The following is a 243,793-nucleotide window of genomic DNA, read 5'->3' on the forward strand; positions in this document are numbered from 1 at the left end:
TGGTTATCTTACTAACGGATATGTCATATGCATTATTTCTTAAGGTTTAGGTTTTCATAATATAAAAAATATTTCAGTTTCACGACACACTGATTTTATTTAAAAATTCTTGTGCAATACAAATTGGCAGACGAGATTATATTAATTTTATTGTGAGATGTTTTACAGTACCAATTTTCCATTTAAATGGTAAATTGGGTGGAAAAATGAAACAAAAGCGTCACCGTAGTGTTACATTATTCATGCTTTATTTAATTACACAATTGGAATTCTGTGCTGTGTTCGTACACAGTTTCGCTACTGAAAACGTCCGTGTCGCCGAATATATTCTTTGTACGAGTATATAAATATATATATGTTTTTATAGTACGAGTAAAAGTTGACCATTTCCTCGACACATTGATGTTAAATTTACAATGAGAGCCGTGATAGCCCAATGGATATGACCTCTGCCTCCGTTTCCGAACTTTACCTCTTTATAATATTAGTATAGATGAAATATCACGTGTCTATAACATTGAAGGAAAGACATCGTAAGAAAACCTGGATATGACTGGTGGATGCACCGGTCCGCGGTCCGGGCATGCTCCTCCAACTTTTCAGTTGTGTGCATTTTAAGAAACTAAATATCACGTGTCTCAAACGGTGAAGGAAAAACATCGAGAGGAAAACTTCAAACCATAAAATTTTCTTAATTCTCTGCGTGTATGAAGTCTGCCAATTCGCATTGAGCCAGCGTAGTGGACTATTGGCCTAACCCCCTCATTCTGAGAGGAGAAAGCCTCCGTACGCAGTGGATTTACAAGACGGAGATCCTGGGTTAAATCCCCGGCTGGTCCGATTGAGGTTTTCTTAATGTGTCCAGGTCTGGCTGGTGGGAGGCTTCGGCCGTGGCTAGTTACCACCCTATCGACAAAGACGAACCGCCAAGCGATTTAGCGTTCCGGTACGACGTCGTATAGATGTGGATTTTCATCTTCCTCTTAACAAGTTAGCCCGCTTTCATCTTAGATTGCATCATCACTTACCATCAAGTGAAATTGTAGCTGACTTGTAAAGAAAAAAAAGTGTCGAGCTCAGCAGTGAGAAGAATATGGGTTGATAATGATGAAACATTTCCTCATGATAACTGACGGCTCAGGATCGTGGTATTTGGAAGTACCAGTAGGCCTAATAATAATAATAATAATAATAATAATTTATTTGCTAAAACATGGGTTATAACAGATACAATGAATACAATTCACAATTAATAATGGGCCAAACATGTTTTGCCACAAATTAGGCGTGCAAATTTTTAAATCCAGTAATACAATATAAATGTTCAAATTATTTATATATGTTACATGTTAATTTGATTGAAAATAAAGTGACATACGGGAAAATTACCACAACTATACCAATAATGAAATAATTCTAAAGTAATGAAAATAATAAAATATTTAAATAAAGTTTATGTCAAATTGCGAAAATATGTCCTGCAATAGGCATCCACCATCGGCTGATATGATGATGATGATGATGATGATCAAATTCCATTTAGATAGATTACATTCTATCATCAGGATGGATAGACATTCTCGATAACCGATACATCGATCTCGACGTGGAACGAGTTTCCTCGAATGATTGAGACGGGTAAAAATGAAGCAAAAGTGACTAGAATCGGAATTGGTTTGAAACAGTGTCAAGAGCTTCACGTCCGTTTCAGTTTCAATTCCAGTGAAAATCAAAGCGTTCCTGTTATGACCCATCAATCAATACATTCAAATTGCACCGGACGAAGGAGCGAATGAACGAATGCGTGTTGAATAAAACATGCGACGGAGTGGCGTTGAGTCCTTGGGATGGCGATAGAATATCCTTTGTCCGATGTTACGAAGAACTTCGTTCTTTCACTTTTCTGCTTGGTGTAATTTAAGTGAAGTGAACCAAATAAAGTATGTTTGATAAGAAGTTATGTTGTGCAACTAATTGACTACTGAATTAGGGATCAAACATTTAGCTCAAAAAATTAATTTTATTACTTTTTATGATATATATAATATTCGGAGTTCGAATCCATGATATCATCATAAAATGCAGCTATAGCCAACACAGGACAAATGAGTCAATTACAAATGAAAAGAAATACTGGATTTATATTTGTAAAAGCTTTATCCACAAAGATATTGCAAAATTGCGGATTTTTTTTCTTTTCTCCGTGGTGGAGACAGGAAATTAAGTTTGCGGTGTGGCGTTTGAAAGTCTATTAATTTTGACCTGCTGCTGCAAAATTCCAATGGAACTTCGAGAAACGACTTAATATAATAAATAAGGGTTACATTGTTTTCTTATATTAATCCTGATTAAACATTTAACCAAGACTCGTGTGGGTTAATGGCGTAAACAATTGGCAAGCTTAATTAAAAAATAGGTTGTTTATTTCTCTATACGATAGACAACAGAGCTAGTAATGAAGGTACTACTATTTATGATGACGGCCTCCGTGGCGCAGTTGACGGCCTCCGTGGCGCAGTGATATGCGCAGTGGATTTACAAAACGGAGGTCCTGGGTTCGATCCCCAGCTGGGCAGATTGAGATTTTCTTAATTTGTCCAGGTCTAGCTGGTGGTAAAGACTTACCGTCAAGCGATTTAACGTTCCGGTACGATGCCGTGTAAAAACCGAAAGGGGTGTGGATTTTCATCCTCCTCATAACAAGTTAGCCCGTTTCCATCTTAGACTGCATCATCACTTACCATCAGGTGAGATTGTAGTCAAGGCCTAACTTGTAAAAGAATAAAAAAAAATATGGAAATGACTTAGGTATGTGTTTTCTTTCAAGAGGAACTTCCATAGTTATATACAACAAACATGGTTGCTACTGGAACATTACTAACTATATATTTTTCTTTATGTTTTTTTTTATTGAGAAAGAATAAGGAACTTAAGCGGCGGTTAACTTAACTTATCATAATAACTATATAAATCATGCCCACGTGGAATGGTGGCAAGAATACTGGTTGCATTTCCGCTGGAGAGCTAGGCTGATCCTTTGATAATTGTTATAACGTAACCTTAAATTTTACTACTAGTTTATAAATTGGTGTGATACAAATTTTAATTAACCACGAAATTATTATCTAGATATTTGCAATTTTAATTTTAATTATTTCCATTAAGAAACTTTATGTACAAAATTATTTTTTATACGAATTTTCAGTAAAATATAGGTAAATATATAACATAATCATCTTTATCATCATTAACACCCCATAACTCACGGTCGAGCACGAAACTCCTCTCAGAATGAGAGGGGTTAAGGCAATAGTTCACCAAGCTGGCAGACTTCACACACATTAAGAATTACGATAATTCTCAGGTATGCAGATTGCTTCACGATGTTTTCTTTTGCCATTTGAGATCGTTATCATATAATCATCATCATCAACATTATCATCATATCAGCCGATGGACGTCCACTGCAGGACATAGGCCTTTTATAGGGACTTCCAAACATCACGATACTGAGCCACCTGCAACCACCGAATCCCTGCGACTCGCTTGATGTCGTCAGTCCACCTGGTCATACAATAAATATCTACATTTAAAGATTTTGTTCTATAAAGTTTTAATCTGATAAAACAACAGGCCCGCTATAGGCTTAAGGAAAATCGGATGAAAAGCAAGTGTTTCAATCCCTATTTAACGCCGGGGGAACAGTTGGAGTTTCCAAACTGTATATTTGAATCGGAATGAGCCGGTCTCATTTGGTACGCGCGTCAGGGATTTTGTTTGGTGAAAACGATTATTTCGCGCCAACTCGATTTTCCCTTCCATCCGTACAAAGAAAAGCGAAAGCGCGAGTGAAACAAAGCGATTTTCATCTTAAAATTAAAGCAATCAATAAGTATTCTTTCATGTCTACCTTAAGGTAGCTTTCCGTTTTTGGCAACGGCGACGCGCGATCGCGACCTGCGAATGCGACAGGGTCGCACGACCCTGCTTAGTATAAATTTATATGGAGCACTAAACAAAGCCCGAGACCGCGTCGTGCGACCGATGGTCGTGGAGCAGTGTATTGTACGATCCGGTCGCAGGTCGTGGTTGCGGGTCGCGGTCGCACGACCCACTGCTTAGTATGAATTTATATGGAGCACTAAACAAAGCCCGAGACCGCGTCGTGCGACCAATTTTGTTTAGTGCTCCATATAAATTCATACTAAACAGTGGGTCGTGCGACCCGGTCGCGGTCGCAGGTCACGGTCGCCAGGAACGGAAGGCTACCTTTACACCCTGCAGTTTCACTGGCCTTGTTCCTGTTACCATGGGAGTGCTGTTAAGATGATGAAAGAATTTTAGGTAGCTTCAAAGCTTCTTCATATTCGCTAAACATAAACAATAACGAAATTTTAATGAGGTAAAGTTTGTAGTATAGAGATGATGACAGATTTTTTTAAATTGTTTATAAATTAAGAGTATGCTAATAGTAAAGCAATTTTGTTAAAGTAACAGGGTATGTGCGATCATTACTTTCGAAGCTACAGGGATTTAAAGGGATTCCTGAAAAACGCCCCATACAAAATAGTACGAACTAATGACTTCGTAGGTACATAATGATCGTTAGATTTGTATGGGCGTTAAAACAAAATTACTAATAACTTTGTTTTTTGCAAATATCCAAACAATCTTTGCTTTTTATGTATAAATTAGTTAACATTGACCTTATTCCTTTGACCACCCCCTTCGGGAAACTTCGCGACATCTTTTCGTCCGAAATTCCTCAGTGCCTGAAGACAAAAGTCTTCGAACAGTGCGTGTTGCCAGTGATGACCTATGGTTCCGAGACTTGGTCGCTAACTATGGGCCTGATAAGAAGGCTCAGAGTCACACAGCGGGCGATGGAACGAGCTATGTTAGGAGTATCTCTGCGTGATCGAATCAGAAATGAGGAGATCCGCAGAAGAACCAAAGTCACAGACATAGCTCAACGAGTTGCGAAGCTGAAGTGGCAATGGGCGGGGCACATAGTTCGAAGTGCCGATGGACGTTGGGGTCCCAAAATGCTGGAATGGCGACCCCGCACTAGTAAGCGCAGTGTTGGCCGACCCCCCACCAGGTGGACTGACGACATCAAGCGAGTCGCAGGGATTCGCTGGATGCAGATGGCTCAGTATCGTGACGTTTGGAAGTCCCTACAAAAGGCCTATGTCCTGCAGTGGACGTCCATCGGCTGATATGATGATGATGATGATGATGATGATGACCTTATTCACCCGAATGTATCATAAAAATCAATATATTCAAACCTAGTCATCATCCCCATTGTACGGGGTAATCTCTGGATCTACTGAACCGATTTAGATTATATTTTATCCCCGTATTCTCACGGAAACGGGAATCACGTGGGTAATATTGTGGGCTTTTATGTTTTTTAAACTGAATCCTATGAATAAAAAAACTTGCTCAACAGCAGCTGTTGTACTCTGAAGACAGCAACTCAAAAATAATGCTGACCGTCGGAGGAATCGGCGAAGGTCCCTCACTAACGGAGCGTGAAATAGAAGAGCATGCAAAATGTGGCGCCTATTCAGGTCACGTCGATCGCGGAATGTTTGTAGGTACGTATATAATAACGTCTAGTACTTCCACTAAAGAAGTTAACCATATAGTTTTACCTAAAAAAAATACAAAGCTTTCTATATAAAACAAAAAAGCTTCTGATATGAACGATAGAAAAATCTATTTCTCTTTTCTCGCTTTTGCTTTCAGAATTCAATATTTCACTGTCCTATTCAAAAAGTGACTTGCAGCGGGATTAAAGCTGTAATTGAAAGGCGGACGAGTTCGATATCCCGCGATCACGCTACTTATTGTTGCAGAACAATAAATTGACGGCAACTCTGAGGGAAGACCGTTGGAAACTTCCGCTATTGAGCTAACTGGATTTATTTTAAAACTAGCTACGTCCTACGGTCTTACCCAACAAGAATAAGGATTGTATGTCCTTCCAGTCAAGTCATTAACATTTTTTTGACGGCCTCCGTGGCGCAGTGGTATGCGCGGTGGATTTACAAAACGGTGGTCCTGGGTTCGATCCCCGGCTGGGCAGATTGAGATTTTCTTAATTTGTCCAGGTCTGGCTGGTGGGAGGCTTCGGCCGTGGCTAGTTACCACTGTACCGGCAAAGACGTACCTACCGCCAAGCGATTTAGCGTTCCGGTACGATGCCGTGTAGAAACCGAAAGGGGTGTGGATTTTCATCCTCCTCCTAATAAGTTGGCCCGCTTCTATCTTAGGCTGCATCATCACTTACAATCAGGTGAGATTGTAGTCAAGGGCTAACTTGTAAAGAATAAAACAGGGTTTTTTTCGAAGAGCCCGGGAACTTTTCGATCTAGCTCTTTCTTCACCTTTTTACCATAGAACTGTCTGGCATCGAAGAGGTCTGCTTCCAGTAGTTGGTGTCCCTTATCTCTCTCCAGTCGGTCCCTCGTGACCACCTTGGCGAGTCATCTTTTGATATACAATTTTCCTCCATCGATGGTCGCTGGCCATTTGGACGGCACTGTAAAAGGTGCGGGCTCCTGTTTCCTTGAAAAGATCCGACCATCGGGTTGGAGATCTACCTCGTGGCCGATTGCCTTCCACATTTTCACATTTTTTTCCAAGTTGTCGTTATCACGTGTGATATGTCTAAAATAACTGAGGATGCGCTGTAGACAGATGGTTGAGAGACGTGTTTTAATTTGAAGCTGTGAAAGAATTGATACATTTGTACGTTTGACAGTCCACGGTATACGTAACATTCCAACACCACATCTCGAACGCTTCAATACTTTGTCTTTCTCTGGCGTGAATAGTCCACGTCTTTACAACATAAACTTACACGCTTACAAAGCGTCCAAGCAAAAACAACATCAGCAATGCAATTGAACAGGACACCTTCAGAGAAGGAAGTGTTGTGTACCTTAATTAAGCATGAAACTAAATTAGCAATGAGCAGGAGTTGTTTCTTGGTTGGAGGACGATAGATGGACACTAACAGTTACTATTAAAGTCAAGGTAACGTTGGTAGAACTCAAAAACGGTGGACGGATGAAATTGCCCAAATGGAAAGAAAGGAATTTAAAAAGAGCCACTGTTGAGTTTCTTGCCACTCAGCAGAACCTGCCTTCTGAACCGGTGGTAGAATCCTTGCAAATAGTCAACTGACGAGCCTACTTCAAAAAATAAATGATTTTTGATTTTGATTTAGAATGGATGTTAAAGACAAAGAAGATAAGAAACGACTGGAGGAGAATTATGACTAAGTAGGGATCCTTATACCTAGAAAACTAAAATAACATACCAATCAAATACACTAAAAAAACTATTTAGTCTTTTAAATGGTAGTTTTAAAAGGCTCTATTATATATTAGTGATTGTTACAAAAGTTAAACAATTTGGTTGAAGTTATACATAGTTAGCCCGCTTTCATCTTAGATTGCAACATCACTTACTGTTAGATAAGATTGTATTCAAGGACTAACTTGTAAAGAATAAAAAAAAAATAGTTGGAAGCTTATAATGCGTTATAGAAATAAGCTGATGATTAATTAAAGAACCAATTCATGACTCAATCTTTTAAAAAATATTGTGTTTGCGAATCAATTTACGGACGTCCAATATTTCATGAATAAAACAGTTATTCAAGTATCTAGATGCTTCGATCCACAGTCTTCTCGCACAAATTCAGAAGTTTGCCCAATTGAAACTCACAACATCATCAATAAAAGCTATTCCGTTCTCAATTGACATCTAAAGAGCTGAGTCAACCCCTCGACCGGATTACCAATGCTAACTTTGCCTCTAACAGCTAACTACAGTTAACTACGATCCCAACGCTCTCGTCTCAGTGTCAACTTTTGTTACTTAAGTTTCAGTTACTGTATTATATGGCTTTTGGTTTGTTTAGTCAAAGATGGCCGTTTTCTTTTCGTATCTTTTTTGTATAAGCCAAGCCGAAGCCTCCTACCTACCAAACAGACCTGAACCAATAAAGAAGATCTACATCGGCCCAGCCGAGGATCGATCTCAGGACCTCCGTCTTGTAAATCCGCCGCGCATACTACTGCGCCACGGAGGTTGTCTTTTATATTTACTACCTTAAATCGGACATGGTGGTAACCTGTAAATTACATAAAATTATTATCACAACAAATGTTTTAAATGCAAATGTGAGTTGGTTTGTTACGCTTTCACACGTAATCGATTTTAAAAATTCTTGGACCTATGGGAAGTTTCATTATTAGCGAGTAACACTGACTATATTTTACCCCCACGAGAAGGGGAACTACGCGAGAAAAACATGCATGAAAACGGCGTGACGTCCGCTAGTATAGAGTATGTAATTAAAATACACATATTTCCTGAAATACGCAAAAATACCTTAAATTGCTTCGAGAAAAGTACGGCCGAGCCGCTTTCTTTAGTCGACTTGCGTTCCCCCCCGAGCAACCCTCCCCCCTCAATAGGTCTGTAAGAAATAGAATAAAATTTCTTACATATTTGGAGATATGTAAAAATTGTTTTTTAAATTTTTTGGCTTCCAAAAGAGGTGGTTCTATGTTTGGCTGTATATAGGTTTTTTCTGTGTGTCCAGCGGCATTTCTGCCATTTGTGGATCGATTTTGACTAATAGAATTTTCATGAATAACATTTATATCCATAAAAGCATTTTCTTTCCTTTTTTTTTCGTTTTTTACCCGAACATTATTCAAGCTATTTGTACTAATCCTATAGAAATATAATAAATAACACACGACGTTCGTATCTTCCGAGGTTTTTCGAAAGCAAAATAAAAACTATTTAATTTAGCTTTTCTTTCTTTTCTAGACAACGGTTTACAACTTAAAATGTTCACATTGTAGTTTTCAATTCTCAAGTCGCAAGTCCACTAATGAAGCAGTTTTAATTGTCGTGGCAAACGATAATTTAATTAGACGTCCCGTTGCCTTCCTTTCAAGGCGTTTAAGTTTTACAGATAGTTATCTTTTTTTACTGTCTCGCTAATTACACCAGATATAGAAGTAGAACTTTTTGTGATTTATAAAAATGTTATTGATCCCGTTTCACCTGAGTAGTTCCCGTTCTCGTGAGAATACGGGGATTAATAGCATATGATATTTACAAATAACGTGGCTTTCAAGCGGTAAAGTTTTTCAAAATCGGTTCAGTAGATCCAGAGATTACCCCTAACTGGTACTAACAACACCACAAACTCTACCTCTTTTTAATTATATTAGTATAGATAAATATCAGAGTCATACAGCAGGCGATGGAACGAGATATGCTAGGAGTATCTCTGTGTGATCGAGTTAGAAATGACGAGATCCGCAGAAGAACCAAAGTCACCGACATAACTCAACGAGTTGCGCAGCAGAAGTGGCAATGGGCGGGGCACATAGTTCGAAGAGCCGATGAACTTTGGGGTCCCAAAATGCTGGAATGGCGACCCCGCACTAGAAACCGCAGTGTCGGTCGACCCCCCACCAGGTGGACTGACGATATCATGGTGGTGGTGGTGGTAGTGGTGGTATGTTACTCCATAATCTTTTCTATCATTCCGTGAAAGTCCTATTAAAATCGGTTCAGCCATTCCAGAGATAACAACGAGATCAAATTAGTCGGACAACCCGAAAGATAGACAGACAAAAAAAAGGTTGATTATGTTTTAGTATCGTATACATTGCTAATACTACACTTAAAAACTTATTTTGAAATCACAGACATTTCAATTTTATTTGTATGTATTGATCGATTTGGTAGGCATGTCTATATTCTAAGCTCTCCTGCTTACATACAACAACCAACCTAAGTCCTTTTCACTAACAAATACACATAGAAACACATTCATAACATTAGTGAAGTTACTTGAGTTCACACTCAATTGGAATTCGTGTCGGCGAGCTTAAGACCGATTTACGAGTAGTTCATGAGGTAATATTTCATTTACTTGCAGCCATGCATCACGCCGTTTCGACGGCTTATGGCGCCTGAGTGAGATATTGGGATGATATATTATGTTGCCACGACTAATGCTGTAGCTTAATATTCCTCACACGTGCTAATTGTGGGGCTATGTTATGGTAGTTTGAAACTCCCGTACCTACAACAAGCTATATAGCCCAGTGGAAGGCAGAACCCGTGGCTACTTGTTTTTTTTTTATAAATAAATATACTTAAACAATACACATCACTATCTAGCCCCAAAGTAAGCATACAGAGTAGCTTGTGTTATGGGTGCTAAGATAGTTGATATTATAATATTAATATACAATTATATACTACATATAAATACTTATATAATGTATAAATACACACAGACACTGGAAAACACTCATGCTCATCACACAAATATTTTCCAGTTGTGGGAATCGAACCCACGACCGTGGATGCAGAAAGCAGGGTCACTACCCACTGCGCCACGCGGCCGTCAAAACCGCCCTAACGGCAATTTTCTAAACTTACCATCACAATTAAGTTTGATTTAATTTAATTGCTATTGTCTTTTTTTTTAATTACTCATGGTTTTGTCACAGTAGATATAACAACCAGTATAATAACTCGGCCGTATTTTTGAAATAAATACCTACAGCCGCGCGCTCCGTAAACATGTGATAGGGCTGCCCGCTTCCAGCATTTTAATTACATTTGCCAACTTTGTGTTTCCATTTAGTTATGTGATTGTAAATATACTTTTTTTTAAATAAACAAATAAAATACTTTGTAAATTGTAGTAAAATAGGAAGTGATCAATAAAATGCGTGTTGTTTTTTGATTGGTAGATTTAAATAAGGCTGATACTAATCAATGATCTTGAAGGACCTTCATATATTTATTTTAGTGATGCCATCTAGATATTACCACCACACTAGGTGACCAAGTAATAAAAAATCGGTCAAGTGCGTGTCGGGCCACGCGCAGTGTAGGGTTCCGTAGATTATGTTAGCACTTTAATCCCTTATGTAATGCACAAAAATACCGATAACGATACCCCCACACTATAGAATAGACTATAAAAAATTGATCCTGACTTGGCATGTAGGGAAGGAACTACAAAAAACAAATTGAGATTGACCGGGTTCGCTAGTAGTTAAATAAAAAAATCTGGATAGGTATATTAATATCAGCTGGCTCTTTACTCTTTTTATTCAAATACATTAAAGTATGAGCAACACAATAATGTTGTTAAATTCAAACAACTTCTTTACTTAACTTCTTTATTATATTAAAATACAGGTATACAAAACATACATGTCATAAGATTTAAATCTATGTATTACATAATAATCAAAGAAAACAACCTAAATAAAGAAGTTAATAAATAATTATTTAATAATATTATATTACCGTTTACGTCATTTTACATAATATTTTTTAAATTATGCCTTTAGAATACAAAATATTAATCAAACTTTATAAAAATAATAACTTTTTTCCTAGTCGTCATAATTAAAAAATCCAATACACTGCGTTCGTCACCGCGGCACAGTCGCACCGGTCGTCACCCCACGATCACCCCACGTACGAGGTGCGTAGGTATAGCTCGCGTTTCGACCTTTAGTATGAAGTCCAACTACTGGTTATACTGTGGCTTTGTATTTGTTGTACGCCAGAAATGGTCGAATACATAATTATACTGTATGTATTCTCAACAAATAAATGAAAAGAAGTATCGCCAAGCGATTTAGCGTTCCGGTACGATGTCGTGTAGAAACCGAAATGGGTGTGGATTTTCATCCTCCTCCTAACAAATTAGCCCGCTTCCTTCTTAGATCGAATCATCACTTACCTTCAAGTGACATTGTAGTCAAGGTATTTGTAAATAATTAAAAATAAAATGTAAAATTGTGTTTTTTTTAGGATTGTTCAACCATTTATTTACCATTTAGCGTTATGAGAGAGGCTGGAAAGTAAATGTCTCGTACCACTCTCCGAAGGTTCCTCACTCACTTCATTTTGGCTTACGTCAGCGTCGCAAGAATAAGCTCATGACTAAGGGCCCCGTATGGGTTCAAAACTAATCGGACATAGTCCGACGTTGTATCGCGTGACTTTTATAAAGATACTAGCTGACGCCGTGGTTTCACCTGCGTGGATCCCTTTTCCGTAAGAGTATGGGAATAATATATAGCCTGTAGTCTTCCTCGATAAATGAGCTATCTAACACTGAAAGAATTTTTCAAATCGGACCAGTAGTTCCTGAGATTTGCGCGTTCAATCAAACTAACAAAAAAACATACTCTTCAGCTTTATATATTAGTATAGAGTATAGATAGGTAAATATTAAGTAAGAAACTTGAATTAACGTAAAACCAAAAAAGCCAAGTTCAAGGATAGTAAGGCTAACCGGGATTACTGCAAATCCCCCGGGATAGTGCATGCGGGATCACGGGTAATACTAGCCCGTAATCCAAAGCTTTGACAATAGCTCCCTGGCGAGTTAATTTATAAAGTTATAATGAATGTTCGTGTGTAATTGTCTCGTTTGTTAGCCTATGTGGCTTTGGATTGCGAGATAGTGGGTTCAATTGTTGGATCGGACTGTGGACTATTGAATGTTTATTTCTTTCTAATTATTTTCACTAAAAAGTCATAACCTGAGAAAAATTACTCGTAAATTGGCGATGTCACATCCCATGCCTTGAAGAGCGTTATACCAACGGCACCGAGCATTATTATTAATATCATTTATTATTAATTAATCAATCTTTGTCACATTAAGTTCACCAACCCGTATCGGAGCAGCGTAGACAAACTGATCAGAAGGTAGCACTTAGGTTCGATGTTATTTTAAGCTTTTTAGTTTCATCATTATCAACCCATGTTTGGCTGGCTCACTGCTGAGCGTGAGTCTCCTCTCATAATGAGAGGGGTTACACCAATAGTTCACCACGGTGGCCCAATGCGGATTGGCAGACTTCACACACTTTGGTATGCAGGTTTCCTCACGATGTTTTTCCTTCACCGTTAGAGGTACATGCTCAGATCGGATTCGAACCTACGCCCTCGGAATCGAAGGCAGAGGTCATATCCACTGAGCTATCACGTCTTTCGTAGACTACTACTCTTAATATTTTTAGTTTAGTGGGTAGTATTATATTATACCGTCCAGTGGTCCTCATGTCAACCACTGACGATCAAGTAATCTCACATGCCTGCAGCGCTAACGGCTCGACGTCCAATAAAACTGATCGTGTGTTGTCAGTGACAACATGGACACAGCAATATATTAAATGGAGACCATAGGATCACGTCATGCTAGTTGTAAACTATTTTAAGCGTTATTTTTTCTGTCTTTCTTTTGTGTGATGGGTAATCTAAATAAAATTTTCTTTCTTTCTCTAAAATATAGGGTAGGGGTAGGGTAGGGGTAGGGTACCTAGGGTAGGGGTAGAGGTATAGAAGGGATAGAGAATAAGTGCACTTATGTCAAAACGAAGCTTGACCGGGTCCGCTAGTGAAATAATAAATATATAACAATGCGACTTTACAATAAAACTCTAGTGGTATTTCATATCACAGAAAAATAAATTCGTAGTGAAACAGGCTTATTTCCAAATTGATTAACCACAATAAATTAAAACCGTGTCCAATAAAGAGATGGACAGTGTAAAAAATGGTGCGCACGGAAAAAAGATAGGTATAAATTTAATTCATTTAGCAAAGTAAGAATAAACGGCCAGCGTTGAATTATGCATTGGCTACTGGCGTTAAAAGTTCAACACGACACAGCGTAGGTAAGACAGTAAATACATTACTAGTTTCTACATACACTATCTAAATATATAAAAGCGAAAGGTCATCTTGAAAACCATTTGACGTACAAAGATAAAATTTGGCAGTTAGGTAGTTTATAGTAAGTAGAGATCCGCTAAGATCTAATATTGCAACAAGGCAAGACAAAGGATGTCAAACTGAATTCAATCATTTTTCAATATGGCGGAAAATACATAGCACATGTATAATCTTAGAATTTAAACTATCGTGAGTATTATTCATATTAATTGATTGAATGATATGAAACACGGCTAAAACTCACGTGATATTAGGTCGGAGTATGCCCGACTAGTTTCGAACCCATACAGGGCCCTTAGTCATGAGCTGGTTCTTGCATCGCGGCACGATCCAAACTGTATAATCTTGGTCGAGAATTTGAAGTTAAGCTTTTTTAGACTTCCCCCATGTCATATCCATAATTATATTGCCAAATGTATATAAGAACTGGACCTTTAATTTTTGGAAGTCCGTTAGCTTATAAAAAATGTTTTACATTTTTGACCTACTGCATAACTCATGCTGTGTGACTAGAAATCTATAAAACATTGATTCCATTTAACTTTGACCTTTATTTGTAGCACCTTTAGTACCAATATTGTGAAACTCTTTACTGTAAAACTTCTCTTCTATGTATGTAGAATGCTTACATATGCCATTTTAAAACTTAAATTTTTACAAATTTATAGAAAGCAAGAGAATAAAAATAAGAAAATTATAATATATTATTACCTACGAGTAATTAAACTTAATTTATCTCACACATGCCGTTTTGTTAGGTAACAACAACGTAGGCTAACAAGTTAGCCCGCTTCCATCTTAAATTGCATCATCACTTACCATCAGGTGAGATTGTAGTCAAGGGCTAACTTGTAAAGAATAAAAAAAAGTCCACCTGCAGGCTTATTCACTAACTTTGACTTATTTTGGTTAACTTATACGAAATTGAGATTCTATGTAACAAATATCATCCGGTGCCCACTGACAACCCTTCGTGGATATCATACAGTAGGTAGATTACATTTCTCAGCTGATGTTTATTTTACTAAATAGATCGCTATTTAACGACCTTTTAAATTAGTGAATAGGCCAGCCGGTTGGGACAAGCTTTCATATGTTACAAATTCAAGAAAGTCCATTTAATCCATAACTATGCATTCGAAATAACGTGTGGTCATATCCGCAAGATCGATTATGTAAATCCAATGTATTCATGCGGACAGGAATCTGTTTGAGGGAGGACATTACGTTACAAGCCACTGACTCAGAAAGTTACTGTACGTTGTTACTGACAGGCCATCCGAGAGACGAATTAAAAGCTTTCTTCTCTTGGTTGCTATCTCATCTAATCGTCCTAGGGCCTTACGTTGTAAGTTGCTGATTATTTTATTTAAAAAAAAGATTACACGCTAAGAGCCGATCTTTGCAGAATACAACACAACCAAAATTCTACAAACAACTTGTTCTAGAAATATATAGAAAACTAGCGGGCGCCCTTGACTTCGTCCGCTCTTAGTCCTCCTTAATCCCTGTCGAAATCTTTTCTTAGAGGACATCTACTTAACTACGAGTACTTCCCTGCCAAATTTCATCTTCGACTTTTGATATATCATGTGACCATTCGCTTTTATATATAATATTATGGACATTACAGATTACAAATTCATAAACTTTTAATACATTAGTATACTTTTATGTTTCAAATATTACTTATTCCTAGCAATGCTTTTTTGCTTACATGGCTAGTCATATTTATGAACGTGGCTTAAAAATTATTAAAAAAAAACATCTTCTAGAAAAGTACTTTATCTCGCAGCCTTCGAAAATACGTGAAGATTTTAATAGCGAAAAGTTATTATAAAGAAAAATATTTTCTGGACGGATCCAAAAGCATCTACTTTTAATAACTTCACGGTGACGGTGTAAAAAAAATTCAATTTACAATAACATCGCGCAGCTAATTAACCCAAGGGGACCTTCACAGCCGTTTCTTTTTTAATAAGCCGTCAACGAACCGTGGTGGTTTATGGACACGGGCAGAGATAATAGAATCGAGCCTTTTGCATTCGGAACGACGCCGGAATTAGGTAACCCTCGAATTTTTCAACACAAACTGGTTGCTTTTTTTACAAACTTGCCAAGACGTAATATTAATCATGGGAAGTTATCGCTCGTTTGTGATTGAAACCTAGAGATGATACATGAGATGGCATCAAACCCAAAAGCATTAAGTAGTGACTAGTAAGTAGTAGTAGTGACTAGTAAGTAGCTTCGGAAGTAAAGCTATTGACGTGACGGATAGCAGCGATAGTGATTGTACCATTATTTACCTTGGGAGTGGGTTTAAAAGTACATTTTAGAATGCATTAAAACTGAATCTCCTTGCCCGGGAAAGGCGCAAGGGGTCTAACAGTATTTTCCGGCTAGAAAAAAAGAAAGAAAGAAAAAAACATTTACTCGTATTACAAAATTGTGCACATCCTTTAAGCCGCTTGACAAACAAAGATGAAGGGAGATGGTCCATTTCAGGACCACTCTTGTACCCAGTACCATTAAAATTTAAAAATACAAGGATTTTATTAAAATTTAAATAAGTGAATAAATCTAACTAAATAAAAAGAAATAAATAAAATTTTCGAGTTATATCAAAACAGCGTCCATAAAGCAACTATGACAGGACAATTGACAGCAAACGTCAAATCAATTACTGCATTGAAAACGTCATCAATCCGCCATTATTAATAGTGTTGCATTTCTTGGGAGATAATGAATATTATTTCGACAGAATTTAATTAAATTCGTAGATTTGTTTGATTGAAAATAGTTAAGAATAAAAGAAAATAACATTCTTTATTTCTGCCAGGGTACAATGACTGATCCTGGGCTCCATACATGGACTATCTCCTTTGGCAGGGAGGAAGCTTATAGACAGGTCCACTATGAGCGGATTTTGCGAGAGGGCCGAATTAAGGAGGTCTATGGGCAGACGAAGTCGCGGGTGTCCGCTAGTAATTCTATGTATGACAAGTAGGAGGGGAATATGAATATTGTCATAATATTTTAAAAAGGTATGGCAAATATTCTTTATAACAATATTTATATTTGTTTTATGTGAAATTCTCGTCAAAAATAAAACTTTTACTATCTATGTACCTTACCTCAGGTGTGTGTTAATTTACCTCTCGTCACCAACTCCACCTCCCTCCACAGTACGTCAGTCATAAACCACGTTCCACAATACCTCCACAACACCGCAGCACTGTGGGGCGTAAACTTTTCGTATTTAACTTCCGTTATATAACAATGCAAAGTTTCAACTACTTTCAGCTTGCAATGCTTGCAAAACTACACCCGCTTAAATTTTGATTAAATTTTCACGTTCCACACAACTGTACACTGCATTTATTTAAAAGATGATTGGAAAGTCAAATTCAGTTCTGAACAAATTTCAAACAATTTTGAGCATCATTATAACTATCTTTGTTTTAACTTAAATTATATTCGAATAAATTGATTTTGATAAAAAGTAAAAACTAAAAAGTGTATTTTAGTAAACCTTTGCCACTAGTGAGTTGTTGGACCGGTGATTATTCTGAGTGGCTGAGGATCACATAGTCCTGAAAAGTCCTATTATGAAGTACTGATCAAAGCAAAATACGTAAAAAAATACGGTCTCATGAAACACTGTAAAATCTAGATAAATATTTTAGCTTTAATAAATAAACAACAACAATAAAAACTAAATTACGTGTCAAAGGGTGAAAATTTAATTATATCAAACCCTTGCATAAAGTTAAAATGGCTTCCAAAATACGGCACAATTAAAACAGTTATAAAAAGGAGTGTATATTTTTTCCGTCTCGCGGGCCTTTGTAATAGGGAGATCGTTCCCGAAACTTAATTGCAGCCTCGTTTCATTTCTCTTTTTGTTTTCTCACGTGTATTTATTACATGCTTGAGATAGCACAAGTGAGAGGTCAAACTAGTAAAGGCGTAAGGTTTGTGCGACACTGAGCTGTAATAAAATAAAATTATTACTTTGGAATAAATTCAATTCAATAAATAGGATTTCTTTTCTGCACATATGGGTTGGGAAAAGGTTACCACTTGTAAGCACTTCAATACATTAGAAATCCTATGTGAAATTCAAGCTTTAAATTAAATTTAATACACAAATGATTTTAAACTTATTTCGTGGTTGTTCATTATGAATGTTATTTAAACGGGTACATACCACGATAAAACGACGAGATTTTTATTGTCGATATTTCGACCCAGTTGCATGACTGGGACTGACGACGACGGGCAGTCCCGTCGTGACCACGATCCATGCAACTGGGTCGAAATATCGACAATAAAAATCTCGTCGTTTTATCGTGGTACGTACCCGTTTAAATAACATTCTTAATACACAAACTATAAAAGTTAGGCCGAACTCAAAGCTGAAAGGTCCTTCAAAGGATCACCGCCCGCCAACTTAACTAGACATCGTTGTGCTCAAGTCTATAATTTTCATTTTACTATTAAAAGGAATGGAGGTAAATATTTATAGTGATAAAAAACCTACATGGCTTTTTTACGGTCGGTATCGAACTCTTAAGCTGTATACTACTGTTTATTAGAAACCACAAAGTTGTAGTATAGGCCAGGCCCTGAGTTGGACGTTCGCAAACCAGCTATAAATCGTCGTGTCACTCCTAGCCGAACATTTCCGTAGGATTTCTGGGAATATTGTTGTTATCAACCCACAATCGGCTCACTGCTACTTGAGTCTCCTCTCAAAATAAGATTGGTTAGGCCAATAGTCCTCCACGCAGTTTGGCAGACTTACACACGGTTTGGCACACACTCAGAGAATTAAGGAATCGTGAGAAATCACGATGTTTTCCTTCACCGTGAATTTATTATAATTGATTAATATTCACTGGGAATATTAATGAATAATAAATAATTAAAGTAGTTTATGGCTATTTTTTTTAACAAGTGCGGGATGGATGCTACCCGGTGTGCCCACAACTTAGTCCCTTTCAGGATCTGCCGGGTAGGAATGCCCGTAATTGGATGAGCAGGACGCACGGCAATTTTCTACTTGCACGAACGCAATCTCAGCTCCCGCGACGCACGACGTTAATCTACATCACGGGGTCTTGCGCACCGGGGCGTGGTGTGCGTTGTGCGTTGTTGTGCGTTAACCTTGTTAGTAAATATAAACAGTTTTCTTTCTTGTGTTATTTGGCGCACCGGGGCGCGGTGTGTGTTGTGCGTTTTACTGCGGTATCATTGGTATAAAAAAAATCATCAGCAGTATCATTTATTTGGCCTAATAAGTGTGGATGAATTGATGAGTTCTTTTGTGTTTTTTCTCACTATAAAGCTGTTCAGAACACTTAGAGTGATTTATCATTACCTATAAACAGTGTATCTTATATCAATTAATACTTCTCAGATAATACCAGGACACGTCTATTTGCGCCCTTTCATCTAAAACGAGGGTGTTAAGCCTCATGTGCCTGTAATTACACAGCTAGGCTTTAACGATATTTTTATAATTCGCAAGTGCGAGTTTCGAATTCACCTCTATCTCTCTCTGTTTAACACGATACTATAGAATGAGAAAGACAGACGGGAATTCGAACACTTTCGAGTTATACAAAACATCGTTAGAGAATAGCCGTGCTGATAACCATACCAGACTCAGCAATGCTTAGCAGCAGTAATTAACATGGTTGGTAAGTTTGGAGAGTATTCACGTAATTGAAATCAGAAATGAGCTTTATACTTATATTACTTTACTGGATAAGATATTATGTTACTTGATGAGGCACCACTAGTTACCGTCGGTAAAGATGTGTCTCTTATTTTAAATTAAAACCCTCGTAACTTTAATTTTAAGTTTTCAACTAATTATTATCACTATTGTCTAACAATATTATTACCTGACGTTTCGAAAGTGCATGTAAACTAAGCCTAATTGAAATAAATGTATTTTACTTTGAATTTTTTTGATCAGAAAAAATAGACCGCAAGATCTACCTAATCCAAACTGGTGTAGTGTGTGAAGATATGACACAAATACCTATCTACATATAGGCAATATAAACGATGTAGAGTTAAAAACCCACCTCGTATGGCACTGCAAAAATGAGATACTTACTCGTACCTTAATTTGGTAAGGGAAGTGTAGCAAAGGCTATTTTACCTAAACAGGGTAATTAAACAGGGTTACCCGTACTAGAATTAAAACCTGAATTAAAAGGGCGATGTGACAGTACGAACAAAAGAGGTGGTAACACAGTGCGTTCTGTAACTTACTTAATTAAGGATTTACATTATTAAGGTAAACACATCTTTAAAAAAAAAGAATATTTTACTTATATTCCCCCTTTTTAAATATGACTTATATTCCCCCAACTAGTCGGGAAAGACTGTGTTGGAGGAGTGGGTACGACAAAAGACCTACGGGGCTGGGATCGAACCACCACCCCTCTGTGATGATTCCAACCGCTCTTAACGTTGAGTTTTTGAGGCTTTTACGACATAAAAACTGGCTGTGCATTTTCACTCAGCAGTTAAATATTCTCAGCTTCCTCATTTAATTCAATAGATTATCTAGTGTGTTGGGTTTAACCTGCCATTTTAGTTCAGTTTTCTGAATCTGTAGATTATCTAACTATTATGAAAGCTCAGAATCTCTTACTATACAGGGCTATGGGACGATTTATGCTCGGAATTTTTCTCCGTGATCGAATCAGAATTATGGAGATCCGCAAAAACCAAAGTCGCTGACCTAGCTTAACACTTGGCGATGCTGAAGTGGCTATGGACGGGACACGTAGTTTGAAGAGCTGATGGGCGTTGGGGTCCCAAGTTGCTTGAAAAGCGGCTCCGAAACTGAAAGCCCTGTGTGTATAGATGTCATCAAGCAAGTCGCAGGGAGTCGCTGGATAGAGGCGACTTAGGACTGTGGATGATGACTTAGGAATGTGTTTGGATGTCCGTACAAAAGTCCTTAGTACTGTGTGTGTTTTTGTATGTGGATGTCCGCCGACGCGACCTGTGATAGCCCAGTGGATATGACCTCTACGTCCGATACCGGAGGGTGTGGGTTCAAATCCGGTCCGGGGCATGCACCTCCAACTTTTCAGTTGTGTGCATTTTAAGAAATTAAATATCACATATCTCAATCGGTGAAGGAAAACATCGTGAGAAAACCTGCATACCAGAGAATTATCTTAATTCTCTGCGTGTGTGAAGTCTGCCAATCCGCATTGGGCCAGCGTGGTGGACTATTGGCCTAACCCCTCTTATTCTGAGAGGAGACTCGAGCTCAGCAGTGAGCCGAATATGGGTTGATGAGGACGACGACGACGACGACGTGTGGACGTCCATCGGCTGTTGTGATGATGATAACCAGTTAAATTAAATAAAAGCAAGTAAATACAAAAAGAAACACAATAATAAACATTATTGTGTTTCAAATTTTTAAAACACAATAATGTTTATTACATAAAAACACCGAATGGATTTGACGTGTCGGAGCTTTTTGCTTTTTCACGACCAAGTGCGTCCGTGTTTTACGGTTTTGTGCCTTTTTTGCGAGCTTAAAATATTTTGCAAATACAACAATAATAACTCGGATAGAGGGAATATATGGCCGTTGCAACGAATACTATAATAGGATTACACCGGCTTTATTAATATGAGAAATGTTTTATTACTTACTCACCAATATATTATATAAAACTTTTGCAATTTATAGTTTTGCACTAGTTTACAAAGCGGCTTATTTTCATAATAACAAATTGTTAAAATGTTTTATATGCAGTATAAATGGGTGCAAGAGGAATCATTATCAACCCATATTCGGCTCACTGCTGACCTCGAATCTCCTCTCAGAATGAGAGGGGTTAGGCCAATAGTGCACCGCGCTGGCCCAATGCGGATTGACCTCACGCAGAGAATTAAGAAAATTATCTGTAATGCAGGTTTCCTCACGATGTTTTTCCTTCACCGTATTTTTTTTCATCGAGAGCAATACCTACCAGCAAAATTTCTTTGGAACCTGCAAGACCTTGGCCTCACTATAACTTTTCTAAATTGACTCAGGTCTAGTCCGGTGGTAAGCTTCGACCTTGGCTAGTATCGATACGATCGCAAATTAGTATAAGAAGGATTAGGCCTTAGTTCACCATGCTGGCCAAATACGAATTGGCAAACTTCACACACCTAGAGAAATAAGAAAATTCTCTGGTATGCATGTTTCCTCACGATGTTTATCCTTCACTGTTTGAGACACGTGATATTTAATTTCTTAAAATGCACACAACTGAAAAGTTGGAGGTGTATGAATCGAAAGCAAAGGTCATATCCACTGGGCTATATCTAAAACTAAAATTAATAATCACAAAAGGCATGTACTCATGAAGTCCAAATGCAAATTAACGAGTAACATAACGAAATATTTATGCAAAGACAGAGTTCCCTCGTTTCGCAATAAAACTGGATGCTCTGACCACGGACACCCGGGGGACAGAACTTACTGAGAACGCTTACCAGAGCCATGTTCCACAAATGGTACAGTACATATTATATGTTGTATACGATGTTCATATTCAAATAGAAATCATGTATTTGCCAGAATTGTTACATTCAACTTTATTACAACTGCATGCAAATTAATACATATCTACAATTTATATACAGCTGTAAATTTTATTGAATTATGGGTAATAAATACAATAATTAATTTCACTTAATTGCTGGATCAAGAGTCGGATACAGAAGGCAGTGATTCTTGAGACGGCGCTAATTGTGAGGAGGTTTCTCATTTTGGAGCTCTGACCACCGGTTGCTTGGGCACTCATGTCCCGCAGCGGGAGGGTTGATTTTTTTAATAAATTTTTAATGGTGTTTTGCATTATATTTTTTTTATTATCATTGTCAGAATTTAAAAAAAGTTACAAATAAATAAATGAGAGTAAAATACAATAACAATATGTATAAATAATGATTATAACTGTATTTTTTTCTTATTTAGAAATAATATTTATACACCCGCGAATGGCCTCGACTTTGTCCGAGTAAAATTAAGTTTTTCACAAATCCTGCGGTAATCATTGATATTTCCGAGATATAAGTACTATACATGTTGCTCAATGGCCTCCTCTGTATACCAGTATAATCCCATTAAAACCAGTTCAACCATTCCAAAGCTTAGCCCGGACAAAACAGACAGACGTACATTTTTTTTAAGAACTTGTTTGCATTTAAGTATCGTGTAAATAACTATAAGCACTTTATAAAACAGATGAGACTTTCAAATCTCAGACATGCACTTCAGTTTTATTTAGATGTATTAATAATTTATATTTATTTCATGCTTCTGCTCTCAGAAAGTACCCTGTCAGGCGACGTGACCTGAATAGGCGCCACATTTTGCATGCTCTTCTATTTCACGCTCCGTTAGTGAGGGACCTTCGCCGATTCCTGCGACGGTCAGCATTATTTTTGAGTCAAAGAATAATATAGATGTTATGTAACATATATGCAGCGATAACTAAATTCTTGATAGCGAATTGTTAAATTATTAACAACTACTAAATTAAAACTAATTAGGTACATTGATTATAACAAAAATATAAGCAACTAGCTGGTACCGCGCGGTTTCACCCGCGTGGTTCCCATTCCCGTGGGAATATAGAGATAATATATAGCTTATAGCCTTCCACAATAAATGGGCTATCCAACACTAAAAGAATTTTTCAAATCGGACCAGTAGTGCCTGAGATTAGCGCGTTCAAACAAACAAACTCTTCAGCTTTATAATATTAGTATAGATTAAAAAAAATCAACTTCAAAACAGGCTACAGTATGGTTTTTTTTAAATGCAAATAGGCATGTGTTTGACCATGATCTAACCTGATGGTAAGTGTAGATACAGTCTAAGATGGGACACGCTTGCCTAGAAGGTGCCTATTCACTCTTGTTTTGAAGATACCCAAGTTATAAGATAGTAGCGCCCGTAGTAAGTAACAATGTGCAAGCTCATTTAAGTCTTACTTTTTTTAGTATACAATGAAATAAGAAATTATGACACTTACTTTCAAAAAATATTTTTGAACAAAACTTCCAATTTTCCCCTTAAAAAAGGCTATTTCCCGAAGTGGGCAGAGTGTGAAAAATAGTGGGCATAAAAATTGCAACACCGCAAACCGTTTCGCACGAAAGTGTTTCCGCAGAAACTGCGAGCAGTGAAAGCTCTTGCTGCTAAAAGCCCTTCGCTCTGCATTAGCGTCTGAGACTGCCGGACTTGCCTATAGCGGCTTTGAGCTCCACTTTGATATATGTATAGGTCAACAAAGATTGTTTTAATATTAGCCATAATTTTACTACTAGCGGACGCCCGCGACTTCGTCCGCGTGTAATTTAGTTCTTCACAAATCCCTCAGGAACCATGGATTTTTCCGGGATAAAAAGTAGTATATTTGTTAAACCATGCTATAATATATCTTAATACCAATTTCAGCTAACTCGGTTCAGTAGTTGAGGCGTGAAAGAGTAACAAACATTAATATCACCAAAATCGTCAGTTTTCGCAAATTTCGGGAAACCATGGATTTTTCGGGATAAAAAGTAGCCTATGTGTTAACCCAGAGTAAAATCTATTTCCAATCCAAATTTCAGCTAAATCGCTTCTGTAGTAGCGGCGTTTTAGAGTAACAAACATCCAAACATACATCCAAACATCCATACAAACTTTCGCGTTTATAATATTAGTAGAATAGTCTGGCATGTTAGTTGATAACACTCGTGAAATCGTGAGTGCGGGAAAGTGACGTGCATCAGTCGTGGGTTTTTCATTCATCGCTACACGCCCCCCCCACTCGCGTGCATCATCGGGAGTGTTACGAACGAAGTTGCCAAGCTATAGATTACACGGCGCAAGGAAAGAAATGAGATGCAAAATATTCCTCTTTGAAATATTAATGTTGAAGTGGGTATAGATAGATGAGCCGTGATAGCCCAGTGGAATGACTCTGCCTCGGATACAGAGGGCATAGATTCGAATTTTAAGAAATTAAATAATATGTCTCAATCAGTGAAGGAAAACATCACGAGGAAACCAATTTTTTTGAATTCTTTACGTATGTAAAGTCTACCACTCCGCATTTGGCCAGCATGGTGGACTATTGGCCTAACCCCTCTCATACTGAGAGGAGACTCGTGCTCAATAGTAAGCCGATTACGGGTTGTTAATAATGATGATGATTAGAAATAGATATATTAAGGCCTACATTGTCAAATATAATTAATTGTTAAAGAAACTCAAAGAGAGTAAAACTGAAAATACATTTACCTAATATTATACCAAGTAGTAGGTAGGTATAATTGAACGAATCAAATTATTTTAAATACGAGTTCTCTATTAAGTCTTGCTGCTTCATTCTATTCGGTCCTAATCCAAGACTAATCCGTTTTAAATGGGTCTTCAGTAATAATCGTTTATTATTAAATTATTTAAAAGATATTAACTAGAGGACGCCTGCGACTTCTGAATTGTGAACTTTTTTTTCAGGAGGTATTCGTGACAACTTCCACCTTTTGCTGGTTTTGGGAGACTTCGGCCATGTCTAGTTACCACCATACCGGCAAAGACCAACAAGCGATTTAGTGTTTCGGTACGATTTCGTGTAGAAACCGAAAGGGGTGTGGATTTTCATCCTACTCCGAACAAGTTAGCCCGCTTCCAGCTTAGATTCAGGTGAGATAGCTACTAACTTGTAAAAAAAAAACTTCCACCACTTTTCTCACTATTACTCCCGAGTTCAATTCCTGGTTTAGGTAAGTACTGATTCTTTCTTCTGAGATTTTATTCAGTAAAAAATCTCAGTAGCTACGGAGATAGCAAATTCTGCCCACCCTGCTACGAAAAGCAAGTCAATAGTAGCTATTATTATCATTACTATTTGTTTAATAAATTATTTAATATTTAATTTAAGTCAAAGTTCGCCAACCCGCATTGGGACAGTGTGCTCGGTGCGACTGTAAGAGTAAAAATATTTTACTACTAGCCGACGCCCGCGACTTCGTCTGCGTGAAACTCGATGCAAACTTTCAACTACCCCTAGCCTACCCCTACCCCACCCTGCTCCTACCTACCCCTACCCTACTTTTCTGGTTGATTTTTTACACCTTGTGTCCGAAAAACCCAAATATCTTACGGAACCCTATTTTTTTCCAAAATAAAATTTAGCCTATGTTACTTGTGGATAATGTAGCTTTCGAATGGTGAAAGAATTTTTAAAATCGGTTCAGTAATTTTTAAGCCTATTCATTACATTCAAACAAACAAACAAACAAACATACAAACGAAGTTTTTCTCTTTATAATATTAGTAAAGATAAGATCCGACTCCATATCCTCTATATCTCTTCTATATGGAGAGAAGCCTTTAATCTGTGGTTAACGGTGTAGGTTGATGATTTAGTTTTTTATGTAAGTAATTGTTTTTTTTAAATGTAATCTTATCGTTTACTGTTTGTTGACACAAATAAAATAAATAAAAAAACAAGCCTGAAAAAAAAAATAGTAGGAAAAAAACTCCTTTAATTTTTTTTGCTTGGACGGCTAGTTAATTAGTTATGCTTTTATAGGCATTGTAAAGGTTCGCTTATTACCTGTAACGCTTAAAGCCTCGATGGCTTTCAGGCCATTGAGCTGCGCTTAAGCGAAATCCACGAATCATTACCTTATTGGTATTGGTGGTCTTTAAAAAAGATTTACGATTTTTATTTTACCCGTACATAAACATTTAACTCAATGATCCACGTTATGATTTAATTTATTATAATTCTATATTAGCCCCATAAAAGTTACTAGCCCATAAAACATCAAAATACTTGGACCTTGCTCACTCAGCTGTTATTATTCTGAATGCCCTTTCAGTCAATTGTCTTAACACATTCAATATGATACGGGGTCTAAGTATCCCTGTGGGAATCTAAAAAAAAACATTAGACACGCGAAGATTAGGATGATGAGCAAATGAATGTGGCTATACATTTATTATATGCTATTACGCTAAGAAGAGACGTGATAGCCTAGTGGATACAACCTCTGCTTTCGATTCAGAGGGCGTAGGTTTAAATCCGGTCCGGGGCATGTACCTCCAACTATTCAGATATGTGCATTGTAAGAAAGAAATTAAATATCACGTGTCTCAAACGGTGAAGGAAAAACATCGTGAGGAAACCAGCATACCTGAGAATTTTCTTAATACTTTACGTGTGTGACGTCTGCCAATCTGCATTTGGCCAGCGTGGTGGACTAAGGGCTAACCCATCTCACTGAAAGGAGACTCGTGCTTAACAGTGAGCCGAATTTGGGTTTTTAATGATGAATGTAAATGATGATGATTACGCTTATATACCGTGGTATACCTACCTCAATACGGGGTCACTTTGACCTAGAACCGATCTGAAAAAAAAGTTTAATGTTAAGGTTAAAATTACGGCACAGAACAAGTACACGCGGCCGTGATCCTTGAGAAGACCTACTTTTCTGGATCAGTTCTATCATAGGTATAGGTATTAAGTTCTATTAGTACTAAATAATTTGAAATTAAAACACACACAAACATCATCACTATGTATTACATAGTAATAGCATTCTGCATCTCTATTCTCAAATTATGCGTTTGCAGCTGAAAAGCAAAGTTTCAATAATCTAATGTCTTCTGTTTGCGTTTCCATTTGTCCAAACATACATTTGTCTTTTATGCTCAATTTGGTATGTATGTCTAAGCTAATATTATAGTGAGAGAGTTCCATGTGCTAACATACGTCCAAAACATCTTAGTTATAAAAGCTATTTCTTTAAATATTAAATAAAATCATTTCTAAGAAAATATAAGAAATAAATTTTCTTTATATTAAAATAGATAAAACATCCAGAATTAATAAACAAATATATATAAACGATATGAGTTATAATTTTCGATTGATAAATGAGGTAACGAAATAAAGTTATTACTAAGTTGCATTGTGGCATTGTCACTGTAAGCCTATTCACCAACTTCAATAAAAGGAAGAGGTTCTCAATTTGACGCGTATGTAATTTTTTTTAATGTGTCTTACCTCATAACTTCTTCATTGTTTGTTTTTTCGAGATCGGTCCCATTTCATTTTCATGAAAATCGGTTTAATAACTTTGTGTTAAAATCAAAATAACTGAAATACATCTTTGAAGTCAGTTCCATTTTTAATTAAAAATGATTATGTAAAATAGACTTTAGATTTGCTAAATTTCAGTTACATGGCTTGTTAGCCACTACAGGTTTCCCTCCATATTGGAGAAAGTTAGTCATGAACCAAATCAATTCAGAACAATTCGTCTCTTCTTTCAGAAATCTTTGGAAGTCTTTTTTTTATTACTTTTAGGCGTTTTTTTTTAATTCTGGACGTGGTCTTCCATACTACGTTGATGAAGAAATATCTCACAAAGTATTTGTGTCCCGCACCGAGTAAGTTAACACTGAGTTTTATTATAACACATCCAATACATTTGACGCTCGATCGCGCAAGACGAAGTATATTGGTTGTAAATCAGTACCCACGTATTCTGAAACTTTACCCAGCTGTGTGGCGGTTGATATTACTTTGGCTTTATGAATAAGGTACGGAGTAATGAAATGATACCTTTATTTCAAGCAAGCTAATATTATATTAATAAAGTTAAATTCAAAATGTATGTAGAATTGTTATTTCAAGTAGGCTTAGTTTACAAGTTCTTGAAAAATATAAAAGGTCATATTCCATTGCCCAGGACTCAAATCCAGGACCACATGATCCAAAACTACATAGGCTACTCACTGGATCAAGAGGCAAGAGAGTATTTCATATTAATTTAAACCCAGATACATAGACAGTTCTAAATAAGCCATAAATATTTAGTGACGGAGTAATTACCACTACACCGGATGAACCTGGAAAAGACCAAGATTTTTGGACTATATGGGGGTAATTTTTTGTCAAGTTATTAAAATAAAACAATTTAATCATAAAAGACCTTCAACAATATTGGGGAATCAAAAATGAAAGGGGGTTGATCCTATTTTTATTAATAGAGAAGAATGAATTATAATTGAAATAAAATATCTAAAAAAAAAAAATTGTGAAAAGAAAATTAATGGAAGCAATTGATTGAGTTAAAATACATTCACCTACATGTAAGACGTCATACAGTTACACTTAAAGGTGTAAGGCCTAAATGAACTAGTCGTCTCGGACATGTTCCATGCGTGCCCTGCGAAATGTTTCTCTGTTTTTAGTTTTTTTTTTCAATTACCATCAGGTGTGCAGCGTGATCTGTCAAATATTACCAGAAAAATAATCGACAGACAGACAACTAAATGATTCATTAAAGATATGGAATCGTAAAAATTAAAAACATTCCTCAATTTCTAAATTCACAACAATGTATGCAACAAATTCAGCTGAATATTCGTGATTCAGCCACCAAATCAAATACAAAACGAAGTTAAAACTAACTCTAGGTTCTAACTAACTCAGTTAATGCAGTTACACATACGACAGCTTTGGTTACTGACACAGAATATGAACCTCAATATCGTAAATGCAATTCAAATTTAATCAACTGAGCTTAAACGTCTCTTGAGATCTGCATGTTGGGTTAGATCATTGATACAAAGTGGTATTTAGTGATACTAAGATTTGACAACGACCTTCAATAGTGTTCAATAGCGTGACCTCAAATAGTCCATTTGAGTGATAGTCCATCATCATCATTATAAGCCCATATTCGGCTCACTTTTGAGCACAATGCTCCTTTCAAAATGAGAGGGATATGGTTAATAGTCCACCACGCTGGAACGGGGTCATATCCACTGGGCTATCACGACTGCATAAACAAATTTACCATCTATACATACATATTATAAAACATAGTCGCTTGTCACGCCTGTCTGTACTGTCAGATTCTTACACCTATTTACTTGTTGTACCTACATACCCCCCCCCGAGAGCCGAGATAGCCTAGTGGATATGACCTCTGCCTCCGATTCCGGAGGGTGTGGGTTCGAATCCGGTCCGGGGCATGCACCTCCAACTTTTCAGTTGTGTGCATTTTAAGAAATTAAATATCACGTGTCTCAAACGGTGAAGGAAAACATCGTGAGGAAACCTGCACACCAGAAAATTTCTTAATTCTCTGCGTGTGTGAAGTCTACCAATCCGCATTGGGCCAGCGTGGTGGACTATTGGCCTAAACCCTCTCATTCTGAGAGGAGACTCGAGCTCAGCAGTGAGCCGTATATGGGTTGATAACGACGACGACGACCTACATACCTCAAGTTTTAGACTATTCGAGCCTTTATTTTGGTAAACAGGGCTTAAGTGTATGGAAATAAGTTACATCTACATTGTAAATACAAATGGTATAAAACAGAAATAAGCTGCCTGTACCTTATTTAAAAGTCTGTGTTGTGTCGATTTTGTAGGGACAAAACAATATTATATAACACAGATACCTGATTCTAAATTGAACTTTAATGCTATTGCAATAAGCTTTAAGTTGGATGCAAATTTAAAGTTGTAGTGTAAAAATCCGTTTAGGAGGTGCGCTAGTTTCAATTTTGGAATGGTTTTGGCGGGAATAGGACGGATTTCCGCTTTTACGTTCGGCTTAAGCTGGCATATGATGCTTGAAGGCTCTTTTCATTTGCAGCTACAAATATTCTGGTTGCCACTTTGCTTTCAGATACGGATGGCGACGGAAAGTGGTCGCCTTAACTCTCTGAATCATGGGGTATAGTGTGAGGTAACATGGCGTATTTTTTTAGTGTACCTTCGCTAATATCAGTGGCGTGCATAGAGTTTTTAACTAGGATATGCACTATGTGAACAAATTGTACAAAATGGGCAATTCTTTCTCAAATGCAGGGCTTATAATGAGTCCTCAGGGTAGGCAGGGCATTCTTGCATCTATGGTGTGCAGCCACTGGCCAATGTAAGATGTGGTTATTTTTTTTTTTAGTTTATAGCCATATTTATATCGTTGAATAGGTTTTTGAAAAATAATGTGGGTAAGCGGTAACATCGTGGGATATCTTTGTGAAATATTAACTTTAAAGTGTAATTTTTTTTTTTAAGAAAATTTCCATATCTTTTAAATATGATCAACATTACCATTCCCCTCCAACTAGTCGGAAAAGACTGTATTAGGAGTGGGTACGACAATAGACTAACGGGGCGGGGATCGAACCACCACCCCTCGGTGATGAGTCCGATCGCTCTTACCGTTGAGCTATTGAGGCTTTATTATTTATACCGTTGAGTTATTGTTAGATTGAAGTGTCCTTCTCTATGAATAAGTGAAAAAAGGCATCCTTAATGACATTAAAAAAAACTACTACAATTGAGTAGGAATTAAAATTGAAAAATTTGTAGGTAGTAGACCAATTTAAAACCACCACAAACCACCAAAACGTGTCAAAAGTGATCATAAAATAAGCCTACTAGAAAAAATTTCGAATTTTGATTTTTTGTGGTGAGGTTGGAATACGCAAACAAACAAACATACTTACTTACTTAACCATTTATTATAATATAATGTATGGTTTATGATTGTATCTGTATAGGTTTAAGAAAAAGAATATGTTATTTCCAACTGCGCTGTAGTTTTGTTTCTGGAGCCAACTCTTTTTAAGGTATGGTCTAAGAAAAGAGAAACGAACGCTCTTCTTGAATAAACTTATTAAATATTATAGTAGCTTTGGCTTAAAAAATTATGTTATCAATAGAAGACAGTGTTATTTTTTGGCGCACGAGATTATGGACTATACCTCAGGGTGCGTTCCCATTAAGTCGGAACTGTAAAATTTACCATTGGACGACTGTCATTTCTAGCTGTTTTTACTATAATGGCCTGTATAATACATTTGTTCGTAAAGTATCGCTTATTTCACCAATTTCAATATCGTAATGTATCTCATTACGCACATGTGTCGTAATATAAAGTAAAATGTACATATATGTCGTAATGTAATAGCTATAAAACCTTCATCATCCGTCTAAACACGAACGGTACTTTTTTAAATCTTGGCAAAGAGTTTTTATGTCGGAAAACTGCTCAACATTTTATGAATAAAATTAAGTTTGTGAGATAAAATACAATAAAAAAACATTTAATTTATTAATTTAAATAATTTTGATAATAAATGTCAACCATTTATCTGTTTCAGAAACACAAAAATACGAATTTACTTTATTAGTAATAATTAGTAGGCTGTTTTTGGTACCTTTGTCTAAAAAAACAGAAGCTGGTGTGCGCACTTCGTTATATGTGCTAAAATGACAAGCGTATCAAAATGTCATCATAAAGAAAACAGGCAAAGATGCAAATTATTTTTCAGAAAATGTGTTAAATGTGTGTTTCCTCGCAAATATGTTATAAAACGTCGTATGACATATGTGCGCTTTGATAATTACAGCCTCTGCTTTCTTACTATAGCATAGGACATAGGAACACAGCCTTAGGTATGAGGAGTATGGGGCACCGCGTAGTAAGAACGTTAACAATTTTGATATGTGATATTTTGATATTTGGCTGGTGGGAGGCTTCGGCCGTGGCTAGTTACCACCCTACCGGCAAAGACGTACCGCCAAGCGATTTAGCGTTCCGGTACGATGCCGTGTAGAAACCGAAAGGGGTGTGGATTTTCATCCTCCTCCTAACAAGTTAGCCCGATTCCATCTTAGAGTGCATCATCACTTACCATCAGGTGAGATTGTAGTCAAGGGCTAACTTGTAAAGAATAAAAAAAAAAAAAAAATGTAACGATGTTTTTACAACTTGACATTGTGAGTCTTGAATTTGTCGCTATTTCTTTCTGTCTAACACTATGCTTATACTTACTGCCTAGTCATCTTCTGAGAAATTTTAAGAAGAATTTTGGTATTTAGTGGGTATTCAAACTTAGGACCAAAGCCGTATTAACGAACTAATGATGCAGCAATATTCAATTTAACATTACATACTCGTAATATCAGGAGATAACGTGTCGAATACAAAAATATTGCATTACACCACAGTACTGGAGCGTGCTGTAACCATGACAACGCGCGGCCAGAGATACTGTTAGTTTTTGAAATGATACTGTAAAGTCTTCAATACGAGTATAGAGATGAATGTTGGGTTTAAAATCCAATAATCTGAATAAACAAAAGTGTTACTCTTTTTTTATTCTTTACGAGTTAGCCCTTGATTACAATCACCTGATGAAAGTGATGATGCAGTCTAAGATGGAAGCGGATTAACTTGTTAGGAGGATGAAAATCCACATCCCTTTCGGTTTCTACACGACATCGTACCGGAACTCTAAATCGCTTGGCGGTACGTCTTTGTCGGTAGGGTTGTAACTAGCCACGACCGAAGCCTCCCACCAGTCAGACCTGGACCAATTAAGAAAACATCAATCGACCCAGCCGGGGATCGAACCCAGGACTCAGAGAAGAGAACAGAACCTTTGATACCCAGACCTTTGTAATTTTATAATAGTTAAAAGTAAGTAAAGGAGTATAGCTAAAGCTCATGGTACGGTAGACAACTATGCAGTTAGCAGATTTCAAGAGTCCAAATGAAAAAACTGCCTTATTGATCCAATCGTTATTATAAGTGGCATTTGATCATGAGGTCGTAGAGGTGAAAAACTGCCTCGTTGATCCAATAGTTATTCTATGTGGCATTGGTTTACGAGTTCGTAGAGTTGAAAAACTGCCTCATTGATCCAATAGTTATTATCAGTGGTATTGGATCACGAGGTCGTAGAGGTGAAAAACTGCCTCGTTGATCCAATAGTTATTCTATGTGGCATTGGTTTACGAGGTCGTAGAGGTGAAAAACTACCTCATTGATCCAATAGTTATTATAAGTAGCATTGGATCACGAGGTCGTAGGGGTGAAAACTGCCTCATTGATCCAATAGTTATTATATGTGGCATCGGATTACGAGGCCGTAGGTGTGTATCCTGGGTCAGGCTATGAGTTACTAAGCTTTTGAAGAAAAGCTCTTATAAGACATTTTCAGATTAAATTCTCAGCCTGGAGTTGATAAGTTAGTGGTGTTACACCTCCGTGCTTCGTAGAGCACGTTGAGCCGTAGGGCCGGGTCACTTTACATTTGTGCACTCGAATCGAGATAAGATTGCCGGGTATTATATAAGCCGTCCACTGAAAATGGAGTCCCATATGCAACGTCCGAGTTTTAATAGTCGATTGCGCTAAAAAGGTCCGCAATTTTTTCACTTGATAGCCTTTTTATGCGTGGTACAAGTTATAAAATATACCGGAAAAGCTACTTATAAAGATTTTATTTGAATTAACAATAACCATGTATTTTTTTTTATTTTTATACCTCCTTTTAAATATCATTCTCCCCTTTCTTATCAGAGGGATACCTGACCCCTGTGGTAGGCCATATAATTATTATCATCATCATCATCATATCAGCCGATGGACGTCCACTGCAGGGCATAGGCCTTTTGTAGGGACTTCCAAACATCACTATACTGAGCCACCTGCATCCACCGAATCCCTGCGACTCGCTTGATGTCGTCAGTCCACCTGGTGGGGGGTCGACCAACACTGCGCTTACTAGTGCGGGGTCGCCATTCCAGCACTTTGGACCACCATATAAATATACGAATAATGATTTAAATCTACGTCTGCGCAAATCATGGTAGAAAGAAACTCACATAATTCAGTCTTCTCTACTTCTAGGTACCAATCCTAAAAATAGTGGTCTAAAGCTAAACGAATGCCTTTTGATTCATTGTTTGCTAGTTCCGTCAACTATTATTATAATTAAAAATAAAACAAGGGCGTGTTAGGCAGGCCATGGCGACACTATAAGAGTTTCTTGTTGACTACGAAACCTTAAAAAAGTAACGTTTCAAGTCCGTAGTTGATAAATCAGCGTAGATCCACTGCTGCTATTGAGGCTTTATGATACATATACGTATACATATAACATATACACAACCAGAAAATAATAATCTCACGTACTTACTCGTATTTATACATCTTTTCACTTGAGCCAAACGCGCAGATAACACATGGGTACAAAGGGTGCCATATGTTAAATCCCTTGACACGATTCTAGTTCACGATCTATTAACCGGGCCTCTTTACTTCTGCTCTTGCAAAGAGATTAATTGTATCCTTCCTACTCTCTCAGTTATATGCACCCTTGAATGCAAAGACTTGAGAGCTTTATTAAACTTCCTGAAAGATAATTACAAAGCTACGAATTAATTGCATCGCTTTAATAAAACTGGCTTTACAAAATCTACTTTAACTTGATCAAAGTAGATGAGACTTTGACTTTGAGAAGTTGAATTTGATTTTGTTAATATTTATCTATAGGTACAAATAGGTTTCACCCGCGTTTTTCTCGTTTCCGTGTGAATACGTGATACGTAATGATAATATATCCTATGACACAAATAACGAAGCTTTCAATTGGTAAAAGAGTTTTTAATCCAGAGATCACCTCCTGCAACACTAAACTAATTTGACGGCCTCCGTGGCGCAGTGGTATGCGCGGTGGATTTACAAGACGGAGGTCCTGGATTCGATCCCCGGCTGGGCAGATTGAGATTTTCTTAATTTGTCCAAATCTGGCTGGTGGGAGGCTTCGGCCGTGGCTAGTTACCACCCTACCGGCAAAGACGACCGCCAAGCGATTTAGCGTTCCGGTACAATGCTGTGTAGAAACCGAAAGAGGTGTGGATTTTCATCCTCCTCCTAACAAGTTAGCCCGATTCCATCTAGACTGCATCATCACTTACCATCAGGTGAGATTGTAGTCAAGGGCTAACTTGTAAAGAATAAAAAAAAAACAACTAATTTGACTGCCTTGATAGCTAATGTGGTTTTATATTAGGTACGACTGAGCATTTCTTTCCGAGCGTTTTTTGTGAAAATACTCAACCCAAAAAAAATAACTCCGAAAGTGAGTAGATCCTTGATCCTGTAACTCGGATACCTGTACCTACTATCGTACGGATTACAACAAAAAAACCGTAAAATTATAAATCCGTGTATTATGATGTTCCGATACGTAAGATGCGGATATTTGGATGCCTAGCATAATGTCCTGTTATATTATGATTCATCATTATCAACCCGGCTCACTGCTGAGCTCGAGTCTCCTTTCAGAATGAAAGGGGTTAGGCCAATAGACAACCATGCTGGCCCAATGTGGATTGGCAGACTTCACACACGTAGAGAATTCAGAAAATTCTCTGGTATTCAGGTTCCCTCACGACGTTTTTTCTTCACCGTTTAAGACACGTGATATTTAATTTATTAAAATGCACATAACTGATAAGTTGGAGGTGCATCTGTGGCGAACTCTTTCGTTAGACTCACACTCTAGGTCTGACCACCAAGTCTTTCATATTTAGAATTCAGGAACCGCGCATGCGTTAATAGATTGTGTTTGTCAACCATTACCCATTCCACCATTCCATCTGCAAGTTTATCGCCTTGTTCCTCTATCAACCTACAAATCTGGACCGGATTTGAACCCACACCCTCCGGAATTGTAGGTGGAGGTATCCACTGGGCTATCACGGCTCATATTGTGCTTATACTAAAACCCGTGATAGACCAGTGAATATGCATACCAGAGTGGATATTATGCTTATAAGATGTAACTAATTAGAATTTGAGTGCAATGTGATTAATTGTATTTTCGACGCTCTAAGGCAGAGATCACGAAGTTTAATTACAGTCGAATTTAGTTTATAGTCAACAGTGTTGGGTACTCGTAAGTTTTGTCAGTGGGCCTTAATTAAGGGCATCCTGCTTCATCTTAAGCCTCATTCTAGTTACAAACTGCCTTGGGCGTATCCGGGTTGGCTTACATACGAAACACGGTTTTACTATCATACAGTAGGTATGTGTTTGATAGATAATCATCCTTTTCAGCCTTTTTTAACGGCCCAATAGTGAGCCTGGATTTCCTACTAAGTGAGGGGATATAAAAATCAAAGTCATTTTTTTTATTGAGTAATAATACAATGAGGAACTTAACCTAACTTATAATCCTAACTAGCGGACGCCCGCGACTTCGTTCGCGTGGAATTCAGTTTTTCACGTATCCCGGGGGAAGCATGGAATTTTCTGGGATGAAAAGTATAGTAGTCTATGTGTTAATCCAGAGTAAAATCTATTTCCATTCCAAATTTCAGCCAAATCGCTTCAGTAGCCGCAGCGTAAAAGAGGAACAAACATACTTACACACTTACACACTTACATACAAACTTTCGCCTTTATAATTATTTAGTGTGATAACTATACAAATCATTCCCACGTGAATGGTGAGAAGATCTTCAATGGAAAGGGATGATGCAGCCTATGGTGGAACGCGCTTGCCTAAAAAAATTACTCACTCTTGACTTGAAGATGCCCATATTGTAATGTTGTAGGTGGTGGGGATAACGGAAGCTGGAAAAGCATTTCACATCTTTCTTAGGACGCTTACTTAGTACGCGTCCGAGGAATATTGACGATGCGTATCGCAGTTAATCGCGACGTAGATACAATTTCACCTATTCTTCCAAGAACCCAGAAAAAGATAGCTGTGTTTACTGTTCCTGAGAGATACAAATAACTTTTATACGGCCAAAATAAGTGAACACAATACGTCAATACAAACGGAGTCGCCGGCAAAAGCTAGCAAAATAAAAAAGGCCCTAAAGTATGTTTTTACACAAAAAAAAAATGTTAATATATTGGTGTCATAAAGTTACAAAATCTCATTAAAATGTCAGCCCCAAAATATCTGATAAAGTTTTGATATTACATCCCTCGAAGGCACTCAAGTGTCCAGTCATAATGACTGTCATGAACTTTAATGGCGATTTTTAATACATGTTCGTTGTACATAGATGCTTTGGAGAATACTCTTCGTAACCATGTGTATGTACTGCGCAATGGATGTGTGATTATTTGATTAGACGTCGTTAACTAGTTAATGTATTCCGTGCCTGTTTCATCCCGTAATTTTTTGTGTAACAGAATTTTCACGACAAGGACACATCACGCAATTAAAAATAAATTACTTTTTTAAACAAATTATTAGGCGTTCAATTAATGACACAAAACTTTTGCTCGTTTTTTCTATGGGATATTTGAATTTTGATGATTTTGAGATGGTGATAACAAAAAATAATTACTTGTGTTTGTAAAGTATTATACGTGGTGGCCTAACCCCTCTCGTTCTGAGAGGAGACTCGAGCTCAGCAGTGAGCCGAATATGGGTTGATAACGAACTGCTAGAAAATACAGATTATTATCTTGCGATGTTATTAGAAAACTCATTAATAGCCAAGTTTCAAGTTTTAGTTTAAGATAACCGGTATACCATAAGTTTTACGTTACATTTTTACATTGCAGTGTAAAAAAAATGTTTTGGTGCAATTATTAATTAACAAATAGGTAGAAAAACTTTTTGTCCTGCTAATCCTTAATTAATATAATTATTTCAATAATTAGTGACGCATTAGTAAATTTTTGCTATCCTAATTTGATTTGTTATTGACTTGAAAATGTGTATTAATTAGTCATTGCTAAGACATAATTTATCTAATTATCTAATTACACGACAGTCTAATAACTTTAATAATTAATGATCTCGAATTAATACAATTACCTATATAACATGTGTTTTGGAAATTTATTTTCATTCAAACTTTGATTATTTTGGCGCAAGGACGAAAGTTTCGTTCACAGTATCATTCTTTTTTTTATATATTGTGATAAATTGAAAATGTCTGCTACTCAACAATGTACGCAGCCATGCCGTTGTCAATATGTACGTATTTTATTATAATATGATTATAGATTAATAATATTAAATTATAGATTAATAATTAAATTAATAATTAAATATCATAAGAGTTTTCAGGAAGCACTGTAATCTCTGGATCTATATACTTATTTTGAAAATTCTTTCACTAATTGAAATCCACGTCATTTGTGAGTGTCATATGACTACATTTTATCTCCGTATTCCCACGAGATTGGGAACTACGCAGGTGAAACCGCGGGGATCTGCTATAGTATATAGACTGCATTATTTTTAAGACGGGTGTTTAGCTTCAGGTACTGAGCTTGGTGGTAGGAAATTATATATGTATTATATACTTATACAGGGTGTTCGGGAGTATTTGTAATTCTAGGGCTGTATTATTTAAGGAAAAATAATTAAAAATATCTAAGGAACATGAGTTCTATAATGAATATTTTCGGAGTAAAAAATATGTCTTTTGTAAATAGATCTTAAATTGTGTCCCTTAAATCGCATCCAATTATGACCTAGCCAAAATTTTTCATTGAAAAATATCATGAAGTAGCTTACTAGTGAAGTGTGGAGTACCAGTTACAATATCTCGTCGATATCGTCAATCTGAGATTGTCGTCAAGGGCTAACTTGTACAGAATAAAAAAAAAAATCTCACCACTAGGATTACGTACTTTAATATACGTACGATATGCAGTTCGGCTTGGATACCTTGAAGTAATGGTAAATACTCCTGTATTAACCTGAGTACCTCGTCTTTATAACTGTTTTGTAAATATTAAGTTCCACCTACATAATTGATATTATAATCAATTGCCATATTTGCGAGTGTTTGAGTGTGAGTTACGAATTCACCTCTATCTTTCTCTTTTTAAAGTATCGTGTTAAACAAAGAGAGATGTGGATGTAGTCAAAACTCGGACTTGCGAATTGAACAAAACATCGTAACCGCCCTGGAACGGGCTATGAAAGACTGAGCTTTTTTTTCTTCTAATAAATTTTCAGTGTACTAATTAATAATTTTCCCCAATTTCTATTAAATTTTGACTTAAAACGGAAAGTGCTTATTTTAAAGTAAGTGTTAATATATCTTTTTACTCGTTTCAGGTAAAAAGATGGTTGGACGTTCACGAGAAATATTTTCCAGACCCAGCTAGAATTCCTCCTCAGCATACCACTTCTGGAGTTCCCTGCACATTCAAAAGCAGCCAAAGCCATGTGAATTACAGCTATAATGGATCAGTTAATAGCAAAACTGTTCAAGTCCCATATGTGTTACAAGCACCATATAAAATTTCGCCAGTCAATTACCATCTTCGTAAATAGATTATGTAAACAAACGTTACCAGTTTTTAAATAATTTAGAATAAGTTTCGCGTCTTATTAAATTGATAAAAAAAGATATCTAGTTGTACCTACTATTCATCTGAATGTCTAGTTGTTAAGTTTTTTTTTTATTCTCTACAAGTTAGCCCTTGACTACAATCTCTTTCTTAATTATCAGTATCGTTATCAGTGAATAGGCATCTTCTAAGTAAGCGCGCTCTAACATAGACCGCATTCAATGCTTTTGATCAGGCTTAATTGTAGTCAAGCGCAAGCCTATATTGCATAAAAAATAATAAAAATATGTGTAATAGATACTTACTCATTATTTTGAACTACCGCCTACAATAAGAAACGCACGAGAATTAAAAAAGCGATGCCTTAGAATGCGGTCGTAGCATTAAAGTATGAAGTTGAATGAAGGTCTATTTCAATCGCCCAAAATTGAAAAAGCAGCACTGCTCGATATAGCGTCGTGTTTTAATTTAACAACGCTGTCGTAATATACTTGGGAATGCATTTGTTGTATTTTAACGTCCGTTAAAAAACTCTCGTGCGAATTTGGTGTGATTCTGGTTTGTATCGTATATACATAATGGGACCGTATCGTATATAGCAAAATTTGCAGGCATGAAATCTCACCCAGAACTTGGTATTCTCAACTGGAGAGATATACAAGAGAAAGAGAAAAAACATATAAGTAATAATGTTGCAGACAGTGTGGATCTATCAGAAAAAAGTGAATAATTTATACTTTATATCTAACCCCGTATTGATATGGAAATTGAAGATGAATTATTCAGTTTATTTAAAAGGGATTCCGATATCTAGGTCAAAGGATCGGAATACATTATTTTTGTATAATAACTTTTTAATAAAAGAAAAAGACAATAAATATATTGAATATTTGAGAAGAATTTTTCTAACAATCTCACTCCTAAGAAAACTTTAGCGAGACATTTTCGCTTAGCATTTTAAGTACCTATATCTTTCTTCATTCTTTTTAAATCGTGTAGTCGCCGCCAGCGACATTATTCCCGTAATTTTAATGAATTTTGATGCTTTCTTGATGGAAAACAAAGCTAAATTCAAACCAGGACCGCTACTACGAGTTACTTTATACATAATGATGTTTTTGTAACTCCACAGCTGTGAGCTTCAAAACTTATTTCACTTTCTGTGCTAGTATATTATTACTTTATATATTACATATTATAGACCATAGAATATACGTGATAGCCCAGTGGATATGACCTCTGACTCCGATTCCGGAGGACGTAGGTTCGAATCCGACATGCACCTCCAACTTTTCAGTTGTGTGTATTTAAAGAAATTAAATATCACGTGTCTCAAACGGTAAAGGAAAACATCGTGAGGAAACCTGCATGCCGGAGAATTTTCTTAATTCTCTGCGTGTGTGAAGTCTGCCAATCCGCATTAAGCCAGCGTGGTGGACTATTTGCCTAACCCCTCTCATTCTGAGAGGAGACTCGAGCTCTGTAGTGAGCCGAATATGATACATTACATATTATAGACCACAGAAATAAATTGGGCTACATTTTTTTATTTCAAAAAATAAATATGAGGGTTCGAAAGGAATGAAACACAATAAATAGTCAGCAGTAATATTTTAAATTGCTTCGAATCACAATTTTGTCGTGTTTATAGATTATAATAATATTATTACAAAGGAAGATTATTTTCTTTGCTCAAAGTTTACACATCATGCGCCATCTGACGCCCAACCTCCGTTTGAATCACAATTTTTTTTTATATTTTATGTATATATGTATATACACAGCGACTTTTGTATCATTTCACAAGGGTGACCTTAGTCTACGCTATTTGGTGTACGCAGAATTTCGTACACACAAAACAATTATTCATTATTCGTAAGAGGTCAACCAAAAATTTTATTGTGACATTTATGACCCCTGTCTCCTAGTTATAGTCGTCACATTTGTAAAATTGCCCCACCCCTCCTTTTTGTGACGTCATATTTTTTTAATAAAATTAAAGTTAAATATCAATGATAACATCAAAATAAATATTCGAAAAAAAATATAACAAAGACTATTAACAAGGTGTCTGATTAAAAAGAAAATCTCAAACTCGTTTCAATTCATATAATCCGTCGTGAATGTTGTTTCAGAAATATTTTAAAACTCTTCGTAAAAAACTCAAATGTTTTGGATTTACAAATGTGACGTCACCCAATTTAGAGCCATTCTCCACCCTTTGCCGCACAATGTCACACTTCGTCAAACAGCTGTACCTCTTAATGTGTGATGTTTCGGTAAATAACGCCCGAGTTTTTATACAATATTTAAAAACAAGTTCAAGTACAATTAATTCCAATTATATAACTTAGTGAGATGCCCCACGATTTCGAATGTTTTGATTTTTGTACCAAAATAGGCTTCCGCTAGACTTTGATCACATGTTGATATGGCCAAAGATGGAACGCGCTTGAAACGTGTCAGTTCGTTCTTTTTCTTGTTTAAATCAGGAGGCCTAAAAGTAAGAGCCGGCTTCACTATCTTCTGAAAATTGTCATCTGATTTAATCGTAAGTTTTGTCACTCTTTTCCTATATGTCAAATGACAAAGACAAAACTTGTAAGCTGAAATACAATTATTGAATAGATAACTATTAGGTTATGAAACCGAGCTAACAAGTATTTGTTATATCTATTTGTTTAACAATTTTTTAAACGATAAAACGAACCCAATCCCATTGCATCCATCGAAGTCGGGTAAAAAAGACACAAATTATTTTTTATAAAATCAAGACACGCGGTGCGGTTGTGCCAAATTCGATCGAATAGCTGACTCAGAGAGGATCTATGCAGGAATCTATTTTATTTAGTGTCTTTATTATTTTTACAAGGCTCATCATGGCAAGATGACAAAAAGTCGCTTTGTATATATTGTAATAAAAAAAGATATATTATTTATGTATAAATATTGAATCTTGTGTTTTTCCACCCTTTGTTTATTTGGAGCGATCAGAAATAACTACAAATTATAATGTACTTAAAGTGTTAAAGTCATTGGTATAATCGACAATATTAGGGCTTACTACAGGAGGCTACATAATATTATGCTCGGGCTATATAAGAACTTTTTATAAATGACTTCATAACAAATAATCTCCATTCTCTACAACGAAATAAAGAAATGATGAAACGATATATCAGTGGAGACGCTCAATACCACGTGGTTTCACCCGCGTTTTTTGCATTCCGATGGGAGTACGGGGGTAAAATATTGTGTGTGTTACTTGCTGATAATATAGCTTTCCATTTTTGATAGATTTTTATAAAATCGGTTCGTTAGTTTCAGAGCCAATTCGTATCAACAAACAAACAAAAAATACCACTTTATAATATACGTAATTATAAAGAAATTATTTATAGATTTAACGAGTGGGATGAAGTCAATAGCTTATCAGTATTCCATAAAGTAGTACTCGTACAAAAAACAAATTACTGTTCTATCGGAACATACTTACTTTTGGAAGTAGAATTTTAGGTACATAATTTGTGCTTAGAAAAAAAGAAATAACAGGAGAGGACAGGGTTACTTGATATTAAGTGATTACTGATTTAAAATATGGATACGTTGTGCCAATGCGTTATTTTGAGAAATTTGTTTGTCGGCCCCTCACTCGCTAAATACGTTAAATTAAGATCGAGGATGGTCACGTAACTCATAGTTATTATGTACAGTATTTTATTTAAAAAAAAACATACATACAGCCAAACATAAAACCTCCTCTTTTTTGGAAGTCGGTTAAAAATAATAATGAATGGCTTCGTATCTGATCACTCCATAACCTAATACACAATATTATATTATATAGTAACTGAATTTTATTTTCATAATAATTATTTTATTACATAATTATTGTATGAAGCGTTTATATAATCTCAAACAATAATAACTTCACTATAAAATTATAGTTGTAATTATAATAAGTGTTCTATATAAACTAAATAAGAAATTATTTTTTTCTACAATTAGGCTTACAACTTAACAATAACTTTAATATTAAAATAAATTAACTTAGTTATAATCGCGTATGCATACTGGTAAATTCGAACTTTTTTATTAAAACAAGCTAAAATACTTTTATAATGCTTCAAGACTATTTTATGGATATCGAAAGGTATACTTTCAAATAAAATTTTAATATAAACAATCGTTTCTTTATTTTATTTTCAAAATTTGTATAACTAAATCTTACGCAACGAACCAATCAGAAAACAGGGTGTTTTACAAAAAAAATCTTTTTTTTTTAATAATTTTACCCCATTAGCTATTCTGACTGGCCAAAGTAACTGTGTACCTCATACCTACAACTAATATAGAAATGGAATTTTTAATAAATATATTCCATCGCTAATTCGATATTTCCAACAACTTAAAAATATTAATACAATGTTTAGCAAATTATCGATATTTAGGAAAATATCGAAATAACAATATATAGGTACAAATGGAAAATGAAAGGCGTCCCAGGACAATACACACACCTTACAAACGATTATTTTCGCAATATTTGGTGTTAGAACCTCAGAACTGGCAGTACATAACAATATAAGCCGCACATCGATGCGTTCAAAGTTGCGCTCTGAAAATAACCAATCACAGACGCCGGTATGAAATGCAGACTGCTGATTGGTGGAACGCTGGAGCTTTGTAAGCATCAATGTGTCCGCGACTTTACACTTTCTATAACAAAGAGAAACTTATTATTAATAAAAAACGATTACAAATGCATACGATCGAAGTATTTTTTAATTACTTAATTTTTCAAATATTAAAAAAATAACTTCATAAAAATTTGCTATCAAATACGTATACGCTACAATATAAAAACTTCTCAAGCAACATTACTACTACAACTAGAAAAATAGGTCCATGAAGTGAACTAATATAACAATAAAAACACTTCAAATGATAAAAAAATATTTTAAGCAATTTTGTTGCTAACAATATACACAATCTACAACAATAGGATGTAAATCATATATAGCTATAAAAATTAGAATCAAACAATATTTTTAAAATGATAAAGATGTATCAACACAAATAACTAATAGACAAAACAAAATAAAAATAACAATCAATTTTAACAATATAACAGACTAATAATCTAGCGTTTTAATAGGAAAAAATCCAGAAATTTAATATTGCCATAGAAAACTTGGTTTCATACATAAATACCTAAGTGATATGCAATATTATAATTAGGCAAGCTTTGACTAAAACAACAACGAAATCAGGTTGATATTATTAAATCATGATTTATCATCAAACTTCCATTGCATGAATTTTTACTATCTGTATAAGTCGAGCATTAATTTTTATAAGCAAAGCAAAATAAATACATCACTATGTCATCTAATATATAAATTTATAAAATACAATTGAGTTTCAGTAGTTTAGAAATAAGAAAAAAATATTTAATAATAATTAAATTAGTTCTGTTTAACTGAAAAAAAAAATAAGAAGTGATATTGGACAATGCAGTAGAGGGATAAAATATCCAATAATAGTGTTTTAAGCGAACTATCATTAGTTATACCAGCAGTCTCAAAAACTCAAACTCAAAAGCATAGTTTCAGAAAAACATAAAATCTCAGCGTTCAATATTAATTATTTTATGATTAATACTAAATTTATAATATATCAACCTGACTTGGCTAAAAAGCTAAAACAAAAAACGTAATACGATACCAACACTTAATTAAATTAATATTAATAATGCTTCAAATCAGTAATCTTGCAACCTTTATCACAATATTGAAATTATACGCCTTTGGCATATCATTTGTAAGCGAACAGAGTATTCATAATTTTATATAATTATATACATATTATAAACTTTGGTGTTTACATAAAATATCGTAAGAATGAAAAAAAACGGAAGGAATAAAGAAAATCTTAAATTAGTTATGGATGTAATTTACGCAAAATTAAATGAAATATCAAATTTGATCTTAAATTTCAAACTATAAAATAATGTAGGTATTCTTGTTACAAAAAGAAAATAAATCTAGCTTTTGAAATAATTTTAAATTACTATTTTATGTAAACACGATAGAATTACGGAACAAAGTAGCCTACCCAAAAACTCCAAATTCTCCAACCTTAATCTCACTATTCAAATCGTTCCATTCCCCGTTTACTCGTCTCAATTCTTTATACTTAACTGTACTTTCTAAATATGATTTATAATGTGTGAACAAGCTTTCTTATTTATATAATAATAATAATAAAAAGTATTAGTTAAACTTTTAAATTTAAATTCTATGTATAGATTTCAAGATTTCTTTTTTTTATTTCATTTATATAAGTAGTAATTCTTCTAACTAGTACTACTTCTAGTGCACTATATTTTTAGCTGTGGTCAATCACTATCGCGTGCCATAAATATGTGCTCCGAATATATTTTTTAAATTATCATTGTTATTTTATTACAAAACGCTAAAACCACTATCAACATCGGCCTAGTTATTCCTTATCAGCGCATCTGTAAACCTTTCTAAAATTAGTATTTATGGCACTAAGAAAAAAATAGCTATCTATGATTCACTAAATTATATAGTAACTAGGAAATGTGTACCAATTTACCTAAATCAATTCTTGCACTAAATTACTCTTCGAGCCAATAAAACTAACAGCGTCATACGTACGTCTTCAATAAATTTAATTATTGCTCATCTTTGTCTTATTTTTTCTTGAAATCGGAGCACATTTTACGGTAGCACTAAAAGCATTCTATATTCAACTGTTTGTGACGATTGCGTGGATTACAAAATACTCTTTTTCTATAATTGGAGTAGTTTTTTGCCACAAAAATATTATTGCTATCAGAGGTTCTGCGTTACCATTAAAAATATCCTTTACCATCATTTATTTCGGCTTCCCCTTATATGTATAACATCGACTTTCCGAAAGCAATCGTGCACGTCATCCAAAAATATATACATGACCACTAGCTAAACGAACTATTCATCCGAAAAAGAAAAACGAGAGAATTTTATTGGAAAATTAATACATCAAAACTTTTGGCGCAATACATCTCGAAATACTGGTTTCGTATCCGCCATCACTACATATACATATATAAATATAACATCTTAAAGTTAGCAATCCAAAAATATAAAATGTACATGTTGCATTCGTGCGCCCTCGGGTGCCCCGTGCCTCGCAAGCGAATCGCGTCTCTATAGACAAAGTCGTAAAAGATGTTTTCGCTTGTATGCGACTTTTGCCTCTACGCCACCAGAGGGTGCAAAAGCCGCCTCAACTGGACGGTTATTCTCGAACTGCGTCGCGTTACATTCATTATTTACCTCTAACATTGCTGGCGCATTGTTAACATATCCAAACATTTTAAATACACGTTTATCGAAATCGTTCCTAAATACATTCAATCACCTAAAGTACAACCGACCCGTCGAATCTGGTTTTGGACATGATAATAATACAAAAGCATCCCTTTCCATATGACAACTCCGGGCCTTTCAAGTCTTCTAAAATTAAAAAATCTGTAAGGGATGCAAGACTTAAAGATGAAGAAAGTAACATAGAAAAGTATTGAAATCTTCTGACAGAAAATGAAGGTAAATAAAGCCTAGAGATTTTTGAATTGGGATTCATTAAAGATGAGAAAACAAACAGTGGTAGTAAATTAAGTGAGGAATCATTTCCACGGCCCTGCACAAGCAAAGCAATCATAGTCATTCGTAACTTTTGCTTTATAAAAATACGAATCGAAAATATCTTGACGGCAGCACGTCGTCTTATGGTTAAGCTATGATTACTTCTAATATCTTAATCTATTATCTATACTTTCTACGTTAAAATATCAGAGAATTCAGAAAAAGGGAATATTTAGGTAGTTATTTCTATATTAAATGGTGCACAACCTTATTTTTTCATGAACGCTAGATTAGTATGGCATTTAGCTTTATCGAGGATCTAGAAACAAAAAGTAATCTATCTAATAAACTAAGTTTAAGTTGTTGTAATAATTTATTTAAGTAGTATAATAGTTATTGAAGTAGGAACTAGGGGTAGGGAAATGGACTATGTAAATAAATATATCGTATTTATGAAATACCAAAATAAGAATAAAGTGGAAACGGATGAAAATGTGAAATGAAATGTCTCAATATTCCAACAATAAGTCTAGAGGAATGGTAAAAATAAAGACTTGGCTGTTGAGTAAAACCGTCTAAATGTTTCATTGCATTGACTTAAAGATTATTTAGGCTGGAATGAAACCTATATGGTAAACTTTAGACCAATAGTAAAACTAAGTATTTTTTTCTTAAATACGATAAAATCTCAAAATACTCACAGCTCGTCGGGTTTATTGAATTATACGCTAGGTGCATCTACTTTATAAGAACAGTGGCTTTTTAATAATTTGAATTTGTACTTAACCTACTTACTTTTAATTCCACCGTGAAAATTATTAGTAGAGCTAAGAAATTCAAGATTTGTTCGATCTCAAAACCTTGCATTGAAAGCGGGTAAACTTAAACATTTAACAGTTGCCAATTTTATAATAAATGCACAAAACAGTACTTTTATTACTTGTAGTGCCGTCAATGAAGTTAAAATGTTTAATATTGCCAATATTAAAGATGATCTAAGAAAATTACATTACATTCAATTTAGAGATTTCAAAAATATGATTCCAATAAACGCCCTAAACAAATTTCTCAAAAATACGTTATGAAAATATAATACAAATACGATAAAATTTATACTAAATATAACCCTGTCTATGACCTGAAGAGTTAAACTCAAATACGAAATCAAGGTCAAAAAACATGAAGAAGTTATTTCTAAGAAGTTTCAAATGAATATAAATCGAGATGTAACAATCGAACATGCAAACTGAAAAAATAATACGGAAAATATTGCATAGGAAATCGAAACAGTTGGAACACTACGGGAAATATAAGGACACTGTAAAACAAGAAGATAATTTAAAAATTCAAGGCCTGAGTTACGTCACAACTCCGTTAATCCCTTCTGAAAATTGTTTTTTAAATATATTAGGATAGTGATAGTATTTTTAATGACTAAATGAAGGCAGTCAGGTGGTAATCATAAAACCGATGATTCTTAGGTTTCTATTTTAACGTAATATGATAAACAGAATAAAAATTTAATTGATAAACGAATCGGCATGCATACATGGCGCAAAAATGTACACAAATATATAAGAGAAACTGACTTCAACAGTAATTGTATTTTTTTATAAAAGAAATAAAAAATGAAATAACGCTGCATGCCTAAATAATTAAAAAAAAATATAGTTCCTGACTCCGGCAGTTATTGTATTCTTATAAATAATGCATGAGCATACTTAAACAAAACATCAGAAACTTTGTTGCATGCAAAGAACAGCCCAATATTCCAAACTTTTAGTATCTTGAAGTTTTTGGAAAGCATTTTTGTGATGTTTCAAGGTGAGGTCACATGTTAAACAGAAGCTCGAGAAGTAGATCTTCGTCTGCGTCCATCGGTGACTCAGGTGCTAAGTAGTTAATGATCCTAAAACAAAACGTTAAAAATAGACACAATATAAGCAAGACACTAAGTAAAGACATAGATGTTGAAGAATGGACTTGTTTTGTCGTTAAACTGAACGCAGCCATTGCGGTACATTAAATCCCAAAGTCGCTAAGCTGTCAAAGTGGACGTGGAAATCCCAAAGCCGATCAATATTAGTAACTACATATAGTTATAAGAGGAAAATATTTAAGACATTTTTGATTATAGTTAACCTAAGCAGATTTAATAAACGAACCAAAATGTGTCTATGTATAGATTTTGAGTTACAAAGAAGGCGACTCCTAATAGTGCTTCTAAAATGGTCCGCGTAAATGACACTTTAACGGCCTCCGTGGCGCAGTAGTATGCGCGATGGATTTACAAGATAGAGGTACCAAGCGATTTAGCGTTCCGGTACGATGTCGTGTAGAAACCGAGGATTTTCATTCTACTCCTAACAAGTTAGCTCCCTTCCAACTTAGATTGCATCATCACTTATCATCAGGTGAGATTGTAGTCAAGGATATTATTATATATGTAGTCAAGTAGATTGTATAGAAATAACTCTTGATTTCGAATTTGGCTTGTGACGCGTAATTCATCAATTGTAGTAACCATAGTATGAGATACGCTTTAGGGCCAGGCCTCTCTTCTTGTAGGTCCGTGATCGGTGGCTTGGTAAATTCGTTTGTAACACTCCCGATGATCCACGCGGGCCGGGAGGAGAGTAGCGATCCCGCGCGCACGGCTTAATACCCGCGCAGTCTCTCCATCTGTCCCGCGCACACGACTTCACACCCGCGCAGTCCTTCCCCCGTCGCCCGCATATCATGGAAATGTCATAATTGAACTCGCCAAGCTATAGTGGTGGTAGTGACCGAGACTGACGGCTTAACGTGCTCTCCGAGGCACGGGAATGTGCGAGAATAAAACTGAAAATTTCTTAGAAGAAAGACAAGCTCAGTATCTTATATAGCCCGACCCAGGACCTTATCAACAGAATGACAAACGAGGTAGATTTGAACTATCTAGTGTATTAGACAGTATGTATTGTGGTAATATATTTATAAAAAAATATTATGTCTATCCATTGTGGACATCCATCGGTGGATAATGATGATGATGATGAGTTTGTTGTGGGCTCTTCTCGGACCAAGGCGCGTTTGGAACCCTCGTAACTTTAGTTTTAAGTTTTCGACTATTATTACCACCATTAAATTAAATTAAATTATGACATAATCTTGACCTTTCTAAAGTGCTTGTAAATTAAGCCTAATTGAAATAAATGAATTTTGACTTTGACTTTGACTTTGACTTTGACTTTGATGATTACCTATTGGGCGTGGGTGGTGTACTGATGGTGGGCTGCGACAAGCTTTGGCGGGCACCCGGGGAGAGCCGGGCCACCTTCGCGCTTGCGGCTCGTTCTCTCTGTAACCTGGACAGGAAGATACATACCATGTTATTATCATCCTCATCCATCACAAAAACAACCTTCATTAATCCGTTGGAATTTAATTCAATGGATTGACGCTGGTTCCCTGGGAAATGGGGCGGGCCCTAATGTGGGACGATATATGCGTCGATACATTAGCACCGTGTCATATTAGGGAGACAGAATCAAGACCGGGAGCCGCAGCAGAAAAAGCTGAAACCGGTAAGTGGCTCAAGTATGCCTCTTTGACAGAGAGTTACATATTTGTACCTTTTGCCGTGGAGACCCTTGGGCCATGGAGTCGCAGTGCCAAAAAAATTTATCGAATAATTTCACCGCGGCTAGTTGCCTCGACTGGTGACAGAAGGGCTGGCTCATATTTTGCGCAAATGATCAGCCTGGCTGTCCAGCGCGGAAATGCAGCCAGTATTCTTGCCACCATTCCACGTGGGCATGATTTGTATAGTTATTAGGATAAGTTAGCTTAAGTTCCATATTGTATTCTTTCTCAATAAAAAAAAAAAATCAATGAAAATAAATTTGATGTTCTGGGTATGAGTAAAGCACCCAAGTAATCATAACAGCAAGCTGGTCACGAACTGAGTTTAGCAAACTCTTCCCAAAATATGTGATGTCTGTATATTCTTTATTAACTACCCTCTGTGTTCAGACCCTTGATCCAATATCTGAGCGAAAGCTTCTTAAAGTTTTCGTTGACACTTAAAATAATCTCGTCAGTTGGTACTTGTTACTATCAACATATTCATAATTAACATATCTTGGAATTCTCAGCCTAAATTTTTAAACATTCTTTACGAAAACTTATGCTTCATGAAGAAGAAAAAATATTCAAGGAAACCCTACGATATTTCTGATAGCGTACAAAATAGGTTATTTTCGAAGCGTGCCACATATTTCGCTTAAGTTACAGCGTACGTGAGGTACCACATATCAAAGAGGGTGAAACGTGATATTTTGGCAGAGATCGTTTGTTAGGGCACTAACACACGTGATACTTTTAATCGCAACAAACAATAGAAGATTAAATAACTCATTTTGCAATAATAATTGCTGGAATAAGCAAGTAAGCCAGCCCATCTGTTAATAAGTGGAAAACCATCGCCTATAAAAAGAACAACATTGCGTTGGGCAGGCACATAACATACTTATCCCACAAAGATTACCTATTCTGGATCCATCAACATGAAGCGTAGTGTACGTGATATTTTTAATTATGAGAAGAATAAACATAATCGCACAAATAAAAAAATATATGTAATAATCTTTAAACACCCATACAAATCTAGCGCTTTTACATAGTTGTGACGTCATAATTCTACAGTATTTTGTATAGGACGTTTTTGAGCGATCCACGGCAGCGTTTCACATACCTACACTGTTACTTCTATTTAGCATATTTTTAACATAACAATAATATTATGTGGGTAGGTACTATAAAAAAATTGACAAATACCCTCTTCCAAAATAAATACACGATTGTCCTGAACAGATTTAAATTAAAACTCACTAGGTAAAAACTAAAACAATTCACAAAAGAGTTCAGTAGTTGCGGTAAAGGGAGTTGAGTGTGGTAAAACTCTTACAATGAGGAAAGGGTTAAAGAATTCCATAGAAATGAACAGTGCGCACGTTTCTGTCAATATCCCGAATAATGGGCACGAATATGTCGATATTGTATTTATAAAATAAATTGTTATACTTATATTTGGTGTACCCTTCCTTGCCTGAGGTAATAAGGGAACAAGTACCTATACTTTGAATCAAATGAGTTTTAAGCTAGCGTAAATGGGTCTTCAAAGGGATTAAATATAGTGCCCAGTACATTATTTATTTCAGGGACAGACCTATTATTATTATATAATTATAAAAGAATACTAATAACAATTCAAAAATAATAAAAAGCAAATCAAAAATTTTTACAGAAATAATATCGTTTCCTAATAACTTACGTTTGTTGTAAATTCCTCCCAAGTGCTAGTTGCATGAAAACATTAAAATACAATCAGTCAATAAATAAAAAAATAACTTAGCATTATTAATTTTGAAAAAGGTTTATGATTTAATCTTGCAATTGCAACGTTACTTCATCGTTGAAGACTTTTACAGACATCATCCTAACACTTTTATTGTCAGTTTATTTATAATCTCGCGTCACAGTAGATAGTTCTTTCTTTCTTTCTAGATACACCAACCACATATGGCTCTCAAGAAAATAATGTAAATCAGCAACCCTAGACACTTTCTCACAAAACTTTATGAAGTTATAAAAAAGTCACTCCGATTTTTTCTTTAAAAACCTAAGTAATTTTAAAATATTTAGTGAGAAAATACTATTGTGAATTTTCCATATATTATTACAGCAGAAACAAAGGAGTACAATGAATTCATATATTTCATTTTAACTGTAATCTTTGTAGATTAATTTTATACGAATTCCAAACTACTAAGGCTTACAAGGGTTACATTATGAACAGCAAAAGCAATAGTCATATTTGGTTTACTCTTTCATCCCAATACTGTTTAAGGCTATACAGTAGTAGGGTATCCGTGTCAAAGGTTAAAAAAATAGGACAATAATTTTTTCAGATACAAAAGAAGGTAGTAGTAGTAGTTACAAAAGAACGTAGGGTCAGATCGGTCAGATAAGTAACAGATCTATATCAGTATGAAAGCAGCTTGCTTTATCCTAATTTAAGACTAAGGTTGACACATACATGAAATGTAGAGTTTTTTATTATCCGAAATTACTCTGACAACGTTCTTCAGTACAGATACACAAAAACTAAATATAGATACCTGTACTGGTAATGCCTTATTATAATTATTATTGCTACTAAAAGAATAATATTTTTATCCGCAACGCAGTCCACTAATAATTTCTAGCAAGGAAAATTCAATATTTTTTATATTTGGTGCCGCGCAGTCTATCGTAACCATCGAACTTATTTGATCAAACTAACTACAGAACTGTTACGGGGGTATAATTTGTGAGTGAAGGATTGTAGAAAGTATCATCATCCCCTTTACCGTATCCCACTTAAGTGGGGTCAGTAAAATATGTCAATCTCCTCCATTCACCTTTATTACTCTTCAACTCATCATTCACTTTACACACACACACTTTACACAAATGTACTCTTTCACACACTCCAACCATCTCTTCTTAAGCTTTCCTCTGCTCTTGTGTCCTTCCATTTGCAATTTTAACATTCTTCTGGTAATGACAATCATCCTTCCACATTACATGTCCATACCAAGCTAATTTCTCTCCAACTCCTCAATTTTTCTGTCATTGGCGCCTCTTTCACATTTCCTCTTATATACTGATTCCTTATTTATTTCCATTTTTGTTACATCACCCTGACACATCCATCACAATACATGCATTTTGTTCGCATATGTATTTTCCTACTAGCCGTCTCTTTAACCGCCCAACATGCTGACGCATACAGTGCGATAGTTCTTACAACCGTTTTGTATATTTTATCCTTAAGTCTATGTGATTCGAGGATCACATAGTCCACCTGAGACCAGCTGTCGCCATTTCATACATCCCGCATTCATTATACTTTTCAAGTCTCAGTCCACATTGCCATCGTTTTGTAAAAGTGACTAGAGGTACCGAAAATCGGAGCTAACTGGTAGTGTTACATTATTGAAGGCAATTCTGGAGAGTTGGGATGTGCCACTGAAGTCCAAGAATAAATATTCGGTTTTCGTTTGGCTGATTTGTTGGCCAACATTTTGCAATTTCTCCTGCCATTTTCTCAGTCTGCACTGAACATCAAACGTGTTTTCTCCGAGAAGAACAATATGATCGCCAAACAGTATGGCATATACACCAAGATGCTTTTTCTTATTGTCTGATGACAGAACACCCATTACTAGGAGAATGTAGAAAGGAAGCATACATTTAACAAACAGCAGTTTACCATAGTATCGTATAACCTTATAAAAGTAGAATAGGTATGTGAATAATACGAGTATAATATACGTGTATCATACTCGTATATTGAGCTTAGAAATTTGACTTGTCTTTTCATAATAAGAGATTTGCCGAAATTTTTCCATAAAACACTTTAAATAAAAAATATATTAATACCTCAGCTAAATGTAATAGTGTGTACCTATAAATGGTAAATAAATACATAGTTAGTATTCGGTACCATCAGGACACATCCTCAAAATCTTAGTTATTTGTCTGTGGACACCCTACTCTTACCCCCATGACGATCAAAAGTAGCAGTTTTATTAGGTTTCGGTAAACAATATATAACCGGTCAAAGGAAACTCAAATACCGGAGCTTTAAGAGGATTCTTTATTTATTGCAAAATGATATTGTTTAATATACAGAATTCATATATTAAAATATTCATAACTACAAAGGATTGTAATGTACATGGTAGGTAATTTAATTTCATAAGCTACATACGCTGACGTTTATATTTTGTACTTTATGAAATAAAATTACAATGAAAGAGTTGGGAGCATTAGTGGTCTTTGTTACGATATTAATATATCGAATGTTCTTAAATCGTAAAAGTCTAAGAGTATGCGATAGCTTATTTTATTTTAGCTATACTTTATTTTATTTAGACTGAAAGTTTCAGTCAGCCCATGCTCCTACCAAAGGTAAGTACTAGCAGCGAGGAGTCTATAGGTACAACCTGAATCCTAGTGGCTTATCTTAAATCCATCCATTGGAAATATATATATTTTATACCAATTATGAAAATAAAAAAATAAATTATGATGGCATAGATTATTCACATGCATACTGTAATAAATTAAAAAAATACATTATACAACTGCTCTTTGTATGGAAAGTGTGTTATAATATAACTTTTTTACTAATTAATTTTTTAATTAACTTTTTACTTAATATTTTTTAGTTAATTAACAGTTTGAACAGTATAGTAATTTAAATTGTTATGCAAATACGAGTATGAAGACATGGCTGTACGGGTACGTATACGTACTACACGTACGTAATACGGGTGTCAATCTTTGCCTGTTGGTATACACTTAAAAAATCATTGTATTTCGTAATATAATTCTGGTGCCACTCGAATTACATTATTGATTTAAGTACAAATTTAACCTTTAAGTGCATTTTAGGTTTGTGCTTTTAGCAAAATCACTGACTCGAGCGCTGATATGGAACAAACTCTCCCGGATATATTGTATAAAGTGCTACAAATACAACCATTAATCTTTTACCTTCTAATTCGCGGAAAATGTAGTAGTATTTACTTTTGTTAGATTCCTATTTCATGAGTTTAGATAAAAAATTAAAGCACTCGTGTCTATATTATAAAACTCACTTCGTTCGTTTTATAAAATGCAACTCTTGCTGTAATGACCGTCATTATGCAACCGTTTCATAATCTACTATTACACGCTTGATATAATTATATAATATTACCACATTTCTGCAATCTTTAGAAAAAACGCCTGACTGTCGGGTTATCTATTACAAAATTTCAGCCTTCGCTACTGGTAAGTATGTTAGCCAATTATGGAATTTGGACTATGTTAATATTGGAAGGTAGCAGATTTCAAAGGTCTTACGACTGAAGATATGATTTTTAATAATATTCTGTAGAAAATTACAAAAAATACGTTTTATACAATTGAGGATCTGCCAATGATTAGCTTGGACAATGGACATATTGAGCTTCGGAGCGATGAAATTATTAGAAGAACCTTAACATCGGAAGGTCAATCATGGTTCGATTGATCTAGATGATATGTGTATAAAAGGGAACAATAGATGATGCATTAAATCTATAGATTTAAAAGAAAGTCATGTTAGTTACACTATTTATAATTCAAAAACGGCTGGACCGATTTGGCTGATAATTGGTAGAGAGGTAGTTTAGAAGTAGGAGATGGACAAAGAATACCTGGGTTGGGGTAGGGTACGGGTAGGGTAGGGGTAGGGTTTCACGCGGACGAAGTCGCAGGCGTCCGCTAGTATATGATAGAAGCGAATTGAAGAGTACTACCCTACAATACATATTTTGCCGACTCTACTTAAGTTGTTTATGGACTAAAGATGATGTGACACTTACTTGATCTTTGACTGCCTCATAAATTGCTGTATCTTTCTTGCTGCTTGGTTTTGACGTCTTTGAGAATATGTCCGTCTGTGTAAAATAAACATGTGTTTTTCAATGTAAATCCAATTGCCAGTAAGGAAGAAATAACTGAAATCTTAAAAAAATATGTAAAGTAATAGAAAATTCAACTGTAGACTTTATGATCATTGCATTATATGAACGTCTTATAATCGTCTCTGAAGGCATTTGTAGTGATTTGCATTAATCGTTGTGCAGATTGGCTTTGCTTTTGTCAACAAAAATAGTAGTAATCAATTATAAAAATGCTCTCTGGATCCTGAACACCTGCATCTAATGAAGGAAATCAGAACGTTACGGTGCGATGTCACGTAGATTCCGACAGCGGTATGAATGGCACAAACTTGTACTGTTTTCTAATAAGCCTGCTGCTTCTTAGACTGCATCGTCAAATCTAGAATCTTATCAAAAGTGCTTGTAAACTGAGCCTACTTGAAATAAATGAATTTTGTTTTTTTTTTATACAGAAACTAACTTGATAGGCGTGGTGGCGAGCCGACGCTCTCTCAGCATGCGGTACCCTCGCTGGATCACCGTCGCCGCCGCGTGCATTTGCTTCAAATACGCGAACTGCAACAAAGAATAAGCATTGAACCAGCGTCCTGCTACTCGTACTACTGGTGTTAGAGCTTTATCTAATAGATCTACAAAATAGCAGAGGAATTTCGTCATTACTTAGAGCTCTATTCAGTAGGCCTAACATGCGCGCCACGATATATCTCGTGGAGACAAATTGATCAATTGGCTCAGACCAATTACCATAGGAACTGCCTCGCAGCGTGACGGTGTCCACGCTGCCTAACAAACAACTGAGCTCAAGTCCTCAAATACCCTTTTATTAAATAATTAATATTAACACCACTGCGATTGAGGAACTCTTAAAGATATGTAGGATTTTTTACCTGTTTGTATCGCCGATAGCAGTTTTGTATAGTGATGGCGGCGGCGGCGGCACGGCGTTGTAACTGCCGGCCGCGGTACTGTCGGTACGCTTTCTGGATGGTGATAGCCGCTGAGTATAACTCACGCTGCTCCCGATCTAAAAGTACGAAGACTTGTGTAAGTATTTTATATACGAGGTATAGAAGAAAGAAAGAAAAACGTTTCTTAACTCATTGCCAAACATTAGATTGCCAACATAACACTGTTGTATTATATGGTCCCTTTATCACTTGAAAATGTTAAAACCAAAATCTAAGTAGTCAAAATCATCAGTGTGCTACTCTTGTATGTACATGTGTACGTTTAAATCCCTAATGTAGTTAAAAGTAAGGATTTCACACGAAATTAATGAATTTAACAATTACACCACAATGTGATTCTCTGGCGCATGTAATAATTCCTAGCGTTATAATCAAACCCAGGGTAGGTTTGATCACCAAATTGGTTATATTTAGGGTAATTTTTAAATTTTTAGAATTGGTTCAAATTAGGTTTGTTGATAGACTACGAGTGCACGTTTCTAGTTATCAGCAAGAAGGTGTCACTGTAAATCGTGTTAGTCGCGTAGAAATCAGTCATAAGTATGGGAAAATGTATACTTGTAGATACCTCTTCCAGATAGCCACCACATAAGATTGCAAAGGCCCTTAAATTTAGATAAAACTGCAGTTGCAGATGGGACCTGAATTGTTATCAAGAAAGGGGGTAAAATAGAAAATGAAAACAATTTAAAATACATCAATAAAGTTTAGCAACATTTCCTCTTTTAACCCCACATAGATGAAAAAAGAAGAAAGACTGATAATATGAGTTAAAGTGAATGCTGACCATTAAGTGTGAGACTTGAGAAATGTGTAGTCGTATTCAAGAATTCTTGCAAAGTCGCAGATGATGTTGGCAAGGCATTCCGCGGCGACGCCGGGGGCGGGGACAGCGCTGATCCCGGTGACACTGATCCTGATGAGCACGGAGTGGATCCACCGCAATATCTGGTAAATAAAATGAACTAAGCTCAAAATATTTCTAAATAGTGCAAATTAAAGAAACTGACAACTGGAGTGACTAACTAATGCAAGACTAACTTAACAAACTATTTTTAATATCTTATGACCATTCCTATCATTAATAAACTTTAAAATTAATGTATTGTTGTAAATTAAATTATCGTCTGTAGTTTTACATAGCAAAGTATCCATAGCAGAATTGAGAATTATTGTAACCGCAGAAATATGAAAAAAAAAGCTTTAATTCTATAACAGTGCAAGACATTCCAGTGCTAGCCTAGTAAGGGTTTCCGCTGCCTGGGGTACTTAGGAATAAGGAGACTGAAACCCAGTCGAAGCCCAAGAACTTATTATAATGGTATGTCATACCACACCCAGAAAAGAAACCACGTCGGCTGCATGTGTCATGGCACACATGGAAACTTTCTTGTTTAATTTTGAATATACTAAAGATTATTATGTATGAATAGTAGTTTCTGTACCTGTAAGTGTTGTCACAGAATTCGAAGCTGAACTCGCTACTAAAAGTGGTGGTGTCATCAAGAAGAGGAACCATCAACGCGTCTTCACTACCACTGGTGCCGGTGTCCAAGTCGCAGCCGTTTAGAAGCGATGAGCTTTCGTTCTACAACAGAACAATATTAATGAACCAAAAATATAGGTAAAGAAGAAAGGTAAGCATCTACCATGTTAAATATATTTTAACGTATATAATAAAAACATTGTCCTGTTTCGATGATGAAGTATCATGTCATTTATGATGATTGTTCGACTGCGTTGCTAATGCATCCTTAGTATAAAATCGTTGTAATTGACTATAATCGTAAAGTGATGTAGGTATATGAAAAGTTATCTCATTATGTACTGTTATTAAAAAAAGGAAAAACGAACTTAAAAATCGTTTATTAAAGGAAAAGAAAAAATATTTTCGTTAAAAAAAAAAATTAGAGCTATTTTTTTCACGCAACTGGTGACCAAAGAGCGTGATCAACGAGCTGATGACTATATTGTGATGCATAGAAATATCAATCATGTATTGAATACGAATAAGAAACAACATAGGATAAAACAAATTAGAATTTGTTTAGTAATATTTTTGAAGATTACCTTTATTCTTTCTGGCATAGCAGCTATTATTTGCTCTGCCAGCGTGAATACCCGGTCATCCTGCTCCCCTGAAATATTTTGGTATAGTGGAATCTCGGCTACGCAATATTAAACAATACAGCTATCGCTATAAAAGTTGAAACGACATTATTTAGAAATTGCATAAATAGTAGGTTTCAAATTTTGATCAACTTGTTTCAACTTTCATCACGAATAGCGTATTGTTTGCACCATACAGGATAACTTTGGGACTCAATTACTTATTTTCAATACATTTGTACATTAACAGGAAAATAATTATCATCTATAACATCACACACATCGAGACATTTAATGGTATTAACAACAACTCACCATTTATTGTAAGATTAAAAAATTGGTGCCATATTACAAAAACCGTGTCTAAGCATACTTACCTGTTGTAAATGTTTTCAGTGCAAAATGGTTTTTAACTACACATAAAAAGCCGTTACATAAGTATCGATTCATGCAAGCGGTTTAGCCATCATGCAGTGTTTTTATTTGTTTTTAGTGATGTGTTATCATCACTTAAGAATTGATATTTGTTCAGTGTAACAAAGTCGTTAAAATAATTTGACGTTATTAAACAATTGGAACTGTTGTGTTTAGAAGTACAGTGATAGTGGACAGACCAATTCGAACCATTTAAAGCGACACCGATGAACAACATCGAACATTAGATCCGATTTACAAAAATACCAGCATACTTGCATGAAAACTTATTATGATTACTTATGACAATAATAGAATAGATGTATACAATAGTCATAGGTTATGTGAATTTATGTTTCATAGTTAGTGCAATTTTTTGTAAATCGGCTCTGGTTAATAGGTAACTACAGACAACACCGGGGCATCTCCGCTCGATAGGATACAGATACAGAAGAATCTACAAGTGGTCTACCGATAGCGATGACATAGAGCTACGCTGGCGACAGAGAAAAGACTGACGACGAAGGAGAAGGCCTGAGAGGCCATGCAACTACGACATTTACAACATCAATAACAAGTCGAGCGGAGGGGTGGCTGCGACTTGAAATGGTATAGAACAATAGAACACTCGTCGTTGTAGATTTCTTTAAATGTTTGCCAGCCAATGAAGAAACGAACATTGTTGATGTTGTTTGAACACCACTGAAGTTATTGCCAATTTTTGTTGTGCTGTTTCTTCGTAATTTATTAGATAAAAGGCGTTGATTGTTATTCACAAATTCTTCTGTTAAACCAATTATAATTCGTCATGTTTGTAAAATATATTTATAACAATCAGTTATCTTAAATTATCTAATTTGATAAAATTAATAAGTATCGTAAAGGCACAACTTGTTCTTATCAAACGTTGCAATAATAGCTTTATTTTCAAGTTAAATGGTGTTAAAATCACCATTACCTTTATCTTTTGATATATTTGTTCTTTTATCAACAATACGATTACTTTTGTTGCAATTATAATTTTGTCTACCGTCGTCTCTAGTTTCTCGTTCCTCGTGGAGCGCTGTACAACAAGTCGCTAGTCGTCTATACCGTTTCGCGTGTGCAGCGAACTGACCTGCAGCGGGCGGGTCGGGCGCGGGTGACGGCGGCTCAGAAAGGGCCTCCACGTCTATCAGCGGGCTGGTCGCGCGCCGCGCCGCCGTCTCGCCTGGACGGACAACAGTCAGTCGCGCGCTGTGCCCGATTGGGATCGATAACCTCGCCAGCGGTTTTGTCTACTCTTATTACACCCCCCATATAAAAATTACGATCTGCTGTAGCAACATCTTTATTTGTCAGGTCACTTACTTCTACAGCATTTACGAAACTAATATTAAAGTAATTTGATAAAATAATAAAATCTATCGGAGCATATTTTCTACGACATCGGTATAATGCGGTATTACAATTAATTGAAATTCATAGAGAATATCCAAAAAAAATATAAAAATATTTTTTTCGGTATCATTTTCAAAAAAAATTATACTATTTTCTGTCACACAAATCTGAGGGCACGGCAGTGCTCCGCAAGTGAAGCAAATTAAAAAGATACATTATTAAAATTTATATTTGATATTATATTTTCTTTTGTAGTTTTATTACATTTAATATATTTAATGACATAATAATAGCAATTTGGATTTAAATCCGATCACTTTTAAGTATAAAAAGTTTTACCATATCATGATGTATCGTGGAAACATAGCATTAAAATAAAACTAATTAACATTTTGTTTTGTTACATCAAATATTGAACAAAGTATGATTTATTTTTAATATAAAAGATTTAAAAGTGAGAATATGTTGGAGTTTTCCAACATGTTTATCAACACTGACGTAAATAAAATTAAAAAAAAATTAATAAAAATAAAATGATTTTTGTTAAAATCTAAAAACCGCTGACAATGTCAAAAAACCTCAAGATTAGAACGCTAAACGTAACTAAAAATCGGTAATTAAAACTTTCGATCTTCCAAAGTTAGGCGCCGTGCCGATGAAAATAAATAATTGTTTGCAAATGAAAACTGAACTTTCTAGAAAAGTAAATAGAATATTGGTTTAAACTTACAGAGAGCGAGGTCCATACGACGTCCGATTTTAGGTTCGCCAAGACTGTCCTCTGATGTATCAGAATCGAGGGGTAAAGACATGCTTCTTTCCCATCTGCAAATCAATTCTTATATAACCAAATACGTAAAAAAATATTAATGACAAATTACCGACAGGATCATGAGGTCAATGAAACTACGTAAAATACATCAATACTAATGTTATAAAGCTAAATAGTTTGTTCGTTTGGTTGGACGCACTAATCTCAAGAACTGGTTCTCATAGAATTTTCATTTTTTTTTTGTGTTGAATGGTCCATTACGAGTAACATCACTATGACCAATTAGGAGTGGAACATAAATGAGAAATGTTGCGAAAACGAGAAATAAAATCCTTTTGAGATCTTCCGTTGCGTACGGTGCGTAAACAGGTAAACTTACTATGTATGACAGAATTATTGTTCCTCTTTAAAAATTCAAAAGAAAAGTTTGCAACAGCATATGATATCTATCTTCATAGGTTTATAACGAGTTACGCTATTATCCTTTTTATGATGATAAAAAGTGTTGTAAAGTAATCCTGTTAATTAATAAACCTACCTAATTAGTACCTTACGCTAATATTTACCTAGCAGACGAAGTTTCGGACTTGTCAATGGTGGAGCTAGATCTAAACGCATCTGCCATATTGATTCCACTGTCTATAGATGGCCGCTTTACTAGATTGCTCTCCAAGCTGCCTGACCGACTCTTTTGGGATAAACTGAAATGATAATACAATGTTTTTGTTTATATGTAACGAATACAATGTTTTACAATTATTATACATGACCACGATAAACGTTCAGTTAAGTTTAAGTATGTATCCAAATAAGTTTACTAAATATAAATTTTAAGTAATTTGAATTAAGTAAAGTAAGTATTTAAACTGAGTCGTTAGTCCAGCGGTTAGTATATGAGGTTTCGGATCACGAAGTTCTGGGTTCGCTGGGGTTGGGCTTTATGAGAAAAGTAGTAGTACTGAGTTTTTCTTTCTTCTAAAAAATTGTCAGTTCAAATTCTTTGTGGGGAAGTTGGTGGAGTTCACCCGTCACTTCAGTCCCGATTATCATTAACATCAGATAGTAGTGTCGGGATCCGCATTCCGCACCGAAGAGAAATAAAACAACCAAGGCACTAGGCCGCTATAATGAGAATCTTATTTATTGTAAAAAAAACCACTCGATATCGCGATACAAAGTTACAGACTACACTTACACTGCCATCTATCGGCACATCGCAAAACTAAGTTTAAAACAATCGATATACCGCGTCGAATGGTCGATTATACAAGTAGTCGTAATTAATGTTATTATCCCTGAACCCGCCAAAACGCACAAGTGCAGCAGCGTGATGAGTAAACTCCATATTATCCCCTCTGCTATAGGAATTGTTTCGTTAAATTCTCCTGTATTGGTTCGTTAAAATCGGCTGAAGATGATAATAAACACTATTTGAGATCTTTACCTATGAGGTCTCCGAAACACCGCGTCTCCAGTAGGCGGGTGGATGCGGTCGAGCAGCGCCGCGAGCCGCGAGTGACCCGCGCGGCGCGCCGCAGCGGCTGCCGCACGCGCGCCCGCTTCCCGCCGCGTGCCGGCGCTCCACCGCGCTAACACTACCGCCGTCTCCACGTGCCCCTCCGCACTCGCCACCATCTGGAATAGCAAATGGATTGAAACGTTAGCACATCTACACTAATATTATTAACAAGAAAGGTTAATATTTTTGCATGTAACGAATTAACTCGAAAAATACTGAACTGATTTGAAAAATTCGTCCACCAATTCCCACGAGAATGGAAACTACACGGATGAAACCGCAAGGTTCTGCTAGTTTTATATAAACCCAGTAAACTCAGGTGAGTTTTATTTCACGACCAGAAAAGGGACAGTGCTATGGAAGGATGAAATGAAATGAAATAATCGTGTCGGAGTGTATAAAAACCGCAAGTTAAACACGGACCACGAACTCCACCACAACCGATATTGCTATAAGGTAAAGCTGCCGGCGCAGACTACCTCTGACAGCTGAGTTACCATATAACGATGCACGTAAGTAAAAAATACTACTGCAGAACAAGCCTTTGCTTGGATATTGTAATATGCCGGTTGTCCAGATTCTTCGGGAAAAACCTTGCCTCAAATGTGAATTCTCTGGTATTCGTAACGTAATTCAAACATGATGAGGTATTAGGTCTTCGTGAAAACTTAACTTTTTAGTCATTTTAGTTTTATGAGTGTTTACAAAGCACAATCGTTTAATTATAACTTCGAGTCACAAATAAAAAAAATATACTGAAATTATAAAAGTTTAAAATAATGATACAACTTACCAAAGGAGTACAGTTATCGCTGTCCCTTGCACCCAAATTGACTTCTTTTTCCAATGCTAAGCTATTGTCGTCTTGCCTCCACCTCAATAATACAGTTGTCAGCTTTGTATATCCCAGAGCTGCTGCCAAATGTAGGATGGTCGAGCTGTCCTCGCCAGGTTCTGTGGTGAAGCCTTCGGAATTGCCAAACGACCGTGAACTCAGGGAATGGCAGAAAGTCACCAGGCGATCTTCAAATTTTGGGTTTGAGTAAAGTTGAACGTCTTCAATCTGAAAAAATCATTAGATATCGATGTAGTATCATATCGAATAACATTTCTTCACTGTTATTTCAAAAATCTATTACAATGCTATTTTTTATATTTAAAAAATAACTTTGTTCTACCAGATTATTACCGTACTAGGGGACGCGCGCGACTTCGTCCACCCTTAAACCATTTTAATCTGGCCCTCTCGCAAAATCCATTCTTAGTGGACGTCTACTATGTAACGAAGGTTTTCCTGCCAAATTTCATCGTTGTACGAAAAGCGATTTTCGATATTTCATAAACTTTCGCTTTTAGATTGTAAATATAGATTGCAATTAAGTTTAGTAAAATTTATTAAGTAAAATTTTAAAACAAATTAAAATTTTATTTTAGACTAGCGGACGCCCGCAATTTCGTCCGCGTTTTTCACAAATTCCGCAGGAACCATGGATTTTTCCGGGATAAAAGGTTGCATATGTGTTAATCCAGAGAAAAATCTATTTCATTCCAAATTTCAACTAAATCGCTTCAGTAGTCGCTGCACAAAGGAGAAACAAACATACACACACATCGCATTTATATACTAGTGTGATCAGAAAAATCTAAACATTAATTTGAAATTTTTATTTACTAAACACTTTATCTTCCTCGATTTATGGGAAAAAATATTATAATTTATACAGTCTGCTAAATCAAAATCAAAAAATCATTTATTTCAAGTAGGCTCAGTTTACAAGCACTTTTGACACGTCAGTTGACTATTTGTAAAGATTCTACCACCGGTTCGGAAGGCAGGTCCTGCTGAGAAGATACCGGCAAGAAACTCAACAGTTGCTCTTTTGAAAAAGTCATACAGTATTATAATTTACAATTGATAACAATTACTGTTTACATTTCTTATAGTTTTACTTCCTGTGTGAAGGTGGAAGCTGATCCAACGGCCTCCAAGCATCTTTATATATTAAGGAACTCATCAATGTAGTAGTACCCTCGACTAAGTAAATGTTTTTTAACACATTACTTAAAGCTATGCATTGGCAGGTCCATCACAGTCTTGGGGATCTTATTATAGAAGAGTACACCCAAACCTACAAAAGATTTTTTTACTCTTTGGAGACGATGTGCAGAAATAACTAACTTATGCCAGTGTCTAGTAAGACGTGGGTTTAGATCTCCTTTTCGTTTGTAAATGCTATGTGGTAATAATTTAAAAAAAAATTATTACCTGGTTACTATCGTCTAGCGGTTCAATCTTTAACTGCAGTCGACCATGCAGCCGCTGCAAGCGCTGCAAAAGCGAGAATCTTCTAAAATCCAGCGACGGCAGCGGAGCGGAAGCGGGCGACGATGGGGCCAGCACGGGACCGGCTTTGTATTCAAACACTACTGTGTCGGATACTACTCGACCCCCTCTAGCTACTTGTAACGCCGCGAGACCTGCTTCGTGAGCTGAAATAAAAAAAAATTAAAATTATCAATTTTTTTTTACTGATGAAGTACGTAAAAGTAGCGTATCTGTACGCGGCTGGATACGTTAATATGACAGACTGAGCTTTTACTGATAAAAAATGGAATGTGGCCAATAATTTCTTCTACAAAAAATAAATAGTATAGGTGGAAATTAAGATCATTTTATAATATTTTTATTGATTACTTTTTTTAATACATCACCTGATTTTTTTGACTTATTACTGTAAATCAAACGCACTGGTTTTATAAAAAAATAGGTAGGTAAAGGTCCATATCTAACTTGCATAATTACAAATCATGGATCTAATTGTAAGCCGTTAATTACCTATACAAATATTCAAAACATACAAACCTGGACAGTAGCACCTAAGAAGACCATTCTGAACCAGTATCGATGGCACTGGAAAGTTGTCAAAGAGGATCGTGTACTGATCAGACGTATCCGTCCAGGGTCCAGCCACTAGCACCTTCACACCGCCTTCAGGATACGCCCACTCCGGGGAATAGTCCGTAATACTCAGAGTCCCTTCACCTGGACTATCTGTTTGCATTTTCTCATTTCCCTCTTCAGTAAGAGGCAAATTACCACATAGTAGCTGTAACATGACAACTTTTGTAACAAGATTTATTATTGCATTTAAAAACGCCGGCATTTTAGAATTTTTTTTGTTAATATTAAAAGTATCTACAAGTAGAGAATCCATAGTTTTCACGCCACAAAAATCGACGACTTCGGAGCATCGTTGGGAAAATGCCTCAACAATATTTAATTACTACCTAGATATCAAAACATATTTTGTGCGAAATTCATAGACTGCCACGTCGACTGTTTTGCAATAACGCAGAGCAAGACTGAAATCTATCTATTCAGTAATATTTTTAACAAATAAAAAAAATTGTTTGTTAATTTACCCAGGCTTTAATAATTTCATTTAGTTATATATACTTAATATTTGGGCCTCATGAGAAGGCTTAAAACCACTCAGCTGAAGATGGAGCGAGCTATGCTTGGAATTTCTCTGCGTTTCTCTGATGAAATGATGAGATCCGCAGAAGAAGAGAAATAAAAATTACTGAAGTTGCGAAGCTGAAGTGGCAATGGTCAGTCCACTAAGTTAGAAGTAGCCAATGGACGTTGGAGTCGCAAGGTGCTGGAATGGCGACCCCGCACCAGAAAGCGCTGTGAAAGGTCCACTAGGCGGTGTGATGTTGAAAGTCTTTATAAGAGGCCTATGTCCAGCAGTGGACGTCCATCGGCTGTTAATGATGATGACAATGGCGATGATTTATACTCACAATTGGATTCGTTGATATAGTACTAGGATCTAACACTTCCAGTTCGGGAAAATCACCCAGCATATCGAAAGCGTCCAAATTAACAAACACATTATCATCCACTACATGAGTGGGCGATGCCACTGCTTCACAACTCTCTATAAAGTCCATTGTGTCTATTCCCGAAACCATCACATTCGCTGTCTCGGTCGACCGCACTGCACTCCGGTCTAGTTCACACGTCGGCATATTAGCCGACAAGGTTTTCTGAATATCCTCATGAGATAGTTCCAGAGTTTCGTCAAAGAATCCACTAGAAGTTTCTAAGTGGCCATCAGTTCCTAATAAAACTAAGGTATCATCACAATGATCTGTATGAATTTTACTTTCTAAACGTTCCACTAAGTCTGGATACCGGGATGGAGTTGTCGGCGCACTGGCTACTACGTGAGTCCGACTCCTTGGCTCTATTTTTATTTTCCTATCGAAATTGTTTTCTATTTCAACTTTCTCTTCGACCCGACTCTCTATTTTGAACGTTGGCTCCGTGTTATTTATATGTGTGGTTTGCTGGCTGTCTGGAATCTCTCTTTTTAAAACAAACGTCGGTTTGTATTGCTGTCGGTACCTATCTCTTGGCTCTTCGCAGACAAACGACGTCACTGACAGTGGTGATACTAAAGAAGAATGTTGTTGTGTACCATTACTGGTACCGTTCAGAATAAGCAAACCTCCACCTCCTTGTATTTGTCCTAGAGAAAGAAGAAGAGGTGATGATTGTGTGGTCTGCCGGTGATCTCTTGTGTACTGTCGCGGAGGTTGCGCCATGGGTCTTGGTGACGGTCCTGTAGTAGACGATACATGGTGATCCGAAGGAGGTGGTTTAGCGGTTTGTATACGTCGTAGCGGGTGAGCACAAGTCCTGGAATCTTGGCAGGTGGAGTCAGGGCATCCACACTCGAGTTGCCTCGCTAACGCTGCAGCTCTCGCAGCGCGTTGCTTCTCCATAAGCTGCCCGACAATGGCCTCCACTGTCTCCGTCGTCTGAAACATTTTCCCCTAAATTTAATCGTAATAACCTTAGCTCTTCTTTCACTAATTTTGCCTAATTATATTTTATTTCTGTTAGGATACATACCGAAATTTCCAAATCACTATTATGATCTGGTTCATCTTCACTGAAGACTGAAAATAGAAAACAATACAAATTAGACTTTTTTGTTAAGCAATTAATCCTGAAACAATTTCCACACGGCTTATATAAATTCATAGCCTTAATGATCAACATCAATTAAGATCATTATTAATAGAGAGTCATAATCCCTCCCTCTTCATAAATATTCAATGGGAAGGGCGATGTTTGCTTGTCGAGTTTTAAATTTCAGTACTTAACATTTATGAACTACTCTTATTTCATTAAGTTTTTCTTCTGACTGGCAAGATTACTTGAGTACTAATATTACTTTAAACATCATTGAATCTATTTTAATGAGGTTATTCTGCAATAACATTATAATTAAATGTATATCTACTACTACTACTAGAGTACTCCTATCAGTGTAGGTACCTGTGTGTGTATTCAATTCTCTGGTATAAAACTCATGTCTTAAATTATGTATGTATTAAATTTTTAAATTGTTATTACTTTACATTGCTTGCTTACTTTTATTTATTGCTTACTTTACTTGCTTACAAACATAGATACAACTATAGAGTTATAGGTAGTATTATCTACTGCTATACTATATAGTGGACTTACACCTATCTGTCATAACTATGAACCTAGCTTTATCTTATTCTTTAAATTATTTTGATCAACGTCAATCAAAGACAAAAATCACCACTACGATGACTGATGACACACTTAATACACAATCGATAAAGGTAATTTGTAAACGCATAAACAACCCATTTACATAAAGTTCGTATGTACTCCAATAGATGGCTCTGCCTTATTTTTTGGAATATTAGATCACGCTATTATAGGTCTCATAGGTCCATAGGTCTCATCTACAATAAATGTCTTAAGGAGTCGATCGTACCTCATATCTGGAAACAAGCAAATGTAGTACCCGTTTATAAAAGTGGTCCAAAGAATGATGTTGCTAACTATCGACCCATATCCTTGCTCTGTATTTTATCGAAGGTTTTTGAAAGATTAGTGCACAATGCTTTGTACCCATTACTTCATAACATTATCATACCCGAACAACATGGATTCGTTAAACGGAAATCTACCGTCACAAATTTGTTACATTTCACTAACGCCCTTTTTGACAGCCTGGACAAGGGTGAACAAGTTGATGCTGTTTATACGGACTTTTGTAAAGCTTTTGACAAGGTAGATCACGAACTCCTGCTTCAAAAGATTGCCTTTAATGGGATCCGAGGAAATCTTTTGCGGTGGTTTGCATCTTACATCACTTGTCGAAGTCAACGTGTCGTAGTAAATGGTTTCAAGTCAAATTGGGTATCCGTGACGTCTGGCGTACCACAAGGTTCCATATTAGGGCCCTTACTTTTCATAATATACATAAACGATATTCATAGTTGTTTCAAACATAGTAAATTCTTATTATATGCTGATGACTTAAAAATATTCCAAGAAATTAACAAAGAAACAGACTGTCATCTACTTCAAGAGGATTTAAAGCGTTTGACAGAATACTGCATACTGAATAAATTAAATTTAAGTCTACCAAAATGTCACGCCATTACGTTTACGAAAAAAAAAACCCCGATTGATTTTTCGTATATGCTCGTCGATGTAAATTTAAAAAAGACTTCTTCCGTACGCGATCTCGGTGTTCAGCTCGACTCCAAATTACACCTCGACGAACACATAAATAAAATCGTAAATAATGCATACCGCCTATATGGGTTTGTGATGCGTTCAACAAAAGACTTTTCAAAACCCTCGACTTACTTATCTTTATACAAGTCTTTAATAAGGCCTCAGTTAGAGTATGCGTGTTGTATATGGAACCCCTTTTACGACAAATACAAAAACCAGATAGAAATGGTCCAAAAGAAGTTCCTCCGTTCAATGCACTACAGATGCTATAGATCAAGACTCCCTTACGCTGAGCTATTAACTAAATACAATCTTCTTACTCTTGAATCTAGACGCAAGTTGCTTGAAGCAATGGTATTGCATGGACTCATCAATAATAAATACGATTGTCCTGACTTAGTATGTAAATTATCACTAAATGTTTTGAAGTACGCAGGTCAACGTCGGGTGCGTGCTTATAATTTATTCGCTGTCAATTTCTGTAAAACCAACGCTGGAAAGCGCGCGCCTGTGCGTCGGCTTGTGGACACCTACAACAAGCTATTTGACGATGTGGACGTATTTGCCTTGTCCGAACCCCAATATAAAAAGGCCATCTCAATCACTCTTCAAAAATTAAGTACCTGAGTAGTAATAGTGTCTTAATTCTTATTATTAGATCTCTTATTATAATTATTATTACTTTTTTTTTCTTACCTATTTGTGTTTCATTGTATTTTTAATTATTATTGTTATAATTCTCTCTTTTTTTATATAGATTTATGTTTGTTTGTTTTTTTTTTTGTAATAGATTTGTTTGTGTATTTTGTGACGCCATTATTTTTGTATGTGTATTCGTGGATAGTATTGTTGTTTACATGTTTAAACTATTTTTACGTTTACTTTTAGATTTAAGAAATAATATGTAAATGTTAACTATCCCTAAGAAATAAAAATAAAAATAAAAATATTAGAAGTTTTTATTGGGATTTTTTTTTAGTTTTTTAGATTTTATTGCTAAGACAATGGTTCGGGCGTCAATGAAGTTGAAGTTTGCACTGAAAAGTATGAGTTGTATTTGTTTAGTTTCTCGGTTGGTGATGGTGCAAAAATACTTACACATGGGTTTCAGCTGACTGACGAGCTCGTCCTTCGTCCACTCCTTCTTGTCAGCCCACAGCGCCAGGCTGGGCGCCACTGTCGCCAACTTGTTGTCATCAGGGTACGGTACGTTTAGGTAGTGTACCAACACTATGTCGGGGTTCTGGAATTGAGACCAGAAACATGTTAGCGAAATATGGAAAATAGCTTGACGTACAAAGATAAAATTTGGCAGGGATGTAGCCGTCCCCTAATAACGGATTAAGAGACCGGGCCAGGTTGGTCTAATTCCGTACAAAGTCGCGGGCGTCCGCTAGTACAAATATACTAGCATTAAAATTAAATACTTGCTAAGCAGCGGTTTGTTTTGATAAACGATTTGCGATGACATACTTTTTTCAAGTTGTGGTGTAACCTTACTGAGACATCCAAACCCAAAGAGTCTTCCCAAGATAGAATACCAACCTATTATTATAAGTTTTATTTTGTAACTCATTTTCCACAAAAATCAATAAATTATTCGAGGCTTACTCCTCCTTCGGCAAAGTATCGCCTCCTATCCATCATCTACAAAAAAAAAACATCCTAGCCGCGTTCGCCAAAACCGTTATAAAAGGGGAGGAATAAAGAGAAAATATAAAACACGATTTATTTATACGAAATGAAAAATATTAAGTGTTCACGGCACAATGTTTAGTGATGTGAAGAGATTTAGTGCAAGCACCTCATTCATTACCGAGGGAAATGCGAAATAACGGGCGAAGTGCGAGCTCATAAGCCCCCGCGGCTAAAAAGGGAGCGAAACAAGCATTCTGAGGCGCATAAAGCCGCCCCGGCCCCGGTTACTGCCTCTAAATCGACTCGCACGCAGTTAAACTACGCGAAAAAAGGCAAACTATAAGTAAATACACAATATTTTAATTTTCAACGAAGAGCGAATGTAAAACGGAGTGCGCCGTAATAACTATCCATTTGTCTTCAAAATGGCGGCAATAAACATGGCGGAATTATTTATGTAATGGCCGCCGGACAGGGCTGCCACTCGACACGTGTGCTTTATTGTAGATACAGCGGTTTTTCATTAACTTGGCTAAATAATTTGCCGTGAATACAGTGACGCGGTTTTTGGGGAGACAGTCATTATTTTTAAAACGGTTTACCCACAAATTATTCACGTCCATTTTAATAAAAAAAGATCTCATATCGTTTTAAAACTGATTGGAGAAATATTTAATTTAACACTATCAAACATCTTAATGCTTTTTTTAACTTAGTTTAGTATTTACATTTTTTTTTATTTAAGTTTATTTTGATGAACAAAATAAGTATGCATACACGTAAAATAATCATAGTAAAAACAGTATGATTTCTAACATTTCAAGATTGCATTATTACGAGTATAAATGATCTTTGATCGAATGCGATGAAATTCTTTAAAAGAAAAAGGTAAAAAAATAGTATTTCTATTGTAGAATGCCCACTTTATAATTTTACCTGCATAAGTAATAGAAACACGGAAGAGCCAATAAGTCCAACGAATGCTCTGGTTTTGTGAAGTACTTTTTGTAAAAAAAAAATAGCAAAATTATCCAATAATTTTGGGCGAAGATAATACCAGGTTTTCGTGCCTTCTTCTTACGGGTAAGTTAGAAAGTAACATAAACAAAACAACAATATTAAGCGGAAACAAGCGCTGGTAATGATCGGCACTGACCTAAAACAATCTCCTAAGCGCGAAGGAAAGTATTGGCCCAATTCGGCATCGCTTACAACGAAATGTCCAACCGATGTAATCGTTCTAACGCCATCGAATCTAGGCCACACCAATCTAGGTGTCGGTTTAACTAGTTTAAAAAAATAATACATTCAAAGAGGAGCTTCAAAAATAACTATAATAATACTTAGCCATGACCAAAAACATCGATAATGTAGTTGTTTTTAAAATAAGAAACTATCTATTATAATTTTTCTTTGAGGTGGGATTAATGACTATGCCCGATTTCTTAAAATATTTTTATTAAAGAAGATATTTAACATATTCTATGGATAATTAAGTTTCACAATGAAAGAATTATGGAATTTAGTTGTATTTCAATTCACAAAAATATTTATATTCACTGATCAAACAACGCCTGATTTTATGAAATATTTGAAAGCTACATATAAAATATACAATGCATAAAGTACAAGAAAAAAATAAATATATTGTGTAAATTTTAGCCATAATAAAAATATACAATCCCAGATTCTTAAATAATACTTAAAAACTCTAATTTGAATAAAAAAATTAAAAAAATGCTTATTGTTTTAAATTGTTTAGTGCATTTCATCCACACAGCAAACAGTCCACACACCAATCTAATAACTATTGCTATCAACAAAAGGTATTTCCCGATCATGTTTAGAACAGCAATAATTATGGTAATACTATTCGTTCAGCTATATGTTTACTCGTGTTAACAATGCGCCATTTTGGCAACCCGATTTGGCAATGATCAACGATTAATAGCTCGACTTGCTAATTAATTGTTCAATGATATTCGTTTCTGGAACCGGTGGTAATTATTTAAGATGACCTTAACAATTATTTGGCTTTTCTGAATACGGAAACGTACTGTTATATTAAAATTGTAATGTAAAAATAAATATTTGTTTATTTATTGATTCCGACTGGATGCCAGCTGCTTTTTCCGCGTCAAATTGCGTAAACTTTAACTTAATCTGCTGTTATTTCTTCAATGAAATAGATAAATACTAAAGTTTTAATATGTCCTGCTTTTTTAGGGTATGTACAGAGTTGTACCTATAAGTACACACGTTAACACGTGAAAAGTATTATTAAAATATACATAATATTATTTGAAATATTCCATGTTTTACATTGACGGGCACCGAAAGCTAAACTGAAGAGTTTGTTTGTTTGGTTGAACGCGCAAATTATAATAACTTGTATATTTACTGGAAAACCTGTGGCGAATTGTTAGCTTTCTGCTAGATGTAGAAAGTCAAAATTAGTGTTTTTTTTTATAAAAAAAAAGAATATTTGACGTATTTTGTGTAAGAAGTATGCACATTGCACATCCGGAAAGAATTCTGAGTCAGCTGAATTATCAAGCTTATAAATTTCTAGAAACGCTTAAAAAATTCTTAAAAAGATTATTTAAATAAACTATAAAACACCTAACTAGTTAAGTAACTAAATAAAACTCAACGACGAAATTAAAACTGTTGCATCTATATGAGATAGTAAAGAAATTTTAAATATAAATTTGCATACAAACGTAAAAGCAGGTGATAAGGATAAAAAATATGAGAGATTCGTTTAAAATACGGCAAAACTGACTGAAATACCGTCGGAATGAATTATTTATTTTGAATAGCTAACTATATCGAAATGTATTAAGGCTGTCCACTGGGAAATCAGCACAGAACGAACCAGGCCAGCTCGCGCAAACAGTAATTACCGACTCAAAACGTATCACTAATAGACAACTAACGGTATTCAAAATAATCTGCAGTTTTAGTGTTTGTTCTGTTGTTATGTGTGTGGTGTAGCATCGATGGTTCATTTAGGTTCATTATAATTATTCAAAATTTATTTAAGGCTCCCGCAAACGAGCCACCAGCCACAACCACAAAAGGCATATTTCCTGTAGTATTTTATGTGGACTCGCCGCACACAGTTGACGCCGGTGGCCGCCACACGCTACAATCGTCGCTGCTCGCTTCTTATGGCCAGCACCGGCCACTAAACGCCGACACAAAACGCGTCACTCGTGCGATTATGATACTGCATGTATGGGTAAAAAAGTATCAGCCACCGACCACAAGTATCGACCACCGATTACAAGTGACTGTCGCGCGCTTCAGCTACTTTTGTGGCCCCTTCTTGCTTCTTGTAGCGGCGTTTGTGACTGTCGCGTGTGGCCCGTGTGCGGCGACATTTATATAAAGTAGACTAAGAGCAACACCAATCCTACATTAAGAGTATATTGCGGCTTCTGCGTTTCCTGGCACGTACAAATTGAGCACCTTCAAGGCAAGGCGCTTCATCTTAGACCTCATCATTGCTTTCCATCAGGCATGATTGTAGTCAAATGTAAGCCCATATAACATAAAAATATTCTTTTTTAACAAGACTAGCTTGTTATATATTGCCCACGGCTTCACCCGCTCTAAATTCGGGGATAACAAAGATCTGTGTACCGATTTTTAGTTTGCTATCTTGAAAACTGCGAAACTGCGCGTTTGGGGGTGAATTTTCAAAAAAAATAATAATGCACGGTTTATTTTTTAGTCAAAAATAGTCTGCATACCGTTTTTTAGGTTTCTATCTTGAAATTTGCCTAATCCTCCATACAAACTTCCACCCCCCATTTTAGGGAAGTGGGGGGTTAGACAGAGACAAAAAGTAGCCTATGCCACTCTCCATCCTTTCAACTGCCTCCATTTAAAAAATCATGTCAACTCCATTTTGCCGTGAAAGACGACAAACAAACAGACAGACAGACACACACACTTTTACATTTATAAAAAAAAAAATGGTTACCCGTACAAGGCTATTGGCTAGGTTTTTAAAAATTGAGCTTTAGGTTCCGCTGGCAACCCTCAATCTTTATTGTTTTTATAGCTCAAAGCTAAGTCGGGCGTCGCCGCTGGCTTAGATACGGAGTGGCAGCCGCGCTGGCATTTATCATAAGCCCAATACGGATATACGTTTAAAAAAGCTTTGCATATCACTCTTTTTTTTTTTACGGCCTCCGTGGCGCAGTGGCCCCGGCTGGGCAGATTGAGATTTTCTTAATTTGTCCAGGTCTGGCTGGTGGGAGGCTTCGGCCGTGGCTAGTTACCCTACCGGCAAAGACGTACCGCCAAGCGATTTAGCGTTCCAGTACGATGCCGTGTAGAAACCGAAAAGGGGTGTGGATTTTCATCCTCCTCCTAACAAATTAGCCCGCTTCCATCTTAGACTGCATCATCACTTACCATCAGGTCAGATTGTAGTCAAGTGTTAACTTGTAAAGAATAAAAAAAAAATATCACTCGCTGTTTCCTAAACTATAAAGATATAGCTATTTATGCGTTCCTCTTAAACCAACTACAAAAGCTGTTTTAATACGTATTATATATAACAGCAGTGTAATACGTTTGATTTTGATAGAGAAAAAAATAACCAAAAATTTACTCTAGACTCTATTAAGTTGATATTTTACAATATAAATGATTAGGACTATACTCGTATACCAAAATTGTATCAAAAAGCACCCTGTTTTGGATTTCGTAGACGCCTCACGCCTTTTGTTTTTTTAACTTTGAAAGTGTTTACTTTAATTTTGAGTTGTGTTAAAATTCTTCTTTATTTATCTGCATATCAAATGCTAGAAATTTAGGTTTTCCTATATTTTCGAACAAAAAAATTATATGACAACCAATAACATGTTTCTATTTCAATTGCATTGCGCAATTACCCTGGTCGCATACAGTCATTCCATCGGAGAGTCAAGTGTGCTTGTATTGGGGAAATCCAGTAATACCGAATAAGCTCTATCATACGACCACCGGAAATATTAACTCAGTTTAGAAATCTTACAGTTTTATACTTTGTCGTACAACACTTTACGATAAATTTTACGAAGATAACTATACTTCATAAACTTTGAAGAACAGTACTCTGTTATTTTTGTCAATCAATCAATCAATTAATTTATTTATTCGCAGATACATGCATTATATTTGTGCATGATAATATAGTGTAATTTTGTAAGATCTAGTTTTTACATAACATTTTACTATACAACTATACAACATCTACATTTTAGTTAAATTTGTATTTTTTTAGTAAATACTTTTTATTGAGACGATGGTGTAAATTTTTATTGATAGTTAAATGCGCTACCCAACTGTATGGTTGTTAAGCTACGGTGTTGAGGTATATTGGTAAATATTATATACGTTCCAAACGTAAACGAGAGTGGTACATTTTTAAATTATATTGGGGACTGTACTATTACACATCCGTGCATAGTGACTTTGCATAGTGATGTACCTTATTAAAATGTTAATAACTATCGATTTATTATTGTATTATAGTAGCTTGCAAATTAGTAATATATTTTCCATTTGAATAGTACCGTGATTGATAATCGTGTTTCGATGCGGGCATAAGAAAATGTACTTTATATAGGTAAGTTTAGTAAAAGGAAAACTTAAGAGAAAGTTAGCTTTTATCTCCTACTTATGAAATTTAGCCATCTTCATGACTTTGTTTTAAAGCTTAATGATCTGATATCGTGAATTTAATATTATACAAATAATGTTACACCATTTTAATCAAAGGAAAAATGTTATATATTATGTTTTTGTTGATATTTGATTTTACTCCGTCTAATTTACGTAACGTCAATAAAGTCACTATGGATATCAGCTATTAATTATCATATTATAATTATTTTCTTTATCATCATATAACCAACGAATATGTAAGTGCATTGCTGAGTAAAGGCATACATCTGAGGCCGACTTACTAGCTTTTAAAAAAATTCGACAAACAATGTCAATATCGATGGATATCCATTTAAATAGTCAAGAGCATCACTAGTACAGTCACAGATAGATACGGTGTTATACACACGTCACAAGTATCGACACCTGTTACGTTGTACAGTCGGGTGCAGCGATGCAATCAGAAATTCAATTACGCGCCGACATTTCGGCGTGAAACCTAAACCCGCTGCGGCTCGCGGCATTTTACAAATGTCATTTTATAAATGGCGGTCGAAGAGACCGCTCGGAACTTGTGTCGAGGCGACAAGTATCTTTAAAGGATGATCCTTTTTAACTCGACTGCAGGAGTGTTCTGCTTTTTGTGCGTTTGTATGTATTTATGTTTGTATGTATCTATCATGCTTTACAGACAAGAGGACGTTGGATAGATTTTAACATAATTTGATTATTATGTCTTATCTCATAAACAGTTCGACGGCCGCGTGGCGCAGTGGGTAGTAACCCTGCTTTCTGCATCCACGGCCGTGGGTTCGATTCCTACAACTGGAAAATATTTGGGTGTTGAGCATAGGTTTTTTCCAGTGTCTGTGTGTATTTATACATTATATAAGTAAGTAGTATATAGAATATAAATATATATGAAATTTATAATATCAACTATCTTAGTACCCATAACACAAGCTACTCTGTATGCTTACTTTGGGGCTAGATAGTGAATGTGTATTGTTTAAGTATATTTATTTATTTATTTAGTTGGGCGCATATGTTGTCAATAGTTTTATTCCGAGAAAGACCTCTTTATTTTACGTAATTGACTGAATCAATAAATGTTAGATCTTCGATTAAGTTTTACCCAATCACCTGACCTATTCACTATTTTCATCTTTATTATCAACCTATTAAAATAAATATCAAATCAATTGACAAAATTTCATCTATCAACTGATGATACCCACCAGAAAGTACATGACATTTGTTACATAGAGTCTCAATTTCGTACATGTATCTCAACAAGCATACGTCAAAGATAGTGAATTAGCCTGCTGGTGCTTTTAAAAAAAAATATTTAATTAGTAATATTTTAAAGTTAAATTTCATTTGTATTAAGAATTAAAATATCTTACAAAACTGACTAAAACGCCTGATATCGTTAAGCTTGTAATGAGAATTGGCAATTAAAAACATTCAAAGAAACGCAGGCTTGCTTCGGAAGTTTAAGGTTGTATAAAATCCGCCAGATCTAATAAAAAGAAAAATAGGTAATTAAATTAGCCTTTAGTTTAGCCCGTAGTTCACGTTGCCAAGTGGCAAATTTAATAAATAAGATCTTTAACTAGAATTTCCTTCCAACTGTAAATCTAATTTATAAAACTTTTAAGACTTATTTGAGTCGACATTTAACTTACACTAACTGTAATTCTCGGTTTTAATGGTTTTAGATATTTAAGGCAAAGAGTCGTAATAGCCCAGTGAATACCTTCCTTCGATTCGGAGGACGTAGGTTCGAATCTGATCCAGAGCATGCACTTCCACTTTTATAATACCGAATGTATAATACCATGCACTTCCAACTGAAAAGTTGGTAGTGCATGGTATTTTAAGAAATTAAATATCACGTGTCTCAAACGGTAAAGGAAAACATCGTGAGGAAAAGTGCATACCTGAGAATTTTCTGAATTCTCTACGTGTTTGAAATCTGCCAATCTGCATTGGGTCAGCGTCATTAACTTACCTAACCCCTGTCATTCTGAGAGGAGAGTATAGGTTAGTGAGCCAAATATATAATAATCATAAGGCAAACTAAAACTTATCTTGAACCTCTCTTTTACTATCCTAACACAGAACTGGTTAAGTAGTAATATCTACCCTATAAGGATTTTTTTTGACAAAAAATATCGTTGAGGCAATCTAAAATTCATCGTAACCAATTGACATCGACTAACTCGAGAATATTTTGTATTTTGTCATTATAATCGTATACACCTCATGGCGTTACAAAGCTTGAAATCTTTAGACCTTTGTATAATATAATAAGTACCATTAATATATTTAGACCGGATATGGCATTTTCTATTCTTTTATTCTTTCTCTTTTTTCTTAAATGAAGCTGATAACAATTCAGATATATGTATATATATATATATATATATATATATATATATATGACGCCCATGACTTCGTCCGCATGAAAGTCAATGTAAACTTTCAACCCCTATTTCACCACTTTAAGGGTTGAATTTTAAAAATTCTTAAATCAAATCAAAGAAATGAAAGAAAAAAATATAACGTATATTTTTTTCATGATTTATGAAGAAATTTTTAAAATTGTAACTCTAAAAAGGAAGAATTTTCCATACAAACTTTTAACCCTTATTTTATCCCCTTGTGGGTAGAATTGGTCAAAATCCTTTCTTAGCGGATGCCTAAGTCATAACATCTACCTGAATGCCAAATTTCGATTTGCGTTGATGGATCACTTTGTCTGTCAGTCACCTTTGAGTTTTAAATATTTAGATAGAAGTCAGGTCACCTTATAGAGGACTAACAGTATATGAAAGCAAGTAACTTATCGACGAAACCTTGATTTAAAATATTCATGAAATATAACGTTTCCACGACACTGATGCAAAACTGTTTGAACTTTTAAAATCTCGGGTCCGAAGATAGGTTCGTGCATGCAAATTAGATTTAGCGGCGACGTTCCTTTGGAGTTTAGTGCGAGTAGGAGTTACTCCAGCGGATTAAATATATACTGATGCTGGAGGTATTTTATTTTAATGTAAAATGTAGAATTATTTATATGTATCGTCTTTCGAGAGTTGTTTAATCCTGTTGAAACTGAACTATCCTAATAAAGGATCACTAGTTTTTGTTATTTTCGCCTTGATGATATCTTGACACACTCGTATTTTTGTTGTAAAACAAAATCTTTTTTTTATAGTAATTGCTTCGTGAACTAAAAATTAAAACTATAAAGACAAAAGTTGCACACTCAACGATAACATACCAAAAGGCTATTCAGAAATATCCAAATGAACTTGGAAGGTACCTAATGATGAAGAAACCTGGTACAACTTTCAAAAAGCTCAAGAGACGTGCAGAACAAGACGTCATGAAATAGACACTACATTATTATATTTGAGCAAATCAAAGGCTTCCGCATCTAACACGCCTTAATGTAAATACTTACAAGCTGAACGTATCATGATACTTGGACCTTGCTCACGAGATTACCGCCATGTGGAATGTTGAGTCAACTATTATTGTTCCGATAGTTGTTTCAGTCAATGATCTTATAGCGAGAAGCTTCGAACAACACCTTAAGAAGCTTTCGCTTAACTGTTGCTCCAAGAGTCCAAAAGGCACTTATTCTTGAGACGGCGCGCATTGTGAGGAGGTTCTTCACTCTGGAGCCCTGACCACCGGTTGCTTGGGCACTCAAATGTCCCGCAGCGGGAGGGTGGATTTTTTTTATAAATTTTTAATAATGTTTTATATTTTATTCTTATATTGTTAAAAATTAAAAAAAAAGAAGTAATAAATAAATGAGAGATAAAAATGTTACCTGTAAGAGCCAGTAACATCGTCGGTGGAAGGTCGGCAGGATGGCAGAGTGCACGTAGCAGCCGTAGATGCACTGTAACAAACAGATGAACAGAAACTTAATGATTAGGTTACTATGGAAACGGTACATTTTTGAAAACTTTTTTAGCCAGTTGTAGTATAATGCCTTGGCGCACAACTGCCCATCAATTCTGGGTTCATATCCAGTGCAAATAAATTGGATTATATCTTTACTAATATTATAAAGAGAAAAGATTTGATTGTTTGTATGCATTGTATATACTGCGAAACTACTAAACCGATTAAAAAATATATTTCACTGTTAGGAAGCTAACGAGATAAAATATAGTACCCGGGGATACCAGGTGTTGCTATACTTAGACTAGGTATATTTTATCTCCGTATTCATAAGGGAACGGATAATACGCGGGTGAAACCGCGTGACTTCTGCTAGTGTCGTATAAAGAGATCCAGGTCTGGCCGTTTGTGGAGTCTAGGATGGTAACCCCACCATCCTAGACTCCACAATCTCGTAAATATATAAAATCGTACCAATCAATTCAGTGTTTTGGTAAGAGACCTTATTCAAATTCATCAACGATTAGTTTAACCACACTCCTTCTAGTTAGCCTGTTACTATCATAAACTGCATTGACACTTAACACCAGGTAACAGTCAAAAGTTAATGGCCAATGTGGGAGATAGCCCATCGTATGTGAAAACGGCTTGAAAAGCATCACAGCCTCCGTGGCGCAGTAGTATGCGCGGTGGATTTAGAAGACGGTCGGAAGGTCTTGGGTTCGATCCCCGGCTGGGCAGATTGAGATTTTCTTAATTTGTCCAGGTCTGGCTGGTGGGAGGCTTCGGCTGTGGCTAGTTACCACCCTACCGACAAAGACGTACTGCCAAACGATTTAGCGTTCCGGTACGATGTCGTGTAGAAACCGAAAGGGGCGTGGATTTTCATCCTCCTCCTAACAAGTTAGCCTACTTCCATCTTAGACTGCATCATCACTTACCATCAGGTGAGATGATAGTCAAGGGCTAACTTGTAAAGAAAAAAAGAAAAAAAGAAAAAAAACAGCAAACACTTGCTAAAGCAAAGAGTTGGGTCTATGTTCCAAATGTGTCCTGTAAGAAGAGGGGCATATAAAAGATGTGAACTATTAAATAAATAATAATAGACTGAAGATAAATATGATTTCTAAAATTAGTTATGTTAGCCAAATATTTACGCTTTTGTTAAAACAAAATCAACGCATACAAAGTCGCATTTTCCGCTCGTAGTAAATAAAAACTTAATTTCCCCATCGGAATAAGTTGAAATAACGCGATAAAACCTCCCGGATGATTTAATAGTGGCGATCGTGTACTGAATTGTAGAATATGTTTATTTTGTTGGGTGTGTGCGGAGGAATGTGCTAGCACGATTATTTACTGGGGAAATATTCATTCTACGGATGATAAAATGTGTGTATATAATATTACACTTGGCTAGACTTATTGCGTCGACTTCGACTACGCGCATTTCGGTTTCTTGTTTAATCTATACTAATATTATAAAGGGAACTATAGGTCAAACCACAGATATTTTTTGGCCACGTATACTAACTTCTGATTTTATAACAAAGCAACGAGAAATTGAGAAAACATCCGAAAAACTAATTTTTTTTTTTTATATACTCCAAAATTAATACTCCGTTTTTCATTATTTTTTATTTTATTGTACAAAACAAAGTCACTTGTTACATAGTTTAGTACAAAGTTGGCCATCCTCATAAACATGCCGTTTTTGTGAGGATGGCGAGTTCACTATTATGCTACGTACATATTTTTTTTTAAATTATACACATTAAGGGACACGATCAGGTACTATGTTACAAAATCAATATAATAATGATGTTACCTAAATTTCATAATTGAAGTTTAACAATATGAGACACATTTTTTTTTTAATTTTTTACAAGTTAGCCCTTGACTACAATCTCACCTGATGGTAAGTTAAGATGCAGTCTAAGATGGAAGCGAGCTAACTTGTTAGGAGGAGGATAAAAATCCGCACCCCTTTCGGGTTTCTACACGGCATCGTACCGGAACGCTAAATCGCTTGGCGGTACGTCTTTGTCGGCTGAAGCCTCCCACAAGTTAGACCTGGACCAATTAAGAAAACCTCAATCGACCCAGCCGGGGATCGAACCCAGGACCGCCTACTTGTAAATCCACTGCGCATACCACTGCGCCACGGAGGCCGTCAAAAAATCATAAAGACAAATCGGATTATACTACATGAAAATTTACTCATTTGTGAATAGTACGCTCGTAAACGTTACAAAATACTTGTGCATACATGTACTAAGTACTTGTATAACTAGGATTCAGCGAATAGCTTAGTACATGGCCAGAATATGAGAGGGAATAATGGATAGTAAACTAAAACTGGAGTAACCCACAATTGACACTTGAACTACGAGTAACTAAGTTGTCCGGCGGTACTAGCTCTGTAAACAAAATATGGCGCAAATCACAAGCGTAGCGATTTAAACGGCAGTAAAATTACATTATTATTCGTTTATCAGCGGACACTACATGGTCTTTTTTAGAACTCTCGAAGTAGAACAATTTCGTCGTTTTTGTGTAACTTTAACCGTACCGTACCGTAAAATTTTAAGCGCACTTAACGGAAACTTTTTTTTTTCGTTTTAGCCATATTTTTCAGTGCTCTGCTTCTATTGGTTGTTGCGTGATTTTATACAGTCTCTCTCGATAAATTCAGTATCTAACACAAATAGAGTTTTTAATTAGAAATAGTAGCTCCTGAGATAAGCGCGTTCAACAAAACTCTTCAGCTTTATAATATTGCTAGCCGACGTCCTGCGGTTTCACGTAGTTCCAGTTTCCGTGAGAATACAGGGCCTAAGACACTCACAAATAAGAATTTCAGTTTCAGTAAATCCGAAATTTCTCTACAAAAATTATGTCTTAATAATATTAGAATAGTTTTGTGCTAATATTATAGCACAATTATAAATAAATAATAAATTTCTTATGAGCTGTGATAGCCCAGTGGATTAAATATCACGTGTCTCAATCGGTGAAGGAAAACATCGTGAAGAAACCTGCATACCAGAGAATTATCTTAATTCTCTGCGTGTGTGAAGTCTGCCAATCCGAATTAATTGGGCCAGCGTGGTGGACTAAGGCCTAACCCCTCTCATTCTGAGAGGAGACTCGAGCTCAGCAGTGAGCCAAATATGTGTTGATGACGACGAATAAATTTCTTAAAATAATAAAACTACTATTAACACAGGAAGTTGCGCAGAGCACAAGCGAGCCCTATTCTGATATTTTTTGCATTTTACTACTTAAATAATGTAGGTACAAACTTGCCGGTTCTAATACTTGTTGCTTAAGAGTTCACCAATAACGTGACAGCATTGCCATTTATTTAGTGACAGTGGGCGATACCATCACTTCACTTAAATTATGTAACTTTTTGATAATTATTTATTATTTCTTATTAAGTAAAATATGACTTAAACCCAGGAACTCATGTACCATCGCCAAATAAATCAACAACAACAACAAAAACTTCAATAGTTCAACGGTAAGAGGCCGGACTCAACAACAGAAGGTGGTTCGATTCCCGCTCGCTGGTCTAACAGTCTTTTTTGACTAGTTATGGGAAATGGGAAAAGTGGATTGGTTAATCTATACTAATATTATAAATCTGAAGAGTTTATTTTGATTGAACGCGCTAATCTCAGGAACTACAGGTTCTCTCAGGTCCGATTTTAAAAAAAAATTCAGTGTTAGATAGCCCATTTGTCGAGGAAGGCTATAGGCTATATATTATCCCCGTATTCTTACGGGAACGGGAACCACGCGGGTGAAACCGCGCGGCGTCAGGTAGTTCAAAGATAATTATGGCAATTATTCTTTCAAAAACTATGTTAATAAATACAATATAACAATAAACAACTCCGGTGCAAGATATTTTTAGAATCCCTTGTAAAAGATCGCTTCGTTTATGACTTGGGCATCATAACAAGCACTCTACGATTCCAACGATAGCAGGATTATTTTATTCCGCGCACCGACACGTTTCACCACGTACGGGTACGTATTAGTGGACTGCACGTGCGGTCTTTGACCATAGACAAGAATTACACTTTTAAATCTTTCTCACGAAAACCTTTATGATAAAAAAAGGCTTGCGTTTGACTATAATAAAATCATGCCTGATGGAAAACAATAATGAGATCTAAGTATGGACGAGTTTCCCTAAAAATGCGTCTTTAAATCTGCGTGCGGTCTAGTACCATAGACACGAAATACCCAATACACATTTCAATCGTAACAATGATTATTACACATTTCTAATTCCAACACGCCTCCAAGTTAGTGGGTTTTCAGAAGGAAACTTCAGAATCTCTATTTTTGAATAAGATCGTAAGCTCTTATTTTTTTTTATAAAAGACATTATCTACATTTATTGTCACCTACGTTGAAGCTTGAAGCTTTGTGAAAGAGGAGTAGTAAAATTTATAATAACTAGACAATTTATGGTACTTGAGATATACAACTTCGACTCTGGAAAATAAAAGTACATAACTATTCTGCTAGCCACTATCCCCAGAGCAGTTCGTTATAAAATTTTCCATTTTCCTTTAATAAAATTTATAACGACGGCTCGCGGTTATGTGATTAACATCACACACACGGATCGCTTCGAGCAGTAAAACTCTAATTCACTCACGAGCTGATTTTCGTTCGGATATTATTGTGTGGCCCAAGGCAAGTGTTCAAGCGTTAAGTTTCTAAAATTAAATAGCACACTAAAATTCCTGAAAATTGCATTAAAATAATAAAATCCTATACAACTCAAATCAATAGTTTTTTATGAAAATCATAGATAGACATACAAATACTCTTCAAAGTCTGTTAAAAATAAATTGAACGTTCGCTACCTATTCCGCTCGTTTTTTTTTTATATTTTAGTCGGATAATTATAATTACAATGAACAGCTCAGCTTAATGAAATGCTATGAAAATGGCCTGAAAATCAATACAGTAGTTTTATGTGGACTACAGACCTTCAGTTTGTACACTTGTACAGTTTTATCTAATCGAACTTCAATCAAAATCGTTATAAGTTTTAATTTTGTCTTCAGAAGAACGACTTAACTAAACAGTTCGACTGTACAGTTAAAACTAAATGTATGTAGCACACATTAGCGTCAACATACGCATGGCAGAAAATCGTGTGAATCTTCTTACAAAAAATCTTATTACTTTAATCCAACTCTTTAGTGTAGCAAAAATCGTATGTGTAACTTATTCACAATTCTGGCCTATTTTACTATTGAATCGTTTTGGCGTGATTCAGTAACAAATATTCAGACAAACATCCAATTACAATGTTAATAGAATTAAAAGTTTAACACTTAAACCACAGCATGGAATATCAGGCATCCGGAAATGTTTTCCGAAAAATCCACTCCAGACCCGGTTATTGGGTCGAATGGTCTCACAAAATACGATTCGGCAGTGGAACCGATTTAGATCCATCCATTAGCCAGGTTTATAGGTTATCTATACGATTGGAACTCCGAATGAGACGATTTTGGGCGTGTTATTGGATCGATGTCGTCATGGGTCTGTGAGACATTGCTATCATTTAGCATTTGGTGTTTTTTTTTTTTAATTGGTATTTTAGAAGTGGTTGTACTCCATATTTATCCATGCTGTATTATTGTTTTAAATGTTTATTTAAATAACAAGTTTACATCAGTGGTGGATTTACTAGTAGGCTGAAGCTTAGGGCGGCAGATTTTAGAGGGCGGCAAATTAGACCCAAAATCTTTTTCATGTACAGAAATAGAGAAAATGTAACGATAATTTTAATATTTTAGTCCTGTACGCCCTGTACAGTCCTACTAAAATATTAAAACTTGCAATTTTATTGACACAATTTAAGGTTGTATTGATTCGATACCTATCGAATTTCAGAGTTCAGTAGGGGTTGCAAACATTCAATAGCCTACTGGCGGCAAATTTGTAAATCCGCCACTGGTTTACATGTAGTGTAGTGGTGGCGGACTTGGAAGAGTAACTCGTATACATAAGTTCTTTTGATTGGTTTTTATATGAGATCTGTATTGAAACGCTTGGTCGCTTGGCTGCACCTACTTGTTGCCGATAACTATACTTATGGCTGGAAATATTTTCCAGGCATAAGGATTTTTTTTTTAATAAAATCCTTTGTTAATATGATGTGGAAATCGCACTCCGAACCCCACCACCACCACTAACACCACCAAGTACCACCACGCATGAGTCCACAGTGCAAAGACGTACCGCCAAGCGTCTTCAAGTATGTTAATAATAATATGACAAACCATTCAATTAATGCTAAACGAGTTCAGGGGCTTTCATTTTTCGAAAGCGACCGAATTATCAAATACTAGCGGACGCCCGCGACTTCGTCCGCGTGGAATTCAGATTTTCACAAATCCCGCAGGAACCATGGATTTTTCTGGGATGAAAAGCCTATGTGTTAATCCAGAGAGCCGCTGTACAAAGGAGGAACAAACACGCACTTGCACGCAGTTGTGATGTGATGTGATGTGATATGATACATGTGGAAAAGACAGAAGAGCAAACACAACAGTGAACAAAAGAAAAACAACATAGCCTCAGGTATAGAAGATAGAAACACTCCTATACTCTACTCGTGGGCGGAGGAAGGTAATAGACTCCGGTCACGCTTTCGCTTTTTGCAAGCTTAGCTAAAATAAAAGGAGTATTTTTAGCTCCACGTCAAGTTAAAGACTAAAATGTTTTCAAACACTTGCGATCAATAAACTAAAATAATCCGTGCTTATTTTAAACTAGCTGACGTCGCGCGGTTTTACCCGCATGGTTCCCGTTCCCGTGGTAAAACAGGGATAATATATAGCCTGCCTCGATAAATGGGCTATCTAACACTGAAAGAATTTTTCAAATCGGATCAGTAGTTCCTGAGATTAGCGCGTTCAATCAATCAAACAAACACACTCTTCAGCTTTATATATTAGTATAGATATAGATTAACTACGAGATACAAGGGACAGATATCTTAATAAAAAAATAACCGACTCAAAAAAGGAGGACACTTAAACGCGCAATTTATCTATATCGCCGATATTTCTATATATATAAATATTTTGTGTTGCCAGTGTTTGGATACAATTTATGATAATTTTATACTGTAGATAGGTTACATCCCTACAAAATCACCGCAAATAGTGATCCGAATTTAGCGACTCCACTGAGTGCACATAATTATGCACTATCTTGTCTTTAATTCCATTAAATATTTATTTATATTATACTAGCGGACGCCCGCGACTTCATCCGCGGAACGATGATTTCCGGGATGAAAAGTAGCCTATGTGTTGATCCAGAGTAAAATCTACATCAAATCAAATCGCTGTAGTAGCCGCAGCGTGAAAGAGGAACAAACATACTTACACACTTACACACTTTCACACTTACACACAAACTTTCGCCTTTATAATATAAGTGTGATAGTTTTTACACTTTCTGAACACACAACTCGACATTTTAGACGATATTTAGGTATTATTTGTTTAAATAACGTTCGTTGTTTAATAAGCGACTAAATAAAATTAAGTAAAAATTTTCACATTTGTCCACCTCAGTTTTGCTACGCTAGTGGCTTGTAGCCAATGATATTTTATACTAGAGATTAGTATAAAATATTATTGGCTACAAGCATTCCTGATGGTAAGCAAACATGTAGCTTACGGTACAACGCTCTTGTCTAGAAGTTGCCTAATCACTTTTGCCTCGAAGATACCCATGCTCCAACGAATGAAGCATAATCCAACCCTTAAAGTGGTGAAATAGGTAAAGTAATACTTATTCTACATCAATGGTTTTAAAGTACAGGCATCTCTTTAATATTGCAAGAATTTTTTAAAATTCTTTAGAATTAAATAAATTATCCCAATACTACGTATATTAAATCACAAGATATCTTTTATAAACGAATAAAGATAAAAGATCTTGAAAAATGGGTATAAATTTGAACGTTAGACGTATTATTATCTCCTACGACGTCCTTGAGTCACGTTCGCTACGTTCGTACTATCCAGCTCAAAGCCTTTTGGCGTAATTTATCAGACGCCCCCTTATTTTAATCAATCATTGGTGTTTCAATTCGCACCCTATAGACGTTCACCAGACGAATTATCTTCGTATCTTGATATTATGTTCCCAGCCTATCCCACTTCTGAGGATCAGTGTGACATAATCTCTTAAAGATATAGAGAATGATATTTTTCATCTAATCTCGACGTTATAGTTATAGGTAAGTAAGAAACCTATTCATAACTTTTCAATGGCTGAACTGATTAGAAATTAACAACATTTCGGAGTTAACAAGATAAAATAAACTCATCCAAAGTTACTTAAAAAGTAATAAATATATGGTATATTACAGGAGTTATAAGAACAAATCGATGGATACCATATTTGGATGAATAATTTAGGCGCAACGAAAGAACATAATTAAAGGCTAGGGGTAGGGTAGGGATAGGGAAGAAGTACACATAAGTCGTAGGCTTTAGTTAGCGTAATTTCACAAACATGCTGTTATCAATCACCGGGTTTTTCGATTTATATGATATATATATATATATATATATATATATATATATATTTCAGTGGTGCTACAGTGGTAATTCCACTTTAAATTATTATTATTATTATTATTCATATTTTTTTTTTTATTTACAGTTTTTAAAATAACGTAAGTAAATTAAAAAAAATATCTGACATCTGACTACTTTAAGGTTAAAGAGATTTAAAAGATTTATTTCAAAGTTTAAAAGAAGGGTACATAAACAAAACGTGACGGTGATCGCACAATAGTTGTGTGTGTTATGGCGATCCACGCCCTCCAACAAAGTGACATACATTTACAATAAAGTTTTGTTATAAAAAATAATTTTATTCTATCGGAATCATTTTCTTGTATCGTCCTTTTTTACGTAGTCGGGTTATTCAGGTTTTTAACTTAATTTTTTTTGATGATGACGATGTAATAAACGATGGAATAAATAAACAACAACAAAACATAATGTACTACCAATGATTTGAAAAAAGAATCAAGTAAAAAAAGAACTTTAAGGTAAGGTTTCAATGAGTGATAGGTAAAACCCGAATAATTACAGTCTGAAAACGTTGGCAACCTTGGCATAAAAAGATTAATTACATTATTATTACTAAAACTTGAACCATCAAGCGAGAAATTAGAGCAAGACATTTAATTAAACTACCAAAAACTTAATCCATCAGTGTCGGAGTAATACGTGTTACGAAACATAAATCATTTCGACTGTGCCTTTAAAAAGGCATCTGGAACGCTGGGCGAAACTTCTTTACCTTTCGTACGGTACACCTGTTCAGGCATTTCCTCCGAAATGTTATTTTGAGTGTGAGTTCTTGTGACATTTCTTACTGAGTGTCCTGCGTTGGCCGCGCTCCAAATATCTGTTTATCCAGCTTCCAACTGAGAGGTGAAGGTGTCACATATCTGCGATAGTCGGGATTGGGGCGTTTGAAAAATTGTTACTTTAGATGCGACGTCATTTAACGACCATAGCTTAAGTGCCTTATATTCAGTACGACCATATTTATAAAATAATCTTGAGAGAGATTAAACCGATTTTATTACTCTTATTTGTCACTTTATCGTTTTTGTCGGTCTGTCTGTCTTTCTGTCAAGACACATTATCTCGGGAATGTATGGAGGCATCAAGTTGAAATTAAAACTATATTCTCAGGTCTCCAGCGCCATGAAGCTGTGAAAAAATCAAACGTAAAAAAAGGTACGGCCACCAAAACCTATATTTCGACACTCTCAAGGGAATTAAAATTCATAGAGCCGATACCTTCATAGGAGCCAATAGCGCCTGGACCATATTATGATTGTTTAGGGAGCAGGTGCCGCTTTTCTGTATAAAAAATTTTCAAGAACTAGAAGAGTTGAACTAGTCTCTATTTCTCTTTCTGACACGATACTCTAGAAAGAGAGGTATATGTAGACGAATTATAAACTCGCTAAGTTATAAAAACGTTGTGACAGATTAACTACAAGTTTCAATGGTCCAGCACCCCTCAAGCAAGTAAAAAATAAACTATAATCAACTAGCGGACGCCCGTGACTTCGTCCGCGTGGAATTTAGTTTTTCACAAATCCCTCGGGAACCATGGATTTTTCCGGAATAAAAAGCAATCTATGTGTTAATCCAGGCTATAATATATGTTAATACCAAATTTCAGCTAATTCGGTTCAGTAGTTGAGGCGTGAAAGAGTAACAAACATTCATATCTTCAAAATCATCAGTTTTCGCAAATCTCGGGAAACCATGGATTTTTTCGGGATAAAAAGTATGTTAATCCAGAATAAGATCTATTAGCATTTCAAATTTCAGCTAAATCGCTTCAGTAGTAGCGGCGTTACATAGTAACAAACATCCATACAAACTTTCGCGTTTATAATATTAGTAGGATTTTCTTCTTTTCATATTATACCTTCGTCATAACCATTTTCCAGAAACTCTACATAATTTTGAAACATATTTCTGTAACAATAGCCAAATCTTGTCCACGCATTATTTTCTCAAACACCATTAAAACATCAAACATGTTTGCTAACATTGCATTTGCTTCTGCCGGTAGGAGCTCCTCATTCCCTATTAACAGAAATATATTTAGTCCACCGGCCCCTCCACAACTCTCAACTTTTAATGAAGGTACTTGAGCAGCACGTAGGTCTGTTAAATGCAAGTTGTAGAATTTTCGTTTAACTAACTGTTGCAATTAATTGCTTTTTAAAATTTGGTGTTAGGAAAATTGAGTGCTTTAATTTGTTTTTGTTAGTGTACTTTAACTTCGGCTCTCTTTTTGTTGGCTCTTTATTTAGAGTAGTTTAAAGGTAATTAAGCTCTTTGATTTAGTGCTTTAGAATTATTTTCTTGGGTGTTTTTAGCCGAAATGGTTGTGTTTATCCCCAATGTGAAAAAACCCAATGGTTCTCCAAGAAATAAATCAAGAAATTAGACATATGTTCAAGCTTGCACGTGAAAAGCATAACTCTTTTGATAGTCATGTAAACAGGGCAAAATCTGATCTGAAAAGAAATTGAGAACCCAATGGTTCTTAATGACATCACACCGTCCACTAGCCACGAATGCACGGTGAGGCAACTCCATTCAAAGATATCTATGCGTGAAGTGTTTACCACTAATTTATACCCTCAAGGGTTATCTTAGGAATGTATAAAAAAATTAGACAGACATACAAATACAATAAGTTCTTAAAAGATAATGCTCGTAAGTGGTCACGCTGGGCATGCATATTGGTGATTGCAGGGCTATAGGCTATAGTGAAATCGTGCGTGCGCGGAAGTGAAGCGCATCAGTCGTGCGTTTTTCATTCATCGCTACACGCCCCCCGGCCCGAGCAACATCGGGAGTGTTACGAACGAAGTTGCCAAGCTATAGACTTTTCTCGCTGCTGCTGCACGACACCGGTCTGTGTCACCGAAATCTAGTTAGATAGAAACGGTTGTATATCAGTCGGTCGGTCGGTTAAAGAGCAGATGAGGTTGTCAATTGGGAAGGCTGGCTAATACTAGCAACCCTCTTACACACACCCCACTTTGCACAAAAACATAGGTAACCTTTTCTCAGTAGGTAGTCAAGTAAATTGGGCACTATTTCGCAAACGAATCTAAAAAGAAAAAAAACTTCATGGCATCACACCATCCACCGGCCACGAATGCACGCTGAGCCGACTCCATTCAAAGAAACCCATGCATGAGATGCTTAGTTATGACCAATCTGAAAAGAAATTCTTATCCTAGGATTTCAAAAAATTAGACATACGGACAACATAACAACATACGAGTATTTAGCCCTTATTTAGTAGTTAAGTAAATAGGGCACGGTTTCGCAAACCAATCTGAAAAGAAATTGAAAACCTCAATGGTTCTCCATGGCATCACACCGTCCACCGGCCACGAATGCACGGTGAGCCGACTCCATTCAAAGAAACCTATGCGTGAGGCGCTTATATAATTCACATGAACCTTTTAACATTCGCGCAGTCTAAATGGAGTTTAGAGCGGAAACCACGCCGCGTAGTGCCAATTTTGTTTATTTATTCTAAATTGTTCCGAATATTTAGATTTGGAATTTAGAATTTACCTCCATTTATTACATATTTTTGGGTAGGTTCCAGGGTTCACTGTTTACCATGTCACCCTACCTAGGACACACAGTTCAGTTAGGTAGGTCCAATCCAATCCACAGTTCAGTTAGGTAGGTCGAATCCTACTCGGTTGGGCAGCGTTCGGGAAAGTCCGCAACATATTTTCGTCCTAAATTCCTCAGTGCCTGAAGACGAAAGTCTTCGAACATTGCGTGTTGCCAGTGATGACTTACGCATCCGAGACCTGGTCGCTAACTGTGGCTCTCATAAAACGGCTCAAAGTAACTCAGCATGCGATGGAGCGAGCTTGCTTGGGGTTTCTCTGCGTGATCGAATCAGAAAATATGAGGAGATCCGCAGAAGAACCAACGTCACTGATGACTGAGTCTACTCTAGCATGCATACATACATACATACATACATAGACTGCCAAAATCATTACCATTCATTTTGGTTTCGCCGTAGTCGAGTAATGAGAGGATTTAGGCCAATAGTCCACCACGCTGGCCCAACGCGGATTGGCAGACTTCACACGAATAGAGAATTAAGAAAATTCGAAGGTATACAGGTTTCCTTACGATGTTTTTTTTACTTCACCTATCTCAGAACACTTGGGTTATCAAGACAAATGTAACGATATCTTAATTGCGTACATCCGTTCAACGATTTGGAAGATATGAGGTAATAAAGAATATTACATAAATACAAACATGTGAGTACTTTTATATAAGATGCGCGCGAAAAACATAGTCTTTCTTTCAGTCGGGTAATAAAAAGGTAAAGAAGGAACTTTGCAAAGTACCTCATTATTCAAATCAAATCAAAAATCATTTATTACAAGTAGGCTCAGTTTACAAGCACTTTTGACTCGTCAGTTGACTATTTGTAAAGATTCTACCACCAGTTCGGAAGGCTGGTTCTGCTGATAAAGAAACCGGCAAGAAACTCAAGAGTTGCTCTTTTTAACAACTTTTTTGTAAAACATATAGTATTATAATTTACAATTGATGACAACATTACAATTTCTTATAGTTTTACTTCCTGTGTGAAGGTGGAAGCTGATTTCCAAGCGCCTCCATTCCTCCGCCAAGCGCCTTTATCTTTAAGGAACTCATCACTGGTGTAGTAACCTCGACTAAGTAAATGTTTCTTAACACATTGCTTAAAGCTATGCATTGGCAGGTCCATCACAGTCTTGGGGATACTACTTTGGAATCCTATACGAAATATACTTATTTTTTTTATTATATATAAGTTGTCATAATATAGGACTTATCAATGATACCAAAAATAAAATTACGATCAGCGAAAACTTGGGTCAAGCGTGCCATGCCTTTGCCTGTCAAGATCGAGCGCGCGGCGATACGAAGCGAGTTGTTTACCTAACGAGGTGCGCTGGCAGCGGGCCAGGGCTCACCGTCGGATGGAAAACAAATGCTCGGATCTACTTGACCGATTCTGACAATTGTTTTGAATGACACTGTATCAATATCGGGGATAGTGCCGCGTCATCGAGGACATGACTGTTCTAAAAACCGACATCAATGAAAATCAAGTTCTAATTTTTTTTTAAATATATTTACACTAATTTATGATTAAAATTCAGTCAACACTGAAATCTATACTAATATTATAAAGCTAAAGATTTTGTTTGTTTGATTGATTGAAAGCGCTAATCTCAGGAACTACTGGTTCGATTTTAAAAATTTTTTCAGTGTTAGATAGCCCCTTTATTGAGGAAGGCTATAAGCTATATATTATACCCATATTCTTACGGGAATGGAAACCATTCGGGTAAAACCGCGCGGCGACAGCTAGTACACCAATATTTGGAAATGCCAACAGTTCAGGACGATATAAAAAGTACAAAATGCAACATTGGGAGCGTTTGCTGAAACATCTAAACCTCTTTGTGGGCTACTGACTGCTGATAGAGTCAAAGGTTAAAACGGGCAGATATGGTCGACTCTATGCAGATTTGAGATCAGTCTCCGGGTCTGCCAACGCCATTTTTTGCCAGCCGCTAATCCGCTTATAGTCTGTTGACTATGAAATGAAACCAAGGAAAAAAATATATATCTTTAGAAGTCATGAGGAAAAAGTTGAACATACTACTCCTTTCTCACCTTTGCTATTCTTTTCGACGTATACAAGCTATGCTGTTATTGTGTTATTGAAAATATTCAATACCTACATTTTCAAAAGCAACGGTCTTATATGTTGTTCAAAAGCTTACCATTTTTAATGAGCAATTCTTATAAACGTCTATATAATTGTTATTAAGTGGTCTTCGTCGTCATGAACCCATATTCGGCTCACTGCTGAGCTCGAGTCTCCTCTCAGAATGAGAGGGGTAAGCCAATAGTCCACCACGCTAGCCCAATGCTGATTGGCAGACTTCACACACGCAGAGAATTAAGATAATTCTCTGGTATGCAGGTTTCCTCACAATGTTTTCCTTCACCGATTGAGACACATGATATTTAATTTCTTAAAATGCACACAATTAAAAAGTTGGAGGTGCATGCCCCGGACCGGATTCGAACCCACACCCTCCGGAATCGGAGGCAGAGGTCATATCCACTGGGCTATCTCGACTCTTTATGTTCATATATCTCTTTATGTGGTCTTCACTCTACCATAATTAACTATTTACATTAACTCGACCCACAATAATCGTTACTGAACAATCTAATGGCCAAATAGGGCAGTAACAAAGTATGAATCAAACTGTGCTAGTTATAGTGAATGATTTATACGTCGCTCGGTGCTTCCGCAGCAATGCTGCTGACTACGTGAGCGAATAACTCAGTAAGTGCGCTCGGATTGTGATCCATTAGCTATTGAACTGAAAACTATAGCTCGGGCCCACCTAAGCATTGCTGATTACTAGCAAATCGCTGATCGACAGCCACGCTCACTTATTAACTTCGACGCAATAAAAACGTGTGTATATTCGTGTGTTTGTCTGTTTATTTGTGGAATATGTCATATCCGTTTGTACACAAATTCAACTATACATTAAATTATGCTAAGTAGAAACTGTTCTTTAAATATAGCCTAAAAATGTTTTTTTTATCGTCTATTAAGATCCTGCGTTTAAAATAATAATTATTAGTGGATAATTAGTTATCACACTAATATTATAAAGGCGGAAGTTTGTGTGTGTGTGTGTTTGTGTGTAAGTATGTTTATTCCTCCTTTATACTGTGGTCGATAAACCGATTTAGCTGAAACTTGGAATGGAGATAGATTTTACTCTGGATTAACACATACGCTGCTATTTATTCCGGAAAAATTATGGTTCCCATGGGATTTGTGATAAACGGAATTATACGCAAACGGAGTCGCGGATTATTAGTTTATTAAAAAATAATAATAAAAATAAATAAACAAAAAACACAAATTTTGAGACGATCATATCGGTGTGCCTTGGTCTAGTGGATATTCTACATGCATTCGGATCACGAGATCCTGATCATGGAGATCAGAACCTCCCCTGGACAAGGGGGGAGGGAGCGGTGATATCCCAGTGGATATTGTGCCTTCGATTCCGAGGGCGTAGGTTCGAATCCAGTCCAGGGCATGCACCTCCAACTTTTCAGTTAGGTGCATTTTAAGAAATTAAATATCAAATGTCTCAAACGGTGAAGGAAAAACACCGTGAGGTCACCTGCATACCTAAGAATTTTCTGTGTCGTCCGAGTTTCCTCGAGAAAGTTCTAAAGTCTGCCAATCCGTATTTCGCCAGTGTGTCTATTAGCCTAACCTTTCTCACTCTGAGAGAAGACTCGTGCTCAAGAGTGAGTCGAATATGGGTTGTTAATAATGACGATGAGGGAGACCTAAACCTATGGTGTACTGTTATAGGCTGATAATGATAAAGCGATCCCATAAATAAAGTTAGAATAGCAAAGGCCGCGGTACCACTAAACGCCAATACAGCGCAAGTTAGTGACGACAGCGAGGTAAGCTGGCTCTAAGCCAGAGTTAACAGCTATTGCACTGGAAATAAATGCTCAGATATACTTGACCGATCCATACAATTGTTTTAGAAGACATCCCATTCATTTGAAAGCTGTTGTCATCAATACTGACGATGTATAGCTAAGCGTTTACATCGCAAAACCTATTTAATTTATGGTAGTCAATTTTGAGTATAGATAGATAGATAGATATACTTTATTTGCACACCACAAAGACAAATACAAGTGAAACAAAAACAAATTAGGAAGAGATCAGCATACAGAAAAGCGGCCTTATCGCCAAGTAGCGATTTCTTCCAGGCAACCTTCGGTTTAGGGAAACTTTTGAACATCAGCAGGTGGCGTAAAACAAAAATAACCCTAGTATTAGTAATACACATACATACAAATAATTTACATCCTAATACATAAACAATATTACACAAATACCTACAATAATTAATAAAATACATATCAAAATATACTAATAAATACATTATATTGAAGAGAAATAATAGATACAGCTCGTCTTTACTGCACCAGATAGTGAGTCTATACGGCATTTTTAAAAATGTCCAGTGTCTTTGATTGCCGTATGTTCAAAGGGTATGTATGTTCGTTCGTTTAGAAATTTTTGCAACAACCAATTTGTTTTAGTATAAGTACTTAAAGGAAAATAATCTACAAACGGACGTAGTAAAATCGCAAAAAAATCTCATATTCTTTATCAAGTTAGGAAATCGTTCTATTGAGATTTGACGTAGCAAACAAGTTGAAAAAAATTTAATCACAGACAACAGATAACAGTCAGGGGTCCGTAGAACGTTTTCCAACTACCAGCCAGCTGTTTATTTTTTACTGTTGCTTATGTAATAGTTATACAATATAACAACCACAATGTTCTACAAATTGCGTGGTACATTATGTCGTTCCGACGCTTAGAAATTTTCATTTCCTGGTAACTCAGTTAGCTACCAAAATCAAGTATTTTCGTAAATAAAAAAGTTGATCGTCTCATCGAGATGCAGCCTTTTTTTTATTCTCCACAAGTTAGCCCTTGTACTACAATCTCATCTGATTGTAAGTGATGATGCAGTCTAAGATGGAAGCGGGTTAACTTGTTAGGAGGATGAAAATCCACACCCCTTTCGGTTTCTACACGGCATCGTACCGGTACGCTAAATCGCTTGGCGGTACGTCTTTGCCGGTAGGGTGGTAACTAGCCACGGCCGAAGCCTCCCACCAGCCAGACCTGGACAAATTAAGAAAATCTCAATCTGCCCAGCCGGGGATCGAACCCAGGACCTCCGTCTTGTAAATCCACCGCGCATACCACTGCGCCACGGAGGCCGTCATAGGAGAAGGATGAAAATTTACCCCTTTCGGTTTTTACACGACATTGTACTGGAACGCTAAGTCGCTTGGCGGTACGTTTTTGGCAGTAGGGTGGTTACTAGCCACGGCCGAAGACATCCACCACCAGCTACTCACGAAAAATGAACTTGTTGGTAATCAGTTAGTAAAAATGTTCAACCAATTTTCCACTTGAAATAATTGTTAACAGTTAACCTATATAACATTCAAACACAAAAAGCTTTCACCGCTGATAAATCAAACTTCATTAAAAAATTGCACGTTTTCTTCATATAAGTGCATTTTATGGTGAAAGATTTACTAGTGGTGAAACTTCAAAAACCGTTCAACACCAGACGGTCATTTTTCCCCATAACATTTATTATGGCTGCCACAGACTGGCGCGGATATATAGCTATAGGTGAATTTTTAATCCAATAAAATTATTGGGAGGAATTTTTTATTCGGACAATGCATCTCGAGTTTATTTTTATGCCAAAACGGTAAATTGCGTTGGGATTTTTTTCAATAATGGCAGGCGTCCACTGATCCGCCTCGTATGCATCGGACGTTTCGCAAAGGAATTTTAGTATTATTTGTATAAAAATTTATAGAACTGCGTCCGATACGCACGATGCGGATCTGTGGACGCCTGCCATTAGAATTGCGTTTTTCTGGGTCAATTAACATACGCAGTGTGTTTAAGTTATTAACGGTGGGATAAACTAATAAGTGGGATTTATACGTTCAGAAATGTAGTAATTAATTTCAAAAATATCAACTTCAAAATTTTCAAGTTATGTTTGGCTAGGAGGCTAAAGGCTCTGCATACGGAACGGGGTTAGGACGTGGACAGGGCTTAAACTAATTACATCATCATCATCATCATTATCAACCCAAATTCGGCTCACTGCTGAGTTCGAGTCACCTCTCACAATGAGAGGGTTTAGGCCAATTAGTCCACCATGGCCCAATGCGGATTGCAGGACATAGGCCTTTTATATGGACTTACAAATATTACGATCTTGAGCCGCCTGGATCCAGCGAATTGTTGACTAACTTGCTTCGTCACGAAAACTGTTAATGAAACTGAAAGCTGGAGTTAAATCTTATACGAGTATATAACCAGTGAGCTTATGTTTCACCCCAGTAGTTCCCGTTCCCTTGGGAGTAAACCGTTAAAATGTATTCTATGTCTATTGGTGAAAAATTTCTTATAATCACACCAGTAGTTTCAGAGTGTATTATCTAAAATAAATATCGAAACATCTTGCCTCTATAAAGTATTAGTGTAGATGTAGCCAAAGCCAGAATATCTATCGTCAATCAAAACTTCAAAATACTCAAGCAAGCAAATTGCACACAATATTTTTCCGAGAACTTAACTCTTCAACAAATGTACTCGTAAGGCGGATTTAAAATTGCATAATATGAAAAAGCTGAAATAAATTCCAACTATTGTTAAATAACGCTAACATGCGCGGTAATATTTCTCAGAACATGTAAGCTGTTTGTGATTTTCAATACAAATTACTTTAAGTTTGTAACTGCATTTTGAATCTTGATCAAAGAAAATAATATAAAGAATTGGAAAAATCCACGTCAATATATAGTTAGATAAAAAGCTTATGTTTCAAATTATATTTTCTCTCATTCTTTCATATTATTTAATTGTTTAACAATTTTACTACAAAAGACTATTTCAAAAAAACAATCTAGCTCTCTGGTGTTTTTGAGTACCGAAGTAACCGGTGATCAGGGCTCCAGAGTGAGGAACCTCATCACAATACAAGCCGTCTCAAAGACTGCTGCCTTCTGTATTTGACTCCTACTCTTTTCACTCAACTTCTATTCGACTCTAACTTCCTAGTCCAACAGTCAAGAAAAAGCTTTCTCTTTCTTTTCTTTCTGAATCAAGATGTAAGTCTAAGCTTTTACTGTAAGACCATTAACTAAAATGACTATCGGTACAAAACTGGTTAACTCAACATTCCATTCCACTAAAATATCATTAAAATTGCTCCCAGATATTTTTAACACACCCAAATCCGAAATAAACCCGACCCTTGATTCACCTCAACAAACAAACAAAGAAGAAACACTGAAAAAAGGTGCACTTTAAAAATATATGCCAGAAATTGCGCCATTAAATTTTATTTAGGAACCGGAAAACAAAACTTTAGTGTAAACGTAAATTGTCCCACACCGCGCAACTCGCTTTAGGTATAAAAACGGGGCCTGAATAGTGCAACAATTAAGAATAACAGAAAAATACGTGCGCTAAAACCTTTTGTACACAATACCACAATTCATAACACTTAGAAGCACGGCGTGGGTGTTCTGAAAATCCAGTATAAACTGTTAAACGGTCTAATTTACGACGCCAGGGTTTGCTGTACTTACTTGTAGTTGGATTGGTGCCAATTAGGGAAAGGTGGGAAAGATTTGGTGCCGCAATCTTGTTCGGGCTTATCACTCCTCTCATTCATTCAGCTTACGATAGGCTTTCGTGACAAGTTGAGGACAAAAAAGACGTACTATTAAGTGATTTAACTTTAAAATACGATGTATATAATACCATAAAATTATAAATACCGTTACTTTGTAATCTATCTCCCAAGATTGTAAACTGTCGATACATTGTGAACTTCTTACATACTCTCAAGAAACGGAATTTGAGTGGTTCAGAAATCAATGGTTAGGTTAGGTTTGGTTAGGTATTTTATTTGTGAACGTAGAAAACGAAATTTCTTACAATCTACCTAATTATATTCAGTATTATATACACGTACCGGATTATATATACGTTAAATTATATGCAGTATGTTGCGGTTCACAATGTTTCGACAGTTCACAATCGGGATAGATTATCAAACGGTAGGTATTTTCAATATCGGTGACATAATATATAACCTTTCATATGAAGGGAGGACCAAAAATGATCATATAAACCACCCTTAGCTATAATTTTCAGTTAGCTTACAATTACTTACTGCATCATATTCAATAGAAAATATCTGTGTTGAAGTTCTTCTGGAGATGTAGTTTTGGAAGATTGGAAGTTGGAGGGCAGCACATGTTACGAGTACTATGTCATGTTGCTTTTCAATATGTTACTTGATGGTTCTTTCTAAGATTAAAGGAGCAATACGCTTTATCATCAATTACTAAAATAAATTACATCGTTCCTAAATATTAGGTAAAATAATAATAGATTAAATAATAAAATCTAAGCATAACATGATACAATTACTTTTTCGTTAAGTTTTATTATTTCGTTTATACGAAATATACATGAATATATTGTAATTTAAAATAAATGTGACACATTGCCGATTATTTATTGATTATTATCAATATATTAATGAAAAAAAAATATCTCTAAGTACTCGTACCTACAGTAAAATTGCAATGTTTGTAAAATCAAATTATTCTTGAACTCCAAAACACTAGAATTTAAACACACTGCAAAAATTCCTACGATTAAAAAAAAAGAATATATAGAACAATTCGGACATTTAAAATCCAATATAAACCGTTAAGTTCGTACATAAAATTCATTACACTTACGCCGAGGCGTTTTAAATTTCCTAATTCATGGTGCTTTTGTTTTTCGGTATCAGAGAGCAGAACATTGTTTTGTTCTGTGTTCTTGTTCTTAGTTTGGAAGTGTGCCAATTAAAGGAAGGCAGAGTTGTGGCGCGACCTTGTTCAGGTATATCACCGTTATCGCTACCTCTGTCTACGTACTAGTGTTCTATCTCGGAGTTCTGTATTGTTTCTGGCTTTGTCTTATCCGCTAACTACGTGCTATTTGAATAGTTTGTCTTGTCGGAATTCATAACATACGTTATTTGTACCTATCATCAAAGATTTTACAATAGAGATATGTCACTAGAGCGTCCAAACTGAAGCGAACATAATCTTTTTAAAATAAAAATGGAACCGACTTCAAAGACGTATTCTAGTTATTTTGGCCGATTTTTATGAAAATTAAATGGGAGTTCTGGATTGTTTCTTGCTTTGTCTTATCGGAACTTATATTATACGTTATTTGTACCTATCATATTATATAAGTGCATACAGACCTCATAGGTCCAGTAGTCAGTCTATGTAGCTACGTAAGTTACACGGGGGGTCTAAGGTCTAAATCTTTTCTACTTTAGGAAGAGAGTTTCAAGCCACTCTTCCAATAGAGTACACCTTGTCGTTGACGATCATGTTATAAGTGTATAGACTTCGTAAATTCAGTATTTAGTCTATATGGCTACGTACGTAGCCATTCGCACGAGCGCTTTTTTAACGGACGTTAAAAAACGAATGGGGGCTAACATTTACTCATAAGGAAAAGGTTGATGTTCATTTTCTTTGTAAAATACAAGCCGACGCCCCGCGGTTTCAACCGCGCAGTTTTCGTTCCCGTGAGAATGCGGCGACAAAATATAACCCATGACCCTCATAAATAAAGTGGCCTGGTAAAAGAAATTTCCAAATCCGTTCAGTTACCCCATACAACACAAACTTACTTCTTTATAATATTAGTAAATATTAAGTTTTCAGTTTCATAAACAGTTTGCATGACAAAACAGTCAGGAACACAACTCAATCAACACTGCAGCGACGAAATATCGCCTCATTATTGAATATTCGAGTCCACAACACTTGCTGACGTCACCGAGTCTGTCATTGCCAAATGACATTAACCGAGTTCAATCTATCCCATTCCTGATGGGTATTTAATATTATTATTGTGAAATATTTGACATAGTGATTAATTAAATAATTATCTAAGCAACAATCGAATCCAAAAAGAAAGAAATTCAATAGGTTGCTGTTTTTATTCTCACATGCTTCTTTCTATACATAATATATAAGTAAACAACGCTAGACGACCCCGTGGTTACATCTGCGTAGTTCCTGTCCCCGTGGCAATATGGGTATAATTGGTACAAGATTTTTCAAAATCGTTTATGTAGATCCGGAGATTACCCTCTACAACCACACAAACCATAACTTTGTATAATATTATGTAGATAAGGTTTTGCAAGACCAAACGTCATAATGTTTATTTTATCACCCCCTGAACTGAAATTCGTAGTCCCGAAAATCCTCCTTCCTTTCTAAATCATTAAGTAAAGGCCTTTAGATAAGTCAGACACTTAGCATCTTTCTCAATAAACATTTAGGTTAAAATTAGTACCGATGTGAAAATAATAACGAAGCGTGATTTACATATAAACAAAAAATGTTTTACAACGTCCTATGCATAGATTAGTAGGGGAAGGTATGATGAAAAAAAATTTAATTAAGCACCCCCTTCAGAAAACAAATTGCTATTGACCGGTGCCCCCGCGAAATGGTTTGATGAATAAGCAAATGAATCTGTACCAATTAACTAGGTACGGGTACCCACCGCTAATTGGACCGGTACGCGGTCCGGATACATTTTATTTTGGTACAATGTTATTGAATTCATTATTTTGGATGGGTGTCACTTATACTGTTAATAACTTTTGGGTGATGTGGCCAAGTTTTCTATATTAAAATCACCAAATCAAGAGTAGTTTCATGTTTACTATGTGTAGATAGTCTATTAGCAGACTCTCAAGTAGATTAAAGAAACAAGAAAACCATGCAAAGGTTTGGCACAGCATTGGTAAATTCACAACTTTTGTGACGACAACTTAATTTAACAAATCAAAATCTAACCAAAATAAGACCCTAGAATGGCACGGAATAGCCTTGAGCAGTCCCAGAGGCTTCGTTATTCTCCCCGTCTGTCCCAAGTAATCCAAGACTAATACAACAAGAGCTGTGGATGGGTCGAAGGCGACGAGATCACTGAAGCGGACCGTACGGCGAGCACCTAATATCACCAGTAGCTCCCACCCGATAGCTCCCCTTCTCTACGGAAACATTCCGCGCCACCTAGCGTAGGCACGAGCTAACACGAAATCGTTTCAGACCACCCTTATGTTATACTAAATTATCATACTATAAAAATGGATGTTAATTATCTATTTTTCCCCCTACAACAAATATTGCGCCTTCAAAACAGTTTGACTATGCCACACAGAGATACGCAACACACGGTTTTCAAGTAGGAGGTTTAAAAATAAATGTCTTATGTACCTATTAATAAAATAAAACCAAGTATTTAATGAGCTACGTCCAAATAAACCCGACACAATCAATAATAACACTCTTTGATTTATAAGAAATTATAATAGTAACTAAAATATTAGAGGAGGCCTTTGTCTGTACAAGACAAGCTGTTTGAAAGGGAGATCAATCGGATAGAAAATTACTATTTTAGCTAGTTGTTAACCCTACATTTTATTAACTTTGTTAGCAAGTAACTACTTGTATGTAATGATAAAAACAGCAATAAAGGCTTATTTTATTTTATTTTATTTATAATAGTAACAACTCTATTCATCTCGCTCCACCAGGGACCAATATTTTATTCTAAGGTTATAGTTACAACCTAGGATAGTTAAAAAGGAGTATAATAGGAGATAAGTTAAATGTAATAAAGTGTAAGACGTCTTTCCACTGTTAGGAACCGCACATAATTACCGTGATTACCGCATATTAGCACAAACTTCAGGCCTTTAGAATCGGAACGCAACGAAGTATCAGTACAAATGTCAGCCCCTGTTAGAATCGGAATACAATGAAGCATTAGGACATCCGTCAGTCCCCTGTCAGAATCGGAACGCAATGAAGTGTCAGTACAAACCTCAGTCCCCTGCACCTTCAGCTTCATATGGTCTTCGCGCGTGGTCTTCCCGTCCTTCCGCTTCTTCCAACAGTACCCGTCGCGTCGGTAGCGAACCTTCTTGCGGCTGTACAGAAGCATCGACCCACTTTTCGGTCTGCAACAATAAAAAATACAAATCTATACTAATATTATAAAGCTGAAGAGTTTGTTTGTTTGTTTGATTGAACGCTCTAATCTCAGGAACTACTGGTCTGATTTTAAAAATTCTTTCAGTGTTAGATCCCCATATTCCTACGGGAACGGGAACCACGCGGGTGAAACCGCGCGGCGTCAGCTAGTATTTATAACAAACCTCGAACTCCGTTTCAATTTAAATAAAAATTTGGTTATAATTTTTCTTTCCTTTTCAAAAGATTGAATTTAAATATATTCATTATGTTCGAATCATTAGACAAAAGAAAATTTTGAAATTATGAAACCTCACAATCGTGTCGACTCCGAAACAAGAATTTTAAGGAGATCAAAGTAATTATGCATTGTCTGATATTAAAAACTAGACAATGCATAATTATTATTTTAATATATATATTCTCTGACGCAGTCGGTAATTCCTTCTTTAATACTATGCTATTTTTTTTATCTACTATACATTATCTTTTACATATTATGACACTAGCTGACGCCACGCGGTTTCACCAGCGTGGTTCTCGTTTCCGTAGGAATACGGGGATAATTTATAGCCTATAGCCTTCCTTGATAAATGGGCTATCTAACACTGAAAGAATTTTTCCAATCGGACCAGTAATTCCCGAGATTAGCGCGTTCAATCAAACAAACAAACAAACAAACAAACAAACTCTTCAGCTTTATAATATTAGTATAGATTATGTAAAAGATAATCAAGGAAGTGGAGTTGGAATAACTTTAGGGAGGTTAAACTAAATAATTGAGTAGTGTATTTGAGTCAATTTTTTGAGTTGTTTCTGTCATTCGTTCAAAGCGAAAAGCTGCGACCAATACCTTGAGAAGCTTTCGCTTGACTGTAGGATCAAGATACGGATACAGAAGGCAGTAATTTAAAAAATAAGACGGCGCGTATTGTGCGAATGTTCCTCACTCTGGAGTCCAACTAATTTAGTATTTATTAACAACCTATAAAAATAAATATCAAATCAACTGATAAATGTCATCTACCCACTGAATAATGTCCACGAAGAGTTGTGAGCAGGTAGTAGACGTTTGTTACATAGAATCTCAATTTCGTATATATGTCAAGTAACATGCGTCAAAGTTAGTGAATAGGCCTGCTGACCACCGGTTACTCGGGCAGTCAAATGCAACACAACGAGAGGACTGTTTTTTTTTATAAAGTTCAAAATTCATTTATATTAATTAGGCTTAGTTTACAAGCAATTTTGAAATGTCAGGATAATGTCATAATTTAATCTAATGTTGGTAATAATAGTCGAAAATTTAAAATTAAAGTAACGAGGGTTCCAAAGGGTTGAGGTTGGGTTCCAGAGGGTTGCCTTGGTCCGAGAAGAGCCCACAACAAACTCAGCCAAAGTTTAATTTTTTTTGTTTACCACGATAGTAGTATAGTGTTATGAATTATATTTTGTATTTTGTAAACATTGTTGTCATTAAATAGAAGAACAAAAAAATAAATGAGAAATAATCGCTTAGATTCTTTTCCGAAAACTTACTATCGACTAAAACTTGGCGGTATTAAAAAAGCCAAGTTCGTATGCCGCCATTTGTAACAATCCACTAACTGATAGAACGAGCGCATCCCTCATCTCCGGATCAGATCAAGCAGATGGATGAATGGATTACGGTGGAATGGATTTGGCAACAGAAAAACGTTGAACTACGAACTCGGGCGTTTTAATCAAATAACCCTGTAACCGTGCCAGTATTAAAATATTCAATCATCGGGTTTTGTGGGCGAGCTGAGATATTATTGTTGACCTAGAGAACAGATAATTGTGCTTTCTTCTTTATTCAATACCAGCGGTCGACCACAACTTCGTCCGCATGTAGCCCTACCCCCTATCTTACCCTACAATACCCTACTCTACCCCTATCCCTAACCCTAGATATCCTTTGATAACCATAGATTTTCTAAGCTACCTCTCCATCAATTTTAAGCCAAATCAGTCAATAAATTTAAAAAACAGTAAACCACAAGAAAAATGGAAATCACGAGGCACCGAATTGTAGAAACTATCAACATTATAAATTAGTTTGATCTCATGGGATTCTATTTCTTGCTCCATTTCTTCCTTTTCGAACCATACCTGTTCTGATGCTAAATTATGGTTGTTTTCAATGGGTCGATATCCACATAGTTGGACCCTGAGCTCTCATTAAGCCATTCCGTTGAAATTTGACCACGGTCTTAATTTTGAGGCATTTTTAGCTTTGTTTTTCCCATTTGAGGAACCACTTTTATTTGTGTTTCGTACGAGTACCTAGCTTATCCATTAATATAACTGTATGAAAATAAAAAAAATAAAAACGTTATAACCTGAAAACGCGTCGAAAATCACGTTACGTGAGTACCACTTGCGATTTTGTAAAAATTATAACTCACGGAAATCGCACGCGCAGATATAAACCCACTCTCCACAAACGCTTCTGGGCGTCAGCTCGAGGGGTAGAGTGAAGCTGAAGAGGACTGGTCATCGCTAACTTATTAACTAGACTTTTTGAACAGTCAAGGTGTCAGACCACACATCGGTACTTACAGGTTAAATATGTTTTTGACAAGACGAGCCAAAACGCCTGTCGGCCATGATGGTCTATATTTCAACTGTTTCATGACATCACTATAAAAAATCCCTTACAAAAGAATCATTTCACAAAAATATTAATTAACAATTAGTTTGGCGTTTAGTATATCAAGTAACATTGTGACGTCACAAAATGGACGACAGCGATTTTGACGTTTGGGAAATTTGAAAAATACATGATTTTTAAATTAAGTTTTATAAGAAACGTTCATTTATATCGATATATTTCGTACCCTTACATGAAATTATTATTGTTTTATATTAAATTTGATATGAGTCAACTATCCTCATAAATAGGTAACTAAGTTAAGATACATGTTCTACATATCAACCCGTCAGTAATTACATACGAAAAATGTTAGAAAGTTTTAGATCAAATAAAGGTTTCCTAATAAAATTGTTGAAAATATGATCGAAAAGATATCAGCAATATATCGGCCGATGATTTGTTTATCTGATCACGTCGTAATAATGGCCGATCGATAAATCACAGCGGGAAAATTGTTATGGATGGCCAATGGTAGATTATATCTTGCCGGAAAATCGCAATTATGTTTACTATCTATTATTAATATAAAAAAAATATTAATAATATTTTTATGTTATACTACCTGACGCCGCGCGGTTTCACCCACGTGGAAAACAGGGATATTATATAGCCTTCCTAGATAAATGGGCTATCTAACACTAAAAGAATACTGCAAATCGGATTAGTAGTTCCTGAGATTAGCGCGTTCAAGTAAACAAACTTATGCTTTATAATAGATGATTAGATTTGCGAGGTAGGGAGTGCCTTGTCTAAAAAAAGTCTATGATTTAATTCCATCTCGTTATAGCATTTGGTGAGACCATAGTGAACAGTAAAAGTAAGATATCGTTTTAAAAAAATCTATGATTTTATTGTAAAATTTTCGCCGACGGGCAAAGTAATTCGTTAAGTTTAAACTACTCTAAAATTTAACAGCGCGCGCGTAAAAGTATGTATTCAAATTAACAGTTAAAAAGTGCCACTATGAATAAAATATTGCCTCCGAATAACCTGAAAAGAGCAAACTAAACAGGCCTCTGGAACAGCGCGGCATATACCTACCCGTAAACACAAATACAAATATACGGGGAAGGCATATTAGCCCGATTTTTGATACTCCGTAAAGAACTGACAGAGGCTTTTGATTGCTTTGTAACGCTCACACAAAATACATATAAGTCTTGTCAGTAAATATTACGAAGCGTAATTAGGGTTGCCACTTCAAAATAATATAATTATATTATATGGAGTTGACGGATCAGACCTAACGTATTCGCTTTCAGAAAACATAAGCTATCATATGTCATTAAAGTGTTTGGTATAAAAGATTATAATACGAATATTTATTTTATCACTTAATGTATTTGTAACATTCCAATAATATTTAATAAAGTATTAATACCATATATAAAAGCACATCTTAATAAACAATTTTAGTTTTTTTCATTGATCCAAGTTTTCATTCGATCACGCAGAGGTGCTCCGAGCATGGTTCGATCAATCCATCGTTTGGGTCTACTTAACCAAACTAATAATCTTTACATAACTACGAAATTAGCAAAATATGAATTAAACTAAGTTTAAAAATACCTGATATCCAATATTTAGTATAATAAGTAGTAATAATTTATTTATTTTGCTATCATTCGCGGAAAGCTGAAGAACTCATGCGACAACGTCACCCAGGTCCGAGAAAATACTCTTTATGTACGTTTCATCCCGAAACCGGAGCATCCTCAGGAGATGTTGACTCTACAACGTGCAAAGTAACGCCTGCTTTTATCCAATTTATAGTATTTTTTATACATCAGTATAAAATGATCACAATGGAAGATGGAACACAATGGCGTGATAAAACTGAAAGTCATGGGTAGTGGTGGTCACGACTCTCATATATGAGAACCACGACTGAAGGAAGAGGATATATCTAAACAGTATTAAACTTATTTAGCTATGGAATTTGATACTGATTTGTCAAGTTTACCGAACCAATATGTAAACTGATGTATTGAAGGCTGTATCGCACAGGAAATTGTGTAGTTTATAACGAGCAGAGCTTTGATGTGCCGTCATCATTATTAGTCTTTACATTTTTGGGTCGTTGTAGTCTGCTTAATAATTTACTAGCGGACGCCCGCGACTTTGTCCGTCCTTAGACTTTCTTAATCCGACCCCGTCGCAAAATCGGTCGGTATAAACCTACTTGCCTGCTTTCTACATCTTTAGTACCATTCTGCCAAAAAATATAAAAAACTATTACTACATGAACCCACAGTAGTAGTTGAGCTTTGTGACGGAGCTTATTTAAAGAAGTACTACCATCTTGCCTCGAAGTAGCAGTCCCCTGTTTCGATCTGAAGGATGACTGATATGATTTCCGATGAAATACCATACGTATTACGTAGATCTAGACCTTGACTTAGACTTGAGGCTTCACCTCCAATTGATGGGATTCCTAACATGCCTTTTTTATTCTCTACAAGTTAGCCCTTGACTACAAGTCTCACCTGACGGTAAGTGATTATGCATTCTAAGATGAAAGTCCACACCCCTATCAGTTTCTACACGACATAGTACCGGAACGCTAAATCGCTTGGTGGTACGACTATTGCCGGTAGGGTGGTAACTAGCCACAGCCGAAGCCTCCCACCAGCTAGACCTGGACCTGGACCAATTAAGAAAACTTCAATCAGCTAGGGATAGAATCTAGGACCTCCGTCTTGTAAATCCATCGCGCACACCTCTACGCCACGGAGGCCGCGCCTTTTAATTATTACGCTGTCAAGGGGAATTGTTTTCCTATCAATTAATTTTATAAAAGCAAAAGCGCGTGAACGCGTTACGAAAACTGTAATCGAACGGACGTAGAGAGAAAGAGCCAAAGAAGTTTTACTACAGTCGTGTGGAATACTCGTTTTTTTACGACGACATGGATTAACTAGGACTTCAAACATCTGAAGCCGGTTCTTGAGATAGATTCACAGCTACCAACACAACTCTTTTGGCAAGTACATCTACACTAATTCGGTTGGGCGGTCGGCCGCGTCGTTAGAAATAATAATGCGAGCTAATATTATTAGGAGCTAATTGAAGCTGACTTTGCTCGCGGCAAACGAATTTTCAACTTAGCGCTGCTCTTAAAAGAATTTAATACGATAGCGCGCTAACTTTAAAAGAGTCTTTTTACAGCTTTTTTCCACAATATCGGTCGATTTTATATAGATACATTTTGTCAATTATAAGTACATCGAAAATCTTAATAAAAGTAAGATGTTCATCCCTTGGGAAGGAACTATGCTTACTTTGCATTTCGTTTTTATTAACTGTCAATTTTTATTTTTAATTTAGAATAGCGGACGCCTGCGATTAGACGTCCTTAACCGGTCCTGCCGCAAAGTTTGTTCTTAGCTGACGTCTACTAACTATAAACCTACCTCCCTGCCAAATTTGATCTGTGTACATCAAGCGGTTTTCGAGATTTAGTGACGTTTAGCTTTTATATATTATTAAGAAGATCAAGTTTTGACTGAATAAATTATATTTTGACTTGGATATAAAGTTATCTATTTTCTTTATGTAACATATTGGTAACACAACGTATGTACAATAATAAAAATACTCATTGAACATATAAGTTCAATGAATGACATAACAGCCAGTGAAAACTCATGAAATTATTTCAATCGATTGCGTTTCTACTTCATTCAATTACGCGTAATTCGTACGCAAACTCAGTCATAACGCGAATATGTGTCAAGCGAGAGAAACTCGCACACATTTACAATCAGTCGGTGAAAAAAGTCGCAACTAACATCACCGTGTTCCTAATAAACTATTTATTAGTAAGTAAAAATTCATAGCTCATAAGTAAATATTATAATTATTACTCCTATTAGGTTGCATTCGTTTAAACTCAGCCAATATGAAAATGAAGTATTTGTTATTACGTATTACGTATGACTAACAAAACAAATAATATCATTTTAAATTATTCATTCAATTTAAGCGATATATTATTAAAATTATTTCAATACATTCGATTACGTTTTATTCGTTCAAACTCAGTAATATAACGAGAAAATGAATATGTTTCAAGTGAAAGAAATGCACACTGTCCACGCTATCGAAGTCTGTGAAAAAAATCGTAACACGCATATCACTTTGTTGTGTGTTCAACTATATAGTTTTTTATTTACTGAAAAATTAATTAAGCAATTACGTTACATTCGTTAAAACTCAGTTACGCGAATATGATTATCGTGAGAGTATATATCCGAAATTGGGCTCACTTTTTAGAACGATACAAAAATGCAAAATGTACTAAAAATCTTGTATATTTTACTATATTACTCCATTAGAATCTTAGCTGATATAATATTAGCTAACAAGGAAAATAAGCTGATTTCATTATTTTCACACCGATCATATTGTACCCTCTTTGATGTGTATTTCACTAATTGTCAGTTGCCTTAGCCAACGCGGGTTGTCAATGTCAAAGTCAATCAATGAATGAGATGTCATTGTCAAATAATTTAATTGATTAAGCGACTATTGATTTCTTTGAAAATTGGCCTCATGAGTCCTCCTTTACTGTCCTAATTTATGGCCAATTTTTAGTACCATTCGTATAATTTGGACCCAAGTTTATATGGAGACTGGGTCTCTCCTTAAGACTGCCAACGCAATCGCTGTCGGTGGAAAAGTCGTAACTAACAACACCTTGATTTATGAGTTCAATACGTGAATTACTAGTCAGTAAAAATTCATTCAGTACCTAAATATTCAATGCGAATGTATTTAAAATTTAAACTTTATTCGATTACGTTTTATTCGCCAAACTCAGTTATGTAAAGCGAATATGTGTCAAGCGAGAGAAATTCACACTGTCGTCGCAATCGCTGTCGGTGAAAAAAGTCGCAACTAACATCACCTTGATTTATGTGTTCAATACGCGATTTATTAGTCGGCGGGCAGTCATGAATTTGACGCGCCGTTTTTGTTCTGACAACGCGATCGCGGCCAAAATATTGCATTGGTGTTTTATCGCGCGTGAAAAAAAAAGCACCAGGCACGGACGAAAGCTGTTGGTATTAATGAGTGTTTTTATGTGTTCAGGGTTTTCAAATCCATCAGAGGATACGTGTTTTAACCGATTGCGTTGGTTTGCTAACCAAGTCGGTTGCTAGATGTATTTGTTAGTTAAGTTTGTTTTATTTTTTTTTTGTTATTTTATTTGTTTGTCTGCTGTTTGTATACTTGTTTGTGAGTATTGTTGAACTCAGGTAACAAATAATGGTGTAGTTTGTTTAAGATATAAGAGTTATTTTGGGTCAGGTTAATAAAACATGAGATTGGATTAAACATGAGAGTAAGTCGGCAAGTCAAAAAGCTCAAATGTCAGATATACTCGTAATACAGGATAATTCAGAATGTAATAGATACATCATTCACTTTAAGAATTTAAAAATATTTCCTTACAAATTAATTCTTATTTAAATACTAATACATTTTGTTTGTTAAATATTAGAATAATGTTTATTAAGTTTTATCTCATTTAACTTCTTTAGATAATAATATCGTCATCAACCCATATTCGGCTCCCTGTTGAGCTCGAGTCTCCTCTGAGAATGAGTGGCAGGCTTCATACGCGCAGAGAATTGGGAAAATTCTCTTGTATGCAGGTTTCCTCACGATGTTTTCCTTCACCGTTTGAAACACGTGATATTTAATTACTTAAAATGCATACAACTGAAAAGTTGGAGGTGCATGCCCCGGACCGGGTTCGAATCCACACCCTCCGGAATCGGAGGCAGAGGTCATATCCACTGGGCTATCATGGCTTCGATAATAATATATAAAAGATGATAATAATATATATAAGATAATATAAGTAGAGCATATTATAATTTCAATAAGATATTATGTCCATCGTCCGTATAATTAAGTTCCGTTTCAGAATACAAGACACAATGTTTCATTAGATACGAAATAATTTTCCTCAACGCAAACCTTGTTATATTTATTTCCATTATACCCCCAATCTCGCGAACAATGGAACAGAAAACACCCAATTAGCGTAAAGAACGCTGACAGGCGGAAAAATTCTAACATTCAACCCGTTCCAAGGAAAATAAGGTGGAAAATAAGACTATGAATTCAAACTCCATCTAAGTTTTCATAACGGCAATTTTTCGGGTAATTATCTTTTTGCAATTTTTTTGTTTTTGTTTTATTTTGTACCCGACTCCAAAAAACCACATTGCATGATTATCGCAATTAGTTTTCGTATCTCTGTGTCAGCTACTGCTTTAATATCGTGCTAAAAACTACTCGTCTCTAGGATGTTTTTATAAGCGTAGACGAGTTAAACGGTACACTGGCGATTTGAAAACAAGGCGATTGCCTGATTTACTTTCTACGGTATTAATTATGTTGTAATTATTTTTACTCTCTACTCGTAAAAACACAGATGAACTTTACAGCGTAAAATTTTATTTTACTGTTTATCAGAGAAATCTCTGAAGATGTTTTCTTGATAAACTTTTATGTTTTTAGAGTTCCGAACGTACGTAGTACAAAAACGAAGCCCTTATTATTGTTGTATCTTGTTTTTTTTTTATTTTTCTGGATTTTATCACTGCTCCTAAAAATAATATGAAACTTATGGTCAACTTTGGGAACCAATTGGGAACCCTCGCACCACTTTCTAGCATTTTAACGATTCAAATAATAATTAATTATTTAGATAATTATTTTCATACCTGAGTAATAGTATTTTAATTTTATTTCAGTGCTGAAGTGTGTGCTGCATAAAGGTCTCTATTTCTTTTAGACCGTTATTCAGAGATAAAGTTTATAAAAAAATGTACCTTGAAATTAATTTTAAATACTTGATACTTAAAATATCCTAATCTAATAATACTGGCTTGCTTTTTCGTCTATTTACAAAACATCACAGGCCGAAATGAAACACGTTTACTGAGTTTTCAAGCTTGGCTGATTAAATAGATTTGGTAAGTGTCAAGGTTTTCCGAACTAAACAGCTTTTTGGACAGGACTTGATTTGATATTGAGGTGAGTGGGTGTTATTAGAATGCGTGTTATTGAACTATCTTTTTGTGATAAATATAAAGGTAAATGATCTATAATCAACCATCGTAATTAAACTAGGTTTGTGTTGAACAATTCTGATTAACGTGGCAAAATATTTTAAGCGAGTTTGATTAGATTAGTAGAGCGGAAAGTTTCTGTTCTATTAGAGAATCGAACCTACGCCCTCCGAATAAAAAGGCAGAGGTCATATCCACTGGGTTTTTACTTTTACGGCTTCAAAACGTAAAGTTACTACTTCCCCGGATTTATTAGAATGAGCTATCCAGCAAAGTGTTCCTCTGTGGTTTTTTATTTAACGTCAGATGGGCCAACTTCTTGTTCCAATACCAATACCAAACCCGTGATGTTTGTCAGTTGTCAGTATTTTTTTCGAGGTTAAAATCGGAGGTTAAAAATCCGTTGTATACATTTTTGATTAAATTTATATAGCCTATGTCACCCGGAGTATTATTACGAATCTTTTGATATATCATTCATTAAAATCGGTTTAGTGGTATAGTCGTTACGGTGAAACTTACAAACATACATACATAGACTGCTAAAGTCACTGCTCTTCCTTTTGGCTTTGGTAGTCGGCTAAAAATACAACGGTTTACTAAAACTAGGTCTGTAAGTGTTGAACGAATCCAACGACGTAGCAAAATAGTTGAAGGGGTTTTCTTCAAGTTTTCATCATCAAACTAATGTAGAGCTTCAGCGTAACTGGCAGAGATCTCGAGATAATTAAACTTTACTTTGTGATAATTTTCAAACTTATTCTTAAAGTGCCACTTGGAAACTTGAATTTTGGACACATTAGAGCTCTAACTGAGAGCTGGGTAATCTTAACTAATATTATAAATGCCAGAGTTTGTTTCTTTTTTTTGTTTGTTATGCTTTGTTGGCTTAAATTGTAAAAGAATCATCATGAATTTTAACATAATAACCTTCTAATATTATAAATGCGAAAGTTTGTAATGCCGCTACTACTGCAGTGATTTGTTTGAAATTTGAAATGAAAATAGATATTATTCTGGATTAACACTTTTTATCCCGGAAAATCCATGGTTCCCGAGGGATTTGTGAAAAACAAAATTCCTCGTGGACGAAGTCTCGGGCGTCCGCAAGTACATTATAAAGGGTAGGTAAAATATCTTCCAACTAAAAATTATTATACTAAAATCTAGGTTACTTTTGGTTAGGCAATTGACAAAATCGATATTAAAGTAATGATTAAGAAACTTAAAAAGTTTTGAAAATAGACGGATAAACAACTGACAAATTACGCATACAAAAATGTTTTTTGGTGAATTACATAATTAGACCCCAAAAACAACCGATAAATAAAAAAAGCGTCGCCAAAAAACCGCCCTAGTGAACTATTTCCCCAAATGTTATGGCATTAGCATGACGCTTCATTCTATATTCGAACGTCTATTTTCCGTCTACCCCCATACCCGCGGTTCGCAACACCCGGCAAGAATCCGTTCCGTGTGCCGCGAGCATATTTTACTTCGGCCCGATTGAGATATTTATTTGCTATTTTACAAGTTCCGTAGGCAGTTTATCGAACGCCCGAGCAGTAATTTCAACGTTTTTAACCGATAAATAGTGACCCGAAATGCGAAATTGTTAGGCATCGACGATTTATTGGGCCCGGATCATGCGATCGCGCATCGTTTGCATGCCACTTGGCAAAGTTTTTGTTAATGTTCCGATTCCCTCATTAGTTCGTGCCGGATTTGCATTTCGCTTTTTAGTTAATGGACTTGATTTCAGCACACGATTGTACATATTAAACGGGCCTTATGTTTAGCGGGGCCACGTTTATTGCTTTATTCTGTTCATACTTCTATTTTATAATGCAGTCGGACACACCCCACGATTCGCGGCGGATAATTTACATATAACCAAATGTTCGTTGCTTAAAAATAAGTTCTACACGAAATATTCACATTTGCTTTTTAAACTATTATTTTCATAATATACGACTGGTGGACATTAGAGGCTTCGTTTGCCTGGAATTTGGCTATTTATTATGTTTCCCTTTTTTATATTTTTTGATAATATATTTTCATAGGTTTTCCTAGATATGTAAATCTAATTTTATGATTAGTGTCACGAAAAATATAATTGGTCTGTTTTTCTTTTTTTGGATAATTTATATATATTAATAACACTCTGATTCAACTCTCTTATTGCACATTACACGTCTCTCTTCTTTTATTCCACAGTTTCTTACATCATAACAGTGATACTCCCTTTATAATTCTCAATGCATAAGTGCGTATGCGTACATAAGTGTTGGCACACTATATGCCAGCGTGGCCTATTGGGTTACTAGGCTATTAATAAAGGCATGCAGAACAGACCATGCCACATTTTCACATAATGATAAAATTCAAGTAATCTAAGACGTACTTATTCAGTAAAATAATTTCAATATCAATAAAAACAGCTAGAAATAAGTTCTAACAATCGAGATTCATATTGACGATAAAATGTTATGAGAGGGTCCCTAATCCACAGAATTAGGTCCGGCTATTAGTCTGGAATTAACAGGCCATTTCACACATCACAATGGCCGCCTAACCTTTGCAATCCATTAGGGGAATCCTCAACACATTAGGAAAGATTAAGCGATCGCCCTAGGCGCTAACTGTAACGCTGGATTTGGGCTTAACGGACAACTACAATATTTAGTACCGCTACATATTCAATTCTATCTACGCTTATTTACTAGTAAGGTACCGATGCCACGTGGTTTCACCTGCGTAGTTCTTGTTTCCGTGGGAATACGGGAATAAAATATGGCCTATGATATTTACAGATAAGGTGGCCTTCTATTGGTAAAATAGTTTTCGAAATCGGATTAGTAAATTACCCCCTACAACCTCACAAACTCATGAAATCTACCTCATGTCATATCGTGATTTATATCTAACTAGCGGACGCCCGCGACTTCGTCCGCGTGGAATTAAGTTTTTCACAAATCCCGCGATAACCATGGATTTTCCATGATGAAAAGTTTATGTGTTAATCCAGAGTAAAATCTATTTCATTCCAAATTTCAGCCAAATCACTTCAGTAGTAGCGACGTTAAAGAGTGACAAACATCCATACAAACTTTCACGTTTATAATATTTTTGTCTCATATTTTTAATTAACTCAACTTATGTTTGACTTTACAAATATTTACACTAACTAAATACAATAATATTTAAATTACTAGTAACTAACATAACCTCAAGTTATTATAAAAATAAAATAATATTAAGTTAAAGAATATTGTTATTTTGACGACTAAAAATTGCAATTGTTGCAGCGACGATTTAAATACTTTCAAGACAAGAGGGAATATGCATTTTCGAGGCAAGCACGTCATATCTAAGATCTCCTTATATATCAGGCAGGATTGTAGACCATAAAAAAAATCTTCTTTATCAAAATCTCATTACACGCACGATGTATGCGTAATGCGTGTCACATTATCGCATTATCTAAACTATGTAGGTTTACTGTGATATGTATATCTCTACAATTTAAAAACGAAATCCGAATGTACTTTCATCTATATCGCGCTTTACGTTCGATAACATCTCAATCTGCGCTTGGATAGCAAGAAACGTATCTCTCACATGATGTCGCTTTAAAACGTTTAAGCGACAAATTTCCATTGGTTCACACTAGTCTCTAACAGCTTGGAGCGGCACGGAACGTGCCATTTCTATTGCCTTGTTATTAAGATTTCTATGGCTCTCTTATTATAAAAGTAAGTAAAGTTCCAAGGCACGATAAGTGAGCACATGCTAATACCTCATTACTTACCCGCGAGGCTGTCGGAATACCTTGTTAATGTAATTGCTACGTTGAGCCACAAATGACCGTGATATTTGTATATATTACAAAATCTTAAGTCTATGTAATTTTTATCTGGCCACTAAAAAGGAACTGCTACCTACTTTAAAGAATAATAAAATCTTTATAATTCCAGTACAGAGCCCATGTGGCTTCAAATGACGAAGTCCTCAGATCAAGTCCTGGGCTATGAAGTTTACTTTTTTTTTATTCTCTACAAGTTAGCCCTTGACTACAATCTCACCTGATGGTAAGTGATGATGCAATCTAAGATGGAAGCGGGCTAACTTGTTAGGAGGAGGATGAAAATCCACACCCTTTTCGGTTTCTACACGACATCGTACCGGAACGCTATATCGCTTGGGAGTACGTCTTTGTCGGTAGGGTGATAACTAGCCACGGCCGAAGCCTCCCACCAGCCAGACCTGGACCAATTAAGAAAACCTCAATTGGCCCAGCCGGGGATCGAACCCAGGAATCCCGTCAAGTAAATCCACCGCGCATACCACTGCGCCACGGAGGCCGTCTAAGAAATCCTTAAATACAATCTCAACCCGTAGTATAAGTAGGTATGCATCGGAGAGAACGTTTAGCTGTTGACCCTGATTATCTGAGAGTAATAGTTAGAAAATCAAACATTATGATCCCAAGTCCACCAACCCGCATTGCAGCAATATGGTGGGCCTAGGCTACATATTCCTCGCCTATAAGAAGACTATCCTAACACCAACTACAACTCCCAGCCATGTAATAGATAAAACTTAAAAAATTTTAATAAAAAAAATTCAACCGACTTCCAACTCAAAAATTAACCTAAACTAAAAAGCAAAAAATAACATCTTACCTATGTGCTACCTTCTGATCAGTTTGAAGGCGGTGCCAATCCAGTGTCATGTTTTAATTAAAGCTGTTTCTGAAAGAACCACAGAAATTGTGTAATTTAAACGGCTTGAATTAAAACATCACTGGATTGGCACCGCCTTCAAACTGATCAGAAGGTAGCACATAGGTAAGATGTTATTTTTTGCTTTTTAGTTTAGGTTAATTTTTGAGTTGGAAGTCGGTTGAATTTTTTTTATTAAAATTTTTAATTTTTAATTTTTAGTGTTAGCACACCTACTGAGTGTGAACTGACTGTCCTCCGTCTTCATCACCAGACCCCCTATGCAGTCACAATCCATATGGGTGGAAAGTTCTCATCAATATAAAATTTATCAAGTCCAAACACAAGGTAGCTACTGTGAACCGTCGAGGAATTCCCTTAACTCTCCTTCATCTTCATCACCAGACCTCTAATACAGTCATAACCTATCCAGGTGGAAAGTTCTCATCAATACAAAATTATCAAGTCAAAACACAAGGTAGCTACTGTGAACTGTCGAGGAGTTCTCTTCACTGTCCTTCGTCTTCATCATCAGACCCTTAATACAGTCACAACCCATCTAGGTGGAAAGTTCTCATCAATACAAATAAATTAAGCCCAAACAAAAAGTACCTGCTGTAAATCGTTGACGAGTTCCATCGTCTGTGTATCGGCTCCATCATCAGACCAACTCCAGACCTTCATAAAATTGTAGTGGTTTAAAATACCTTATGGAAACACTAACAAACGCACTAGCCGTCTCTACGATTTTCAAAAGTTTCCCTCGATTTCTCCAGGATGCCATCATCAAATCCTGACATGAAAAAAATGGGACCACCCTGGAATCAAACCCTTTACAACAAAAAAAGAATTTTCAAAATCGGTCCACAAATGACGGAATTATCGCTGGACATACATAAAAAAAAAAAAAAAAAAAAAAAAACATACATACAGCCGAACGTAGAACCTCCTCCTTTTTGGAAGTCGGTTAAAAATGGTAATTAAAATAAAATTAAAAGTTAAAAGGCCTTGGCCGGTAGCTCTCTAGTGAGTTTCGCCCGGTATGCACTATATAGCCTAATACGCTATACAGTACAGCCTGTCTCAGCATAAACTTTGCTGCCTCAGCATAATGCTAGTGTTTGTACCTGCAGCGCAGGTTTCCGGTGTAACCTTTGGTGGTGTACGACTAAGAAGAGAAATGCAAGAATAATATAATTATTTCACTACTCTTGCTCAAAAACACTGTCATATTACCACTCCACAGCGGGGCTAAACAAGCATTTTAGCCTCTAGGGGCTAAAGTAATTTTGTTTTTTTTTTTTGAAACACACTTTCTCAAAATGAATGATCTTTGCCTGTTTTCCATTTGATAACATTTTGATAAGCTTATCATTTTTGCACATATAGCGAAGTGCTTGCATTTTCTTTTTAGGCAAATGCACCAAAAGCAGCCCGTTTTACTAATAAAGTAAATTAATATTTTTGTGTTTCTGATACAGATAAAGGGTTGACATTTATTTTCAAAATTATTAAAATAAAAGAATTAAATGTTTTTTTATTACATTTTATCTCACAAAGTTAATTTTATTCCTAAGATGTTGAGCACTTTTCTGACATAAAACTCTTTGCCAAGATTTAAAAAAGTACCGCTTGTTTTTAGACTGATGATAAAGGTTTTATATTACATCACAGCACATGTGCGTAAATAGATGCATTACGATATTGAAATTGGTAAAATAAGCGATACTTTACGAGCAAATGTGTTATAAAAATTATTACATTATGCATGTGAATAATATGATAATATGATATGATTATATTTATTTCATTGTTGAATCTTAATTAGGAAAGTGGATAAATTTAAATATACTCGTAAACACTAGGTATATTTTCTTGGGCTGCGATATTTCTGAGCAAAAAATAAGTGAAACGGCATTTTTATTAGAAAACTTTTTCACGCAATTCCCGAGGATCGATGTCTTACAAGAAAAACTACATCAAATAAAACTCGCAACTTCAGAAATGATGCAAAAAAAAGCTTTAAAAAGCGTCATTACTCAAAGAAAAGTCATTTGTCAAAGCAATCGCGTTCCATTCAAGCTGTAGGCACCTGCTTTTGAATTCTCAATGCAAAATGGCCTTTATTATGAACGCAATACGATATATTATATGGGTCGCTAATTAAGTAGGAGGCTCATTTATAATTAAACACGGGAAACGTACTTCAACGCTGAAGTTTATATTAAAGACTCATTTACAAGGGAGCAAATGATCAGTTAATTTAGAACGATTCGGAAACGCCAATACGTTGGCGGTTAGATCCAAGTTTGCATCCTACAAATCTATTGGAAAATAAATAAATAAATATACTTACACAATACACGAATTCACTGCTAACCTCAAAGTAAGCGTATAGCTTGTGTTATGAGTACTAAGATAGCGGATTTTATTTATAAAACGCCCATCGCTCAGCTCACAAATAATTTCCAGTTGTGGGAATCGAACCTACGGCCGTGGGTGCAGAAAGTAGGGTCACTGTGCCACGTGGCTTCACTATGAGTCTAAAATATTGTGTTTCACAATTAGGCTTACTTTGCAAGGACTTTTGAAACGTCAGATTATTTTATGAGATAATGGTGATAATAATAATTAAAATCATGATAAAAATAATTAAAATAAAAGTAGCGAGGGTTCCAAACGCGCCTTGATTCGAGAATAGCCCACAACAAACTCAGCTAAGGTGTTTTGTTTACATTAATACTAGCGGACGCGACTTCGTCCACGAGAAATCCAGTTTTCCCAAATCCCGTGGGAACCATGCTGAAAAAGGAGCTATAAATAACCATCATGCAGCGAAAAATGTACCAGTTGCTGCAGACCATCGTGATACAATATGGCAGGAAAAGTAAAAAAAATAATGTTATCATGGCTACGAAACATGGAAAATGGAGGTGGACTAGTTTAAAGACAGTTGGAGATTTGAGAGATTCGAAATTGACCGATATTAAAATTTTTTTCATCATTATAAAGCTACAGAGTAACATAGGCTATATATTATTAACAAGGAAATATGAACCCTGCAGTTTCAACCGCGTATAATAGTAGGCAGGAAACACCAACAATTTGTTGTTTAACAATAAAATTTAATACCTAAAGTATATCGCGGACAGAATTAATTAAGCCCGAATAATTTATAAATAGTAAACATAACCTGAATTTTACATCATATCATATATTTATAAAATGAAACCAAAAATTGAAAGTAAGTAAAAAAAATCTAAAATCAACTACACAAAGCCCATTCTCCAGTTACAGCGAGTACGAACTTTTAATCTCTTCCAGCAATCAATTAGTGCAACGATTTGATTGCACTTTCAAACTGTTCACGCGCTATGCATTTTAATGCGACGGATCGTTAGGGGCAGAGGCGGAATTTCGGCCGAAAATATCTCCATATTTTCGGCTCTATACCAATTTTTTTTATAAAGTATAACCGAATTTTTCGACAACGTTCATAACGAACGGTTTAATTTGTATCCCCGGTGTTTACAAGTCAATGGTTGGGTGACCAGGTGGTCTTCATTAGGGGAGAGAATACGCAAAAATACTGCCGTAGACGAGGTGTTTTGTTGGAAAACTAAAAGTTAACTCGTGAAAGTTTTGTTGTCTTTATATTTCATCCCCTATTCGATTTCCTTTGGGATTGAATATTGCATATTCTTACGTAAATCTTGTAGGGGAGTGGGGGGTAGATGTAACACTTTTTCATTTCTTGGCTATGAAAGCTTACTTATGTGGTCTTTATGAAATCTATCAGTACTATTTCATTTACCGACTATCTAACTATATATTTTAAATAAATATTTAATCAATCCTATAACGGTTTTTTGTAAAAACGACTTTGAAAAAATCTGACGAGTGTCACAACTTACCCCGTGATTGGGGTTATACTGTAATATTATATTGAACTAGCTGACGCCCTGTTGTTTAACCCACATAGTTCCCGTTCCCGTGTAAATACGGGGATAAATAACCTATGACACTCGCAAATAACGTGGCATTCTAGTAGTAAAAGAGTTTACAAAATCGGTTCAGTAAATCCAGAGATTACCCATTGCAACACCACAAACCTTACACCTCTTTATTATATAATACTATCTGATGCCGTGCAGATTCACCCGCGTGGTTCCCGTTCCCGTAAGAATAATATATACTTTATAGCCTTCCTCGATAAATGGGCTATCTAACACAGAAAGAATTTTTCAAATCAAACTTGTAGTTCCTGAGATTGGCGCGTTCAAACAAACAGACTCTTCAGCTTTGTAATATTAGGATAGATTAGTAAAAGGTAACAGGGAAATGATATAATATCTTGGTATACGATGAAAAACGTGAGCCACTACACCAATTTGCAGTGTTTTTCATTTTTGCTATTATCAACGAAATTTTGTATTGTTTTATAACAAAATAATGGTAATTGACATCATTTCGTTGAAATAGCTATGTTATATGACGAAAAACCACTTCCACTTGATGTAATACACCAAGATACATGTCAACATCCTGCAGGACAGTAGTATTAAGATGACATCTTATATTAGTTAGTAGAGAAAAACATTATCCCTCAATGTGTGTTACATTCGAGTACATTCGGTATCCAAATTCCCCCTCTATATAGGAATGACCCTCATTCCATAAGATAGGGGTCTTGTGGAGGGCGAGTAAATGTGACAATGATGTTATCGAGTTTTCGTTATAAAGTCAAACATTGTGATATTGACTTGCATTGAAGAAACATGGTGGGTCTAAGCTCCTAAATCCCCTAATAGGAGAGAAGATACAGTTATACATACATTCATAAAACGCAACCCAATTTTACGGGGAATAAAAACCATAAATCTATAAGAAAACACAATTACCTCAAATAACCTAAAAAAATATCCGGAAATTCATAAAACACTCGTAACAAACGGGTCGATTGCTAAAACAGCCCTTGTTAGTTGACCCGTGTCACAAACTCCCTGCAGATTCGATTCCCGATGTTGCGAGCCTAAAAAAACAAAATTTATATTCGCATGTTACACGGAATGTTTAATTTTGTTATTGAAAACCATACACTGATAGATACAGCGCTGTTTTGAGCCCACGCTTTAAAATGGTTGCAAAAACAACATGAGCCGAATGAAAATCTTTGAACCACAATGTAAACTTTGGCGTGAATGAATTAAATAGACATTAGAATTACTATTTATTAATACTTTTAATACTTATAGGCTCTTCATCATCATCATCACCATCATTAACAGCCAATGGACGTCCACTGTTGGACATAGGCCTCTTTCATGACTTCCATACAAAACAGTCTCGAGCCGCTAATAGCATCCAGCGGTTCCCTGCAATCCGGTTGATGTCCTTGATCCTAGTGAGGTAATCGCTTTTTGGTGCGGGGTCGCCATTCCAGCACCTTGGGACCCCCAACATCCATCTGCTCCTCGAACTGTGTGCCCTGCCCATTGCCACTTCAGCTGCGCCATTTGCTACAGATACTAATATTAATTGTCTACAACTGATTTATTTTTTTAAAACTATAGTTACTGGAACAGTTGGGCCCACCTGATTTTAAGTGGTTAAATTTTTTCAGGTCGAGCATGATGGGTTTTTTAAATCAGCATATTTAACGATCCACTATAGGGCCAACAGGACTATTTACTAACTTTGACGTATATTAGTAGACATAATACGAAATTTCATCATCATCATTATCAACCTATATTCAGCTCATTGCTGAGCTCGAGTCTCCTGTTAGAATGAGAGGCGTTAGGCCAAATAGTCCACCACGCTGGCGAAATGAGGATTGGCAGTACCAACTAGTTATTGTCAATAATTCTTAAGTCACGTGATTTCGTATTCACTATTTATTTAATGCTAACTGTAGCTAACATACTATAAAATAGTAAATTGGCCGGCAGGCCTACCTACTTGTAATGTTTTAGAGCTTAGACCCGCCCCGCTATTCTAATGCTGGTTGGCTGGGTATTAATGTTAGCTCAACAGAGGACTCGTCCCAGGATAATTCAAAGCCGCATAGCCTAACCCCAGGATTAACAAAGCAGTTATTTGCGTTTACAAAAATATTATCCCAAATTGGCCCAACTGGCAGAATAAAACTCTCTAGGCAATATCGAATTAAACTCCACCAGAAAGTTGTCAGCACTAAAGGTGTCGAGCAAACAAATCGAAGATTAAACTCCAATTAACCAGCACTAGTCGACCCTTGCCTTTCGCCAGCACTATTGGTAATAGAAAGCGCCCCGCGACAAACCGAACCTTTATAAATCAAGCTACACAAATAAGCCCCGCGACGGTCGTGAGTCGTCGGCAAATAATGCCATAGTGATGGGCGAGTGCAGGCTGATGTTATATCGAGAGGTAGGTAGTTCTGTAAAATTTCTAACTATTGACAGTTAAATTTTAAATAAAAGGTTTTATAAAATAAGTACCTTAGTATTAAAAATTTTAAGTACCTAAAATAAATTATTGTATCATTTATTTTAGGTAGGTTACAGAAAACGTTTTGTCATTAATCTCATAAATTGATCACATTTTTACCTTGAAGTGAATCTTATTTCGTTTTAAGTGCTATTTGTAATACGAGTATACCTTAATCAAATTACTTAAATTAATACATCAAGGAGAGAGATATTATAATATCGTTTATTTATACCAATAGAAAAGCCCGCAAATTATAGGTGGCTGAGCAATGAGCGCATAACTCAGAGGATATTGAACATTATGCGGATAAGTTTTAAATTTTATACCAACAATTGGTATATCAATATTTCTTTGGTACATGCAGCCCAATGCAGAGCTGGATCCTTTTTCAAGGTTGTGCCAAATGTGACACAGTGGTATTCTGATGCTTGGACCAAGTGGTTTGAGTATCAGGCACTACAATAGTGTTAAGGGGTTAAGTGTGGCACACTTTTTAAAATAAATGTTTCTTCTTTCTTTCTTTTTAACAATTGAAAGTCTTATGTGTCTTTAATTCCAAATGACGAGCTGTCTCAAAAACTTTTATTTCAACCAAATAGACAAAATATACTCAAGCCTATACAACGCTTTTTAACAGATGGCACGCAAACGAGCCCATCATATTAAACTATCGATATTGCAAAGTAAAATTTGAAAATCGGTCCATCCCTACCGGTAGTGAAGCCCGCAAATTATAGGCGGCGGTGGAGCGCGGAACGTGTTTCCCCGAGCCCGCGATCCCGCTTCTGATCAGTGCGGACATTACTCAGCGGATATTGTGCTTTACGCCGATAGCGCCAGATAGGCCTTTGAGTTCTACATCAACATTTATTTTCGGTCCTTGTGGAAATTCCTTTTTTATTTTGCCAGCTCCTATGTTACACTCTTCCCGTATTTGAGGATATTATTATGGCACAATATGAATTCCTTATGAATGAAAAAAGAATGGAACTTCTTAAAACACAACTTTTCACATATCTTAAAATGATTACAGGACAGAATATTGCGCTTTTTCGGTTCTTGTTTTGTTTGTTGCATATTTATTATGTCTTGGTCTCTGGTTGGTCTCTACAAAAATAATCGTCATGCTTTCCGTATTACCGGTTATTATAAATCGTAAATCAAAGTTTTAATTTCAGTCAAGACAGAGAACATTTACTAGACATTTACTAGATAGTTGATAATTAATTTATGTAACATTTAACTTTACGAATCCAAATCCAACAACACCCAGATTCGACATTTTTGTCATGTCTAAGTGTCCTTTTTGTCAAGAAAAATGGTGTTTTCACTGCTTTGAAGTATAAAGCCTGATTTTTTTTAAAATCTTTTATGGCATTTTCAATAAACATTAAATAATTAATTTATAACAGGTGACAACCCTAGAAGTGCTCCAATGCTCGAGCAAGATACGGGCAGCGCCTTGCAAGCAAAATCGTAAAGTCGGTCAATAAAAAAGGAAAGAAAAACAGAACATCGATCCCGACACTTCACCTCCCTAGCTTGATGGGCGATCGTAAATTTACGGTGGAATTCATAGTCGTAGTAGGGGGCCCCTAAGGGGATTATTCAGCCGCTATGTGTCGAATTCAACCCCTACGCGTTTCATAGACAAAAGAAACCCCTCATTTGACAGGAGCTGGCGGCTGACTGCTGAATTACCGATATTTGTCAGCCAAACCATCCCCTGGCATTTTTTTTTGTTGTTATTCGTGATTTATTTATTAGAAAGTGGACGTTCGGATCGTTATAAGTGAAGTTATAAACAGCGAGTTATATCAGTGCCCAAGATATATATTCGTAATTGCGTAAACCCAGTATAATACTATGGCGATATGGAATGTACGAAAGATTCTCATATTAGGCATAATATGCCTCTGTTTGATGAAGAATGAACACAGAAGACCAAGAGAGGAATACCAATACCGCTAGTATTATACATTCTAGCAGCACTTCGATTCTATGAAACGGGATGTTTTCAGGTACGTACCTTTGTTCATTATCAATAATTTTTTGTTCATGAAGACGCCGCGCGGTTTCACCCTGTGTGGTTCCCATTTCCGTAAGAATATGGGGATAAAATATAGCCTATAGAGCTCGGGAATAGTGTAGCTTCCCAACAGTGAAAGAATTTTTTAAATTGGTTCAGTAGTTCCAGAGCCTATTCAAAACATACAAACAAACAAATCTTTCCTGTTTCTATTATTAGTAAAGATAAATTAGGAGTAGATATAAAACCAATTAGCCCAGTGGGTATGACCCCTGCCTTTGATTATGATGGTGTAGGTTCCCAACAGTGATAAAATCTTTCAAATCAGTTCAGTAGTTACAGATCCTATTCAAAACAAACAAACAAATTTTTCCTGTTTATAATATTAGTATAGATAAATTAGGAGTAGGTCAAAATCCATATAGCCCAGTTGATATGACCTCTGCCTTCTATTCGGAGGGTGTAGGTTCAAATGCTGTCTGAAACATGCACCTCCAAATCATTTCAGTTATGTGCATTTTATGAATTTAAATGTATATCACATTTCTCATACAGTGAAGGAAAAACATTGTCTCTACATGTGTGAAGTCTGCCAATTCACATTGGGCCAGAGTGGTGGACCTTATCCCTCTCATTCTGAGAGGAGACTCATGCTTAACATACTCATGATGAAGAATTTAATTAGTTTGTTTGTAATCTAACCTATATAAATGTTAGGTATACCTATCTAGTTTTGATTTAGGAAATATACCTATAACCTACATAAATGTGACTAACATAATGTTTATTTTCAGACTGTATGTGCATTCCATCAAGCATTCTATGAAATAACAGAAATGCCACAAGTCAAGCTGTATTGATGGCACGCATAGGTATACATATAAACAACCCCGGAGGACCCTATGCACAGATTTAAAGAAACCGGCTATCATGGCAGGGAATAGCAGTGATGAGCTCTGAGAATACTGTTTTACCAAGAATACTGAGAATACTTTGGTCCTTGAAAATCCGAGTTTTCAGATCACAGTAATTGGAAGACCCACATACCTTGAAAAGTCAGCAGCATTTAATATAGAGGTAGTAGGAGTGAGTGCAGTATGTTGTAAGGTGGTCACTCACTCTGAAGTCCATAACAATAGAAAATGTATACAAATCTTAATTGAATGAAATTTATTGATTCACATCTTTAATAAAGATAATTATTAAATGTTTACTTCTGCATTTTTCATTTAAGTCTGGCCCTATAAAAATATACAATAATAACAATAAGTTATATGTAAATTATGTATTTATTGTTGTTATTAATTAAACTTTGTATTAAAAGGATATAGGTTTGATTTTAGAATTGCAATAAGTACTGTGTGGTTCATTATTATCAGCCCATTACCGGGCCAAGCCTACCTCCTAAATATATAATATTATGTGATCTAAAGCTTTGTGAAATGCAATTTTACCACTATTCCTAAGGATAAGCTACACTTATATTTATTTACTGCACTTACTATAAATTGTAAGAAAATACAGCATAATAGTACCTACTTGTAATTATTTCAGGTAATTATAGGTGGTTTTGAGTAAAATAAACAAATTTCCTCTTACAATATTTTTTTTATTTCAAGTATTGTAACATTACAAAAGTATGAAATATCAAACTACTTATATAGTAAATAGTATGCTTGGGATTTCTCTGCGTGATCGTTTCACAAATGAGGAGATCCGCAGACAAACCAAAGTCACTGACATAGGTAGCACAGCGAGTCGTGAAGCTGAAGTGGCAATGGGCAGGCCACATAGTTCGAAGAGCCGATGAAATCGCAGTGTTGGTCGAACCCCCACTAGGTGGACCGAGGGCATCAAGCGGGTTGCAGGGAGCCGCTGGACGCTGGCCCCTCGAGACCGTTGTGTTTGAAAGTCCATGCAAGACGGCTATGTCCAGCAGTGGACGTCCATCGGCTGATAATTTTGTATATGATCATGTTCGTCCACATAACTTCAATATTTTTCTAACAACTCCTTCTTGTGAGAAAGAAACTTTTTGATAAAACTGATCTATTGTACACTTGAACGAATTAAATTTTACTACGATAAATAAAAACAAAAAGTAAATGAAAATATTAGAAACTCAATTATTTTGTAAAATGTCAAAGAATTAACAAAATACGTCTCTCTGTGGTTGTGTCACAGAATTTTCAAAGATCTAATGTAAAATCATAGACAACATTTGCTTGAAACTCCAGTCACCTAGGGGCTCTCCAGTAGTTTGTTTATGAAATGCAATGAAGGATGATTCAATAGTCAGCCCCTGGGTGAATACTGAATATTGGTTTGTGGGGGATTGTTCACTTCACGACTATGAATTCCAGGGTTAAAGTTTGCATTTTGATGGAGAGAACATTTTGTTTGCCTTGTACGATCCATCCGTAAATAGCTGTTAAGGGTTGTACAGACACTTTGGTTATTTATTTTATGAAGGTTTTTTACGTGCAAAGTGTATATGTAGTAAGTAGTGGAGCTTTTTGTGACAGAGCCCGATCGGGCAATTACCTACTACCGTCACGATTTTTTCTCTAGACAAGCAGCATTACTGCGTTCCGGTTTGAAGGTCTTTTTGAATATAATATAATTTGCTCCGGTTGGCGTTTGATGTCGTCAGAGGATCTAGAGAAATTTGAACCAGAGGGGAAGTAAGCAAATTAAAATAACAATATAATAAAGTTTAAAGTTAAAAGAATGTTTCAAAAATAATGTCTGTATACATTGTACATAATTATATGAAAATTTAACTAAACATTTCACATACCTACCTTAATTATTATTATATAAATTAAATTGGATGATACGAAAAGTTCAATTTTAGCACAAGAAATCGGAACTAGTCACAACAGTGGCACTTGTCATTTTACTGACTGGAATTAATAATCGTACAATAGTGGTAAGAAATATTGTCGAAGGGGTGGTGGGAAAAATAATATTGAGAACCTACGGTTAAGAGGAACTTTCGTACATGTATGTGGCTTGTAGGGTTGGAAAATCTGTCAAGACGTAATCGTAGTTAAATTGTTATTGGTTGCGAGTGGCATAAGAAATCGGGGTCCAATATAATAATGAAGAGATTCCGACCTCACTTTACGAATCTAAAGCATTCGCAACTCGAAACTTTCGTACAAGACAAATACTGAGCCAACAGGGAATCGGGAATATGCAGAATTCTGTAATCCAATTAACTCAATCCCCTTTAATAATAATCGTTATCCAAAACGTCTGTCCGTCGAGAGTCGAGACCAATCGATATTCCGGTAGTACGGATAAAGTAAACACATCGATTCATGGTGCCGAATCGATGTTACATTGGATAAATAGCTACATGTAGGAGTTTAATTACCCTAACATTGGTGCCTTGCATCGAAATAAGAACTATTGGAGCGTTTTATTAATATTTCTCACCGGCCAGCCCGCGTTAACACGGTGGGCCTAAGCTCCATATTCCCTCTTCTATAAGGAGAGAGGTCTGGTACAATAGTGGACCCTTAAAATAGGCTGATGGTGAATTTTTCTCAGATTAGATTGTTGAAGGCGAAGATTGGGGTTGACGATATTTCACATTATTGAATGTAATGAAGTTTACGAGGTAGTTTTAGGCCTAGACTGTTGAGGGTGCTATGAAGATACGTAGAAAATAAAATACGCGGGGTAGTTTTTGGCCCGAGCCTTTGCGAGGAGCTAAATATAATCCAAGTTTGTTACACTTTACCTTTCACTACGACTGATAAATTACGGTCATTTATTCTTTTTAAACTGAGACATATTCGTAGGTGTGTAATGCTCTCTTTACAAATTACACAGGCAACCAGAACAGGACAATGCTGCTTGGTAGCACAATTATGCATGGTAGAACTTTTCCACTTAAACTGTGTCGTAAAAATTCACTACTACTATATGCTTCTATTATCTTAATATATAAATGCGAAAGAATAACGAATATCATTCATCACGAAATCTCGAAAACCTCTAGATGTACAAAGCTGAAATTTGGCAGAGAGGTAGTTTATAGTTAGTAGGTATCCACTAAGAACAGATTTTGCGATGGGGCTGGATTAAAGAAAACTAAGGGCGGATAAAGTCACGGACGTCAGATAGTCTACTATAAAAAATATCATACGGCATCCTAGATTATACTTTCCATTGATAATATAGCTCTCTAGCGCATGTCAGCAAAAAACAATACAGTCAGCACTAATAGATGCCATCAGTGGATAATTCGGCTTAAACGGCAACAGTTCAGGGATCGACTCCCGGCCGGAGTATTTATCGCAGCGATTAGCGTGATTGAGATGAAGCTGAGGCAATGTCTGACGAATTGGCGCTCACTTTGACTTTTGCTAAAGACATTTCATTTGGCCGTTTGAAAAACTATCGAATGGAGGATAACTGGGGTGTGATTCCGCTATTTTATAGTCCTCGATGTAATAATTTAATTACAATTTGAATATTTCTATGGGATACAGAAAATAAAATGTCACTAACAACAAAGTTTCCATGGATACCAACGATGTCACAGCGCTGTAACTTTGCAGAATGTTGGGGGGATGATCAGCCCCTGCATTCTGTATAGTTACAGCGATGGGACATCGCTCGTTTCCGTGGCAACGTCGTTGTTATTGATATTTTATTTTTGGCATCCCATAAAAATAAAGTTCAAATTTTATTATAACTTGTTATAGGCCAATATTACATCGACGAGTATAAAGAACAAGAATCGATCTCCTGTACTATTTTATCGATTGCTATCAAACCAGACCAGTCAGACCAGCACTTCGTAGATACAAAAATGAGATCCCAATAAAAACGTGTATTTTAGATGGACAGCTCATTTTAGTTTGGCAGTCTATGCTATAAGGCCCGACGACTACGTAGTAAAAAAGTGTCTTTCCTTCGCCACGGGTAAAAGAGGTAGGAGTAGACCTCTGACTACTTGGCTGACTACGGTCCAAAAGGATCTGAAAGAACTGGAACTCTCTGACGAGGACGCATACCAGCGTTCAAAGTGGAGTTGATTAGGAAAGCAGACCGCGTGTGACAGGAATATGCGAGGTGGAAGAAGAAGTCCATGTTCTTAGGCAAGTACAGTCAGGTAGTCAAGGAGCCTGGACTGTAGTGGCTTTAAAAGATAGCAGGTTTAAAGGGTTCAGACACCCAAGTACTAAATGGCTACCGAAACCAGTGACATGAACGAGGTTTTCAAGGGGTAGGCACTTTAATTTAAAAATTGTACAAAATCGAATATTTGTAAAAATTTTTTAAACATATAGTGCCTACCCTAATTAACTGGGGATATTGTTTCACCGAGAGGTGGTGGTTCTATCCCTGCCCGCTAGACTATTGCCGTATCCACTCCTAACACAGTATTTTCCAAGTAGTTGGAGTGGAATGGCAATATTAGTTATATTTTAAAATATGGCACATATTCATCTATACTTATATTATAAAGAGGGAGGATTTGATTGTTTGTTTGTTTGCTTGTTTACTTTGAATAAGCTCTGAAACTACTAAACTGATTAAAAAAATATTTCACTGTTGGGAAGCTACTCTATTCCCTAGTGCTGAAGGATATTATATTTATAACCGTATTCCTATAGGAACGGGAACCACGCGGGTGAAACCGCGACGTTTGCTAGTTTTAAATAAATAAAACAATGCTGTTATCGCAGATCATCGTTCGAAGACACGGATTACTTTAGTAGTCCGTATTCGAAGACAACAATTTCCATAAACAAAAGTGAAACCAACCTTTTTTTTTTTTTTTTTTTTTTTTTTTTTTTTTTTTTTTTTTTTTTTTTTTTTTTTTTGTCGCTGGGAAATGCGTTTACGCATCCCGTCCGGAGACTCCACAGTCGGAGCTGTGCAGTCTACGGCAGGGTATGTGGGACTCGCTGAACAACAGAATACCCACTAAAACCCAGCGGGGCCACCTGCGTCATATTGGGATGTTAAAGGATCGCGAAGTGCATGCACTTTGACATCCCGACGCGCTCTTCGCTTCATCTGGAGGACGCTAATATGGTGTGTCTGGTTCATGACGACATATTAGTATCCTCCCGCGCTGGACTCTTTTCACTGGCCCGCGGCTGGGGGCCGTTTCCTCCTTTAACAGAAGGGGGGCAACAGCTGTTGCTCCCCATTATGTGCCCCGACGACAAGCCCGCATCAGCACAGACGGCGCAACGCATAGTACCCACGCACCCCGCCGCCTTGTGTCCTTCGCCACCGCACCGGAAGCACAGTCTGCTCCGGTCCTTCTTTGAGAGGCAAACGGGGCCCGTGTGCCCCATGCTCATGCATCTAAAGCAGCGCAAGGGGCGTTGCTCAAGTGCACGGACATCGGCAGAACTCCAGCCAACCAACAGCCGCCCAGTGTCACAAATCTTCTTGGCTGCGTCCACCGGGCAGTGAACTATAACCGAGCCCATTCCTCTGAGGCCCGGCTGCACGTCACCCACCTTCACTGCAGACTGAAGACAACCCCCAGCCCGGGCTACCGCCGCTGCAACTTTCTCATCCGTGGCAGAATCGTCTAAACCAGTGACCCAGAGGGTCACCATTTTTAATGGTCGGTTAACATCCGCTATACCGTCCAATGCCACCCTAAGTCGTCCAGCCAGTACCTCGGCTTGCTCCTGTGTCTGCCCCTGTGGCAGCTCAAGGAGTCTAGCTCCCGTGGCGGCTCGTCGTATTTTCATACCCGCACCAATGCCCAGCTCTTGCAAATTAATTTTTTTCTCAGCCAGTTCAAGGACCTGAGCATAGGTCACCCCCTTTTTTGATGCGTCTAACGTCATCGTAATAATAACCGCGGCGGTTTTAGGAACAACGACGCTTCGCTCAGCCTTTTTTGGGGTAGCTGCGGGAGGGGCCTTCGGAGGATCCGCTGGAGGTGCAGCAGCGGACGTTGCCGGGCGAGAGGTCTTCTTCCCTTTCCTTCTTACAACGGTTGCCCAGCTATCTGCAACCGGCGACGCCCCGCTTGAGCCAGCAGTTGCCGGTGTAGCTCCAGGGGACGCCGCCGCTGCTTCAACGTTATGGATTATTGACTCCGGTGGATTGACTGTCTGTGGAGTAGCTGATCTGCGATCCGCCCCCAGAGGGGGACGAATAATCTTCTGTGGAAGAAGACGCTCCTCGATGCCGGCAAATCGGGCATCTAACATCACCCCAACCGAGGACACAATTGAAGCCTTGAATGCTTCAATTGTGTCTGCATCCAGTGTAGGTGCCGCGGTGCTTTTTGCCGTCACACTTTTAGCCGCCGTTTGCATCTCAGAAAACTCACGTCGGTGAGCCTTCAACTCCGTTTTAATTTTTTCAATCTCGTTACGTAGCCGGTCATTGTCCTCACGTAGCCATCGATTCTCTTCAGTCTCCGCCCGAGACGCGAGAGCCTCCACTATTTCCTGAAGTTCAGTCGCCGCCTCTTTAAAACGCCGTACAAATGAGCCCTTCAAGTTGTTGGACCGAGTGGCCATCTGCATGATGGCAGCGACACTCCGGCCCGCTGAGGCTCTCAACTCCTCAGACGTGAGTCCCGAGTGGTCCTCAAGGCATGAGGTCCCACTGACCGTCCCCTTCTCTGGCTCGAGGACAGGCTCCATCATCTCTCGTCGAACGATTCGGTCGTTAAGCATCTTATTAAAGGCCTCTTCTCGAGCTTCCTTCCGAGCGGCCAACAACTCCGCTCTAGCGGCACTAATCCCCGTGCCACGGGGCACCGGCGTCATGGAGCGTGATGAGTCTCGCGAGCTGGGCGAGACAGACTCCTCACGCCGTGAGAGCCGCGTAGCCGGGCCTAGGTTACGATAACCTGGGACCACGCGGCGACTTCTGCGTACAGGCGCAACCTCCATATTTGCCGACTGATCGTCGGCCATAATTGAATTTTACCCGCCTGGCAAGTCAGACGGGTCTGTGCCTAGCGATCAGCAGCTCAAATTACAAAGTAAAAATAATAATAACAAACTAGAAACATTAAACTAAACACCGACATCGAAATAACAACAACTTCCCATAAAAGGGTTTTTTTTTTTATTTACTCTGAAATACAATAAAGACTTCCCGAGAGTTCTGAAAACCCACAGACTAATAAAACAAATAAGCTAACAACAATTCCTATTATTCAACCAATTTTAAACATTTAAATGTTACAAGCGCGAAGTAAATTATTACTTAGCGCTTGTAACAAGTATCTACTTCGGACTCAAGCCACCGCCCGCGCCGGTCGTCGAAGTCTAAAAATAGATTCGAATACAATACAATCTCTTGCAATACAACAAAACAGTAGTAGATATTTTAACTAACAAACAACGACTCCCCAAAGGCCCTGAATGCCCCAGGATTTTTTTAAACAATCTAACAATACCAACACCTAACTTTTCAGCCTTTTTAAAAACAACTTCAAAAACTGAGAGCGAAAAGCGACTGCGCGCACGTCTGCTAACCTGGGGTATTAGTAAATTAGCTTAAATTTCAAACTTTACCTCTCTGGTTACAGAGCCTTAGACAAAAGCTAATTCAAAGGTCAGCTCTATGTGTTGAGCGTAGAAAGCCACAGTTCCTGCGCAATGTGCTGCACAAACAAGGCTATCGCAACGTCATGTTAATTCGGGTAATGTGTTCGCCGCTGATTAACTTGTTACCACGCCTTAGGGCATACGCAGATTGTACTTGTGTATACAGCAACTGACTGACTTGTTCGCCAACGCACAGACTACAATACTGGGTCTTACATTCAAAACATATTATAACAGATGAAACACTAAAAATAGGGGATTTCAAAGTTTTCCTGATAGTGACCTTGGGTTGTAAACTTCAGTGGGGTGCTCATATAGAGAAACTAGCAGGTATACTTAACTCAGCTGCATTTTCATTGAGAAAAGTTCTGTTAGAAATCAATTTCCATAGACAAAAGCCAATTGTGTATACAATAACTCACAAACTGACTAATTCATCAACGCTCAAATAAAACTATTAAGTCTTAAATCTATACCTACTTACAATAAAACTGTAACAGGTCCAATTCTGTACATTAAAGATATTTTGAAAATTTGTATTGGGAGGCATATATTGTATTATAATCGATACTGCAGTCAAAAATGTATATATTTTTGTTATTTATTCTCAGTCTGTATGTCTGTATATCCGTGTTTTTATAGATCAGGCGTCATGCTGAAACTACTGAATGAATTCAAATGAAACGTGGCACTATATAAATCATAATACCCACTCGGATAAAGGATAAGTACTTTTTGTCGCGAAAATAAAATCAGATGGGGGTGAAATAAGGATTGAAAGTTTATATGGAAAATCCTTCATTTTCAAGTAGCTTTTATAAAATGCTAAAAATTTTAAATTCAAGATTTTTCTAAAATCTGCCCCTAAAGGGCTAAAAAGGGGTTGAAGCTTTTTAAATATAAATCGTCCATGTTTAAAGTTATTATGATTAGTGGACTATTAATTACATAAAAACCATGCAAAGATATAAATAGAAGGGTGTGAAATAGGGGTTGAATCTGAATATATTAAATAGCCTCATGAAATATCTACATCAACTACAATCTTGAATAATTAAATAATTTATTTTATCTTAATCATTATCAGTACGTAGTAGGTTTATTTCAATAGCCAGGCCACCCTCTTTAGCGACAAAGGTGATGTGGGACTTATTCCCACCACGCAGTCTTCTGTCAGAATGACAGGGGTTAGGCCTTAGCCCACCACGCTGGCGAAATGCAGACTGACAGACTTTACATACGTAGAGATTTTAGAAAATTCTCAAGAATACAGGTTTCTCGATGTTTTTCCTTCACCGTTAAAATGCACATAACTGAAAAGTCGAAGGTGTATGACCCCAACCGGATTCGAAATTACGTCCTCCGAATTAAAGGCAGAGGTGTATCCACTGGGCTATCACGGCTCTTTAGTCCGTAGTCTTAGCTTAGTCTAATCAATAATTTTACAGTGAATTAACTACGCAAGAGAGAACGTCAAAACACTAGACACCATGACATGAGAAACTGAGAAGCCATCCGAAATCTTCGCCCCAGCGCTATCTAAGCCGCGGCGAACGTCCCGTGCAGCTGAAAGCTATTAATTCCCGCCATAATGCTGAGCAAACAAAGCTATCGTAACGTGCATGTTAATTAGCGTAATGTATTCGCCTCTGATTAACTTGTTAGTGCGGCTAAGGGCTTATGCAGACGCTTGCACTTTCAAAATGCACTCGTTTATAATTTTTTTTATTTCTTACCTCGCGGCTTTTACCGCGTGGTTCATATTCCTGTAGGAATATGGGGATAAAGTATAGCCTATGTTACTCTCTATAATGTAGCTTTCTATTGGTGAAATAATTTTTCAAATCAGTTTATAGTGGTGGTGGTGGTGTTTCAAAATGCACTCGTTTTTAAACTATTTTTTATTTCTTACCTCGCGGTTTTACCCGCGTGATTTCAATTCCTGTAGGAATATTGGGATAAAGCATAGTGTATGTTACTCTGTGGTAATGTAACTTTCTATTGGTGAAATAATTTTTCAAATCAGTTTATTAGTGGTGGTGGTGGTGGTGGTGTTTCAAAATGCACTCGTTTTAAAAACTATTTTTTATTTCTTACCTCGCGGTTTTACCCGCGTGATTTCAATTCCTGTAGGAATACGGGGATAAATAAAACCTATGTTACTCTCTGATAATGTTGCTTTCTGTTGAAGAAATAATTTTTTTAAATCAGCTAAGTAGTGGTGGTGGTGGTGGTGTTTCAAAATGCACTCGTTTTAAAACTATTTTTTATTTCTTACCTCGCGGTTTTACCCGCGTGATTTCAATTCCTGTAGGAATATTGGGATAAAGTATAGTCTATGTTACTCTGTGATATTGTAGCTTTCATTGGTGAAATAATATTTCAAATCAGTTTGTTAGTGGTGGTGGTGGTGTTTCAAAATGCACTCGTTTTTAAACAATTTTTTTATTTCTTACCTCGCGGTTTCACCTGCGTGGTTTCAATTCCTATGGGAATACGGGGATAAAATATAGCTCATGTTACTCTCTGATAATGTAGCTTTTGGCGTTTGCGTTTCCTGACACTTAAAATTGAAACACCTTCAAAGCAGGAGTGAATAGGCGTCTTCCAGGTAAGGACGCTCTAAATTAAACCGCATTATTGCTTTCAATCATCCGCGTAGATCTTTTATTTCTTTTATATTAATTATCTATCTAATAAATTAATTATCTCCGTGACTAATTTTAACCAGTTTCGTTTAGCCTTTGAATCATGATGCAATAACAAGTGCAATGGATTTTCACAACGTGTGTACACGCCCTAAGCTACTTTATTAACCACGCAGACACTAAATGCTCTTTAAAAATGTTAAGTTAATACGGGTTGATAGAAATAAAGTAAGGTGATTTATTAACGTTATTTCAGTCCCTACGTTCTTCTAAGTTCCTTTTTTTATTCTTTACAAGTTAGCCCTTGACTACAATCTCACCTGATGGTAAGTGATGACGCAATCTAAGATGGAAGCGGGCTTACTTGTTAGGAGTAGGATGAAAATCCACACCCTTTCGGTTTCTACACGGCATCGTACCGGAGCGCTAAATCGCTTGCCGGTACGGTGGTAACTAGCCACTAGGCTGAAAGCCTCCCATCCGCCAAAATACTTGTACAAATACGAGTAGGTATACAGTCAGTCCTGTAAATCTCATTCTCACTAAGGGTTCTATTTTTAGGATTTGAGATATTTATCCATACATGTTAATAAAGTTGTAGTATTTGTCAGTGATTTCGAAATAACTATGTTTTGTCATAGGTATTCACAAGTTTATTTTAATTTTATTCTGATTAGACTTGCGCTTGACTACAATCATGCCTGGTGGAAAGCAATGATGAGTTCTAAGTTGGAGCACGCTTGCCTAGAAGATGCCTATTCACGTTTGCCTTGAAAGTGCACAAATCGTAAGTAATTACAAAATACAAAAATCTATAGAACACCTAAACCGATATCAATGTAACTTTCACTAGAAGATAGAAGAGGTTATTTGAGCAACATAGCTATACTCGTAGGTTACATTTATTCCGGAAAAACTATATTTCACAAGTACAAAGCCGCGGGTGTCCATTGGTTAAAAGTAGTAGAGTAGAGATGACCATGTAGATTATGTCATCATCATTATCAACCCATATTCGGCTCACTGCTGAGCTCGAGTCTCATCTCAGAATGAGAGGGGTTAACCAAACAGTCCACCACGCTGGCCCAATTGGAGACTTCACACACAGAGAATTAAGAAAATTCTCTGGTATGCAGGTTTCCTCACGTTGTTTTTCCTTCACCGTTTGACACACGTGATATTTAATTTATTAAAATGCACACAACTGAAAAGTTGGAGGTGCATGCCCCGGACCGGATTAGAAACCTCCGGAATCGGAGGCAGAGGGTCATATCCACTGGGCTATCACGGATACCATGAATTACAGTCGGAATGTGTTACTTAAAATATAGCAAATTAACGTGGTCTTTTCAGATCCGTATTTCTATAATACGATGCGCTGCGTGTCTTATACCGAAGCAATGCGAATTTTTATACAATAAAAATAAAACATACACCAACATTTTCCATTCAATATTCAACTATGAATATGAATAGGACGATAACTGTCCGCGCACTGTATAGATGATAAAAATGGTAGAGGCAACATTTTATTTTTGAAATATGGCAACATTACGACACGTAAAGAATTAATTTCCAGAATAAAAACTCTTAACTGCCGTGACGGCGGCTGTTATTGCCCGCTTCTATTCCGCAAACTTTACGGCCTTCGGTTCGGTTCAGTTCAGTTTATTTCGATTTATTGCTATACTTTGACCCTTGGGTGCGTTCGTGGCTGCCGCACATAACTCCATATTAAATTTCAGTTTATAAATTACTTTTTGTTTTGTTAACGCTCTATTCAATGTTTTTTTTTTTCTATTATTATAACATGAATTGAATATCGTTTCGCTTTTGCGTAGCAATGTTTACAAGGTTGTTGAAGTTTGGCAGTTAAACTGAAGTTTATCGATTTATCACAAGCGCTTTGTATGGAATAGTCGTGTTTCATAGGAAGCCGTAAAACTTGTTTTGCTTTAAACTATGAGACAGATTTGATAACTGTTTTAACCCCCGATGCAGAAGAGGGGTGTTATTAGCTTGACCTACATAATTATGTGTATCTAACTCTGTGTTTATCAGCGGCAAATTTAGTCCTGATCTTAATGGGTTAAATCCAATTTTAAGTATACACTGGTTATCCCACTTAAGTGCGGTCGCCAAAATAATCAAAATATGTCAATCTTTTCCATTCGCATCTATCATTCGTCAACTTATCATCTACCTACTCCTTTTACACACAATAATATGTCTATATAATAATTTATTGATTTTGCTATCATCCGCGAAAATCCAACAAACCCATGCGACAACGTCACCCAGGTCCGATAATATACTCTCTATGTACGTTTCACCAAGAAATCGGAGCATCCTCAGGAGATGTTGACTCTACAACGTGCAATATGGGTTCGTCGGATTTTCGCGGATGATAGAAAAATAAACAAATTATTAAATATTCATGATGAACTTCCGCAAAGTAACGCCTGCTTCTATCCAATAATATGTCCTCTTACAATGCTCCAACCATACCCCCTAACATTATCGCTCATATATCAAATTATCGCACCATTTTGAGTTAGTCCACTGACCTTGTATCACTGACCAATAGCGTATTTAATGAAATCATACACAAATGCAGTATCCATATTTAATTTCGTACACGCCACGAGTCAATCAGTGTTAGCATAATAATCATTAACGACGCGACAAATCCAAATATCATTCAAATGTTTCATCAGAGTACAATTTATCGTTTTCCTGATAATAAATAAATTATCACCACCTGCTCTGTAATATACTCTTTATTGACCCACTGTTCTTGAATAATAATGACTGACCTTAGTTAGTCTTAGTTTTTTTTTTTGCTTACTCTTTAAGATCCAAATTAAAATCAACTTCTGTTTATTGGATGAAAGCATTTTTTTAACAAAGGAGATCATTCATTTTGGGTCCTTTTTGAAAGTGCCGGCCAACGAAAAAAATAGCACGAATCGTAAGAACTAGCTATTTTGAGTAATAGCTAATGTGGTATGAAAGTTGTAGAAAGGCTCTTAACCAAGTTATACAGGTTCAACGATTCGTTATTTCTATACATTTTGACGATTTTCAAAAGTGCCCGCCAAGAAAAAAAAGTGGTTTATATCGTTAGAACTTATAAATTTAAATTTAAAGCAATAGTTAGTACAGCCCAAATGTTGTAGGATTGCTCTGAACCAAGTCATAAAAGTTCGATGACTCGTCACTTCTATACATTTTACTGAGTTTTGTAAGTGCCCTTTCATGCCATATAAGCTATTACTCCAAATGGCTAGTTCCTACGATTCGTTTCTTTTTTCGGTGGCCAGCACTTTCAAAAAGTTTCCAAAAATGTATGGAGCGTTAATGATCTCCTTTGGTATGCCAAAAAAATACATTTTAGGTTATACGAATATGTTGTCTAAAAACATTCCAAGCGAAAGTATTATTAATAGTTACACAAAGAGGTTTTGTATTTCCAAAACAAACAAAAACAAAGTAATCTACTTTACTAGTCATTAATTTACTAACGATGTGACAAAAGTGTTGTTAAAAATAATTAAAGAGTTAATTTCTAACGTTTATAGTCAAGGAGTATCAGGAGAGCCATAAATCAGGTATAATCTAAAGTATGCCACATTAAATCACAATCAAACCATTACGTATCCAATAACTGGGTGGATTAGTTCGACATCATTAGCGATGACCCGTAACTACCATTTGACGGGGCGCGGAATAATAGAATATAGGATTTGCGACTAATATCCGGTAATCATGCGTTATTATACAACAATTATTACTTGGCCATCTCTATTACACTAACTGTCGTTGATTAACGACTATTTATTTCAAGTAGACATGAGAAAGAGAGAGAGGAAAGGATCATTTTGACACAGCTAATGCAATTGATGCTTGCTTTACAACTTGCCTTACAATGAGCAACTTACAATGAGCTGTGATAGCCCAGTGGATATGACCTCTGCCTCCGATCCCGGAAGGTGTGGGTTCGAATCCGGTCAGGGGCATGTACCTCCAACTTTTTCAGTTGTGTGCATTTTAAGAAATTAAATATCACGTGTCTCAAAACGGTGAAGAAAAAAACATCGTAAGGAAACCTACATACCAGAGAATTTTCATAATTCTCTGCGTGTGTGAAGTCTGCCAATCCGTATTGGGCCAGCGTGGTGGACTAATAATCGGCTTAGCCCCTCTCATTCTGAGAGGAGACTCAAGCTCAGTAGTGAGCCTAATATGGGTTGATAATGATGATAAATGATTACAACTTGCCAGCTCTTCTCAGAAGAACCTGTCTTCTGAAAGGTGGTAGAAGAGTCTTTACAAATAGCTTGTAAATGTAATATGATTTTGATTTGTTTTAATCTCTACAACCCTTGATTACAATCTCTCCTGGTAAGTATTGATGCAATTTAAGATAGGAGAAGGCTTACTTGTTAGGGGTAGGCTGAAAATCTACATGCCTTTCAGTTCGGTTGATGTCCTTGAGCTTGAGTTGGCTATAGGTGGGTACGTTGCTAATAGTACTTGCATTCTACATACTTAGAATTATGACCTTCTAAGGTTCAATGGGAAACTCAGATTAATTTAAGATTTAGGAATATCAAAAGCATACTTCATCCTTGAAATCTGATAAAAACAGTAGGTACAAACGTACCTAAAATATTTATATCTATTTCATAACAAACTAAAGTTAAGTTAGTAAGTCAAGCCGAAGTGAAAATGACTCTAGCAATTTGTTTAGAATCCGATATATTCGCCAACTTCGTCACCAAAATAGTTTGTTTGCTACGAATAACTTCCAAACATTATATTTATTTGGATGACCTTTCACAGCGGGATTTGCTGGAAACTTTCCTTCCACAAATCCCGGACTATATCATTATAATATTGATATTAAAAATAGTCAGACACACAGTCAATCAACAATCACTTTTGTAGGTAAGCATATTCTGTTATGTACATTTTATTATTTACAACTAGTCGTGATATTAAAAACCATCCTTTAGAAATGTAACATTTATTTGTTACTTTAATTGTACACTGGTCTGAGATAAATTAACTTATTATTATTATTTTTTTAATTTAAACCCAGATTCCACCAAAAATATTTTTCTTTATGAAGATAATTGTGATACTTATTTACACGTTTATACTATTCATTAATATAACTTATTTTATTTTTAGTATCAAGTAAATTATTATTTTGACAATAACCGCGAAAACATTTTCCAAAATACCCGTATAAAGCGTTCTACAAACCCGGAAGCCATCCATTACAGCCATATTCTTGTTTATTTTTGATGAAAACTATTTAAAAAAATAAAAATGTGTAAATGTTTACGGAAACTTTTAAATTCAGAACTTTTTATGTGAGTTAAACATACACCAATATCTCTGGTTTCTTATATCAACAAAACGACCGAAACTATCTTCAACTCCGAGATCCGTATTAAATTTTAAACTAACGACTGGAATCTGCGGGCACATCGAAATTCCAAAAGTACACTACGTCCTCATAAAGAGTTAATATTTCAGCAGAGCAGACTAAGAGAGCAGTAGTCACGGCTGAAGTTTTAATTTGCTTAAAGTTGTTACAACTTGGAACGGGTCCCTAGTTGGGCGCCAAATTAGGTACAGTCACAGTGTAACAGTATAAAAGTACGAAGTCGTAAGTCTACTGATAGTTTTAATTCATGCCCCTGTGGATTTTTTTTAAGTTCTGCCTCTGATTTTGCATGTACCGCTTGAACCTTAGGGTTCCGTACATTCTTAATATATAAATCATCATTAGCAATTCAGCTCAATGTTGAGCACAAGTTTCCTCTCAGAATGAGAGGGGTTAGGTTTTTATAGCCCACCACGCGGGCTCAACGCGGATTGTTATGGTATAAATATTACAAAATCACTTGAAAATTAATCATTATTTTAGACAGATTTTTCATACACTTTATATAATTTTTTATTAAATAAATTTACAGTTCATAAAACAATATTTTTTTTAATTTTTTACTGGATCAGAAACTTTTTCAGAAAATTAGGATAATCAATAATAATTAAAAACAATGGCATTAAAACAGCAGAATCATAAAACAGTCTAATGTAAAAGAACTACAACGATAGCTACAGAGCTACAATAGAGCAGACAATTGCAATTGGGACCATGGCTTTTAACATTAAAAATTACTATAAGCTAAAATAAAATATAAAAAAAATATAGGAATAAACGATAACAAAGCTTAAGAACGAATGACTATATTATTATGACAAAATACTTTAGTCAACATTGTAAAGTTGTGATAGCAAAAAAGAAAACCTGGCTGAGTTTATTGCAGGCGTATTTTTTTTTTTTTTTTATTCTTTACAAGTTAGCCCTTGACTACAATCTCACCTGATGGTAAGTGATGATGCAATCTACGATGAAAGCGGGCTAACTTGTTAGGAGGAGGATGAAAATCCACACCCCTTTCGGTTTCTACACGACATCGTACCGGAACGCTATATCGCTTGGCGGTACGTCTTTGTCGGTAGGGTGGTAACTAGCCACGGCCAAAGCCTCCCACCAGCCAGACCTGGACCAATTAAGAAAATCTCAATCGGCTCAGCCGGGGATCGAACCCAGGACCTCCGTCTTGTAAATCCACCGCGCATACCACTGCGCCACGGAGGCCGTCAAAAAACCTTTAATTTTAAGTGTGCAACTTTACTAAAATACTGCAAAAAACAGTAAGTATTCAAAATGAACATAAGTTCGCACTGAATAAACAAATTTTGACTATTACTTTGAGTAGAATATAAATTTAATAAATGTTATCATCAAGAACACCATCTAGTATTCAAAATGTATAAAAATAATTTAGGTAAATAAAACTCTAGATGCTGTACGGAACCTATAGGCGGCGAACCACTTCGCTCGCAACTACATTTTTTCCTTTTCACCGGGATATGGTAGGACGTTTGTAGCGAAAGGCCATTAAAATTCATGATCGGTTGTCTCTTACGGTCCTCGGCTCCAAATTTAAGAGTCTGTTTCAAAGAGCTACAGGGTGATTCTCGAGTCCTTTTCAAATTGGAGCTTTGTCCGTGACTGTACAGATTATGTTAACGTCTGACTTGGTTTAAGTAAATTGGTGATAGTTTTCGTATTGCAAGCATGTAGGGATGAATTCCGGATTACGTATTCAGCTTTGCGTGCACAACTCCGCGTATATCTACTTTATATATGTATGTATGTAACGAGAGTCTGTTAAAGCCAGACATACCTCATTTAAATTACCAGTCTACAATTCGTTTCATATAGGATAGAGCGGGTGACAGTTCTACTCTATACTCTTTCAAACAAAAAAAAAATATTCAAAATTGGTTCTGAATTGACGAAGTTACATGGTAATAAACATAAAATAAAGAAACATACGCGTCGAATTGAGAACCTTCTCCTTCTTCTTTTGAAGTCGGTTAATTAAAAATATTAAAAACTCTAAACTTACCTTATTTTGACTTCCTTTGACTGCCATTCGCTATGTTTATCGAAACTGATTAAGATGGCTGCGATTTCCTGCAACAATGAAACATTACGTTACCAAGCGCACAAAAATTCAAGACAAGAGTTCATTTAGTTGTATAGTCACTTATTTATATTAAACTTATTACACATACCAGGCTACTTTGACGGCCGCATGAGCTTACCGTATTGCTGTAGTGCGAGATAACGGGCTAATTGTGATAATGTTTCACTCATAATTACTATCAATTAATGTTATTTATAATTAGTGGACTAGACCATCATTTCCATGTGGTCCGCGGACCCCTGGGGGACCGCGAGTATGTGTGTGGGGGTCCGCGGTGTCATCTCTGAATCATACATAAACGCTAATATCTCGTAATCGCTACGCTTACTTAAAGCGAGCAGATTTTTTTCTTTTCAGATTAGAGACTAACTTACAGATATTAGAAATGATGCAAACTTGCTTGCATATGTTTTTTTATTTTGTTTACCTCTGCCTTCGCACACTACAGGTGAAGCAATATTTGAAGTATTGAACAACTTTATTCCACTTATGAAATGACTTGTAAGAAGTTTGTGGCAGTTAGTACCCACGGTGTTCGGGCTATGACCGGGATACTGTTTATTTTATTAAGGGGGTCCGTGAAAAATGTGCTTGATTTCCTAGGGGTCCGTGGTTGAACAAGGTTGGGAAACGCTGGACTAGACTTACAGAGAGCCGTGATTCGACAATAAGAAAATTGAAGGTGCATGCTCCGGACCGGATTCGAGCCCACACCCTCCGGAATCAGAGGCAGAGGTTCTATCCACTGAGCTATCACGGCTCATGAATACATGTACCTACGAATAGCGAAATACCAGCTGGAATTGTTCTAATTTGAAAGTTCTAAAAGGAACACACGCGGAAGGCGTCGCGACTGTCCGATAATCGATACATCAATACATATAAATAAAATTGAAATGTCTGTCTGTGATTCCAAAATATCAAGCTTTTCTCTTTTAGTCTCTGAAACGGTAACTAAAAGAACAATGTCAATTTCATTGGAAGGTAGAGGTTATTGAGCCTACTAATTGATAAAGGCTACTTTTAATCCCGGAATCATCCATGGTTCCCGCGGGTTTTGTAAAATACTGAATATCAAGGGGACGAAGTAGCGGACGTCCGCTAATCACACTAAAGTGTTTTTCAGATAGCATGGGTAAGGTGACCCATGAAGATCGTTTTACTCATGAAAGTTTGCCGGGATATATGATAATAGTACGTATTATGTACGTCATAAGGCAACTGCCACCGTACCCATGCTGTCTGAAAAGCACTTTAATCACATTAATATTATAAAGGCGAAAGTTTGTATGTAAGTGTGTGTGAAAGTGTGTGTAAGTGTGTACGTTTGTTCCTCCTTTACGCTGCGGCTACTAAAGCAATTTGGCTGAAATTTGTTATGGAAATAGATTTTACTCTGGATTAACGCATAGGCTACTTTTCATTCCGGAAAAATCCGTAGTTCTCGCGGGATTTGTGAAAAACTGAACCACGCAGACGAAGTCACAGGCGTCCGCTAATTGTAAATAAAAGCAAGCATTCTTAACATTTTACTAAAACACTCGAATATTATATAACCGTTTGTTTATTTGATAAATGACCGCTTTGCATTGTATTTCTCGCCACGTACTAAACGTCAGGAAGGTAACTTATTACACACAAGCTGTTCCCACTGTGTACATGGTTATTTGCCTTTTCACAATACCTACCTCTACCCTGTTTGAAGACTACAAGACTACAAAGAAAGGACTCTTTTCTTTGTCAGAAAATCCTAAACCTACCTAGAAATCTACTACAGCTAACTATACTATATAGTAGTGCGCATCTACACTGAAAGCCACTGGATGACAGAGGCAGTGATATAATATTTCTAGAGTGGAATTATGATGAGATCAGTCAGGTGATCAGTCCCAAATAGGGTATATTCCACCCAATTGACGCTCGCTTTTTGACAACCTCACTGACGCAATTGGTTTTCTTTTTATGCAGTACAGGTTTGAGCTTGACTGCAGCCTGATGGAAAGCATTAATGCAGTCTAAGGTAGAGTAGAAATTCACACTTCTTTCAGTTTCTACACGACATCGTACCGGAACGCTAAATCGCTTACGGTACGTCTTTGTCGGTAGGGTGGTAACTAGCCACGGCCGAAACCTCCCACAAGCCAGACCTGGACCAATTAAGAAAACCTCAATCGGCCCAACCGGGAATCGAACCCCGGACCTCCGTCTTGTAAATCCACCGCGCATACCACTACGCCACGCCAAATACGGAGGCGTACGTATAACACACTATATAAAATTCCTTTTCTTTGAGAGGGCTTGCCTTCATCTAATTTCCATTCTTCCATTCTTCGCCACTGGTAGGTACAGAACCCAAAAACACTACCCACACTTCATTCTTGGAAAAACAAGTGGAGCAAACAAAGCTGTTTAGCTATGCGCCCCCAGATTACGCCGAGAACAATAAATAACAGCGGAGACTTCCGAGTCCCAAAGTGTTTATAAATTTAACAAGCTCCAGTACATATTATATTTTAACTGTTCCGCTGTGTTTATTATTTTTTTATATCTAATGGGCATGTGGTAAAGTTAAAAGCCATCGCCGTTAAACATAATCACTACGCAAGGCAAAGGACATATTCGTCAAAGCCAAGCCAAATAGGCTTAAATTATATTCAAATATTTTGTTTTTAGCACCGCCTTCAAAATAATTTTAATGCAATTTAGTTGAATGAATTTGGTTGAATATTTAACTATTCAACGAGAAGAAAACTACTCTATTATGGTGTGCGTAGGAAAAATCAGAAGAAGAAGCAGTGTACACTATAATAAGCCAACGGACGGAGATCAAACACAGGACCTTTTGACCTGAAGATGGAGATAGATGAAGTGTCTATATCTAAATCTATACTAATATTATAAAGCTGAAAAGTTTGTTTGTTTTTTGTTTGTTTGATTGAACGCGCTAATCTCAGGAACTACTGGTCCGATTTGAAAAATTATTTCAGTGTTAGATAGTCCATTTATCGAGGAAGGCTATTGGCTATTATTATCCCCATATTCCTACGGGAACGGGAACCACGCGGGTGAAACCACGCGGGGCCAGCTAGTATGTTATAAAAGTGATATAGAGGTAGTTTATAGTTAGTAGGCATTCTTTAAGAACGAATTTTGAGACAGTGCCGGATTAAGAAGGTCGGACGGCGGACAAATTTGCAGGCGTCCGCTAGTAATCAATAAACGATAAAATAATACACCATAAATACACTTAATGTAATGTTAAACGCTTGTCATAAATACATTAAAAGAACCCTCTCAAGTACAGTCACAAGCTAATAATAGTCGACAAGGAAATGTTACCAACATTATTATAGAGACGAATGTTCCGGCAGCCGATGTGAGAAGTATAGCGCCTGATTCACACGTAGCGGTTTATCATCATAATTGAACTGTTAATTAATCATATTCTGGACTGAAGTTTTCAGCCCATTACACAAATGTTGTACAGCCGAAAGTTTGTAAGTGTGTGTGTAGGTATGTTTGATCCTCCATTGTGCTGCGGCTACTAAAGCGATTTGGCTATATATTTGGAATTGAAAATGATTTTACTTTGGATTAATACATAAGCTACTTAGCTACTTTTCATCCTGGAAAAATCCATGGTTCGGTTGGAAAAACTGAATTCCACGCGGATGAAGTCGCAGGCGTCCGCTAGTTTGTGGACATTTATTGCCATCATAGATTTGGATCCAAATGGTATGGCGACGCACCAGAAAGACAATACACGACGACATTAAAAATCCCGCAGGCAAGGTCACGCAGGACCGTGTCTGAAATCTTGCAGGACCGTGTCTAAAGTCCCGCAGGACCGTGTTTAAAATATCTACAGAAGGTTTGTATCCAGAAGTGGACGTCCATCGGCTGATATGTGCCAATACTTAAGTCATACTAAGGGTACTGATTGGTGTCCTTCAAGAAAACGTGCGTTTCATAAAACTGACACATGTGTATTCGTCGCTTGGGCGGTAGTATCAGCCACATAACTTTATGCCTCAATCACTCAACGGGCTGGGGCGCTTGTGTCACGTTTACATATTACATACACGATAAATAATGTACATCGCATATGCCCCAACTCAATTTGTAGCCGGTGCCTTTTTCTGTAATTTGCAATAAAAAGTATTTTTTTTCTCCCTACTCGCATTATTTATTGTGTATTGTCGTATTTTGTCGTCCAATGTTTATTTGAGGATATTATAATTTTTTTCCGTTGCTTGTTTATTATTACAATCTCCGTATACAATCATATCATACATCAAAGAATTAATCAGGGAAGCAACTGTAATGCCTTTACACCAAATGATATAAATTAATAAAATCGATTTAGAATCTTGAATTATCGAAAATATATTAGTGTACATTGTAAAGGAATATGAATAATAATATATGTCCTTGCTATTAAATATTGCTATTACCTCATAAAGGTTGGCGTCCACACAACATCGTATGTATCAGATGCATCGCATTGAACGGATTTTTAATTTTACGGTAGATTCGTGAGATCAGTTCAATGCGGATCAGTGGACGCACTATATGGCTTTATATACAAAGAATACTCCGATCCAGTTGATGCGATGCGTACGATAAGTTACAATAAGTATAAAAACTATACAAATAGTCAACTGACGTTTCCAAAGTGCTTATAAACTGAGCTTACTTGAAATAAATTAATTTTTAATTTTGAATAGGTGTTGACGCTATTATAAAAACTCGATACACCGACGATTTTACAACCATAAACAAACATAATAAAGACAACATAATAGCCATTTAATTATTATTTAATATTTTTTCGATTATGCATTTATGAAACCTTTCTTTCTTTCTCTCCTCAGTGAAGAATTCATTAAGTGCCATTAAAACCTATTACCATCGTAAACACTCATAATAAATCTGTGAAAAAAATACTGAAACGACACTCCGGCGTTGAAAATACTTAAAGTCATTGAGGCAGTGGGTAATTATTGACAAAATTAGCCGTTAGGGGGCGCGTGACGTCAGTTATGGGGTCGTTAGCGTTATGAGTGACGCGAGGGCGTCGAGAGAGCGCAATAAAACTGTGAATGGACCGGCCCATTGGCTCCGCCATGAACGGAGATAGGGGACACTTGGATAAGACTCGCGGGGCAGGGAGCGGAGGCGGAAGCGACTGTCGTCTTACCCTAAGACCGACAAGATAGGGTAGAATAAACTTGAAAGATATACTTTCAAGTTAACCTTCTACAATATTACACTTAATAATATGCCGTTACCTAACCCTAGTGAGGTCAGTCAGTCAATAAATGAAAAAAAACCTTTAATTAAATAAAAGGTGAAAGTTTATAATTTCAGGTATATATTATGTAGATGTTAGATATATATATCGCTCCCAAGATTTTCATTCTTTTTTTTTTTGCTTTTCCTACTATATTGAAAATACCTTAAATAAATACCAAATGCTGTCCTAAGAAAACGTGACTTCAAATATTTATTAATGAAATGGAAATATTTAATAATAGGTATAAACTATGAAAACATATAAAATTGCAATGTATATTGATTATAATTGTTTCAATTAAACATTGGAGTAGTTTAAGTCGCACGACGCAGAGAACTAAGTTTTAAAATATTTTTTTTTTCATCATGTAATTATCTATGATGGTTTCACAAGTAGTAGTAGAATTAAAAACAATTTTAATATCCGCTACATCGCATTATAGAGTCTCTACCTAATCAATTTATTGTTCAGAGCATGTACGTCCCCGGGGGCGAAAATTTTAATGATTCTTCCCTTATTTTGTTAACATTCTGCTAAATGTGGTATTTAATAAGTGCCTTTTATAAATACCTATCTCATTATAATATTATGAAGGGGACAATAAATAACTTTTTTATAACGGCGCCCTGACTCCAGACATAATTAGATTTCCCCATAGAAATGTTAAAAAAGGCAATAGAAATGGCACGCGTGAACTTGTCGCTTCTGGTGGCAAATCTATACTAATATTATAAAGCTGAAGAGTTTGTTTGTTTGTTTGATTGAACGCGCTAATCTCAGGAACTACTGGTTCGATTTCAAAAATTCTTTCAGTGTTACATAGCCCATTCATCGAGGAAGGCTATAGGCTATATATTATCCCCGTATTTCTACGGGAACGGGAACCACGCGGGTAAAACCGCGCGGCGTCAGCTAGTCTCAATATAAAATTAGTGCTGTAAGGTCCTGTAAGTCAGATCTTCTACATTTCTATTTATTACTCCGATGCTACTACCTACTGGCATATGTGAGTCCAGGCCTAGGATTAAAGATTGGTCGATCAGCAAGATTAATCATTAATCCAAGTCCTAAGCATAGCCGTGATAGCCCAGTTGATAAGACTTCTGCCTCCGATTCCTTAGGATGTGGATTCGAATCCGGTCCGTTGCATGCACCTCCAACTTTTCAGTTGTGTGCATTTTAAGAAAATTAAAAAATTAAAAAATATCTCGTGGTCTCAAACGGTGAAGAAAAACATCGTGAGGAAACCTGCATACCAGAGAATTTTCTTAATCCTCTGCGTGTGTAAAGTCTGCCAATCCGCATTGGGCCAGCGTGGTGGCCTAACCCTTCTCATTCTGAGAGGAGACTCGACGTCAGCAGTGAGCCGAATATGGGTTGATAACGAACGACGATAAGCATAATATTAGACTAGACTTTTATTCTTCAAGTCAAGTGCCCTCATAGTACCTATTTATTTATAAGCAATCAAGGTTAACGAAATTGAAATAGGACCAATTCGAGAGGTTCTCCAAGCGAATAAAAAAAGCAATCACGCAAACAACTATACAGCAAAACGATTTACTTATTACTACATAAAATACTCTATTACGAGCAATTTCAGAACATTACTGTAAGTATTTGTGATATTACATGTATTTGTTTACGTAAGGTCTTTTCTAGCAAAATATTTACTTACTTTATTTTATTTGTGTTTGATCTTGTTTTACGAATACACCTTTCTTGTTTTGCCTACTACAGATTATCTTAATTAAATAACAGATTATCAAAAAGTAACACTAATGGGAATCCACTGGCTCCCAAGATACAGTTACAGCTAGTTTGGGAGCCAGGGATCTACTCTTTTATTGTATTAGAAATTTGTTACTGTGTGATTAATAAATAATTTTTATTTATTTATTTATTTATCGGGGGTGAAATTTATTAAATATTATGTTCTTAGACAACAGTCGGAAACATATTGTTATTTTAGTTTTGTTATATTACTATGCAAAAAGGTATATTGAGTTTTATTCATTCTTTTTTCTACAAATGCAAGTTAAGCATTGCATGAAAAAGATATTTAAAATATAATTAAAACAGAAACGTAAAATGAATTCCATTTAAGTGTTTAAAACTTGGTTTAAGTTTAGTTGGCAGTAAATTCTTTACTGTCCATTTAGGGGTACTGGCTGGGGTACAGTTATAAGAGGTAGAGACTACACCTAGGATATTATCTTCCCGTATCAAGCTTTATAGGTACTGAATGTTTTTATTATTGCACCTTCAAAAGGTGTTTTATTTTGAAAACGTATATTTAAATATAAGATCTATCTCTCGAATATGACGATAGTTTATATGCGAAAAATTATTACTATAGAAAAATTTAATTTTTATTTAATAAAAAAACCTAATTGAATTTGATTTGTTTGCATTTTGTACAATATTAAACAGCGATTAATAATTCTCTACAAAAATAAATTATCCCAATAAAGATAAAAACTATTATTTTAATATAATCATGAGGCATTTTGAGAAATATTTTAAATAGTTTCATTTAAAACGACTTAACAAAATGTCAAGAAAAATTGTCATTCCCCAATATCAACAAAATTACCTAACTTTACTTTTACCATTTAAAATAAATGTGCTGAAAGTGAAGACTTTTAATAAGAATGTTAATGGAAAAACTAAAATTTACGCTGAGTCTGCTACTGAAGAAAAACTAAACAATAAAAGTTATAGTTACAAAAATATTACTCATGTAAAACGTCATTTTAAAATAAAAACTTTTATTGCGACGAACTCTTTCTAAAACTGGATAAAAATCAGTCGTTAAAACGTGTCACTAAAGAAAATAGAGGTGGAGAAATTTAAGACGCAAGTTCGGGCATAAAGCCCGAGTACCAATCTCGAGAGGATTGTATTCGAGATGCATTCCAGTTTAGACATTATTTCCTACTGTAAAAGCTTCCTCTACTTTACTACTGTTTAATGATAATACTTCAACATAAGTATGATCTAGTAAATCTTAATTAGAAACGACCTTCGTCCATTTGTTTATGGGATGACGTGCTTAATCTTTTATATAAAATCAAACTAACAGATGCTCCGCGTTTTCACCCGCATAGTTCTCGTTCCTGTGGGAATAAGGTGATAAAATATAACCTATGACACTCATAAATAACATGGCCTTTATCAGTAAAAGAATTTTCAAAATCGTTCAGTTCAGTATGGATACTAAACTGAATGATATTGAAAATTCTTTTACTTTTTACTACCCCCTATAATACTACGAGATTACCCCCTATAATGTAAAACATATATTGCGTGTAGGTTTAATTAGAAAATCCTGGTCAAATTATCAGGAATAGAATGAAATAAAATGGTTAATGACTTCAATCCATGATACTAACTAAAATGCTCAGCAGTATGTAACAATCGACAATTTAATAACCACTATTTGGGTTTGTCTGCCTCTATTCAATGGATTTCACACGTGGATTACGAATAGTTAGACTGATGCATGAGGAATTGATAAATAACATGGATAAACAGGTAAATATATTGAAATAATATTATACATATTGTTTCAATAAATTTACCTGTATGAAAACACATGTATGAATATATTGTTTGAAACGTTGGAAGTTACAAGGTTAAGACTTTTTTACGTGTGCGAAGTCACGGGCGTTCGCTAGTGAATCCTGTAAAGTAATATTTAAGTGTGATTTAAAAACAACTATGTTAAAATGCTTAGATAGTTATTTACACCATACTAAAATACAATCGAACTTTTAAAAATGTTCATGTATTTCGTCCGGGGTAAGCTTTGGAAAGACTGGACGAAGTCACGAGCGTTTGCTAGCGCTGTAATAAAATAACACAAAAGCCTTGCCCTAAACATTCATGACCTTATACCTCTTACATACAGCGGAAGTATTCAACATTCCAACCCATAATAGAAAGTAACGCGTCAAATAAAACTTTTCTTTCACAGGCTTAGTGTAAGCGTTACGAGCCGCCCGCGCCACTAGTCACGTCGCCCGTAGGCTGTGGCGAAGGCTTCGCCGCTTATCAGCGAAGCCTAAGCTTTTTGCAGCGCGACGGAAACCCGGCGTTTGTCTGTCGACTTATCGCCGAGAGCTTTTTACATCGGGGCTTGGAAGTACACATTGATTTGTCACTATTGCTGTGTATCTTCTTTTGACCTGATGTGTGTTAAAGCTAAAGTGATTCCTCATCATTATCAACCCATTTTCGGCTCACTGCTGAGCTCGAGTCTCCTCTCATAATGAAAGGGGTAAGACCAATAGTCCACCACGCTGGCCCAATGCAGATTGGCAGACTTCACACACACAAGAATTAAGAGAATTCTCTGGTATGCAGGTTTCCTCACGATGTTTTCCTTCACCGTTTGAGACACGTGATATTTAATTTCTTAAAATGCTTGTGTGTATTGTGTGTCCTGAAAGTTGGAGGTGCATGCCCCGGACAGGATTCGAACCTACACCCTCCGGAATCGAAGTCAGAGGTCATATACACAGCCCTCAATACACAGCCGATATAATAATAAAGTGATTACTAAGCTTTTATTTATAACTACCTGATACCCTGACTACGTATGCGTTAAATTCAGTTTTTCATGAAAGGATTATCAAATTAACCATAGATTTTCCAGAATTCTACGTATGCATGTTATACTTTATCTCTATTCCAAATTTCAGCTAAATCGGTTCAATAATTGCTACGTGATGAAGTACAACATGGAATACAAACGAAAAAGCTCATAAAGAATACGATGAACAAAATTACACAGAATTAGTAAGTAGTCCTGGAATCTAAGAAAAATTTCTTTTCAAATCCAATTGGTAGAATTGCATTTGAAATATGTTTTTCTTAGATCAGAGCAAAGTTGAATTTAAACTCCACTGTCTTAATTATACATTTAAACATACTCGATTCCGAAGACCCACTTCAGGGTCTTTGAAATCGAGTAGTCAGTCTAATAATTAAGTACCTATGATAAATATATAAAACTAACGGACGCCCGCGACTTCGTCCGCGTGGAATTTAGTTTTCACAAATCCCTCGGGAACCATGGATTTTTTCCGGGATAAAAAGTAGTTTATGTGTTAATCCAGGCTATAATATATCTTAATACCAAATTTCAGCTAATTCGTTTCAGTAGTTGAGGCGTGAACTACCGAACCGAACTGAACACACATTTATATCATCAAAATCATCAGTTTTCGCAAATCTCGGGAATCCATGGATTTTTTCAGGATAAAAAGTAGCTGTGTTAATCCAGAGTAAAATCTATTTCCATTCCAAATTTTAGCTAAATCGCTTCAGTAGTAACGGCGTTATAGAGTAACAAACAGCCAAACATCCATACAAACTTTCGCGTTTATAATATTAGTAGGATAATCAAATAAGAAGGTAGTTTACAAAAAATCCGTCATAAAATTCTCAATATATTTCCGCACAATGGCTGAATGGCAAACATGTGCCATCAGTCGTCAGTAATCGACTATAGACCGCTCAGCCTCCGCTCCGGCCCTATATCACTGTCGGCTTGATTTACAATTCTCGCCCCTCTGTCCCGATAACAAGCGCGAATATCGCCGACTCATTTTACTGCGATTCCGAAGGCACATGCATTTGAGTGCAAAAGATTGATGTTAGTAAACTTTTTGCGACGAAAGTTAGCATGCATTTTTATTCGATTCCGTTTTTTTTAACCTTTATTGCGATCTCACCTGATGGTAAGTGACGTTATATACTCGTAATATCACTAGCTATATTATATTACGATGTTTTTAAAACTCGATAGTTTGAGCCTCGAAGTCACCACTGTCTGTCTTTCTCTAACATCATACTATAGACAGGGAATTATAGAAGCGAATTCAAAACTCACTCAGTCGAGTTATAAAAACATCTTGCTGAATAACACTGCAGCTTTTAACTCTCATTTATTTATTGCTCCTTTTTTTTTAATTTTTAACAATGTTGATATTAAAATAAAGTACACTATTAAAAATTTATAAAAAAATACCAACCCTCCCGCTGTGGGACATTTGAGTGCCCAAGCAACCGGTGGTCAGGGCTCCAGAGTGAGAAACCTCCTCACAATACGCGCCGTCTCAAGAATCACTGCCTTCTGTATCCGACTCTTGATCCAACAGTTAAGTGATACCTTTTAAGGTGTTGATCGAAGCTTTTTACTATAAGACTGACTACATTGACTGAAACAACTATCAGAACAATAGGTCCAAATATTTTGATACCTTTTCCTTTTCGGCTTTAACCAGATTATGGTCACATGGAACAGTAATATCAACAATTATTGCACGACGCACCGACCGATCAACTAGCACTATTTCAGGTCTATTGGCAACAATATACCTGTCACACTGCAGCTTATTTTTATAAACTGCATTAGTAGAGCTTTTTATGTCCGGAAAAGTACTACCGCATTCTTAATTATGTCGCCAAACAGCATTGCTGTGTTCTGGTCATGGTTGTACATACCTACGTCTCCAGTTGATAGACATAGGACGGTACTTTGTATGACGTGTTCCTTGGATACCCTGCGATGCTCTGTTTATCCATACACATATTATAAAGAGGAAAGATTTTGTTGTTTGCATGTTTGCTTGCATTAAATAGGCTCTGAGACTACAATAAATATAAAATAAAACCAATATTCCTGTTCCCATCTTATTAATCGGAAAATGCAATGTGAGGAGTACGACAATAGACCAGCGGGCAGGGTTCAAACCGCCACCTCTCGGTGATGAGTCCGACTTTTTCACCACTGAGCTTATTCTTTGCACCGTTGAGGCTTAAATTGCACCTCTGCAGGTAACTGTAATTTTGGTTCAACTTGCTTACCAGGGTACCTTTTTAAAAGTTTTTGAAAGTCGTTTCAAAAGGAATTCTATTTGATTTACGAGTGGTATCTCAGTTTCAATATTGCAATCTCACTCTCCTATCGCTAGAGTGTTTGCAGGCACCGGTATGTGCATTTGAATGCTAAGATTGATGTAATCGAAAAGCGAGACCGTTTTCTTCTCAAACCAGCTTACTCAGCATTTACATATGATACTAGCTGACACCGCGCGGTTTCACCCGCGTGGTTCTTGTTCCCGTAGGAGTACGGGGATAATGAGCCTTCCTCGATAAATGGGTATCTAACACTGAAAGAATTTTTCAAATCGGACTAGTAGTTCCTGAGATTCGCGCGTTCAATCAAACAAACGAACAAACTCTTTAGCTTTATATATTAGTATAGATATAGAGTAGCGGACGCCCGCGATTTCGTCCGCGTGGAATTCAGTTTTTAACAAATTCCGCGGGAACCATGGATTTTTCCTAGATGACAAGCCTATGTGTTCATTCAGACTACCTACAATCTATTTTCATTCCAAATTTCAGCCAAATCGCTTCAGTAGCCGCAGCGCAAAGGAGGATCAAAAATACACACACACACACACAAACTTTCGCCTTTATAATATTAGTGTGACTAGTGGATGGTTTCTTTGGGAATTCAGAGATAAAATATAGCTGTTAACTATAAGCTAGATCGGTTCAGTAGATCCAGAGATTACACCCTACTACACTACAAACTTTAACTCTACAAAATATTTGTATAGATACCTATTTAAAATTGGATTACTGTTCACTGCCTTGTTCATCCAGTGGAACTTTTCATTCGGACTCAAAAGGGCTAGAACCCAGTGCCATAAAGCTTATTATTAAAAAAAACTTTTCATTCTAATAAGAAATTTTCAGTATTTCTCAACCTGGAGTTGGCAGTGTTACACCTCGCTCCATATCCTCTCTACAAGAGGGAAGTCTGGGAAAGCCTGTTAAAGTAATGACGAGGTTTTTAAAAATACACTGCGAGTATAATATACTACGATATATTTGTAAATGAGCCGGGGTAGTACTACCACCACGCCGCTAAGCAACATAAGATGCTAGTTCCATCAAGTTTTTTAAAATTGACTTACTGGTCTGTTTCTACCCGTCTACAACATCAGCCTAAATGATATCCCACAGCTGGCCCAAAGGAACGATATAAAGCTCAAGTCCACCATGCTACTTCAATGCAGCGTAGCGGGCTAATTTGAACGCACCCTAATAAACCAAAGTTCGGCCAGTTCATCAACTAAGTCCACCACAACACAGCAATAAACGTAAAACCCATTCGGAACAGCAATTAAAAACCCCCACAATAATTCCACAACAAATACGCAAATAATTTAATGCCACCGTCTCAACACTAAAACGTTACCACAACAATGGCTTTAGATTTCCCTTAAGGCCATTATAGACTAAGAGACAAACTAGAAAATCTCGTCAGTGATACATGCTCCTAAATGTTGATGTTGTATTTTACTTGCTTAAAATCAAAATAAACTAATATAATACATACGTGTTTTAAACCAAATAGTATTTATATGTGTGACCTTTCGTTTTTATATTTACAGATTTTACGCACCAACAATACAAACCAACACATACCTACATAAAATTTGAAGTATTTAAGTGAACGTATTTTTAAAGTATAGGTGCTGGTTCTCGTTGCAAACATTTGCTCGCTTCTACTGCTGTATTTGTTATAATATTACTAGCGGACGACCGCGACTTTGGCCGCCCTTAAACCTCTTTAATTCGGCCCTATCGCAAAATCCGTTTTTAGTGAATACCTCCTAACTATAAACTACAGTCCTGCCTAATTTCAGCTATGTACATCAAGCGGTTTTTGAGATTTCGTGATGAATGGACTTTCACATTTATATATTAATATTCTGCAGTATTTTAAAAACTACACAGAATAAATCAAATAATTTTATTAAATAGTGTTTTAATCAACCCATTCTACAGGTCACAGGTTTTCGAAAGAAGTAGCTAACTATATTAGTTTCCTATTTACGTCTATGCAAGTGCTTTTTATTTACACATATAGAAATACCAGCTGACGCCGCGCGTTTTACGCGCACTGAAAGAATTTTTCAAATCGGACCAGTAGTTCCTGAGATTAGCGCGTTTAATCAAACAAACAAACTCTTCAGCTTTATATATTATGTATAGAAGTATACAGTATAGATTTCCACGGTAATAACTACGAGTATTTCAAGGCTATCTCCTGAACTATGTATGCTACTGTTGTATTTGAATACGCCCTAAGGCGAAACCATTCAACTAACTTCGGGTCCCCCCATTATGCGTGAACCCGAAGCCATTATAAGAAAGCTAAAACAATAAAAAAGCAAGATAGTGTTTTTATTTGAATAGTGATTTCGTCGGAAAAAGGTCTTTAATGTAGTAGCTTCGCGAATAATATCGTTCCAGAATAGTATCATAATATTATTATTATTATTACTTCGATTTTCTTGTATTGTTACTGTATAAAAGTGTCTCGGTACAGTTTCATCATTTACCAACTTAAAGGTGCTTTTTTACTAATGATAATTTTATATTATAGATCGGTTACGTCACTACAAAATCACCCTAAAAAGTGATCCGAATAATAGGCTACAACACTGAGAGCACACATGCACAATTTTGGTTTTAATTCCATTATACATTTGTATTTATATAGTGTTTACACTTCCTCAACACACAACTCGATTAAACACGATATTTAGGTATTATTTGTATAACTAACGTTCGTTGTTGACCACAACTAACATTGAGTTGTGTTTAAATTTCCTCTTTTGAGCGCCTCATTTTTCATGCGCTAGTAACATATCTAATAGTATTTAGTATCATTGTTTTTTACCCACAACGATACAGAGATGGTATCGTCTCATCGAGAATACTAGTATTTTATAGTTGAAGAGTTTCTTTGTTTGTTTGCTTGAATGCGCTAATCTTAGAAACTACTGGTCCGATTTGAAAAATTATTTCAGTGCTATATAGCCCATTTATCGAGGCTTTAGGTTATATAATATTATCTGTGTGTTCCTACGGGAACGGGAACTACGCGAGTGAAACCGCGCGGCGTCTGCTGGTACATATATCAAGTAGAGTTACTACTCTATTTGATATATGTACCAGTTGATTATAATTCAATATAAAATACTTATATAAGTCTATGTTTGTGACCATCTGACGAACCATACACATGGGCTAAAGATTCATTCATAACTCATAACTCGAACACGGGACATCTTGATCCAAAATTAAATAAACTAACCACTTGACCAACAACACTTACTCTCCATAAGGAAGTGAAATAATAAAAAGATTCCCGAATCGTGTGAAAAATGCTAGGTCAAATAATATCTAAAATTAGTTTATACAAAGTGGGTACCAATTAAAATTTTCAACGTACATTTTTCTTACATAAATATTCGTGGACGGGAAAGGCGCGCCGCTCGTATTTCGACTTCAAATACTTGGGCCAATGAAAGCTAATGGGTTTTAAAAGCAATCCTAATTATGTATTCATTATATGAATATCCGTATTTCACCTTTGAACAACACAAATGTTACCTAATTTAAAAAGTTTTGTGTACAAAAACGAAAAGTATGTTCTTTTTGTTTTCGGAATATCAGTAAGTACTTTTGTTTTCAGAATATAATAAGTATGTTTGTCTTCAGATTTAAAAACAACTCATAGTGACTGTGGGTCGGACATATAGCATCCTAGAAAAACTTTGGAAAAATTATAATTTCAAGGGTCTCTGTCGTAGAATTTCTGTAAAACGAAGTGTCGAGCGACTGAGAACAAACCTCATGTCATGTCCTCATAAATGTAAAAAGTAGGCAATATCATTTATTGCTTTTGGCATTTATTACATTTATTAGACTCCAGCTGGCCTATTTACTATATTTATTATCAACCTATTAAAATAAATATCAAATCAATCGACAAAATGTCATCTACCTATTAATCCACCAGTAAGCACGGGATGACATTTGTCTCAATTTCGTATAATTATGTCCGCTAGCATACGTCAACGATAGTGAATTAGCCTGCAGACGAATTATTTGTTATAAACATCCTGATTACTCTGTACTGACACATAAGTCTATGATGATTAGCGTGTCGAACAAAAAGCTTTGCTGAAAATAACATAACGAATATAAAATGAAGTCCTTATAAAAACTTGACAGCTTTTTATAACTGATATTATACTTAAAACTAATACTACTAAACTGTAATAAATTTTACACGTGTAAAGTCAGAAATAAGTTAATTTACTGTAATTATATAAACAGGAATCTCTTCCTCAATTAACTACCATCCATTAATAACTTTTTGTCCGGATTTCTGAAATTAATAAAGAAAGGTGAAGTGAGTTGAAAGAGGCAAGGTTCCGCGACAACGGAAGTAGGCTGTTTAATTTCCGGCCCTCCCTTGACAATGTTTCTAATAATATTTCTTTTGTTTATGTAATTACAAAGAGAGAGGACCAGGAAATTATTATTTAAAGCCCATTTTGTAAAAGTTTCTCAGTATAATCTGATTAGAAAATAGGAGAACCGAAAAAAAAGTCAAAGTTAGTGACGACTTGATGAGGTCATTTATTTCAAGCACAATTATTTACACTTAATAAAAAAATAATATTAAACTAAATTAACTACCTAAACCTGTTATAAAAATAAAAAAAGGAAATATAAAATTGTATCCACAGACTTAGGTGTCGTACAATTCATCCGAATCGATGTTTATTGGTACAGTGCTCAGGAGGCTAGCAGTACTTGATGGCAAAACTAGAGTACAAATGAGTGGGGTACATAGATCCTTGAACTGATGACCTCCAAATCAATTCAATTAACTAATGGGTCCCACAGTATTGGAATAGGAACACTGTACCGAAGAAGCTAGTGTTAGTCAATTCCCAATAACAGGACTAACGAAATGTTAAGGCACGAACAGAACCGCTGGATGCAAATGGCTCCAAACCATCGTTTCTAGAAGAACTTAAAGAAGGCATAATGTCCTACAGTTAATCAGGCGTTAATCGGATGATGATAATAACGACTTTATAGACAATGTATTAAATTACTACTAGACGCCGAGCGGTTTCACATGTGTGGTTCCTGTTCCCGTAGGAAAGCGGGGATAAAATATAGCCTTTAGGCTTTCTCGATAAAAGGGCTACCTAACACTGAAAGCACACTTTTTCAAATTGGACCAGTATTTCCTGAGATTAGCGCGTTCAAGCATACATACAAATAAATAATCAAACTCTTCAGCTTTATAATATTAGTATAGATACTGATCTACTTAAACCTGTACATTGCCTATTATTAAAGTAACTTAATCATATTTAAAACTTTCAAAAACATGAAACATCTACCAACAAGTTAAGTTCAAAGAAAAAAGTTCAACAAAACGTTTAAACCAATCACCCTTAATTACTTAAACTCCGATCAAATCGCGGCGCCCCAATCTCCTAAGTGTTGTTCGCATAGAAGCGCCCTATCTCGGGGCATTAATAAAAGACGTCCTAGTATATAAACAATATGCCATTAAAACAACATTAATCATCCCGCAGGCCTACTGTTACGAAGTTGGGCGCTAAAATGGCGCTAAGCGGCAAAACTCCGGAGATTGGGATACATTATTTTGATATGTGGAACGTAGCTACTTTGATTCTTGGCGCGTCAGGGACTTCGTGTTTAACTTTGCATATAAGCCTGACAGATGGCTCGAGGTACGAACTTGGACTTTTTAGCTTTTTGTAAATAATGGCGACGTTTATGATGTAAGCGCAACAGTTCAACTGTCTGGGTGGATTGATTTATCTGAAACTGCGTTGGAACTTGAATCCGTTCCTAAAGTGATTCATTAGGAGATTCAGCGCTCGTAATGTTATTTAACTGAAATATTTTAATTTAGTTAATGATTAATGATTGTCAATTGAGGATATGATTTATCATCATCTTATGTCGAAGAAAATACACTTTATTCTTGACCCTTGAGGGTTTGGACCTTTGAAGGTTCGTCATCATCTTTATCAACCCATATTCAGCTCACTGCTGATCTCGAGACTCCTCTTAGAATGAGAGGAATCCAATAGTCCACCACGCTGGCCCATTGCGGATTGGCAGACTTCACACACGCAGAGCATTAAAGAAATTAGAAAATTCTCTGGTATGCAGGTTTCCTCACGATGTTTTTCCTTCAATGTCCGAAGTTCGAAGTGCATGCCCCGGACCGGATTCGAACCCTCACCCTCCGGAATCGGAGGCAGAGGTCATACCCACTGGGCTATCACGGCTTTGAAGCTTGCTCCTCCAAAAGTCACTATGGTCCAAACTCGAAAGTTGCATGCCATAGTAACCTCTGGGTAGAGCATAGGCTGACAAACCTCGAAGTCTCAATAGCTCAACAGAAAAGCGGCCGGACTCATCACCTAGGGGTAGTGCTTCGATCCCTGCTCGCTGGACTATTGTCTTACCTACTCCTAATACAGAATTTACCGACTACTTGAAAAAATAAAAACATCTTTCATTAAACCACTTGGGTGATTGCTTGCTCAGTTCTCAATATAATAGGGGGTGGGTTATATGATGGTAAACCGTAAACGAGTATATGTAAATTCTTAGTTAAATTGACACAACATACACCAATATTTGTGTACCCTACTGACGTCTTACAAAATCAGATTTACACTTATTTAGTGCTCGCGCGCCATCAATCGTGCTTGATTCTAGATATTTCAATATCTAATTTGCAACTGCGCACTCTGCATACATGTATGTACGAAATTAAATATTTTCAAATATCTTTTATAGATATCCAATTTCAATATTCAAAATCTGAATAAGATGCATTTCTCTAAAAGAGAGAGGTATGTGATTGGGGAGAAAGTAAGAAAGAGATCCCTAAACTAACATGCTGCGCTAAAAGGAACCCCTATTCTCCTTTCTTCTTTCAATATTTCTTTATAAGTTCTCATATTATTGTTCTCGCACTCAAACGCACGATATATCTAAAGGCCCTAAAGTGAAACCAATAAAAAACAATATTAAAACACGATAATGATGATATTCTCAACTTCGGAATTAGTTCTCAAACTCTCAGAAGTAATAAATAGTTGTAAAAGTCACATAAAACTTAGCCTACATTTAGAATGGCCTAAAAGAAATATATTCAAACGTGGCCACATCCATTCTTTACGGCGAGTTGGAAAAATAAACTTGTATAATATTTCTGTTTCGCCATATTTACGTCACAATGAGGTTTTGTGAACAATAACCGAGTAAACGCTTGAATTGTTTAAGTGAAAAGAGTAAAATAGAGGAGCAATCTGGGTGTAGTATAGACGGTCTTGGCAGCTCTCGTTTATACTACGTCCATTTTATCAATTTTTATTTAACGTTTTCACACCAATTATAATTACAGTATCTTTTTTATGATATATACCTACGTTTCTTTTAAAGGTACTTCTAGGTAAGGTTTTTTTATTCGTTAGTTAAGAGCTAACATCTCTTAACTACAATCTCCTGATGGTAAGCGATGATGCAATCACACTAATATTATAAAAGCGAAAGTTTGTGTGTAAGTGTGTCAGTATGTTTGTACCTCTTTTACGCTGCGGCTACTGAAGCGATTTGGCTGAAATTAGGAATGGGAATAGATTTTACTCTAGATTAACACATAGGCTATGTTTCTCCCGGAAAAATCCATGGTTCCCGCGGGATTTGTGAATTCCACGCGGACGAAGTCGAGGGCGTCTGCTAGTCTAAGATAGAAGCGGGCTACCTTGTTAGGCGTTAGATGAAAATCCACACTCATTTCGACATCCTACCAGTACGCTAAACCGTGTGGCGGTTCGTCTTTGCAGGTAGCCACGGCTCAAGCCTCCCATCAGCCAAATATAATATAGCTATCACCTACATCCAATTATGCGCACGTTGAGTGAAAACTTTGGTTCACGCAGCGAAGTGGATTTTCTAATTCTTTGAAATCTTGAAGTACTCTAATTAAAATAATATAGTGCCAAATTTTTTAATAGATGTTTATTAATTTCATCTTCCTACTCAATCACGCACTCAGCTGACCTGAACTCTGATAGCTGAAGACTGAACTGTTAACTATATAACTATATATAAGACTCAGGTCTGACGGAGTCAGGTAAAGTCGATCAAGCTAGTATACCGCTCAAGTTACTCATAATTATAATCGACTCGAAATTAATCGATTTAATGATGATCAATTATTTATCGATAAAAATTGACAACCGAGTTGGACATCACTAAAGTAATCTTTCAAGTATAAAGTCGTACAATGGTGGCGCGTAGTGTTTAAGCGTCGGCTTTTAAATTAAAGCTCTTGTACTGAGCGTTCACTGGTTTATTTTTTCTTGAAAAAACTGAGTAAGGCGGTTAAGAAAACTTACTTTAAAGAACTTAGTACGTCATTTTAAAAAGCCAAGGAGTTTTCGGTTATATTTCTATTACCGTTTTTACCTGCAGGGAAAGTGACATAATTATTAAAATTTTAAAAATACAAAATAGAAAATAATTATGAGCATGATTATTATATTATTTACATTGATCAAAATCACTCATTTTAATTGGTTTCAAATACTGCATCTTTTTTTATCAAATGGGTTGCAATTTACTTTAGCCTTATGATTCAACTCGCATAGATACTCATCCTATGTTTAACGTGGAGATAAAAGTAGCATAAGGCATTTATATAATATATATATAATATAAGATATGTATAAAATGTATCTTATTTAAATAATATGTATAAAATATATACCTATATCAAATTTAATCCAAATTTATTCAGCAGTGTTACCATAATTGATTATACTATAAAACATACATTGAGTCTAAGCTTTCATATTTATAAAACCTAAAACCCATGCCCTGCGTAGTACCGGTTCCTGTGAGAATACGGCGATAAAATATAGCCTATACACTCACAAATAACATGGCTTTCTAATTATTCGTGCTAAAGTAAAGGAATTTTCAAAATTCATCAATTCAAAAGATCCAGAGATTAGCCCCTACAACACCACAAAATTTCTTTTATTAGTATAGATTAATTGGATATAATTATATTTATCATACTAATAAAGAAGTTTCGTTTCAAGTATATCAAGCAAATTCAGGTTAAAGTTACTAAATATTTTTTATAGAATGATATTAAAAATACCTTAACGAACCTATATCATATTCAGAAGCAGCATTTTAGTGGCTTTTGCAACCCCTAAACATACGTTAATCTTAGTTCGCCACAATATATCAGAGACAATAAAGTTTCTCCTTATCGACTACTTTACTTTAATATAGAATAGTTCTGGCGTCTTTAAAGTAATATAATGGTATAAATACCTGGTCGCTATCATTAGCATCTGATAGTGGTCGTTAAAGAAACATTATCACCCTAAATCCGCCAACCTCTATTAGAGCAGTGTGGTGGGTCAATGCTCCATATCCCCTTCTCTATAAGGCCTGACCTTTTAGTAGGCCGTTAAAATAGGCTAACAATGATGATGAGCTTGAAAAAGAAAACTAAACTACCCTTATTAATTCACCGTAATCAGTATCCATTAGTGATTAACACTGTAACAGTTTAATAGCGATTTAAACGTTAATTTACTGAGCAAACACTTGAAGACAAACTGAGCTATTCCCCCCGGCGGGCGGCAAACGCTTTTTACTTAGTCACGCGAACCACCATAAAAATAAATTATTTCATGAATTCTCAATCTGAATTCCTCGGCAACCGCTACGTGATGTATGGGATTGGGAGACTAGGGTTTACGCTGCGACTTTACTCGCTAAACATGTACTTTAAATAAAATATTTTTAAAATAAAATTAATTAGTTTATTTTTTTGTTCTCAGTTCTCTTCATTTAACATTTTGGCAAAAGAACCCTGCAATCTGTAAATTTAAGTAAATAAATAAAGTAACAAAGTCGTCGTCATTTACCCATATACGGCTCACTGCTGAGCTCGAGTCTCCTCTCAGAATGAGAGTGGTAAGGCCAATAGTCCACCACGCTGGCCCAATGCGGATTGGCAGACTTCACACACGTAGAGAATTAAGATAATTCTCTGGTATGCAGGTTTCCTCACGATGTTTTTCTTCACCGATTAAGACACGTGATATTTAATTTCTTAAAATGCACACAAATGAAAAGTTGTAGGTGCTTGCCCCGGGCCGGATTCGAATCCACACCCTCCGAAATCGGAGGCAAAGGTTCACGGCTCATTATCACGGTTCAAGTAACAAAGTAAATATATTGAATACGTTGCATAAAATTCTCTATACAATCCAAGTACCAAGTCATGAAACATCTCCGAACAAGGCGTCCAGTGTATTTCTCTCGTCAAACATTTCCTTTTTATTTCGCGCCGCGTGTGAAAGTTCGCGCGTAAAAGCCTCTAACAAGACATATCCATTGGCTGCGACGTTAATTGGATTCAGATATTGGATACCAAGTTGCAGCCGCAACTTTTTCAGACTTCTTTCATCTGGCAAGTTTAAACGAGAAGCTCTTGTATATATTTTGTACTAGCGGATGTTTGTGGCTTCGTCTACGTGGAATCCGTAATTTTATTAATAATATTTTCTTTAAGCATATTCTCAATACGCGTTTGGAAAGCTCATAATGTAATTTTCAAGTTCGTGACTTTAATTATCATTATGATTTTCATTTTGTTCGATCAAATTTTGTTTTTAGAGATTTTTTTTTAAATTATAAATATTAACTTATTGGTAGGTTCAATAAAAAGAACAGTTTTGAAAAAACAAAGAAAAATACTAAACAAACCAATATCTCGTGAATATTTTTGTTAAATTGTGAGTTCCTTTTCAGTTCAGACCAAATAGATCTACTGATGGGATTTGTGCGGTTTTTTAGAGATTTATCAAGTATAACTTATGTTACAAATACGAAGGAATCTGCGAATCTGAATCAATTTTCAAAGTCCTAGTCAAAGAACTTGCAGGTATCTACTAGTAAAACATAAAGAACGATATAATAAAATATTATAAAGCTGAAGAGGTTTTTTGTTTGGTTAACCTCATGAACTACTAGTCCGATTTGAAAAATTCTTTCAATGTTAGATAGCCTATTTATCGAGGAAGACTATATATCTATTATCCCTGTATTCTTACGGGAACGGGAACCACGCGGGTAAGCTAGTAATAGATAATGTCAATCTAAAATTCACAACACACCCATACCCTTATTTAAATTGACACCAAAAACCACAAACCTTTGTCTTTTCCCCAAATTCACTTCAAATAATACCTACTTGTTGTAATTCAATACAAACTGTTCAGAGCTATCAATTACAAAGCCAACGCAGGCTAAACAGAGAATGTAAAAGTAAACCCTTTTTGTAAACCACTGTAAACAGACGACGGCAAAAAATTCCAACCTGGGACCACTCGAGCGGTTGTAAAGTGCCGGTGACAGGACATTAGGTGGGTACGCGTAGTGATGCGCCTGTGTTATCGACTATTGACTATCGACTACGATAAACTTGGTATGTAAAAAATATTTTTATATCTACACATTAAAATTATTTTTATATCTACATATTTAGAGAGACGAATATCTTAGCATTCCATGGATTCACCGTGCGTCCATCGCGTGATAGAGAGAAAAACTCTGAGCAGAGTTCTGAACTTGTGACTACAGGATGTAGGGTTAAGGAATTCCTTGACGGTCGATAAACACTCCCCGTTCCTGTAGTTTTTGGGAATTAACGTAAACTTTTGAGTACGACATCATGTGCTTTGTTTGCTTCAAAGATATACACATATAGACACAAACTCAGTTGAATTGACCGCGTTGATGTGTATAGGTAAATATAATTAACACGACTTTAACATGCGCTGAGACTATCGACTGCGATAAAACTTAAACGTACTAACTTGAGCCTAACACGAGTTCTAACCGTTCACAAAGAAAGTTAGTAGTTAGAGTAATTACAAAATTATATTTTTAAAAGTGTTTGTAGTCGTAATATAAGCATATTTTATAAATTTTTAAGTGCTTATTCAAAAGCTATATATAAATACGAACAAAACTTATCTTTTAAGAATTACTATAATTTAAAATATATCTTGAATTTACATATAGTTATTGCTAAAATTACAATAAATAAATGATAATGTCTCTCTACTTTCCAAATAATCCCAAAAGTACGACTTTAATACAATTATCAAAATAAATGTCACTTTTTGTACCAGTATAGCAGTAATTCAATTATTTTTTTTAAATAGTGATAAATAGTATTAGTTAAAGATTTAAAACAGAAGTACATGAACGAGGCATTTTAAAAACTCTTTTCTTTAGATATCTTGAGATCTTGGAATCTAATTTTAACGATTTAACACCAAACAAAAGTACACGAAGGCCACTTCAAACGGTTTAATTAAAAGCGATTGTCACTTTTTCACTCGTTTTCGCTTTTTCCTTTACGCCGTTAATCGTCGAAGTATGAGGAAATAAAAATACGAACAAAGTAGTCTAGAGACTCGTCAAGGGTTCGCGAAGTGCGCTTGAGATCGACATTAGGAAAATTAACAGTGATGTACTGTTATCGATAGTTTTGGCTGTAATAAACTCTTCCATCCCGTTTCTTTCACATTTATTTCTAATAACGCGAAAAAAGAAACCAAGGTATTTTACATTGAGTATAATTAAATTTAATTTAAATTACATATACTTGAGGGTAGAAATAGAGTAAAAGAGCAAGAAACAAATAAATGTTTTAGTTAATGTCTTCATACAAAGTATTTTATTACTTCTTTCTCCACATTTATCTACATTAAACAAAACCTAAACCTTTGTGCACAGATGAGGACGTTTTCGTAGCTCTGTGAGTAGTCAAAGCGGTTAAGTGTAATACACAACCATTTGATAAGCACCTTGTTTTTTATGACATACCTAGAACTATAATCATATGAGTAGAATTTATCTTAGATCATATAATTTATCTCAATTCTTATCTTTGTATACTTCATTATCTTGGTGTACAATAAAAAATATTTCATTCATTCGTTCATATAGTACTCACATAACATTTTAGCTCCGAAAAAAAGAATATTCGTTAAAAAAAACGTCGAAACTTCAATCTCAGAGACTTGTAGAGATTTTTCTAGAAAACACTGTAGTCTGTTGATTGGTGGGGCATGGGAAATAAAAGCGCTCTGCTCGGGGACTCCTCGGGCGACTGCGAAGTGCGCGTGACAGCGGCATTAGGGGATTACGATAGTGATGTGCTGATATCGATAGTTCAGGCACTTTGTCGAATTTGCGTGTATATTAATTTTGTTTTAATTGTTTGATCTTCTCGTTTAGTCAACTTATTAAGTATATTTAATTAAAAAGCTATCTTAGATAAATCTAAAACGGCCCGAGGCACAAAGTTCCACTCCACCATATTCCCAACTCCTAGCTGAGAGTACAGTATTTCTTGGAAGAAATAAAATCTCTATATCACACCAGTACCTATAGAAATCACATAACTAGAGGCAGACAAATGAATCAAAACAAATCAAACAAAATTAAAATTAATCAAAACGTTACTGAGTATCAAAACATGAATAAAATTGAAGTAGGTATTTTATCTATGATATCAAAATAACTGTTTTCTCAAAAGCCTATAGTTATTTACGTTATAATAAAAGCCAATAAAGATTTTTTTTTAATTTTCGTCTCTGTCTGTCTTGCTGTTTAACCGGACTAATATTTTAATAAAACTTTCACTAGAAGATAGAGGAGGTTATTGAGTAACACTTTCCCATCCCAGAAAAAATCCATCGTTCCCGCAGGATTGATGACCAATTTTTCATGCGGACGAAGTCACTGACGTCTGCTAGTTTTACTCTAAAGTCAGTGGGAGTAGACCGCGCTATCTCGATAAGTTGCAGTTATCGTCTATTGTTAGGATGCAACTTCGCTTCACACCACAGCGCTGTGCAACTTGCACCGCGATGCTAACTTTATATCACTGTGGAGCTGTGAATGAATGGGAATGAATCATACTATAAATAATAGCCTACTTAGTCTTACTTATATACTTAACTTCATTCACCTTTATTATCGGCCTATTTTAACAGTGATAAAACGCTTTCAGTCTTTCTTTCTCTTGTCTACGCATTCCACGGGATGAGTAAAAGCATTTCCCGACTGCTTTTACTATTCAATTCACGAACTTTGACAGCTACCTTTTTTTGTTTTATTCTATTTTTGGCACAGGGAAATGCTTTTACTCATCCCGATCGTGGAATGCACAGACAAGAGAAAGAAAGACTGAAAGAGTTTTATCAAAGAGTGTCTACCTAGGTAGAGTGTCTACGTAGGTATGTAGATACTCATGTACCAAAATTTTTGAACACGTTTTTCAAGCACTTCGCAAGCATATTTGGATTTTTTTGTTCTTATCAAGGACGAATGACAATACGATTATTTAAAAAAGTTTGTCTCTGTATCGAGGACTTTCAGGTTAGCCTAAAAAGAGCTTATGCTCTTTTTGAAAATTTTTAAAAGTGGGTAATGTTGGTGCTTCCTTCATCGAATAACTAAGAACCATACCTTAACGAACAATCTAACTTAAAAATTCAATTGTATTTGTGTAAGAAAACTAAAAAACTTTATAAGAAGACCCAAGTGTTCCCTAAATTAACACCAGTCCAAGAAATGTCATCGCCACACACAGAAATGATAAGTAAAACTATTTCCAGACCAACCTTGCTCTACTAAGCGAGCAAGACATAGTAATACAGTTTAATTATATTTAACTAAAACAGCAGATCTTCGCGACAGATAATCATAGCGAGCTGTGAGATACCCCCTCTACCCACCCGCCCCACCCCACGGGGTTGCCAAGGGCATCTTAAGCACGTTCCATCGAAAAGATCTCGTCTTGATTATCGTGTGTGTGATAATGAGATGTCTATGGTTATAAAACTTTTGTCTTTGATCTGAACTTTTTTCCGTGGATCACCGTTTTTTGTATAATCACTAGAGTATTATCTTACAATCGTGTTTGATCTACTCTTTGTGGGTCTATAAACAGAGGGTGGGCTTTTTTGTTGGAAAATCGTTGAATGTTGACTTTATTTAACCGACTTAAAAGTGGAAATTTACAAGTGTATGTATTCCTTACGTAGTATTAAGTTTAGCTGACCAAATAAAAATCGTTATTATTCTTAGTTATATTGTTTGTATAATATGATGAAATCGGCTTTCTTAAAATGCCCATGGCTTAGGCTACACTTATTTTGGAGCTGAATAGTGAATAGTGAATCTGTGTTGCTCACATAATGTATTCTTAATTTTTAAAGCTCGATGCTGTCACGTTGATCGATTAAACTATATGACTTCAGATGTCGATGTTCATCTGGGTTCGAGGCCTAGGTCAGGAAAAATTAGGGTATGTTTTCATCCAAGAAACATTCTCAGCTCATAGTAGTTCCATCACAATCTTATCTCTTTTATTATTTATTATTATTCTCTTTAATCTTAGAGAGCACAAGACAATCACGGTTATTAAAATTAACTTATAAAACGATCATTGCATGATCAAATATTATCATCATCCTGAGCCCATCAACCCGTATTAAAGAAACATGGTAGGTCTCATTTCCATAACCCCTCTCTTATAAAAAGGGAAGTCTAGCCATGCTGTGATGTAAAATAGAAAGACTAAGTGAAAATTTTAGGGTAAAATTGAGAACGGGAAAAGTCCAACCGGCGAAAAAACCTCTCGAATTGAAGTCCGACCTTTGCGAAGTTATAAAGGCTCTGTCACAAAGAACTATTAGTAAGTAGGTATTAGGCTAAACAATAGGCATCAAGTAGTGATACAAAGCGTGTGGTCATCGTTACCCGGCGTCACCCTTTGTGCCGAGGAGCACCCTCCAGCGGCTCTCCGACGCGTTGGATCAAAGCCGCGCCGACAGATTACCCCTTATCTTGCGTTTTAGGCGCACAAGGCCTTTTCATTGGCGTCCTATCACGCTTAGCGAAACTAGAAACACACACGCTTGACTTTTCAAAAATGTATTTATATAAGGCCTACTGAAATAAAACAAAGGAAATTTAAATCTCCCTGCTAAGAGGTCATCTATATTAATATTATAAAGCTAAAGAGTTTGTTTGTTTGTTTACTTGAAGGCGCTAATCTTAAGAACTACTGGTCTGATTTGAAAAATTCTTTCAGTAATAGATAGCCCATTTATTGAAGAAGGCTAAAGGCTATATATATTGTCCCCGTATTCCTACCGGTACGGGAACCACGCGGGTGAAACCGCGGGCGTCAATTAGTAGAAGACAAAATACTAGTAAAGTACATGAACTTCTTCTATATCTATACTTCTACGAGTATACAGTTAAGTTCAGAGGGGTTTCGAAATAATATTCACTGTTGATCTTCAATACTATGTATTATTGAATAATATTATATTTTATAATATTTTAATTATTCATAATATTATTCACATTGTAAGGTCTGTTTCCAGTCATCATACGTTTATATACCGACGTATCATGACGTAGTATTATGACTGCTTAGAAAACAAAAATTGCTAACAATACTGATATAAATAAGTAAAGTTTATGGTAAGGGGGAGCGTTAGCTAGTATAAATTAAAGGTAAAAATATACCTATCACTTAGCAATATAATTATAGGTTATCATTGCTTTTAACTGGATAGAATGATTGTTTATTTCACATACATATATATCATAATGATCATCATAAAACTAATATACGATGTACTACATATCTGCATATACCTACTAGATTGTATCATTTAGTTTCAATGGTATAAACATATTATTTTGTACACAAGAACAAGAAAACAACCTTAACTCGTAAAAATAAAATAAAAATAAACAGCCAACAATTTAATTATTTCACAAAGGAAATGAAGAGAGAAAGCGTTCTTTAATTTTGCAATCGTTCAAATCCCGAGAGTGCAATTGCAAGCGCAACTTAGCGTTAATTAAAAACTACCAAATGGCCCATTCAAATTTGCTAACGAAATAAATTCTTATATTATTATTATTTGCAAGTGTCTTGTGTTTACCCGACTTCTACAGTCACAAGTTTTGATAGTATTTCATTGAAGTAGTTCCAAATACAACTGGGCGAGTTTTCAACCTTTATTATTTTACGATGTCCTAGAGCTTATACATTAGTTTTTTCTATTCCTGACATCGTACTGGATCACTTGGCGGAAGCCTCCCACCAGGCAGACCTGTACCAATTGAGAAAACCTCAATCGGCCCAACCGGAAAATGTTTAAGCCGGTAAAAGCCTAGGTTGGAAATTATATAACTTGTTAGGAGGAAGGAATGCTAAATCGCTTGGCGCCAACGAACTATTAATATCATTGCTTGGCGGTACGTGTTTGCCGGTAGGGCGACAGCCATGGCTCCTTTCGGTTTCTACACGGCATCGTACCGGACCGCTAAATCGCGGTACGTCTTTGCCGGTAGGGTGGTAACTAGCCACGGCCGAAGCTTCCCACCACCCAGACTTGGACAAATTAAGAAAATCTCAATTGGCTCAGCCGGGGATCTAACCCAGGACCTCTGTCTTGTAAATACCACCATAGCGCCACGGAGGCCGTCAAACTCAAATTCTAAACTGTCGAAGTATAAAACATATTTATTAAATTTTTTAAGGAATGTTATCATTTCCTCATGTCCTCAGTTACCAGAAAATTAGCCTCGTGGTAACCCCTCATTATAATTAATTGTTTTTTGACAAGATTTTTATTGAGGCAGTAAAGCTTTATATTTTTTAATTCATGTAATAGTTTATTTATTATAACCTCTTAACGTGCCCTAAATACTGTTCAATTTATTTATCCAGTTCAAATACACAATTTAAATAAAATGAATAGAAATAGGCACTCGTAATCCAATAATTCTTTTCGCAACATAAACATGTTAGTAATTCTAAATCCAATCTCCATATGTACAATTAGATTGCAGCATCGAATAGCATTTCGTTGGTCGGGTTTGCCCCGGCCGTTATTAATATCATTATATTTGCATATAATGAGCGGTTTGTTGCCCGAAATATGGACGCGGTTTTTGCGTTTAACGACTTAGACCGCTTTGGCGGTGCACCGTAATTGTACCGAGTTAAGCGCCCTATACATGTGCCAACAAGCTGACCGTTGACATGATGGTCTAAATATATTAAATAATAGCAGACTCCCCGTTGCCGTGAAAATATCGCATATAAACTCGGTATAGATCTAGCTTTCTAATGGTATGCCAATAACCATACAGCTGAAAATAAAAAAATGCTTTCGAAAATAATTTCGTAAAACATTAATACATTATATAAAAAATGTACTTTATAAAAAACTAAAGCTGAAATAACATATTGAAATAACAGCTGCCAATTAGTAATACAAAATGATGATAGATATTGGTACTACCTACTAAGAACAGTGTAATGATAAATATATTTTGGTTTTTTCCAGTTTTTAACTCATAGTTAACGAGTTCGTGTAAATGTTAGTATAATTAAATCAATTACATTTAATCAATAAACAAATTTTATCTCTAAAAATTAATAAAATATTTTATTAAAAAGCACCATTCACAAAAATCTATAGATTACTGGAATTAAAAAACTTTTGCTAGGCAGATAGCCACAAAGTAAATACACAAGGCGAAAAAGTCGGGAGCCGACTTAAATTACGATTGCGTGTTGGCATATCTGTGGAAGCCATTACCCCTATTTAACGGTGTTTTGGTCGCTATTTGTGTGTTTATTTTATTGTAATTACATGTAGTAAAACATTCACGACCAACTCGAAAGGATATGAGCAACAAAACTTGTGTTTAGGGCGGTATAAATTTTAACTTAATGGGGTTGTTATGTTTGACAGAGCCCACCTAATCGTGTATGAGTTGTGTGGAAAGGTCATGGCTGGAGAATTTAATGTGACTGTAACTTACTGTCTATTTTTGGCACACTTTGCAGAGGTTCGCGAATCGCGATTTTACATATTTCCATGATTTGTAAAGGTGTATATGTAATACTAGCGGATGCCCGCAACTTTGTCCACGCGGATGCGGAATTCCGTTTTTCACAATTCCCGCGGGAACCATGGAAGCCTATGTGTTAATCCAGAGAAAAATCTATTTCCGCTAAATAAAATAAAATCGCTTTAGTAGCTGCTGCACAAAGGAGGAACAAACATACACACTTACACACAAGCGTTCGCATTTATATATTAGTGTGATGTGACGTGATGTGATAGAGTGAAGTGTGATGTGATGTGATAAGTATTTTCTTCTTTTATTCTTTGACAAGTTGACTACGATCACACCGGACCGGATATTAAGTGATGATGCAGTCTAAGATGGAAGTGAGTTTACTTGGAAGAGGCACAAGTCTATTCTTCCCGTACATCCGACGGTTTCTACGTTACATCGTACCGGTACGCTTAATCACTTGGCGTTACGTCTTTGCTGATAGGATGGTAACTAGCCACGGCCTAATGGCTACTACCAGACCAGACCTGAGCTAATTTAAAAATTATAAACCCCTTAATTGATCCGTGCTGGGAATCGAATACAATCTTTATGTTGAGAATTAAACTACTACCAACTGCGCCAGAGAGGTCGTCAAAAGATTATGGGTATCAGTTTTTATAACACCCCTCTGTTTGCGACGAGGGTTCATAAAATAGACTCATTCATTAGTATAACTAACTATAACATCACTAACATCTTCGACTCCGTCCGAAATTTTGTTTGATTTTTTTACCTTTTGGATTCACCATATGAGAATTATCACATGGCACATTTTGTTGTAGTTGATTTTTACATTTCATTGATGTCAAAAGCACTATCACATAATTAGAAATCTAAATTTAAATTAGAAAAGTGAACCTACGTACATAATATGAAAACGATACATACAAACGGAAGAAAAAGTATAAAAAAGATTTACAGGCGATCTTAAAAAGGCCGTAATTTTTCCCGCCACCAAACAAAAAGGCTTCAGATTATTTATTTATATAGCCGCCGTTTCGCACAGCTGTCCTCAATGGGAAAGGGTGCAGAACCTTCGGTCGACCTTTAAAGTTTGGCGCACACCTAGGCGGGAATAAATATGGTTGTGCCACACTAGGGAATATTTTTGTCATTGACTGAACGCTTGACTGCGATTTCACCTGGTGATGATAACATTAATCGTATTGCTCTAATTTGGGAGGAATTAATGAATGCTAAAGCGCTTGGCCACGTCTTTGCTAGTGGAGTGATAATTAGACACGTGAGCCATGGCAAGTATAGTTATCACTCTTAAGACTACCATACCAATAAACTCATCTGTACAATAGAAATCCTTTAAATTTTAAAACTACAACGGATTTTCATGCTAAGTATATATCAAGTATTAGCACAGAACAACATTTTGTTTCGATGAATGTAAAGTAAACAGTTACCCGATAATAGCGTATGACATGTGGACTAAATCGGGAATCCGAAAAAGAACTGACGACGATGTATAAAAAATAAACTTGTGTAAAAAAACTATCCATAAAAAATGTGCATTTTAATAATGAAAAACCACACAAATCTGTTTTAAATAAAAATTCAAACACACATACATAAAAATTAATCGCATATAGGAACCTCTTTTACAAAGTTCGTTATAGAAGATATTTTTCAAAGTCAAAACATTTCAAAGATATTTTTCAAAGTCAAAACTGAATGTCTCCCTTAATGTGAGCTCACCTTAAGGTCGTGAGGTCCTCGCGTCAATGTAAACGTATTAGACCCTGAATAGATTAAATTATTCTCCAATAGCATCCCAAACGTTGCTGGCGATTTTATGTGGGTCCGGGAATCAGATCGGGCTTTATGACTTTATCTATTATACAATAAGGTATTTTATGTGCAAACATTGACAAGTGTTACAAAAAAACAGGGTACGTTCTAGAGGTTTTCTTCGATTTTCGATATTCTTTACTATATGAAGAGGTAAAGTTTGTGAGGTCGTAGGGGTAGGTATTATGTTAAATACTACATCTTTACCTAGTAACAGTCTATATTTTATCCCCGGATTACCACTGGAAAGGGAACTACCGAGGTGAAATCGCGGAGCGTCACTGACTCACTAGTGAAAACTAAATATGTCAGTATTATAATAATCTAACGGATTTTTCTTTCCGATTTGTTAAGCCATGATCTCAGCTGATGGTTGAAATCTTCAAACTTTACAAATACGCGAGTGAAACTGCGCGACGACTGAATCTAATCGTATCTATATAATATCTTTTTAACAAAAAAATTCAACTGACTTCAAAATCACAAAAAAAACTAAAAAGCGAAAAATAACATCACAATGTTATTTCTGTTTCTGGAAGTATACTCTTTCAAACAAAAATAGACTTTAATCTTTCAAAATTGGTTAAGAAATTAAAAAATTAGGAGTTAACAAATAAAAAAAATACACGACGAATTGAGAACTTCCTCCTTTTTTTAAGTCGGTTAATAAATAAAAATGATTCGCTAAATGAGTACCAATAGACAATGGCTCAATTATATTTTTTATAATTGAGCATTATACACACCCACAGGATAGTGATCTACGGAGGTAAAACTGTAGGGCACAGCTAGTACTGAAACATAAACTCTTATGTATCAATCAAAATCAAAATCAAAATTCATTTATTTCAAGTAGGCTCAATTTACAAGCACTTTTGACACGTCAGTTGACTATTTGTAAAGATTCTACCACCGGTTCGGAAGGCAGGTTCTGCTGAGAAGGTACCGGCAAGAAATTTAACAGTTGCTCTTTTGAAATGAAAAAGTCATACAGTATTATAATTTACAATTGATAACAATTACAATTTCTTATAGTTTTACTTCCTGTGTGAAGGTGGAAGCTGATCCAATGGCCTCCAAGCACCTTTATCGTTAAGGAACTCATCAATAGTGTAGTAACCTCGACTAAGTAAATGTTTTTAACACATTGCTTAAAGTTGTGCATTGGCAAGTCCATCACAGTCTTGGGGATCTTGTTATAGAAGAGTACACCCAAACCTACAAAAGATTTTTTAACCTTTGGAGACAATACGCAGAAATAACTAATATATGCCCGTGTCTAGTATTTGTCGAAATGTGTTTGAGAACCCCGGATTGGTTCGGAAGAGTTCTTATACATGAGTGTTCATGCTTTATGTAGGAAGAGATGATCGACGTGCCACATGACTACAAGCTCAGGATTTTCTTATTAAAGAAGAGAGGAAGATATGGAGCTGAGACCCACCACGCTGTTCCAATGCGGGTTGGCGGAATTATACTGATAATAATAAATTAACGTGCTCTCCGATGAATGGAGAAATTTTACTGAAAATATTTAAAAAAAAATGAAAAACTCAGAAAATATTCCATTTCCGACCCAGGGCTCGAATTTAGGACCTCGTGATCCATATAGGTTAACCACAAAACCTTCGAGGCAGTCAAACTATTTATAATCCTACAAATTTACCTTATCTAAGTAGTTTTTCCATTTGAGTACATTTATTGTTCTATCTAGATAAACAACTAAGTGTAGGAGTAAGTTTAGTTAACAGAACTGTATTCAACTTTGCACTTTCCCGTGTCTTATTGTTACGTATCTTTTTAGTTATTATCTTTATCTTTTAAACGGAGTCATTATGGGAAAGTTCGCGTGATCCGTGCTAAGTATAAGCCGTTTTATATATCACGAGTACGACACGAGAGCGATGTTAATCATTTAATAATACTAATATTATAAACACGAAAGTTTGAATAGATGTTTGTTTGGATGTTTGTCGTTGTTGTTGACGGCCTCCGTGGCGCAGTGGTATGCGCGGTGGATTTAATGACGGAGGTCCTGGGTTCGATCCCCGGCTGAGCCGATTGAAGTTTTCTTAATTGGTCCAGGTCTAGCTGGTGGGAGGCTTCGGCCGTGGCTAGTTACCACCCTACCGACAAAGACGTACTGCCAAGCGATTTAGCGTTCCGACACGATGTCGTGTAGAAACCGAAAGGAGTGTAGATTTTCATCCTCTTCCTAACAAGTTAGCCCGCTTCCATCTTAGATTACATCATCACTTACCATCAGGTGAGATTGTAGTCAAGGGCTAACTTGTAAAGAATAAAAAAAAAACTCTTTAACGCCGCTACTACTGAAGCGATTTGGCTGGAATTTGGAATGGAAATAGATTTTACTCTGGATTTACATATCCCGGGATTTGTGATAAACTGAATTCCACGCGGACGAAGTCGCGGGCGTCAGCTAGTACGAGTAGAACATAAAACTTAGTGACTAAGTAAGAGGCGCTACTTACCTTCAGTTTTGACTGCGCAATTTTAACTGTACAGTTTCATCTAATGCAAATTGCAATCACAAAACCAATAGACAAACTACACAGTTAAACTGACGGACATTACGAGTTCGACTGGAAACTGCAGCTGGCCTATTCACTAATTTGTTCTAGGTCTGATCTAAAAAATATAAACATTTATGAAAAAAACAGTACCGATGTATTTTACATGGCTAATGTTTCATATAGTAAAAAACTAAAACTAAATGAAAAACGTAATAAATACATGTAGTATGTTCAACCGTAATATATACATACATAGTATATTGTTCGCGCCAAGCTAACGCATCCATCTCTCTCTACTCCGACGCATCCTCTAAGTACCTTTCTGTCTCGCATAAACTCCCGTTATCTTCCTCCAAGCCGCTGAAAACTTATTAAAATTAATAGTCGCACTTAATCCATCGCCACTTATATACGTTTTATGCGCGCGCGCACCGCGACCCTTCGATATTTCGCATATAAGTTGACAAAACTACAAAACTTGGCTGTGATTGTGAGTGAAAGAAGATACGAAGCGGTCTCAGTAAGTCCTTTCTATTTTCCTTTCCTAGCAAAGCCAAACGCGAACATATATTTCAAATTGTATTCAACCACCTATCCATTTTCATACATCCATTAAAAACATGTGAACAACAAAACGAACTTGCAAACTTGTAAGATGTTATTTTTTGCTTTTTAGTTTAGGGTAATTTTTGAGTTGGAAGTCGGTTGAATTTTTTTTATTAAAATTTTTATTATATAAATTGTTATATAATAAAAATGCAAGTAATATAAATTATTTACAAAATCGTGTCGGTTGCACACGGTTGTATTATAAATCGTACAACATAAAACAGGCTTAAAGCAAAAAGAATAATGAAGTCGCGAAAGTTAGGGCTTTAGAAACATGAAAGTCCTAAAAATCACATTTTAAAAGTTACTTTATTATGCAATTTGTGGGTATAACGGCCGTTACAGGCTTAGCCGACGTTTGGAGGACGAATATAATGGTTGAAATTTCTATTTTTATTACATGTTGCGAGCAATTTAGAGAGTTTCCAACAATTTAGAGAGTTTGAATCGATACGAATTCATGTTTATCGATTTATCTGTGAGTTTTATCTGTGTAACAACGTAGGTTTCGGCCACAGCTAGGTAAAGGCCTAAAGACAGTCATGCACTTATTAGCATACGGACTTTCGAACTCATTTAGTATACGATCTCAACATCAGTCGGCTGTTCTGACTTTTGCAAGTATGTATTTGTATGTGTGTAGCGTTAAATTATATAAATAACGTAACGTAACTAATATTATAAAGCTGAAGCGTTTTTGTTTGACTGAACGCGCTAATCTCAGGAACTACTGGTCCGATTTGAAAAATTCTTTCAGTGTTAGATAGCCCATATATCGAGGAAGGCTATAAGTTATATATTATCCCCATATTCTTACGGGAACGGGAACCACGCGGGTGAAACTGCGCGGAGTCAGCTAGTAATAAAATTAATAAATATATTATTGTATAAAAATACTTATTCCAAAAACAAATACAAATCAGCGCAACAGAAATCATAATCGAATTAAAAAAAGTCGCCTCTTACCCGGAACAGAGAGCCGATAAACTAAAAGGTCGATTAAAAGAGGAAAATTTGCAAGCACCCTAATCCACAAAACACGACCTTCCTGAAAGCGCTCCGACGGAAAAAAAACATACTGCTTTTATTGTATACGGCTCATTAGACGCGCTGGCAACGAAACTTTTTTGTCAAAGGACACACCCAACCATTCCGAATTGGACTTTAACGAGAGGCATTACGGTTGTTATTCAATTAGCCCACGGTCCACCAGCCACGGAGAATTGGGGCACATTTTTGTTTAGGTTAGTGTTTCTTTGTTGGACATTTTGTTTGGGGAAGTCGTATGGCTGTAAATTGAATGTCGACTCGGAACCTAAATTGTATAAACACTGTGTTTGTTCTATGAGAAATCGGTATTCTCTTTTATTTGTTCATACAAATTAATGTCTGCAACGATTCTGACACGAGCGAAGGCACGTTTTACTTACTTTCGAGTTTCGTGAGCATTTTCTTGTGTTGCTGTCGTTTTGATTTTTTGCGATTCTCGGTTATTATATTCTTTGTTGTTATTTTAGTTATCATTTTTTGTCGTTTCTCGTACTGTCAAATGTTATTTTTTGGTCTTGCTATTTGTTTATTTTGTTAGTTTTTAATTGATAGAGTATGAAGTCTACTTGCACGTAATACTTAATTAGTATTACAAAAAAATATATAATATATATACCTACTGTCCAACACTAAATAACACCACATTTTCTTTTACTTTTTGCAAGAACTTCCAAACATCACGATCCTGAGCCGCCTGCATCCAGCGAATCTCGGCGACTCGCTTGATGTCGTCAGTCCATCCTTCGGCTTCCTTCCAGCCTTCCATCGGCTCTTCGACCTATATGCCCCGCCCATTGGCACTTCAGCGACGCGACACGCTGAGCTATGTCGGTAACGTTAGTTCTTCTGCGGATCTCCTCATTCCTGATTAGATCACGCAGAGATATTCCTAGCATAGCTCGTTCTGTCGCTGTGTAACGATGAGCCTTCTTATGAGGCCCATAGTTATCGACCAAGTATAGGAACTGACATGATAGTAAGAAATAAAATTCAAGTATATCTTAGTATAGTATTTATTGCCTTATTTTTAGAATCTGTACGAAATGTCAAAGTCCAACAGTAAATACATGTGAAGACACAAAGAGTGTGTCCATCGGATGAGCCAACGACACAGTCATCCGACAGACAACGACAAAAAGAGAACAACGATAACACAGACAATTAGAATGCGAGGTGCAAAAAGCCCCAAATTTAACTTAGGTGACATACACAAGTTATACTCGTAAAGACTTTTTTTTTATTCTTTACAAGTTAGCCCTTGACTTCAATCTCACCTGATGGTAAGTAATGATGCAATCTAAGATTGAAGCGGGCTAACTTGTTAAGAGGAGCAAATTATGTGTGTGATACTAAAATGGTCACCAGCACCACACACACAGCATATTGTGGTCAATTACAAAATCAGTAATCTTACTACGCATAACACAAGCTACGCTTACCTTGCAGCATGTGTGTATTATCCAAATATATTTGTTTATTTATTACTGTCTGTCTATCTTTACCTACTATAAAAAAACACTGAAAATATACAAAATTTTACGAGTATATTTATAAATTTACAAACGGAGCCCCCGCGGTTGCATCATAATTCCCGTCTTCATAGCAATATGGGGATAAAGCATTATCACTCGCTAATAATGTAACGTACTATTGTATAGATATTTTAAACTCGCTTTAGTCGTTTAGGCGTGAAAATGTAACAAACAAAACTCACTCGTGTACATAGCGCCTAAGACTTAGTCCGCACGCGAGCGGCGAAATTGAGGGGCGCCAACTGAAGGGCGGCTGAAATTTTAATTCAATTGGTTTTCATCCCACCGTGTGGAGTTCCGGAGTTTTTGCTCTCTTCCCGATATTGCAACGATGAAATTAATAAATTAGTCCATTCTGTGTTCACTTGCTACAGTATTCAACGTTGTGTCAACATATAAATATCCATATCTATACTGTCCGTATCAAACATGATAGACCTGCCAATACATCGTCATCAACCCATATTCGGCTTACTGCTGAGCTCGAGTCTCCTCTCAGAATGAGAGGGGTTAGGCCAATAGTCCACCACGCTGGCCCAATGCAGATTGGCAGCCTTCACACGCGCAGAGAATTAAGAAAATTCCCTGGTATGCTGGTTTCCTCACGATGTTTTCCTTCACCGTTTGAGACACGTGATATTTAATTTCTTAAAATACACACAACTGAAAAGTTGGAGGTGCATGCCCCGGACCCGATTCGAACCCACACCCCCCGGAATCGGAGGCAGAGGTCATTTCCACTGGGCTATCACGGCTCATACTAATTAATTAACCGATTATTATTATTTATTCAAATCAATCAATCGATTATTGTATTTTATACACGGACGAAACCGTGTGTGTGCACTAGTAAAAATAAAACAATATACAATTAAAAAATATAATAAAAAAAATACAATCACTTATAAGCCATAATAGAAAATTGCAAATGCAAAGTTGAACAATAAGATACTTACCTTCACCTTGACCATTAATACTTATACAATTCAACACAATATCTGAATTTATTGTGCTAAATTACTTACACCAAAACCGTGAGGCTGAACTAAAGCGATGACGTCATAATAGCGAGTCAGTGACGTCACCAACTCTCTACGGAGCTCTACGAAGCCGCGGAGTTTGTATTAACACGAAAATATAGTTGTTCCTAGTTATACGAATACCTAACTTTAGCTATCGTATGTACAGTTCGCATATGTGGTTTCAAACCACGATTTCCTTGGTTCGAGTTCTAGGTTAGACTATGAAATACTGACATTATCCTTCATATTCCTCGTTAAAATAGGCTGATACGAACTAAAGCGATAACGTCATAATAGCGAGGCAGTGACGTCACCAACTCTCTACGGAGCTCTACGAAGCCGCGGTGTTTGTATTGACACGAAATAGTTCTTCCTAATTATACGAATACTTAACTTTAACTATCGTGTGTCCAGTGATTATATGTGTTTTCAGACCCAGAGGTCCTTGGTTCGAGTGCTAGGTTGGACTATGAAATACTGACCTTTTCCTTCTCCTAAGATTTTCTTTGTTTTGCTAAAAAGTTGGTTATGTGTCCCGTGATTTAAAGATCACGTTGGTTCTGTTCATAATCATTAAAGTCTGGTAGTGATCGTTAAAGAGCCAAAGATTATCACCCTAAGGCCAACCTGTATTGGAGCAGCGTGGTGGGTCTAAGCTCCATATTGTTTTGCCTTGTAAAAAAAATAGGCTGATATGAACTAACGCGATGACGTCATCACAGCGAGGAACCGACGTCACTAACTCTCTACGGAGCTCTACGAAGCCGCGGAGTTAGTATTAACACGAAACAGTTCAACCTAATTATATCTTTAGCACAGAGTGTAAGTTTGCGGTTTTGGGAACATAACAGTGAAAGCTTCTTATTCACGGGAGATTACGTTATGGAGCTTCAAAATCACTCGGTAGACTATAGAGCAAGACGCAAACTATGATCATCATTAACCCATATTCGGCTCACTATTGAGCAATGGGAATTCAGAATGGGAGAGATTAGGCCACCACGGTGGCCCAATGTGAATTGGCATACTTTACACACGTAGAGTTTTAAGAAAACTCTCAGCATATGCAGCTTTCCTCACGATGTTTTAAAATGCACATAACTGAAAAGTTGGAGATGCATGCCCCAGACCGGATTCGAACCTATGCAAAGCGATTTAGCGTTCCCGTACGATGTCGTGTAGAAACCGAAAGGAGTGTGGATTTTCATTCTCCTCCTAACAGGTTAGCCCGCTTCCATCATAGATTGCATCATCACATACCATGTGGGATTGTAGTCAAGGGCTAACTTGTAAAGGATAAAATAAACAAACTTTCACGTTAGTTTCACGTTTATAATATTAGTAGGAAGGATTTACAGCATGTAGCGATGCAGTAGCATCAGAGCCAGTTAGTGCCAATACGGTACCGAAGTGAGAGCTCCTTGTTATTACGCGATGTTACAAAGGCCGGCGCCATCGGCCGCTAATTTAGTTAAATTAAGCGTTTAAATCGCGGAACCGCGGCGCGTAAAATGGATCGTCCATTTACATTCATTGTATTCTATTCTACGTGTTCTAAGCGCTTTAATAATAGATTATGTAACGGTTTTAAGTGTTATACAAATACATTGTATTATATATATAATAATTAAATTATATTATTATTATATTTGACGACCTCCGTGGCGCAGTGGTATGCGCGGTGGATTTACAAGACGGAGGTCCTGGGTTCGATCCCCGGCTGAGCCGATTGAGATTTTCTTAATTGGTCCAGGTCTGGCTGGTGGGAGGCTTCAGCCGTGGCTAGTTACCACCCTACCGGCAAAGACGTACCACCAAGCGATTTAGCGTTCCGGTACTATGTCATGTAGAAATCGAAAGGGATGTGGATCTCATAGATTGCATCATCACTTACCATCAGTGAGATTGTAGTCAAGGGCTAACTTGAAAAGAATAAAAAATATATATATATTTTATACCACAATTGTGTTGTCGTTGTGTGATAACACAATTGTGTTGTCGTTAGAAATGTCAATTTATAAATGAATAATAGAAGAAGGAAATATGCTTCTATTACTTCAACCATTTAAGCAAAAGAAATGGCAGCTAAAAAATCAAAATACCTAACTAGCGGTCTAACTTGTTTGAAGTAGGATAATCTTCCACCCCCACCCACAAATCCACTGCTCTTTTGGTTTCTACACAACGTCGTACCGGAATGCTAGATCGCTTGGCGGTATGTCTTTGCCGGTAGGGTGATAACTAGCCACGGCGACCAATTAAGAGGACCTCAATCGGCCCAGCCAGGGATCGAAGTCAGAACCTCCGTCTTGTAAATCCAACGCGCATACTTCTGCGCTACGGAGGCTTTCAGAAAGAAAAACTATGTATCTGCTATTTTCGTTTATGTCAGCGGGAATATAGATTAAGAGTCCCTTGCAAGTATGGAGGATACACTTAACAGCCTGATTATCTTTTCAGATTTAAGGAATTGCAGATGCAATAATTTAATATTAATTTAAATATAATATTCCCCACGTTCTTGATGCCCGGCTGTGTCGAAACTAGTTTCGCATACTGGTTTTAGTGGTATATTATGCAAGTGTGTTTGTATGTATTTATGTGTGTTCCTTCGTATCACCTAAACAAATGAGCCGATTTAGATGAATGATGTGCATCGTTTGTATATTCCTTTCGAGATAGGACAATTTGAATAGGACTATTTTACAAAAATGTTTATAACCGGTGACAGATCCACATATTTCCTCTGTCGTTTCGATGCTTAGGTACTAAATTAGGAGGCACTTGATACATTGCGTGCGTGGAATCAATTAATCCTATTTCAGTGCGCGCCAAAACAAATCCGCCATGTTTGCGTTTATTAATGGCGGTTGTCACGCTAACCGGTTACGGCTGGATGGATGTGCGACAAAAGGCTACGCGCCCCACCCCGCAGGGGAGGATTACGCTACTCCTTTCACTACCAAAATACTAGACCAGCAGGTCGTAATAAGTACATACAGAAGGTTTGCAAACAAAACAATCAATAAAATGCCAAAGACAAGCAAAGTCTGAAAAGTAATTCAATGAAACATTTAACAAAGAACAAATAAATAAAAAAAGATTTAATAAAAAACATAGAGATTCGAGACTTGAAAATAAATCTCCAGTAGATAGTTCAAATGCTAAAAATATGAAAATAATAATCTAAGAGATATTTCATTTCTACATTATAAAGAAGTTTTTAGATACCCGCGACCTAATCCGCCGGGAACTCTGTTTTGTTTTATATTTTGCATAAATTTTATTGAGAATAATATCATTTTTGGTTACGGATGTACAGTGTCTGTTACACAGACAATTTAATATAATAATCAAATAGCATAATTCATAGCCATACATACCTAGTTATAAATAAAATACTTGTTTCAATCATAATTTCAATAAATCCGACTTTGTCAACAAAGCCTTTGAAATATCGCGATTCAAAAGAAGGCTTTGTATTTATACAGTCAAAGCCTACTCGTGGACTTGTCACTCGTTTGTTCCAGGCGAACGGATGCGCTGTCACAGACGGAGTTTAGGTTCTGGTTTCGCGCGGTTTTTGTCCTTGTCACGTGTTAGATGAAATTTGTTGTGAAATCGCTTAATCGCGCGACTTTGTAGTTTAATCACGGCCGACGGGGCTTCAGATGCCGTTTGTCACGACTAATACCAACAATGAGGGTAGATGTTAAAACAAAACAATTTATGCGTAAACTAGCAGGCACTTTTTTTTTATTTAATGAACAGTTAGTCCTTGATTGCGATCTCACCTGATGTTAAGTGTCGATATAATCTTAGATGGAAGCGGGCTAAATTGGAAAAGCTACAATAATTATATTCTACCCATACATAAGTAACAATTAATACCAATTCACAAACAAGAAATTGAAAAGCACCTGTTTTGATGTATCTATCACGTAAGTTAATTACACATGCCACTACTGTTTTCGTAAAAATATTAGACGAACCTACTAGATTTGACTTTTCATTTTGATCGCTTATAAAAAAAGTTTAGCCAAAAAATGTAAACTGTAAGTACTTATCCATATTTTTAGTCTGCAATAAAACTGCGTAGGGAAACCTAGTTAGTTATTCGTTCCCTAGGTTTTATCGATTATGTAATAAATCCTTTTTGTTATAATAAGATTTTTTTAATAAGCTTAACGTTTCATACTGTAACAATACAGAGTGAATATATCGTAATACTAGCTGTCGCCGCGCGGTTTCACCCGCGTGGTTCTCGTTCCCGTAGGAATACGGGAACAAATTATAGCCTATAGCCTTCCTCGGTAAATGGACTATCTAACACTGAAATAATTTTTCAAACCAGTAGTTCCTGAGATTAGCGCGTTCAACCAAACAAACAAACAAACAAACTCTTCAGCTTTATAATATTAGTATAGATTCAATCACGTATACCAGAAACACAGTAAATATATGACAATGTGGCTTCTTGCTTCTTTCAGTGCCAACCTTCGATAAAATTATTTGTCAAATTGTTTTTTTTTCTGGATAAAAGAAAGTATATAAATAGGTACCGGATGGATAGTTTAGCACTAAGGCGTACCTAAAGGCGGAACAAAAATAACATTTGTATTTACAATACCTAATCATTGTATAACCTGTGATCTAATCTTGATATTGATTAAACCTACAATATGTATCATAATGTAAAAAACGTTGTAGGTCTTTTTTTCCCATAAGTACGTTCCCAAGTCTGTGTTTAGTCGTCATCAACCCATATTCGGCTCACTGCTGAGCTCGAGTCTCCTCTCATAATGAGAGGGGTTAGGCCAATAGTCCACCACGCTGGCCCAATGCGGATTGGCAGACTTCACACACGCAGAGAATTAAGATAATTCTCTGGTATGCAGGTTTCCTCACGATGTTTTCCTTCACCGTTAGAGATACGTGATATTTAATTTCTTAAAATGCACACAACTGAAAAGTTGGAGATCCATGCCCCGGACCGGATTCGAACCCACACCCTCCGGAATCGGAGGCAGAGGTCATATCCACTGGGCTATCACGGCTCACGGTTCCCAAGTCTGTGTTTAGTGTTTACTAATTCTTATAACTTAAGAGAAATAAAATAAGACCGAACATGAATCTTCAGTTATAATTTGAAACCTTAGTCATACTTATTTAGATGAAAAATAGCATTAATCAGAAAAAAATACATGGCAGATTGGCCATACATACACGCGGGCTATTAAATACCATAGATAGAAAAAGGCTTTAGTTTCCACAAAAAAAAACTCCGACATCGAAATAGATCTATTGTTTCGCGAAACATATGTTTTTCAATGCGGCTTTGGAGAACGAACGGTCGAATTGTCATCGTGCGGTGTCGCTCCAGCAAGCCGTTGGGATTTGAGCGATTTGATTCTATCTGACTCCATCGTGTTCCAATAATAGGAATACCGGTCAACATGAGATTGGAACAAATGGATTCAGTGCACCAGAGTTGGTGCGTCCGCAACGGAATGTTTGTACTATACAATATTGTTGGAAGCGAGCCAGTTCTTGTGAAAAATCAACCGATGGATCACTTTAATGGCGCTTTCCAAATTTGCAACTTGAGAACATGTAAGTTATTAAACTTAAGTTGTTGCGAACATAACAACAACTACGTCTGTGTCAAATGTGTATCGATTTGTTTTGTTGAAGTGAAAACTTCTTCAGCCGCGTTGGGCACTTTTTGATAGAGGAAAATCTGATAGTTTTACGTCACTGACATGCTTATAGCTGTAATTTGTAGCTATACAGCTGACTTGAAGTATTGTGTATACAATGATTTATTTGTCATAAACGACATAATCGTGGTCGTCATCATCTTTATCATTAACAGCCGATGGACGTCCACTGCTGGACATAGGCCTCTTGCATGAACTTCTAAACAAAACGGTCTCGCGGCGTCAACATCCAGCGGCTCCGTACAACCCGCTTGATGTCCTCGGTCCACCTAGTGGGTGTCGCCATTTCAGCACCTTGGGACCCAAACTTCTATCGGCTCTTCGAACTATGTGGCCCTGCCCACTGCCATTTCAGCGTCGCGACTCGCTGAGCTATGACAGTGACTTTGGTTTGTCTGCGGATCTCCTCATTTTTCGATTACGCAGAGAAACTCCAAGCAAAACTCGCTCCATCGCCCGCCTAGTGACTTTCAGCCTTCTAATAAGACCTATAGTTAGTGACCAAGTGTCGGATCCGTAGATCAATGGCACTCGCACTGTTCGAAGACTTTCGTTACGCGATCGCACTCTAGTAATTCAGGTACATATAAATTTATTTCGATGCTCAGATTTTCCTCTATTAATCTTGTAAGCCATTTTTCTGCAACTATACCTAGACTACAATACAATAAAGCTTCTTTTGCCATTTCCATTCAATACAATCATAGTAAATAGCCTAAAAGAAACCTAAATATAAATTGCAACGCTTCACTTTCGTCCTCAAAAGACAAGACAAGAGTACAAAAGGCAACGCGATCGTCACGCGAACACCAAGGCCGCGTACCTACTTTATACACTACACACTACATACGTACTACGTAATGAAACACGTGGAAACAAAAAAACGTATTAATATGCTCTCAGTGATACATCCCTCTGAGATTACACTCAGTTTCGGAGAGAGTACAAACGGATTTCGAGATAAAAGACCTCGGCACTGATGTAACGTTTGCCAATTAAAACTTCCAAAAGGGATACGGTTCATTTTTCCGTTAAACTTTGTTCGTCATTCAGACTAGACTAGACTAGATAGTCGACCCCTGCTACAGACTCGACCCCCTGCTAGTAATTTCTAATCTAATATTTTTCGCTTAAATATATTTGGTCATAATCTCACCTGATGATGAGTTTATTGTAGTCTAAAAACATCCTATTCACTATTGTCTTAAAGATACTCACTACTGTAAGAATCAAGAATTGCAAATTTCGGGAGGAAACTCGAAGCTGTAGCCAATGTCGTACAAATAAAGACGTAAATCACTTTGTATGAGTTTTCAGAATATTAATGGCATAAATAAAAACCCACATGGAAATTTTATTAAATGTAATAAATAACATTCACTCATGACTGTGCTTAGTACTGTAATAATTGTAATAATTGAATTTCGTAAATAACTAAACCAAACCTACAAAAAATAACTAAGCAGGTAGATTCAAAGTAACACATTCTAAAAAAAACAATTACAAAATACTAATTCTAACTATTAGTATTTTAGTAATACTAACTATTGGCATGCTGATTGTAAGAAAAAAAGCTATCAAATATACTGAATTAAGTTTCTTTGACTTCTAATAAATATTTGAATGTTCAATTCTCATAACAACATTATTTGACAGTGAAAACACAGCGACTTTTCTAAAACACGCGTACTTAAACATAAATTTATTAATTCCGAGATATTTCAAGCGTCTTTGGGAGAGGAAAAATAAAATATTAGACGACTTCAAAGGCAATATAAAAAGGTTCGCGCTTGATCGAGTTTCCCAGCTCCATTGAATTCCAAACTTATAATGGGAAGTTTGAAAGCTCCGTATCGGTATAAAGGCGAAACACTAGACTTGGGCGCGGGCGGGGCGTTTATAATTAACTATGTTTCATACTTCACTTGCTGAGCTAAACACCACTTAGCAGATTCGTAAAGAAGTTTTAATCATGTGGGTTCGACCGCGTGTGTTTTTCTTGCTTGTTAAAAACAGTGTAAGACTCGTCATTCACTCTGTTATCAATACTCAATACATACGCCGTACTAGTTTCACCGTCTGTAAACCGCCCCGAAATTCATTAGTCCAATTCCAATACAAGAAACCCCTTAACAATATTAAAAAAAGTATAAAATTTTACTGTCTGTCTATGATTCCAAGTACTGTGTTTTTTCAAGTGCTTATAGCTATTTATACGATACTAAAACATAATCAAGCCTTTTTTAATTTTTGTCTGTATGTCTGTCTTTCTGTTTGTCCGGGCTAATCTTTGGAACGGCTGAACGAATTTTAACGGGACTAATACTGGAAGATAGAGGAGTTTACAAAGCAATATAAGAGCTACTTTTTATCCCGGAAAATCCATGGTTCCCGCAGGATTCGTGAAAAACTAAATTTCACGTGAACGAAGTAGCGGGCGTCCAGTAGTGTTATATAAATCTGTTAAAATTACATTCTATTAGTACAAAAATGTATGTAAAAGAAAGAACTAAAGATTATAAAAATATGAAGATTATATGAATGTGTTATCATTTAATCGACAACTAATGCTTACTTTATGTAATAGAAAAGTTTTAATTTTTACTTGTTCAATCTTCATACGTTCGAAATTAGAACTTCAAAATCTCTTTAAAATCATCTTTATATTAGCAAAGGATCATAATATAAGATATAACACGTATAAACACTAAAGATATAACCAGGGGTTGAAGGTTAAATAGCTGCACCACACCACATAACCACATAGTGGTCAAGTGTCAAAAACAAAATGTAGCGTACTAATCTCTCACTCTCTAGGCCACTATATGACCTGGAACTCCAGCGAGCGGCGCCGAGGACAAAAGCAGGTTTATTAATAAAAAGGCATACGTCGTGATAAGCTGACAGAAATCTCCATACGGGATCAAATATCGCACTTTTTCATCGTGTTCCAGCACGGCCGTTACATTTGCATACGAAACCGAAACGGGCCGGAAGGTGTAAACAAGGGGGAAGGGGCGGGCGGGGTAGGGTCACCACGATGTCGGTAAAGAGAACTTTTCCTGGACTACACTTGGGAAGTGTGAACAATGATTTTAACATCGATAGACGAAATTATGATCTTATTCTATGGCCTCAAAACCTCGATCTCCGATGATAACTCGATTTTTGTATAATGGCGTTAAATCAATATTTATTAACTACTGGTATTAAGGGTAAGTTAAAAATACAATCAACTGATGAAACACAAACACATTTTATTACTTAGACTAAAAAGCGAAAAAGAACATCTTACACGTAGATTATGATTAAAAGAATATTACATAAGAAAAATAAGTGTAGAGAGAAATAAAGAAGAATATAATATAGAATAATAAATTGTTAAATTCTAAATTTTAAAGACAGAACGGTCCTAAAATATTCGGAAAATAGTCACCCTAGCTGCTAAGGGGTGGGAAAGGGTGGTGGTAAAATCTCAGTGGGTAAATAACGAGGTGTATTTTATAAATAAAAGCCCGAGTAAATAAACAATTTAAAATATTTTATTGCTTTTCTAGACGAACTGACTTAAACTTCTTTACATTTCAACTTGGATAATATTGGAACAAAAATTAAAATGAGTTTATTTTATTTGCGCAGTTAAATTTTATTATCGGCCACGTTTCTGGAGGTTTAAAGCCTAATCACCTATCTCTAGACCAGACTTAGTGTTCCAATAGGACTGATTTAGCATCTGAAAATAAATCTAAAAAGAAATACCAGCTAGGCTATTCTCTAACGCAATTTTTATAACTCGCAAGTGCGAGTTTCGAGTTTACCTCTATCTCTCTCTGTTTAACACGATACTATAGAATGAGAAAGATAGCGGTGAATTCCAAACTCGCACTTGCGAGTTAAACAAAACATCGTTAGAAAATAGGTGTGCATATAACTTACATATTTATGACGGATCAATAAAAAGGAAGCTGTTCTGCTGTATTCCGATCTGGGTTGCGATTCCGCTGTTACACTCGTCGACGAACTTTTCGCCTATAATCATGTCTTATTCGAATTTGAACTTTTGCCAAAATTAAAATATCACTAACGACGAAATTGCCATGGAAACGAACGCTGTCACAGCGGTGTTGAAAGGTAGAGTTGTTGATGAAATTACGGGCAGATGAGGTTTAGCAGGTGAGCTATGCATATGTAGGTACATGAGGTACATGCTAACATAGGTGGTAAGTAAGGTAAGATGCTTACAGTTCACCAGCTGGGTTGTGGTGGCTTACAAAACTTTTCTGTGACCCAGCAATCAGACGACGAGTTGGAACACCGTAGAGTTTTAGTATGTCCGACATAACCTTCTTGCCTCCCCGTGGCGAGAAGGTCTTCATGAGGATTTCCCCACGTGTGCATCTCGGGACGCTCGACAGAAGCGATAACTTAAATTTGCGTGTGAGAAAGGGAAGCCAGACAGAGTGTCGCCGTAACGCGTTACGTTACGAAGCGGTTTACCCTTCCATAAGAATTTATAAGAATTTACCACTTCAAAGGGTATGCTTAAAGTTGTCGAGTGCAGGACGGCACAATATTGTAATGTGTCTCTTGCGAAATAAGCGATAGTTTTTCACTTAAGTGAAGAGAAATAGACAAAATATCGTCTAATGGCGGCGGAGTTATCCATATTTGCCCTAATGTAATGAAAGAAATAGCGGTATTTTCGAATGCATCAGCTTTCAAATTCGTCTATTTATTGTCATGAGTTTATCTCGTTGGGTGCATGTTCGCCATAAAAGGGGGAATTTCTTGTTCCGTCTTGTACCACAGCTGGGAAAAAATCGCAATTGATAGCGATATTGTACTATCGATAACAACTGTTTCCCATGGTACTACGTGTGTAATAAGTGTGATAATGCAAAACATTTCATATGACCGTAGTAAATAAATCATGACCAGTGGCACACATTAGTATAATGGGCATCATCTTCGAGTGCTACGTATAAGCTAATGTGTTTGTCGTGTCGGGCTATTTACGAGCCGAGTCGCTCGGGGAAATGTATCATTCATTTATCTCGTGTTTTTTTTTTTTATTTTAAAGGCAAGAGATTTTATTTTTCTACCCTCGACGCTTCTGCCTACGTGACCTTTGACAATTTTCAAGAGTTTGTACAAGTCTATACGATATATACGATTTTACGTGATTATTAAAGTCCAATATACACTGTATAAACAAGTATAAAAAACAATCAAAAGTTTAATTTATACTGTAGACCCCAAATATAGTTAAAATACCAAAAGTAACTGTGTCAGATATTTAAAATGTGAATATTATTGAGATTTTCTTAATTAGTCCAGGTCTGGCTGGTGGGAGGCTTCGGCCGTGGCTAGTTACCACCCTACCGGCAAAGACGTACCGCCAAGCAATTTAGCGTTCCGGTACGATGCCGTGTAGAAACCGAAAGGGGTGTGGATTTTCATCCTCCTCCTAACAAGTTAGCCCGCTTCCATCTTAGACTGCATCATCACTTACCATCAGGTGAGATTGTAGTCAAGAGCTAACTTGTAAAGAATAAAAAAAAAAATACTTGCACAATAAAAAAACATTTGCAAGACACCGTTCAAGAAGCATCTTGTCAAGATACTCGTAGTTAAAGAAATTGTTACACATAAGTTAAAAATAAAATTAGTTCCAAAGTAAAACTCTTCCTTGACCGACATACGAAAATTGACCGAACCTTTCAACTCGCAGTAGAAAAGTTTGTTTGGCAAAAACTCAACTCTCTCAGCTAATATATTTTATCTTTACTCAAAATAAACGTGATTTGTTATCTGTATGTTTACAAAGTGCTAGCTTACGTGATTTAATAAATTAGGTATATTTATTTGGTTTTAAAACAAACTCCTGGAAGATACATCGGGAGTATTTCTCGATAATATTTCTTTCTCTTTTTTTAAGTTCGAAGTTATAATTAAACTTAAACATGAGCCTCTTATATAATATTAAATGCTGCCATTTTTTATTGTTTACGTATTTATTTGCTTGTCTTGAAGATGACGATAGAAACTCGTAGTACCAGATCCGGCATATGGAATATATACCCTCATCTGTTATTTATTTGGGATATGAAATAAATAATACAAAAATCCACATTAACACATTGCAAATAGGTTGCCTAGTAAATTTAATTAAAAATTGTTTTTTTTTTAATTCATTTAGTCTAGTACAGTAAAAAAAACAACAACAAAATTTCTCTGTTCCTTTCACAATTTCAGATTTATTTCACACTACAACTGTGGAGTTACCAGTTAAATAATGTTATATAAATATCCTCATCAGTTATTTAGTCGTGTATTAAGTCAAATGATAGCCTATTTTATGCCAAAACCATTTTATCTTATACTCAGATTTCGATAACTGTTTAAATAAATAAATTTTAATACCCAACTATTGTCTGGACGTTATTTTACACCTCTCGAGAAAAGCCCCACAGAAATAAAGTTCAAATTCTAGTAAAAGTTGTTATAGGCGAAGATTACATCGACGAGTATAAAATAACGGAATCACCCCCAGTTTTTTTTTTCTAAATGCCATGTTCAGGTACTTTTTCCACACAAAGGATATATAATAAGTAGAGTATATACATACATACAGCAGTAGAAACTCCTCCATTTTGGAAGTTGGTTAATAAAATCGTAACAAGCAAACATCTCATGTTAAGTGATAATCATTTCGCTGTACAAGTACATAGAAGCGACCGGTCCTACCACTTATAAGGCGAAAACCCGTGTCCGTCAACTGAGGCGTAGCCTTTTAGCCTCGTGTGCCTGTAAATCAGCAACTTTTACTAAAAATATTAATTCATAGTTTTATATTTCCCCGGACGAGTTCCGTCACAAAGAGCTCTACTGCTAATTACATATTACATTAAACTCAAATAAAAAAGATTTTGATTTTAAGTTTTGAGTTTCCAACTGACGGTCAAAGCTTAAAACATATAATACCGCTTTTTGAGAGCGGTCAGTAAATCAGACGTAGCCGTTGAACAAATATTTGCCCAGCTCATTTACTTAGCCCCAGCAACAGATAATGCGAATAAATCATAAGTAAAATGGCGTCCGGGGAAAACCAAAATAACCAGCAGGCCGCGCGTCCAGTTGCAGCGCGGCTATACTAAATATTAACTGTTATTATAATGAAACTAGCGGTTGCAACCTCGTGCACATAATATCGTGTAGAATTTTTTACTCTTCCCTTTTAATGGTAGCGAAGATCTGCGACTTCGTCTGCGTTAAAATCCTGGTAGAATTCTTACAGAATACATGATTTGTTTTGCACGCAACGAAAGCCCTGAAAAGAATATTTTCTTGTCCTGTTTTCGGTTGATGTTCCGCTCCTGTTTGTTTGTTGTTTATGTCAGATTATATAGCCTATAGTATTCTTCGATAAATTGAATCAAGTTATCAGATATCATGAAGAGCCAAGCTTCTATCCCTACAAGCCTTAACCTATCACTCTTTAACTCTTTATAGCATTTGTTCTGCGTGAATATGTCTTAAATTCTCTTCCTACAAATCCTACACTTCACAGTGTAGTGAGACAGGGAAGGATAAAGTGTTTACGTGACCAAAAGCCAAAAATACACTAAAATCTTAGCGCGGGAATGTTAGTGGAATGCTGTCTGTATTAGTACATACAAAAATAATCCCGGGACAAAGTTTTAGACCTCGCGCAGCAGCATGCCAAAATCTCAAATGAGAATATTAAATATTTGCATACATATTTCCTATTAAAATGAAGTAGGTACATGCTTCCGTTATTTATTTGTTTACGAATATTATTCTATTCGGCACAGTATTACGGTATTAAACATTAAAAACTTCATGGTCCCACAGTTTTAAATGTAAATAGGTTGCACTGAATCTTACCGCTCATTCATATGTATTTGTGTACAATTATTTATGTTTAAAAATTTTAAATCAGCGACAAAAGTAGGTACAGTCTCATAAAAGCGTCTCGAGTAATATTTTATCGTCTTTTAATTAAATGCCTACTATTAATTAAACGTTATTTTTTTTTCATACTTCAAGTACACTCTATATAAAGGCTGGTGGTGAGACGTGATAGCTTAGTGGATATGACCTCTGCCTCCAATTCCGGAGGCTGTGGTTTCGAATCCGGTCCGGGGCATGCACCTCCAACTTTTCAGTTGTGTGCATTTTAAGAAATTAAATATCACATGTCTCAAACGGTGAAGGAAAACATCGTGAGGAAACCTGCACGCCAGAGAATTTCTTAATTATCTGCGTGTGTGAAGTCTGCCAATCCGCATTGGGCCAGCGAGGTGGGCTACTGGCCTAACCTCTCTCATTCTGAGAGGAGACTCGAGCTCAGCAGTGAGCCGTATATGGGTTGATAACGATAGGCTGGTGGGACGCTTTGGCCGTGGCTAGTTACCACCCTACCGACAAAGACGTATCGTCAAGCGATTTAGCGTTCCGGTACGATGTCGTGTAGAAACCGAAAGGGGTGTGGACTTTCATCCTATTTTTAATTGAGAAATTAAATATCACGTGTCTCGAATAGTGAAGGAAAAACGTCGTGAAGAAACGTGCATACCTACCTTAATTCGGATAGTTTTCTTAATTCGGATTGGTAGATTCCACGCACTTAGATAAAGTCAGCCAATCCGAATTGGGACAGCGTATTGGAATATTAGCCTAACCCCTCCTGAGAGAAAGCTCGTGCTCTAGGCCGATTAAGGGTTTTTAATGATGATGATGAGGAAGATGACATCCTAATACGGAACATAATATTGACTGCAACAATCAGAACACACATTGGATAAAATATTTTAGTCTAGATTATTATTTAACAAATCCGCGACTAAACTTAGACATACGAGTACATACAAGATGCGGGCGGAAAACATAACTTTTTTCTGGTAGTCGGGTAAAAATCCAGTCCAAATTTCTTAAATACAGAGCCATCAACATAATAGCAGCAAACGCCTACATTTCATTAGCCAACATGTTCCAAAGGCCATGACTCTCACAACGGCGGGTGAAACATTATTGCCGATTTGAGGTTATTTGAGCATTGAACCACCTAGTACGTAATCACATAAATATATCATGTAGAATTCTTTCCTGTTGCGTTAAAATCCTGGTAGAATTCTTACAGAGGAACAATTCCGTCATACATGATTTGTTTTGCACGCTCTGAAAAGAATATTTTTTGTCCTGTTTTCGGTTGATGTTCCGCTCCTGTTTGTTGTAATGTCAGATTATATAGCCTATAGTCTTCTTCGATAAATGGAATGAAGTTATCAGATATCATGAAGAACCAAACGAAGGTTCACCACCCAAGGCGGGTGAAACATTAGCGCCGATTTGAGGTTATTTGAGCATTTAACCACCTAGTACGAAAACTAACATTTTCTTAGCTTGAAATACGTTTTATCCGACTGCTGAAGGTTATTTTTATCAACCCATACGGTTATAAACTTAAGATTACACCCTTGCTCCCCCTAATCCGTCCCTGTCCCAATATCCGTTCTTAGCGGACGTCAAGTAACTAAACTACCTCCAAAGTAAAGTATTTTTCATGACGAGTGACTTTTCGCTTTTATATATGTCACCGTAGAATTTTAAATACCATTAGATTATTATATACTCAGAGGCACAATTATCCGCCCACTTTAATATGCTTTATTATACTAAAATGGGCGGATAATTGTGCCTCTGAGTAAATATCTCGTAAGATTGTAAGCTGTCTATATATAAAGATAGGCTCGCGCTTGACCACTATCTCACCTGGTAATATGAGTAGATGTGGCCTAAAATAGAACGCGCCTGCCTAGGAAATGCCTAGTCATTATTGTCATAAGCATGCCGGGTTGTAAGAATTAAGAAACGATAAATCGGGAAAGAATCCTATACCGATAATATCAGACCAATTAATATCAGAGGCAAAAAATATCACCTTACGCTCGCCAATCCGCATTGGAACAACGTGGTGAGTCTAAGCTCCATATCCCAACTTCTTTACGGAACCCACCCTTAGTGGGCCGTTAAAATAGGCTAATAATGATGAAGGTGACCGTATTTCTATATAGTGTAGTTTCATTCAAAGACTAAATAAATAAAAAAGATGCGTAAGTTGTAAAAACCAAACATAATAAAACAGTTAAAGAATGTTTATTTTCCACATCAAATCGCCGTCAACAACAATCCTACTGAATAAGGAATGTTACTCGACAAATACGATCGTAAATTTATGCCTGACAGTCAGAACGAAAGTGCACTGAATAAAGTAATCGCTTCGAACGAAAATATATATAAAGGGGGTAGGTAAGCAGTTTTCGACGATTTGTCTTGTGGAATTTTCTCGCATCTATTGGAAAATAATAGATATTCTCTTTCAATTTTCCCTCTCAATTTTTTGATAATTATATTCTAGCCGTGACAGTATGAAATATTGGAGTTTTATCTATACTTCTATACTAATATTATAAAGAGGTAAAGTTTGTAAGTTTGTAAGTTTGTAACAATTTTTTGAAATGGGGTGATCTTCGGAACTACTGGACCGATTTTAAAAATTCTTTCACCAGTAAAATGCTACGTTATCGGGGAGTGCTATATATTTTATATTTCTTTCGTATATAACTACTGAGATATCGCGGGTTTTCTCTTACAGGTCAGACCGAAAAACTTACTTTTTCGCATGCGCTGCCTCAACCATTGCGTATAACTGAAATAAATGTATGGAGGCTTTTTGAACCTTTAAAAGTTCTACAAAAAAGTCCGCGACACCATATATCTATCTTTTATATTTTAGCAGATATAGTACCTTTAGTACTTTAATAAATTATTTAAATTTTAAACTAAGGTTTACGTCATTATTTACACAACTAAACTTAAATCCTTATCAAAATAAATTATTTAATAATCACAAGGATATTATAGAGATAAGATTTGCCCTTTACAGTATGCTAATTAGTTATATAGTTTCGGAGATAATACAAAATTTCTGAAAGTCGCAGAAATGCCGCTAAATGACGCCCCGCGGTTTCAATTACGTGGTTCCCGTTCCCGTATGAATATGAGGACCAAACATAGCCTATGACACTCGCAAATAATGTAACTTTCTATTGGTAAAAGAATTTTCCAAATCGGTCCAGTAGATCCAGAGATTACCCCCGACAACCACACAAACTTTACCTCTTTATAGTATTAGCATAGAAGTCGCTTGGGAAATTATAGTCTTTTGGTCATTGCACCACGCACAAAAGGCTGGACCAATTTTGCTGAGGGTAGGGATAGGATAGAGGTAGGGAAGGGGTAGGATAGAGGTAGGGTAGGGGTAATTTAGGGAAAGTGTAGGGTAGGGTAGGGTAGGGTAGGGTACGGATAAGGTAGGGGTAGTGTAGGGTAGGGGCAAGGTAGAGGTAGGGGAAGGATATGGAAAGTCTAGGGTAGGGGAGGAGTAGGATAGGGGTAGGGTAGGGTAGGGGTAGGGTACGGGTAGGGTAGGGTTAGGGTAGGGATAAGGTAGGGGTAGGGAAGGGTTAGGGTTAGCGGTAGGGTAGGAGTAAGGTAGGGGTAGGGTAGGGGTAGATTAGGGGTAGGGTAGGATAGGGTATGGATAGGTTACGGGTAGGGTTAGGGTAGGGTAAGGTGGGGAGAGGGAAGGGTTAGCGTTAGCGGTAGGGTAGGAGTAAGGTAGGGGTAGGGTAGGGTAGGGTAGGGTTGGGTAGGTTTACGAGTAGGGTAAGGTAGAGGTAGAGAAGTTTACATCGATTTTTACGCGGACGAAGTCGCGGGCATCCGCTAGTTTCTTACAAATCTCAGTAACTGTAACAATCTAGTGTGATAGATGTTTGATATCATTGCACCTCCGTGTTTCAGAAGTGAAGTCAATAGTCTAAGATCCAACATTAGGAATATATACCCTCATCTGTTATTCGTTAATGATAAGCAATTAAGGATGGATAATGTTTACAGTGACACATTACTAATAGGTTGCCTAGTAAAATTGTGGCCAAACACATTTTTCATGCAAAATCTGGAAAACTATGACCTAGATCAAAGGCAAACTCAAAGCAAAAATCAAATGAAAATATAGGTAAATGCGAATTTACTCCAGCTTCTGTACGCGGCACGTGGTACCATTTGAGCGGCAAAGGATGACCTTGTGAAAAAGAACGAACTTTTTATATTATTATTTACAAGTTAGCCCTTGACTACAATCTCACCTCATGGTAAGTGATGATGCACTTTACTACTCTTTAACAATAAATGTAACATTTTATTACTATAGATAAACTAAGTAGTGTTAGTACAAAACCGTTGCATTATCGTTCCTTACGAAACAACGAGCTATATGTAAGGATTTCGGGGTTTAAGTCTAAAACACTCAAGTCGCTTAGCTAATAAGACAGCGGTTGCAATTTAGATCAAAAAGCAGTCTGAATTAATTGTATAGAATAGCAGCAAGACATCTAATATTTAAACGAGAAATTCTCATCACAAAATAATATAAAAGCTTCGATCTAAGCAGGACTGAAATCTTAAAAGTCCGAGGTTTGATCATATATCATAAGTTTCTCCCGTTACTGGACTAGTTCACAACGTTCCAGTTATATAATCATCTACTAGTATTCGTAAATATTCTGAGGACAATCATGGGCAAAATGAATCAAATTCAAAAGAGGTACGCGGTACCTAATTGCTGTGAATGGCAGAGATGAGATCTCAGCCACAGAACAGAAAACAATAAAAGCTAACGTGTCATCTCAACCATGTTGATACATGTCATACTTTCCAAAACAATTTCTTTAATCAAATAAGTACATAATTATAAACAAACTCGCAGATTACTGTTCCCGTGTGAATACGGGGATAAAATATAGTCTATGTCACTCACAAATGACGTGGCTTTCTACTATCAAAAGAAATTTCAAAATCAGTGCAGTAGATCCAGAGATTACCCCCTACAACCTTACAAACCTTACCTCTTTAATTATAATATTAATATGTATTATATATTATATTCAAATAATAGTTTAAATTTTTCTTTTTCTTGTTACTGTAAAATGTATTTTTCTTATGTAAACTAATTTTATGTAATCGTTAATTTATTTTAATATTACGGAAATGAGCATGGAGTGTCTTTGTAATTGTGTAAATGATGTAACAATCACTGGTGGACCAAATAAATAAATGAAGAAGTATAGGTAGATAAACGGTGTTTAACTTTAAACTTTACAAGAACATGTTTATTAAGCAACAAAAAATTGTTAATTTTACAATTAACATTATATAGAATTAAACACTCTTGAGTATGCCTAAGTTGGATCCCCTTGAATTTATCGATCGAGACTAAAGTTTATTAACCATTATGTGGTCAATCCTTTACAACTTGTCAGACATATTGTCTAGGTTTTTATATATTAATAGGAGATTTGTAAATCCAGTTAATACAGCTGCAATGTAACATGAGATGCATTATGGGCTGCCTCGTGATCTTGCAAGCAATTTGTAAAGCTCTGAGAGCTTAGTACGGAACGGCCAAGTGGCTGAGCTTATTAACTAGAGCTCGTAAGACCTTTAGGACCCAAAATCCTGTTTCCTTGTTTTGCGTTACTCGGTGGTTAGGCTATTTTATGGGAAAACTAAACATACATTTTGAGTGTTAAAATGGAATGGATTTACTTATGTAAATCCATAGGTACTATCTTTTAACATCTAAACGGGTGAATCGATTTTGATGAATTATGGCAAGAGATTAGAAATTAATTGAAACTACGAGCAGTACCTACGTGGTATTCGCGATAGTTGAGAAAAAATAGATTTTTTAACATGGGAAAAAAACCCACAGAGTTGTGGGCGTCCGCTAGTAAGAATATAATTAAACTGTTTACATGAGCAAAAGCTACTATAAAGTTCTCTTTTGGAATGAACTTGATTCTTTATGCACACGTATATTTTCGTTAGAATATTTAGGAAAGGAAAAATATCGGATTTTATATAATTCTAGGCCCACTGGAAAGGTTATGTGAAGTACTCTAAATGCACGGGAAGAACTTAAGATAGCGGAGTTTACTTCATAAAGTTAGCTATTTATTCACACAAGTGAATAAATAGCTAACTTTATGAAGGTTGAATTTTTGTCATTCCATGCTCCTGGCATGGGTTACCAATTAATCCAATTTCTCATACAGTTTAGATCGTGGACTCTTGCAACCTCCTATATTCAAAGCAACATACTAATCCTACCAAAATAACCACGGTTCAAAATTCATAACTAGTTAAAGAACTAGGTAGTAGGTAAGAGTATTGGTTATAAAAGTTTTAGCTATAAATAGTTTAGTTATACTTTTATGGACTTCCAAACATCAAAAGTCCCTACAAAAGGCTCATTTCCTGCAGTGGACTTCCATTGGCTGATATAAAGACCATGGTGATGAGTAAATTTTGCATTGATATTGTAGGGGATAAACTGTGGATCTACTGAATCGATTTTGAAAATTCCACAGGAACGGGAACTACGCAAATGAAACCGCAAAGCGGAATAGATATAAGTGTTGTATATTCGTATGACAGAGGCAGCACTTTCGGAATAAGTTATAATTCATCAGATATCTCGCGCCGCGCCACATTAGCGGCATTCTTCCCGGCAATGGATATGACGTGTTAGTTTATGTAAATACGGCCACGCGTTTCATTACCATTAATTTCAGCAACGTCACGGCACAGTATAAATCGCGGACTAATTCATGCATTATGCAAAACCTCAGTGTCGTCCCATATCTGGGGTTAGCAATGTTTTACCTGCCCCGAACCGTACCGCCTAAACTACTGGAATCATTGTGTTATTTGAAACACTACTTACTATCTGTAGTGCTATTCTATAGCGATATTTTTATAACTCGAAAGTATGAGTTTCTAATCCGTCTCTATCTTTCACTTCTATCCGTCTATCTCTCACTTGGAGATATAAATCGTGAACTTATTCACGCAATACAAACCGCGGAGTAATTCATGCGTTAAGCAAAACGCAAAACTTCGGTGTCGTAGTCTCATATCTGGGGTTGGCAATTTGTTACCTGCACCGTACCTAAACTGCTAGAATCATTGTGATATTTGAAACACTAATGTCTGTAGTGCCATTCTGTAACGATATTTTTATAACTCGATAGTTTGAGTTTCTAATTTGTCTCTATCTCTCTCACGGAAATATAAATCGCGGACTTTTTCTCACAATACAAATCGCGGACTTATTCTCGCAATATGCAAATCACAGATCATAGAAAACGCTAAAGCTAGTGCAAAACCTCAGTGTCGTCCCATATCTGGGGTTTGCAATACCTAGAACCGTACCGCTTATACTGCCGGAATCACTATGATATTAATTGAAACACTAATCTATACTAATATTATAAAGAGGTAAGTTTGTGAGGTTGAAGGGGTAGTCTCTGGATCTACTAAACCTCTTTTGAAAATTCTTTTACCAATAGAAAGCTACATTGTCATATTAAGAGCTCATACATAGTGGAAGTACTCAACAACGTGCAAGGTATAGCCCATATTGTTTATCTGCCGCGCTCCAGTAACTGCAAAAATCCCCACTTCGGTGCCCCTACTATAACCCTTGAAACCAGCTATCATCCAAAGTCACACCAGTGTCCAGAATTTATAAAGAAATGGTTGAATAAATAATTTTGAAAAACAAACAACAAACACATTAAAAACATCAACTTAGTAGTTACTAGGTACTACTAAGAAGCTACGGAGTAATTAAGAAACTCATCAATCGTGTAGAGACTTCGACTTATTAACGAACTTTTTAAACTTATGCATTGGCAAATACAAAAGTGTCTAGCGGATGTTATTAAAGTATTAATACACTCAATAATAACGTGAAACTAACTTAGCTTGCGACTTGGTTGACGGTTTGACGGGGGTGTTTGACGGGGATAGAATAGCCTATGTTACTAGGTACATTTAGGGCAACCAAAACAAAAAAAAAAAATAACTTCAGAAATACTCAACCAGCACGTCAGATTAAGATAAGGTAGGTGAGTTAATAGCTAAAAACAGCGCATTTCGAAAATCTGACGATTTGAGCGTAACGTAATAGAAAGGGAGGGTTCCAAAGTTACAAAATAAAACCCATTTATTTTAGATCTCGAGTTACGAGTGCGATTATTTTTTTACTTATTTCAAAGGAAATATTAAATTTCAATTAATCGCTGAAGTTCTGACAATTTCAGTAAGCCAAAGTAATAAAAAATTCTTTTAAAGTCTGCAGTTTTTTTTCCACCGCTAAAAAACGAAAAAAGTGAATAACCATTTATTCTTCCTATAATTTAATCTACCAAATGTAATCGGTCCCCATTACGCTTTAGTAACTGCAAGTTTAGCATCCCGGGCTCCCCTACAATTAGAATATTATCAACCGTGTAATATTTGTATGTATGATGTATCTAGGCTATCGCCCGCTCACCGTCTATAGTACTTTGTTATTGTAAGCAATACCTATATGAAGTCCCTCACTCCGTATAACAACGCTTAAACAATTAGCATATCAATGCGATCGATGTTCATAGACTGAGATGTTGTTCAGAGAGTGAGTCAACAAAATCTTGAGAACTTACAATATCTACTTAAAGGGAAGACTTCAACACAGTGTTACCAACTGTCCAAAATATTTATCCATAAAGTTTGTGTCAAAAACCCCTAAAATTGCCTTAATTATAGAGTTGTCCCCCTAAAAAATATAAATTCATAATAATTTAGAAATAATATGCTGTAATATGTTTCAAAAGTCTATATTTAATACAGACAAAATATTACGTCTTTATCTGAAGATTCAGATTATTTGAAATCATACATGTTGACAATGAATAAACTTAACAATTTTTTTTATTCTATGAAAATTGCCGCCAGATGCCTTTAGAGTGGTCAAGAAAGAAATATTAAAATTATCATCAATTTAAAAATATTAAAGAGTCAAAAAATCCCTGAAAATACCTCTAAAAATTTCAGACCCCTAAAAAATCCCATTTCACTTATTTGCCACCTAAATCTGGGGGGAAAACCCCTAAGTTGGGAACCCTGCTTCAACAAAGTAATGAATGCCGTGGTCATGCTAACTATTCGAAAAGTTTATCTGAAGCAGCATTTGCCTATCAGAACAGGCCACTTTTGGAATATTTCGAATTTTCCAAAAGAAAAGTAGGCAAGTAATTAAGTATTATAGTATAGACTAGCGGACGCCCGCAACTTCGTCCGCTCTTAGACCTCTTTAATTCAGCCCTTACAGTAGTATCGCTGTAAAAATAGAGTAACTTCTCCCGTTTTCCCAACATTTTCCTTCACTGCTCTGCTCATATTGATCGTAGCGTGATGAAAATTATACTATAACCTGCCCAGGAGTATGAAAAATAATTGTACCAAGTTTTGAAAAAGTCCGTCGAGTAGTTTCCGTTTCTATAACGAACATACAGACAGACAGACGAAAATTTTACTGATTGCATTTTTGGCATCAGTGTCGCTCACTAAATCACCCCCTAATAGGTACAGTACACAATAAATCTGTGTGAGAGGTCAACTCTCACACAGATTTATAGTAAGCATAGATGTTCTACTTTTGGAATATGCGGTTTATTGTAATGGTAATGTGTATAGGCACGTTTCTATGTCCCACATACGTACATTATTTTAGAAACACAGTAGATATATCGGAATTGATTCCGAAAAGTATGCGTAAACGCTTTTCCTTGTATCGAACTGAAGGAATGGAAGAAAACACGAAAACTTATCTTTATAAATTATTATCTGCCAACAATAGGTTCATTTTCTCCTTGAAATCAAGTGTTCCTCTTTTCCTTCGACAATTAGTAATTCACTATCACCATTAACAACTAACTATTGACTATGAGTCTCCTCTCAGAATACCCTAAAAGAATTCTTGTAAAACACGTAAATAAATTTAAAGATCGTTATAATTACCTGAATCAAATAGAAGTTGGTCGCAAAGCTAAAGTGGCAAATAGCGAGGCACATAGTTCGACGAGCCGATGGACGATGAGGTCCCAAGGTGCTGGAATGGAACCTCGCACTAGAAAGCGGAGTGTTGGTCTACCCCCCACCAGGTGGACTGACATCAAGCGAGTCGCAGGGATTCGCTGGATGCAGGCGGCTCTGGATCGTGATATTTAGTCCCTACAAAAGGCCTATGTTCTGTAGTGGACGTCCATCGGCTGATGATGATGATGATTATGATGACTTTAAACTAATCACTAACCTCGTTCGTGTTCCATCGGTGTCGTTGTGCAGCGAAGTGCTCGGCCCGCGGCAGACTCTCCAGGTTTTCCGGTAGCTTGATGGGCTCGCCATCTGGGGATGAGAGAAATAATCAAAATTCATACGTAACCATGAACTAGCTGATTTCGCGCGGTTTCACCCGCGTGGTCTCCGTTCTCGTATGAATACGGGTATAATATATAGCCTATAGCCTTCCTCGGTAAATGTTTTACAATTTAGTTCAGTAGATATGTTGGATTTTCAAATAAATAGGTACAAATACATCGTCTTTAACGAAAAATCTAAAATGATTTGTAAGCAAAACTAAGCAATAAAAAAAGGTTTAATCATCGAAAACGTAAACTATTACTTATATGCCTAAAGATAGGGTAATAAATTATAATTGGCATGTACCTCGAAAACTAGACGTGCTAGAAATAACACATGTTTGGAACTACGTATCTAGGACTCATTCTTTCCATATTTTAGTAGGTACTCAGAAGGTGCCAAAACCATGTAAATCATGGTAAGTCATGATATTTATTCATTAATTTTCAATTATATAAATGGCACATTCACATACTTTGTTTAAAGCACATCTTTTAAAGAGCTTTAATACAAAATATAAAAGCTTTTTAGAAATACATAAAAAGATCTGTTTCAATAAAATCCAATTCTACATTCCCTATCGCAATGCATTCATTATGCAAAAACAAATTAAAGAAAAACAGAACTACGCTGACGCTATTTCCGCTGGTGTTCTAATATCCTGCAAGAGATTTTCACAAGAAGCACTTTCAATTCCATTTTATGTACTCTGTGGGAATACATGGTCAACTGCCCATAAATTATGCAGAGCAGCGGGATAGCAATACCGCATCGTAAATATTCCAAGTCTATGCCCACCGCAGGAAAAAACATGAACCCATTGCGCCGCGGACTCGAGAGAAAAAAAAAACAAAAATGTGCCTTACACGTTATCCGCTAACCACGATTGGACAAAATTAGTGGGCGCTCAAGCAAAAGCTTAACTTGCGAAATTTCTTCCCTCCTACGAAGCCTTGCCGAATTCAATTTGCCGTCCCCCAACCCGAATATAAACGAGACTCGTCTTAATCACTACGACATAAGAGCCAATATCGGTTTAGATAAACGAAAACTAAATTGGCAACTCCGTATACCGGACGGCGACGGAATTTCAACAAGTTGGACCATTGCTTCGGATTGCACTAGTAATTTTGCAGTCGACGTCTATCTTATTACAAGAAGCATAAGGCGTATTTTGGGGCACGAGCGCGCTGTTTTTATTTGGCTTATTTAAGCCACTACGCCGAGCAGTGCAGACATTCTTGACGAATGTTGCCAAAAACCGTGCAGTTTTCACCTCGTTCGTACTCGCTTTATTGTTTCCACGGTGCCTTGACAAATCCTGTATTTAATATTTGGGTTGGTATTAAACGCCCGGCCTGAAATCCTTCCGCGGACATTGGAGGTACAGGTGGAATCGGCCGGATATTGCACTGAAAGACAATCACTAATACCTACTCGCGAGTATTAAGAGCTAATCAAAGGCTATTTCTTTAAGTAACCTTACCTCTGTGCATACTTCGCTTGCTCTACGAATCTACATCTCGAATTTTCTTTAAACATAACATGTGTTTGTGCCTACTTGAAATAAAACAGTATTAATTCAATAGAAAATAAAAAGTAAAAATTCATTTACCTACTTCAAATACACGAGGCTTAGATGTTGGTACGGTGTAGAGTAAAGTTGAAAATTAAAAATTTAACTTACAAGGTTTCCATGGGCGTCCTATATAAGAATACAATTATTCATTTCATACTTACAATCCGTATTCTATATTAGAGTTCCCAGCCTATAGTTTTGATTATATAAATAAATCTACTAATCTAAGAAACTCGTAACTCGTGTTAGCCCAGTGGATATGACCTCTGCCTTTGATACTGGAGGGTGTAGCATGCCAGCATGCATGCCAACATTTCAGTTATGTGTTTGTCATTTTAAGAAATTAAATATTATAATGTTTCTCGAACGGTGAAGAAACAACAGCGTGAGGAAACCTGCGTACCAGAGAATTTTCATAATTGTCTGCGAGTGTGAAGTCTGCCAATCCGCATTGGGCCAGCGTGGTGGACTATTGGCCTAATCCCTCTCATTCTGAGAGGAGGCTCGAGCCTAAAAATATTGTGATATTTATCCATTCAAACCATTCAAGGAGCCAATTAAACACAAAAAATCAACAAAATCATTCCGACATATTTACTACAAGTACGATACAATTAAATGAATAGGTACTTATCTATACTGCTGTTATAAAGAGAAATAGAATTTTATGTTTGTGTTTATGAGAGTTTAACTTTAGAACCGCTTTAACGATGTATTTGATATAATCTTTCACTGTTGCTCAACATTAATCCAGCTGGTCATAGGCTGTTGTATGTATGATTTAAATAGGCCAACTTAGGTATGACGTTATTCGTTAATTAATTTGAAAGAATCGTGCTTCTTATAAACATTTATAGTGTTCACTTAATTAAAGAAACACGAAAACCATGCAAGGCTGCATTGTTTTTCGTTCTCTAAAAAAGTCTGCCACGGATTCGAATCTATTCTTAAATAACTATAACTTAATTAAATTGGAAAATATTTTTAATAAATGCAATACCTAATAATGTATCTTTACAGTTCTGCAGAGTTATTATGTAACTCAGTGTACCATTCAAGTAATCAGTCACTACATCGTTTTTCATAGTATTTTCGTTTTTGTGTTGATTTAAAATAGTTTTTTCAACGAAATAAACTTGACTGCTCTATTTTACATCAAGTGCTAAGGTTTTTTGTTTCTACGATCATCTAGCATGATTATTTCAACGAAATTATGTAAGTACCAGTTTTTCGTTAAAATAACGTTACTACCAGCCACTACGAGTATCACTACTAGTTATTTTATGTAAAATGTCGATAATTGTGTCATTTCGTTGAAAACACAATGTTAGATTATTGCAAAAACGAAAATATCATGAAAAACCATGTAGTGACTAATTATTTGAATGGTACACTAGTTACCCAATAGCCCTGCTGATTGCTAGTGATATTCGGTTTTTGAAAATTATTTACTCCAAGTAAGTACCTAGTCTGAACTTGGTTTAACAAGCTTATATTTTTTACCACGTGCGACAGGTTTTAACACTTTATTATGTTTAGGTTTGCAAGACTCTAATATCTAATGGACCCAAAAACCTGTAAATTATTCTCATGTTATTATTATGTTCTTGGTCTTTAGAGCCTCAATAGCTCAGTATGTGCGGTCGAACTCATCACCGAGGGGTGGTGGTTCGATCCGCGCCCCGTTAGTCTATTGCCGTACCCACTCATAAATACAGTTTTTCCCGACTAGTTGGAGGGGAATTGGAATGTTGGTCAAATTTAAAAGATATGGCATTTTTTTTTTACAAAAGTACAAATAGTTACGAGTATCATGCTCTCTCTCTGTCAACTCAGATAAAATAGGGCAAACCGTTTTCACAACAACATACTTACATATTACATTTTTAGAGCCTCAATAAATACATGGTTAACTATACATGGTTATCGAAAGGTCGAGAGTTTGATAGCATTCCGGACTTTTACACATTATGCACATTCTTATCAAGCTAAGTTGAAGGGGAACTGGAAAAAATCTGCCATTTTTAAACGCCTCATGTAATATTCTTAATAAAAACAAATAGAATCTTTTTCAAAACACAAAACCGTTTGCTATTTTCTGAAACGGCATACAAACATCTGGTCAGCAATCATCGATTAAAAAAGGGTTATGTCACATCTAGGTCCCACCGAGCATTCAGTTCCTAGGAGAATCGAGTTCGCTCAGCCTGTCCATTGAAACAAAAACAACCAAGACAACCTCAGTTACGTAAAACAAAGAAGATTCCCTCTTCAAATCGGCTCTCCGGGGAGAACAATGCGGGGTCACGGGGCCCCGTTCGTTAGCGACGGCGGTGGTCATTAGTCATGTACAGCCTCACCTCTTACGTGCCTCTGTGGTCCTGGTACTTGCATTTCGTTAGGCTTGTTTTTTACTTTCGTTTTTACCTTAGCTCAGTATCTATCTCGATCCAACTATATTTATCTATCTTTTTTTTTAATGCAAAAAGGCTCGCGTTTGACCATGATCTAACCTGATGGTAAGTGTAGATACAGTCTAAGATGGGACACGCTTGCCTAGAAGGTGTCTATTCAATCTTGTTTTGAAGATACCCAAGTTATAAGATTCAGGAAACACAGACTTGGGAAGGGTATTCCAAACTTTTGCCGTGCGTATGAGAAAATAATATCTATATATTTCTATGTATCTATTTCTACTCTGGATACTGGATAGTTACCAGCGGATGCCTGCGACTTCGTCCGCGTTAAATTATTTTGTAGGTTTTATACCTCTAAAAAACGGAATCCTTTAGCTCACTTCTTTGTGTGTCTGTTTGTCTATCCAGAACCAATACCAGTTTACCCCTATACATCGGCTCTCTGGAGAGAGCGATATGAGGTCACGGGGCCCAGTCGGTTAGCGACGGCGGTGTTCATCAGTCACATTGTACCTACAGGCTCATTTCTTACGCCTACCTATGTGGTCCTGGTACCTGCATTTGCACTTCGTTGGGCTTGTTATTTACTTTCGTTTTTGCCTAAGCTCTACCCTCAGACTACACTGCTCTGATAGCAGCACAAAAGCCATTGGTAGCCTTTATTTTACTATAAAACTGGTCAACTAAACAACAATGAACCACTTTTTTCCGTCCCAAAAAGATAATCTCATAAAAACTAACATCCTTGATATTACAACCGATATAGAGCGGATAATACGGCCCACCTCCATATTAAATAGGTAATTTCCTTCGGAGTTATGGTAATGTAGACACAAGTAATTGGGTATCCAGTTTCTTTTGTTCTCTTATTTTGTTTATACTTAGCCGGGGGCGCAATATGGAATTACTTTCTTAACTTGTTGACCCACGCGACATTGCCTTTCAATTATTTATGATAAGTCTTTAACATTAACATCTGAAATCTGATGTGTTTGTGAAATAATTAAACATTATCCCGCTAACCCGCATTAGAGCAGTGTGGTGGACATACGCTCTATTTTCCCTTTTCTATAAGGAAAGAGGCCTGCACCACATATCTAGACTGTTTCATTAAGATTAGAGGTAAGAAAAAAAAATAGAAAATTCCTAGTCCCGTGTGTCCTTTAGTTAGAGAATAACTTTAAAATTACACAAAACAAACAAGCCTTTCGTTCTCATCATAAAGGTAATATGTAAATATAAAACAAAATGAGACAGTAAGAATCAATTTATTTCCATAATAAAATTCACTTAGTAAAAAGCACGTCATTTATTTTATTATTTATTCTGTTCTTAAAGTTCAAAATATAGACATTAATTATTCACAGCTGTAAAACTCACATGATAAAATAACACCAAATAATAATACAACACCAATATTATCTTATCAATAATTCTACCACCCTATACATGTAACATACCTACTTACATGCTTGTAACATGTTATATAACATGGTAATTCAACATGTTACATTGTTATACATACAATACAATGTTATTAAACATTTAATTCACATTTAAAATATAATAATTTCGCTAAATAAAAACTATTAAAATAAAAATAATTACATTTTAAACGAAAAAAAATACAATAATTAAAAAAATTGCAATATTGAGCACTAACGATTATCTATTATTTATTTGTTTTAATTTAGTGACAAAAAAATACATTTTTAAAGTAATTATATTAATGTATTATAATAAAATATTCATAGTGTCTTTTTTAATGGTCTTTCAAAAAGCGACTTTTGAATTAAAATTCATGCAAAAATTCAATAACAATACTTATTTATGCCACTGTCATGTAATGGAGGCCATTGTAGCAAGAGTTCAGCTTATTTTAAACTAGCAGACGACCCGCGGTTTCACCCGCTTAGTTCCTCTTCTCGTGGTAGTGCGGGGAAATAATAGCCTATTTTTATCAGGCATAATGTAGGATTCTAATGAAGAAAGAATTTTTAAAATCAGACCAGTAGTTTTAATGCAAAACATACAATAAAAAAAATATTTACCATTATATTTTAATTATGACCAATCTTCCCTTTTCCCTCCAAGTAGTTGAAAAAGGAGTGGGTACGACAATAGTCCAGCGGGGCAGGGATCGAACCACCACCTCTCGGTGATGAGTCCGGCGGTCCGGCCCCTTCAACACTGAACTATTAAGTCTTGAGGAAACCAATATTTCCTCAAAAGGGTAGGTCACTGGCTCTTTGACTATGAAACTAGACCGGCAGAAACCATTCATTCGCATATCTAGCATTAAATTATAATATAATGCTAGGTATGCGAATGTATGCTATCTTATATTCTGTATGATATATATCTAGTTGATAGTTACCTTCTCACACACATAAATAACACAATACGTAATGGTGATAACAAAAAACGCAAATCACGTATGTAAACGATGATAAGCGATCAGCGTGGTTATAATGATTACAATGGTACTACAATTATACGGTTAAGGTAACTACTAACTACGAACAATAACTGTACGACGACAAACATTATCTTTAGGTTTGTTAACATATTTCAATGTACATGTAGGTATATGCCCAAATGTTATCTTTGTTACTTTACACTTTTCATTCCAATACAGGTTATATTGATATGACTGGAAAGAGAACAGGCGCGTTCAATTCACCTTAATGCATATATTAAGCATTTCTCGAACAAAACAACCAGCCATTTTTATTATAACCAAGTGGCACGTCGAATCTCTTTCTACGAACGCGAACGCTTCGAAAACTAGAAAAATGTATGGGAATGACAGACCTTGATCACGTGAGCTGTCGAAAGCAAATTTCATTCCAAAACATTTTTCTAGTTTTTGAAGCGTTTGCGATCGTAGAAAGAGAATCGATATGCCACTTGGCTACAGGGGCTGGGAATCGAACGCCAGACCGCATGATTCGGAATCGGGTAAATTTACTACTAAATAAAAGGCAGTCAATCATACTTAACTTACGTGTAGAAATAAAATTATAGCATTATTATTTGAAATTATCTACTTAAAATTAAAATCTTTTATTAATTTATTATTATGATAAAATTATTTTTTTGTTCAATACTTGATTTATGAATGTCATTGTTAATTGCAATTAAGTTAACTCTAACACATAGCCAGAATGCTAGCACAGTAACAATTAAAAATATACGCAGCAAAGGTACAAAAATAAACAAAATAATATTAGAAAACATTAACAAAAACCCTATAAACCTTAAAAATTATCACATTAATAACTTATTTAACCTCCCCGAGTTGATATCTAGGAGTACCTAAAAATAGCTTCCAAAAATTTTCAAGCAATACAAGTATCAGTAAATTAAGTTTAGAAATGTTACTGCACTTTCTTCTTATCTTTAGGTACGAACAAGTAAACAGTTTTCTGCAGTAACTCAGTAAATATCATAGTGCCGAGGAAAACTAAGAGAGTACCAAGCCAATGGCCCAAAGTGAACGGATTTCTAAAGTAAAGTATAGAAAAGAGTAAAGATACGAACTTTCTTAGAGTGACAGTTAAAGTAACCACCAAAGAAGCGCATTCCGTGGTCAGTACGTATACGGCACTGATACACAGCCCCTGTGTACAGACGTATAAAATCAACCAAACCACTTGTCTAGGCAACGCGAATCCGAGAAAATCTACAACGGGCGTTTCGAATGCTATATTAACATGATTCAATATATTCGGAGTCGTCGGTAACCAGATAACTAAAGGCAGTAGATGCGTGTAATACAACGCTTCCCAGGGATGCTTCCCGAATTTGGAATACAAAGATTCCTGGAATATTCCCATGCGAGCTGAGACGAATAACGCGAATGTTAGTATAGCTATACCTAAGCACCACCACAGCCAATCTATGAACTTCAGTTTTTCTTCTTCAGCTGCGTCTTCGTGAGTTTCTCTAGGCGCTTTGACGTCACCGCTCGATTGTATAGTACAGATTGCTATGCCGGCGGATATCATGAAAATGGACAGATATTTAATTGCTGGATATTGTTTCTTTAGGATCCACACTCCCATAGCCATGTTAGCCATTAGGGATCCAGCGCGGAATATCATGTGCAAAGGCATCGGTATGTTGAAGTCGAAGGCATAGTTGTTTGCAACGCTACTAGTCCAAAAGAAACCGACTAGTAAAAGGTACTGTTTGAATGGTATATTCCGTTTCGCGGTTCCAAACTTGCCGACTGTGCAGAAACCTATTGCAGCGATAAATAAAAATTGCAGGAATGTAGCCAAGTTGCCAGCGCCGGGATCCTCTTTGACAACGAATTCCAAAAATACTACGTTAGAGCAACATCCCACAAACACCATGCCAATCGCCAACGCCGCTTTAATATTCATTTTGGAGATTCTGTAAATAAAGAAAAAATAAAAAAGATTATTCCGATACCGGGAATCGAACCCGAGCCTCCTGGGTGAGAGCCAGGTATCCTAGCCACTAGACCATATCGGATACTGACGATGAGTCTAAAATTATACGTTACTCTATGACTGTATGCAATCGTAAAACAATAAATCAATAAAACTAATTAGTTAATATATTTCTAAGACGTTATAACTACAAATCACTCAATAACGAAACGCTCAATAAAATATTACGCCATGACTAAACACCCACACAAAAACTAAGGCTACAAGATGTTTCAAAGGTTATCTATTCACATTATGTATATCAACATTTAAAAGCACTGAGACCTGAGACACATAATAACAAAAAATGAATAAAAAAATACTTACGTTTTGTCACTTTTTCACATAAATATCAATTTGAAAACACAAAATCTTCGAAATACATTATGACAAGCGGCGCACGGCTGACAGCTATGGCCCTCTTTGTTAGTGTGCGTAATTTTATCACAGAGATTGTGTCAATTTGTGACCGTGGCCTCGAATCGCGCTAGTCCGCATGCGCAGAACTCGTTGCGTCGGTAAAACAGTCCTTATAGGAGCTTGACTTTGCCGCCAAAAGATGGCGTTGTTAGAAAATATTGTATTCTCTGGTGGTACAAAATGTTACTTCCTAATCCTCATAGTATACCTTATCTTAATACTGTAATTACGTATGTACTTATTTAACGATCTGATAAAATACTTTAAAACTTGTAACGCTGCAATTGACTACTTAGATAATAGATATTAGTCAGTTCTAAAATTAAATTTTTAATAGGTAGGACTTACGTTTATATCGGCTTTTTCATATAAAAAATTGTAGGGACCTACCACGGACGAACCTACACAACAATTAGTTTATGTCCAATTTATTTATTTATCCTAAGTAAGTAAACGACGTTTATTTGAACTTAAGAAAATAATAATCAGTTTAAGTAATTATTATTAGTGCCAAGGTAATAATAATTAGCACTTACGTCTCCGTGATAAAATTCCAAATTATTTAAATGTTGTGTATTAGGACTAAGTCACATATAAAAATAATTAATTAGTGAATAAAAACTACAAAAAGCTATAAATAAGTCGTTTAATTTAAAATTTAATAATTTAAGTAAGTAGGATGATACTTACTTTAAATATCTCTCCCGAAGTCAGTATTTCCTAATTCTTACAACCTGGGCATCTTTATGATGAGAGTGAATAGGCATCTTCTAGGCAAGCACATTCCACCTTAGGCCACATCTACACTTACTATCAGATGAATTCCATGATCAAAATAATAATTAAGCTTCGTATTTTACATAGGTAATTATCTAGATATCTACCGCTTCCTTAAAAAATAATAAACTCGCTTCACAATCAGATACAGTATCGCATAAAGTTAACGAAAATTGTAGATAATTATGTACCTACTTACCTACATTTAAATTAATCCTTTTTTTCCCCTATTGTTTACGGGAAATTATACTTAGGTACCTATTCAACATAAAAAAGATTAAGTAGATAATATTTTTATTCACTATTTAAGAATATCTAAAATTTTCTTAAATTTAGTCTTCACTATTATGAGCCTATAACGATAGAAAAAAGATAGACACGTTTGTGTTGTGGTGTTACAGAAGGATGACTCGTGTATTATGAACAACCACAAGAAGTATTATCTTGATCTAGAGACAGCTTCACATTCCCAATAGATTCTTGACTATCTGTTATTTTTTTTAATACACAGATCAAAGAATAATATGCAGATAGAGCGCACTGATCACGGCAGTGATGTAGTCATTCCAAATACAAAACTGAAACAACAAATACCTACTAGGAAAATAAGATGGAGTATTTTTCTATAGGTAGTAGTTATTGATTAAGTATTAGTCTCATCATCATCATCATCATCATCATCATCATCATCATTATCATCACTGCTGGACATAGGCCTCTTCCATGGAGTTCCAAACAAAACGGTCTCGAGCCGCCAGCATCCAGCGGCTCCCTGCAACCCGAAGACATCAAGCGGGTTGCAGTATTAGTCTATTAAGATATTAATGTACGTAATTATTGTTAGTGTTAAATCTTGAAAGAGAAATTATGAAAAAATACGAGTATTTGGATGTCAAGGAATCGCGTGATGTTTGTTTTTTATGGGTTTCATCGGCCTCACCGCACAGCTTGTAAAAACTTATTCTGTGTCATTCCTTATTCTGTGTTTAAATATTTTTTTTAAATATAAATATACATTAGTGTAACCTATTAAGCTGACATAAACTCGATTGAATTTTTCCGCACACCGGCATTCGTCGTCAGCACTCGGAGCTCGCAATGATTATGCAACATGTAAAACAACAGCATAGCTAGCATAGCAGCCTATATTAAAGGACTAGGTATTAGGCCAGGCGATGAAGAAGGAATTGTAGCCAAGTTACGTAAATGTTACATATTTCTCAATTACAGGTGGTCTTAACATTCATTATTTATGTTATTGTGGAGCGTAGGTGTCAGTATTGGTATCAATAAGAGAGTATTTGATGACTTGAGCTCAGTTGTTTGTTAGGCAGCGTGGACACCGTCACGCTGCCAGACGCGTTAGTGGTTTTGAGCAATAATGTTATAATTATTGTTTATCATAAATTGATTAGTGTGGGCATGGATAACATGGCAGGAAAGGTGAGTGTTGATCTATTCTAAAGGGATCCCTTATACCTACTCTCGAGGTAACAAGTTCTGGGACCTGCTCGAGGTGTTTCCTCTACCACAATATGATGGTGCAATCACTGTCGCTGCTACCCGTCACATCACATAAGTATCCTACTAATATTATAAACGCGAAAGTTTGTATGGATGTTTGTATGTATGTTTGGATATTTGGATGTTTGTTACTCTATTACGCCGCTACTACTGAAGTGATTTAGCTGAAATTTGGAATGGAAGTAGATTTTACTCTGGATTAACACTTAAGCTACTTTTTATCCCGAAAAAATCATGGTTTCTCGAGATTTGCGAAAACTGGTGATTTTGTTGATATGAAAGTTTGTTACTCTTTCACGCCTCAACTACTGAACCGAATTAGCTGAAATTTGGTATTAAGATATATTATAGCCTGGTATACTTTTTATTCCGGAAAAATTCATGGTTCCCGAGGGATTTGTGAAAAACTAAATTCCACGCAGACGAAGTCGCGGGCGTCCCCTAGTATTTCATAAAAAAGGCTCTTGTTTTATGTATACCTTACCTATATATATATAAATATCGTTTATGTATGGACCATTTTTTCAAGCCCTCCCACATATTGTTGTGATATTAAACCGCCAATAAATCTGTGCCTCTCGCCTCTAAAGGCTTTTAATATCAGATACAGGTCCGTCGCTTTCATAAATTTCCTTATATTGGTGCCTATTTACCAGATGAATTTGTTTTTTTTTACTCTATTATTATTTTGAACGCCTCGTTAATCTAGTGGACAAGCCAGTCTAGACTAGACGTGGCTTCAGATGACAAGGGGTTGGGTTCGAATCCTTCGTACGTCTGACAAATATTTAGCTTAACTTTGTTGTAATAAATTGTTAATAAAATATCTAAGTCCTAACAAGAAAGTTGGCGGTGATAAAACCCCGGTGTCTCGGAGAATACGTTAAATTAACGCTCATTAACATTAAGGGCTCCCACACACGGGCCACTGGCCACAACTACAAAACGCCGCTACCGGCACATTTCCTGTAGTTTTTATACATTTTATATAGACTAGGCGCACACGGTTGACGCCGGTGGTCGCCACACGCTACAATCGTCGCTGCTCGCTTCTTGTGGCCCGCACCGGTCACTAAACGCCGACACTACAGTAGTATCGCTGTAAAAATGGAGAAACTTCTCCGGTTTCCCCAACATTTCCCTTCACCGCTCTGCGCCTATTGATCGTAACGTGATGAAAAGTATACTATAACCTGCCCAGGAGTACGAACAATAATTTTACCAAGTATCCGTCCAGTAGTTTTTGTTTCTATAACGAACATACAGACAGACAGACAGACACACAAAAATTTAACTGATTGCACTTTTGGCATCAGTATCAATCACTAATCAACCCCTGATAGTTATTTTGGAAATATATTTCGTGTACATATTTGACCTCTTTACAAATTTATTATAACTATAGGTAAATATTTTTTGTTATTTACTTTAATAAGTTGTTTAGTTTTTGGAAATACTTACAACTGTCTCGTTTAGATAATTTACTCTGACGCATATTATTGCGCTATCAATACACTATCATTATTAACACCATTTTCCCAGTATATGATAAAATCAAAAACAAAAATTATCAAGTCTCAAAGAGGCCAGAGGCCTTAGCCATATGGCTCGTCGGTTCTGTTTCTACAAACGCTAACGCTTCGAAAACTAACAAAATGATGTATGAATGACTGATCCAATCGTGATCACGTGACCTGTCGATAGAGAATTTTATTCCCACACATTTTTTAAATTTCGAAGCGTTAGCGTTTGTACAAGGAGAATCGACGTACAACATGGTTACAGATTCGGCCCTGTAGCTCTCAAAATAGACTGAAAAATTATAATGTAGAAACAGAAAACCTAACTCTAACTATACAGACTCTATCCCGATAATGTAAACGATGAACTAACTAACCCCGAATGCTATATAGAGTACGTAGATACTTTATTAGTCCACTAGTGCACTAAAAGCTATGCTTTCTCTCAATGTTTGCTCGCAAAGAATTCGCGACAGGGCCATTTCCCGAGGCCCGCCATTCACTGTGATGAATAGTGGGAAATAGGTGAATATGTACATAATTTCACGGATCATTGCTGACAGGGGGTGAATGGGGGTGTCTATTTCACCCCCACCCCAGCGACAAGCGTGTAGTCGCGTTTGACCCCCATCTCTTCTGTATGTTTATAAATTGCTTTTTCCGTATGTTAAGGGATGAAGTGTTTTAACTGTCGTATGTAATCTTATTTCAAGTTCTAAGTGTAGATTTACAATGTTTTTTTTATTTTTTTTACATGCATCCTTTAGAAACGCTATTCTTTAATGATGTTTTTTTAATGGCGTGTGCGTTTTTTGTCTCTATATCTCTCTGTCTCATATGATACTATAGATAAAGAAAGTTAGAAACTTTCTCTGTCGAACTAAAAAGGCATCGATAGCGCTAATGATAAATACATACTTAAGTACGTAAGTATGTCTATTATCTTTTCACGGCTAAACCACTAAACAGATTTACATGTAATTTTGTAAAAGATTTGAACCTTGGAGCATACCTATGGTTTAAATCCATGGTTCCCGTGGTTCAAAATATTTAAAGAAATATCTAAATGGTCATAAGTAAAAACATGACTCTTAATACATTTTAAAAGCCATGTCAGGAAGTAATAATAAAAATTTTAATAAAAAAAATACAACCGACTTCAAAACCTAAAAACGTACCCACTAAACTAAAAAGCGAAAAATAACATCATAATATGTTCTACCTGCTGATCAGTATGAAGGCGGTGCTAAGCCGGTGATGTATTAATTCAAGCCATGTGAGAATATCTTATAGATTTAGATTTTGCAGACAGTGTTGTTTCATGTGGTCCTGTCAGAAATGGCTTAAATTAAGACAACACCGGCTAAGCACCGCCTTGATACTGATATATACCGTTTCAAACAAAAAAAGAATTTTTGAAATCGGTCCAGGCGTCTATGAGTAATCGGTGTACATACATAAAAAAAAATACCGACCGAATTGAGAACCTCCTCCTTTTTGAAGTCGGTTATAAATGAAATTTTTTTCGCAAGAAAGCAAACCGTCCATAGACTTTATAATATTTCGAACCCGGCATCCAATGAAATCGACACGTAGTGTATAGTATACAATTTATAAAATAGGTATTGATACTGGAACAGGCTACTGGCTAAAACACCTTCCTCGAGGACGTGACTGGAAAACATTGCTAAGGGCTGGCAATTGCAGGCGCTGTAGGCTAACATCTCACTATTTCTACACTTTATTACAAGCTTTTATTGTTATCGAAGGTTCCTATTTTGTCTGTAAAATTGTTCCAGATAAAATAAATTTTCCGGAGTCTGTCTATACATAATAAAGGCTTTGTTATTGAGATATTTTGTTCTTTTAATTTTTCGGAGTCTAATACAAAAATACATACTGAAGGCTTTAATAGGTATTATGAGATAACGTACATACCAAATAACTAGACGCTTATAGCTCAACTAGCGGACGCCCGCGACTTCGTCCGCATGGAATTTAGTTTTTCACAAAACCCTTGGGAACCATGGATTTTTCCGGGATAAAAAGTAGCTTATGTATTAGTCCAAATCTAAATACCAAATTTCAGTCTAATCGCTTCAGGCAGCTTTAAAGAGTAACGAACATCCAAACATAAATCCAAACATCCATACAAACTTTCGCGTTTATAATATTAGTATGGAGATGGATGGTATGAAGACTCACTCAAGCCGGAAGGTTAAGAGTTCGATTCCCGCCCGCTGGCGATATTGTCGTACCCAAATCACTTAATATAAATGATGATTACTTCTAAAGAGCAACTGGTTTGCTTTTTATGTTTCTAATTTTTAGTAAAAAAAATATTGAATATATCATGAATCATAAAATAAATTAAATGGCCGGCTCTTTTCAGGTAAATTACGAATTACCAACAATGTCAAAAAAGGAAGTTTTAAAAACTTCCTTTTTTGAGTTTGTTGGCTTGTAGTCACTACGTACCTTCTGTAAAAAAGCTTTTAATGGCTACTCACAAAAAAGGTTGAATTTTGATTTCTAAATTCCCCATAAAATCCCACAAGAGTCTCACACCAAGTAGTGTCATATTTATGGACCCATCGGAGTAGAGTATGATAACCTCTCGAGCTCACAAGGGCCATATTAGCGTGCACGTTGCATAACTGTCACATCCGTGCCATAACTGTGCTGTAATTCAATTATTCCGCCTCGGTGCATGCGACTAACGACCTTTTGGACAGACCAGCGCGTTCGTGTGAATTCCCTATAACGATTCCGTGGCTAATAAAATTAGTTGGCCGCTATTTTAAAAGGAGGTTTTGCTGTTCTTAGCTTTAATTTTAATTACTTATTTATGATTTTTTAAGTAAGTACATTTAGAGGTAAAACCTATTACCTCGTCCACCACCATGTTTATTTCTTCCACCAAGCATACTTACTAGTTCATTCTTCATAGCTTCATTCATTCATTTATTCATTTTTGTCATTTCGTTTAAATTTTTGTCGTGATGTGATCTATTTAATGAGTGTACTAATTAATAAACAAATAAATCTATACTAATATTATAAAGAGGAAAGATTTGACTGTTTGTTTGTTTGCATTGAATAGGCTCTGAAACTACTGAACCTCTTTTAAAAATTCTTTCACTTCTGGGAAGCTACACTATTCCCGGGTGCTATAGGCTAAATTTTATCCCCGTATTCTGTAGTAAATCTGCTAGTAAATAAATAAATAAATAGCTATGATCCTGTTTACTAATATCACTATTATTACCAGCTAATCATATAAAAAGGATTTATTTGGTTGTTTGTTTTGTTGCTAGGAATAGACACCGAAACTACTGGACCAATTTGAAACATTCTTCTAACATTAGAATTCTACATATCCTTGATGAATATAGGATATATTTTATATGGGGTATAATATTAAAATTAACAATGAAGGAAAACATCGTGATTAAACCTGCATACCAGAGAATTTATTAAATTCTTTGCGTGTGTTAAGTCTGCCAATCCGCATTGGGCCAGCGTGGTGGACTAAGGCCTTTCATTCTGAGCTCAGCAGTGAGCCGAATATGGGTTGATAACGATAATATTAAATTCGTGTCTATTTGAGTTTAATCCATCTATACTCACTGAAGTCTATGGCAAAATCGTAACATTGTTTTTTTTTTAACCGACTTCCAAAAAGGAGGAGGTTCTACGTTCGGCTGTATGTATGTTTTTTTTTTACTCTTTACAAGTTAGCCCTTGACTACAATCTCACCTGATGGTAAGTGATGATGTAATCTAAGATGGAAGCGGGCTAACTTGTTAGGAGGAGGATGAAAATCCACACTCCTTTCGGTTTCTACACGACATCGTACCGGAACGCTAAATCGCTTGGCGGTACGTCTTTGTCGGTAGGGTGGTAACTAGCCACGGCCGAAGCCTCCCACCAGCTACACCTGGACAGCCGGGGATTGAACCCAGGACCTCCGTCATTAAATCCACCGCGCATACCACTGCGCCACGGAGGCCGTCAAATTATAATACGCGTTTTATAATACGCGTGGCTAGTATACACCCTCTAGTGTACTAGAGAGTGTATCCTGACCACGGATGTTACATAGATATACATAGATATAGATTTCCTAGGCACGGGTGTGATTTATGATCCGAACGCGTCACTTCAAATACCTAGTGGCGGATCAAAAAAAAGGTTTCTTTTCAATTCGTAGAGGTCACGCTTTTCTTGGCCCATGATTGATGGGCGCCAGATTACCGTTCGAGGCAATAATGTTATCAGGGCTTTTTTATATTACGCCGTTACATTGTACGGTAGTAAAGTATACCTACTGTTCCATTATAAACGTAACAAGAATATATATAGAAGTTTTAATAAGCAGCGTAATTGGCTGCTAGCTAAAGATTCTTCAGTAAAATTATTTACTTACTGGCTTTAAAATAAAAAAAATCACTTTTAAATTGGTCCATCCGTTTAAGAGATACGATACCACAGATAGACATTCACGTCAAACTTATAACATCCCTCTTTTTTTGTTGCGTGGGGGTTAAAAGGCTTTACGACATTTTGGAAAAGAGCTGATACTTTTACACTGCTGGACTGATATTAACCAAACATAGCTAAGAACCGCAAGTTTGTGCCTTTCAAAAGAAAAAAAAATCGCATCGAAATCGGTCCATCCGATTGAGTGCTTCCATGCAGCAGCCAGACGCTCACACAGACAGACATCGACGTCAAACTTATACCCCTCTTTTTGCATTGTGGGTTTACCCAGAATATACCAAAGCTTGTAACAGGCATTTTGTTAACAAAGACTATCTACACTAATATTTTATCGTTTTTTTTTTATTTTTTTACAAGTTAGCCCTTGCCTACAATCTCACCTGATGGTAAGTGATGATGCAATCCAGATGGAAGTGGGCTAACTTGTTAGGAAGAGGATGAAAAACCACACCCCTTCCGTTTTTTACACGACATCGTACCGGAACGCTAAATCACTTGGCGGTACGTCCTTGTCGATAGGGTAGTAACTAGCCACGGCCGAAGACTCCCACCAGCCAGACCTGGACCAATTAAGAAAACCTCAGTAGGCCCAGCCGGGAATCGAACCCAGGACCTCCGTCATGTAAATCCACCGCCAATACCACTGCCTCTCGGAGGCCGTCAAAAAAGTGGTAAAGTTAGTGACAATATGAGATTAATGGGGGTAATATCTGGATTCACTGAACAGACTTAGAAATTTTTTTAAGTTTTTCATTTAGTTGATATTTTTTTAATTACCTATTATTTTTATAAGTTAGCCCTTGACTACAATCTCACCTGATGGTAAGTTTACCATGGTATGGTTTACCAAGTAACATATTAAGCTATAGCTTATAGAAAAGTCGTATGATTAATGATTACGTAAATGACAAAATTGCTGAGAAATGAAATGTATTACATGACAGGCTACTTATATACCTATTGCTAAATGGTAATAAACTAAAAAAGGATAAACCTGGCTGAGTTTGTTGTGGGCTCTACTCGAAGGCGCGTTTGGAACTTTAATTTTAAGTATTCGAATAATTATTATCACCATTATCTTAAGTTTAATATTATTACCTGACGTTTCGAAAGAGCTTGTAAACTAAGCCTATTTGAAATAAATGAATTCTGACTTTTGACTTTGACTTATATTTTATTCCCATATTCCTATGGCAACTGGAATTATGTGAGTGAAACTGTGGGACGGCTGCTAGTTGATTTATATTATGTATAGGTGAAGGTGCATGTGGTTCAGCCATCTTAGATATTATTTAATAACCTAATATCTAACCAGGTGAGAGGCCAGGCACTCCGAACTTCATGCATATGCTAACGCGCGCTAACTAATTTTCTTTAATGAAAACTCTGCTTCAAAGGAAATGGGCAGAAACAAAGTGCTTTCCTTCGGGCGTCATACAAGCGTACACCATTACTCTTGCTAAATAAACCAATTTTTTACAAGTTCTGCTATTGAATACAGACAGGCGTTATTTTGAGGAAGTCCATACTAATATTATAATTGCGAAAGTAAATCTGTCTGTCTGCCAGTCTGTTTTTTTTCTTTTTCTTTTAACGGCTAAAACGCTTGGTGTTGTTTCTGTAACGTCTCGATGCTATTTGGTATTTATATTAAAAATTTTAATGAAAAATATGCAACCCACTTCCAACACAAAAAATAACTTACCTACCTAATGAACTAAAAAATTTAAAAATAACATTGTACGTGCTACCTTTTGATCAGTTTGAAGGCGGTAATTACTGTAAATTCTTGACGACCATGACTGACACCAGATCTTCATGAAATTGTAGTGGTTTAAAAATACCTAATGGAAAAATTAACAAACGCAGTAGTCGTCTCTACGATTTTTTAAAGTTTCCCTCGATTTCTCCAGGATGCCACCATCACATCCTGACATGAAAAATATGGGACTATCCGGGAAATATACCCTTCCAGATAAAAAAAGAATTCTCAAAACCAGTCCTCAAATGACGGAAATATAGCTGGACATACATAAAAAAACATACACACCTACAGCCGAACATAGAACCTCCTACTTTATTGGAAGTCGGTTAAAAAGCCTTTTGAAATAGATTTAAGTAGGCGTGTCTTGTTAATAATTCATTTTATAAAATTTATAAATATTTCCTCAATATAAAATCACTTCAAATAAAATAAATAAAAGATAAGCTTCTAACAGCGATCTGAGTTTAGAAACCACCTACAGTCGAACTTATTTGTAGAAAATGTTTAAAAAAAAAGTTAATTAGTATTTTTTAACAATCTACATTGTATTGAAAATAAAAACCGGTCATAAAAGCTTGTTCAAAAATTTTGTAAATAAATAATGAAAGTATTTATCGTAGATAATAAACTGTTGTTATTTTATACAGTAATAGAAATAAATTTAAATATTAATAAATACATAATTGGTAAAACAATATTGAAATATAACAATTTGTCAGTGTGCCAGATCATAAAACTTGAAAGTTGTTGCCGTTATCGAAAAACGATCGACACCTCCAGCTTCTCTATTTATCACAAAAAACCTTGAAAAATATGTTTTTCACCTAGAATTTTAATATTTTCATGCTATACCTCATAACTTCGTTTGCATACAATAATATCATATCCCAAGTAATATCCCTAAGTGTAAGTAGGTAATGTCAGTTGTGAGTAAGACATCATTATTAGCTATTTTAACGGCACACTTTTAAGGTAAGGCCCTCCTCATAAGTGAGGAGATACAGATTTTAAATAAACCACGCTGCATTATCATATGTTGAAAATACTCACCAGGATCAATGGCACATGGTGCTCTACGAGGCTTAACTCTACCAACTTCCAAACTCCAGGCTGAGAATTTTACCGAGAATTTTTTGCAAGGAAAAAGAAGCTAAATACTTGAAGTGTGACACGACACGCCACATACACAAATCACTGGACCTACTGTGAGAGCTGTGAGAGCCGTAATAGCCCAGTGGATATGACCTCTGCCTCCGATTCCGGAGGGTTCCGGAGAACAATCCGCATTGTGCCAGCGTGGTGGACTATTGGCCTAACCCCTCTCTCTCATTCTGAGAGGAAACTTGAGCTCAGCAGTCAACCGAATATGGGTTGACAACGATGACTATGGGACATTGTCAAAGGAATAGGAACTACGCGATCAAAACCTTGGAGAATCTAGATTATAAAGCTGACGAAGAGCTTGTTTGTATGTTTGCTTGAACGCGCTAATCTCAGGAACTACTGGTCCGATTTGAAAAATTATTTCAGTGTAAGATTGCCCATTTATCGAGGAAGACTATAGGCTATATATTATCCCAGTATTTTTACAGGAACGGGAACCAAGCGGGTGAAACCGCGCGGCGTCAGCTAGTAGTATGATAAGACTCGATGTCTATTCGAGACAAAGTAACGTACAAAAATACTTACAATTTAGCTTAAATAAATACCTAAATAACTCTTATACATTATGCCAAACAAAGCAACAGTTGTACGCGTTTGATAAATGAGTTTCAGTTTCAACAGCGGTGCTGAGTGCAACAGAGGAATCAACTGCGAACAGTGAACAGTGAACACGAGAGGTGTCTGCATTTCACTGCTCGGTGACGGGCGCTTGGGCGGCTGTATCACTGTGTCTAGCAGTGCACACTTGCTAAATGCAATATTTACTATTTCCCACATAGCTGTGTTATACTTCAGAAACTCAATTACTTTGATATGAGTAACTTTTCAAACGAGAGTATTATATTCAATTGTAACAACATTGGTAATGGGCATAGAGGAATTAGAAAATGGAGATGCATGGCACTCAAATTTACGAACAAAATTGTCTGTCGTTTTTTGAGGGGGACGAGGTAAACTCGCACATCGAAAATATTTGACACCATTAAAAATTATATAATGATTTATTTATTTTGCTATCATCCGCGAAAATTCGGCGAACCCATGCGACAACGTCACCCAGGTCCGACAAAATACTCTCTTGAGAAATACTCTCTTGACAAAATACTCTACAACGTGCAATTGCACGTTGTAGAGTCAACATCTCCTGAGGATGCTCCGGTTTCGGGGTGAAACGTACGTAGAGAGTATTTTGTCGGACCTGGGTGACGTTGTCGCATGGGTTCGCCGAATTTTCGCGGATGATAGCAAAATAAATAAATCATTATATAATCATGATGAACTTCCGCAAAGTAACGCCTGCTTCTATCCAATACCTATAATTTAGAATAAGTTTAAATATAGGTATTGTCAATTTTAATTTTGTACGTAATTTTACCTAGTAATTTATTCTAATAAATTGTATTCAATTAATTTGTTTCCTTTTATGCTAATGTTTTATAATAGTATACTTTTTATTAACTTTGACATATAATATTATGAAAGCGTTGACATGTAATTATATAAAATGTTATGTGCGCCTAGCGTTAATATATATATCAGAATTTTTGTGGCATATTGTATTGTTTTTTAATGTTTATTAAGTGTATTGTTGGCGTGCTTTAAATAACTAAATACATCTCTATATATTTTTTGTTACCATACCAGTCTACTCGTATTTTATTTAAGAACCCTCCGGGATATGGAGCTTGGATCCATCATGCTAGAGCCACACTTAGGATGGTAATGTTTAATTTTTTACAATCGCTATGAGATTTAGTAGTAGGATAGCTTTTTGTGTTTATATCTCATTCGAAGAAGTACCTACCTACCTGCTTCCGACCACCATGTTTTATTTCTGCCGAAAAGAAGTTTTTTTTAATTGTCTATGTTCTCTTGTTACGCCAAATAGCATTGAAAAACTTTTTTTCGGTTTTTTACTTTAAACAGTAATTTCCGGAATTCTAATATTTTGTCACTCGTCGGTATACTCAACAGAATTTCCGTCAGCCAATCCGTTTCACCGAAACATATTACGTAACTATAGTCCACGTGGACTCTACCAATGATAAGCGTCGATGCGCCGGCGCTATTTTCTAAGCTCCGCCCCTTTTCCATAATTGGATACTATGCAAATAGATCAAGGTATTTTTGTATCACTACAGGTGAATGACCTGATCACATGATTATAGCACAGTAAAAATATATAGTACAGAAGATTTATGTGTTTTCTCGTAACTACTAACTTACTATGCTTTTTTTCTTCCAAGAAAGTTTAAGTAATCAATAATCATTGGGAGTGTAAAAGAGTAGGTACACCAAGCTATCGGTCTATGACAAGAGACAAATATTAACACCCCAAACCCCCCAACTAGCAGCGTGATACCTACGTCTAAAAACCATATCACCTATTTTATAGTGGGTTGTTATTGGTGTTATTTATTCCGTATTCCTGCAGGAATGGAAAACACACGGGTGAAACTGCTCGACGTCAGCTAGTCGTTTATATATCAAGATAAATAGCAGTTTACTTAAGTATAACAATGTTAAGTGAGTGATCGTAAATATCACGTTTAGGCAAATGTGCACTGCTCGGCACGGTGGGCCCGTCACCGAGCAGTGAAATGCAGACACCTCTCGTGTTCACTGTTTATTGTCAACATATAAAATATTTTCATTCAAAACGTATAAACCTTTACCTACCTTTACCTTAGACCATTTAAATAACAGGATCTGCCTCGCTAACCGTTACCCCTCTGGCAAAGATCAAAAATCTATGATCTACTCTACAACGTGCAATTGCACGTTGTAGAGTCAACATCTCCTGAGGATGCTCCGGTTTCGGGGTGAAACGTACGTAGAGAGTATTTTGTCGGACCTGGGTGACGTTGTCGCATGGGTTCGCCGAATTTTCGCGGATGATAGCAAAATAAATAAATCATTATATAATCATGATGAACTTCCGCAAAGTAACGCCTGCTTCTATCCAATACCATTAAAAATATTCTATGCCCATACACTACACACAACTATAAATTTGACTCGCAATACACACACGCGTATTTTTTACACAAACTAACAAACACATTGCTTAGACTATCCAGAGATTAAATATATAAAATATTCGATTACTGATCGATGTTTGGCTGTTTCGTCAAAAGAATCGATTCTTTTTATATTTTTTTTTTATTACAAATTTGATAAAATTAAGGTTTAAATACTTTCAAATTAAACGTTACATCTTTTACTAAACTACAAGTTTTTGGCCGTTTTTTAATGCCATTTAACTACACAAACCGACATTTTTAGGGAGCTCTTTACACGACGAAAACGATTTTTTTTTTATTCATAATAGACTTGCGCTTGACTACAATCATGCCTGGTGAAAAGCAATGATGAGGTCTAGGTTGGAGCGCGCTTGCCTAGAAAATGCCAAAATGAAATGAAATGAAAATGATTACAACAATGAAACATCGGGTCTATAGCAACAGTTTTTATAAACGCGTTAGATCATAGATTTTTGATCTTTGCCAGAGGGGTAACGGTTAGCGAGGCAGATCCTGTTATTTAAATGGTCTAAGGTAAAGGTAGGTAAAGGTTTATACGTTTTGAATGAAAATATTTTATATGTTGACAATAAACAGTGAACACGAGAGGTGTCTGCATTTCACTGCTCGGTGACGGGCCCACCGTGCCGAGCAGTGCACATTTGCCTAAACGTGATATTTACGATCACTCACTTAACATTGTTATACTTAAGTAAACTGCTATTTATCTTGATATATAAACGACTAGCTGACGTCGAGCAGTTTCACCCGTGTGTTTTCCATTCCTGCAGGAATACGGAATAAATAACACCAATAACAACCCACTATAAAATAGGTGATATGGTTTTTAGACGTAGGTATCACGCTGCTAGTTGGGGGGTTTGGGGTGTTAATATTTGTCTCTTGTCATAGACCGATAGCTTGGTGTACCTACTCTTTTACACTCCCAATGATTATTGATTACTTAAACTTTCTTGGAAGAAAAAAAGCATAGTAAGTTAGTAGTTACGAGAAAACACATAAATCTTCTGTACTATATATTTTTACTGTGCTATAATCATGTGATCAGGTCATTCACCTGTAGTGATACAAAAATACCTTGATCTATTTGCATAGTATCCAATTATGGAAAAGGGGCGGAGCTTAGAAAATAGCGCCGGCGCATCGACGCTTATCATTGGTAGAGTCCACGTGGACTATAGTTACGTAATATGTTTCGGTGAAACGGATTGGCTGACGGAAATTCTGTTGAGTATACCGACGAGTGACAAAATATTGGAATTCCGGAAATTACTGTTTAAAGTAAAAAACCGAAAAAAAGTTTTTCAATGCTATTTGGCGTAACAAGAGAACATAGACAATTAAAAAAAACTTCTTTTCGGCAGAAATAAAACATGGTGGTCGGAAGCAGGTAGGTAGGTACTTCTTCGAATGAGATATAAACACAAAAAGCTATCCTACTACTAAATCTCATAGCGATTGTAAAAAATTAAACATTACCATCCTAAGTGTGGCTCTAGCATGATGGATCCAAGCTCCATATCCCGGAGGGTTCTTAAATAAAATACGAGTAGACTGGTATGGTAACAAAAAATATATAGAGATGTATTTAGTTATTTAAAGCACGCCAACAATACACTTAATAAACATTAAAAAACAATACAATATGCCACAAAAATTCTGATATATATATTAACGCTAGGCGCACATAACATTTTATATAATTACATGTCAACGCTTTCATAATATTATATGTCAAAGTTAATAAAAAGTATACTATTATAAAACATTAGCATAAAAGGAAACAAATTAATTGAATACAATTTATTAGAATAAATTACTAGGTAAAATTACGTACAAAATTAAAATTGACAATACCTATATTTAAACTTATTCTAAATTATACAAAACAAATAGAAAGAGAAGAAAGAAGAAAGAAAATAAGTTTATTCACTTTTTAGTGTCACAAACAGTACATCCTATCTTAGATATTACATGACTGTCTGTGACACCAAACAGAAAGGATTTACAGCTCAGCATTATCCGTTCATCGCTGGAAAGCAATGCGCAGCGCAGCGCTGAAGAGAAGAAAAGTATTAAACTAAATGTAAGACAATTTATTTAATTATTATTATTAAGTACAAAATGGTCGTGTACCTTGTTTTTAAAGTCGTAGAAGGAGTTGTGAAAAATATACCTGGTATGATTTTGGATATTTCATTATATTTGACACAAATTCAATTGATGAGATTCACCAAGGCCGAAGTCTACAGACCGAAACTTATTAAACGAAAAGTGAAAACAATTTAAACTACAAAACATGCAAACGGTCCGCAATTTCGCGAATAAGAAAGTGGATGCATCTCCCAAAGTCGACAACTCATTACCGAGCCCAGTCGATCCGCACGTTACATCAGCCAATGGCTATACTCCGTCTAGACTGCCATCCAATAGCACTTGATGGTCTCAAAATAGCTTAGTTTTCGTACCTCGAGTATCTCTGATACGGAACTCCCTATATAAAAATACTTATTGAGTCGATTTTAAATACGATTTTACGAGTTACTAGCTTACCGCGCGCGTGGTTCCCGTTTCCATATAAATACGGGAATAAAATATATAGCCTATAGCCTTCCTCGATAAATGGGCTATCTAACACTGAAAGATTTTTTCAAATCAGACCAGTAGTTCCTGAGATTAGCCCTTTCAACCAAACAAACAAACTCTTCAGCTATAAAATATTACTTAGTATAGATTACTGATGAATTTCTCAATTTTTGCTTTACGTCTACCCTAACGCTACCATATACTTATAAAGGGCTATGCCCCTTCTCTACCCCTAACCTGCTATATCTGTACCCTACCCTATACCCTAAAGAAAGGGTAATTAATGATTTTAGCTGTTTAAGTGTTTGTATGTTCCACTGTAGCGCCTTAACTACTGAAACGATTTTACGCGATTTTTGCGGTTTAAGACTTAATATTTAACTGGCTACGTTGCTATTTAATTTAATTAGAAAACTTTATTAAAAAGACAAATAAGTTTATTAAAATTATCTTTTTCCTGTTGCTTAGTTATAAAATCAGAAGTTACCTAATATCTTTGGCCAAAAAATATTTAGTTTCGTAACTTAATATTAAGTTAGTAGTAATTGATTCAAGATAATTCCCCATTAACTGTTACTATGTAAGTGATCATCATCATCATGATAATGATGACCCATATTCGGCTCACTGCTGAGCACAAGTCTCCTCTCAGAATGAGAGGGGTTAGGCCAATAGTCCACCACGCTGGCCGAATGCGGATTGGCAGACTTCACATACGCAGAGAATTAAGAAAATTCTCTGGTATGCAGGTTTCCTCACGATGTTTTCCTTCACCGTTTGAGACACGTAATATTTAAATTCTTAATCCCCCATTAGCTGTTACTATGTAAGTACGAGCATAGTTTTAGTTTGTATTCCACTGCGTCAATAATATTATGTGTTATGTTTATCGCACAGTAGTCGGTGAGGAATGTACATAAAACAACAGCTTGAAGTGGGAATGCAATATAGAGTTAGTGTTCAATATCGTAGCGAGATGGCAGTTTGCGGCGACCGTGTGTAACGGAGGACCGGTCACATATATTGCTTACTATTCTGGAAATTTCTGTTAATTTAATGAAGTTATCGTACTTAACGCATGTACCATACTAATTCTATTATTATTAAAAAATTTGTAAAGAGATAATTGAAAACTTGATATAGGATATTTTTAATCCAAAAAAAATTAAGTATTCCTGTGGAATAGTAGGAAAACGTTACGCGAACGAAGCCGTAGTCATCAGCAAACAACAATAACCGAATATCTAAATATTAAGGCAATGGGTTCGATCCCTGTCCGTTGAAATGCGGGTTGAAGGGTGTATATTTATAATTAGATAATTACAAAACAAAGTCGATATTTACACCAATTTACTCAACAAATTGAGTGATGTAAGTAATGACCATAATATTAATCATATAAGCCACTTTTCATCCAGATATTTTGGAACGGAGAGCCGCGTTAACTCAGTGGATATGACTTCTGCCTTCGATTCGGAGGGCGTAAGTTCAAATCCAATCCGGGACATGCACCTCCTACTTTCCAGTTACGAGTATATACATTTTAAGAAATAAAATATCACGTGTTACAAACGATTACCTGAGATTTTTCTTAATTCTCTGCGTGTGTTAAGTCTACCAATCCGTATTGGGCCAGCGTGGTGGACTATTAATCTCTAATTCTGAGAGGAGACTTATGCTCAACAATGAATTTGTGTTGGTGATGATTTCGGAACGGGATTTACACGAGTAAAACCGAGTTCAAAACTAATAATCAATATACAAAATAGAGAAACTAGCTCGAATAACATTGCTTAGCCAAATACCAAGCCTAAACTCTAAACGTAAGAGTGGGCAAGCGATGAAGTTCCTCGAACCAATTCCGCGTACTAATATTATTTGCTCAGCCAAGTCAATAACCGTGTTTACATACAACCAAGTTACAGTAACTTGTATTGACAAAGTCATTCAAACTCGTGTGGTAATGCTTCGATAGCTTAATGTGACAAGGTGCTAATTGTTGGCATATTTGATATATTAATATTAACTATTGCTTGTATTTGAATGCCTCATATGTCTTGTGTGGCTATGGATCATGAGGTCGTGGGTTCGAGTGCTAGTCGGGCTATGAAATACTGAGTTTCCTTTTTGCCGAAAAAAATTATATAGTCACAGTTGGGAGATTCTTCACTAGTTAGCCTTTGACTACAATCTCACCTGATGGTAAGTGATGATGCAATCTAAGATGGAGCTGGATGGATGGATGGAGAAGACCCCCTTCAGTTTCTACACGACATCGTCCCGGAACTCTAAATCGCTTGGCGGTACGACTTGGACCAATTAAGTAAACCTCAATCGGCCCGGCCGGGGATCGAACCCAGGACCTCCGTCTTGTAAATCATCTGCGCCTACCACTACGCCATGGAGGCAGTCGAATCTAATCCCACTAACCTGTTCTAGAGTAAAATAGTGAGTCTAACTTCTAAATCCTCTCTTCTATAGGGAGACCATATAGGCAAATTAATGAAATCAATCAAATCAAAATTCATTTATTTCATGTAGGCTTAGTATACATATACAATATTATATAATATTGTATTACAAAGTAGGCTTAGTTTACAAGTACTTTTGAAACGTTAAGTTTGACTATTTGTAAAAACTCTACCACCGGTTCGGAAGACAGGTTTATGATCTACCTAATAGTATTTATCTTTTCTTGGTAACTATTCTAGTTACTTGGAATAGTTACCAATAAAAGAAGTTAAATTTCTCCCAGGACAAACTACGGCGACCAAATCCTCTACGAACTGTACAACGCGTTCGTATTGTCAAAGTTTTCAATCGCCTCCAAAAGTTGGAATGCTCAGGAATGCTACTGAAATGTCTCTGTGTTTTTTTGTGAATGGAAGGTATCCTATTTATTTCTCGTATCCTAGTACAAAGTATCGGTTAATTTTCTCAAATTTAGTTACATACATTCAATTAAGTAAGTTAACCCGTCGGTTCGGTCACCAGTAGCGGATTTACAAATTTGCCGCCAGTAGGCTATTGAATGTTTCCAGCCCCTACTGAACTATGAAATTCGATAGGTATTTCGATTCGATCGAATTTGAATCAATAGAATTACCTTAAATTGTGTCAATAAAATTTCAAGTTTTAATATTTTAATAGGACTGTACAGGGCGTACAGAACTAAAATAATTTATCGTTACATTTCCTTTATTTCTGTAGATGGGAAAGATTTTGGATTTTTGCCGCCCTCTAAAATCTGCCGCCAGTAGTTCCTGAGATTAGCGCGTTCAATAAAAAAAACTAACATACAAAAGAATTTATATTAGTATAGATAAAATCGGAACCGACTACTTAATGTACTCTCCCAGGCACGAGGTGTACCTAACATTACCAACTTCCCAACTCCGAAATGATAATTTTTACTAAAACTTCGAAACCAATTAAAACCAGAATCGAACCGAGGTCCTTAAGATCTTGAGCTACATGGTCTAACTATTGGACCAATGAAGCAGTTAAAATAGTGCTTTATAAACAGACAATTTTGTTTCAATTTAAAGTATAGGTACTTACAGTCAAATGACAGTCGGTATACCATAAACCATGATACAGAGTCATTATGGTCAGTGTAATAGTAATTCCGATCCACAGGTACGTACGGCGCACGCTAAGTACCTGGTACAAGTCATTGCGACAGGATTAGTGTAAACTGACAGTAAACTCGGTATACTCATTAAAGTAATTACAACAGTTACGTCAAACTGTTAACACGTTGCTAAGTCCTATGCTAATTACAATACGTTTCACTGAACCACACCTATAGCTACAGAATTAAAGCCTGCAATAGCGAGATCTACCACATTGAATAAGGGCAGAGAGCTTGTACGCACATTGCTCCTGATATAGTAAAAGTAAGATAAGTTAGAGTCACGAATTGATATTCATTCTGGCCTACCTACTTAGCTTAGTTAGACGCGGCATAGTTAGTTACGAATACCTAGTATATGCAATTACCAGAAATAAAGTCAAGTTCAAGACACCGGATACATTGACCTTCATCTAGTCCTCTTCAGCAACTTATAAGAGTTTAGACAGTTGTGACTTTGGTAGCTATAAGGTTTGCAACTCTCAAATTGTCTATGTATAAAAAGTATTGTTTTCTACGGGATTTAACTATTAGCCAATATGCTTTTGAGACTCTTTGTGACAACCGTTAGAAACCCAAAGTTTGCTCTTTATCAGTGTTTTTCGAAGGGTTTCCGCTACAGCTCGTGCGGATCAACTTGACACTTGACTCAAATGATGTGTGTAGATACTGTGTTTCCGTTTGGTAGCCAGGTGTCAAGTTATTGTGCACAGGTGAGTGATTAGCGATTGGTAATCTAATCTTATATTATGCCAAAGGAATTATAAAAATTACCTATTATACTTGGACGGTTGTGTATATGCCATATCCGGTGCCATACCCGTGGGCTTTAGTTAAGATGTGCTATTACGATATGGCATACACTTGCCGTGTCCCGTGCCAGTATCATAGGCTATCCAAACGCAGCATGCCGGCAGTTTGAATTCATGCTGTGGATGCTAAAAGGCATTACTTCTTTGGGTTGCACGTTGTGCGTGCCACGTCACCGTGCCACTATAGTGAGTGGGGCACGCCGTGGCGTTAGGAGTGTGAGCAGTGTGAGGTAGAGCTGTGTACTCACTTGCGTTGAGCGGTACGGCGGACGCGCGCGCGTGGTACGCCCCGGCGCCGCCCGTGTACACGTGCTGCGTGTACCCCGCCAGCGTGCCGTGTCGCCGTGCCACTATCCCGAGCGCGGCTCGCCGTGGCGCTAGGAGTGTGAGGTAGAGCTGTGTACTCACTTGCGTTGAGCGGTACGGCGGACGCGCGCGCGTGGTACGCCCCGGCGCCGCCCGCGTACACGTGCCGCGTGTACCCCGCCAGCGTGCCGTGTCGCCGTGCCACTATCCCGAGTGCGGCATGCCGGCGCGACTCCGGGCACTGTGGCGTTGGGTGTGTAGGCTTTCTGAAACAACAAAAACGAATATTAAAACAAGCATAAAATTAATAAATAACGACACTGGTTACCATATATAGATCTGAATCTGTGATAACCAGGGGTCCTAGCTATGTGGCACGACGATTCTGTGTCTACAAACGCTAACGCTTAGAAAACTAACAAAATGTATGGGAATGACAGGTCTAATCGACAACATTTATCACAAGCGTTAACGTTTGTAGAAAGAGAATCGCCTTGCCACATGGCTGCATGCCCAGGTCCTTTATAACACTGAAAAACAACCAGACACTATCGCGCTTGTAGTCGGTACCATGTTGTAAACAAGCTCCATATGTAATATGGTGTTGCTTCTAAATAACACAGTAAGCTGCACTATTACGAAGTATGTAAACACTTACTAACTATATTCTGTAGTCGCCTACCGTACTTATTATAAGTAAGTAAGTACGGTAAATGACACAGTAAGCTGCACTTATACTAAGCATATACTTATTAAATACTACTACAACGACTACTACAGAGGAGGAGGAGGTTACTACAACGTTGATGAGTTCCTTAAAGGTAAAAGCGCTTGGAGGCCATTGGATCAGCTTCCACTTTCACACAGGAAATAAAACTATAAGAAATTGTAATTGTTATCAATTGTAAATTATAATATACTGTAAGACTTTTTCAAAAGAGCAACTGTTGA

General features: G+C 36.2%; 3 protein-coding genes, 1 long non-coding RNA gene and 1 other non-coding gene across 5 annotated transcripts; 1 reads left to right on the forward strand and 4 right to left on the reverse strand.

Annotated features, from left to right (window-relative positions):
• The first annotated feature begins 38,583 nt into the window (after positions 1-38,583).
• Positions 38,584-40,034, forward strand: LOC128198713 (uncharacterized). Its single transcript, XR_008251420.1, has 2 exons — positions 38,584-38,701; positions 39,797-40,034. It is a non-coding gene; the product is annotated as an uncharacterized LOC128198713 (long non-coding RNA).
• A 439-nt stretch (positions 40,035-40,473) lies between these two features.
• Positions 40,474-242,901, reverse strand: LOC112045052 (calmodulin-binding transcription activator 2). Its single transcript, XM_052885311.1, has 22 exons — positions 242,785-242,901; positions 212,224-212,315; positions 148,290-148,357; positions 106,444-106,579; positions 82,103-82,174; positions 72,052-72,196; positions 69,298-69,344; positions 68,181-69,218; positions 67,237-67,480; positions 66,640-66,863; positions 65,167-65,436; positions 64,299-64,489; positions 63,421-63,555; positions 62,813-62,907; positions 60,250-60,317; positions 59,625-59,767; positions 58,967-59,127; positions 58,099-58,235; positions 57,672-57,766; positions 57,131-57,205; positions 50,933-51,037; positions 40,474-49,599 (listed from the first exon to the last, which is right to left on the reverse strand). The coding sequence occupies exons 4-22, from the start codon at positions 106,561-106,563 to the stop codon at positions 49,521-49,523; spliced, it is 3,444 nt and encodes a 1,147-aa protein (XP_052741271.1). The 5' UTR covers positions 106,564-106,579; positions 148,290-148,357; positions 212,224-212,315; positions 242,785-242,901; the 3' UTR covers positions 40,474-49,520.
• On the reverse strand, positions 135,656-137,356 carry LOC128198753 (uncharacterized). Its single transcript, XM_052885560.1, has one exon. It carries the CDS (start codon positions 137,354-137,356, stop codon positions 135,656-135,658), a length of 1,701 nt encoding a protein of 566 aa, XP_052741520.1.
• On the reverse strand, positions 217,579-221,273 carry LOC112045053 (UDP-xylose and UDP-N-acetylglucosamine transporter). The gene is made up of 2 exons (XM_024081108.2): positions 221,114-221,273; positions 217,579-220,727 (listed from the first exon to the last, which is right to left on the reverse strand). The coding sequence occupies exon 2, from the start codon at positions 220,715-220,717 to the stop codon at positions 219,707-219,709; it is 1,011 nt and encodes a 336-aa protein (XP_023936876.1). The 5' UTR covers positions 220,718-220,727; positions 221,114-221,273; the 3' UTR covers positions 217,579-219,706.
• On the reverse strand, positions 220,758-220,829 carry Trnae-cuc (transfer RNA glutamic acid (anticodon CUC)). Its single transcript has one exon. It is a non-coding gene; the product is annotated as a tRNA-Glu (tRNA).
• Positions 242,902-243,793: the final 892 nt, after the last annotated feature.

This window comes from Bicyclus anynana, chromosome 14 (assembly GCF_947172395.1).
Source record: "Bicyclus anynana chromosome 14, ilBicAnyn1.1, whole genome shotgun sequence".
In the NCBI taxonomy this organism is placed as follows: Eukaryota; Metazoa; Arthropoda; class Insecta; order Lepidoptera; family Nymphalidae; genus Bicyclus; species Bicyclus anynana.

Coding starts and splice junctions, on each gene's coding strand:
- LOC112045052 (XM_052885311.1), bottom strand. CDS start 106,563: ATGCTTCTGTACAGCCGCAAGAAGGTTCGCTACCGACGCGACGGGTAC. Junction 65,437..66,639: donor CGCTAGACGATAGTAACCAG/GTAATAATTTTT, acceptor TGATTTTTTCAG/ATTGAAGACGTTCAACTTTA. Junction 60,318..62,812: donor TCGTATGGACCTCGCTCTCT/GTAAGTTTAAAC, acceptor AAAATATTTCAG/GGGAGCAGGATGACCGGGTA.
- LOC128198753 (XM_052885560.1), bottom strand. CDS start 137,356: ATGACGCCGGTGCCCCGTGGCACGGGGATTAGTGCCGCTAGAGCGGAG.
- LOC112045053 (XM_024081108.2), bottom strand. CDS start 220,717: ATGAATATTAAAGCGGCGTTGGCGATTGGCATGGTGTTTGTGGGATGT.